The 267,544-nt window shown below is 38.1% G+C and overlaps 2 protein-coding genes and 1 non-coding gene across 3 annotated transcripts; all 3 read left to right on the top strand.

Annotated features, from left to right (window-relative positions):
- The first annotated feature begins 40,582 nt into the window (after nt 1–40,582).
- Nucleotides 40,583–60,569, top strand: LOC125343081 (tRNA (guanine(10)-N2)-methyltransferase homolog). The gene is given in 2 exon segments (XM_048335378.1): nt 40,583–41,768; nt 60,215–60,569. Coding segments are annotated over 2 exon segments (1,506 nt in total). The 5' UTR covers nt 40,583–40,617.
- LOC125344401 lies at nt 55,482–55,614 on the top strand. The gene has a single exon (XR_007209524.1). It is a non-coding gene; the product is annotated as a small nucleolar RNA SNORA13 (small nucleolar RNA).
- A 320-nt stretch (nt 60,570–60,889) lies between the features above and the next one.
- On the top strand, nt 60,890–233,423 carry Ar (androgen receptor). Its single transcript, XM_048336808.1, has 8 exons — nt 60,890–62,786; nt 158,830–158,981; nt 200,296–200,412; nt 219,970–220,257; nt 226,264–226,408; nt 229,952–230,082; nt 231,000–231,157; nt 231,933–233,423. The coding sequence occupies exons 1-8, from the start codon at nt 61,285–61,287 to the stop codon at nt 232,086–232,088; spliced, it is 2,649 nt and encodes an 882-aa protein (XP_048192765.1). The 5' UTR covers nt 60,890–61,284; the 3' UTR covers nt 232,089–233,423.
- The last annotated feature ends 34,121 nt before the right edge of the window (nt 233,424–267,544 follow it).

The following is a 267,544-nucleotide window of genomic DNA, read 5'->3' as shown; positions in this document are numbered from 1 at the left end:
CATGTTGGATGGGTGGGGTTGGGGGGAAAGAAAGTGGGAGAAAAAAAAGGGAGGGGATAAGAATCTTGACAAGAAATGTGCTCACTATTTTACATATGTAACTGTAATCTCTCTGTATGTAACCTTAACAATTAAATTAAATTATAATAAAGAAATGGGAGGGGCTAGGAATGTGGCTTAGATGTGGTAGAGTGGTTGCCTAGCATGCATGAAGCACTGGGTTTGATTCCTCAGCACCACATAAACAGAAAAAGCCAGAAGTGGCAATGTGGCTCTGTGGTAGAGTGCTAGCCTTGAGCAAAAGGAAGCCAGGGACAGTGCTTAGCCCTGAGTTAAATCCCCAGGACTGGCAAAAAAAAAGATGTGTAAAAAGCTATGGTGTATTCATATTTGACAATGACAAGAAAAAATGCTCAGATAGAGATGAACATAGGTTTTATTTTATTTTTTGGTAGTAGTAGAAATTGAACTCAGGTCCTTCCACTTACTCGGCAAGTGTTCTATCCATGCCAAAAGAATAACCTTTTGCTTTTAGTTTGTCTTTCAGATATGATGTCATGCTTTTTTCTTGGGTGGCTTGGAACCAAGGTCATCTTATTATCTGTGTCTCGAGCAATTTTAGTTACACTTGTATACCATTATGTCCAAATGCAGAGATTAATCTTGATAAGTAAAAGAAGGTAGGCATAAAAAGCCACATATTGTATAATTACAGTTCATTTCTTCAAAATATGCAGAATAGGCATACATACAATGAAACTTAATTAGTTGTCTTTAGGAACTATGAAGAAGAAGGAATTAATAGTTACAGTTAACATTTGGAACCATGCCTCCAGTTCAGCATTTACTGATTATTTTGGAGATGGAATCTCATAGACTTGATCCTCTAGGTTGCAGTCTTCTGAGTAGCGAGGGTTACTGATGTGAGCCACTAGATCTTGGAATTTCTCTTTTATTTGTACCAGTACTAGAGACTAGAACTGAGGGCCTCATGATCTCTCAGATTTCTTGCACACAGCTGGCTCTCTACAACCCAATCCATGTCATTAGTCCAATTAAAATACTTATAAATAGCCAGGTGCTAGTGGCTCATGCTTGTAATCCTTAACTACTCAGGAGGCTGAGATCTGAGGATCACGGTTTGAAGCCAGGCTGGACAAGAACGTCCATGAGACTCATCTCCAATTAACCTCTCAAAATCCGGAAGTGGCAATGTGGCTCAAGTGGTAGAGCTCTAGCCCTGAGCAAAAGAGCTCAGGGACAGCACCCAGACCCTGAGTTCAAGACCCATGACAGACAAAATAAAATATAAATAGGGGTTATACCAAATATTTTTAATGATTCACAATGGAATTAGAGATCAGTAACAGAAACACAAAAGGGAAAATCTCAAATTTTAGAGATGAACAACCACGCTTCTAAATACTATATGTACCAAAGAAGTCTCTAAACCTTTTTATCTTGAACTAAATGAAAATATGAGGATTAGTAAGAATCAGCATAAAGTTGTGCCTAGAGGAAAACTTACAGTATTGAATGTGTACACTAGGAAAAACTGTCTAAAAACAATAATTTAAGTTCTTGCCTACAAAAATGTAAAGGTAATAATCATTTGCAAACAGTGAAAGTAGAAAGAAAGAAACATTGAAGCAAAAGTCAATGGAATTGAAAACAGGAAAACATAAAGAAAATAAAAATAAAATGGTACATTCCTAGTCAATAACTGAGGAAAGTAGAAAGAAAATATAAATTAATATTAAAATTGGAATCAGAGTCATAGGTACTGACATATATATATATATGTATATATATATATATATATATATATGTATGTATGAAAAACAAAATACCCACAATTTGGTAACTTAGATGAAATGGACCAATCTATTGAAGGAACTCAAAAACCACAAGAACAAAACCAAGGAAAAATAATCTAAATAATTGTGTCTATTAAATAAATTGAAATTTTTATATTCTTCCAAAATAAATCAAGAAGCTTTACTGCTGGCTTCACTTGTAGATTTCACTAAATATCTAAAGAAGAAATAATTATATTAATTCTCTTTAAACCCTTTAAGAAAATAAGCAACAAAAACACTCCTTAACTCATTTAATAAAATCATCATTACTATAATACCAAAAATATGTAAATACTTTGCAAGGAAGGAAAATAGGGCAGAGGAGTGTATGGGAATATAATAGAGGAAAGGGATTTTTTCAAAGTATACTGCACATATCAATATGAATATTACAGTGAAACCTTCTTGGATGATTAATGTATGCTAGTTCAAAAATTTTAAAGGAGAAAATTTCAAGAATTTATATCACAAACCTGATAATATTACAATTATCATATCCAACAGTATATAAAAAGGATTATATAACAGGTCTATATAGAATTTATTCTGCGTGTAATTTGGAATCCAGTTAATGAATCCCATCATATCATCAGGCTATAAAAGAAAACAACCTGTAATCATAAATTTCAGGGAGAAAAAAACCTTTAGCAAGTGCAACAGATTGTCAAAATGCTCTAATTTGCTTCAGAATTACAGTGAAATTTCTCACTTATCTTAAGACTGTATACAGAAACCAGACTTGTTTTTAAAAGGGGGTGGTATTTATCTTAGAAATTAACATGTGTAACATTTAAAAATTCTATATAAAACAATTTACTTACAAACATTCTTACTCTTGTAAAAATTCAAATAAAGACTTTAAAATAAGTATAATTCCGTTTACACTAATACTTACGCAATTTATTGTATATCATTGATATATGGCATAGCAATGTTACTTTTTACCACTTTAACATTTTGAAAGAATTTTTTTCTTTCTTTATTGTCCAAGTGTGATACAGAGAGGTTTCAGATTTATAGGAAAGGCAGTGAGTACATTTCTTGTTCTACTTGAAAGGATATTTTATTTTATTTTATTTTTTAAGTTTTTATTACAAAACTGATGTACATAGAGGTTACAGTTTCATACGTTAGGCATTGGATACATTTCTTGTACTGTTTGTTACCTTGTCCCTCATACCCCCCTCCCTCCCCCCTTTCCCTTCCCCCCCCCCCCCCGGAGGTGTTCAGTTCACTTACACCAAACAGTTTTGCAAGTATTGCTTTTGTAGTTGTTTCTCTTTTTTTACCCTGTGTCTCTCAAATTTGGTATTCCCTTTGAAGTTCCTACTTCCAATACCTTAAACACTGTTTCCAATATACTCAGATAATATTACAGCGATAGTATAGGTACAACCACAGGAAGGTGATACAAGAACATCATCAATAATAGAAGCTACAGATAAACATAGGACGTTGAAAGTAGTTATAACTGTGATATAACAATTGTTTCCACAACATGGAGTTCATTTCACTTAGCATCATCTTATGTGTTCATAAGGGTATAACTATTGGGCCTTGTGATGCTCTGTTATGAATTGCCTAAACCTGTACTAATTATTCCCAATAAGGGAGACCATAGAGTCCCTGTTTCTTTGGGTCTGGCTCACTTCACTTAGTATAACTTTTTCCAAGTCCTTCCATTTCCTTACAAATGGGACAACATCATTCTTTCTGATAGAGGCATAAAATTCCATTGTGTATATGTACCACATTTTCCTGATCCATTCATCTACTGAGGGGCATCTGGGTTGGTTCCAGATTCTCGCTATGACAAATTGTGCTGTGATGAACATTGTTGTGCTGGTGGCTTTAGTGTGATTTTGTTTGTGGTCTTTTGGATAGATACCCAAAAGTGGGGCTGCTGGGTCATAGGGGAGTTCTATATTTAGCCTTCTGAGGAATCTCCATACTGCTTGCCAGAGTGGCTGAACCAGTTTACATTCCCACCAACAATGAAGTAGGGTTCCTTGAAAGGATATTTTAAAGGAAAAAGTACTAATCAAAAGACATAAATGCTATGATTTTCCATATATTGTAACAGTTTGCAATGAAAATTTCATAAAATTCTAACCTTCGTGTGTGTGATTTTGTTCCACTTTTCAAAATATATAGTGGAAATCAAAAGCTTTTCCCCATAACTTTATAGTCTTTCTAATTAGAATTGTGATGGCCATGTATTATTCCTTGGAGTGGGTAGGCTATATTGTTGTGTCAGATATTTACGTTATTTCTAATATTTATTAGTATTTAGTGGCAAAGTAAATAAAAATCTCTTTCTGATGAAGAAAGTGGAAAATATTCCATCATTCTCTCTCGTACAATAAATGCAACTAAAATACCTGTACAGGAAGCATGCAGAAACTTTCTGAAAATTTCAAAGTGAAGAGTAGCATGTAAAGTGTGGAAGTAAACAACCTATTATAAACATAAATAATCCACTAGTAAATGTCCTATATTGTTTTTCCCGTGTTATTATACTGGATTCAAAGGCAATATAAAGTTCAGAACTATATTACAGGTATTGACAGAAAGAATTCTACCTTTTTGCTCTATAGAGATAGGAGAAGAGCAAATATATCATATATATATATATATATATATATATATATATATATATATATATATTCTGAATCAAGCCACCAAGCTAGCCCAGTGTCTAAAGTAAAAAAATAAAAAATAAAAATAAAAATGTCGGACAAATGGGACTGCATCAAACTGCAGAGCTTCTGCACGGCAAAGGACATAGCTCGCAAGATAAACAGAAAGCCCACAGACTGGGAGAAGATCTTTACCGGACATTCAACAGACAAAGGCCTCATATCTAAAATATATGCAGAACTAAAAAAATTACCTTCTTCCAAAACAAAACTGCAAAGAACCAATAGCCCACTCATCAAGTGGGCTAAAGACTTACAAAGAGACTTCTCTGATGAGGAAATGAGAATGGCCAAGAGACATGAAAAAATGCTCTACATCACTGGCCATAAAAGAAATGCAAATCAAAACAACATTGAGATTCCATCTCACCCCAGTAAGAATGTCCTATATCAAGAAAACTAACAATAACAATTGTTGGAGGGGATGTGGCCAAAAGGGAACCCTACTTCATTGTTGGTGGGAATGTATACTAGTTCAGCCACTCTGGCAAGCAGTATGGAGATTCCTCAGAAGGCTAAATATAGAACTCCCCTATGACCCAGCAGCCCCACTTTTGGGTATCTATCCAAAAGACCACAAACAAAAACACACTAAAGCCACCAGCACAACAATGTTCATCACAGCACAATTTGTCATAGCGAGAATCTGGAACCAACCCAGATGCCCCTCAGTAGACGAATGGATCAGGAAAATGTGGTACATATACACAATGGAATTTTATGCCTCTATCAGAAAGAATGACATTGTCCCATTTGTAAGGAAATGAAAGGACTTGGAAAAAATTATACTAAGTGAAGTGAGCCAGACCCAAAGAAACATGGACTCTATGGTCTCCCTTACTGGGAATAATTAGTACAGGTTTAGGCAAGTCATAGCAGAGTATCACAAGGCCCAATAGCTATACCCTTATGAACACATAAGATGATGCTAAGTGAAATGAACTCCATGTTATGGAAACAATTGTTATATCACAGTTGTAACTACTTTCAATGTCCCATGTGTATCTGTAGCTTCTATTATTGATGATGTTCTTGTATCACCTTTCTGTGGTTGTACCTACACTATCTCTCTAATCTTATCTGAGTATATTGGAAACCGTGTATACTGGTATTGGAAGCAGGAAATTGAAAGGGAATACCAAATTTGAGAGACACAGGGTAAAAAAGACAAACAACTGCAAAAGCAATACTTGCAAAACTGTTTGGTGTAAGTGAACTGAACACCTCGGGCGGGGGCGAAGGGAAAGGGGGAGGAGGGGGGGTATGAGGGACAAGGTAACAAACAGTACAAGAAATGTATCCAATGCCTAACATATGAAACTGTAACCTCTCTTTACATCAGTTTGATAATAAAAATTTGAAAAAATAAAAAATAAAAATAAAAACGTCGAAGTGATGGCAATAGCATGGGTAGCTAAAGAGAAACCCATTGTTCTCAAGTAGAAAATTTCTTCCATTTGACCATAACAACTGTAGTCTGAAGGATGTGAACAGAAAGTCTATTGTCTCTTCTTTTACTCAACATTTTCTTTACTTTCTTAACAGTTTCAGGAAGAGCAAAGTATAATGGAGATAATAAAAAAGCCTTAACCTTTTTAGCCAAGGGACCAGAAAAGAGAGTGTTGGCATGTGGAGGTGTCCAGAGTGAGGTGAAAGAAGAGAGAGCTTGGGAAACATGCTATAAAGTTGTTTCTGAATTTGTGGACTTACCCTCAAGCTGTGCATGTGTGGTTGTGGTCCTAAAAAGTACAAAAAAGCAAAAAAACGTATTAACATTCTTAATGGGGTTAGAACAAGATCAAGAGTTTCATAACAATATTTACAGCAAGAATTACTCAAAATAGAAAAACTAGGAAAATCTCATCTACATGCAATTGAATGAAAAACCATCAAAGGATGAAAACCCAGGGATGACCTAGAATTTGCAGTTATTGGAAAAATATCCTGAGAAACATCCTGGGAATAAAATTGAATAATAGAAAATCTTAGCAGAGAAATAAAAGATACAGCTTTAAAAGAATTACATGGATACTTTAAAACTGTTGATGAGTCTAAATAATACAGCTAGAATAAAATATTTGTTATTTTTAAAGGATGCCGTAGATATTTTAGAGTTGCTTCCTTGTCTAAATAATACAACTAAAATATTACATTCACTGAAAACACTCAGTACAAGACAAGAAATGTACTTACTGCCTTACATATGAAACTGTAACTCCTCTGTACATCACTTTGACAATAAGTAAATATTTTTTTACAAGACTAGATATAACCCAGAGTAATCAGACAGATAAAAGTAGTAAAAAAAAAAAAAAACAATGAGGCCTAAAGAGAGGGTGGGATGAGTGTGCTAGATCCTCCTACCTTCTGGATAGTTCTCCAGCCAAGTCCATGAATTGTTCTGAGGACAGTGTGTGTAAATCTGGATGTTAAAGACATCTACAGCTTAAGGAAGCTTTGTGTGGAAAACAGTACAGTCTCAAACTTTGTGGCTCTAGAGGAACGAATTCACAACAATAAATGTTGGTTCCTTGTAGCTAATCAGGCTGCTGAGATCTGCAGATTGACATTTGAAGCCGGCCTGAAGAAGGAAAGTCCATGAGACTCTCTTCTCTAATTAACCACCAAAAATCTGGAAGTGAAGCTGTGGCTCAAGTGGTACAGCGCCACTCTGAAGCCCCTTAAAGAAAGGGACTGCTACATTCATACTCAAAAGTAGAAAAAATATTCCTTCTGAGTAGAAATAAAATTATATATATATATACCTATATAATGTATGTAGTGTATATATGTATTTTCCTTTGATGTGTGAGTAAAGAAACATTTGTGGCATATCCATACAATGAATTACCCTTCGGAGACAAAAAGAGTGACTCACCTATATAAACAAGAACTCCAATGAATTTAAAAAATATTGTACAGAATAAAAAATCCAATCTCTAAAAGTGATACCCACTTATATTTTGTATGACTATAATGTATTTGTAGTAACAAAATTATGAAGATAGAGAACCATTTCATGATTTCCAGGAGTTGGAGAGATTGAGAATGAGGTGAGGGCTCTCTAGATGTGACTACAAAGAGATTCCACACATATAATATATTGTATTTGTGCACATTTATAGGTATATAAAATATTACATTATATTATATGTAAAAGGATATGTATCCACACACATATATCTATATTTATATATCACATACATATTCTACCGATATGGAATTCTTGGTAATATATAATAATATAATTCCATGAGATGTTAACATTCAAGGGCACTCAACCAATGGTATAGACTTTCTTTTAGGAAGCATGTCTTACAAAGTGAATAATACCCTTTTTAGTTTTCTACCCTGAGCTAACTGACTACTAATGTAGGTATAGTATATATGTCTCTTCATCATAGATCAAAAAGATTTTCCTTTGAAGAATCAAATAAGGAGTGTTTTAGGTTTTGTGGGCTATGGCATGAACTATGTCAGAGATAATTTATGAACAGTAATGGCTGTGTTCTGATAGCATTTCATTTACAAACACAGCAAGGGGCTAGGGAGGTAATATAGTGGTAGAACTCTTTTCTACCATGTGCAAGTCAATCCATAGAATTGCAAAAAAGGAAAACTAATTGAATCAAGTTCAAACTTGTTTAATGAGAACTGCACTACATTATATATGTATAATGCATATATGTGTATATACACACATATATAATGTAGAAGTATAAATATTGCATGTATATAATGTTATATGTTTATACAGATATCATATATTACATGCATACATAATATTTTACAGTTTGATTTTCTATTTTGTTTCATCTTGTAGCATTGGGGATTTACCCTAGGGTTTTGTGCATGCTGGGCTATTGCTCAACTGCTAAGCTACATCCACAGCTCTACAACTTCCCACATCCACACACTTTCATCATGTGACAAAGGGTCAACTAATTCAGCACTGATACTCACTAGACACTATGTTGGAAAGGAACTATACAAGTTGGGGGTGGGGGAGTCAGGTAATAAAAACTGGGAGAAAATTGGGGGGTTGACACTGTTCAAAAAGAAATGTACTCATTTTCTGACTTATGTAACTGTAACCTCTATGGACATCACTTTCACAATAAACACAGTTTTTTGTTATAGAGACATGTTTAATCATCTCTTATTTATAGTTATCTTAAGTTATTCCAGGTTTATGAAAATATAATTAAATACCTCTGTGTGTTTCTGCAATTTGAAAATATTTCTGTAATGGTTAATTGCTTAAAATTAAAAAGTATCCTAATGTAATAAAATATTTTAAAATAAATATTTTGTTTTTTAAGCCATAATTGTAATTTTCTTGTTGTTCTGGCCATTTCAGGTTGGATGCCTTATTTGACAAAATTAATTTACACTTTCAGAGGATTCCCGTGTACAAAGTCCATGTGTGAAATTTTCTCAGCCGAGCTTTATAAGAATACTATTATCCATAAAAGTAAGATAGTAACTAATATCTCATTTTAGAGTTGAGGAAAATGAAACAGAGAAGTTAACTGAACTATTGGAGATTGCACATCAAGTAAGTGTATAAAGTCAACAATAATGATTCCTGTCGGGTCCCTTGTCTCACGGGGACAAGTTCTTACTTTGATTTTAGTGTGTTTGCAACCTATATAGAATTTTGATTAACCTTGTTTAAGATAAGTGGAGGACAGAAACAGGAACCTGACAGAAGAAATACAAATAGCTATTACATATATGAGGAGGTATTTAACTCATGTGTTTAATTTTTAAGTTAAAATAACAATGAAGTTTTTCACCTGTAAGACACAGAATAATCTCCAATTACAGAATTATATGTATACGGTATTGTGTAAGATTGGAAATACCTTATTGTCCATTAATAGGGCACTGATAAAGAATGCTATACCCTAATTAAAAGAGATAAAGGCCAGCACTTCTGGATCATGCCTGTAATCCTAGCTACTCAGGAGCCTGACATCTTAGGATCCCAGTTCAAAGTCATCACAGGTAGAAAAATGTATGAAACTCTTAATTGCAATTAATGAGCCATAAACTAAAAGTGGATGTATGATATAAGTGGACCAGCATCAGGCTGTATGAAAAATCCAACCCAGAGTGCCAACACCTGAGTTCAAGCGTCAGTACTAGAACTATATTTTTTTTAAGAAGAGACAAAGGTAAATACAGTGACAACAGCGGTTAAACCATAGGAAAGACAAAAAGAAGAATTTTGACATACTACATTAAAAATAACAACAATGGAAAAACCACTTGTTTCAGTATCTTGGAGTTCATTTCTCTTAGCATTATCTTACATGATCTGTCCATAGCTATTGAGGTATTGTGATCTTCTGCTAGGACTATCGTAGACAAATAGGGGGAGAAGCTGGGGGGAAGGTAGGAAAAATGAGGGAGGAGGTAACAAGTATGGCAAGAAATGTACTCACTACTTTATGTATGTAACTGTAACCCCTCTGTACATCACCTTGACAAAAAATTAAATTTAAAAATTAAAAAAGACAAAGCCTTGGCTAGAGACATACCTCAAGCACTAGAGTCAAAGAAGCCAAGCAGTTAGGTCCTGAGTTCCAACTTTAGTGCCACCTCAAAAAAGAAGCCAATTAATATATATTCCAACGAAAATGTATTCAAGCTCCATTAAGTAGCTAAAATAAATGATAAAGTATTGATATGGCATAATTTGACTTTTGTATAATTAAAATGCTATTTATGTAAATATGTAAGCCCGTTTGTATTAATATGTATTAAAATAAAACAAGTCTGAAAAAATTTCTAGACTAGTAAACAATTATATGTAGGGAATGGAATTGGGTGGTCGGTTCTCTCTTCATTTACATATTTTCAATTAGAATTAGCTCACTGAGTTCCAGAACAAAATTCTGACAATGTCAATGCAAAATGACACTGAGACTTTAATGATCCCTCATATACAGTGAGGATGCACATCTCTGTGGGACACACCTGGACTGGATCAGAAAGAGGAAGTCAATTAGCTGGCCCTGCCTGTTTCTTAGTCCTGGGGCCAGGTGTGGCTAATCTGGCCACCTCTAGGATTGGTCCCTGGCTCTTCCGCCCTTATGGACAGCTCATGCCTCCCCTTACAGTCCCTAGATAGGTGCACATACACCCCTCCCCTTCCTGCCGGTATCTGATTGGCTTTTGTGCCTTATAAATTACATGTGCTCCCCTCAATAAACGAAATTTTGTGCTGACTTGTCTCCCAGATGCGTCTGATTGTCCTCCAGTGAGGGAGGGCTGGGTGCAGGCAGTCTGTCCACCCTTTCCTTTCTTGGCTCTTCCGGTTGGGTCGTGTCTTGGGGGGGGGCGCTAAAAACCCCGACACATCTCCAGTAATAAACATCAGCCAGTGGGGAAACCAAGCACATTTCCTGCAAGTAGGAGAACAATAATTAGAAAGGCAAAAGCAAAGCAGGCCCCCCATGAAAGCACTTTAACAAATCCTGAGAAATGTCGTAAGCTACCAGCACTAACATGATAAAATCAATTTAAAAATCAACACTTGGCTAGTACTTGGTACACACATGCACCATCACATTCAGTTTTCTAAGAACTCAAGTCAAGAAAACAGGACACCTATTTTTAACCACATTTTGCATATGACAAAACTAAGACTCCAATTAAGGCACTTTTCCTGATGACACACAGCTGATTAAGTGGCAGAATATGACATTTTAAGACACTGGACAAGCAAATTTCATGTTCCTTTACTATGCCCCTCTTGGTCAGTAAAACCATTAGGTTATTAGTAGTTGTAGCTTCCTTCAGGGAATGAAGAGGAGGCCCATTTGGAAAGTGGAAATAAAGAATAACAGTGCCCTTGATCCATAGCTTTAAATAATCTTTTGTGATCTGCCTTATAAATCTTCAGTCCTAGCTAGGAACTTCATAGTGTCAGGCACTGGGATAGGAGACAAGAACGTTTAGTTCTACTATTCACTTTCTGAGTGACCTAGACTAAGTTCCTTTCCAGATATAAGACTCACTTTCCTATAAAATTGAGCTTTTCTGGTTTGGACATTGAGAGTCTCTGGAATTCTGTTTATTGTAACTACTGTGGAATGGTTGTAAACTCTGCATTTTGATCTGGGTTTGACTACAAAACCTGCTGCCTAATAATAACTAATGGTTAATAATAACTAATAGCTATTACAGGTACACCATATCTTGGACAGTATATTTCAGCACATGCTATGGACCAATTCCTTTCATTTCCACAATAAATATATGAAGTTGTTGCTATAGTTATCTTCATTGGGCTCAAAAGGAGACACAGAATACAGATACTTATTGACTTCATCGAGGATATGTAGTTAGAAAATAATAAGGACACTACTTGGCTTGCAACCATGTAGTTTGACTTGGGAACCCTAAAGGCACTAGTGAGGGACATCACTTCTACTGTAGACATTTGCCAGTAAAATTACAAAACACATCTTGATTCAACAGGATAATCCAGTTCCAGAAAATAATTCCTACTTTAATGTTTGTAGGCTGTTTCCAGGTTATTGTTTGGAAGCAGAAAGCTGTTTGTCAATTTTGCTTGGAATTACCATCTGTATAAATTACTATGAGATAAATCCTTCTTTAGAGAAACTTCTCTGAAAACAGATACAATTCTAGGAAAGTAGGATGAGAAGTAAATTCTGTGCCGTGAGCCAACCCATTAGCAGTAATGATGTGGGAAAATGTTGACAGATGCTTTCTTCTAAGTATTGATGTTGCCTTCTGCCCTCTTGGGAGAACCCACCATGCAATTTCACTGGTTAATTGTACAATGATACCTTCCAGAGAACACAATGAGGGCTAAAACCCAGTCTTAATTCCACTCATTTTATGTGCCCTGGATGCCATTTGCCCCTCTCCAAAAGAGGAACACCCTTTGCTAATATGGAAAAACCCAGTGCATCCTAAGGGCTCATGGCCATACTTGTAATCCTAGCTACTCAACAGGCTGACATCTGAGGATCAAGGTTCCAAGCTAGCCTAGGCAAGAAAGTCTGTGAGACTTGTATCACCTATTAACCACCTAAAAGCAGGAAGTAGAGTTGTGGCTCAAGTGGTAGAGCATTAGCCTTGAGCAGAAAAGCTTGGGGATAGCACTCGGGTTAAGTTTGCCATAGCCTACTCAATGCAGATACAGGGCTGTTTGGAGTGGAGGTGAGAATGTGGAGACTGTAAGGATGGCATTTGGTCATGCCTGTGAAGATGCCACCTGGGCTGCCATGCTGCCAAACAATTCCAGGTAATTCTCAGAGCTTTTATAGACTTAACACACAGTATGTAACCACTCAAGGTATTGCTCCATTCTGAGCGCCATATAGCAAATCTGAGACGTTAATTCCTGCAACCAGTGTTAAACAGATTGACAAGGAGAATGGTCCTTGGGCCTACGCATGTTCAAATTAACACTGGTTAGAAACACTTGCACAAATGACAAGAAGAGAATGTAATTGGTTAAGCTGAGTTCAGGACTTTAAAACAAGAGAAATCATTTAGCAAGGAATTGTGAGTAAAGGTCAAACCAGTGGGTTATTACATAGCCCTGGAGGATGGCAGGGAAATTGCACAGCTGAAGACAGATAAATATAGTAAGCAATATCTGAAAGGAGAAGAAAGTATATTTGACAAATCACAAATTAACTTCTTAATCTCAGAAGAGATGAGAATGAACTGAAGACTAACATATCAAAGGTATGTGTGCTTGAGGACAAAATTCACTGAATACGTGTTGACAAATCAACCCTCTCTGGTTGTGTTCCTATTTTAAACAGGACATTCTCACAGGAGGAATGAAGGAGGGACTTCAGTAAGGCATTTCTCAACCTCTTTCATGGTAATATTTTCAAGTAAAAACGTCAAGAGAATACTACTAGTATCTGTAACTGACAGGGCCAACCTTCGGAAAAAAACATGAGTAATTAAAAAACACATGGACAAGAACTTGTCTGAAATCCACTGACCTTGCCATATTTACCAGTTTTATTTTAACTTCTAGGTGAAATGAGCAAGGCATATTTTATTTTTCAGGTGTGTGACATAATGAAGCAAAGCAACTATTGTGAATTTTGGAGAACAGACAGCTTCAAATACCATCCCAATAGTTTCAAAATGCCAACAGAATGATCAAAATATCCTAAAAATTCCAAATTTTTAGCATTAAAATGCACTCACCAGATTTCCTTTTTACAACAGGACACAATATAAAATCTATTTGTATGACACTTGAGGGCTTGGGAATAATCACCATTGAAAAGAAATGTAATTGTTCCAGTGGTTGTATAAGAGATTGAATGAATGAAACAGGAAAGTCTGCATGAAACAGGTAAGACAAGTTCAAAGGAGATAGGAGAGTTATACTTGTATTTACTTTTCTGTTTGAAGACATTACTTAGGTTCCTATATTTCTCACCATTTCTGGGTTGCAAAAAAACAGACTTAAGTTTTGCAGACTTGCTTATATTTAGGGGCTTCATTTTTTATCATTGAAGTACATGCTATTGAAATAAAGATGCCAGATGTTTGGTGTTGCCTGACGTTAAGTAGATCATCTGAGAGACATGGAGAAGCATGTAGAAGATAAAAGCTTGCATCAGACAAACTCTAGTATATATTACACTTTTAGATTCACTGAACTGTGTGATCCTAAACACTTACTAAACTGCTCTAAACCATTGTTTCCAAATATACAAGATATAAAAAGATAATAGTGTTCTCAGAAGGATGCTAAATATTCAAGAATATGATGGCTGTGGTATGTATAACATGATATCTGGAACATATTAAGAATTTGATAAACAAAACTCCCCAGTTCTTTCCATCATAAATTTGTTTAATATACCCATCCCTTTCTCCTCAAAGAATGGTCTCACCATCTACATAATTGATAACATAAGTAAATAATGAATGAATGAATGCATAATAGCATCCTTAATTCCTCTTACCCTCTGTCATCACTTCCTTTATCACTGATACAGACTCCATTGATTCATCAGTTATTAAGTTCTTTGATTCTTTTTTGTGTGTGTGCCAATCCTGGGGCCCAAGCACTGTTCAAGGCTAGTGCTCAACCATTTGAGCCACAACTGGACTTCTGGCATTTTTTCCCCCTGTGGTTAATTGTAGCTAAAACTCCCTTAAACTTTTCCTGCCTGAACTGGCTTCAAACTATGATCCTCAGATCTCAGTCTCCTGAATAAGTGGGATTGTGGGTGTGAGCCAGCAGTTCCCAGCTAAGTTCTTTGATTTTTCTTACTGTTTTCTCTCCTGACTCAGATCTGGCCTCATCTCTTCATCTTAGCCACCATCATCTTCCAACCATATTTTGTATCTCTACTTCTACTTTTATCCTGTTACAATCTATTTTTATTTCACACAGCAGCCAAAACAGTTTTTCCCATAAACCTCACTCAACTGCTTAAGACCTATCAATGGCATCCTATTTCCTTAGAACAAATTTCTTTAAAGCAACTCTCTAGGAACTGGCATTAGTAACTGCTGCCATTTTTTGGATATGTCCACTTCCTTTCTAAAAATATATTTCTTGTAAAGGTACAGAAGGTTTAAGTCAGATAAAGAGTACATTTCTTTTTCAAAAATGTCACCCCTTCCCTCACTCTCTCCCAGTTTTTCCCTCTCAACCCCACCCACAAGTTACAAAGTTCATTTTCAACATAATGTCTAACGAGTACCATTAATGCATTTGTGAACCCTTTGTCCCTCCATTTCTTCACCCTCCCTTCCCCTCCCAAAGACAGATGAACAACCAAACAAGTCGAAAGGAAATGAAAACCAAAGCAGCAACAAGGATATTTACCATGATGTATGATATTGTACCATTCATAAGAAAATGGAAAGTCTTGGAAAAAACATTAAGCAAAGTAAACTAGACCCAGAGAAACATAGGTTGCATTATTTCCCTCAATTGTGGTAACTAGAATGTTCCTATAATTCTACAAGAAAACACACTGGACAGTAAAACACTAAAGATACACTGGGACATGACAGGTCTCTAGGCATTCATATAGAGACCAAGGAAGATATTCTTAGGAGAAAATCACATAGACACAATAACTATGTGTCAGACCATATAAAATAATATTTATAGACATGAAATCCAGGAAGATAGGTCTATTTTCATGCCTCCTCTTCTGAGATGATTCCCTGATTTGTTCCTAGCTTAACTTCCTCAGGAAGCCTTTTCTGAATTGCCACCCTAGGTTTCCCTGTCTTCTGTTATATGCTATAGACTTGTGAAACTTCTTGTATATCTTCTTTGATATACTTTTTCTACTTAACCTAGGAATAAAAATTTTCATAGCATTTTGTGTATTTTAAGAACAATTTTGCCTAATATAATCCTCACAGTAATCCTTTGAAGAAGGTGAAATCCTTATTTTCATTTCCAGATGAGGAAACTAAGGCACAGAGAAGGTAAATTTTTTATTTAAGGTCATTAGGCCTGTAAATGACACAACTAAGGATTTGAACCCAGGCCTAAGAACCCTGCTTTAACCATGATGCTGTCTCTCTTTGTAAGAGACTTTAATATCTTGTACATCTCAGTATACTAGCAATAACTATGGCACTCTGCTAAGAGAAGTAAATGAGACGTTTGTAAAGCACTTTTCCCATTACTTGCCTGACTTCAAAGTTATTAACCATGACCCTGCCATAATATGGACACAACATACTTGTTACAACCCATTCAGTTTTCCCAACACATCGAGGTGGATTTTTATACTCATTTTTCTTTCTTTCTTTCCCTCTTTCTTTCTTTCTTTCTTTCTTTCTTTCTTTCTTTCTTTCTTTCTTTTTCTTTCTTTCTTTCTTTCTTTCTCTTGCTCTCTCTCTTTCTCTCTTTCTATTACTATTAAGTAGTTGTACAATTCCTTAAGTCAAGACAAATTCTCAACGTGGCAAAACAAAACAAAACAATTTCCCAGCCTAATTACATTTTCACTAACTCAACTAAATCCATTAGTGAAGATGAAAATAATAACTTAGAAATCCATCATGGAGTGGGGCAAAGGAAACACATTGTCTATCCTTGATCCTTCCAATAAAAAGCATAGTATTTTAAGGAATAACTGACTTTCATAAGTGAACATAAAGAATGTCGAGCCAGACACTGATATCTTATACATGTAATCCTAGCTACTCAGGAAAAAGAAGAGACTTAAATGATCATGATTCAATGTCAGCCCAGGACTAAAAAATATAACCTGTCACTTTCAGTAGAAAAAGATGAACATGTTGATATTGTCCTGTCATTCCAGTTACAGTTGCTTTTTTAAAATATATTTTATTTTATTGTAAAGGTAATCTACAGAGGGGTTACTGTTACGCAAGTAATTTAATGTGTACATTTCTTGTTGATCAGTGTTACTCCTTCCCTTATGTTCTGCCACTTTCTCAATCCCTGACTCTCCTTCCCCCCAAGTTGTAAAGTTCATCTCCAACAAAGTGTCATTTGAATATCACTGCTCTTGTCATACTTGTTACCCTCTCCATCATTTTATTCTCACCTTCCTTCCCCCAATCCCTTCCCTGAGCTGCACAGTTAATTTCCAACATATTGTCTTGTGAATTTCACTATTGCATAGCTAAAATATAGAACCAACTCAGATGCCACATAGTAGATTAATGGATAAAGAAAATGATACACAATGGAATTCTATGCTTCCATCAGAAAGAATGACATTGTCCCATTTATAAGGAAATGGAAAGACTTGGAAAAAACTCATATTAAGTGAAGTAAGCCAGACCCAAAGAAACATAGATTCCATGGTTTCCTCATTGGTAATAATTAGTACATGTCTAGAATAGTCCTAGCAGAAGATCACCATAGCTCAATAGCTAGTACAAGTGAACACATAAGATGATGCTAAGTGAAATGAACTCCAAGGTATGGAAACAAGAGGGTTTTTTGTATTGTTGTTGTTGTTTTTAATGTACTATGTGAAATTTTTTCTTTTTTCTTTCCTATGGTTTATCCCCTGTTGTTACTGTATTTGATTTGGGTACCCTGAGTATTGTATGCATGTTTATGTGAATTAGGGAAAGGACAAGGAATATCAAGATGGTTTCTCTTTTCATTGTTTTATGATTTTCCCTGTAGAGCACTTTCCACTACCTGATTAGGTTTATTCCTAAGAATCTTTTATGCTACTATGAATGGAATTGTTTTCCTGGGTTTGCTCTCAATACATTCATTATTGAAGTATAATAAAACTACCAAATTTTGTGTATTTATTTTATATTTGGCTACTTTGCTGAAAATTCATATTGGATCCAACAGTCTTCTGTGGAGTCTAGTTTTTGTTCTTACATATAGGATCGTATCATGTGCAAATAAGAAAAATTTTTTTTTTTTTTTGGCCAGTCCTGGGCCTTGGACTCAGGGCCTGAGAACTGTCCCTGGCTTCTTCCCGCTCAAGGCTAGCACTCTGCCACTTGAGCCACAGCGCCGCTTCTGGCCGTTTTCTGTATATGTGGTGCTGGGGAATCGAACCTAGGGCCTCGTGTATATGAGGCAGGCACTCTTGCCACTAGGCTATATCCCCAGCCCAAATAAGAATAATTTGACTATTAGACTTCCTATTTGGATCCTCTCTCTCTCTCTCTCTCTCTCTCTCTCTCTCTCTCTCTCACACACACACACACACACACTCTCTCTCTCAGACTTTACATATATGTGCCATGTCAGGGCTTGAATTCACTCAGGGCCTAATGCTCTCACTTGGCTTATTTGTTCATGGCTGACTCTTCACCACTTGAGCAGCCCCACCAGTATGGCCTCTTGTTGGTTAATTGGAGATTTAGCCTCACAGACTTTACTGCCAGGGATGGCCTTGCACTTCATTTATTCAGGTCTCAGACTCCTCTGCAGCTAGGATTATGAGCCAACAACATAACTACAAGCACCGAGACCTGTCTGCCTGTGGTTCTAATAATAGTGAATAGGAGTGGTGTGATAGACAAATTTGATTCATTCCTGATTTTAGAGAGAATGATTTAGTATAACATTGGCTTTAGTTAAATATGTGTGTATGTATATATATATATATATATATATACATATATATATACATATATATTCGTTTTTTTTGCCAGTCCTGGGCCTTGAACTCAGGACCTGAGCTCTGTCCCTGGCTTCTTTTTGCTCAAGGCTTGCACTCTGCCACTTGAGCCACAGTGCCACTTCTGGCCATTTTCTATATATGTAGCCCTGGGGAATCAAACCCAGGGCTTCATGTATATGAGGCAAGCACTCTTGCCACTAGGCCATATTCACAGCCCCATATATATTATTTTATTACATTGACATATGACCATTTAATTTATTGGTTTTTTCATTGTTTCATTATGAAGAACTTTGAGCTTTTGTTAGGGGCTTTATTTGTACAATCTGTTGAGATGATCATGTGATTTGTTTTACACCTGATTTTATTTACGTGCTATATTACATGTTTTAAATTTACATATGTAGACCCATCCTTGAATTTAAGAGTAGTACTATCTCGATAAAGGTATATTGTCTTTTAAATGTGCTGCTGAATTTGGTTTGCACATGTTTTATTGAGTATTTTTATGTCTATGTATATTTAAAAATTAGTCAATAGTTTTCTTTCTTGATATATCCTTCTCTGGTTTTAGTATCAGATTAATTTCGTTTCATGCAGTTAGTTTGATTTTTTTTTTTTTTTGCCAGTCCTGGGCCTTGGACTCAGGGCCTGAGCACAGTCCCTGGCTTCTTCCCGCTCAAGGCTAGCACTCTGCCACTTGAGCCACAGAGCCACTTCCGGCCATTTTCTGTATATGTGGTGCTGGGGAATCGAACCCAGAGCCTCATGTATATGAGGCAAGCACTCTTGCCACTAGGCCATATCCCCAGCCCATCATGCAGTTAGTTTTAAAGAATTCCTTCTCTTTCTACTTTGTGAAATAGTTTGAATAGCATTGGTATTCTTTGAAGAATGGTAGCATTCAGAGGTAAATCCATCTAGTTCTAGGCTTTTCTTTTTGGGGACACTATTACCACATTAATTCCATCATTCACTATAAATTTCTTTAGTTGTTGGTATTTGGTTCAATTTTAGTAAGCCAAATGTGTCATTTTTAGATTTTACAATATATACTTTCAAAATAATCTACAATGAATGATCCTCTCAATTTTTGTATTCGAACCCAGGGCTTCATGTATATAAGGCAAGCACTCTTGCCACTAAGCCACATTCCCAGCCCTCATGGAATTCATTTTGATAAGCATCATTTTATATGACCACATGCACATAGCTATTGAGCCCTTGTGATCATCTCCTTAGAATATCCTCCTTTTTTTCTCATTTTGTGAATGTTTAGAATGTTGTTTAATTAATCATGTCCAAGTGTAAGTTTCTGTCATTTACTATTCATTGGGTTTACCTGTGGATTTATAGGTACATTCTAAAAGACTAAACATAGAGCTTCCCTATGGCCCAGCAATTCCACTACTAGACATTTATTCAAATGACCACAAACCAGGCCACAATATAGCCATCAGCACAACCATGTTCACTGCATCATTGTTTACCATACCTAAGATATTGAGTCACCCCAGATGCCCCTCAGTGGACAAATAGATCAAGGAAATGTGGTATATATACACAATGTAATCCGGTGTCCTTCAGAAAGAATGGCATGGCCCCATTTGTAAGGAAATGGAAAGACTTGGAAAAAATTAAGCTGAGAAAATTAAGCCAGACCCAAAGAAATATAAGCTGCATGGTTTCACGGAATAGGTTTTCTATATCTTTTTTTTTATTTTTATTGTCAAACTGATGTACAGAGAGGTTACAGTTTCATATGTTAGGCATTGGATACATTTCTTGTACTGTTTGTTACCTCCTCCCTCATTCCCCCCTTCCTCCTCCCCCTTTTCCTCTCACCCATGAGTTGTTCAGTTGATTTACACCAAACAGTTTTGCAAGTATTGCTTTTGTAGTCGTTTGTCTTTTTATCCTGTGTCTCTCGATTTTGGTATTCCCTTTCAATTTCCTAGTTCTAATACCAGTATACATCTTCTAAAAGTGAAAGGCTGGAATAAAATCTACCAACCAAATGGCCCCCATAAGCAGGCTGGAGTTGCAATCTTAGTATCAGATAAAAATTGACTTCAAATTTAAAATGTTAAGAAGAGACAAAGAAAGTTACTACATACTAACAAACACTACTGACTCTAAAAACACTCATAGACCAAAACACATCGATAGTTGGGGACTTTAACACTCCACTGTCACCTCTAGAAAGATCAACATGCCAAAAACTGAACAAAGAAACCACAGAATTAAACTACTGCATAGACCAACTAGACTTAACTGACATCTACAGAATATTCCATCCAGCAACACCAGAATAGACATTCTTTTCAGCAACACATGGAACATTCTCCAAAATAGATCACATATCGTAGGGCACAAAGAAAGTCTGTACAAATTCAAAAGTATCAAAATCATTCCCTGCATTCTCTCAGACAACAATGGAATAAAATTTGAGCTCAACTCAAACAGCCACCACAGAAAGTCCTAGAATTCATGGAGACTAAACAACACACTGCTGAACCATCAGTGGATCATTGAAGAAATTAAAACATAAATTCAAATGCTTATGGAATTCAACCAAGATGAGTACACAAAGTAGCTCCTTTCGGACACTGCAAAGGCAGTACTCAGAGGAAAATTTATATCTCTGAGTGCATACACTAATAAACTGGAGAAACAGCAACTCAGTCATTTAAGGAAGCAGCTTAATTTACTTGAATGAGAACAACAAGCCAAACCCCAAGTCAATAGACAGAAGCAAATAATTAAAATCAAATCAGAATTAAATGAATTAGAGACAAAAAAAAACATTGAAAGAATCAACAAAACAGAGTTGGTTCTTTGAAAAAAATCAACAAGATAGACAGACCCCTAGCAAACCTGACCAAAAAACGAAGGCAGCACACCCAAATAAACAAGATCAGAGATGAAACAGGTAACATCACCACAGAAACAACCAAAATTCAGAACACCGTAAGGGACTATTTTGCAAACCTTTATGCCAACAAATTTGAGAACCTGGAAGAAATGGATGATTTCCTAGAAAAAAATTGATATCCCCAAACTCAACTATGAAGATTTAAACCTTCTAAACAGACCCATATCCAGCATTGAAATAGAAACTGCAATAAGTGATCTCCCATCCAAGAAAAGCCCAGGTCCAGATGGATTCACAGCAGAATTCTACAAGGCCTTCAAAACAGAACTCACACCAATATTTCTATATCTTTTTGTCATTCCAAAGATTCACCTCAGAGACTCATGTCCACAAGGCAGATGCTCTAGCACTTTTGATGCACCTGCACGTAGATTCCTATATCATTAGTGTCTCTTTCAGTGCCTTTGTATATGCCAAAAATTCATTTTTAAGCTTTTTACATTCAGGAGTATTCTATTCAAACTACTCTTTTTTCCTTAAAATTCTCTGAATATTTAATTTTTCTTTCAATATTTTTGAATGTTCAGATTTATCTTCCTTGTCTTCAAGCTCTGGTAAATTGTCCACCACTCAACAAATCTTATTGATGAGAATCGTAACTATGTAATGCATCTTAAACTTCCTCACTAGGTGCTTGATAGTGGTTTTGTTTGGGTATTCAATAAAATCCAAAAAACTAAGCACCTATCATATGCTGTTCAGTAGGCTAATGATAAAAGAAGCATTAGATGCCACATCTCCAAATACATATAACCTACTGAACAGAAAATACTAACATATATAAAACAACAGTTGATATAGTATCATTAGAGAGATTCAGGAGAATCTTGAGTATTAGTAGTCTTTCTTGATTTCTCTGTACATATTGAAATGTTCAAAAATTCAAATATTTTATTATAAATCATATCCTGTAAACTACATATCAACATGTCTCCTACACACAATCTGTGAAGAATATTTGTCAAGAATATGTGCCCAAATACATTAACAATTCTGCTTCCACAAATGATGAGTTAACTGTATAAGTCATTTCTTGACTTGGCACAAATCATTCATCAGTAACAATGATGTTTTGCCTGAATAGGCACCAGGAAATGGCAAAGACTTATTAAAATATCTATTTTTCTCTTCAGATTCTATTTGGTAATCTATGTTACCCTCATGGTATACTCTACAGTGAAAGAATGGTCACAATATACCAGGAAATTCTATATATGAATGTGTAAGCCTATAGCTATTGGGAAATTTTCACAGAAACAAAGTTAATGACAATATGAAATTGTGTGTATAACTATATATTTATGATGGTTTCTCTGTAAGGCCTTTAAAATTTAAAGACATCCATGCCATTTATAAGTATTAAACATTTTCCTAACTATACCTTATTTTATTTTATTATCAATTACTTCAAGGATTGGTAACTTACATCCATAGTTTGTTTTTAATACATAAAATTTCATTAGAATTTAACATTATTTATTTCTTTATGCCTTATACCTAGCAAGTTTGTACTACATTAGCAAAATTGAGTCACCAAAAGGTTTGCAAAACCTAAAGTAGTCATTATTAAGCCCATTACAGAAAAATAAATTTCCAATCACTGAACTATTTAATTAAAATTATTATTAGAATTCTACAGTAAACATGGTTTGAGGCAGAATATATACACATGTATGTGAAAGTCATATTTTACTAGAAAATTAAATCCTAGAATATCACGCCTGAATAAACCTTTACAAATCTCTCCATAGCTATCCAGCTTTATTATTTTTAATATAATTATACATTTCAAAGAAAAAAGTAACAAACTACTTCTAATAGAGTTATTAAAATCAGTCATGACTTTAGACAGTGCCTTTATAAAATTACACATGTACATGAATTTTGTAGTCCACTTCCTTCATTCATGTTATTATACAATCTGGGAGCTGGAGATTCACATCTGTAATTTTAGCTACTCAGAAGGCTGAGATCTGAAGATTGCTGTTCAAAGCCAGCCTTGGCAGAGAGGCCCATGAGACTCTTACCTCCAATTAACTAGCTCAAAGCCAGAAGTATGGTTCACCTGGTTAAGAGCCAGCCTTGAGCATAAAAAGCTAAGGGAGAGCCCTAGGCCCTGAGTTCAAGCCCAAGTATCTACACAAAAAAATATTTCACACATCATAACATGTCCATGTGGTAAGGTCCTCACAGATCCTCTAATTCAGTAAAATCTCACCCTACTCTGTTATTAAGATGAGAAAAACAAAACTGAAAGAGAAAAATACACTCACTCAAAACCAGCCAATAAGACTTGAATCAAACTCCCTGTTTCCAGTGCTGTTGTCTGAATTCTGTTTCTATATGTGACCCTATATGATTAAAGGTGCATTGCATTTAGATGTCAGTGAAGTTCCATAAGACTCTTGTCTCTAATGAACTACCAAAAATTTGCATGATTTGTGGCTTAAGTGGTAGAATACTAGTTTTATTATTCTCTTATGTTAGCGAGAATTTTCCAGAGGAGGCACAAAGACCCTGAGAGGAGACACATCCTGCCTAGATATCATAGGCAGAATTGGTATTAAATATAGTGCATTTGGCCCCAATATACCAAGAAGAATCAGTGGCTCTCTGGGACTAGCCACGTTCCCAAGTTAATGTCCATTTTTCACTTGATGTTAAAAAAAACTACAGTTCTTGGGGGACGTAGGCAACTGTAGGTAGTTTCTAGACAGCTTCTCCTATCAGGCCCATGTGGAACTGAAAATATCTGATGTTGTGGAGTGGTACAAGATTTCTACTATCCTCTAAAGACAAAGATTCAGAGAAAAAGGAAGACGGGGAAGAGAGAGAGGAGAGACAGAGGAAGAGAAGAGCAATAGAAACAAGAGGGAGAGGTAGGAGAGAGAGAGAAAAAAGATTAAGTATTTACAGAGCCACTGATATGTCTGCTTTTGAGACCTGAGCTAATTCAATCCTTTACTGTGTGTTCCATTCTATTTGAATTGTCCAATATCTCTCACATACATTCTGTCCTTTCCTGAAGTCTTGATCTTTGCTAAGACTCAGACCTACTCTTCTCACAGTACCTACTTGCCCCTATCTCTTCCAATCAAAATAGATATTGCTTTCTTTTGGGTAGGATTGGGATTTGAACTCAGGACCTTGTGCTTGCTAGAGACGTGTTCTATCACTTGAGTCATGTTCCAGTCCTTTTTTACTTTAAGTTTATTTTTTGGGCAAGGTCTTGTATTTTGCCTAGAATCAGACTTATACCATGATCTCTGTCCTTTTACTTCCCAAGTATTGCAATTATGCACCACCATGAGCAGCCTGATATTGAGATAGAGTTTTGCTAACACTTTTGACCAGGTTAGTCTTAAATCACAGGTCTCTCATTCTTGCATCCTGTGTAGCTAGAATACAGACATGTGCCACCATGTCAATCCCAAAATTTAACCATCATTCATGAAATTAGAGATCACCATGTTAAGCAAAAATAAGCCAGTCTCACAAAAGGAAGTATTTTAGTCTAGAGATGTATTCAATTTCTCAGTATCATAAAAACAAAAAGAAATGCCTTATATCTTCTTTTCGGATGTGGTATTTATAAACATGAGAATAAAAGGGGGCTATTATGGATGTGGAAGGGGAAGAAAAGGGGAGAACTGAAAGAGATAAGAAAGTAATGGAAGCTGAGTGTTGGTGTTCATGTTTATAATTCTAACTACTCAAGATATGAGGATCATGGTTCAAAGTTAATCTGGGCAGGAAAGCCTGTGAGGCTTATCCAATTAACCACTAAAAAGCTGCAAGTAGAATTGTCACTCAAGTGGCAGAGCACTAGCTTTGAGCAATAAAAGCTCAGAGACTGTGTATCTGAGTTTAAGCTCCAGAAGCAGCACCAAAAACAGTAATAGAGTTGGTGAGTACAATATATGCATTCATGGAAATGACATGATGAAATGCACAATTAACACACAGTAACAATAACTGTTAGCATTCTTTAATGTCAGAATGGCCTTGTTCTATCTGTAAGCCCTCCAGGATCCCTTCCACACCCTGATGTATCTCTTTGTGAAATCTTAGCTCTTGACTCTTCACTTCCTCATTAGTATCATGTGTAACCAAGTACAAATATCAACTGAAAAATTAATGACTATGTTTGAACTCAGCATAGTATGGGAGGAAAACTAAAGACATCATTACCCTTTGTTAATCAAATTTGGTTACAATGGGGGAAGTTCAAGCACAATCTTCATTTTCTGTTTCTAACTTTCATTGATTAGATTGCTTCTTGTTCAGCACATCCATTATGAGGACTATTCCACATACACACCAGATCTCTAAAAATGGTAGATATATGGCTTGGAACTCAAACCAAAATGCTTTGGTATAGATTCATGAACTTTCAAGCTGTCATGTTGTCTCAGGCTTGTCATTTTCTTCTGCTAGCATCAATCAGAATTACATAGCTAGAAAACTTCTCAAGATGATCTCAAACAAGTTTATATGAGAAGTGCAAATTATGGTTGATAAAAATGAAAGCTTTAAAAGTTCTGAATGACTCTTCTCTCCTTCTCCTGTGCAGAGCTTAAAGTTTATAGCCCACTGTAAGAGACTTCAGACCTTCACAGTAGGCAATTGTGCCTTGCTCAGAGACCCTCCTGCTGATCTTTTGTTACCTAAGTGAACAAGCCAAGCAGATCCAGTTTAATTGTCAAGTTTGGAATGGAGTTAGTATTGTCTGATGAAGAGCTCCATACATCAAGAATGCTTGTAGTCAGGGGCTAACTACTATGCAATTGGCTTTCCAGGGCCCTATTCCTTCCAAGGCCTGTTTGGAATCAGAACTGTAAAAAAGCTAATTTTTGCAGCTGTCAAGGGCTAAGACAGCTGTGAAAACAGTGAATTGGATTGAGTTCTGCCTCCTGTACTATCCGAAATGCTCTGCCAGCAAGAGTTTCTAGAAATTTCCCACCGAAGAGGAAAGACTCAAATGTACTTTTCACAGGTGGAGTCCAGGGTCTTGACACTCAGGTATTTCTCCTTGTTTCATTGTGCAAATCAAGTGGTTCAAAATGCGACTGTCTACAGGTTAAATAAGAGATATTGGAATTTTTTTTTTACAGATCCACATAACTGGCTTTATCTTCCATAAGCTATGCCTAAATTAAAATCTCCAACGTCTGTCCTCTCTGCAGCTTGCTGTCTGGGAGAAGAATTTCAGTTTTGCAAGACATGTCTTTAAAGTTTCATAATACTTCTTGTTGTTCCCAGGAGAGATGAGCTCAGAATTGGTGCTGTACACCTTTTGAAATGAAAAAATGTGAAGAGTTTGAGGGAGTACCAAACAGTCAGGGCTGTGGATATGAGTTGCCAACAACTCAGTTCAAACTAAGTATGGAGTGCCTAGTTTTTAAAGATTGAATTTTGATAGAAATAAATCGGGAAAACAATCCTGGTTCTACCTCTTAATCATGATGTGGTATACTCAATCCAAGTATAAGTTACTTGCATGTGGGGTTATCTCTGCATCCTGATTAAATATATCAGTGATTCTCAAATTCAAACTCTTTTTACACTGAAACCCAAATAGTTTTGATAGTATTATACTATAACCCATCATCTTCCAATGATTCAAATGAAGCATTAGAGGACTTCAATAGATGACTGCCTAAAGACAGTAAGGTGACTTTTGGCCTATTATCAGTCTTTTTCAATTATATATTTCCAATGTCTTCAATTATCTCCCTTGATAAATTCCAAATGTCTTCTGGTCAAAATTAACAAGCAAGCCATCTCGGCTTGGTGCAGCTTCACAAACATTCAGTCAGTACATGACTGCTTTCAACCTGCATTAGGTTGGAGGCTCCATTGGTTAATATTTATTTAAAAAATACTTTGGCGATGAAATCTTTGGTGGGTAGAGAAAACACTAAATGTAAATAGATCAGAGAATTGTAGAGTCGTTTCTTCCTCCCCGAACTGCCATCATTATAAATGTGATCTTTGACAGATTTGTAGTAGCTGACTGGCTCTACTTTCCCTTTAGTAAAGGAACAAAAAGTCAAAAGAAGAGGCTTGAATATCTGATGAGATTTTGCCCAGCTCCAGTACTGAATGCCTGGATAACCTCACAGGAGAGGTCATTGGCTATTTCCTCTGTCTAACCTTTGGAACCCTCTCTAGCCCCACAAATACATTCCAGTGCTCTGGACAGGATTCTGAACAAGTAAATGCTTTATACTATTAAGAGAAGCATGCTCAAAGATACTTTGTTTGGAGTTCACTTTCTGACATCACCTATACACAGAAAACTATCTCAAGAAAATTCAGAAACAAAACCTGGCAGATAAAGGTAAAAACTAAACATTATAGCCATTTGAGATATATATTTCATTTTTAAGACAACATGAGTAATTTTTCGATTATTTGCTATACTGTTATTCTGGAGCTGGGGAGGCCCCAGCTAGAAGTGCGAGTTATGGGGAAAGGAAATTGGTTCTGATTTTCTCCAATGATCTGGGAGAGAACTTCACCCTCTCCTTTGGAAAGAAGTTGTATGGAGCATCTATGACATTCCTAATTTCAAGTGGTCCATAACTACGGCCTGACAGGAATGTCTTTGTTGCAGTGCCCTCAAAGCAGAGTGCTAGCAGTCAAGTCAGCCTGGCCTTAGCTTGGAGCTTCAGCTCCATTGAGACAAGGAACATTTACATTTGGGTCCATAACTTATTTCTTTGACAGGCTGTGAACCTGTCAAACAAGGTCATCTAAGCAACTTTTTTTCAGAAGGCCAAAGACAATGAGAGTTCATGCATATCTTCAGATTCTGGATTTACCTGGATCAGGCTGCCTAAGAAGTTTGCTCCCAAAATGATCTGATTGCAGAAGCTCGTCCGCCACAACCTGAAGTCTTCTATTGACTTTTGTGCTTGGCTCTGTAGCACTGGAGACCCAAATGGATTACAAAGAGTTAAAAGGACTCAGGTTATGAGAAACTTCAAATTGACCAACTACAAGTCCAATTCAATAGGATAAAGTTAACACAGAACAAGTAAGAAGTTATAAGTATAAAAACAACCCCTATGAAAGCTTCTGCATAGCAAACAAGCGAAAGACCTTAGGCAAAGAATGGGTGAAAAGATTTGCAAACTATATGTTTAACAAGAGTTAATATCTAGACTATATAAGAAACTCAAATAACTATAGCAAATCAAAAAATCCAATGAAACTGGGTCATAGAGTTTATTAAGTCTTTTATAAACATCAAAATGGCAAAGAGATACAGGAAAAATGCTAAATATAGGCAAATATTGCAGAAATACAAATTAAAACCACAAGGAACTATCACATCACATCTGTTAGAGTGAAGCGGTAACTACTGGTGAGGAAGAAAACTTTGCACACTGTTATTGACAATGAAAATTAGTACAGCCATTATGGAAGACAGTGTAGAAGTTCCTCAAAAACTAAAGCTACAGCTGGGAGCAGATGGCTCACATCTCAAGAGGCTAAGATATGATGATTGCAGTTCCAAGCCAGCACATCCAGACAAATCTATGAGACTGTTACATCCAATTAATCACAAAAAATTAGAAGTGGATCTGTGAGTCAAGTGGTAGAGTACCAACATTGAACAGAAAAGGCCAAGGGACATCCCAAGGCCCTGAGTTCAAGCACTAGTACTGGCAAAACTAAATAAAATTGTAACTACAACTCTTATGCCATTCCACCATTCTCACTATTGACTATATATCCAATGAAAATCCCTATGTCAAATAAATACCTACATTCTTAAAATCATTCCAGCACAAAAGCTAAACAATGGAAAAACACAAGTTCATGAGCAGATAAGGAAAATGTCAAAAATGAGGGAGGGAGGACATGAAAGAGTAATAGAGATCTTTAGCAAAATACATTATATGCATGCATGGAATATCACAATGACAGACCCCTAAATAGTTCGTGTATACTATTAAATAAGGAATTTAAAAAGAAAATGTGATTTACATACACTGGAATATTATGCAAGCATAATAAAGGAGCCTCTGTGACTTGGAACAACATAGAGGGAATCGACCCAACTTGAATGAATCATTATGTTAAGTGATAAAAGTTAGGTACAGAAAAACAAACATTCTTATATAGGGAATCTTAGAGGTTCTTCTCATAGAAGTAAAGAATATTTAGAAGAGGCCAGAAGCTGGATAGAAGCAAGGAAAGAGAAGTGTTTAGTCAATGGGTAGAAATTAACAGTTAGGAAAAATAAATTCTGATGATCACAGAACAGTGACAAGGATTAAAACGTATAATTTGTGCTTAGAAATATCTCATTTGGGGGAGTGGAGTGAGAGTGTTAGAATTTCTTTTTCTAAGACAAGAACATATTATGTAGACTATGCTGGCCTGGAAATCCTGATCCTCCTTCCTCTGCTTCCTGAGTAGTGGGTTTATAGACATATATCACAACACTGGATAGAAGGTGAGATTTTGTATGGTCTCACAACAAAAGGACGATGGCTGTTTAAGAAGATAAATACACTGCATGCCAGTGGCTCATGCCAGTTATCATAGCATCTCAGGAGGCTGAATGTGGGGATCCCTTTTCAAAGTCAGCTCGGTCAGGAAAGTCCATGAGACTCTTATCTCTAATTAAGCCAGAAGTGGAGCTGTTGCTCAAAGTCATAATGTGCTAGCCTTGAGCAAAAAAGCTCAGGGAGAGCACCCGTACTTTGAGTTCAAGCTCCACTAATGACAAAAAAGAATATATGTTAATTATCCTGATTTGATCATCACATAATACTTGCACATATCAAAACATATGCAATTGTTATACACCAATTTCATTTTTCTTGCCAGTGCTGGGGCTTGAACTCAGGGCCTGGGCACTGTCCCTGGCTTCTTTTTGCTCAAGGCTAGCAGTCTGCCACTTGAGCCACAGCGCCACTTCTGGCTTTTTCTATATATGTGGTGCTGAGGAATTGAACCCAGGGCTTCATGTATATAAGGAAAGCACTCTACCACTAGGCCATATTCCGAGCCCACCAATTCCATTTTTAATAAAGAAAAATCTAAAAGAAAAGAAAGATCTTGGGACTGTAGTAAATGTACAAATGAATAAATAAATCTATATCACAATTTTACCTTAAAATGTGTAAGAATTTTCCATGGATGCCTAATGAATAAGACATTGAAATTTATTGGTTCACTTCTCTATGAATTGCTCTAGCCAAAACTTTTCTCAACTCACTCCATGCCCTAGTCAAACAAAATTTATTGTTCACCCATTTAAAGCCCACACTGCTCCTTATTCCTAATTGGCCACTTCCTTCAACCCTACTCTGGTGAAAGCCATCTATCTTGACTAAGGGGGTCAATAGCCATTTTCTCTGAGAAGACTTCTCTGACCTGTAGCTACTCCCTTTCTTCGCTGTCCCTCATGCCCTATAACCTTTACTGAACAACTGTTATAAGTTTGTTTCCCAACTATTCTCAACTTGGCTTCAATTACTTAACCACCAAAGAGATGCTTCATTTATTGCTGCATGTCAAGCACTTCTCATAGTTAACACTCAATAAATATTGGTTGAAAGACTCTAAAAATTAAGCAGTGAAGGTTGAAAACACTGAGTCTATTCATTTGGACACTTGGACAGATTGACTTACCATCCAGTAAGGTATAACAATGAGCTCCAATCAGGAACAAGGAGACAAAGGTAAGAATGACTGAGAATCCAATCCATATCCTATTTTTGATGTACTATAGTTATTCTTTTCTATTTCTAGAACTTAGCGTCCCAGGCTATATATTGGTCCAAGTGATCTTCTAGGAGACTGTCTTTCTCCTATCTCAGGTCCAGTTCACTAGTATGATATCATTCTTTTTATTAATTTAATTTTATTGTCAAGGTGATGTACAGAGGGATTACAGTTATGTATGTAAGGTAGTGAGCACCTTTCTTGTCAAACTCATTACCCGTTGCTTCATTTTTCTTCTACTTTCCCTCCCCACAAACCACTCCCCCCAAGTTGTACAGTTCATTTCCATTATTATTCAATATTATAAACTGACTTCCTAGCTCCTAGGAGTGAATGAAGACTGTGGCAAAGAAAAAGATATATGAAGTTCTTGTAGTCTATGACTACAGACACTTCAGATCTGCTCACTCAGAACTAAGCACATATCTCTTTGTCTCGACTTCTATCTCTGTATCTATCTGTAATATAAAATCCTTCTCTGTAACTTGAGTATCCAAAGAATGAGTCAGTAGGAGGATCACAGAGACACGTGGAGTATCATTGTCTTGATTTTTTTCCTAGACCCTGTAGGCTAGCCCAATAAATTGTATAGAAAAGATTCCACCAGCAGGGAAGGGAGAGTGAGACAGCGAATAAAATTAATTCTAATACTTTCTTTGGACAATTATTGTTTCCCATGGAAGCCTATTCCACTAAGGCCACACATTCAAAATTGATGGTTATTTTATCAATGAACATTTACCTAACTTCTTTACCTGACTCCACTATCCCTGTAACACACTTGGGAAACAAGTAGCTTTCTTTGATTTTTTTAACTATAATTAAAATTGTTTGCAAGTATAGTTACTTGATTATTACATCCCTATAACAAATCGTTTCTGAGAAGTGTCTACCCAACAAAATACCACATTTATTTGCTTTCCTAATATCTAGATATAAGGACCATGCCATATAATCAGTTCTTACAAATTCATCAGAACCAGAAGTGATATATGTCATTTCCTAGAAAGAATAGCTCAAAAGTGTGGCATGATTTTTGAACTACAGCCTGGCATGGTTTCATTTGCCAATAGTCCCAGCTATTCATGTGGTTGCTATAGGAGAATTAAACTCAGAAGATCAAGTTTAAAGCCATCATGATAAACAGACAAATACTTTCTCAAAATCAAAACAAACCAGACAAAAAAGTGAAATTTTATTATCCTCACTTTGCTCTTTTCCTACATGGATGTAAAGGTAAAAGTTCTCAGATTTGATTGCGTGTTCAATTCATCTAGGAATTTCAAATTTTTGACATCTCTGCTCCATCCCAGGCGTTACCACATCTCTGGAAGTATATACTTAGGTGTCAGTATTTTTTTTTTTTTTTTGCCAGTCCTGGGTCTTAGACTCAGAGCCTGAGCACTGTCCCTGGCTTCTTTTTGCTCAAGGCTAGCACTCTGCCACTTGAGTCACAGCGCCACTTCTGGCCATTTTCTATATATGTGGTGCTGGGGAATCCAACCCAGAGCTTCATGTATACGAGGCAAGCACTCTTGCCACTAGGCCATATTCCCAGCACAGGTATCAGTATTTTTAACTTATTAAGGTATTTTAATGGAAAGCTACACTTGAGAAGCTACTTTTCCTCCTTATCTTCTTCCTCCTCCTTCTCCTTTTCCTTCCCCCTCCTCTTCTCCTTCCCCTTCTCCTCTTCTTCCTCCTTCAACCCTCCTCCTCCTTCTTCCTCTTTCCTTCCTTCCTTCCCTCCTCCTCCTTCTTCTTGTTCCACCTCCTCCTCCTCCCCTTCCTCCTCCTCCTCCCCTTCCTCCTCCTCCTCCTCCTCCTCCTCCTCCTCCTCCTCCTCCTCCTCCTCCTCCTCCTCCTCCTCCTCCTCCTCCTCCTCCTCCTCCTCCTCCTGGTACCCCTTCTATTTCTTCTCATTTCTTCTCTTTCTCCTTCTCCTTCCCCTTCTCCTCCTACTTCTGTTGTAGATACCTTTCATCACTGCCTTCTGGGCTTCAAAGCCTTTGCTTCTAGCTTAGATTTTGCGAGGGATGGAGTTCCTGTCTTCATTGTCAGGTCTATGTTTGTAAAAATCCATACTGTTCCATTTTGCAGATGAAGAAACCACAGATATAAAACCACAAATATTAATGTTAATATCTCTTATTGGTGAAAATTAGTGAAGTGTGATGGCTGGCCTCAGGATTCTGGCAGCTAATGATGGGGCTATTAGGACCTAACCCATGGTAAATGTAGGCCCAGAACCTATGGTGGGAATAGGTAATGTTTCCTAGTTGAATCATAGGTTACCTGTTTCAGGATCATGCTCTAAAATCTTTGACAATCTAAGACGTGTGTGTGTGTGTGTGTGTGTGTGCGCGTGCGCGCACCAGTCATAGGGCTTGAGCTCAGTTCCTAGGCACCTATCTGAGCTTTTGTGCTCTACCACGTGAGCTACACCTGCATTTATGGCTTCTTGCTGGCTAATGGGAGAGAAGAGCCTCACAGACTTATCTACCCGAGTTGGCTTCAAACTGCAAACCTCAATTCTCAGCTTCCTGCATGCTAGACATGAACCACTAGCACCTGTTCCAAGACCTTTCTGTGGGAGACCAAAATATAAGATGATGGGTAGAGTTATAGCACTTAGCTCTGAACTATATCAAAATCTGCATAAATGGTCCTGTTGATTCCAATTTGATTGAATCTTTCAATTATTTTCTAACATATCGTTCTAAAGACCAGCTGCATCCTGTCACTTCACAGATCATATTGTAGAATTGCTTGCCCCCTTGCTCATATCGCTTCTACGTCATTCTTCCAAAAGTACTGTAAGACCCTCATAATCTGTCCCTATCCTAGGCAGTCAAATTTTCTGTCATCTTTTCTTTACATAATATCTTCTCCAGATAGGTTGCTTTCTCAATTCCGTACAGCATCTACCTCCAATGCTCTCATTCCTCACCACGCCATGAGGTCATTCTATGCAGTTCAAATAGTATTCAAATAGTTGTTATACTTTGTGTGCTGCTTTCATTTTTCTGGAGGTTTGTCAGCTTCCTCATTGCCCATCCCATACCAAGCCTTCATTAGTGCAATTCTGATCATTGATTATTTTCTTTACAGATATAATTTATAAAATTCCTCTTTATAAAGAAAAAGCCTCTTATTGTTTTATTAATAGCGTTATATCTTAGCCTGGTTGTCTTCCTATAACAGCAGATTGCATATGGAGTAACTTATAAAGAATTTCTATTCATTAGCTATTATTTGTGAAGGTTAAAGAATCCAAGCTCAAGGTTCTGTCAGATTCATTGTCTAGTTATGATCCCTTCACTGCTTCCAAGATGGTACCATGTATATTTCATTCTTTGGAGGAAAGGAACACTGTGCCATTGCATGGCAAAGGGCAGAAGAACACAAAAGGAGATAATCCTCCTCTATCAGAGTATCTAATCCCATTTATGGGAGCAGAGCCATCATGACTCAATCATATCATAGTCTAATACTATTGTATTAGTGATTTTCAGTATGAACTGTGGAGGTGAAAACATTTAACCCTTAACACTTGTCTTGGGATTTTTTTTTTTTTTTTGCCAGTCCTAGAGCTTGGACTCAGGGCCTGAGCACTGTCCCTGGCTTCTTTTTGCTCAAGGCTAGCACTCTGCCACTTGAGCCACAGCGCCACTTCTGGCCTTTTCTATATATGTGGTGCAGAGGCATCGAACCCAGGGATTCATATGTACTAGGCAAGCACTCTTTGCCACTAGGCCATATTCCTAGCCCCAACACCTGTCTTATAAAGTATTGAATCTATATTTCCAAAACATTTGTCAAAAGTCTGATACATACCAGGCACAGTGCAGGGAAGTTATTTCCAAGCTCTTATGAAAGATGAGGAAACTGACAAACATTGTGAGATAAAGGGATTTTTTAAATTGTGTAATATATTAGCTAAATCAAAACTTTTGTATGCAAATTTAATTCTGTGACAGGATAAATTTACTTGTGTGTATGTATGAATTTGGTACAAGCCATCATTAGCTGTGAAAATTGACAGTTTAGCGATAAGTAACACAATAGTCAGAGTAAAAGGGACCTGTAAACAACCTGTATAAAAGGAAATGGGAAATTAGAAGCAAAAGAAATTCAATGATTTGAATACTGCTAATGAATTATATCAATATTATATCAAAACGTATCATATCAGTCCCTAAACTCATAGGACATTTAAAAATTCTTCATCATTTATTAATCATCTGCAAATCCAAAGGAATTCATTTAAGCTTACACAGGTAATTATGACTGATATAGAGATACTACTAAGGCTTATTATCCTATATCCAAAATTCTATTACATGCTTGTATCTTCCCAGAAAATAATAATTCAAGATTTATTTCAAATATAATCAATTTCATTTATATACATTTGAGGAAATTCATGGCATATTATTGAGAACATTAGTAATATTATCAAGAAGTGCTAAGTAAATATTAGAAGTATCTCAGACCTAGACCTTCCAGGAAGGATGAAAGTTTGAAGGTTGACGTGGAAGTTTTTCCGGAAAAGTAAACTTTCAGATGAGTCTCTGAAGATAGTTTCAGATTTTGATTAAAAGAGTCAGTTGAGGGGCAACGTTGACTGATGGAGAGGAAGTGGTATGAGGAAAAGCATCTTAGAGTATTGCAAAACTTAGGTATCACTGGTTTGGATCACTGGAAGAGACAAAACTTTTGAATAAAATGTGATACATGAAGAGGGGAAGATGCAATGATGTAACTTATTTGAACAACTAACAGCTTAATGAAATAAATACCAGAAATTTGGGACATAAATTAGACAAGAGATGAGATCAAGGGAAGGGGGCAGACAAATGGAGAGAAGAAAGGTGGTTGAATACACTCATAATACTCAGCATGTTCAAATGGAACCACGTAACTTGAGGGGATGGGTCGGATTCTAAAAGATGGTAGAGAATGACAGAAGGGACAACATAGATCAAGATGCTTTGTATTCATAAACTGACACATTGAATTAAGCCTTCTTTGTACAAGTACTTGAAGATAATAAAGTTATAATAATAAATCTTTAACTCTTCATTGATTTTCATTATTGAATGATAATCCTTTCTACAAACTAAGCAAAGTTATACACAAATTGAAAGCATTTATCTCCCATTGGCATGAAATTATTGGAAGTTCAAACATTATTAGTATTTCAAAGTTGAGGAAATGATTTGAAAGAAATTATTTTTGAAAAGATGAATTTTTATTAAGTGAAAGCTTTTTGCAGAATGAGCCCGAAAGATAAACTATCATTATTCACTTCACACAGCATTTTGAAAATTTTGATAACTTGTATGGATTGATTTTCCTCTGTGACTCTGAAAAACTAGAACTGGTTTTACAATTCAATATGGTGGCAGTCTTCAGGCTTATGGAGACAAAATTTCTGGGTTCAAACATCAGCTCTGCAACTTCATTTTATGAAAATTTTACATTCTCTGAATATCAGAGCAAAAAGGTAATTCCTACTGCTTTGCAGAATTCCTATGTACATTAAACATGACATGCACATATAAGGCCTGAGATATTTCTGGAGCATCAGCTCTTGCTTCCTTCCCTAATAGTATGTAGATTTGACTATCAGAAACAGTACAGACCCAAGTGTAGGAAATTCATTTATGCATTCAAGAAGGTGTTATTATGTTCCTCCTAAATGTCAAACTCCATTGATGGAGCCAGAGATAGAGCAATAAATAAAGCAAAGATGATGCTTATTTTTATGTAATGTACAAACCAGAATGCCCATTTTGCCATTGCCTTCTCAATTTTCTCCCTTTTTCCTACTCTTAGGGGAACGTGCTCTAGGGAAATAACCTGGTCAACTCATATGGATGTGTTATTTACATATGAATACTTCCAATGAATGAGTGCTTAGGTATAAGACAAACCCAGAGTTAGTAGGACAATTCTAGGAAACATAAAGGAAACTCAGAATCCTTTGAAATAGTTCCAGACAAGTGAGTCCTGCTGCCATTATAGGAGACTTAATAATAGATCCATAAAATGTCAGAGCCTAAAAGAGTTCTCAAATTATGTTCCCTAGGACATTAATCATTTTCTTATTATTCAACGAAGAGGATGAATAGGATAGCTAATAATCCTGGAAATCCTGTTTAGTATCCCCAAAGTATAGACCTTTGTATGAACTAGTGTTAAGACTGAAGGTAGACACAAAGCTGCAGTGCATTTAGAGAAATTGGTCTCTGTATCTTCTCATTACTATAGTCCTTAGTCTACACTCATTGGGGGGAAAAATATATATATATGTATATATATATATATGTATAGTAAACTGATATGATGAATTGAAACCCCTCTGTAAATCTAGTCAATATTTTTCAAAAAAGTTCAAGCAGCCTTTTTAACAGTGGAATAAGTCATACAGGGTACTTTGAATCAATGTTTCTAGACTATGGTAACTCATATTTGACTTCAAATAAATGATCTTATGTATGTATGTATGTATTATATACGTACATATATTTGTGCTGTTCTGGGACCTTGAAGTCAAGGCCTAGGTGCTGTCCCTGAACTTTTTTGCTCAGGGCTAGCATTTTACCATTTGAGCCAAAGCTCTACTCCCTGCTTTTTGGTGGTTAACTAGAGATAAGTGTCTCATGGACTTTCCTGCCTGGACTGGCTTTGAACTGTAATCCTGAGATTTCAGCTTCTCAAATAGCAAGGATTATAGGTTCCTTGATCAATTTTTATTTCTCTTAAGGAAGAGTTGATATTTTTGGTTGACACTTAGAAGCTCTCTGACAGCCAGGAAGATGAAGGCTGACTGTTGAAGAGAGATCTAGGAAGTGGGGTCATTGAGGAATGAGAATGGAAATTAATCTAAGCTACAGTTGGAGAGTTAGAGGAAGAAGTTAAGAAACAAAAAGGTCAAAAAAGAAACAAAAGTGGCAACATAATGAGGTAGAGAAGTAGATAAACATAATTTCACTTCCTGGCAATGTTCTCTTAAAGACAAGATCCTCTGAGGAAAAGATGAAAGTTGATATGAGATCCATACTTAGTTATTATTATTTATTATCTCTATGTAGTTGTATAAAGCGGTGTCAATTCAACATTGTGAGTACAAATGCACTTTGATCAATATCACCTCTTCCATCACTCTCACCCATCTCTCCTAACCACATCTATGCCCCCATGTCACTTGGTTGTATTTTCACATATATACGTTGAATATTATGACTGCATTCTCTTACCCCTCCTTTCTTCACTTATGTTAGCAATATAGACTATATAGCAACAGCAGAAGCATTGGAAGCATGCTTAAAGTGATTCAGTAAATTGTGACACAACCAGTGGCCTTCCAAAGGGTTTGACATATATAGAGATCTAAGGCAGGGTCAGTGAGAACTTTTCTGGCCTTAGTCTCTGTTCAGAGAAAGACAAATCAAAGTGAACCTATGAGCCTACTACCAATCCCTGGAACATAGGCTAAAACAGTTCCCATTCTGGATTCTGCAGTGGTTTTTAACAGAATGGCCTAGTGTCAAATCCACTGGACCAACATACAGAATTCTTTTCAATGGAAATGTTTCTAAGCCCAGGAGTCAGTGGCAAACAACTCTAATCATAGCCACTCAGGAGGCTGAGATATGAATATCCTGAATTCGAAACAAGCCTGGGTAGAAAGTCTGTGAGACTCTTTTCTTTAATTAACAACTGAAAAGCTGGAAGTGTATCTGTGACTCAAGTGGTAGAGCCTAAGCCCTGAGTGAAAAAGCTAAGGGATAGTGATCATGCCTTGAGTTCAAGAACAGTAATGACTCATTCACACACAAAACTTCTATAGGGAGAGTGAAGGGGGGAAAAAGGAGACAGCTGGGAACCGATAGCTCATGTCTGTAATCCTAGCTATTCAGGAGGCTAAGATCTAAGGACCATGTTTCTAAGCCAGCCCCAGAAGGAAAGTCCATAGGACTGTTATCTCCAATTAAACACAAGAAAACCAAAAGTGACACTAAGGGATGGCACCCAGGCTCTGAGTTCAAGCTCTACCATTGGAGAGAGGCAGAGACCGAGACAGAGACAGAGAGTGAGACTTTGAAAAAGAAAAAGAAAACAGCAGGTGAATTCAGTCAGGTGCTAACAGTTCACACCCGTAATCCTGAATACTCAGTAGCCTCAGACTTGAAGGATCACAGTTTCAATTCAGTCCAGGAAGATAGGTCCATGAGATTACATCTGGAATTAACCCTCAACAAGCCAGGCTACCTACCTGTACCCTTTGTCTTGAATGTAACTTTATCTAATTGGGGGAGGGGGGGCAGGAAGCACGGGAACAGAGTGACAAAGGATGAACCAATTCAGCAGTAGTACTCACTACACACTATGTTGAAAATGCACTATATAACTTCTTTGGGAGGGAAAAACTGAGAGAAAACAAGGGAAGAGATGACACTGATTTGGGGAAGGAAAGAGGAATCACAAAATCAGTGGGACAAAGTGTGAACCAATTCAACAGTGATATACACTAGACACTTGGTTAGACATGAACTTTAAAACTTTGGGAGGAGTGGGAGAAAATGAGGGAGGGGTAACTGCTAGCATTTCCCCTGCCTCAGGTTCTCAGCTTTTCCCATTAACCCCCAGATCCACCCATATCTAATGGGCCACTCCTACTCACTATTAAGACCTACCTAATTCCCCTATAGCCCCAGAGAGAAGCTACCACCTGGATAAGGTGAGACTCCCTCTCCCATGGGAGCTATAGCCTCACTAATAAACCTCCTTATGAACCTTCTTCTGTCTGTGATTATCTTTGCATGGTCCCCTGGGATGGCTGGGACATATCCTTTCATTGGTGCCGAACCCGGGAATAGGTTCCCCAGTGGATTTGCTCCATCATTTCTGGGGGGTCCAAGCTGCTCCAGGGACCTATTCTGATGTCCTAAGCCCACCAAGAGGACCACTGAGGTAACTTCCCCTGACCAAGCACTCTACTTCCATCCACAACAACAATGGATTTGAACCTCCAACCAGGGTGAGTGACCATTAGCTGGGGGCTTGGATCCAATTTTCCGTAGGGCCACAAGACCACCGTACTGACTGAAATCTTGGCACCAAGTTCCAAGCCCCATTCCCAGGGAACATAAGTCACAGGGCTAGGTCAAAGCTATCAGCAGGGAGTGGGAAGGGGATGGGGGCCGCTTGGGTGCCGTGCATGTGCTTGCCGGGCAGCTGCAATGGCGCAGTCCTGCCACCTGAACAGGTATCTTCTGCTCATGGCACAGGAGCACCTGGAGTTTCAGCTGCCGGAAATAAAGTCTTTGCTTTCACTTTTTGGAGGCCAGTTCACCAATACTCAGGAAACTTATGGAAAGTCTCCATTTTGGATTCTTAACATTCCCTCTGAAGATATTGCAAGAAACTTAATGAAATGAACAGGGTGTGCCAAGTCTATTTTTGAACTATGGGGTCATGGAAAATCTCCTGAGGAACTGTATACTTCTCTAAAAAATTACCCTGTGGAGAAGATGGTTCCATATCTACATTCAGATTCTACATATAAGATAAAAATTCATACATTCAATAAAACACTGACACAAGAAGAAAAAATCAAAAGAATAGATAAACTTGAATTTCTGCCATTTGAAGGAAAAGTAGACTTAAAGAAACCGCAACATATCTTCTCTGTTTTAGACGATTATGGTTTGGACCCAAATTGCATACCTGAGAATCCACATAATATTTATTTTGGTAGATGGATTGCCGATGGACAGAGAGAACTGATTGAGTCTTATAGTGTCAAAAAGAGACATTTTATTGGAAATACAAGTACAGATGCTGGCTTATCATTCATCATGGCCAACCATGGAAAAGTGAAAGAAAATGACATTGTCTTTGATCCATTTGTTGGAACAGGTGGCCTCCTGATAGCTTCTGCTCATTTTGGTGCACATGTATATGGGACAGACATAGACTACAACACAGTTCATGGCTTGGGAAAGGCTAGTAGGAAAAACCAGAAATGGAGAGGACCAGATGAAAATATTAGGGCAAACCTTCGTCAATATGGTTTAGAGAAGTATTACCTTGATGTCCTGGTTTCAGATGCATCTAAACCTTCCTGGAGAAAGTGTGCATATTTTGATGCAATTATCACTGATCCTCCGTATGGCATCTGTGAATCTACAAGAACAGGCTCACAGAAGGAAATACCAAAGGGGATGGAGAAGTGTCCAGAAAGCCACTTTCCTGCTTCCTTGAGTTATCACCTGAGCGACATGTTTTTTGACCTATTGAACTTTGCTGTAGAGACCCTTGTTTTAGGGGGAAGACTAATCTACTGGCTACCAATGTATACACCAGAAACCAGGATGAGAAAAGGCCAGAAGTCAGGCTGGGGATATGGCCTAGTGGTAGAGTGCTTTCCTTATATACATGAAGCCCTGGGTTCAATTCCTCAGCACCACATATATAGAAAAAGCTGAAAGTGGCTCTGTGGCTCAAGTGGCAGAGTGCTAGCCTTGAGCAAAAAGAAGCCAAGGACAGTGCTCAGGCCCTGAGTCCAAGCCCCAGGACTGGCAAAAAAAAACCAAACCTCTTGGAGGTGGAGCCCAGCCACCCAGGTATGCCAAATTCCTAGAGGCAGGGTGCAGATGTGGAAAGCTTCCTGTAACCCTGCCCCCACCCCAACTCTGTAAATACTGCCTTTCAATTCAAATACCCCAAGGTGAAGGTGTCTTGCTTTGACCCTTATAAGGCTCTGACCAGCTCCGTCACCATTATGCCATGCCACATGTCTGTGTTCTGTTCCTGTCCTGTCTCCCATCTCGTGGACCTTCTCTGGTCATAGCATCCCACTTCAGCTCCCCATTGGAGCTGAATTGGTTTCTCAAAATGTGTCTTCTCCATTACCTCGCTGAATGATCTATGAAAATTTTTGTCTGCTGGAAAAGTTTTTGTTTTCTAACTGACCACGTGGTTCTACAATATGGGCAAAATAATGTCATTTCGCCACTGAAATTCCAGAAAACTTAAATGGCCAATTAAAAAAGAAAGTCTAAGCGTGCCCCAAAGCTTGTGCACATGTGTCTGTCTCTCTGTATATAAAATATGTGAAAAAAAAACAACTGGCATCATGGTTTCAAAATTACTTGCTTTTGACTACTATTTTAATTTTAAGTCTTGTGTTAAACTGATCCTTGCCACCTGTGGGTGGAGTCACAGTAAACAGCTGGGAGGCAATCCTGACTAATCACCAGACTCCAAGCCAAAAAAAAAAAAGCAGTTTTAAACCCAAACTAATCATGTTTGGGTATAAGCAAATGTGTCTAAGAAAACCTACAAAAGGTTCAAATATGCATATGGTATAAATTCTTTATGTCCATCTATGCTAAAAGTCAAGTGTACATCTAATCCTGACAATTCTTTGATATAGACTAAGATTTTGCTTCTCCATTTTCTCTCCTGTGCTCTCATAAACTCTTTAAGATCAAGGGACCAGCATCATTGTGGAACGAGTGTGCAAATGTGGCTGCGGACCTCGATTTTCCTGACCCAGGATTGATATTTTGCTTTATAGGATGCAGGTCAACATGTGTGCTAGCTGCATGGACTGTGATGGCCCATGGCTACCAGAAGCTGCCTCCACAGTCTGCTCCCAAACTGCCTGGTTTCACCACTAGTGGTTCCTTATTCTGTCTCTCTTGCATGGGAAATTGTTCAGGGAATTTAGGAGTCACTGGTGGTGTTCCTGTGAAGATTTTGACAGGCCCAGAGTGCTCCTGCTCTGGCTTTGCCTGCCCCAAGTCGCTCAGTAGAATTGGGTTAATAGCAGGTCCATCATGACAGAGTTGCAACCGAGACTTCAAGTGTGCAGTAAGTTAAGAGACATGGCTGTGACTCTTACTCCAAGATTAAAAGGATCAGAGTTGTGTTTGGTGGCCACAGGGTTGCATTGGGGTATCACTGGTGTCTTCCCCCTCCATGTCTCAGAAACTGTCGTGGCTGCTGCAGAGAGCAGACTTGGTTGGCCTTTGGTCTGGGTGGATTTTGTCACTAGGAAGATGGTTAAAGGCCCAAACCTTCTAAAATCTTTTTAAAGTTGTCACCTTGCTTAAACTAGTAAGGCACCAGCCTGCAAAAGCCAGAGAACTCAGAGTAAGCTGTCAGGGAATACTGGGAGATTTCAAATGTCTTTAACCAGTCTGTGTAGAAATTTGTAGGCAACCCAGCAGGAGGTATGACAGTCCATCTAAGGGAAGCTGAGAGATGTCACTACTTCACCCAGATCCAACCCATCTCTCCTGCCTGCCTCCATCACACATGACTAATGAAGTCTGCTGATTCGGGATTGAAGACACAGCCACTTTGGATCCACTGAAGCTGAGGCTTTTACATTGTCTTGACCCTTTGCCCTCTTGATTATTATTTATTTGTGTTCTCTTCCACCTGCTGGTAATGCTAAATGATATGATTTGGTTTTTAATGCTAGTTTGCAGTTAGATGCAATTTGGTAAATAACAAAAAGGTGCCAAGTTTGGAGTTTTGGCACAATGCTAGTGGTTAAATAACCCAAGGAACTCTAAAGTGCTAATCAGTTGTTGTTTGAAGACTCCTAACACATCTATTGAGTTTTGTCATTGCAGAACTCTGGCAAGTATTTGTTGGTCAATTCTCAACAAGTTACAGGTAAGCTCTACTATTGTTCTCCTGTTTCTTTATTTGGAAATAGAAGGGGCTTTTATGGCTAAGACTCTTTTGATTTCAGTTCAAAGCCAGCCTGAGCAGAAAATCTCTCTTAAACTCCATCTCCCAGCTAACCAGCAAAGAGCCAGGCTGGAAGCACGGCTCAAGAGACTTATCTCTAACCAGCCAAATGCTGGAAGCGGAGCTGTGACTCAAGTGGTAGAGTACATGCCTCGAGCAGAAGTGATCAGGGACAGTGCCAACGCCCTGAGTTCAAACCCCATGAATGCCAGCTGGGATAAGCTATCTAAGCAATGAACACCTCGACCTTCAGGACGAGGTCAATCCTGACAACGAGGAACCACGGAGAGGAGTAAGAGGAGATGAAGTCTCTTCTTAAAAAGAGTCAATATAAACTTGCCCTTTCAAAATTAATCAGAGCCTGGAGATCAAGAAGAATAGTTGCTTGCCCACCTAATGTCCATGCCTGTCCATTTTCCATCTGGACAGAAACTTGCATTCTTGCTATTTATATATTTAGCCTCTGGCTCGTTGCTCCCAACCAGTCCACTACCCAATTGCCCCCAAAATACTCCCTTCCTGCCCCTAGTCCAGTTATTCCTCCTTCCTTATAATGGGCCACAATTGGGTTTATGCTTCAAATGGAACTTTCCTGGCTTATGGCTAGTGTGTATTCTCCCATGCCGTTCATGTTAACTGGTCCTATGAACTTCTCAGCCTTTTGCCTGACCTTTTCAAAAGTCTCTTTTAACAGGATAATATCCCTCACCCAGGATGCCACCTGGGAACTTGCAGTTCAAGGCCATCCTGTTACTACAGGCAACTGGAGGCTTCCCTTACACTGCTCTGCCCAGTACAGGTATGGGTCCTGAAGACACCAGCCCCAGTGACTCCTTGGTGTGCCCAAGCTACAGGAGGTAGCCAGAGGAGACCATGACACCCATTGGCCCTGATAACCATTCTCATGAAAATGATGAGGACTTTTACCAACCAAACTTTCAAGCAAATACTTCTTGGATGGTACCAGGCCAAATGACGAATCAGGGACCCCTGACTACTTCATCCCTGTACAGCAGGAAGTAGCTCCAGAAGAAACAACCTCCGCCCATATACCTGGCCTGGCACCCCTTCCCAGTTATTAATAAACAACAAACGGGGAATGTTAGCATTTCCTCTGCCTCAGGTCCCCAGATCCTCCCATTAGCCCCCAGATCCACCCATATCTAATGGGCCACTCCTACTCACTATTAAGACCTACCTAATTCCCCTAGAGCCCCAGAGAGAAGCTGCCACCTGGATAAGGTGCAGACTCCATGTAGCTCCCTCTCCCATAGGAGTTATGGCCCCACTAATAAACCTCCTTATGAACCTTCTCCTGTCTGTGATTATCTCTGCATGGTCCCCTGGGATTGCCGGGACATATCCTTTCAGTAACAATGTTCAAAAAGAAATGTAACTTATGTAACTGTAACCATTCTGCACATCACCTTTTAAATAAAATTTAAATTAAAAAAGAGAGAAACCTAGAAAAATGCCTAATACTTTAAAGTATGAATTAGAGTAATGACTGTTTTACAAATGTTAAGAAATGTACCCATTTTCGGACTTATGTAACTGTAACTCCTTTGTATATTACCTTTACAATAAAAAATTTAAAAAAAGAACCCAGGCTGGTGTGTACCCATGTGGTAGAGTGTCAGTCATGAGCATGCCAGCCAAGAAAGAGCAGGAAACCCTGAGTTCAGGCTAAGTACATAAACAAATAACAACAGAAATTATTTCATAAAGAATACTAGGTTTTGATAAAGAAAATCTTAAAATGCCAAACACAGTCCAACTGTTCTTTTTTTTAAAATTTTTTCTTGTTTTGGACCAGCACTGGGGCTTGAAGTCAAGGATTCTTCTCTAGGTTGGCATCTACACTAAAGGCTGGCTCTATCGCTTGAGCCACAGCTCCACTTCTAGTTTTTTGCTGGCTAATTACAATAAGAGCCTTGCAAACTTTTCTACCCAGATTGGCTATGAGCTGCAATCTGCAATCCTCACCTCTTCGCCTTCTCAGTAGGTAAGAATATAAGCACAAGCACCTGCTTGTTCTGAGTTTTAAATGAAATAAAACTTTATTTTACTAACACTAACGAAAATGCTGTTTGCTTCCTTTACATTGTAAACTTTGGAAGAAAATGCCTAGCTTTTAGTAGGTGCTATGAAAGGGTAGTTAATCAGTGAGAGTTGCTGTGCTTTTTGTCAATGAGAAAAAGCTCAAACAAGTGATATGTCAATGTCATTTAGTAATGAGTACAATATAAGCTCTGATGCTAGATTTCAAGGGTTCCAGGCTTGAATCTCAACTTCCTATCTGCATGCTCTTGAACAAGTTGCTTCATAATACAGCTATTATATTATCTTTTTAAAATCAGAGTAAGGGCAGCATCTTGTTCACAGGCTCATGGTGATGATTACATGAGTTTATGACCATGAAGCAGTTTGAAGAATGTCTGAGCACAGAGTAACTGCTGTTTCTATTAAATGAGGTAGCTCAGGTAAGGCTTTCAGGATGGCTAGCACAGACTTAAGTGTGGAATAAATGTCAGCTGTCATGATAGTTGATTCCACATGCCCTCCATAATGTAACCACAGTCTGTTTCTTTTTTAATTTTAAGTCATTGTACAAAGGAATTTCAACTCAGCAAGTCAGATCAGGTGTACAGTGCATCTTGATCAATGTCACCCATTCCATTATTTTCCTATCTTTCACAATCCCATCCCTAGCCTCAAGTTATATGGCTCATTTTTTAGATGATGTATAATGAATGTAATGATTGCATTTGCTTACCCTTCACATTGATGTGCTTCCCTTCCCTGAACCTCACTTCCCTCCCAATAATACATGTTCCAGCATCTTGATATTTATTTTTATAAACCAATCACTAGTTTTTAGAGGAGACACACCATTGGGGGTCCTCCTTTGAGTATACCATCTTTTAGACAATTTGTTTGTGTAGATATGCATATAACCCTGTTTTCATATGTTAATTATATAGATCTAACTTGCAAATATGAGAGAAAACATGAACATGTGCCATTTGTCCTGATAGATGAGTAAAATTTCATTGTGCGGTACATATATTCTTTAACCATTCATGCTTAGCCTACATATTTCTTGATGAGGCTCTTTCATTTCAATCTGGTCACAATCCAGGTGTTCTTCTAATACTGTATCATTTTTATATCCATATCCTTGTCATGGTTTGCTATCTGTGACAGGGGTGGCTTATAACAACTTTACTAACAAATTTTCTCGGCACATTCATAGCACACACATTTGGATTTTGGCCACCATTGGAAACAGATGACTAATTAATGGCATCATAAAATAGGAGACAAAAGGGCTGTTTCTGATAAGCCACTATGTGATTGTTTTATTTGAATCATCTTTAGTCCCATATTTAAGTTTATTTAGGAAGGGAAAAGAGATAGAATTGGCATCATATGTATCTTTATGAGAAAGTCATTTGTTTTCGATTGTTGGAAAATACTATTTGCTTGGCTCTGGTCATTATTCAAAATACAACAAGCTTAAATCATCTACTTAAATTCAGTAATATATGTCTAACAGAAATATCAAAGCACTCTGATTCATTAAGTAAAGTGTAAGAGTTCCTACTAGTAAATACTCTCCCTTCCAAGGTATGATAAAAAGATGACTCTTCTTTTCACTGATTTATGTTCTAACTCACAGAGAAGTAAAAGTTTTGATGTTCACAGATTGAGTCATATTATTGTAAATAGTTAGCTGCCTGAGATCAGGACAGACATGTGACATTTTCTAAGGGGCTTGTAGAGGAAAGCAATAGCCAAGAATTACAGAGCCTCACCTGTAACAATCCCTCAGTGCCAGCTCCCTATGTCTTCACTGTTACTTTTCTCAAAAATAGCTATGAAGAACTGGATTACAATCTATAACCAGTTCTCAGTTAAAGCTGTAAATAATCTGTATCTCTAGGACTAGGATGTAATTTGTTCAAGTAAACTAGTCACCGAAATAACTAGTGTGGAAAACTCTAAACAAGGCTACATAATTCTTTACATGTGAATAATTAGATTATTTTGGCCAATTTAGTTCAGCTTTCAGTGTTTCATATTTCTTTTCTATGTGACAGAGATAAGAGTGTCTACTCTGCTTAAGCCCAGAAGTTTCTATAAAAACTGAAGAGTTATATGTACATGTTTTTTTTATAAAGCACTTTGTCCTCTACAATGTTCAGGTGCTATTTGCAGTGAGGAAACAAAGTTGTGCAGATAAAACAAAGTCAGCCTCTTCTTAATCCAGATAAATAATATAGATGTAATTGCAGGTTGAACTCTGTAGGGAGGTCTGTCATCTTTTGGACTCACGTGTATTTCCCCAGAACATTATTTTTGTTTATTTGGTTGTTGTTTGAGACAGAGTGTCATCATGTAGCTGAAACTGGCCTCAATCTCTCGATTTTCCTACTTCCAACTACTGAGTGTTGGGATTACAGGAATGTTTCACCATGGTTCAGAAGGCCCATAGTGACATAATGTTCCCTGAGAGATGATTGTTTTTCCTTTTGGAAGCCACTGTTTCAATCCTTGGTACCAAGATTTCTCAGTTGTTTTTTTTACCACCTACAAGTAGTATGTTTTGCCATCTACAAGAATGTTTCTAAGGACACCTATAGAGTGGTGTCAGATGAGGCCTTTAAGATGGGGAAGAATGACATTTGAATGAGGAGGAAGAAAAGGGTCTTGCAAAAATTCTCCAACTGCTTCATATATTGTGAAATCTTTCAAACTGTGAACTTTCAACTTTGAACCAAAATTCTATCCCTAGTACTTGAATTTGGGGTCAAATATCCTTAGGCAAAGCCATATACAGATAATATTGGTGAATACTGTTGCCTAATGGCAATGAGGTAATATGGTATTTTGTGTTTTGCTAAACAAATCCTATGTCCAAATTGCCATCATTAGAATGTGGAAAAATATCTGGGAGATGTGGCTCATTGGTATAGCACAGGTAGGGCATGTAAAAGGACCTGGGTTCCAATCCTAGCACTGAAAATAATGGAAATAATAAAACAACATTTTCCCTTGGTTAGCTATTGTAAAAGTTACCAGAAATCTACATATTATCACACAATGGAAAACAATAATTAATCTTTATTACAAATTTCCTTTACATTCATCATTGTATTTTGCTTTTCGCACAAAACATCAAATAGGAAGTTATGTCTGTTTCCATTTTACTAAAAGTAAAGTGAGATCTGTAATAATTAAGCCAGAAGTCATATGCATATTCAATGATCCAAAATGTATTTGAATTATTTACCAAACATAAACTTAATCCATCAATGTAAAACTCTACTACAAAGTGAAAACCTTGTTATACTAGAGATTCCCTAATGTACTCTGCTCAAATAATGTCATATACATATATATATATATATATCATGAATGGACAGAATACTTTGCAATAGCTTCAGGGAGGCAACTGAAATATAATGAATGATAAGAGACTGATTACCTTTTAATAAGACATATAATTTCAGAGTATAGGTTCTGCCTCTTACATGCTTACTAATCTTGGCCAAATCCTTGTTATTTCTGAGCCTCACTAGCCGAACTTGTTTAAAAAAGGCATAATTAATCACCTGGTTTCATGCATAAATATTATTATCAATAGCCTACAATTCCAGTACAGCCTATGGAATCCTACTGAATCATTATTAGCAGTCAAATAACGTAGGTGTGGACAAGCTTGTCACTATCATATATCACTTTTATAATATGCTTACATTTTGCCATTTCATACCTATAATTTGGTCAAATGAGGAATTAGGGCACTTAGTCCCAGTGTTTAGCCACATCCTCCCTGGCCCAATGAAGTGTCCACCCTTTGTTGAACAAATCAAAATATGACCTTGAATAAAAGTGGGAAATATTATCTGGTATAGAAGTAAGATCTATAGCTATACATAGAAAATTAAATACATACCTTACTGCATGATTATTGTAAAAGACAGACTAAATTATGAGCTGTACACTAATGGCTTATGCCCATTATCCCAGCTACTCAGGAGGCTGAGATCTGAGAAGGGGGGTTTAGAGCCATCTCAGGCAAGAATCTCTGTGAGACACTTGTCTCCAGTAAATCAGCAAAAAGCAGGAAGTACAGATGTGGCTCAAGTGTCAGAATCCCAAGTCTTGAGGGGAAAAACAAAGTTCAGGGACAGTACTCAGAATGAGTTCAATCACCATTATTAGTACAAAAAAGAAAGAAAGAAAGAAAAAACATAAAGTACAATAAAAATTAACTAAGATTTGGAAATCCATAAAAGATTCCTGGAGAACTCCATATTTGAGTTGTTTAGAAAAATTGATAAATTTTCAGTAAAAAGGAACACACACCATGGTCCAGAGACAGGTATTAATAGTTTAAGATATATTCAGACAAAGCCCAAGAAATCTGATGTGACTTGAGAAGTGGATGGATGGCAGGAGGCAGAATTAGGAGAGGTGGTTGTGGAGAAAGATCTTGATTTCTAACTGTGACAGACTTGCAGCTACAGGCCACAGAGTAGCAGCTTGGTAGCCCACAAACTGATTCTTGTCCACAGACATGTTTTCTTTGGCTTGCAGAGGTTTGGCCTCAATGATATTTGAAATTCTGGAATGCTGTTATTCGTGAAAATGATGGAACATCTGGAACACTGAAATTACATTCCTGCCTAGCAGCAAACAGTGCTAAGAGGTGGCTACTCACTCTAGATGGAATATCTGCTTTTTCATTGGTTATAGCCTCTAAGACAACCCATTGTCTCTAACACCCAGCTTTCTTTTTTTCATGTGTTGTTGAGGCTGTTGTTAGTAAGGAAGCATTTGTGTTGAAACCCCTGGAATAGGCAACTGGAGGTTATAGAACAGAAGAGAAAAGTTATTAAAGTTATTATTTTGGAAAGAAATAACTCTGATTCTAATTTTGCTGAAAATAGCCTACCAGAGGGGAACCAGGAAGCAAGTTAGAGCTGGAGATCTGGAAAAGGATAAGATGTGGACTCTGACACTGAGGAGCAGAAAGAAAATCTGAGAAAAGACTCTTCTTTCATAACCCTTTAAGAGGAAGGAAATAATAGATATCCCCAAATCAGAAAAACATAGAACTTGAGGGTGTTTCCATATGCCCAAATCCTCATCTCCTATTCAGCTTATATATGCTTATTTAAATGACTTTGAACTCTGCTTTCTGGCCCTGAAAGAACTCCTCAAAGGTGGGTTTCACAGAATCTTTTTATCTTGGCAGGGCTGGAGTTTGAGCTCAGATTTACTTGCTTGCTAGGCAGGTGCCTAGACCTTCTAGACCTTTTTGCTCTATATTTTTCTAGTACTGAGATTTGAAATCAGGGCCTCATACTCTTACTTTGCTTGCTTGCACTCTATCTTTTGAGTCATACCTTAAGTCTAGGATTTTACTGATTACGTGGAGATGGTGTTTCACAGATTCTTTTGCCCAGAATAGCTCTAAATCTCTATCCTCCAGATTTCAGTATCCCGAATAGCTAGAATTATAGGCATGAATTACCAGCACCCAATTGCTCTGGTTATTTTTCAGATAGGGTCTCACTTTGTGTTAGGCTGTTTGGGGATGGCAGGCACACTCCATCATGCCCAGCTAATGGGATCTCATGGTTCTCTTTAGTTTTGCTGGGGATGGCCTTGAATATGCCACTCCAGTAGCTAGAATTACAGATATGAGTCTCAGATTTATGGTTACCAGTGTCTATGTATCAAACAATCCAAAGAGCCTTGATCAGAACCTGGCAAATAATAAGTGATCAATAAATATTTAATCATCAGGCTAGAAATGTGGCTTAATGGCAGAGTGCTTGCCTAGCATGTATGAAGCCCTGGGTTCAAATCCTTAGTACCACATAAACAGAAAAAGCCAGAAGTAGCACTGTGGCTCAAGCAAAACAAGCTCAGAGACAGTGCCCAGGCCCTGAGTTCAAGCCCCTGGACTGGCAAATAAATAAATAAATAAATAAATAAATATTTGATCAATGCATGAATTAGAATGATTTTGTACTTTGCGCGCGTGTGTGTATGTGTGTGTGTGTATGTGTATATATGCCAGCATTCAGCATTCAAATGTTCACTCAGCTTTTTTGCTCACTACTGGTATTCCACCACAAATAAACACATCTCCACTTATAGCATTTTGTTGATTGTTCAGAGATAAGAATTTCTCAGATTGGTCTGCCTACACTGGCTCCAAACCATAATTTCAGATCTCCGCCTCCTAAGTAGCTAGAAATACAGATTTGAGCCACCAGCACCTGGAACAAGATGATTCTTAAAAGTACTATTATTTTATTTTAATTGCATAGGAAAATATATGGATTTGATCAATATATATTACAATTATAGTTTAGATATAAACTATTCTTTCCAATGGCAGTATTATTTTGGGAGGTTCTGAAAACTTTAGGAAATGAGACCAAGCTGAAAGAAGTATGTTACTGGGATACTGGGAATGTGTATCCTGTCTTCCTTTCTTCTTTCTATCCTTCCTTACTTCCTCTCTTCCTCCCTCTTGTTCTCAAATTCCTCTCTCCTTTTCTCTTGCTCTCTGCTTTTCTCTGTCTCTGTCTCTGTCCCTGTCTCTCTATTCCTGGCTGCCATGGAGTAGCCAAATTTGTTCTTTTGCTCCCTGCTCTGACTCCTTACTCCCTAGAAACAGCAGACTTGTTTGACCATGGAATGAAACCTCTGAGACCATAAACCCAAAATCTTAAAATATTTCCATCTTTTATGATATGCTGTCAGGTATTTTGTCAGAATGAGTAAAAATCATACTGACACAAAAGATGAAAAGTTAAGTCTTAAGGAAGCAATAGTGGATACAAGCCATTTTGATCCATATGAAATGATTTTTTAACTAATTTTGAATTAAGGATCCACTTTGAATTAATTTTTGTATACACATGTTCAGTTTTTTTTCTTGGTGTGTGTGTGTGTGTGTGTGTGTGTGTGTGTGTGTGTGTGTGTACATGCACATGCCAGTAATGGTGCTTGAACTCAGTGCCTTGTACTCTGGCATAGTTTTTGTGCTCAAGGCTTCTACTTCTGGCTTTTTGTTGCAATTAAAATTAGGAGCTTCTCAGCTTTGTCTGTACAAGCTGACTTTTAACCTTAATCCTCAGATCTCAGTCTCCTGAGTAGTTAAGATTATAGGCATGAGCCACCTATACCAGTATTTAATAATAGCCAATATCACAATGAAACCCCGTTGTATGACTAACAATAGTAAATTAAAAAGAAATAGAATGGGCTGGGAATATGGCCTAGTGGCAAGAGTGCTTGACTCGTATACATGAAGCCCTGGGCTCAATTCCCCAGCACCACATATATAGAAAATGACCAGAAGTGGCACTGTGGCTCAAGTGGCAGAGTGCTAGTCTTGAGCAAAAAGAAGACAGGGACAATGCTCATGCTCTGAGTCCAAGGCCTAGCACTGGCAAAAATAAAAAAAAAAAAACAGAAAGAAATAGAAACACAGAGAGAGGTAATATCCTCTTTTAGGACCCATTTCTTTAAAAATCTATCCTTTTACTACTAATTTGCGTTTGGGTACTTGTCAATTGCCAACATGCTATTTGTATATAAGATTATTTGGGGAAGCTGAATCTACTCTCAGGAAACCTGTAGTTTAATGAGGCAAGCATTGGGAGGAGTCTTGTGAAGGAGAAATAGTGGAGGTTATCAAAACACATTCAAAGGTGTGGGGGAAGGGGCCTTGAGCAAGCTTAGACAATGCAGGAAGTCTTCCAGAAACTGGTAAGGCCTCTATGTAGGCACTAGGTAAGTAGGGAGAAGGATAAGTTAGCATTCATGTAGAAGGATTAGCATGTACAGAGACAGGAAGGACTACAGGGCATTTGAGGAACTGGATAAAGGGCAGAGTGAGTGAAGTCCAGAAAACAGAAAGGACAGTTGTATGAGATAAGGTCAGAGAATTTGGAGAGAGACCAGGTCATGTGGGTGTGGTTAAAAATTTGGACTTTCATACTATGAACAACAAAAGGCCAAAGAAGATTTGTAGGAAAATCATATGATCATATTTAACATCCTAGAAGAAACATATGACATATAAACATGCAGTGACAATTGGGACAAATATCCAAAGACAATTATACAGAAAACGTATAACCTTTCCAGTAAATGCTTCAGAAGAGTTAGGACTTCTACATTAAAAAATGATTATATATTTAAGAAAATCAACCCAAAATGCATCATTGGCCTAAATGTAAAATTGAAATGTATAAAACTTCTAGGAAAAAAAACATGGAGCATAATATTGTGATCCTGAGTTAGAAAATCATTTCTTACATTTGATAGCAAAACATTCCATCAGTGAACAAATTGATACATTAGACTTCATCAGAATTAAAAATCTTTGCTTATGAAGATACATTAGTAAGAAAGACAATGAAAGAAAAACATAAACAGGGTAAGTATTGTTCATCTAAAGCAGAACTTATTTTCACAGTAGATAAATATTTCTAAAAACTCCATAATAAAATTTAAGCATAATAAAAATTTAATATTTTAAAGAAGTTAAATTTTGAGCAGAGCCTTCATGTGAAAAAAATGCCAATGAAAAATTAATATGTATGTTTTACATAGATAATTATTCATTACATAAGTACAAATTAACTGTGAAAGCCTTATTTATATACATAGGATAGTAAAAAGCACTGGCCATGTAATAAGTTGGCAAAGAGGTAAAGAAGCTGTTGGAAATATCAAATATAATTTCTTTCTTTTTTGGTAATTTTGGGACTTGAACTCAGAACCTTATCATTATAAGACAAACCCATGACCTCCTGATCCTCACTCCAACCCAGGTTGGCACTTTCTCAAGAAGGTAAATATACACCTACTCTGTGAGTCATGTACTGCACAACTAAGTATCTACTCAAGAGAAATTAAAATATATGTCCATATACATTTTTTCCTATGAATATTCATAGAAGCTTTATTCTTAACAGCTCCAAGGTGAAAAGAATGCAAATATCAATTAACAAGTGAATGAATGAAACTGGGCCACAAAACAATCCGCTTTTACCATTGCTCTCAGAGAAAGGTAAAAGACATAAATGTCATAGGTAGTTTTTCATGGCTATACTATTTTGGAAAATGAAAAAATATATATCAGCTCATTGGCTGAGGGGAACTGTAGGATGATGTGTGGGGAGGGACAGAGTACAAAGAAGCACCAAGGAAAACTTCAGAGACAGAATAAAGTTTATTACCTTGATATTTTCATCTGTCTATGAATATTTTATGCATTAAAAAAATTAGCAATTGTAGCCTTTGCATTGCCCATTCACTTTTGGAAACTAGTGAATGGGGTGACAAAAACGGTGCAAATAAAGCTTTGCAGCCTTTTCCTGTTATTAAATTTTGGTATTTTTGATGCTGGAGCTGCATAAACAACAGTAAAAGATGAGTGCTTGGGATGATTGCTCTAGTTGACTACCACGCAGGATGCAAAGGTGACTTCGGGATATCTTTGATGAGGATTTTGAATGTTTGATATTCAGAAGTTGCTTGGATCACATAAAATTTTCAGAAGTCTGAGGAGTAGTTAATGCCTTTGAACCATCTATGAATATTCATTTAAGACTGTGAGTAAATGTTTTAATATTTTTAAAAATTAGCAATTTCAGGGCTGGGGATATAGCCTAGTGGCAAGAGTGCCTGCCTCGGATACACGAGGCCCTGGGTTCGATTCCCCAGCACCACATATACAGAAAACGGCCAGAAGCGGCGCTGTGGCTCAAGTGACAGAGTGCTAGCCTTGAGCGGGAAGAAGCCAGGGACAGTGCTCAGGCCCTGAGTCCAAGGCCCAGGACTGGCCAAAAAAAAAAAAAAATTAGCAATTTCAGTTTATGGTATGTCAATTATAACTTGATAAGACTGTTTTAAAAATCTTTTTACTGTGTACCAGTGGCTCAAATGCAATCCTAGCTACAGGAAGTAGACATCGGAAGATCACAATTCAAAGCCAACCCAGGCAGGAAAGTCCATGAGACTCTTATCTCCAATTAAGAACAAAAGGCCAGAAGTGGAGAAGTGGAGCAGTGGTTCAATTGGTAGAGCATCAGCCTTGAGCAAAAAAGAAAAAAAAAGCTCTGGGACAGTACTCGGGCCCTGAGTTTTAGCCCTCATTCCAGCACACAAAAAATCTTTTGCCCACTTAATGCAGAAATGACTGTAATAATGTAAGAAGGACAAGGTAGGAAAGGACAGTACCTTGAACTAAGTTAGGAGCAGCAAGATAAAAAGTAGATTTGTTAGGTATTTATGAAATAAAACTCAATAGACTTGATAAATGCCTATCATTTTCTAGCCCTTTGTGTTGTTTCAGAGAAAACAATTGGGGGCAGTCCATCCCTAAAGCCCTTCTGAGGTTGCAGAGGATCCTATCCCACAACTTAACTTACCTGATTACCACTGATTCTACTGAATTGCTAAGGAATTTCAGAGCAGAGAAAGAACAAAAGGACAAAGAAAAAATATGATGTAACACTGATTTTCATATTATTCAAGAGTCCCTTGATATTAGTCTGTCAGTAATCTTTCGAGTTCAAAATTCAAAGTAAATATGCCACAGTACAGTGTATCACAGTAGTTAACTTTCCTGATCATGTTGTAATTGTTGAGTTTATTCCACTATTTTATAAATGTATCTTTAGATTGTCTTACACATTATCTTTTTTAACTAACAATTTTGATTCTGTGGAACCAAATGAACTTTGGAGTCCTGTAGATGTGGGTTTGAATGCATCTTGTGCTGTTATTTTCACAAAGCTTAATTATTATTTGTGTGCTAGAATTTGAACTCAAGGCCCCATGGCCTTTATCTGTTCAAGATTGGTGCTCTACCACAGGAGCCATGCCTTCCCCCTTTCCACTGGATTTTTGCTGGTCAAGTGCCTTATGAACTTTTGTTCTTTGCCTGGTTTAAGACCAGAATTCTCAGATATTAGCCTCTTAAGCTATGATTATAGATGTGAGCCACCAACACCCCAGGGGAACATTATTTTTAGCTTTAATTTTTTGTGTGTGGGTATGGGATTTGAACTCAGGGCCAGAGTGCTTCCCCTGAGCTTTTCTACTCAAGCTTAGCACTCTTCCATTTGAACCACAGTTCTACTTCTGGCTTTCTGCTGGTTAATTGGAGATAAAGAGTCTCGCAGACTTTCCTCCCCGGGCTGCCTTCAAACTGCCATCCTCATCTCTCAGCTTCCTGAGCAGTTAAGATTAATAGGCATAAGTCACCAGTGCCTTAAAATATTTATGCCTCTTTTCTGCTTACCTTTCTCCTACCTTCTGCCATTTTTCATTCACTGTAATTAACACTCAGTTCATGATTAGTTTCTAGGCAAATTGGCTTTGAAATCTATGTTCCTTCCATTCTACCATCTTCCCTGCTGACTCAGTCTGTTGAGTAATGCTAGTTACAAGCAAGGGTTAATGGATTTGATGTCATGATAACTACTCAAAGATTTTTAATGTATCTATATATTTCAGTTATATATTCTTGTCTCCCATTACAACAAAATATTGAGTATTAGCCATATTGCAATTTGACACTGTCTGAATAAGGAAGTTTGATGCCATACACTAACACTAGTGGCTCACACCTATAATCCCAGCTACTAAGAAGTCTGAGATCCAGAGAATTTTCATTAAAGGCCAACGTCAGGTAGATACAACAATGACACTCCTCAAAAATAACCAAAAAGCTAAGGTAGGGGTGTGGCTCAAGTGGTAGAGTGCCAGCCATGAACCAGCAGGCCAAGCAAGTAAGAGACTCAGAATTCAAAACCCTGATATAGGAAGAGAGAGAGAGAGAAAGAGGGGGAGAGGCTGGGAAGAGAGAGAGAGAGAGAGAGAGAGAGAGAGAGAGACAGAGAGAGAGGAGAGAGAGAGAGAGAGAGAGAACTGTTTAGAGCCAGGTTCAGGCTTAGTGGCTGATGCAATCTCAGTTACTTGTAAGGCAGAGATCAGGAGGATCTCTGTTGAGGGCACATATGAGTGGAAAGTTTATGAGACTTCATCTCAGTCAATAAAATATGGGAGCCATAGTATGTGTAGATCATTCCAATTACACATAAACATAAATAAATAAGATCATCATCCAGGTCAGCCTGGGCACAAATGTGAGATCTTATTTTAAAAAATAACAAAAACAAAAAGGGCTAGAATTATGGCTCATGAGCCATACTTGTAGAACACCTGACTCCTAGTATGAGGCCTTGAATGTGAAGCCCAGTGCCACTGACAGAAAGAAGGAGGGGGGTTAGAAAGAAAGGAAAAGAGAGAAAGAGAAAAAATAAAGAAATTGCTTTACTATAAGGAGTGATGTACAAACTTTGTTACCCAAAAGGGAAGATGAGTGTAGTATAGCAATATGACCAGACAAGGCTACAGCCATTACAATCTCAGCTAATAATTTTTCATCTCCTCCAGCAAAAGAGTCCTGAGACCTTTGTGTTCTGGAAGGTTCATTGATAGCCATTTGCCAAGCGCCCATGATATTTCTAAGTGTGGCTAAAATAGCTATACAGTGGAAGAAATATATAGGTTCTACTAAAGTGGAACACAGAATAAATTACATCTTTATTTCAATTTGCTTATGTGCATAGTAGAGCTGCTCATGCCCTTTGCTTTTGTTTTGTCTTGCATTTAGTTGTGAGTTGCCTCCTTTGCTCTAGGCAATTAAATCGACATCATATTTTTCTGCACACAAGACAAAGGTCCAATCCCTGTCCATACTGTGAAAGATTTCAAGTGAAAATCTCCATTTGCTTTCTGCCACCATTAGTCAGATTGCCTTACATAAAAGTCGAAGGAATTTTATTCCTAGACAAGTCAAGTGTGTTTATGTCAAGATACTTGGTTTATGGACCCTGTCCTTCCATTTTCTCTGCTTTTCCATGCTCACTTGCCTTTGTGTCTACACAGGAACTTTGCAGAAAAGCAGTTTTAGTACCTCACATCATATTCCCACCCGTACATAGAGTCTACTTTTTGGATAGAGCTTCAATTCCAGAGCTTAAAAATATGCAAAGAAACCTTAGAAAGTCCCAGGCTTTTAGAAAAGAAGATGTTTGCAAAGCTCTAGACAAAATCATGGGCTTCATGCACAGGATGAGTGTTTCTGGTGTTTGTATGTTTGCCTGCTTGTTGGAGTATTGTGGCTTTGCAAGGGGTGGTTAGATAAGACATGCTGGTTAGAGGCAATTCCAAACTGGAAGATGAGTAGAAAAGAGGCTTTACAAATGACCCCTGGTTCCTGTTGCCGAGAGTTCCCAGAGCAAATGGCAATGTGCCACCAGGCCTAATCTACCCCTATGAAGGAATCGCAAAGGTTTCTGCAAGTATTGGCTAAGGGGTTTGTCTGTACCTTAATTTGTATAGGACTCTCTGTCTTCTGTTTGTTCCCCAAAAGAACCCCTGATAGCTATTAACTTGTATTTCTATCACTCAGTCCCCCCTCCCGCCTCTCTCAGCAATCACAGGCCAGGGTCTGTGTGGGGATTGGAATTTGAAACCAAAGGTGGTGAGCGCCAGGCTTTTTTTTTTTGGGGGGGGGGGAATCCAATGGCCCTGCCCTCAAAATAAAGCTCCAGGTTATAGCTTCTGCTGCAGGCGCGCCGACCCTGGTGTGGGAAAATAGGTTTGCAAAACAGGGAGTTCTCTGGGACCAGAGGAGCCCCTCCCCTGGTGTCCTCACCCACGCTGCGCCAGCACTCATTTCTCCAAAGCCACCGGGCAAGAGCTGGCGGTGAGGGGAGGGGAGAAAAGAAAGGGGAGGGGAGGGAGAAAGGAGGTGGGAAGGCGAGGAGGCCGGCCCGTGGGGGCGGGACCGAGTCGCTAACTGTTGCATTCGCTTTCCACCGCCCAGCGCCCCCTCGGAGATCCTGGGGAGCCAGCCTGCTGGGAGAGCCCGGAGGATCCGGAGCAAACCTAGAAGTACAAGGAGGCAACGGAGAGAAGAAGGACTAGGTTAGCCGCTTTGGTGCAATTCAGGAGTCAAAGGGAAGCACCACGCCGGCTTCGGCCGGGGCGACAGCCAACGCCTGTTGCTGCGCGGCGGCTTTGTAGCCGCCGCCCCGGAGCTGCCCTTTCCTCTTCGGGGAAGTTTGTAAAAGCTGCTAGAGACTTGGAGGAAGCCTGGAAAGTGCGGGGTAGGACTGTCTGTTGCCCTTGCCTCCTCATCTCCTTTACCTTACCTCCCTTCCCCAATCCTGGTTCTCCCCTCCTGCAGCTGCTTTTGCAAGCTCCTAGCCGTCAGCCCCCCTCCCCTTCAGTCCCGCTCGGCCCAACGCTGCGAGTCAATCTGCAGAGAGGTAAACTCCCTTTGGCTGCGAGCGGGCTAGTCTAAGCTAAGCCTTGCGCATTGCAAAGGAGGCTCTTGGGAGCCCCAGTGACTGGGAAGAGGCTCCAAGTACTACTAGCTAGGTACCTGGCTCCGAAACCAGCAAGCCAGGAGGGCTCCCTGGTTCCCCACAGGGCCTGCACCTCTTCCTATCTCCCCCACCCCCACCCTTAAGTGTGGAGCCAGAGATCCGAAGATGAAAAAACAACCCCAGCTTCAGTAGGCAAAAGCAAAACCAACCAAAACAACCAAAAAAAGCCAAAACAGGACAGAGAGCAAGCAAGCAAGAAAGAGAGAGGAGATCCAGAGAGAGAGAGAGAGAGAGAGAGAGAGAGAGAGAGAGAGAGAGAGAGAGAGAGAGAGAGAGCGCTCTTGACCCTTATTTGCACCTGATTCCATGGACATTGAATTTGGAGAACAACACTTTCCTTTCTGCTCCCTCCTCCTCAAAGTCAAGATTTGAGCATCTTTTATATAGCCTCCTTCAAGTATTCAAGGACTGATTGGGACTCCAGCCGGTGCGTGTCGGGCTGGTGTCTTCCTAGGCCGCCAGAGCGCTTTTTACTTGGTGGTGATTTTTGGGTGCCCCCCCACCCCACTTAAGTTTTCTTTCCTGGAGCTTCCCGCAGGTGGGCAGCTCCGCAGCCTGTTGAACTCTTCTGAGCTAGAGAAAGGGAGACAGACTAAGAGAATTAGTTGGGAGATTCAGTCAAGCTCCAGGATGGAGGTACAATTAGGACTGGGGAGGGTCTACCCCAGGCCACCATCCAAAACCTATCGAGGAGCTTTCCAGAATCTATTCCAGAGCGTGCGTGAAGTGATCCAGAACCCGGGCCCACGGCAACCTGAGGCGGCAGGCGCAGCACCTCCAGGTCCCCGTTTACAGCCGCAGGAGACTAGCCCCCGGCGGCAGCAACAGCATGGTGAGGATGGCTCGCCCCAATCCCACATCAGAGGCCCCACAAGCTACCTGGCCCTGGATGAGGAGCAGCAGCCTTCCCAACAGCACTCAGCCCCTGAGGGCCACCCCGAAAGCGGCTGCCTGTCAGAGCCTGGAGCCGCCGCAGCTACCAGCAAAGGGCTGCCACAGCAGCCGCCAGAACCTCAGGATGAGAATGACTCAGCTGCCCCATCCACGATGTCCTTGCTGGGCCCCACTTTCCCGGGCTTAAGCAGCTGCTCCGCAGACCTTAAAGACATCCTGAGCGAAGCTGGCACCATGCAACTCCTGCAACAGCAGCAGCAGCAGCACCAGGAGGGGGTGTCCGAAGGCAACAGCAGCGGGAGAAGCAGGGAGGCCGCTGGGGCTTCCTCTTCCGCCAAGGACAGTTACCTAGGGGGCAACTCGACCATATCTGACAGCGCCAAGGAGTTGTGTAAGGCAGTGTCTGTGTCCATGGGATTGGGTGTGGAGGCACTGGAGCATCTGAGTCCTGGGGAGCAGCTTCGGGGAGATTGCATGTATGCGCCACTCCTGGGAGGTCCACCCGCTGTGCGTCCCACTCCGTGTGCCCCGCTGGGCGAATGCAAAGGTCCTCTGCTGGACGATGGCCCAAGCAAGGGCACTGAAGAGACTGCTGAGTATTCCTCTTTCAAGGGAGGTTATGCCAAAGGGCTAGACGGCGAGAGCCTGGGTTGCTCTGGCAGCAGCGAAGCCGGGAGCTCTGGGACACTTGAGCTCCCCTCCCCGCTGTCTCTCTACAAGTCTGTAGCCCTGGAAGAGGGAGCACCATATCCCAATCGCGACTACTACAACTTTCCTCTGGCCTTGCCCGGGGCCCCGCCACCTCCCCATCCGCACGCCCGCATCAAGCTGGAGAACCCACTAGACTACAGCAGTGCCTGGGCGGCCGCGGCAGCGCAATGCCGCTATGGGGACCTGGCCAATCTGCACGGTGCGGGGACCGGCGGACCCAGCTCCGGATCGCCTTCCACCTCCACCTCCTCTTCCTGGCATACTCTCTTTGCCACCGAAGAAGGACAAATATATGGGCCCTGTGGCGGAAGCGGAGGCGGCAGTGCAGGAGAGGCAGGGGCTATCGCCCCTTATGGCTACCCTCGCCCACCCCAAGGGCTGGCGAACCAAGACGGGGACTACCCTGGCCCTGATATGTGGTATCCCAGTGGCGTGGTGAGCAGGATGCCCTATCCGAGTCCCAGTTGTGTGAAAAGCGAGATGGGACCTTGGATGGAGAGCTATTCAGGACATTACGGGGACATGCGGTAAGTTTCTGCTCACACAAATGTTGCCTTTGACCTGGGGCACAGAGTCGCTTGGTGTTCTGGCGTATCTAAGCCACTTCTCCCCGCCAGAACCTTCTCGCTGACCCTAGGACAGCTTAACTCTGTGGCATAGGAAAGGCTGTCCTAAATCTGGTTCCTTCCCAGAACTTATGGCCTGCTTAAGTGATCACCTGAGAGCCATCACCCCCCCCTCCCCCCGCAAGGCCTCAAGGCGCGACCTGTGTGCTGATCTGTGTCTTTCCAGTTTGCTAGACAATCCCCCCAGCTGCCTAAAATCCTTGCTCCCTGCTAATACTTCAGGTCTGGGGGGCTCCAAACAAATCCAATACACATATTAACTTTTGGAAGTAGACTCCATAAACCTTCCACCCCCTTTTCCCCCGTCCTAGAAGTCCTAGAAATTCAAGTAGAAATATGGGCAATTTCTCTTCGCCTTCTAGCCTGTGGCTCATCTGAGTAAAAAGACTGACCCAAACGTTTCCCAGCCCTCCTCCTCCAAAGAGATAAAATGAAATTCCCGATTAGGGAAGAAATAAAGTGGTATGTGAGTGCCAAAGGTCCCTGTATAGAATATGCTATTGTATAGTGTAGTACATTACTAGGGTACTGCACTTTTAGACTAGGTACAGGGGCATTTCTGTTGGTAAGAACCAGACAGGATTTGCCTTTGCAGGTTCTTGGCATTGACCACATTGGAAGTCTTTGTTTGGGTCCGTTTTCTCTTGTAAATTATCCCCCCCCCCCATGTGGATTCTTAGAGATCCACAGCCCCCAGCTTTTGCATGGGATCTGTGAAGAGGACAATGTCCTTTAAATTAACAATTCAACCAGGTTTCAGGCTGGCTTATAAAAGTTTTGGAAGAATTTCTGTAAAGTATTTCCTAGTGTTTCAGTGTATCCACAAATCTCTTGGGGAGCGAGGAATGGGACTCTTCATTATATCCCTACATTTTAAGGATGTGTGCTTCTATTTAAAAACACAAATTGTTAGTAATAATAACTTGAATAAGAAATGTTAGTGACCTATGAGCCATAGTCCTTTCCCACAGGGTTTTAATTAGGACATGGGAAAACTGGGGGACAATTTTATCTTATTAATTGAAAAATTTTCCTCACTGCAGTTTTTGAGCTTCCTGAAGACCATATTGAACATTTGTTTTCTTCCAACCACTTAAGAAATCAGTTAATATGGCAAGAAGTGGGAGGGGGGAACTGACCTGGGAATTAATTCCTCAGGTGGTTAAGGTGTTGATGTCCCCATGGATTTATGTCTTATTCTTTGTTTCTAGAGCTATAATGTCTCCATCTATTTTTCTGTTAGCATCAACATATTTGTTTGGTGATTTCAGTTTAACAATTTAGCTCTTTTTACTGATGCTTCTGTCCTAGGAAGGTTCAAAGCACATTATCAGGGGAGGGAAAAAAAAGAGGATAGGATTTCATAAAATATTATCTTCTGTGTTCTTGAAGAAACAGCTTCTGATCAGCTTTTCCACTCTACTAGTTTCTTAAGGTTTGTCCTACAGGATTGTCAAAGGATTCCTTTGAAATCGTTGAAATCTTTTCCAATTACAGTGTTTATTTTTGTGGTGATTACATTGTGGGATAAAAGACCTTTATTTTATGGGAACATATTTGCTTGGTTTGGGTTAATTTTTTTCTAAGCTTGACACTAGAGAGCAGAGTGTCTCTTTTTCTGTAAACTTTTCTGCAGGGGTGGGAATGGAAATGTCTAAGGTGCTTCCTAACCTACCACGATGCTAAACCCACTCACTGGAATCTTCTACCCTTGTTATCTGCGTCATGCCTCTCCCTTGAACTTAACAGGAAGCCAACTAATAGGTCAGGTCCCTGTATTTGTTTAGTGATATATGTCTCTGGAAATACAACCTTAAATTTCATTGAGCAGCTTAAAATTGTTCCAGGCTTCAAGTGTGTGGTTGGCTTGCTGGTTTTTTTATTTTTAATATCAGATGCTAGTGGGAAAAATGACATCTCTGTTAGGAAGATAACAATACCTTGATAACTCCTTCACTCCTTTCAAATGAATGGGCTCAAGTAGCAGGAATTCACCAGTATCCAAAAGGAAATAGATTATTTAATCTTGCCAGCTTTGTGATTGCCACACTGATTTTAAGGATTATAGTTAAAAGGAAAACTGGCGTTCCTGTTCTGTGGGTTGAAAAATAATTTCCATTTCTAGAATATAGAAAATATTTGAATTTGTTTATTAGAAATTAGTCAATTTAACCAGAGTAGCTAATCTGACTATAAAAGTTTATTATATTTCCCTCACTTATTTTAGGGGTACACCTTGATGAAAGGCATGTGTTTTTTTTCCCAGAGAAAGCCAGCGCGTCCTCTCTGTGTGTATTGTATGTATCACATGCTAACTTTGAGTTTTAAAAAAATCTCAAAATTCCAGAAGTTTTCAGTAACCTATTGGGTTCCTTTGTTTTAAAATTGTGTAGTTGTTTACGTACCTAACTTAGTGGGCCGATTTTAACTTTAGTAACTTCTGCAAAGTCCTTGTTCTTATATGTGAACAATGTTTCTACCTAGAAAAAAGAAAGGCTCTCAGTTTTCCCTTAATTTAGCCTATGTTTTGAACAGAGAGCTGCTGAAAAGTCCTGGGATTGTTTACAACTCTGGTGATAATTTTGTAGAGTTATCTTCTCTCATAAGTCAAACAAGACTGCAACATTAATTGATCACTAGCCTCTTTGTATTTCAGCAAGAATATGGGAAACATTTTTTATTGAAAGATTGGGCTCAAGGGGGCCCTATTGTAAAAATTTAGGTGGGGGTTTTGTAATATTATACAGGTGAACATTTTAGTTATTCTCTTAGTAATGTGTTTTAGTTCTCCATAATAAGTAGTATTTGAGTACTCGAATCCTCCTTTTAGCAATTAATTTTTTTTCAAAATATACTATTCTTTATTACTCTCTCTAGTTATCAAGAAGATTTTCCTAACAGTCTTACATGGAGCTGTTAGTCTGTTGTGTAAAGCAAAAATTTGCTTTAGGATCAAGTAAGATACTTTCCTGCATAGGCTTTGAGGATCAGGATGTTGGAAATTGGCAATCTCTTTGTGCTATCCTCAAATGACTACTAAGTTCTGTCTGAATCTCAGTAATCAGAATCTGAGGACCAAAGAGCCATGTCGCACCCCATCTGTAGATATCCACAGAGTGTAGCCATGGAGAGCCCCTCTAGCTTGTTCATAGACAGAGATTATTTCTGCTCTGCTGAAGGTTAACATCAGTGGGAGATGTTTTCAAAGGAGCTTGCAGCCTTCCAATTGCAGGGTCAGTTTGGGGTGCTTTCTTGCTAGTGCTAATTTTACCTCATCAGACATTCATTCTTCCAGCTGTAAACTTTGAAATAATGTATTGAATTTGCTGGCACATTTAATTTTCTTTGTTAAAGCTTTTTACTCACTGTAAAAATGCTCTCATCTAGTGGACATACACATTTAAAGGAGAATTCTTTGGGGTCTTGACTCACACACATACAGTACCTGTTCCAGGTAGAATCATGGGAGTTGGACAAAGGATATTATTATTATTATTATTATTACTACTACTATTACTAATGGTAAGGTGAAGAGCATGGTTTTATTTGGAACTCTGCTGCAATAAGGAAGTAAATTCTGTCTGGATGTGGCAAAGAAAGGGGCTTATTTTACAGTCAAATTTTAAATCATGATTCCAAAAGTAAAAAAAAAAAAAAAAGAAACATCAAGTTTTATGAGGTTGGTCAGAGAGGGAAAAGGAAATCACTCTCCTAGTCCCCTCCCCACCCTCCACATTCACCATTTTCTCCTTGTCTGCAGCTTCCTCCAGTGCTGTCTATCCCCGATTTTCTTTTATTCCTCGCCTTTCATGCTTTTGACATTGAAATACACTCATCTTTCTACTTCTCGGGACATTTCTTCTCTATACACCTGTGGCATGCTTCTAAAGAGTTCCTTTAAAAAATAGCTGGAGAGTAGCAGATCACATCAACGCCAGCACCTATCAAGACTAGATGATATGAAGGATTGCAAAATGAATAGCTGGCATTTTCACCTTGAAGTGAGAGCCCAAGTCAACAGTGGCTGAGGGAATTATATAGATGGTTTGAGAATTTTAAGATTTAATGGAGTGTTTGGCAATTTATTGTCTTTGTCTCACTCTCCTGGTCTCTGTCATTTTCCATGTACTGGCCCTATCAAAAATACAGAAATACTTTCCAGAAAGTTCTGTGTGGTTCAGACTGAAGTAGTGCTGTCACACTAGCTCCTAATCTGTATGTATGGTATTCCTAGAAGTGTCCAGCTAGGCTCAACTGCTCCATTTGATGTAAATCAATCATTTGAAAACAGATATTATTAAAGAGATGACCTTCAGACTTGCCCTGCCTGATTCCACCAGGTTCCCGGATATGAATTTACAATAAGCTGTCCTCTTCCTATATACAGAGGTTACTTGCTTTTATCTGCTTGTAAAGGTCTATGGAGTTAACAGCATTGGTTGTACTTCTTCGTTTGGAAGAGAATTATGAAATCGTATAGTTACGTCGCACTCTTTTTCTGGTATGTGCCAGTCCTAGGACTTAAATTCAGGGCCTGGGTGATGTCCCTGAGCTTTTGTGCTCAAGGATAGCACTCTACAAATTGAGCTACAGCTCCACTTCTGGCTTTATGCTGGTTAATTGGAGTTAATAATCTCACAGAATTTCCTATCCAAGCAAGCTTTGAACCACAATCCTCAAAACTCAACTTCCTGAGTAGCTAGGATTACAGGTATGAACTTCTGGTGGCTGCCATGCACCATTCTTTTTAAAGAAAAGATCCAGTGTTCTCTGGTTTATTTAGCAGTAATCAACATAAGTTAGAATATGTCAGGAAGAGGCTTATTGATCACTTCTTTGTTAGTTAAGTATATTGGAAGATCTGTATTTTCTATGATGTTTGTTTATCATTTAAAGAAACTTTTCTTGGAGAAGAATTTCCAGCTTTACTTTCTGGTAGCTTTCTACTTAACTCTAATGATTTAGACTTTTGCGTAGTGAGGGTTACAGTACTCAGTGGCTATCTCAGAGAAATGATAATCCACTACCTACTGTTTGCACACTCATAAATGATAATGCTACAACCTTAGCCTCATCACTTCGATAGATGTATAACAGTAATGTGCTGTCCACTGGAGAATGCTGTCAGTTAAGATCCTATAGTGTCTGAGGTCTATTTGTTAGTAATGGCTTTATTGAGACATAATTCTCAATCCATATTATTCACCACATTCAACTTTAGAACATTTAAATCACAATAAAAAGCAGCCATCCTCCTACCCACTCCCAACCCTGAACTATCACTAACCTACTCTCTGTCTTTATGGATTTACTTATTCTAACATTTCACGTAAATGGAATCATGTAATGTTGGGTCCTATCTTCTATCACACAGGATAATGTTTTCAGGGTTTATGCATTTTGAAGCACAAGTTATTTTTTATGGACAAATAATATTCCATTGTGTAAATATACCAAATTTTATCTGTCCTTCAATTAGTGGTCATTAAGGTGTTTTTTATTATTTGGCAGCATTATTATCAATATGCTTGCAAACAATAATGTACAGGTTGCTTTTTTTGGTGGAGATATGTTTTTCTGTTTTGAGTACATACCTGGGAAGGAAATCCTAATTCATAGGAAACTCCTGTTCAACTTTCTGAGGCTATATAAAACTATTTGCAAAACTGACTGTACCATTTTGCAAATGCACCAATAGTAGTTGAGAGCTTCATTGTTTTCACATCTTGCCAATGCTTTGTGTCTCTTTTTTAATTATAGCTAGCCTAGTGTGTGTGAAGTAGTATTTCAATGTGGTTTTTAATTTGCGTTTTCCTAATGACTAATAACCATCAGCATCTTTTTATGCACTTACTTGCCTGTTTGTATGTCTACTTGGCAAAATATCCATTCATATCTTTTGCTCATTTCTAGTTGGATTGTCTTCTTTTATAATTGAGCTGTAAGAATTAATATATATATATATATATATATATCCTTGATACAGATTATGATTAATGAATATTTTCTTATAGGCTGTGGGTTGTCTTTTTACTTTATTGAAACAAAACTTTTCAGTTTGTTGAAGTTCAATTTACCCATTTTTCCTTTTATGGGTTATGATTTGGGTGTCATGTATAAGAAGGTTTTACATAATCTCAAACAAAGAATTATATTGATATTTACTTCCAAGAGTTTTCATAATTTTGCATATTTGCATTTAGGTCCTTGTTCTATTTGGAAAATATATAAATATATATGTCATAAAGTAGAAATCCAGACCTAGCCAGGAGCCAGTGGCTCATTCTTGTAATTCTAGCTACTCAGGAGGCTGAGATCTGAGGATTGTGGTTCCAAGCCAGACTGGGCAAGAAAGTCTGTGAGACTCTCCAGTTAAGTACCAGAAAATCGAAAGTGGTGCTTTGGCTCAAAGTGATAGAGTGCTAGCCTTGAGTGAAAAAGCTCAGGGACAGTGCCCAGGCCTTGAGTTCAAGCCCCTCATGGACAAAAAAAAATCCAAACTTTTTTTTTCATATAAATAATCTAGCCATTTTGGCATCATTGTTGAAACCTTTTCCCTTTTAACTGTCTCAGCAGCTTTTGTGTATGAACACAATTGGCTATTGATGTAAGGTGTTTTTTTTTCTGGACTATCAACTATATCTCACTCATCTGTCGGTCTATTCTTACGCCATTACTATACTGTCTTGAGACTATAGGTTTTTAATGTGTTTTCAAATGAAGAAGTGTGAGTCCTCTAACTTTCTTACTTTTACAAGAATATATTGGCATTTTTGAGCCTCCTGAGTTTTCATATTATTTGAGATCAACTTGTCAGTTTCTACAAAGAAATTCACTGAGATTCTGAGAGGGATTTGTTGAATCTTTGCTTGGCAATCTTAATGTGATATTTTTTTGATGCAGAACGGTGACATGTCATTTCATTTACTTAGATTTTCATTTGTAACAATATTTTATAAAATTTTCTGAAATGAAAGTTTGAACTTCTGTTTAAATTTATTCTTAATATTTTATGGTAGTATGAATAAAGTTTTCCTGATTTTTTTCAGATTATAGATTGCTGATGTACATAAATATAATTGATTTTTAAATACTGATCTTGGATTCTGAAACTTTACTTAAGCTGTCTGAATTGTGAATACCTCTGGGGCTTCAGTAGCAAGATGTTCTTTGTTATTGCCTTTAAAATTGAAGAGTATTTTACTTTATCCTGTGTGAAGGCTCTATAAGGAAACTGTTCTCAGTTTCAATCAACTCGAAAATAGAATTGGTAATGCCATCCTTCTGTTGAAAAAAGAAAAAATATTGTGGGAAATTCAACTCTGGGAAACAGCAAAGGAAAAAATCCTAATTAGGTTTATATAATTGTCCTTTTTATATAACAAAACTGTCATTTGGACCTATCAGCAAGGGGTGTGGAATAATTATGATTTCTAGTCATAAAACTAATATGAAGAGATGGCAAAGGTAAATTAAGCCACAGAAACCACTGGTTATATTAGGTTTGTGTAAGCAGCTGAAGTTATAATTTTATGTTTTTATGTTTTCCATTGGGTAAAGTAGATACTACCACTCTTTATGGTGCTATGTGTGAAGAAATGATTTACTTAATGTTGTGTAGGCTTCTCTTCAATGATGCATTATGTAGTCATAAAGCACAGATAAAATCTATCTCTTCAAGGACCCACCTTTGTCCTTATTAGTAGTCTAGGCTAAAGGGTCATAGGAAATCAACTATAATCATACTACTCTGATAATGGGAGGAAAACTGCAACTAACCCTGAAAAATCTCCTATTTGACCAAGTAGCTGGATTTAGAGATTATCCCAATAAACTAATTTTATGAAGAATCTGTCAATCAACCAGTTTTCATTAAGAACTTGCTAGATGCTCAGTGTGTTTTAGGAAGAGATACAGATAAAGAAAAAAGGATGTGATAGAGAATTTTGATGAAACTTTGGCAATTGTAAAACAAAAAAGTATAAAGATAGCACTATGATAACAGTATGGTGAGATACTGTATGTAAGGAACTCTAAAATATAGGCATTCAAAAAAAGGTAAATCCAGGCTGAAATGATGAGCATTATTTAATAATTTTGGCTGCCTTTAATCCTTTCTGAAAATAGGTGGAGACTTTACTGAACTCAACAAAAACTTACAGGTTTAATGGCTATTTCAAGCAATAGAACATGTTACTTCTGGAATAACAATGAAGGGGTTGAAATGTATTTGCTAATTCAACAGTGCTTATTTAGCTTCTTTGGCTATCCTATTGAAAATTGTTGGGAACTTGTTTTGATGTATCTGACTGGACAAATTCACAATAATAAGAGTAATTAATGAAAGTTGAGGGTGATTAATGAGTGTATGTTTGCTATATGAGCCAATAAAGAAGCCCAGTGTGATGAACACATCAAGAATTATTCTTCTGTTCTTAAAGTTCCCATTGATCCTGTTGGCTTATTTTGAGGTTGTCAAAAATGGATTTTTAGGATGTTGGCTAAAGGAGGGAAATGACAAGCACAAATGAAGCATCTCAAAGACATATGGCAATCTTTTCCAGTAAAGACTTTTCTGAATTATATTATGTTTTTTGTTTTGTCTTGTTTGTTGTTTTTTGTTCTCCAGTCCTGAGGTTTGGACTCAGGTCCTGAGTCCCTGGCTTCTTTATGCTCCAGCTAGCCCTTGACCACTTGAGCCACAGCACAACTTCTGGCTTTTTCTATATATGTGGTGATGAGGAATCGAACCTTGGGCTTCATGTGTATGAGGCAAGCACTCTACCACTAGGCCATATTCCCAGGCCCATTTATTCAACTTCTTTTAATTGTCAAAGTACTGTACAGAGGGGTTACAGGTACATATGTAAGGCAGTGAGTACATTTGTTATCAAACTTTTTACATTCTCCTTCATTTTTCTCCCATCCCCCCCTCCCCAATTCTCTCCCCACCCTCCCCTGAGATGTACAGTTGGTTTACAGCATATTGTCTTGTAAGTATTGCTGTTGCCTCCTTTTACCCGTTGTCTCTCCATTTTGGTGTTCTCCTCCCCTAGTTCCAATAAACTTACATACAATACCCAGTGTACCAGTCAGTTACAGTGACAACAGGGGTAAAAGCATGGGGAAGAAAGAAAAGAAAAAGGCATAATTTCATAGGGTACATTGGAAATAACGACATCAAAGATAAGCCATTTATTTCCAGTTCTTGTAGTTCATTTCACCTAGGATGGTCTTATGTGATCATATGTACACTGCTATTGAGCTATTATTCTCCTCTGCTAGGACTATCCTAGACAAGTACTAATTGTTTCCAATGAGTGAAACCACAGAGTCTATGTTTCTTTGGGTCTGGCTTCCTTCACTTAGTATAAGTTTTTCCAAGTCTTTCCATTTCCTCACGAATGGAGCTGTCATTCCTTCTAATAGATGCATAGAATTCCATTATGTATATGTACCACATTTTCTTGATCCATTCATCCACTGAGGGACATCTAGGTTGGTTCCAAATTTTATCGATGGTAATTTTTTTTCATGACTCACCCCGTAATAATCCTATGCAATTTCAGTAGATTTCTTGCTTGTGGAAATGTAGTCCCACAATCTGGCCACTTGGAGGACTATGAGTGTCCCATGGCTGGATTCTTCTGGGAGTGGTGAGCCTCCTTTGGTGCCTTCAACACACCGCTGAGACTATGTCAAAGGATACCTTGAACCAGAACCACATAGCATCAGAAAACATATAAGCTACCACAATATTTATTATTTCATCTGGCCTGTTCTTTCTCAAAATGCCAAAGAATTTTGACAGTAGCATTTGACACCTTGATACCTTTTTTCTGAGTAAAAATCTAGGAACAATGATATTGAATCTATTCTAATAACAATGGAGTTTACAGAGAACTTTCATATTCCATTATTGCTTTTCATGTCCATTTCTATCCTGCATTAGTATCTAGGGTTCAAGCCACTAGACTACTGTTCATAAGCATGTCTAGAGAAGTTACATAGCATGCCTGTTAGCCAAACATCTTCATAGCAACAGATACAGAATTTTAGTCTTACTCTTTCATATTTAAGTCATGCATCCATGCTTTGTTCCTATAGTTCTTTTTACTTCATAGATAGGACATATGTGATTCAGAGAAGCAAAGAAACTCAACTGGTATCAGTAATAAAAACTGGATAAAAGAAACTTAGATGTTTTTACAGCTTGATGGTGGTTTTGTGGGAGTTCTGGGTACTAAAAATATTGATACTTGAAGGACTCCATTTACCCAACAAATTCTGTAGTGATCACTGGTGGTATGGTGGTGAAAAGGCAGACAAGAATCTCTCCCTGGAACTGACAGTTTAGTATGGAGAAACATGAAGAATACATCACATCAGAGTGATAGATATCACAAAGAATAATAGGGAAGAGAGGGAGACAGAAATTGAGGGATGAACTATTCTTTTGTTGGTCAGGGAAGGTCTTACTGAGAGGGTGATATTTGAGCAGAGATCAAAAGGGAATAAGGAAGTGAACCATATGGATATCTAGGGTTATAATATTTTAGACTCATATGTCCTGAGGTCAGGACATGCTTGGTATGATATACAACCTCAGGGATTATGGCTGGGTTACATAAGTAAGGGAAGTGATTAAATATGGCATCAGAGTTAAGGGAAGCCATTGTACATGCTTTTGAGAAGTTTAGATTTTAGTTTGAGAATTTGAGCAGAGTAACATGACCTGATTTAGACAATCTTTCTTTACAGCATCTGTCACACTCTGATATATTATCCATTTGTAGGAGCAAGGACAAAACAGGGAGACAAAACTATTACTGTGATCTAACTGGAGAAATAGTGGCTCAGGGTAAAGTAGTAGTAGGATTTAGAATGATTGGATGGCAGATGGCTTTTGATGGAAGAACTCAAAGCATTTAATGACAGATTGTATATTCTCTTCTGTAAAAATGAAAGGAGGCAATTATTCTTATCAAACTTTTGGTCTGAACAAATGGAGAAAACTATCGCCATTTATGAGAAGTGAAAACTGTGTGTATATAGGGTAGATTCATTGTGTGTGGTAGTTAAGAGCTTGCTTTTCAGACATATATAAAATTTGAGTTAGCTGAGGCTCTTAGCTTCTTTTCAAGTTTTCTGCAGTGTCTTCAAACTTCCTGTTCTTCAAGGAAAATAGAAGGGATTTTAGAGATCATCGTGGCTGTTCATGTACTTTTATTTATTCTCATCTTCCTCATCTCTCTATTTATCTATCATCTCTTTTTGTTTTAGCTGGTGCTAGGGCTTGAACTCAGGGCCTGGGCACAGTCCCTGAGCTTTTTTGCTCAAGGATAGCACTTTACCACTCTGAGCCAGAGCTCCATTCTGTCTTTTAGGTCATTGATTAGCTATGAGAGTTTCACAGACTTTTCTGCCCAGGTTGATTTCAAAACGTGATCCTCATTTCTGACCCTACTGAATAGCTAAGATTATAGGCATAAGCCTGTAATGTCCAACTTCCATCTGTTGGTTTTTTAGACAGGGCCTCAAATTCATTGTGTATCCTAGGCTGGCCTTAAAGCTCCCTTCTTAACCTCAGCCTCCCAATATTGGGGTAACAAGCATTTGCCACTACACCCATCTTTCCTCTTTTTGATAGAGAATTAAAGAAAGGTAGAGACTTACTCAATGTGAAATAACAAGCTGCCACTAGACTGAGAGCACAAACTCACTTCTCAATGTCATTCTGAAGCCCCATTTTAGGAAAAAAGATGAGCTTTGCTTTTTGTCCAAACCCTTAACTAAGATATAAATCCCCATCTGAATTGATCCCCCACACAAATTGGTTTTTACCCCTCACCCAAAGTGAAATATTATTCCTATATTTTACTGAAATGCATATCTAATAATTTAATCTAGATAGACAGTGAGTTTTAACTACAATTTGAAATTGAGTGGAAATGACCTAAAATCATCCATTATTAGAGTTCATTGAACCTAGGAGACCCTCTTTTCCAATTACCTCATTGTATAAATGAGGTGCATGAGGCACAGAGATAGGATGGGACATAGACAACATGACATTAGCAAACTACCACTCAGACATCATTTGCTCAGAGAAAAGTCTACATTAGAAAAGTGAAGCCGGTTGCCGGTGGCTCATGCCTATAATCCTAGATATTTAGGAGACTGAGATCTAAGGATTGTGGTTTGAAGCTACCTCAGTCAAGAAAGCCATGGGACTCTTATCTCCAATTAACCACCAGAAAACCAGAAATGGAGCTGTGGCTTAAATTGGTACAGTGCTATCCTTGAGCAAAAAGAATTCACAGGCAGCACCCAGGCCTTGAGTTCAGGCCCTATGACCAACAAAAGGAGAAAGAGAGAAAGGAAGAAATGAAGAAAGAAAGAAAGAAAGAAAGAAAGAAAGAAAGAAAGAAAGAAAGAAAGAAAGAAAGAAAGAAAGAAAGAAAGAAAAAAAGAAAAAAAGAGAAAGAAGAAAGAGAGAAAGAGAGGAAGGGAGGAAGAAGGGAATGAAGGAAGGAAGGAAGGAAGGAAGGAAGGAAGGAAGGAAGGAAGGAAGGAAGGGTGATTGCATACTTGGAATAAAGAACTATAATGACAGCAATGATAAGGGGAGCAGTTGCTGTTTATTGAATTCCAAACTTTGGCATATTACGAGGGCTAAGACATTTAATCAGCATGTTAACCTTAAGAAGCTGGAGAGGCTAAGCAACTTGTGGCACCAAGTGGCACACAGCTAAGAAGTAGCAGAACCTGTGTGCACTTCCAAGGAGTCGGCTTTCAGTTCTAACCTCGGTCCTATACCAACAATCTATGTTTACCTTTTCCCTCCAAAAAGACTGGGGGCCGAAGTGATTTCATTTTACACTGGTCCTTCTCACCAAATAGTTGAGTGTCCTGGAGATATAGAATGGAAGTTTCAAGACAAAAAGTAGATAACCCATAAGAAAGACTACAAAAGGCAATTATGGGAATTAATGGAAAAGGGATGGCTGAAAATTCAAAGCCTACTACAAATCTAGGCAATTTAATGTCTGCTTAAATATAACTACCAAGGTAAGTAAAAGACAGGAGCCAAATATTTTTGAATCACTAACAGACTTGGGTGTTAACGTTTTAATTCACTAGATCCTCCAAATTACTTGCTGAGGTAAGTTCTATTATTATTCCTATATGACAGATGCAGAAAGAAGTACCAAATAATGAAATAATATTCCCAGGACCCTAGAATAAGTAATCAAAAGATCTTATAGTAAGATACACTCAGTCCAGACCCTCTGATTCTTTCACACTACATTTAGGGAAAAGACTACAGAAAGTAAGGTAGTTACTAAGATTCAAGGATATTTTGTCTGAATTTCAGGCACTAAATGATTCTTTTATAGCTTCTTTAATGACTCTGAGAAAGGCCATGCAGTAAGTAGCAGAAGCAGAACTTGAACTTGTATCTCTTGACTACCAGATCTCTTCTTCCTCATTATGGTTCTTTTCTCACAATCAGTTCCCTCCATTCTACTTGCTTAAAAAAATCTATCTTGCTGGGCACCCGTGGCCTCCTATGAGATTTGGACTCAGGGTTTCCTACATGCTGGGTGAGTGCTCTACCACTTGAGCCAAACTGCCAGTGCTTTTTACTGGTGGCCAGCCTTGCACCACCTGCCTATGACCTCTTGTTTACATGAGATGACAGATGTATGACATTACACCTAGCTTATTGGTTGAGATGGGATATTTCTAGCTTTTTACCTGGGCTAACTTTGGATTAAGATCTTCACAATTGCAGCATCCCATGTACCTGGAATTACAAACATGAGCCACTTTGGCCATCCTATTTCTCTCTCTCTCTCTCTCTCTCTCTCTCTCTCTCTCTCTCTCTCTCTCTCTCTCTCTCTCTCTCTCTCTCTTTCTGTTTCAGGATTTGGGTTTGAACTTGGGGCCTGTGCTTCATAAGCAAGCACTCTATAGCTTGAGCCATGCCTCCCACCCCATTTTGTTTTTAATAAATACTGCACAAAAATAAAGCTGAAGAATTTTTTTGTAGTTCAGTCTATTCGAGATCACAAAACACTGTTGCTTGGGCTTGTGGAGTGGCTCATATCTGTAATTCTAGTTACGCAGGAAGCTGAGACATAGAGGCTCATGGTTCAAAGACAACCTAAGCAAAAAAGTCTGAGTCTTCATTATCAATTAACCAGTAAAATGCTAGACTGGTGGCATGGCTCAGGTAGTAGAATGCCAGCTGTAAGGAATAAGTCCAGTGAAAGTTTGAAGTTCTGACTTCAAGCCCTGGTGCTGACATACACACAAAAAAAATTCAAAAAAAGTGAACTATTGTTATTAATGAGATTAGTCAGAGCTCATCTCCTTACAGAGACTGGACAAAGGGAAATAAAAGTCAGGAAAAAATCAGAATATGGTATTTTCACAAAAGGACAATTTTTCAGTACTTTTAAAACTACTACTTCTATTTTTCTAGGCCCAAATGTGTTATTCTGGATTGTATAGGAAGTCCTGTATGTGAATGCCACATAATATTTTTGTTACTGTAAAAATGGAATTCAGCTGCTACAAAACTCTGATTGTTCCAGGTTTTCTTTAAGAGACAATGCAATCATGTCACTCTCATGAATGATAATAATTTAGGCATTCCTTTTGAAAATTGCCAGTGCCTCAGAGAAAGCATCTTTTCAAACTTGTCATAATGTGCTCTCTCTAGATACATTATCTAACTTCCAATTAGATGAGATCAGTCAAACTTTGGAGTTTGAGAGTAAAGATGGAAAATATTTAATGTTTGACATTTGTGTGGAAAAAAAATTAAAATATATTCTGTGTCTGTTTTAATCTGCCTACCCCTCTTTCTCTTTCATCTTTTTTCCCTTTTGGTAACAAAACTTGGGTTTGAACTCAGAGCCTATTGCTTTTGTTTTGCATTTTCACTCAAGGCTGGTGTTCTTTCTCTTGAGCCACATCTATATTGCTGTTTTTTTGCTAGTTAGTTGGAGATAAGGGCTGGCTTTGAACCACCATACTCTGATCTCAGTCTTCTGGGTAATTGGGATTAACAGACATGAGCCACCAGCATCCAGCTTCTTTCCCTCTCTGCTAACAACCAAGGTAAGTAAATGAGTAGTTTGTGGGAGTTTACAATTGTACATCTGAAATCTGGCTGATCAGCCTTTTAAATAAAAAAAACAGCAAGTTAGACTGAGATTTTTCAGTTACCAATTGTGTAATAATAGACAAAAATGTTAACCATGCTTGTATTTTCAGATAGTATGTTGTTTGCTTTGGATTGCTTGCAAGGCCTTACTGAGGTATTGTATTGACTCAAAATATACCAAGTAGGATGTGGAATTGAACAAGGTAGATTCTTTTCTGAGTGCACTTCTACCCTTCCAGTTCAGAGCTTTCTGTCAGAGATGACGGTGCAGCGTGTGATAAAAGCCACACTAGAGGCTTTGAGAATTAGGGTGTTGAAAGGATATGTTGTTTCGTAAATCCTTCTTAGTCTTTCCCTCTACCCTAATTCAGATCCTTAGCACTTCTTACCTGGATTCCTGCAGAGACCTCATGACACCTCTCTCTAGCTCTTTGCTAAACTCTAATTCATATTGTATCCCTGCTACCACATCGTCCCCAAAAGTTTAGCTCAAATCTTGTGAATGTCTTGCTTTAAACATCTATGATTTCTATAAGCTACTAAAATGTTAGAGAGCTCTGTCTGATTAATCTCCTTATTCTTAATGCTTGACATAAAGTGAGCCTCGGTGAGCAGTAGTGTAATGTATGATTAAAATTTTATCTCCTTAGTGCTGGGGTATAGCTCCGTAGAAAAGACCACCTCTACCCTGGAGGAGACTCTGGATTCAATCTCCAGCACTTTGAAACCAAAACATAAATCAGTTCTTCTCTTGTTTTTAGGTGAAAGATTAAATTCTGTAAGTCTAGAGTCCAAGTCTCTTCATGATCTGGCCTATTTTTCCAGCTTGAATTCCTGTTGTTCCCTTACATGATTTTTATGAGTTAGCCAAATAGATATACTACTTGTCACTTTAAACTGTCCTCATTCCTTTGTCATCCAAAATGGTCATTTTCTTTCTTACCCAGTTGACCTTGAAGGCTATCTTAATTCAGCTTCCTACAAGATGAAATTATTGCAATGTGCCAGTGGCTCATGCCTATAGTGCTAGCTCCTTAAGGAGGATCACAGTTTGAAACCATCCCAGGCAGAAAAGTCCATGAGACATGTCCAATTAATCAACAAAAAGCCAGAAGTGCCCAAGTCCTGAATCAAGATCCAGTAGTACACACACACACACACACACACACACACACACACACACACACACACACGTGCGCATTTTCTCATTTCTCAACCCAAAAAGCAATGATTTCTGACATAATAAAGTTGAAAATAGTGTTTGTTTTAGTTTTAGTTAGTTGTAGTGTTTGTTTAGTTTTTGTTATTATTTTTAAGTAGCTGTACAAAGGACTAGACATTTAACAAAGCAATTTATGAATACAATATATCTTGATCAATGTCACTCCTTTCAACATTCTTTTTTTAAATTAAATTTTATTGTAAAGGTGATGTACAGAGGGGTGGTTAGCCTATAAGATCATGAGAGCAGTGAATCTTTTAAGTTATAGTTAGCTGGACATGGGTATTATATCCTCCTAAACATCCACCTTTTTTTTTATAGTTCCTGGGGCATGCACTCAAGCCCTGAGTGCTTGTCCCTGAGCCTCTTTGTGCTCAAGACTAGCATTCTACCACTTAAGCCACAACACCACTTCAACTTTTCTGAGTAGTTTATTGGAGCTAGAGTCCCATGGACTTTCCTGCCCGGGCTGGTTTCGAACCATGATCCTTAGATCTCAGCCTCCTGAGTTGCCCAACATATATATATATATATATATATATATATATATGTCATATATATGTAATACTATACACATATATGCATAGTCCATATATATACGAATATATATATGTATAGTATGACATCAATTGTTTCTTGGATACTTCTATATGAGGGTTCTGAAACACATAGTTTAAAGGTGGTATGCAGTTGATATTCCACCGGTATTTCTTTATTAAGTGATTCTGATTGAGTAGAATTAAGAGACAGCCAAAATCAACTGGTGGGTCATTAGTTGCATTACTGAAAATATAGGATTATGGATCAAATAAGTCACTGTCTTGCTCTGTTAAATTCTAATGTTGACAATATTGGTATTCTTCTCCAGTATTTATGGGCATTGCCTCTTGTAAACCATAGCATACCATTGAATACAACTATTGTCTCAATACATTTGAAGGATTGTCCTGAAATAAAGAAGTTGGAAGATTTTTTTTTGTGTTACACAAAGATTAAAAGCAGTAAGGAGACATGCATACATGGTTCACACCTACAATTCTAACTACTCAGGAAGCTGAGACCTGGACAATCACATCAACCTGGGCAAAACAGTTCAGGAGACTCCACCTGTAATTAGCAAAAATCTGGGCAGAAGGCGTGTTCAAAGTGGTAGGAAACCATCCTAGTAAGCTCAAGGACCCAAGCTTAAACCCCAGTGTATGGGGGCGAAGGGGGTACATAAGCAAAAACAAACAAAAGAACGAGGACAGGTTGTAGTTTAGTAAAGGAAGAACCTTATCTTACGTGGCTTTACCCTAATGAAAACTTGTCAACAAGGGTCAGATGAATTTTGTTTATCCTAATCAAAGTGTGTGTGTGTGTGTGTGTGTGTGTGTGTATGTATATGTTCAATGAATTACTTGCAAACATTTCACATGCATATTCAAATTTCCGCCTTTGAGAATGAAAATGTGGCAGTGTGGGGCCTTCATGGATGCCTGACAGCGAGCAGCTGGAGGTGAAATCAGCTGTTCCTCTAGATGGAGATTGCACTTTCCTGTTTTCCCAGGCACCAACATGCTTTACTCATTTATGATAGCTACTTGACCCTTGTAAACCTTTGGATGTGCCATTCCTATCAGATCTCGGACCTGGGAAAATCTCAAGAAGCTTCGCACTCCCAGAGCTTTAACTTCTCAGAAGAGAGTCTAAAGAACAATCCACCGGGCCCTCTATCAGATTAGATCTGACTTTCTCAATTCTGACACAGCTGCTTACCAGCTATCTGACCTTAGATGAGCAACGTAACCTCTCTGATCCTCAGGTACTTTATCTGTAGAACACTCACTCATTTTAAGGACTAAATAAAGACTAAAGAGCAGGGTACTTCAGTAAGTGCTGAACTATTAATTCCCTTCTCATTCCTCACACCCTGTCTACTGACAGATTGGAATAAAAACTAAATTCACCCTCACTGTAGGTATTCAAAAAAAGACTGGAGAGCTGGGTGCCAATTTCTCATGCCTATAGTACTACCTACTCACAAGGTTGAGATCTGAGGATCCTGGTTTGATGCCAGCCCTGGCAAGAATATGTGAGATTCTTATCTCCAGTTAACCAGCCAAAAAAAAAAACTGAATGTGGAGCTGTAACTCAAATGCTAAAGTGCCAGTCTGCACAAAAACCCTAAGGGACAGCACCTAGGACTTGAGTTCAAGCCTCAGTATTGGCACAAAAAAAGGAGATGGGACTACTAGGAACCATGTAGAGGGCAGAGGTTTGAATATAAAGTAACAATTCAAAATTTATAAATGCTCCTCAAATGCCTACCTGGATGATTTGAGGCATACTTTGCATAATAGAAATTGAAGGGTCTTTGAGAAAGAAGTTGAGTTTGGGACTAAAATAGCTGAATTGATCGACATAGGCTTTGGTATCTAACAGCACTTGCTTTAAGTCAATATTCCAATGTTTATGAGCTGTGTATGCTGGGCAACTTGTTTATTTCCTTGTTATTACAATGAAAATTCTAATTTTTTCTTCAGTGGGCTTTTGTGGAGATGAGTGAAATTTAGTCAGTGTGTGGCATTGTAGAAGCTTAATAAATGGTACTTACCATCATTATTACCAATATTGCTTCTGCTTATTCTTATTATTATTATTGGTATTATTATTATCATCATCATCATCATTAGACTAGATAAGCAGAGCTTGGGAATACAACTCCAGCTGAATTATATGAGCTTTTCCCAGGCCATTTCTGCTTGGCCTTCCCTTCCACAAAGTTCCCAGTTTCCAAAATGGATTGGCTGAAGTGTAAATATGAGGTCATTACAAATAACAGGGGAGTTTGATTTGCTTTGGAAATGCAAGTTATTAAGTTAAATCTCTCAATCCAGCTGAAATTTTTTACTGCATATTTGCTTTGAAGTGCAATCATGAGTTTGTCTGAGGAGAGAGAAACACACACACACAGAGAAAGAGAGAGAGAGAGAGAGAGAGAGAGAGAGAGAGAGAGAGAGAGAGAGAGAGAGAGAGAGAGAAACCTTCTTAGCCAAAGGTCATGGTCCTCTGCAAGGAACAGAATGACCCAGTGCAAAGTCTGGGACTGTATGTTTCAACCAGTTACTCCAGTGCACACATTGGTCAGGAATTTGGTTGTATCCTTCTATGGCCTAGAACCATCTCCTTTTTCATCCTTGAGATCCACACAGTTGGCAAATGGCATACAGTAGAACAAAAATAAGCCTTTCAATGTAGAGTTTCACAGCAGTGCTGAATTAGCATGGGAACCTCGTGGGAACAAGGGACCTTCCTGACTACCCCTGAACACTTCACACAGATTAAAACAGAAAAAATATTTTTTTGGCAAGCTATATCTTAGAACAGCTCCTTGCCTGGATATATTTAAGTATCTGTAGACCATATCCTAGTCTGTGGGAGAGTAATTTGAGAGGTGAAATCAACTTGATTTTCTCTCGTAGAGACTAACAACGTGACCCAATTCTAGCTCCTGCAACTCTAGAAAGCATCTATGAAGACTTCCTATTCTATCACATTGAGACTCTTCAGTTTATAAAGAAGAAGTTTATCGAGAGAGAGAGCACATCTACCAGTGGATCTCCTGTCTAGAATTGTAATGTCCCTGGTGTTGGTGACACTAATATGGAGTGGCACTGTGGCTCAAGTGGTAGAGCAATTAGCCTTGAGCAAAAGAGCTCAGGAATAGCACCCAGGCCCTGAGTTCAAGCCCCATGACTTCCATGAAAAAAAAAACACAAATTTTAATATGTAGTGTCAGGTTGATGCATTCATTTCCAGAACACTTTCCCCTTTCAGTTTCTGATTACTTCCAGCTCTGATGTGAGCCAGTTATGGAAAATGTGTATGCATATGTGTTTATGCACATATGTACAAATGCACATACCCACATGCATATATATACACACATACATATGTCTTATTTTTTAACTTTTCCCCCATCTTACTTCTGAATTAGTGTAGAAAGCAAGAGCTAGCATGTGTTCATTGCAAGCATATACTGAGCTGTTCTTAGAGTCAGTTGTGTCTATTGTTTGTATCCTATAAACCTGCAACCCTGAAAGTTAGGAGAGCTCAGAGCAAGTCCTTTGTCCTTGCAAATTTGGACTGGGTTACTTAGACCTCAAGCTCCTTTCTCTTTTGAGACATCTGCTATTTTGGGCTATTCACTGCATATTGCTTCATATACTTTTCCCACCTCTGGTTCATCAGTCTGTCTCCTACATATGATGCAGCCTCCTACTCTCCTTTTAGCTTTGCTTTCTATCTGCCTGCTGTGTAAACCTTTCTCAAAGCTTCTCCTTTTGCTGGAATTATCTCTGAGCAGAAGAGTCAGAGTGGACTCCAAAAGCGTGATTCTTGGAGGACTTTCATAAAAGTTTGCTGTTAATGCTGGGACCTGGTGGATCACTCCTGTAATCATACCTTCTTTGGAGGCTGAGATCCCAAGGATCTGTGTTTGAGGCTAACTTGTGCAGACAAGTCTGTGAGACTCCATCTCCAAAGTAACCAACAAAAAGCCTGGCTGGAGGGATGGGTGAAGTGGTAACAGCAGTCAAGTAATCAGGAGCTCAAACACCAACACAAAAAAGGTTAGAAAAAAGCTTGATATTAATACCTTTGTAATGATGGTAATGCCAGTTTATCCAAGTAATCATGTCCAAGACTCAGGTGAAATTAAGTAAGATAAAAGCTGCTTGGACCTGGAAGAACATTTTACACTCACTTTTTAGATAATTTTCAGAGGCTCCAGTGGGTAGCTTTATCACAGCCAATTGTTGTGAAGATAATGATGCACGTCTGGAAAAATGACAGTGGTGCTATTGGACATATTTGAGACTGAATTATTACAATACATAGGAAGTATAATGCATATGACAAACATTGGTGGATATTCACTTGCATTTTTATCTTTTGCTTCTCAAAGCCAATTTGGAGCTAGGCAGAAATAGAGATCAACATTTCCAGTTCACAGATACAGATACTGAGATCAGAGGTAATTAAGAGACACTTCAAGATAATTTAGGCAACAAATGGCACAAGTAAGTCTTAGACCATGCATTTCTGGTAGAGATCAATTGGAAATTTCAAGCTCAATTTCAGGCAGGCCCTCACACATGCTAGGCACGAGTTCTACCACTGAACTGCAGATTTGCTACCAAATGAGTGAATGAATGAATGAATGAATAATGACATGTGATTTGGGACTGTTCTCAAATTTTGGTTAAGGATATGCTCTAAACCTTGTAGAATACCTTTTTTGTCATTGCTTTTTCTGTAGTTCTAGTGTTTGAATTCAAGGCTTCAAGCTAGTTAGGCAAGCACTCTACCACTTGAGATGTACCCTCTACCCCAAGTCCTCTTTACCCCAAGTCCTCTTTGCTTTAGTTATTGTTTCCAGTAAGGCTTCCCTTTTATTTCTTTTTAACTGAAGCCAACCAAACAGAAATTCTTTTATCTATCCCTCCTCTGCCCAGCTTATTTGATGAGATGGGGAGAACCTCAGTTACTTTTTTCCCAGGCTGACTTTGAACCACAACTTTTCTTATTTATACCAACCCAGTAATTGGGATTATAAAATCACCAGGCGCTTGGACCTGGAAGGACACCAGAGCCACCGCCCTTGCCCTGGAATATGTTTTTAATTCTCAGCAATGTTAATCTGGCTAAACAATAAACATTTCACTCATATCACTAAGTAATTATTTTTATTCATCAATATACTTTTTTGCCAGTCATGAGGCTTGAATTCAGGGCCTGGGCACTATCCCTGAGCTTCTTTTGCTCAAGGCTAGCACTCTACCACTTGAGCCACAGTGCCACTTTTGTACTTTTCTGTTTATGTGGTGCTGAGGAATCAAACCCAGGGCTTCGTGTATGCTAGGCAAGCACTCTGAGAGTAAGCCACATTCCCAACCCATTTATCCACTTCTCATACCAAATCTTGTTCTGGATTCTTAGCAAAGAGAAATATGTAACTATCATCTCAGGCCTCAGAGATCTCACTGGGGATTGACATTTCAGTAGTAAATATATGAGCAGTCGCTTATAAAATGCCATTAGCAAAATGTAACTTAGTTCCTTGTAGCTATTAAGTATGGCTGTGTAAGCTTTATTTTGAACAGATGAAGATTGAGCCTTACAATTAAAGGCATTTTAATCCAATCTGTCTTCTGAAAAAGAGGCATGAAATTGCTCAGTATCTGTGTATGAGAAAGAATGGGGGAGAGGGAAAATGAGGAGAGAGAGAGAAAGAGAGGGAGGGTGGGAGGGAGGAAGAGAGAGAGCGAGAGCGCGCATAAGTCTTGTGTGTGTGAGACCCTGGGTAGAAAGTGAAAAATTACGAGATAAGAGCTATGTGTTTCCTAGATAGTCCTGGTGAGTTCAAACCCTTATATGCATAGTCATATATCATAGAGGACTAAGGTGGCATAGATTATGGCACAAGAGCTGAGTTTAGATTTTTTTCCACATAAATGCTCAGCATATTTGGAACAAAATTCTGTTTGGAACTCTGATATTTGAGGACCTTTTGTAACATTTGGTAAACTCTTTCTGGTTGAAGATTATATTTACCTCTTCAGAACTAGGTGCTACTGGATGTTTGCTTTTTTTCTTGTTTAATCTGTTCTTGGATCCTGAGTGGATTTTATTGTTTCCAGTTTGTGGATTGGGGACTGAACTTCACAGAGGTCAATGACTTATTTAAAGTCACACGATGAGTACCTTGGTGGATTTGGGATTTGAATTTTGAGTTTTCAATTTTTCGCCCTCTGGCCTCAATGCTGTTTTCACTATTCGAAACCACTTTAGTTTTATTTTTCATAGAGGCCATTAAATCTACCCTCCATTAGCCAAAGCCTCTTGCCTTCCTTCAACATAACTCTTTTCTAGAATGTTCTTAATAATCCTCTGAAAAAGGTTTTACAGCCTTCTTGGATACTGTGGCCCAGAGTCTTAATCCAGGCACTTAAGTGCCTTGGTTAACTGTAAAATGGAAAATCAAAGTCACAGCTAATTCAGGAAAAATGAGTTTGGGATGTGAATTTCCTGGGCAAACATGTCATCTCGTTTTTATTTCTTTAGCTTCATAAATTTACCCACAATGTTCCCTGAGGACTAGGAGTAATGGGGATGATGGAGAATCACTTCCTCCTCTTCCTTTCCAAGAACCCTTCAGCCAAGTGCCACTCCTCCTGCTTCCCTAGTCTTTATGCAAAGATGATGAGATGGGAGCTAGATACTAGCTCTCCCTAGCCCTGAGTTCATACAAGGCTTTCTTATCCCCTGGATGGACTGAATGAAGCAGGAGAAGAAATTAAATGGCTACCAAGAAGATCAGGACTACAGAAGACTAGGCTCTTTGTAAGAGAAGTGAACCCTACACTTTAAATACCAGAGTTCATGTTCATACTTTGTGGCTTACTATCTGTGTTCCTCATCTGTAGATTGAAATAAAAATCTTAGTTTTATATATGAAAATTTAGGTTGAAGTGTATTTGTGTTTGTGTGTGTTTGTGCGTGTGCACGTGCACACGCGCCAGTACTGGGGCTTAAACTCAGAGTCTCACTCTCACTTGGTTTTTTCTCTCAAGGCAGTTGCTCTAGTACTTGTGACACAGGCTCAGCTGGCTAACTGGAGATAGTTTCATGGACTTTTCTTTCCTTCTAACTAGCTAAGATTATCAGCATGAACCACCAACACTTGGCTTTGGAAAGTATTTTTTGAACTCAGAGAGGACTTGTAGATTTAAAGTATAGCTGTTTCTATTATTGCAAACTAATGTCATACTTTAGTTATGAAACCTTGTACTATTTTTTTTCTCTAACAGTCTTGAGCATGTCTGATTTCAAAGGAGGTATTTGCAGCTTTGTAATTGTAGTAACTGTGGGCAAAAGACAGTGGACTGTTGATGCATTGAGCAGGAGTGAAAGGAGAGGTGGGAAGATGACAAGCAAAGCAGCACCTTCAAGTCTTTCAAGTCTCCCTTTCACTCTCTCCACCCTGTACAGCCCCATAGCACCTCCTGTTTAACCAAATAAAAGTTGAAGCTTGTTTCAGGTATGCATGTTTGTATCTTTCATTTCCTCCCACCCTTCTTTGTATATGACAGGCATTTTCTGACTTAGGGACAAACATTTCCCTTCTTTACCTTCACATGAATTAATTGTGCCTCTCCTCTAGAGAGGGAAAGCTTAGACCAAAGAATCAGAGATGATCAGACCAAAGAATTAGAGATGATCAATGTCTAAAGTTAAGCCTCTTTTGTATGAATTGAGCAACTGAAACTAACACAGGAAAGGAAAGTGGCCAAGTTTTCCAAGAATGTCTCTAGCACACTCAGATAAGAAAATAAGAGTTTCTGCTATCAGGTCAGTTCTAGACGCCCCTTCTACCTCAGGCATTCTTTGACCTCAATGATTTTTGACTCTCCCTACTATGTACTGGGGACAGTGGAACCAATGTCACAAATCTGTTTTATCAGCTGTGATTTTCAAGCAAGTATTTATTTTTTCAGGTACTGAGAGCTAAGGGGCTTCTGAGCACTGATCCATCTTTCTGCCTTTTCCAAAGTCTTCCCCACAATGCTGGAGTCTAGCTTTGAACAAGACTTTTACAGGGCACTGGGGAAATCTATGCAAAATGCTCTGGACACTCTGTCACTTTGCCTCATGGGACTCTATTCTTGCAGGTTGGAGGTTTGTCAGCTGAAAATTTAGGATTGGATTTCTAAGGTAGTAACATTTGGACTTTGGTTTGTAGGTTGCAACCCTGCCATACTGTGTTAGGCAACAAGAGCAATTTGATTGGTAAACTGTTTTAGCATGTAGTCATTTGGAGCAGACAGCTTTGCACATCAAGTGATTGTAGAAGGGAGGGGCTTGAGCAATTAATTATTATTTGCATGAAAAGCTTAATCACCTTGGCTAAGGCTCTCTTTTTCATGAGTATTGGCCTCCTGCTAGAATCCCTAGAGAGTGTAAGCAATTTACCTGGTGTGCTCCAGATTGCAGCCTTCATGTTTAGGGAACCGATGTGGACACACACACACACACACACACACACACACACACACACACATCTCCTGCCTATTTTTATATGATTATGTACAAGAACACACGTGTCTGTTATTGTGAGTCCATTTCTGAGCAGTTGTGGCACAAGTCTGTAGAAATACTGTCTTATTCTATGTGCTGTGCTTGTGGAAACTTTGTCTTCTTTGGAAACGGTGTCTCTGTATAATCATGTGTCATCCTAATTCACTGTGTTCTGTCCCTTTACCACTTCTTCTGATCATGTATCTCTATTCTATTTTTTCTCAGTTTATATATATGGTAGTTTCACTGTAGGCCCTCATATCACTGTGTCTGAGAATATAGCTATTTCTTGCTGCTTATGTGTAGATTTCTTATCTGGCCTGTGTGGTCTTTATTTGTATGTCTCTACAAGCCTGTTTTGGGTGACTGCTTTTGAAATTTAGTAGCCCTTCTTTGTGTTTCCACTTCTGTGTGTGTCTTTCTGTGTATTAATTTTGTCATGTTACTTCATATTTCTCTGTGCATGCATCTCTGTCTTGCTATTCTAAGCTCTTGAAGTTTGGAGCTCATTTATGTTTGCTATATATCAATTAGATTTGACCTCTTCACCTTTTGGGTTAACAATGTATGTTCCTTTTTTAGTTTGACTCGCAAAATAGGATTGTCTTTGTTTATAATCAGTTGTACGGGTTGTCTTTGTGTGTATTCTTCCACAAGTCTTTGTTTCTGTGACCAGATAATCTCCATGAAGCTGTGTCTGTATGTCAAAATTTTCTGTTTTTGGATTGTTGTCTCAGTATCTGCACATCTTGTTGATCTCCTAAGCAAGCTACCTGCTTTCAGGGGCATCTACTAGATTATTTTTCACCTTCAAGCTTATCTGGTTTGCTAACTACATGGTATTAGGTTGTATTAGTAGTAAGGTGTGCATAAATATCCATTCATGATGTCAAAATAATCTTAAAACTATACTTACATTATCTTCATTAATAGGACAGTTATATGTGGGAATTATTGGGAAATGATTGGTATGTAGATTATGACTTTTCATATTAATTTCACTAAATCATTAAATATAATCTGAATGGATAAGTAAATGTCAGAAAATATTTCTATGTGGATAACATATGCCCTTACAAAAATTCATCATAATGATGACAAAGAAAACATTTATTTGTACTATGAAGTCTTGTGTTATTTATTACTGGGTTAGAAGGTGTTGCATTTCTGATTGTGTTTGTTTGGTTTTGAAGAGTCACCACAGATCGCCTCTGGCTTTGGAACTTTGAGGTTGACAGTGCACACAGAGTACAGACACAGAGTACAGACATAAGTCAAATGTGACAGAGAGACAGTTATATTCCTTATCTGTGTGAAATCAGCCAGGAGCCCAAGATGGCAATCACAGGAAATGGAAAAAATGAGGGTTATGGAAAGAAGGTTAGAAGAGCCCCATCTTTTCTTATTGTAGGCTCCTGTGTCTGTCTGAGGAAGGTAGTGGGGAAGGGTACACATATGAGGATCAGGGAAGCTCTCCTAATTCTTTCTGGTGAAAAGTTACCTTGTGTATGTCAGATTTACTTTTTGTCATGGCAAGAAGGAAATTCCCATATGTGGCTTACCCTATGCCATATTTATTACTTTGTAAGACATTGAAATGACATTGTTATATGTCACTGGAACTTTCATACAGACTTATCCACTAATGTGGCTGGGGTCCCTTTGTGCCAGTTCTTTACCTTTAACAGGGTATCTATGGTGCTTTTTAGGGGCAGTCATAATTCTTCATTTAACTATACGTATGCAGAATTCTTCTGAGTGCAATTTAACTTGGCAGTACTGAGAAGGAAGTAGTCATGAATGAAGACTAGGCTCAGTGGAAAAATCTAAGTCATCAAAGTGTAAGAAATTAATTTGATATTCCACTAAGGGACCATCTATGTAGAAATCAATTATTTTATGCTTAATAAAGAGAACAGTTATTCCATAAATACGTTAATCCTCCTATAAAATTATTGGAGGAATATTTAAAATGTTCAAAAATGTAAATGGAAAATTTGTTAGGTATTCTAGATCCACTATTTACCTATAATTGACATGACACCAAACTTGTATCCTTTTTTTTTTTTTTTTTGCTAGTCCTGAGGCTTGAACTCAGAGTCTGAGCACTGTCCTGGCTTCTTTTTGCTCAAAGCTAGCACACTGCCAATTGAGCTACAGCAACACTTCTGGCCTTTTCTATATATGTGATGCTGAGGAATTGAACCCAGGGCTTCATGTATAACAAGGCAAGCATTCTTGCCACTAGGCTTTATTCCCAGCCCCACTTGTATCTTTTTTATAGTAGGCTTTTTAAGCTTAGTTTGAATTATTAAGTGTTAATAATGAAAATAACAAAACCAGGAAGAGTAGGGGTAAAGAGTTACCATATTTTATATTTTAGGTATGAAAGATCATATTTTTAACTCAAGTAGTTGATTATTTGCTATGCTGATTTAAATACAGAGGAGTCTATGATATTTGATTCCAACAAGAAGATTTAAAACTCCAAAGATAATTTCCTTATCTATAGATGATAACAACAAAACACGTCTCAGGCACTACAAATACTTGCATATACCAAAGATCTCACCTGGGGAATATAAGAAAAATAAGGACTGAAAGGTATATTTTTCATAATGCAAAATATGTTTAGTTAAGTTACATAGTGTTCTGAGATTGCCTCTTGTAGCAGACCTTGGCCTTTCTGTTTTCCATAGGAAGGCAGGTGAGATTCTGCCTCCTTTTAGTTAAATTTTTTCTGGGGTTGTGTGTGTCGGGGGGTAGGGTTTATATATCCCTGGTAAAGCAATACTGCTTAGCATATGTGGTAGCTTTCCTGACCTCAGATGTGTATTGACTCCTTTATTTTCTTTAAAAATATTTATACAAAATCATTATATTTGCTAAGAGCCACTGGCTCACACCTGTAACCCTAGCTACTCAGGAGGCTGAGAACTGAGGATTGTGGTTCATAGGTAGCCCAGGCAGATGAATCCAAGAAACTTATCTCCAATTAACCAGAAAAAAAAACCAGGAAGTGGAGGTATAGCTTAAATGGTAGAGCACTGGTCTTGAGTGGAAAAAACAAGGGAGTATATGAGTATGAGGTCCTGAGTTCAAGCCTTAGTAGCAGCACACACACACACACACACACACACACACACACACACACACACACACACACTTACACACACATACACACATTTTGCTGTTATGATAATTTTTAGTATTTTCAAAGTGGAGGTCTTAGGTGTTGCTGTATTTATGGAAAGAATGATAGATTTTAAAATAGAAGTATACCAAAAGAAAAGAGAGTGTCTTGTAGTTTACTGTAATTTTTCTATGAAACATGAATTCTTTTTTTTTGTTTGTTTGTTTTAGTGGTGTTCCACACAGGTCTAAAAAGTAGATAATTATTCTGCAAGGTAAATCTTACGTGTGAGATAAAAGTAATCCAACCTGTCTATCATGCACATGACTTTTTAGCTAGGAAATTGCCATGTATTTGTCCAGCTCAATATGCTAATAAAAATAGTTAAGTACCCAAATCAGCATTGTACTGCTTTCGAAGACCACCCCAACTTTTTTAATGGCTAAGCTATTTATGTTCATTCAAAATGCTCTGATTATTATGATCCTCCAAACAACTTTATGAGATAGGTAGCAATCTTTAGCCTCCATTTATGAAATGAAAGGCTTAGAGATATCAATTAACTTGTCACTGGAGTGTGATCAAGTGAAGATTTAAATCTAGCCATTTGCTTTATGAGTATATGCAAGTCTCCTTAGCCTACTACCCACAACAAACCATTCTATAACTTAGAAATTGGAAGGTCATTCAGACCAATTATCTACAATTTCAGAGGGCCATTAACAATGCTCAAGTGAAGGGAAAGCAAACAAATCCAACCTAAATATTTCAACTAAAGTACTTCAGAAAGTACTTAGAAAATGTTTTACCTTAGATAATCTGGCTTTGAGATGGAAATGAGTAAAATGGAGGCACCAGAATACCCTGGAATGGTATTTCTTGTGTTGTTCTGACTTTGAAGTGAGCTGTCATATTTGTTCTGAATGCACCCATAATGTTTCTGAATTGGGGGATTGTAAATTTGGCACAAATAGATTGATTTTCTGAAGTATTATCTCAAAGGATACACTGAAATTTCATTCTTTTTTATTTCTTTATTTTTTGTGCCAGTACTGGGGCTTTGATTTCAAGGCCTCAAGCTGTCACACAGCTTTATTACTCTTAAAGCTGGTATTCTACCATTGGAGCCAAAGTTTTACTAATTTTTTTTTTGTTGGTTAGTTAGAAATGAGACTCTCACAGACTTATTCCTCAGCCTGACTTTGAACTGATCCTCAGATCTCATCTTCCTGAGTGGCTAGGATTATAAGCATGAGCGACCAGCAAGTGGCTTCTGACTTATTTTTAAAAGTCTTATTCAAGCCTATAGATCTGTGATATTTCTCGGGAGCCTCTGATCCAAAGCTTTGATTTTCTATCACTTTTGTTGCCTTTGTGATTAACAGAAGGCTATACGTAGATTCACTGGGGTATATGGATTGAGATTCCTGCCCTAACGTCCTTTTACTTACAGTCTGAAGATGATGTGAATTCCTCTCATTATATATAGGAGTTTCTGAGGCTCACAGTGGAAAAGGGACTTTACTAGCGTCACACATAAGTATTATCAGAGTACATATCGTGCTTGAGTTTGTAGAACATATGGTTTTATCCTGAAAATTGTACTTTTTAAATGAAAAATTTTAAATGAATACTTCAGAAATAAAAATTATAATTTATAGTGATTAAAATAAACAAATAACTAATTTTTAGAAGTTTATTTCACTATCCTTCCAGCAATAGTTGCTTCAAGAATAGTTAACATTATTGTGGGTCTTCAACCTATGCCAAATCACGTTCTATTTTTTGGGTCTGGGTTTTCTCCATTTGTGAGACAAGAAATGGGTACAGAGAAGACTGGAGTTGAGGAGCTCTAAGGCCCTTGGCAGCACATAAAGAGAAGTGTTGCCTTTCCATAGATGTTTACACCTACAGAAAGCCTATGGGACACTACCCATGACAAGATTCTAATGACCAAATGTATTTCCTTCTGACATGTCTTCTAGAAGGTGATAAGCCCCAGCTTTTTTTTTTTTGTCAGAGTTGGATTTGGCTTTCATTCCTCTTCTCCACCCACTCGTTCAAACAACACAAGTATTTATATAGTTTCCCATGAGATGAGTCCTGAAAACGCCCATTGTCAAAATGGCAGTAGACTCAAGTGTCCCAATGTCTTATTGGACTAGTTTGAACTTGCACATGCTTGGTACTCTGAATTTTGGCTCAAGCCTGCACCTTAACTTGTTGAAGACATTTATGTCACTCAGCCGTGGAGCCTATGACTACCATTATGTCTTACTCTGTTGACTCTCCACTTTCATTAAGTAGCTTTGAAGCCTAAGTCTAGTCTGACATCCCTAGAACCCTGGCAGTAGAGTTTTATTAAAGAGCTCTTTAGTCTAATGTTATGATTCTTACTGATTTTTCATTGTTCTTTAGAAGACAAATTCTATCAGGGCATGTGTGGCTCATGCCTGTAATCCTAGCTACTCAGGAGGCTGAGACTTAAAGGATCATGATTTGAAGCAAACCAAGGCAAGAAAGTTTGTGAACCTCTTATCTCCAAATAACCAGCCAAAAGTCAGATGTGCAGCTATAGCTCAAATGGTAGAGGATCAGCCTTGAGCTAGAAAGCTAAGGGACAGCACCTGGGCCCTGAGTTCAAGCTGTAGTACTGGCATACACAAAGAAAGGCAAATTCTAGAGCGATTCTACAACTAATCCAAGCAAAGAAAGAGATATCAATGGGGTTGTCCTTCATATAGGTGTGACAACTTCTGACCAGTGGCATTAGGAAAGATAAAAGAAAGTTTTTTAATCTAAAAATTATGGATAGCCAATGGAATCTCTGCTGATTACATTCACATGGTTCCTATGGTAGCTGAGCCTGCTTTCAAGTGCTGTCAAGGTATGAAGTGAAAAATAGGTCTGATGAGGGTGTGAGGATTAGGCCAAGAATGAATAGATTTCATAAGCTCTGTGAGAAACTAGTGGCTTGTGGATAGAGGTAAGGCAGAGATAGTAAAAAAAAAAAAAACAAAAAACAAAACTATGTGTAATTTATCTTTTAAAAGGTGAGGGAAAGAGAAAATGAAGCTGGACCATTTTTCCATTGAAACCTTGAAAGAATTCCAAACAGCTTTAGAAATCCTTAACCATGATTGCTTGTTGGTATGTGTGTTCTTGCCCCCACAGTTGTAGAGATCAGAAAGTTTTCTTTTCTATTGTAAAACATGGAGAGGGTATAGAAATAATTGTTGTTAGCTTAAGTCTAGATGTGGTAAGAACTTTGGCAATTGGAATTGCCTGACACAATTGTCAGAAACCCCAAACTTCATGGGTTAACAACATGAAATAGTATTACTATAAATATAGTAAATACTGGTAGGTTTCCTTTTGTTGTTTATTTATTCATGTGTTTGCCTTGGTGTTTGTTGGTTTCTGTTTGTTTGGGACCAAACCCAGCACCTCATGCATACTAAGTAAATATTTTACAACCATGCTAACTTCCAGTAGAGTTTGTGGCCAGCCTGATACTAAAGCAAGACATTAAGGACTTTGAAAGACTCAGACCTTAAGTGCTATACTGAGACACTGCTAATGGTTGTAAAATTAATCTGAAAGAACAGCTTACCTTTCCCTTCCGCATAAGTCAAACTGAAAAGCATCTCAGAACTATCTGTAATTGCCAAGATCTTAGCTTCCTAATAACTTCAGATGTTCTTTCCTTTACCTCTTACACTTGAGATGTCTCTTTGGGGTGGGTTGTATTTCTAACCACAGTATTTTATTGTTGTTTGCTTAGGAAGCATTCATAGATATCATTTTTGGTAGGAGTTATATCTTTTTTTCCCAATGAAAGCTTATTTGTTTAAATTTCATTTGAAGAAAAGATAAGCAAAGCAAAGGAAGATAAAAATCTTGTCAGTAACAAGATGGTGGAAAGCAATCAACAAAACACATTTAAAGTATCTAGAGAACCTGTGGCATTTCGTGTATATTACACTGGAAGGAGTTTGTTAGTATATTGATTGGGAGTCAACAAGTACTCTTCATCTTGGAAGAGATGATTGTGGTGAAGACCACAGCAAGGGCTAGATTTTGGATGGACATTTTGTACTCTTCAATAAGATTGGGCTTTTATTTTCAGGCCCCAGATTTTCATTTTCTGGGGAGTTTTGATAGTAAGAGTGGAGAAGAAAGGTAGGCACCGGTGACTCACACCAGTAATCTTAGCTACTCGGGACACAGATCTGAGAATCATGGCTCAAAGCCAGCCCAGGAAGAAAAATTCAAGAGACTCTTATTTCCAGTTAGCCAGCAAATGCCAGAAGTGGAGCTGCGAGCTCATTGTAGAACACCAGCCTTGAGTGAAAAATCTTAAGGTTTTTGCCCCGGCCCTGAGTTGAAGCCCCAGCACACATTAAACAAACAAACAAAAAACAGTGGGGAAGATAACCATGCCATACATAGTTCCATTGCCTAGCTGTCAAATATAGTGTGTATCTGATGAGCACCTAGCCTCCTTGGCACTGGGGAAGGAGGAACTGTACATAGACAGCATGATCAGGGGATTTTGCTCATGATTTTGATCATGAATTGGTGTTCTTGGGAGCTGCAGCTTACACTTAATGAAAATGTTCTTTGAAAAGAAAACCATAGAAGGAGAAAAAGGGACCAAGTAATAACTTTCCTTTTGATATACTTTCCCAAAGATAAACACCTTGTCTCAGCCTCCGAGGTCTTGTTTTCAGCAAGATGTTCACAAGCAGTAGAGATTTTATTTTCCAGAGTTTGGTATTTGGAGCTGGTGTACTGAAAGCTGAAAGAGAGGGTTCCATGCATGCAAATGTGTCAAAGGAGGTAGGCTGATGGTGAAGGTGATAGTTTTTCCTCTATGCTGATTTCCTCCTTATTCATCCTGATTGCATAGCCCTTTTTTTCTTTCCAATTTTTCTTTTCTCTCTGGGGGTAAATATTAGTGATCATTTTCATATGAGGCATATTGTGTTTTTATAGTCTAATTGGTAGAAAATTTGCATACCATAAAGCTAACCCATTTGACATGCACTATTTGGTGTTTCTTTTATATATCAATAGAGAACCATTACCAAAGTCAAATTGAGAACATTTTTATTACCCCAGACAAGAAACCTTTTACCCATTAGCAGATACTCCATGTCCTTCCCTTGCTCTAATTCCTCTAGCCCTAGGTAATCATTAATCTACATGTTGTCTTGATAGACCTGCCTAATCTGGACATTTCATATAAAAGAAATAATGAATGATGTCTTTTGCATCTGGCTTCTTTCATTTAACATAGTGTTGTCAATATTCATCCATATCATAGCAAGTATTGATAATTCATTTTTCTTTATGACTGAATACTATTCCATTGTATGATTATAACACATTTGATTTTCTATTCACTAATAGGTGACACTTTTGCTATTACAAATAATGCTGCTGTGAACATTTGTATGCAAGTTTTTCTGTGAACACTTGTTTATGTTTGTCTTGGGTATATTTCTAGAACAGGAATGCTTGGTCAGTGGTAAGATAACATTTTATGTTTTGGGCTGGGGATATGGCCTAGAGGCAAGAGTGCTTGCCTTCTATACATGAAGCCCTGGGTTCAATTCCCCAGCACCACATATATAGAAAACGGCCAGAAGGGGCGCTGTGGCTCAAGTGGCAGAGTGCTAACCTTGAGCAAAAAGAAGCCAGGGCCAGTGCTCAGGCCCTGAGTCCAAGGCCCAGGACTGGCCAAAAAAAACAAAACAACAACAACAACAAAAAAAAAAACAACAACAACAACAAAAAAAATATTTTGTCTTTTGAAGAGGTGCCCACCATTTCCAAAGCAACTGAACTATATATATTCCCAACAACAGTATGTCAGTTTCAGTTTCTTTACATCCTCAACATTTTTCAGTGTTTAATAATAGTCATCCTACTGAATGTGAAGTGGGAGCTCATTGTGCTCTTGATTGTTAATTTCCTGTGAATAATAGTGATGATCACATTCTTATGTATTTGTATTCTATTTGATCCTTGATCACTTCCAATTGAATTGATTTTTAATTATTGAATTAGAAGATTAAAAAATTGTTTTGTGCAGTACTGAGGCTCAAACTCAGGGCCTCACTTTGCTTTTGTGCTCAATCCTTATTTTCTACCACTTATCTCCTTTTTGCTACAACATTTTTTGCTCAAGGCTAGCTCTCTTTTACTTGAGCCACAAGTTTGTTTCTGGCATTTTACTGGTTAAATAGAGTTCAATTTCTTACAGATTTTCCTGCCATGGCTGGCTTTGAACCATAATCCTCAGATCTCAGCCTCCTGAGTAGCTGGCATTACAAGCATGAGCTACCAGCAGCCAGCTTAAATTTATTTTGGATATGTTAATCATTTTTAGGGTGATGTTTTAAAGTCATGTATAATTGAAGAGGCATTTTGTGGTTCTACTGGATGCATTTGCTACTTTGCCAAAAGGATGCCAGCAGAATTAGAGTGACCTTGCCTTCTCTGCTGAGAATGCAGCCTAGGCACAAAATCTATTAAAAATTATTGAAAATCGAACACTGAGGCATCATCTCCACCCTTGTATGAAACAAGGAGAATTTTATCTTTAAAGGTTTGTAGCTTTTTTTAACTCTAGCTAGTTTGGTATTGAGACCTTTTCTTCTCATTTTACCTTTAGGTAAAGTGAGTATGTTTTATTGAAATAGACATATTCATATTCATCTGTGTGATGAGGCATTTGTCTGAAGAAATCTCATTTCTTCATCTCTGGGGTGCTTCAAGGACCAACAAGACTAATCCAACATGGATTTACATTAAGCGTAGCCACTGTTCATATCTGGGGGATACAATAGGCTGAAAATGGCAGGGTTTTTTATATTTAAAAATAAAATCACTGCCAGGTGCAAGTGGCTCAGGCCAGTAATTTTAGCTACTCAAGAGGCTAAGATCTGAGGATTGCGGTTCAAAACCAGGCCAGGCATAAAAGTCAGTGAGATTCTTCATTTCCAATAAACTACTCACAAAAAGCCAGAAGTGGACCAGTGGCTCAAGTGGTAGTGTAATAGGATTGAGCAAAAATGAGCCCAAGCTTTGCGTTCAAGCCCCAGCAAAAAAGAAAACAAAATGTGAAATCATTGGAACTCACATCAGAAGGAAATAGATTTTATAATTACACAGGTCTCAGTTTTAAATATTGCTTTTACTGTTTCCTGGCCATGTTCTTGTACCAGTTATTTTGCTTCTCTGGATCCTCATTCCTTTGCTGGTGAGGTAATATAAAGATTCATCTGAAATTACTGTGAGGACAAAATGAAATAATGAAGGTTAAGTGCTTGGAACCTAATAACTGCTCAAAAAAACTAGTTGCTATTTTGTGTTTGAAAATGGGGACAAGTTGGTTTTGAACTGGTCACTAATGATACATTAACTTCTGGAGTAGTATTAGAGGGAATACAGACAGAATAGACTAGGAAAATGAAAGCCACTGTCTTCTGCATTTTCTAGGCATTAATACTCAATAATTATTGAAAGTTTTTCTCTTGATGTTTTTTTGCAGCAGCTATGATCCAACAGAAATTTATTATAAATAATATTCTTTTGTGCTGTTTTATTCTTTAGAAGAGTTTATAATAATCATCTCTCTGTCCACTGAAGCAATTTTACTTTTCAGATGCAATAACTAAGGGCCAATGATGTGTCTAAATTCACACAGTAGTTCACTGACAAGTCTGACCAAGAGTCAAGATTTATTTTTCCTATTATATCAGTCATAAAGAAAATATATTCCTTTGCCAACTTTTTATATCGAATGTCTTCCTCCTCCACCTCCTTTACTATCTTTCTTTTTTGAAGACAAAGTCTTATGTCAGATTAACCAAATTGGCCTCAAACTCATGATCCTCCTAGCTTCAGCTTCTTGGATAGCTGGGATTACAGGTCTGCCCAGCAAACCTGGTACAGGAAGGTCCTCTTAGAGGTGTAAATTCAAGGCTTTCCATAAGTCAGTGTTTGCTAGTGTGTCTTCATTGTCTGTTATAACACTTCTGCTAGTTTTGGAGAGCAATCTTTCCTTCAAAACTGCAGAAAACTAGGTAAGCAGACACCAATCATTTTCAGGGCTAGTTGACTTTCTATTGCAGCTATTTAGAAGCTACTTTGTATTATATAAAAGCACTACTTCAGAAGAGTGTTGTGAGGTCAAAATAAGCACTTCGGATGAGATAAGGGCTAAGAGCAAGATTGAAAAGGTAGCAGATGATTATTTTGCATTATTTTCATTAATGTCAAGCAAGCAGTCCAATGTCAAATATTCTGTTATAGATTTCCATCATGAAGCTCATAAATCTGCAATTCCCTGTCAGCCTAAGCATATGAAGGAAAATTTATGAGCTTCAGGTTTCTATGCAGTTATTAAAGTGCATTGAGTCTGCTTCAAGTTAGCTCTCAGTGGTTTGTTCCCCCTTTTTTCTCTCCCCCCCTCCTTCTCCCAAACTCAAGCACTAAGTAGACTTGTTTTTCCTTAGCATTCATTATTGCAAACATTTGTAATTTTTCATCTATTAGGCCATCCCTTGCAAAACAAAATGGCAGCACCCAGGAGGTTCAAGGAGTTGGACTTGTTCCTTCTGGAAGAGGCAGCATAGATTTTTAATTTTCTCATCTTTCTCACAGTTGGCACAAGATCCTGACTCCAAAGCACTAATGCAATGGCCATTTTTGTCTTTTATTGACCTCTCCTATACCTGTCATGGGTGTTTTTACATAGTTGATCATAGCCTGCTTCCATGACTCCACAGCAGTTCTTAATTCATCTTATTCAGCTCTCCAAGGAAAAGACAGCCCCATGGGAAAATTAGTATTCCTCCCCCAAAGCCCCACAGGGAATTTCTTTCCCCAAACTAACCAAAACTCATTCTTTCCATTCATCTTTTAACATATTTGGCTCAATTATTGTATTGCACACAATAATAACGTAGGAGAGTAGTAATATTCTTTGTCAAATATACAAAATTTTGGATATTTTCCATATAACCATTCATTTAGCTATGGTGTAAGAATGGCTTTAAGGATTCATTTTGTAATAATTTTACCCCTAACATGGAGACTTACGAAATAGTCATTCTGACTCTTTCATTTTCAGCTTAATAACTCCTGTATCTCACGCTGCTTCTGTCATTATTGCCTGTTCTCAAATCTGGTTTATTTTCTTTGAAATACTTCTCCAGTTTGTCATTATGAATATGTTTATTCGTTTATTACCCATTTCCTCACTGGAGTGTCAGCCTTATGAGGGCAAAAGTCCATGATAACTTTTTACTGCTGTATACATTCCCAACACTATTGGAGTACTTTGGAACACAGAGGATAATCAGTAAACATTTGAAATGAATGAATCTTACAAGACAGTTCATATTTTTATACTGGTGCTGAAACATGAATTTGGGCTCTTATACTCTGGCTTGGCTTTTTCACTCAGTGGGAGCTCTACCACTTGAGTCACAGCACCACTTCCGGCTTTCGGCTGGTTTATTGGAGATAAGTCTCATGAAATTTTCTGCCTGGGCTATCTTTAAACTCAGGATACTCATATCTCAGCCCCCTGGGTAGCTAAGATTGCAGGAATGAACCACTGGTGCTTGGCAAAGAGTAGATAGTTTAATCTCTAAGTCTAAGCCAGGGGTTCTCAGCATTGGTTGTTCTTGAGAGTCCTTAACTGAGTTGGAAAACAATGCCAATGCTGTCTCACTGTATTCTTTTATAGTCCAAAGGCCTAGACTTCAGTATGTATATTTTTAAATGGTCTGTAACTGATTTTGTTGTATATCTAGGGTTAAGAGCTCCTGATTAAACACCGTGAAACCAACTTACTGCCTGGATGACTTTAAAGAATCACTTCCCTCTGCTTCTTCCAATTTTTTCACTTGTAAAATGTGAATGATACTACTTCCATTATGGCTTGTGTTGGTTATAGGAACTATCATAGATCCAAATAAAGAAAAATTTTAGTATATACCAAGTAATTAGTTAGTAGTAGTCTTATTAACTAGAATCAATCCTCATCCTGTTCTCTGGTATCTACCCTTCCTCTCCACTGTTGCCTCTCTTCGCTTCTCACCTCTTCTTTCTCACAATTGTGAAATTAGTATGATTCAACAGCAAACTAATTTACATTGCTAAGGTTTCTCATGGAACATCAACCAAATTGCTTTCAAGAAGCTTTCAGGTATCTCTTCTACAACGTGAGATTTTGAGAAGCATTACTCATTACAGGAAATTTCAAGAGTATTATTCTGCCATAAAGAAGAATGAAATTATGTGATTTGCAAGAAATGGATAGAACTGAAGATTATCATTTTAAGTCACATAGGCTAGACTGAGAAGGACTCTCATATGTCTGGAGTCTAGAGCAAACACACCTTTAGGTAAATAAACAACTTAGTGTAAAACAAGGAGACTGTGGGTAACAGCCAGCAGGAGAGATGAGGGTAAAATGGGGGATTAATATGATTGAAGTACTACATATACATATATGAAATATAATAGTGAAACTCAATAGAAAAAGTATTTGGAAAGGTGGGAAAGAGGCAAGAAAAGACTAATAGAAGAGGTAATTTTGTGTGTGTGTGTGTGTGTGTGTGTGTGTGTGTGTGTGTGTGTGCGCGCGCGCCTGTGCTGGAGCTTGAATTCAGGGTCTGGACACTGTTCTTGAGCTTTTGTGCTGAAGGCTAGTGTTCTACCTTTTGAGCCACAGCTCCACTTCAGGTATTTTTTATTTGTTGTTGTTCTTAATTTGGTGGATAATTGGAGATAAGAGGCTCAAGGATTTTCCTGCTACAGATGGCTTTGAATCACCATCCTCAGATCTCAGGCTCCTGAGTAGCTAAGATTCTAGGCATGAGCCGCCTGCACCTGGCTTGAAGGAATGATTTTTATCAAAGTACATGTAAGGAAAAAATACAGTGAAACACCTTAGTACAATTAATATAGACTAATTAAAAAGATGTTTTAAGACTGTGATGTGGCTCCAGAGGTAGAAAACTTGCCTAGCAAGTTTGAGGTCATGAATTCAATCCCTAGAAACACACACACACACACACACACACACACACTCACACTCACACAATTTCAATGTAGAAAAAATCGTGACTGAATACTCATAAAATTGTGAGTACAAAATTTAACATTATACAAAACTTATACAGTTAAATAATTGTCAATTCTTGTTTCCACCATGTGACCCAGTCTGACTATTCTCTCTTTTTTTTTTTTTTTGGCCAGTCCTGGGGCTTGGACTTAGGGCCTGAGCACTGTCCCTGGCTTCTTTTTGCTCAAGGCTGCTAGCACTCTGCCACTTTGAGCCACAGCGCCACTTCTGGCCATTTTCTGTATATGTGGTGCTGGGGAATCGAACCCAGGGCTTCAAGTATACGAGGCAAGTGCTCTTGCCACTAGGCCATATCCCCAGCCCCTGACTATTCTCTTTGTAGGCATAGTATTGTTACTATTTCATTCATTTACAAGAACACATAAAAATGACCCTAGCTATGATTATTGAGTACCTGTGTGCTAGGCATTTTGAAGTAATCCTCATAATAAATCTTCAAAGTGGTTACAAATCAAGAAATTATCTAGAGAGATTAGTTTGCATAGCCAATAGGTAGTTAAACCCAGATAGGGCTAGAGGTGGGAGTGAGGATAAGAAAAATAAAAGCAGTCTACAGCAGAATTGATAGAGATGATTTGTTAGAGACAATTTTACAGGACTCCAGCAAGGAAGAAAGTGCAAATATATTTCCCAGCTACTGAAGTGAGTGTTGACAGTATCTGTTCTACTAGTCTTAACTCCTTTGCTACCTCAAATCTTCATGTGATTTGTTTGAAAGACCTCTTAAACATGGGAATATATGTCCTGTGCTGTGATTTAAATCAGTTGCATGGTCAAGTTCAGTTACATATTATTTTCCCTATAGCATTTTATTTTCCTTAGAGCATATTTTCGGATCAAGTCTATTTTGAAAGTTCTAGCAAAATTAGGATGACATAGAATGCTTTCCTAATTTAACTATGAATTTTCTTGGTTGTCAAAATGTGATGGATTCCTTGAAGGAAAGGTTCAGTATACTCCTAAATCAACAACCAAGTCTCCTCGTCTTTGTTCTTGCTCCTTTTGGCTGATGGCCACAGCAATACCACATGGCACTCTTTTTTAAAAAAAAAAATTTATTTCCAAGTTGATATACAGAGAGGTTACAGTTACAAACATAAGATAGTGAGTCTATTTCTTGTCATACTTGTTACCTCCTCCCTTATTTTTTCCCACCTTACCATCCCCTATACCCCCCAAGTTGTACAGATAATTTCCAACATATTGTCTTGTAAGTATCGCTGTTGCATTGGTTCATTCTTTGTCTATTGTCTCACCATTTTGATGTTCCCCTTCCCTTCCCTAATTCAAAGTATATGCAATTCCCAGGGTACCAAAAATAAATATAGTGACATTGAGGGATAAACCATAGGAAAGAAAAATGAAAGAAAAAAGGCATAATTTCACATAGTACATTAAAAATAACAATGAAAAACCTCTTGTTTCCATATCTCAGAGTTCATTGCACTTAGAATCATCTTATATGACCATATGTACATAGCTATTGCACTACTGTAGGACTATCCTAGACATATAATAATTATTAACAATGAAGGAAACCATGGAATCTATGATTCTTTGTGCCTGGCTCACTTCACTTAATAGGATTTTTTCCAAATCTTTTCCTTTTGCTTATGAATGGGGCAATGTCATTCTTTCTGATAGAGGCATAGAATTCCATTGTGTACATATACCACATTTTCTTGATCCATTCTTCTACTCAGGGGCATCTGGGTTGGTTCCATAGTTTAGCTATGGTAAATAATGAATAGCACTCTTTTGTTGTAACATTATCTCCTTATCACATTGATTAGGAGACCTGGCATCCCCAAAAGAGCACTAGGATAGGACGCTGGGTGTTGATTGTCAGCAAGGAGAAAATGATATTTTCTCCACAAGAAAATTCTGCTTAATGTGTGTCAGTTTGGGCAAAGTAAATCTTTTGGACTCAACAAGAAGTATTGCATTTGACTTCATCTGTATCAGAGCAATCTTCCTGCTTCAGCCCAGAGTGCTAGGATTACAAATGTATATCACCAGGCTTGGCTTTATACTAGCCTTAATTCTTAGAAATTATAATTCATTTGATCAAGCACAAAGGCAAGGGACCTGTATTTTTAAATTGTACTTAACTAGTGGAGCATGGTGATGTCTGTCAGTATCCCAGCATTTGCGGTAAGTTTGAGACTAGCCGGGATTATATAATCAGAAGCTGTCTCAAAAATGTTCATAGTTATCACCTCCAGAACGCAAATGTTTTTAGGATGAGCAGAGGGTTATTTTCTTTACTATCCTAAGCTATGTTGCTTCAATTCTGCTTTGGTGTTTAGTATCCTGATATTTAGAAAAAAAAAGTAAAGGTAAACTTATTCACATTTTGAAAAGATAGCAGTGAGACTTCATCTGAAGCATCTACATCTTCTTTGATCCATAATATGCAGCCTAGAGTCACATCAGGTGCTATTATTGGTCATAATGAAAGATTGTCCTAAAAATAATCAGAAAAGCAAAATGTACTCAAATGATTTTGATATACTGCTGAAGTTGAAAACCTATGAGAGAATGTATCCATCCTACATCCACCCAATATTCCCAAAGGTGATGTATGAGAGCCATCTTTTTCCTTTTTATATGTTTTGTTTTGTTTTGGTCCGTCATGGGGCTTGGACTCTGGGCCTGGGTGCTGTCCCTGAGCTCTTCAGCTCAAGGCTAGCACTCTATCACTTTGAGCTACAGCATGAGCTCAATCTTGAAAATAATAAAATTGGAATGTTAAAAGATAAAGAGGAGTGGGAGTGTAGCTCAACAAGTATAAGACCATGGATTTAGTCATTAGCACTAATGAACAGAAATTAATAAACAAAAGTAAACCACACAAAAATATGAGCAGACGTTGAGACTTTCCACATGAAAAATGGATTTGTAAGAAAAAGTTTCACAAACATGACAGCAGGTAGATTTTGAAGTTTTTTTTTTCCAATAAGAGAAATGACATCTTTACCTTCAGTCATTGTAAATACAAGTAGCACACATCCTAAGTAAAATAAAAAAAGTGGTGCTCATCAACTTTGAATACCTTTATACAGAACTTTTGATAAAACTCTCTGCTTACAAAGAAATTCCCCATTGACAAGGATGGTTTTATTTATGAACCATAAGCCAGTGTTAAAATCTGTATTCCAAGAGAAAATTTGTGAAAAGTATGTGAAATAGTTATTTCTTCAAGAGATTTCCTCATTAGTTTTTTACCCTGTACCAAATGCCTCCAGAAGAACCATATTGTTCCCTATTTTATTTTGATTTATAAAAATTTCCAAGTTTCTCAAGTGGTACTCCTTAATAAGTCAGTGATCTCTAATTCTGTTGCAAAAGTCAAGTATATGTACAAAGAAAATGGCACAAGCTACAAGAGTTCTTTGATATTTGTATGGTTATTAACATTGCCATGGATCTGCATGACTGTGTGAGTGAGTCCCTGATGTTTTCCTGCTGATGGATGAATCTGTATTTTTTGTTGCTGCAATTATTTGGGAAGTAAATATCTACTATGAATCAAAATACCGTGTTTGACTATTGTTTGACATGGGTTTCTCTGATAACCATTTTGATTCTCCTTTACACACACACATACACATATATGTATATGTATATATACACATATCTGTACAGTATGTAGTGTATATATAGTGTATAGACTATAGTATATTTAGTATATTGTTTATAAAATGTAGTATACATACTATATATGATATATAGTATATATCACCATATATACAACATAAGATATTATATGTGTGTATATATATATACTACAATAGACTATATAGGATACAATAGCAGTCATTTTGAGGTTAGAGTATGAACAGCGCTATTTTCTGCTTCTGAGCCAACTTTACCACAGTAATTTCATTGTAATCACTTCAACAGTGAGAAATTGCATCCTGTGTTAAAAATACAAGAATTGATAGAAAAATAACTTTACTATGGACCTTATATTTTTGCCTCATTATCTCTCAGCCTTTTTAGCAATGACAGCAATAAGGATCGAGTTTTCATGGTTGAGTAAAGTCAAGTGGATCACAGTGTAATGTAACTTTTCAAAAACCATCAATTATCTGAACTCTATCAATCATTTGGCAATCTATGGGGAATATTATTGTGACTCAAATGATTGATCTGGTTTATTTATTGTGCTTGTAATGTGTATCTCTATACTGGGAAGTCTGACATTAGGATACTTAGCATTCTGAGGTTACATTATAATAGTGAAGCCTGGGCATTTAGGTTTTTGAGTCCTGCCTGTGACCTCTCATTCCCTCTTTGCTGTGTGATGGATTCCTAACACAGCTAAGCAGCTTTAGAAATGGCATGCCAGAACTGGACACAAATGTTTGGATATGTTAAACTGTGTGAAGGAGCAGAGGTAGCTCATGCCAGTGACAGCCCATGCTATGGCCAGTCAACTTTGTTGCACCCATGTTACAGAATCACCACCACTAGCATATTGAATCTTTAATTCTGCATCATGACTTCTCTTCTGAGAAGAAATAAAAAACAGGACAAGGGCTGGGGATATGGCCTAGTGGCAAGAGAGCTTGCCTCGTATACATGAGGCCCTGGGTTCGATTCCCCAGCACCACATATACAGAAAATGGCCAGAAGTGGCGCTGTGGCTCAAGTGGCAGAGTGCTAGCCTTGAGCAAAAGGAAGCCAGGGAGAGTGCTCAGGCTCTGAGTCCAAGGCCCAGGACTGGCCAAAAAAAAAAAAAAAAGAAAGAAAAAGAAAAAAACAGGACAAAACTAGAATGCTAGTGAAAGGCATCCTTGCTATGCTTCCTGCTTCCCATATCTCCAGACCATTTCTCTTTTCCCATTCTGTACAGTCTTCCTTGCTCTCACCTGACTCTCTGTGATTTGAATTATATTCTTTATAGTGTTTCCCAAAGATACTTGTTATTTAATGCAGTCACACATAATTTGAAGATGAGTATATGTTATTAGTACTACACTGTTATTTTTTCCGCATTGCATCATGCAAATTAAGATGACTAAAATGTCTCTAGGCAATATAATCCTGTAGGACCATCATCACATCCATATAGCTCTTCATTGTCATGGTTCTGTGTGCATAACTGTAGAAGATTCCTGACTGATATAGAATGCCTCCAAAATCCAAAGGCATGAGTTATTTAGAATGGAATTCTAAGAATTAGCAAATGTGTGAGGTTAGATATTTTAAGGAAGGATAATCTCTCATTTGCCTCTGAAACCATTATTGGAGATGATAACCATTTTTACAACCTTATAGAATTATGTTTCCTATCACTTACTCTCCTCCATTACACACACAAACACTCACACACACACACACACTCACACACACATACAAAATGCCTTTCACGTCTCCGTAGCTTTGCATGTTCTGCTCCTTTTGCTAAGATTTTCTTTTGTTTTACCTGAGAAAAATTATTTCAGGTGAAACCTACCATAGCTCTACTTTGTCCATACCTCTTTTATCACCCTTTCCTCTGTGGTGATTTTGGACCTGTCTTGCTGAGGCATTTCTTTTTTTATTTTTTGCCAGTCCTGGGCCTTGGACTCAGGGCCTGAGCACTTTCCCTGGCTTCTTTTTGCTCAAGGCTAGCACTCTGCCACTTGAGCCACAGTGCCACTTCTGGCCATTTTCTATATATATATGTGGTGCTGGGGAATCGAACCCAGGGCTTCATGTATACGAGGCAAGCACTCTTACCACTGGGCCATATTCCCAGCCCTTGCTGATACATTTCTATGAGGGAAGGAAATGTCTTCTCCATCTTGAGATCTAATACCCCTGGTATTTGTCAGTATTAGAAGGTTGAGTATATGATGTAATGAATGATTTTCAACTTTCCAGGATTCCAGTTGTCTCTGTTAAAAGAAGAGCCAGGTAAAAACTCCTAATTTTGGATGATAGTGACAGATTGGTGCAAAGACTATTTATTATCGAGGCACTTTGGAGGTATATTTTTTTGGTGTGTGAAATTTAGTGTTAAAGTGGTCTCCTACATAGTTAAAGTCTACTACCTATGTAGTTGTTATAGAGTAGATTCCAGTTATGTTTCTTCTCTTTAAAGACAGGGTTAAAAATGACACTCTCTGGCGGGACTCCAGTGAGTGGCTCATGCCTATAATGTTAGCTTGTGAAGAGGCTGAGATATCAGGATCACAGTTTGAAACCATAGGGATGGGGGAGGCAGAAAAGTTTGGAAGACCCTTATCTCCAATTAACAAGCAAAAGCCCAAAGAGGATCTGTGGCTCAAGTAGTAGGGCATGAGCCTTGAGCAAAAAAAAGCTAAGTGCCAGTGCCCAGGGCCTGAGTTCAAGCTCGATTACTGGCCCATAATGACACAATGGCCCCACAAATGACACTCCCTATATTTTACCTTGTTAAATGCAAAGGAACTTACCACTTTCAATTTCAGTATGTCTGTTCATTTCCTTAGCTTCTTTGTGAGAATATTAATATAATTTCATCTTCTGGTAGCCCTGTAACTTACAACATCTTTCCTTCCCATTATCTTGCTTAATAATCAGAACAACCCTGTTAAATAGACATTCTCATTTTTTTCTGAAGAGAGAACTGAGGTTCAACTAGGTAATGTAAGTACTATATCTAGAAATACTAGGGAAATAGGAATCAAACAGGGGTCTTCTAGCTCCCAGACCATGTCTCTGTTTCCTAGACCACTGGATCAGCAAGTAGACAGTCAAATCAGTGGAGGATGGGATGCCAAGTGTGATGATTGCCTAAATGTGTGCATCCTTCCTGTAGAGTAGCCACAATTTATGCTGGGTAAGTATTTAGTTATGTGTCTTTCATTTATTTGGCTACCTATATGCTTTCCAGGGGGAAGGCAAGCTAAGGCAAGTGAAGACAAATAGTCATAAAGTTTGGGTGTTTTCCTTAAGAGCTAGGCTGCAGCTTGAAAAACATACACTTCTTAGTGATATATATATATATATATATTTTCAAAACAGCACCTATGTGGATGGATATTTCCCAAAGAATCATTGAAAATAGTTGTGGGTCCCAGAATGTTTTCTGATTGAAATGTACTTCTAAAATATCATCGCTGCATTTGACAGATTAGGGAACTCTAATAGAAGGCTATGGGACGTTTAACTGTTTTGATGGGGAGAGGGATGAACTTTGAAATGGGTTGGATTTGGCTTATGGCCACTCACAGTGTTATCCAGGGCAAATGATTAACTTCTCAGCACTTCACTTTTCTTATCTTTTGAAGTGAAATTTTAAAATGTCATCTTGCTCCATTGTTATAAGAATGAGAATGAGATTCAGCACCAAGCACATAGAAGCTACATAGTAAATATTACTTATCTCTCTCTTCCCTGCCCCAGTCCTGTCGCCACTACTGGTATTAGACATATACTTAATGCTCCTAGGATTCACAGCTCCTATAAGGACTGATTCTCTTTTCTCTTTCAAGCCACCTCCCACACCCCCGTGTTCTTCCCTTTATCCAGTGCTGGGGGCTTCAGAGTGGACAGGTACAGGATGTACTGTGACACATCAGAAGTTGTTACTCAATCTCCTGGCCAGCAGTCTCAACTGCTCTTTGTATGTGCTCCATGTGAAGGCACACTCCAGGTCTTGGAGCCCACATAGGTAGGTGCCTTTGCGTCTTGCATCCAAAGCTACCTTAAGGGTGGAAAGACCAGGCTCAGACTTGTTCAAAGATATTTCCCAAGCTGTGGTTGTCCTCACACACCATTTAATTAAAAGGAAATGCCTTAAGTTTATCACACTATATGGACTAGAATCCAACTGATTGGTGGAACCTCTTATCCTTGAGGAATCCCAAGGCAGTGTGACAAGCACTGAGGCCATATAGGCCAGTACCACAGCCGCCACCCAACACATCACAATTAGTCATGCCAAGCCTAGGTTCATCAAGCCTGTTTTTACTGGAAGAGCAAGAGAGGGAGGGAATGTCTGTTGGCAGTTTCCCCACATATCCTTTATGGAAGTGCCCTTAGTTCTTCAAATTTCACCTGAGTAACAAGCTTAGGCAAATTTTTCACTATCCCAAAGTAGAATTGACAGTGTCTACATAGGCTTAACCTCATGATTGGTTTTCATTCCTTACTTCCTTTTAAATCTGTATTTTTCCACCTTCCTTGTTTCTTCTTTCCCCTTTCCTATATGCACAATATTCTCAGGTAGAGGTCAGCCAAGGAGTAGACAGTGTGTTATTTTTAAGATAATTCTTATTCTTTCTCCTAGTCTCATTGGTCATAAGCATAACATGACTTTTTAAAAAACTGTTTTTATTGCCAAAGTAATGTACAGAGGAGGTTACAGTTACATACGTAAAGTAATGAGTACATTTCTTATCAAACTTGTTACCTCTTCCTTCATTTTTCTCCCCCCTTTCCCCCTCCCTGGTTCCCTCCCCACCATCCCTTGAGGTGTACAGCATATTTGTTTATAGCATATTGTCTTTTTTATCAAAATGAAATTTGGAAATGAAACTGTAATAGCTCTTTGGGCTTCATTCCTACTACTCAACATACTTGTAAGTACAAGTTCAAACGTGTCTTTCTGTTTCTACTTAGATTCATAAAGTCAAGGCCATGTCTATTTTGCTCATTCTCTCTTGTCATGCACATATAAGCAAGTCCTCAAAAATGTTTATAAATTAATACATATTTAAGAACTCACTAGCTAGTCCTTATTACCTGCCTTGCTTGTAACTGCATTGACCCATTCTACTTTTAGTCTGCCTTGCTTTCATTTCCATATACCCCAGAGAAACTTTTAACTAATAGCCTTAGAAAGAATATATGCTTAACCTATGAAAATGTCATAATGAACCCCATTATTTTGTAAAATTAATTTATACTAATGTAAAGCAAAACAAAAGAATACCTGTTGAGATAAATGCAATTTCTTTTCTTCAGGCCTTCTAATTGGTATGGATTTGAGCCTATACTTGCATTAGCCTTTGTCCTGCCTGTCAACAGAGCTCTCTTTTTTCTTGTTGAATTTACTGCTTTGTCCCTCAGACCAAATTTGTCTTTGATACACATTTGAGAGTAGACTCAGAGTAGATCTGAATAGATTGAGCCTTCCCCATCTGCTTCCCAGAGATCTCTGCCTGCACTCTTCTAAAAAGAGAATAGAGGCACACTCTCAAGTCACAGAGGCCTAAAATTAGACATGACAGCTGTGTTTCTGGTATGTGGGTGAGATACAGGCAGCTAGCTTCTCTTCTCTTTCTTCATTTGCTTATAGCTGAGGGGTGGAGTTGAGTATCCAGGGGAGGATCTGCATCCTCAAGCCTGTCTACTAGTTACTGTCCTTTGCTGAGTGACTCACTATTCCAGAGAAGTTTAGAAAGCTTCTGGTTTGGCCATGCTCATTTGAAGTTTGGTATTTCTAAAAGAGAAAGTTGGAGATTGAAAAAAGCTCTTTTTCTTCTTTCTTTTCTCCTGAAGTATTTTTTGAGCTTTCATGAGAGCAACAAGAGTTCAAACTATAGAGTACAAACTATTATTCCTTTAACTTTCTTTTTTGTTTTATTTTCTCCATATTCCTAGGTATTCGATGATCTGCAGGAGCTTCATTGCTCAAACCTGGCAGGGTTTGGTTTAGGCTACAAAAAATATGAAAAGTCAAGGTCTAACATCAGATGGGAGAGGGGAGCTCTTTTCCCTTTTAGGGTTAAGCAGAAACAACATAGATCTCAGAGTGAAAGCCTTGACCTGTCACTTGATAACAAGTTATTTGCTGTGATAGCAATTGCTCAGGCTCTCTCATCTGAAGATTAGAGGTCAAGGTCTTTCTATGTCTTTTAATGATCTCAAGACATACAATAAAACCTCTTTACACTTGTTTTTTATTTGTGCCAGTACTGGGGATTGAACCCATAGCCTAGGTGCTGTCCCTTAGCTTTTTACTACCACATGAGCTTCAGCTCCACATCTGGCTTTTATGTGGTTAACTAGAGTTAAGAGTCTCATGTACTTCCTTGCCTGGGCCGGCTTTGAACCACAATCCTCAGATCTCAGCCTCATGACTAGCTAGGATTACAGACATGAGCCACCTATTCCCAGTTGGTTTCTTTAATCTGTGAAAAAAATGATGACAAGTTACTACCTCACAAAAGTTGATAAGAAAAACTATCTCAATAGAGAATTTAGTCACATAAGGGATGCAAAAATATTTTGTAAATGATAAAATATGAGTTTAAAAGCTATTATTGTCACATTTCATTCTTCTTCCAACACTTGCATTTTCCTGCCTTTTGTGCAGCATGTATAATTCAGATGTGACTTCAAGATGGACAGGATGATCTCTTAAGGTATATTCTAGTTTAAGACTTTGTAAACAGTACTTTGCATCTTCCAGACCACTTTCTGTAAGAAAATAGTCTTGTAAGTCAGAGTAGAAAACTGGAACCCATCACGTTTGGTAATGTGTCTTTAAATGTAATAGGAGATAATATCCCTCCATTAAATGCTGGAGTCTGAGCACTGTTCAAATAAAGAATAAAATGCAAATGACAGGATTTGTTCAGTCCTAAATCCTATTTTTATTGGGGGTAACAATAAGAATGTAATGGTCACCGTGACCTTTGATTTTTCTATTTCTGCAGCTTCACATGTATCTTGGGATTTTTCTTCTGCTTTTGTATTTTTTGTCAGGGTTTCTTCCAGGTATCTGATTAAATTCTGAATCATCCATGGACATGTGGATTAGGTGTGACTCAAAAGAAGTGATCAAGCTTGTGGGAAAGAAACAAGCATGATACTAAATACCAAAGACAGAAGGTGGGACTGGAAAAGGGTAGTAACATGATTGGTAGAATATTTTACAGGTCGACTACATAGGATAGAATCAAGTCAAAATACAAGTTTATGTGATGCTGAGAAGAAAAGAAGTGAAAGTACATGGAGGAGAAAAATATAAACTTTTGGACTAAACAGGATATCACAATTTAGGATTTGAGAAATAAACTGGAGATTTTGATTTCTCGTGGATATAAGATTAATGAATTACCCTTTTCATTCCCAAGTGCAATAGGCTTGTTGATTTCCTTATCCCACTTCCAAAGCAAATGAATACTGAATCCATAAGATGATCTTCCCTAGGTGCATTGTGCCCCTTGTTAGTACTATGTGGTTCCAGTAAGCTTTCCCCAGTAAGGTGCAATGCGGCTTTCCAAGGAGGCAAGGTCCTCAGTGGTAGAGCACTTGCCTAGCATGCATGAAACCAGGATTCAGTACATAACACAATAAAACAAAACAAAATTAAATTAAACAAGGCAAGAAAACAGAGAGGCAAGCACCTGAGGATACATTTCTATTAAAGAAAGCAAGCAAGGAGAATAATATCTCAGGATTGATATCCAAACATAAAGTCCTCCAGGAGACTTGGTAAGAAGAGCCCAATGGTGGAACTGATAGGTGAAAATCACAAGCTAGAAGGAATATGTTGTAGCACTACCATTCATCAGTTTCCCTCTGAGTTATTATGATTGCTTCCTTCTTGGTTCTCACTACTCACACCATTTGTAAACTAATTTATTCCCTTCAATAAGCAACATGTACAGTTTTGTCAATGACCCAATAGGAGTTCTATAGATGAGGCCTCAATGGGAGATATTTATTCACCCACGCAATGAGGCTCTTGACAGAGAATGTGCAGAGAATTAAATAATCAAGGAGAATAATGCAAGATTTGAGGCATATGTAGACTAAGCATTGATGGCTCACACCTATAATTCTAGCTGTCTGAGAGGATGAGACTTGAGGACCCAGCTCAAAGGCAGCCAAACCAGAAAAGTCTATGAGATTCTTAATGTCAGTTAATCAACAAAAAGCTGAAAATGGCTCCATGATATAATGACAGCTATTAGTGAAAAACACTAACAAAACTCAAAGGCCCTGAGTTCAAGTCCTGGTACGGGCACAAAAGTAAAAGGCATTATACCCAAATATGAAACAATTAATATGTTCAAATGCGATACTTTGCTGATATGCAGTCCAATTAGATTACTTATAATTCTATTTGGTTGACTATAAGTTTATTAATAAAGAACTATGTTTTGAGAATTCATTTTAATCAGCCATCTAAGGCTAATCTCCTGAAAAACCTTTGAATAAGGTCCCTTCTAACTAGGAAGAAGCACCCTTGATGCCTTTTAAATATACTTTGATTTAAGTGTTTAATGTACTCTTGCCTTTCTAGTAGTATCTCCAGTGGATAAAAATATATAGTTCTGCAACTTTTAGAAACAGAGAATGATCCTTTCTTACATGTGTGACTGTTGAGAGATTGCAAAATGAATTTCCTGCATTTCATATAATATTCTCTGTTGACCTTATTTTTTTCTTGTACTGGGCCTTAAACTCAGTGTCTGGGTGCTATCTATTAGCTTTTCTTGCTCAAGGCTGGTTCTCTATCACTTGAGCCACAGCTCCACTTCTGGTTTTTTTGGTGGTTAATAGAAGATAAGAGTCTCATGGACTTTGCTGCTCAGGCTAGCTTCAAACAGTGATCCTCTGATCTCAGCTTCCTCAATAGTTAGGATTACAGGTGTGAGCCACAATGCACCCAGCTCTGTACTTTTAACAATATTCTTAGTGAAAATATTTTAAATCTACCTGATATTATAGGTAAGACTGAAGATTAAACTATTGAAGTTAACGCCAATATCAATTACAAATAAAGTTTCTGTCGTATTCTCATCACTCTGGATTACTGAACATATCCTAAAGAGATTGGTTAGCTTACTCTATGAACTGTGTCACTGACTCATTGGATCATTTCTAGCACCTGATTTTTTATACCTCTTGTTTTGTTAACATAACAGAATGAATAGATTATAGATGACAAAACCTAAAAATCTAAGGAATGCCACTCTCCCATTTTCATTTTAAAAAAATACAAATAAAATGTGGCAAAAAAATGAATATGACTATACCCAAACTACAAAGTAACTTTTATTTTGTTCATGCTATTCTAATGCTATCTACAGTCCATTCCCACCCAAATGTTTTAGGAATCAGTCTCAGTGTTTCATCCCTTCCTAACACTATTGTATCACTTCTTACTTTAGTTCTTAAAAGGTACAGTGTCTTAAATTCCCTTAGCCTCCTTCACTTTTGTTTTCTTTTCAATATTTTCCTTTATATTGGATCCCAAATGATCATTTCTGAGCTAGACCATTATCCTCAGCCTCTTCTCCAGAATCTTTCTTCTACTTGAATTTCTGATTCTTTGACTGCTTTGTATATTCCATAATTGGTGCCAGTAGTATTTTTTAAAGCAATGCCTGAATCACTTTTTTCTTTTTATTATTATCTTTTAAGTAGTTGTACAAAGGATCTCTACAAAGCAGCTAATGAATATAATATATGTTGATCAATGCCACCCCTTTCAATATTCTCGCCTATTCAATATTCTGATCCTATACACGCTTTCTCTTTTTTATCTGTACTACTTTTTTTCAGATGGGCAAAAGAGCATTATGCAATTTTATAAAAATCATGTCAAAATATTTATAACTAAGTATTTTTTCTTAGTTATCATTTTTTTCAAAACAAGGGACGAAGGATCTTTGTAATGAATACATCTTTGCAGCTGTTAGGTGTAATTTTCATTGTTAAAAGGTACATTATATATTAAAAGCAGTGGCTACTTAATTTTTTCAAATTAATTTTTCAGAAAAGTGAGTATTTCTGTCTATTGATTTAACCTCAGTCCTTTTAATCACAGAAAATTGAAGGATCATTTATTTCAGAGTTTTGTCAAACTTTGGGAAAAGAATAACTTGTAGTGTAGAAAAGACATGAAGGATATATATTGTACCTTATTACCATATTTTATGTGAAAAATCACAGCCTTGATAAAAAGGTCTTTATAAAGTTTTGCTTTTAAATAAAGGAAAAGGTTATCTTTAACTTGCAACAAATAAAAACACTTTAATAAGGCAAGCATCTGTATTAACATTAACAAACCAAACAAAAGCCTTACAAAAGTGTTTTTTAAACACACAGACATAATTACAATAAAAATGACAAAATCATTATGTACATTTTCTTACAAATCAGTGCGAAATTTTTAAAGTATTAATGTTTGGACCAACTCAGTCTTCTGCTTCCTCTTCAAGACCAACTCACTTTTCAGCTTATCTATTGGTAATCATAAAATGGAAAATCCTTGTCTTTTCAATACCTCAGGAATTTTCTAAGATACAGTACAAAAGATTCATAAGGAAGAGAGTTACGATTTCAAATCTGCCAAAATTGTGACTTTGATATAGATAATATCTACTCATTCTGCTATGTCAACCTCAACAAAGCTTGAACTTGATTCTAAAATACTGAAATTAAATGCATTCCTTGAAAAGTTTACCTTGAGCACTTGAAAGGATACTATTAAATAAGTTCATGATGGGTGCTCTGGTATGGTTCACTCTTATTTAGTAATTGAACAGTTAGAAATCCTTCACTGAGTTTTGACAAATTTGTTAAGAAAATGATCTTGAAGAAAATCATTGCTTGCTGTGACTTGATTTTTCAAAGCCTTTTTGTTAAAAGTTATGATTCTAGATTCTATATTATCTGTGCATCCTGTACAGTGAGCATTAATATTAGTTTTATAAAGCTATATTTACATTTTACTAAATCTAAATGATTCTTTTCTCTTTATTATTTTATTCCATATTTTCCATGGAAATCTCAGAATTCATTAGAAAGTTATTTTATTACTTCCATGGATCCATACAATTTTAGACACACTATGAGATTTCAGAGAAATGAGTATTCTGTTTACTTACATTAAAAAAGCTGCTGGGTGCCTAGCTACTCAGGAGATTGAGATTTGAGGACTGCAGTTTGAAGCAGCAAGAAAACAGGAGAGTGTCAGCCTTGAGCAAAAAAGCCAGGAGCTTGTGCACGCGCACACTCTCTCTCTCTCTCTCTCACACAGAGAGAGAGAGAGAGAGAGAGAGAGAGAGAGAGAGAGATCCAAGTAGCAAAGCTTTTGTTTATTCTAATTACTACAGAAGATAATTTTTGGATTAGTACAATCTTGACAACCCTCATTTTCTTTGTTTTTCTCTTAGTTGTGTGATTTTGGGGGGCAAGGGGTGGGGGGAGGTCAGTCGTGAGGTTTGAACTCAGGGCACTGTCCCTTAGCTGTTTTGCCAAAGGTTAGTACTCTACGTCTTTGAGCCACAGGTGCACTTCTCATTTCCTGGTGGTTAATTGGAAATAAGAGTCTCCTGGCCTTTCCTGACTAGGCTGGCTTTGAAGCATGATCCTCAGATCTCTGCCTCCTATCTAGTTAAGGTTACAGGCGTGAGCCACCAGTGCCCAGCTAGTGTGATTTTTTTTTAAAGCAGTTTCTTTTAAAAAATCAGAGTCAAGGAAATTAAAACAAGGTAATGAAAACACTGTTACTCCTAAAACAATGTAGCTCACTGGTTTGAATTTTGTCTCCACATTTTTCTGTATCCAGGGATATTTTTGTCAGAATCTGCCACATTGAATGGAGTCAATGCTACTTTTCTCTAAAAAGTAGAAGCCAAGGATGCTGGTAAACATCCTACAATGCACAAGGCAGGTCCCACAGCAAAGAATTTCCCAATCCAAAATATCAATGGTGTGAAGATTGAGAAACACAGGTGTAGCAGAATCTGGGAAACCTACCAATGACCACAAAATCACTTAACATGCCCATAGCCATGTTAAGTGATAGTCTCTATAAAATTTTAACCATGAAAACCTTGGAAACCCATGAAACATCATAATTCTTCCATTATCAGGGATTACTTTAGTGACCCCCCATATTCCTTTTGCACATTCTTGTAGATGATGGATGCATTTACTTTTTTTTCCAAATAATTTTGAATATTTGATTTAAGGTAAGACATAAGTTAAATACATTGAAAAATATTATATAAAGGGGTTAGGATTTAAAGTTCCATTTGATTCCTTTAAATATCTCAGGTATAAAGTATGCTTTGGCAATTCTGTGTTCCTTGTTGTGTCCAGGTATTCAAATGAATAAGTAGATTATCATTCCACATGATCTTAGCACATTCATTTTAAGAACACATATATTAGCAGGCATCACCATCACATGTTATTTCTCCAAAGGAACTGGTTGGATCATGGCCTCAGGACCACATGTGTTGATATCTTTTCAGGGAGCTTAATCCATATAGCAGTCCCTCATTTGCATGGAAAATTGAAGATTCTTTGAAGGGTAAGAGTTCTAATTCTCTGGGTCTCTCAAGGTGCCAAATACCAAACATGGTTGGACACACTGAAACAATAGCTACCGTATGTACTTGGTGCTACATACTATGTCATCCCCATTTCTTTTTGTGTGTGTGTATTCGGTTGTGAGGCTTGAACTCAGGTCCTGGATACTTTCCTGAACTCTTTTGCTCAATGTTAATTCTCTACCTCTTTGAGCCACAGCGCTAATTCCAGTTTTTTGGTTTTTTTTTGAGTAGTTAATTGGAGCTAAGAGTCTCACAGGTACTTTTTTGCCTGGGCTGGCTTTGAACTGTTATCCTCAGATCTTACCCTGCTGAATAGCTAGGATTACATGTATGAGCCACCTTCTCCAGGATACCCATTTCTTAGGGCTAGAAAGACAAAGGTAAGTGACTTGCCCTATATTACATATTTAGGAAGTCATTTACTCAATATGAAAATTTGTTCATAAAGTCATTTCATTGAAATGTCACAAGAGCTTCCAGTGCTCCCCTTGAGCAAAAGTCAATAAACATTTTTCCTTTTTTTTTTGTAGTGGCCTTGATAGTAAATTTCAGTCTTTGTGGGCCATATGGTATCAGTCAAAACTACTCTATTCTTTTGTTGTTGTTTGTTGATCATGGGGCTTGAACTTGGAGCCTGGGCACTGTCCCTGAGCTCTTTTGCTCAAGGGTAGTACTCACACTTTGAGCCACAGTGCCACTTCCAGTTTTCTAGTGGTTAAGTGAAGACAAGAATTTCACCAACTTTCCTGCCTGGGTGGGTTTTGAACTATGATCCTCAGATCTCAGCCTTCTGAGTAGCTAGGATTACAGGTAGGGGCCACCAGCACCAGGTTTGAAATTTTTTTTGTAGCTCAAAAGCAACTATGCAAATAGTGAAGTGAATGTGTATAGATATTTTCCTATACAACATTACAGAAAGAGCAGTATGCCAGATATGACTTTGGGAGTATAGTTTGCAAACGTAGCTGTGAAGTTTTTCCTGAAGCCTCATGTCCTGGATTACTATTTCCATATGCACCTCTATTACTATCTCAGAGGTTCCAAAGTTCAAAATTGCATTAGATGTATTATAGTGAGGATATTTATGATATTGGGATCCTCAAATAACCAGTCATTAATCTCCTATACTTTTTCAACTGAGGGCTCTGTGCTGATAGGCTTTGTTCTCCACACACCTAAAGACCCCTTGATAAGCATGCAAAATTTTTCTAGAGACACATATGATATCAAATGGAGAATGGTTTTCTCATGCTGGTCTGTTGATTATCTGTTCACTGCCTCCTATTTCCCAGGGGAGTATAAACCAGTAACAGGCATTCATTAGAAAAAGGGCCTATTTATAGTTCAGTTGGTATGGTGGTGGTATATGTGGTTATTATTTGCTCCCATATAATCTGGTTTTTACCTATTTGTGGCTTTGATCAGTGTCTCCAGGTCATATTGGCAATGTTTCTATGCGTTTTGTTTCTGTATTCACTGTGTAGGACAGAGAGGATAATTTGATTCTTTTTGCTGTGTAGAGAGTACAGTATGCTCAGTAGTTAGGATTCACAATGTAGTGAGCTCCTGAGAATGGATTTGATTTCAGTGGCTGGTTCAGAAGACTGGATTCAGGCCCTTAGTTAAGAAAGGCCATTGGGACAGTTATATAACCACCAGAACTGTGTTTTGAATGTTAAAATCTATACTTGTCTTCCACTGATTGACCAATAATATAAGTTCCTTCCTTGAAATGAGAAAGAGAGGAACTTTATTAATCTCTGAACCTACACTAGCCCTGTGCCTGTCCCTAAACAGTTGTTCAGTCAATATTGATTTAATAGGACAAATAAATAAGAGTGCACAATGTTTGCTATTTGACAAAAAATGATTTAAAGTCCAATTTTACCACTTAGAACTATACATGGAGTTTTGTTTTATAGGTTTTACCATGCTGAATTTATCTGAAAATTAATTTAAGGTTAGATGACAGATTTGAACAAATTGTTCATATTTATTTTATTTTTTAAATCCAAATTTATGATTTTTACATATTATTACCCGGAGAAGTTAGTACATAAATTATAATATGCAGTTCCATGCTGACCTCAAATGAGTCAAATATGTATATACCTACATATTGTATTAAGTGGGAAAAGTAAGTTTCAAATCACTATTTTTATTAATAGACTTTTTAAGAAGAAAGTTACTATATTTGAATGCCTGGACCTGTGTGTGTGTGTGTGTGTGTGTGTGTGTGTGTGTGTGTGTGTCTGTGTGTGTGTCTGTGTGTGTGTGTCTGTGTGTGTGTGTCTGTGTGTGTGTGTGTGTGCATGTAATGTACTTGCAGTTGTTAAAAGCAGATCCACTGGGAATGGAAATGAGATTTTTTTACCCCTGTACTGTTGGATATTATTATGAAAAATGTGTATAAATTACTTTCATAACATTTTGGCATACTTATTTTTGAAATTCTCATACTAGTAATTGAGATTCACTCCAAGTTTTAAACAAAAACAAATGTGGAAGTGATGCTGAGGCTCAAAGTGGTAGAGTGCTAGCCTTGAACTGAAGAGCTCAGGGACCAGACCCAGAGCACCCAGACTCAGAGTTCAAGCCCTATGACAGACAAAAAAAAATTAAGCAAATGTAACCTCCAATTAAATTAACTATTTAGAGATATTTATGTCTTATTAGTTCAGCACTGGTTACTTGAAAAAAAATTCAACAAACTGCTTACTTCTGCAGTTGCTTTCTGTCAAGACATACAACTTTTTTGTGACAGTATGTGCATTTATATAAGTATCATTTCAAATGTTTTCTGCTTGTTTTTTTTGAAGTAAATTAAATAGATGGTTTCACCTGGATCATAATGAAAAGTCATGCAATAATGTTATTAATAATTATACTTTTTACTTATTTATTTATAAACTAGAGAAGATAAACATGTTTAAACCCATTTTCTTCACAAATATTTCCCTGTTTCTCTAGTAGACTTAGAATTTGACTGATAGCACATGCTATATATCTTGTATCTTAGAATACATGCCTTAAGAACTCAGGGTCATAAGTCTTAAATATCATCTATGTAGTACAGCCTGATGATGCTTGAAGCCTTACTCTCAGGGAGAAACATTAAGCACAGAATAGGTACTTTGATTTATTCAGAAAGGTCTTTTGAACCTATAGTAATTACTTTTACATTGATTGTTTTATCCTTTTCAAACCTGAAAAAAACTAAAAAGGACTTTTTTGAGCTCTGAACATTTATGTAGCCAGTTAGTTGTCAGTGGCTGGCTCATGTTTGTAAGCTTAGCACAGGAGGCTGAGATCTGAGGATTGTGGTTTGAAGCCAGCCTTGGCAGGAAAGTCCATGAGTCTTATCTCCAAATAACTACCAAAGAGTCAGAAGTCGAGCTGTGGTTGAAGTAGTAGAGCACCAACTTTGAGTGAAAAACTAAAGAAAGCACTGAAATCCTGAGATAAATCCCATTTCTATCACACACAATTTATGTGTTTAACCTTTCCATTGGTTTTAGTATTTCATCTCTTTCAGGAAAGATATATTCTTACAAAATTCATCTTTAACTCAGAGAATAGGATAGAAGGGTGAATTTGAATCATTCAATTGAATCCCCCTATTTTACAGATGTAGAAACTAAAGCCCAGAAGGGGGAAAATGCTTCCTCAGACTCAGCAAGTCAGAAGGGAACCTAATTTTGTGCCCAGGCATCCATTTTAGTGATATTGTTTTGTCAATATTCACATCATTACCCAAACTCCTTCCACAATCATAACAACCAGAGTAACTTGTCCTAAAAAAATACAACCTTCTTATATGACCTTTTTATAAAATTTTTGGTAGAAAGTTTACATAGCCATAAATTATATGTGCTTATCAAGGATAATCTTTTTGGTATTTCCCTTTCTGTTTTAGAATAATAATCTACCCAGTTCATTGTAATGTAAAATATATTTTTTCTCCAAAATTGAATTTATTTCAAAAACATTTTTCTCTGGCTCATATAGTTAAGATGATAGTTACACTAATAAACTAGTGTGGTAGGAAAAATTCTAATATGACCTCCATAGCCTTGGTCTTGTTTGATTTTCTCTTTAAGTACAGACATGATATCATTTCTATGATTTGGTTATAGTATGTGACACAGTTCACTGTACTTAAGAAAGGATGAATTGCTTAAGCTTTATAAAACCAGAATTTCTTTACCTGGTGATGGAAAAGAAAGTGAGATTTGAAGCTGAGGATGAGATTAGTGTGACACTAGTGGCTTAAAGATGGATTTGAGCACATGGATAGACATTATCACTGGCTAATAGCAAGCAAGAAAACAGGGTCCTTAAAAGTATAGCACTTAAAAAGTGAACCCTGTTAATAACATAAGCTTAGAAAAATAGAGCCTTCTACCAGAACTTGTATGTAAGAATCAAGACTGATCTTGATTTTGACCGTGATTTGGCTTTTGCGAGATTCTGAGGATAGAAACTAGCTGAAATCTGCCAGGATTTCTGGCCTGTAGAACTGTGAGATAATAAATGAGTATTATATTAGGCTACTAATGTGATCACTTTTTATACAGGAATCAAAAACAATACACTATATAAGGCAAGTTATTTATTCTCTTGTGCTTTGACATGAGAGGTTTGTTTTAGCGTGATATAATGGAAATAATCAGTACTACTGTCAAATTGTAATTATGAAACATGCTTTTCAAAGTAGTAGTTGATGTGGCTTATTATATTTTGTGCTGTTAACAGTGGCTGAAATTCCAGCAGGCCTATAAAATTGTTTTGTTACTTAAATAGTATAAGATTATCAACTAGGTAGAGTTTCTCACAGTATGATAAGATATTCAGCTCATTGGGCTGTTTGGAGCCTGGGAAACAGTCCATTTGTCTCATATGCATATTCAAAGCTCCCTCTGTACTTGTCACTGTAATAAGCTTTGTAGGTGACACCAAAAAAAATGGAATTAGACATGGCCTGTGCCCTCGGTTATCTCTTAATGAAATAGGAGATTGGCATTGTAGTTCACACTAACTGTACTATAGAAGAAAACATATTTGGTGCCTCAAGTTAGAGGCTGTCTGTGAACTGGGGCTTCAAGAATAGTTAAGATTTGATTAATAGGGGATGGAGAAGGAAAGCATTCCAGTCCGAGGGAATAGCACAAGTGAAGCTTAGATAACTTTGAAGGTCATGTGAGGACATGATTAGTTCATTACAATGGAAAGTTTAGGGTACCTAAAAATAAGTGTAATAGGAAATGATTTTGAAAGTCTAGATCTGGGCCAGCCATAAAAAAGCTGTGCTTGCCAGTCTTAAGAGTTCAAACAATGTCATGAATTTTTGAACAGAGGAGAATTTGTTAGACTTGTGAGTTAGAGAATGAATCCTGATAGCAATGTAGATAAGAGTTGGTAGCAAAGATCAGACTGTAGTAAGCTAGAAACTGGAGATAAGGAAACTAGTTAGGGTGGAACACAATAAAGGCATGATTTATAAGAATGAGTTGGGAAAAAGGAACTGTTTCAGGAATGTCACAGAGATAAATGAAAATGTGGCATAAGGGTTTTGTAAGATGCTGAGGTAGATGTCACTTTAAAAACTAGAAAATGTGGGCTGGGAATATGGCCTAGTGGCAAGAGTGCTTGCCTCGTATACATGAGGCCCTGGGTTCGATTCCCCAGCACCACATATACAGAAAATGGCCAGAAGTGGCGCTGTGGCTCAAGTGGTAGAGTGCTAGCCTTGAGCAAAAAGAAGCCACGGACAGTGCTCAGGCCCTGAGTCCAAGGCCCAGGACTGGCTAAAAAAAAAAAAAAAACTAGAAAATGTGAAAATGTAAGTCAGAACAACTTGGCTCTAGAACTCATGCTTAAGCATTATGGAATAATCTTAAAACCTAGACAGCAATAGTCAAGAAAGAAGTCTCTGTATGTGATGTGATCAAACCCTGGAGCTGCTCTGTGTGTGTGTGTGTGTGTGTGTGTGTGTGTGTGAGAGAGAGAGAGAGAGAGAGAGAGAGAGAGAGAGAGAGAGAGAGAGAGAGAGAGAGAGAGAGACTAGGAATGAGTATGGGAATCAGATTACATAAGGTGCTGCAGTGGAGCCTACAAGATGCTAGCAGTCAGGGAAAACTTTAAATTTTAATACATGGATAAGTTCCCCTGAGTGTCACCACAGTCTGACAAATCACTGACTTTTTGTATGCATGTTGGCCCTGGGGGATAGACTCAGATCCTGAGCATTATCACTTAACTTTTGGCTTTGAACCATGATCCTTAGATCTCAGCCTTCTGAGATCTTGTTAGGATTTCAGGCATGAGCTATCAGCACCTGGCCAAATCATTGTACTTTGAAAGGGTTCATTTCCCTAGACCCCAAGTTTATATTGAGAATCCATATTTGTGTGTCCTAACTTCATTCTAAAGGTTTACCAACTTACTTTTGACCACAAGCATGTATTAAACAGACCTGTTTAATGCGTGCCATTTACAGGGTGGCAGGATTTGAAACATGTACTCACAATATTTCTTTCTTTTTTTTTGCCAGTCCTGGGCCTTGGACTCAGGGCCTGAGCACTTTCCCTGGCTTCTTTTTGCTCAAGGCTAGCACTCTGCCACTTGAGTCACAGTGCCACTTCTGTCCATTTTCTATATATGTGGTGCTGGGGAATCAAACTCAGGGCTTCATGTATACAAGGCTAGCAATCTTGCCACTAGGCCATATTCCCAGATCCATCACAATATTTCTTATACAGAGTCCCGGTGGCCTGGAGCTTGTTACAGATTCATATTTCTTGGCCTCAGTTCTGTCTATCCATTATCATGAATATTTGTCAACATTTATAATAAATATTGATCTCTTTTCAATAAACATGACAGTTTTAGAACCTCTTTTAGTATTTGAAATCTCCAACTAAATCATTTCTTGTGCCAGAATATCAGAATAAAGTGATATTTGGATACATATGTGCGAATGATACCTTGTCCAAAGATATGCCATAAATCCCTCTGTACCAACTCTAGCACCAGTACATATGCAAACCTGAAGAATATAGATAGGACTCTGTTATTGCTGAAAATTCTTTCTTTGCATTTCCAACAATTTGTGTGGGGATATAATAAGCTCATACCTTGTAAACATCTAATAATGATAGTATATTTAATCATTGGCTGAAAAAGTTGAAAGATTCCAACAAGGTGTTTATATTTCTTTTGTAAGGTTTTTTATGCTTGTAGTAATTTCTTTTCTTCTTTTTGTGCCTATCCTAAGCCTTGAACTCAGGGACTGGGCAGTTTCTCTGAGCTTTTGTGCTCAAGGCTTTTGTGCTCAATCCACCACATGAGACACAGTTCTACTTATGGCTTTTTCTGATTATTTGGATATAAAAAGTCTATTTGATTTTCTGGCACAGGCTTTCTTTGAAGTACAATCATCAGATCTCACCCTCCTGAGTAACTAGGATTACAGGCATGATCCACCAGCACCTAAAAATACAGTAATTTTGAATGCTGATCACTTTTCTTTGCTTCCAAAAGAAGAGCCTTGACATACTCATGATAACCGAGTTGTTTCTCCCAATTTCGTTTATAGACTTGATGGTCATGGCATCTTTGAAATAATTTCATTCATGTTTTTCCTAAATTGAAGTCCAAAAATAATTAGCAAGGCATTATCTTTCCTGGGAATGAATTTAGCACTGAAAAGCACCAAGGTCTTACTCTGTCATTCCCCAAAATGTCTCCCAGTGGCCTGCATTATAGAGGGCACAGTTGGAATTGCCTCTTAGTTTTGAGAAGAGATGTATCCTTGGATTCTGGAATGATTCAGCCTTTTTGTTTGAATGATTCCACTTTCATTGTGGACAGACTTTCTAGAGTACCAGCTTGGCATGCACATGTGTATTCATTCCACCCAGAGAACTTTCTTTGAGAAAGCATTTTCGAAGTGGTGTGGTGTTTTTCTGAGAAAAGCAGTTTTCCCTTTCTTTTCTTCATGGGTACCAAACAACAGAAGGTGTAATTCTGGGAACCTATGTAATATCCTTCTACCTTTCTACCTGATGATGATGATGAATTAGCCTTGACCTTTTATCATATCTGAGGTTTACTGTTCTTTTTTTGCCCCAAAGTAGACATGTAATATTGTTTGTTTGGTAACATCACAGACAGATCATTGGCACTGCTTCATTGAAGTGAATTAATCCAATAAGTGTGTGTTATAATGTCTGTCGAGTATGCTGAGCACTATGCTAGGTATTTGGTTCACACACATATGACATAAATCTCATTTAGGAGTATACAGTGTCACAGAAGAGACAAGTAAATGTTATGACCTGTGTAAGTATGGTTTTCTGAATATATGATTTATTGTGAGAGAAAAGAGTGAGAAGGAAAGGTTCTCAAAAGAAGCCAAGTTAAAAGAGAAAAGGTATTAGAGACAGGGATTCTACTGCATTGGGTTTTAGGGAATAGTGTGTAGTATTACTTCCACAAAAAGTTAGTAATATTCTGTTAGATTGGATGGCCTTCTGTGTATTTTCTATTTTACTTAACAAATTAAAGTTATATATATTTATTGTTACAATATGATATTTTGATATATGCCTCCATCCTAAAATGACTGCATCAAGCTGTCTAATATATGTTTCCTCATACACTTAGTTTTGCAGTGAGAGTATTTGAAATTCACTCTTTGCAATTTTGAAATATACATTGTTACTGAGTAGAACCCCCAGGCTGTAAAGTAAATCTCAAAACGTTTTCTTCTATTTACCCTACTATACAGGCTTGAATACAGGCTGAACACTGTCCTATAGCTTTTTTGCCCAAGGTTAGCACTCTGCTACTTAAGCCACAGCTCTAGTTATAGCTTTATGCTGGTTGATTGGAGATAAGAGTCTCATAGACTGGACTGGCTTCAAACCATGATTCTCAGGTCTCAGCCTCCTGACTTTTTATTGGACAAAATGTACACTTGCAGTGAAATGAATACTTCTATTGGGAATATTAGTTTTCTTCATTGAAACTTGGAAATTACTGATTTGTTTTGGACATCTTTATTGTCAAGGCTAAATATTTATCTATAAAGGTTAAGTCCATTGAATTGTTTTTTTTTTACTGATTTATCTAAAATTCCATTTCTTTTAAAGATTTCAAACAGTGTATCCTGTTAAGATTTGCAGTTTTCAGTTTGAAACTATGGCTTGCAGCATCATGAAACCAAAGTCAGAGAGACCATTCAGGAAGCTATTGCCTGAACTGAACTGAACTGTGAGCTGGATACTTTAAGGGGTTGCAAATGCAGTTTTAGAGAGTCTAAAACTTCCATTGTCTATGCATATCAACAGCATATTTGAAAGAACTTTGAGCACGGAGTTAGAGCAGGAATGCTGGTTTTTTTTTGAGCAATATTGAGTAATTTTGAGTAATACTGAAGAACTAGTTGTGAATTGATCAGGATCTTCTTGACCTTCAGCCTCCTAGCCTTTACTTTCCTCAGTTATAAATTGGGAAACTGAAACTTTCTAGTTACTTCCTTGAGTTCTGAGGAACAAGTGAGCTAATACCCTTGAAAGACAATGTGCTTTTACAAATATTGGTTTGTGAGGCAGCTGTTGTTAATGGACTAAATATTGTGCTTACCTCAGAGGGTTTTTGTGAGTATCAAATGGGATAATGGATTGAAAGCATTTTGCTAACTTTAAACTGTGATTCAAATGTTAGGAATTAGTAAAAATAATAAAAGAGAACAAATCAATCCTCCATCCAGATGTTCTATCTTCACTGTGACTCATGGGCTCATTCAGAGCTGTGCAGATGGAACTCTCTAGTCCATTTCTGCAGAGTAGAGTTGCACATGGAACTGAATCAAAGAGAACGAAAAGATGTGCTGTGTATTGGTTTCTCCCCTGTCAGATTTTGGCTGTGGGACTGACAAAACACCCATTATGTGTGAAGCTGCTGCCAACCTATACTCAAATCTAGTTTTGTTACCCATTGCCCATTGTACATGCTGAATTTGGGCCCAAGTCCCCATATCTAACTGGAATCCCGTTTCTTCAAATTGGCCGAACACACCAGTCTTCAGGTTCGACACCCAGCAGTGCCACAGGTTTTTTACAGGCCAACAATCAGTATGAAACCAGATGTGATCTGTAAAACTAGTTTCATGCTGCTTGTGGTCAGTGGAAATACCCTAGCAGGCAAACCCCCACCACACTTGGTTATTTCATTGGAGTTAATGACTGCATAAAAACTTTGCCCTTGGTATCTGTGAGATGGAAGATAAAGGTGAGAAATCAATGCTGTTCCCACTCCTACCCTCCACATTCCAAGATAAAGAGGCCTTGATTAGCCGTCTATCATTTGTTTACTTTAGTAACACAAGTATATTCCTAGTACATAGTCATCCTTTGTCTATTCTCCTTTATTTTTATTTTAGTAGAACCAGTATGTGTAAGATGCTCTGGCTTTTGGCTTTCATGAACCATGTCATGTTTTTTAAACTGTTACTTTTAAGTACAAGAAGGCTGAGAAGAGTATTGTTCCGTATCTCACTGCTCCTGACAAAAAAGAGATTAGAACTGTCTAAAGAAATGCTATGTTTGCTGACATGCTAAACAATATTAGTGAGTTGGTTGTATTTGAGAATTATGTGCTGTAAGAGATGAAATTAAAACCTACACTGTATCTCTTTTAAAATATTTAAAATTGACTAAGATTCCAGATTAAAGGGTTTTTCCACCTTTACTTTATGATTTAGAAAATTCAGTATAATAGCGACTACATTCTGAAGAAAGAGAGGAAGAGCATAACAAATTATGAAAAAGGTGGTAGGACAGCAAAAAAGCATGGACAAATCAGAAAAGCAGCAGACAAAAGTAGAAAACAGTCTAGATAGAACCTCAGCTCCCAGTTGTTGAGAAGAAGCTGAAACCAGGACCACAAGTAAAGCCGGGTGACCCAGGCAACAAATATGCAGCTCTAGTTGCAGAATAAGACTGCACTTCCTACAGGCTTAATAAATACCCAGTGTAGGAATTTGATTGACAGTGATTTTTGCATTGCAGGCTGGCTATATAGAAGAAAGGCATGCTACTCCTCACACTTTGAAGAGCTATCCTAAGCTGCTCTCTTTAGAGTGAGCCTACTGCTTGAGGCTAAGATACTCTGGAGACTTCCAAACAAGGGACAATTGTGGCTCAGAGATTTAGATGATAATTTACTGTCACAGTATTTGTGAAAGAGAGAGACTCTGAATAGGTAGTCATGGAAAAGGTGAGGATCTGACATAGACTTGCTGAGAGATTTAAGTAGTGGAGAGCTTGAGGAGTAAAGGACCAAGGAGCAATTTCTATCACCTTAGGATCACTGTGGAGACTGAGCCCATCATGGGTGCAATGATCATCCCCTAATAGTTGTCACCAGTTATTTCCTCCCTTCCTTATGGTGGATTCCTGCAGTGAGCCCCCAAACCATTGAAATCAGCCTTCAAAAACTGACTCCTGGCTGAGCATTTCTGATGCCAGGCAAGACTGGGAAGAGTGCAGATCCCACAGGTCACGGAATTTTCCTAGCCATAGAGTAGTGAACTGCTGGGCAGCATCAAAAACAATTGAACCTGTCAATCAAGTACTTCTCCCTTGCCAGGGTAGAATTCAGCACTCTGTTCCACCCACTCTCTAAAACATTCAGGAGACAATCCCTCCTGCTGCTAGCATTCTTTCTATCCCTGGGGTTACAAACTGGGAAAAATGTGGAACAAGTAGTGGACAAAGGTGAAAGGACTCTAGAATGCAAACTATAAAACATCAAATAACAAATTGGAATACAAAGCACTAAAAAGATGGAAAGACCTCCCATGTTCATGGATCACTGGAATTTATATTATAAAAAAAGTCTCTACTACACAAAATCATCTATAGGTTCATTGCAATCATCTCCATTGAAATTTTAACATCATTTCTTCATAGAAATATATGTCAATTCTAGATACTACAGAAAAATATAGGGAAGCTAGTTGAAGATATAGGCACAGATAATTATTTTTATTGCTTGTTTTGGGGCTTGAACTCCGGGCCAGGGTGCTGTCCCTGAACTCTTTTGCTCAACGCTAGCACTCTGCCACTTGAGCCACAGTGCCACTTCTGGACTTTTCTGTGATTAGTTGGAAATAAGAGTCTCAGGGACTTTCCTGCACAGGCTGGCTTTGAACTGAGAATCCTCAGATCTCAATCTCCTGAGTAGCTAGGATTAAAGGTGTGAGCCATCTGTCCCCGGCAATAATTATTTTTAATAGAACTCCAGGAAATACAAAAAGAAATTCACAAATGGGATTGCAACAAGTTATAAAGCTTCTACACAGCAAAATATACAGTAATCAGAATTAAAAGACAAAAGAATGGGAGGAAATCCTTACCAGCTATTTCTTTGTTAAAGGATTAATATCCAGAATATATAAAAAGTTCAAAAAGTAAACATTAAAAGAACAAACACTCCAATTAATCATTGCCCAACTAATTGAGCAGATAGTTGTAAAAAGAAGTACAAATAGCATGAAGAAATGTTCAACTCCTTAGGAAATATAAATCAAAATAAGACTGAGATTTCACCTTACCCCAATCAGAATGGCCTCATCAAGAAAACAAATACTGGAAAGAATTTGCAGGGGAGTTTATATACTATAGATGAGGATATAAATTAGTTCATCCACTATGGAAATCAGTAGGAGGTTTCTCAAATAACCAAAAATAGAACCACCATATAATGTTGCTATACCTTTAAGAGCATATATCTGAAGGAATTTAAATCAGCACACAATAGAAGAACATGTCCACTTGCATTTATAGTAGCATTATTCACAATAGCCAAACTATGGAATCATGTTAAGTGCCCCTCAACACATAAACAGATACAAAATATTAATTAGCCATAAAGAAGAAATACAGAAGGAATTATATTAGTTGCCAGAAAATAAATGGAACTGGAGAACATCATATTAAGTGAGATTAGCAAGAATCAGTAAGACAATTATCTATTGTTTTCTCCCAAGTAGAATCTAGACTTAAAAAAATTACAAGAGTATAAAAGGCAGATTGTTTAAGAATGGAACCAGCCTTGGGATGAGAATGAAAGAGAGAAAGACAAGAATAGGGGTCGATATGATGGAAGTACTTAATATGTGTATGTGAATATAACATGACAAAACCCACAAAAACTGTTTAAAAGGGAGAAGTAGGGAAGAGCATTAAGAAAGATTAATAGGGGTCTGGAATGTAGCTCAGTGGCAAGGCACTTCCCTAACAAGTACAATGTTCTGGGTTCAATATTCAGTACCCAACAAAGAAAAGACAAAAAAAAAAGAGAAATGGGGAGGATAAATTTGGTCAAAATACATTATATTCATATAGGTCACATCACAATAAAATTCCTTTGTACAATGTATAATACAAAACAGATTTAAAATTTAAAAAAATAGTGCTCAAGTTAAAGACAAATATATCACTAACCATCCTATCAGAATTCATTTTTCTATTTACCTACTTAATCATTTTTATCCATGACCCTAGCTTTCCATGTCCTTATATATGAATTATTTCTTTTCTTTTAGCATGTTACAGTTGTGAGCTTTTAACTGCTTCCTGATATGCCAGAGATCTACTTTGTCCAATACAAGTCTATTTAGATTTAAACTAAAATTAAAATTAAAAATTTAGTTTCTCAAAATTATTAGGCACAAGTAAAGTGCTTAGTAGTTAAATATGTTCAGTCGATATAATTTTGCTCAGGTGCAGGTTTAGAACATTGCTACATAAAATAAAAAAAGAACATTCCTACTGACCTTCTCTTTGGTAACACTGCCGTAGAGTGAATATACCAAACTTTCATAACTCATTTTTATTTCTATTTGTAGTTCTTGACAGTGAACTACCTGTGCACTACTAGTGGCGGGGTTTGTTTTGGGGGGGGGCTGAATTCTTTCATAGAATCAATTTAAAAACTGGTGCTAGTAAACCAACAAATAGGACCAGAGTCTTGGAACCTTTAGTTTATTACCATTCCTTTCAAAAACTGTATATCAACTTTAAACATATGTATCATCATGATTATAATAGGTCTAACATAATCTCACTGATATTGGGCATTATGGGTTTTATTGTTTTATTAAGATATTACTTATATCTTATTCCGTTCACTTTTTCTTTAATATTGGTTATGATATGATTTCTTAGATTTTTTCTCAAATGAAATTGGATGCTTACCTTTTAGTCTATTTATGTTTTAATTTCTTAAAATCTTCCCTAGGCATTTCAGTGATGCCTGTCTCTATAATAATATATCAACTCTTTCACCAGTATAATCATTACAATATGTTTTAACACAATATATGTCTACTATTTCCATCTTTTTTTTCAAAGATTCTTTTATGCCACTTTCAAATGTTTACTTAAGGATCAAAGAATGAGGTGAATGTTAAATCATTCCTCAGTAAAAGGCATGACAATTTAACCCTTTGGAAATTCAGGAAATATACACATTGCTTTCAAGAGGGGATAAGTGATGGATTTGTTGCAAGTGCTCTCAAGCCCCTAACCTAAAATAGAACATAGAACATCAATAACTTTGGCTAAGTTGACTGCTTTTTCTACTCACAAAACATTTAATTACCTTGAGGTACGTGCCCAAGAGAGCACACTTATGTTCATACACAGAGGCCTGCCCAACACTGTTCAGAACCCAAGGGGGAATCTTGGTAGAACTGAAGCTGTAGAGCATTTCATGTCATACTAATGAATTACTATCCCCAAGATTCTTTTTAAATAGGAGGAAAGGCAACAAATGAGACCTTTTGGTAAGGTGCTCAAAGTTGCTTTTAATGTATATCTTTTTGGCAATACCCGAGTTTGGCAATATCACAGCCTTGATCACAGGCCTTACTTGCGCAGCTGGCACTTTACCACATGAGCCACTCCCCCATGCCCATGATTTTTTAATTTATTTGTTTTGAAAGTAATAAAAGTAATACAAGTTTAAACGGAGTAAAAGGGTATAAATTATAAACGTTCTACTCCTGACCTTCCCATTCTCTCCCTGATAAGTTTCACTTTATAGACATAACCATGGTGATCAGTTCTTTTTGTAGGCCATCCAGACATTTTTCCATTGGTTTAAAAATATGCTTATATATAGCTGTGTGCTAACAGCTTATGCCTACAATCCTAGCTACTCAGGAGGCTATGATCTGAGGGTTGTGGTTCAAAGACAGCCTAGGGAAAACAAAACAGACTCTTATCTCCAAATAACCAGCAAAAGGCTGAAAGTGGAAGTATGGGTCAAGTGGTAGAGTACCAGCCTTGATTTAAAAGGCCAAAGCAGAGTGTAAGACCCTGAGTTCAAGTACCAGTACCTCAAAAATGCTTGTGTAGTTAAAATATGTGAATTTTTCACAAACGTTATTTCATTACAATTACTCTTCTCCACTTTGATTTCTTTACTTGTGTCAGTGTGTCAGTTTATATAGACCGGTATAAATCACTATATAGGTAGCTCTCTATACAATAAATAGAAATATGTTAATTTTCTTAAAGTTTGAACAATTTTCAAATGTATTAATGAACTAATTTATTTTTGTCACTTCCTCTGCTGGTGACTATTTATTTACTTTTTCCTAAATTCTTAGATATTAAAAGTAATTCTGTCTGTCAAAAAAAAAAGTTGTGACAAGAGGCCCTGAGGTTAAGCCACAGTACCAGGGTAAAAAGGGGAAGAAAAGAAAAAACACACACACACACACACACACACACGCACACACACACACACACGAGAGAGAGAGAGAGAGAGAGAGAGAGAGAGAGAGAGAGAACAACAAAAACCCCATGTACCATGTACCAGTGGCTACCCTGTTTAATACCAGCAATTCAAAAGGCTAAGATCTGGAGTGGGCCTCCAGAGTTGGAAACCAACTGGAGAATAAAAGACTGTAAGGCTCTATCTCCAATTAACCATCAAAAATCCAGACAATGTGGGGCTCAAGAGGTAGAGTATTAGTTGTGAGGAAGCAGTTGGAGCAAGGGCTCAAGACCTTGAGTTGCATCTCTGGTACGGACAAAAAAAAAGTGCTGTGATTAACATCTTCAAGAGGCAGTATATATGTTACTTAGAGAAATAGCTCTGGAGCCATACTAGTTTGATATATGGGTGCCACTACTAACCTTGGGGAAATGACTTTATTTCTCTTTACCTAAGTGTCCTTGTATTGAAAGTAAAGATAATAATAGTCTCTATCCTGTAGTATGATATGAGTCTTTAGTGAGATAACAATGTACATTAAGAGCTTAGATATTTATACATAAGGAAGCATAGTAAGTGCCATGTAATCATCAGTTAATATAGCTGAATATATTTATTAGCATGCTCTGGAACATCAAGTAAATCTGAGTTGTTAAATATTTGAATAAGGGTACACTTTTTAAAAAAATTTCTTCTGAGATAGTCTTGCTAACTTTGCCTGGGTTGGTCCTAAGCTCTTGATTTTCCTTCCTCTGCCCCTGGGGCAGCTGGAATTATAGGCATATGCCACTATGCTGGGCCAAAAGTTTGTATACATTCTAAATCCTAGTTAATATTACTTCTTTTTCTGCCCAAACTACAACACTGAATGCTATTAAACTCTTTAATATTTGAAAATCTGATAGGTAGAACAACAATTTATCATTTTATTTTGTTGCTTCTATTCAATTATGAGTAAAAATAAGCATTTTCACATGTTTATTGGGCATTTATATTTGTTTCAACATGAACTGCCTGTTCTTGGCCTTTGCCATTTGTTGTTGTTTTTGTTATTTGGCTCTTCATCTGGTTCTTATTGACTTATGAGGCTCTTTGTATATAAAGGAATTTGGCTCCTTGTCATATGCTTTACAAACACTTTCTCCTATTTATCTTTCAACTCTGTTCCTGTATTTTTCTGCCCAGTGGTCTTAAATTACATACTTCAGTTAAGTTCATCTTTCTTTTGCTTTGGAATGTCATATTTCAAAGGTTCTATTTCTAGATAGATTTGATTTAAATTGTTCTTAAGGTAGTTTTTTAAAGTATTTTTGTCAAAGTACTAATTGAACTTTTCTTCATATATCTTTATTTTTTATATAGGAAAATAAAGTCTCAAGAAAGAGAATGAACTCTAAAGGTTCCACAGTTATCTGATGATACATTAACTACACCCCCCATACTCAATTCATATTCCAGTGATTGTTCAGTTTAAGAATAAAAAGAGGTTCCTGAAAAATTCATAGTTAAGCAACTCAACAACAGGATTTATTTTGAAGAAAGTACATGACACATTTGAAGATGAGGGTTTAATTTTACATTTCAGATTATTTTTAATGTAGAGAAACAACGGCATACATACTGTCTCAACATAAATCACATGCATGCTTGAGGTGCAAATAGTCTAACCAAAGGAGCAATCCATTCTTTACTTACTGTTTTAATTACGGATAGGACATGTGGATATATCATAACAGAAATTACATAGATTACTGATAGGATAGATGTGAGAACTGTAAAGGCTTAGACTGGCTGCCTAGTAAAATCTAATCTTGCCAGTCTGGGATTAAGTCTTATTCTTTTGAAATTATTTAAGGATAACATATTAAGAACCATACTGGGCCATTTACTGAGTAAAATCGTCAATGAACTACTAGGCACTGGTTGCTCATGCCTATAATTCTGCCCAATCAGGAGGCTTAGATCTGAAGATTGCAATTAAAAGCCAGCCTGAGCAAGAAAGTCCATAAGACCGACCTTCCTTCCTTCCTTCCTTCCTTCCTTCCTTCCTTCCTTCCTTCCTTCCTTCCTATCTTCCTTCCTTCCTTCCTTCCTTCCTTCCTTCCTTCCTTCCTTCCTTCCTTCCTTCCTTCCTTCCTTTCTTTTGTCCTTCTTCCTTCATCTCCAATTAACCAGAAAAAAGTAGGAAGTAGAGCTGAGGCTCAAATGATAGAGTACTAGCCTTGAGCAACATGGCTCAGGAACAACACCCAAGCCCCAAGTTCAAATCCCAGTACCAAAACACACACACACACACACACACACACACACACACACACACACACACACACTGTATCGCAACACTTGACACCTTGGTACTAGTAATAACAAAAATGAACAGCAATCCAACCAGAAGGTTACCAGAGTTATAGGGAACAAGACCGCTAAAGATGAGCCTCCATGTTCACTGTTGCATGCATAGACAGCTGCATACATATGCTAGATGGTATCCACACAGGAGCAATGTGAGGAGAATATAAGACTGGTTCTAAAGCATTGTTCAAGACAGACATGGATCCATTAGAAAATTATACAGAGTATTAGGCTGGAAAGACACATTCTCTGACCAAATATTGCCTTAATATGAATCTTCAACCCAAGGGCATCTCCTCCAATGCCAAGCCTAATAACAAAATCACCTCTTTCTCTACTGTAATAGATGACTGTGCCTTCTAAAAAGTATCTAGAGGAAGAACTTGTGAACCATTTTCCCTTGCTAAATTGGGACAAAATCCAAAAGTCTTCAAACTATGAAAGTAGTATCTAGTGGCAAAAGGTAAAAATCTAACTGACTTAAGGAACTTAAAAGCAACTTCTGATCAAAAAATGGTTTATACAAATTCAGATTTGATGAATTGGAAATTAGTCCAAAAGACTGAAAACAAAGAATCATGTCAGCTAAAACATCAGGTTCAACCAAATGACTAAGCAAAAACAAAACACACAAACAAAAAAATCAGAAAACAAGATCAAATCCCAGAAAGGAACTAGTCAGTCAGTGGTCATAGTTATTTAGATAAAATAAAATATCCGTTTTCAGTCAAAACTTATTAGGCATACAAAGAAAAAGTATGCTCTGTACACAATTTTTAAATTTTTTGTTGTAAAGATAATGTACAGGAGGGTTACAGTTATGAGTCAGATAATGAGTACATTTCCTTGTGAACAGTGTCACCCCTCCTTCATTCTCTCCCTAGACACAATTTTTATTAAATTACCATGAGGAAACTTAGATACTGGGCTTACTAGAGAAAGACTTTAAGTCAGTGATTCAAAATATATTCACAGAATTGAAAAAGTACATCTAAAATACTAAGCAAAATGAACTCCAAGAGAAGGAAACAGGAGGATTTTATTGTTGCCGTTATGTTTAAAGTACTAGGTGAATTTCCTTTGGCATACCCCATGTGGTTACTGTATATGATTTTGGTACACTGGCTATTGTATATATGCTTACCTGAACTAGGGAAGGGAAAGAAAAATGAGGGAGGGTGTAATAAATATGACAAGAAATGTACTCACTACCTTATTATATAACTGTACCCCCTCTGTATATCACCTTGTCAATAACATTTTAATTAAAAATAAAATAAAATACTAAAGGGAAGCATATTTCTTGCCAAATAGAGGACACCAGTAAAGAAAAATTACAAACTAAAAGAATGGAACACTTGATTTTGAAATGTACAATAACTAAAGTGAAAATTTTACAAGGGGGGGTTCCAAAGCAAATTTTAGTTGTTAGAAGAAAGAATCAGCAAATTTGATCACAGATCAATAAAGATTATGAAATGTACAGGAAAGAAAGAAAAATAGAGTCTCAAAGAAATGTTGGACACTTTAGTAATGTCACTAGAATGTAATAGGAGAACCAGAAGAGAATAGAGAAGAGACTATTTGAAGAACTAGTAGCCAAAAATCTCAGAAATTTGAGCAAAAAATTTAAACAGCAAACAAAGAAAGTTAAAAAATAAAAACTATATGCAGAAAAATGGGATTGGCACTCAAATTTTGTTACAAATATTGATGTCAAATAGAGAATTTTTAATTCAGCAAGATAAAAATGATAAGTGCTCAGAAAATAAGAATAAAACTATCACCCACACCAGGTCCTGTAATCCTAACTACTTGGGAGGCAGTGATATGAGGATCTCAGTTCAAAGCCAGCCTGGGCCGGAAAATCTGTGGCAGTCTCATCTCTAATTAACCCCTACAAAACCAGAAGTGGTACTATAGCTCAAACTGGTCAAGTGCTAGCCTTGAGCAAAAATGGTCAGGGATGGCGCCCAGGCCCTGAGTTCAAGCCCGACCACTGGGGGAATAAAAAGAACAAAAATAAATCACCCAAGAAAGTTTGGACAATTTGTTTTTAGGTGGCATGTCCTGCAACCAATAATAAAAAGAAATGACACTAGATAATAATTTAATCATTGTAAAACATACCTAGAAATTCCAGAACAGACTTTTGTACATAATATAAAATGTGTATTTATACATTTATTTTTTGTCTCAAATTATTAAAATGTGTTCCATAAAATAATATATGTAAAATTTCATTATTGGCACAATAAGATAAAGAACTATATTTGACAACAAAATGAACTTAGGCCAAATAGGAGCAAGAAAATGGTATATATTATATTATATGGAACCCAAAGGAAGAAATAATAAATAAATAAAAAGATGCATAGGAAAATGAATATAAAACCTTTTAAAATTAGTTATGTTGGTATTTCTTATCTTCTTTAAAGTACATATTATAGAAAAGAATAGTTGCCGTGTACTGGTGGCTCATGCCTGTAATACCTACTCAAGAGGATGAGATCTGAGAATCATGGTTCAAAGCCAGCCCAGGCAAGAAAGTCCGTGAGACTCATTTCCAATTAACTACCAGAAAACCAGAAGTGGTGTTGGCTCAAAGTGGTAGAGCACTAGCCTTGAGCTGAAGAGCTCAGGAACAGTGCCCAGGCCCAGAGTTCAAGCCCTATGACTGACAAAAAAAAGAATAGTTAAAAACATGTGTTATTTTATTGGCCACATATGTATACAAATTATTTATAATGGCTAGAATTATGCAACAAGAGAGCAATACTATTGGAGTAATGTTTCTATAACTTACTGATATTAAATAAGTATAAATTTCAAGCAGTATCTAGAAAATGATCCTAAAGTATAGCTTAGCTTAAAAAGTTAATAATAAAATTAAGATAGTTTACAGGAAAATAAATAGAAAACAATACAGTAAAGAGAAATGAAAAAGCAAGAACAAATTAGAAGAGGAAAATCTGATGATATCTATAGTATTAAGCATCAAGTCAAACCCAGAGACTGTAACCATGACTAAATTAAAACAAAATGCAAGCATGTTATCTATATGAGATTCATATTATATGAGATTCTGAAACTGAAATAGGTTGGAAATTAAAGAACTTATAAACGTATTATATTGCAACAGTAACCAAAAGAGCACTTGGAGTGACTCCTATTAACAAGATACAGCAGATTTTTAGGAAAAAAGTATTGCTAGAATAAACAATGGCATTTTATAATGAAAGGTCAACCAGCATTATAAACATACATATATACATAAGGAGCACTAAAGTACATGAAGTGGGAAACGGTTCAGTAATGTTAGTTAGAGAGTTGGAACTGGATAGCAGTAATTTGATAAAGAACTTTGTACAAACACTAAAACACTATTGAATTCTACACTTTAAGTAGATGAATGTTATGTTTCAAAAAGTATACCTTAATAGTGCTATTAAATGATTGTTCCCCTCATGAATTTCGTTCAAATTTCATTTTAATAACTGTACTGTCTCTCATTACCTTGACTGTAGTCTGCTCCCTTCTAGCCAATGGAAGGATTTAGTCACCACCTTTTGAATGTGCATAAGACTGGTAAAGACAATGAGCTATGTAGCAAATACAGGATGTGGTATTTTTATCTATGCAAATCTGTGAGGGATCAGTTCCATTGTTAGGACTCTGTAGAAAACATGCTTCATGCATTAGCATATGGGAGGTTACATATAGTTTATCTTAAGACTCTGCTTTGCTTATACCTATATGAGTATGCTTTTCCCTTACAAGTCCAAAAGATTATCTTTGATGACTTTTTCAGCATCCACAATCACTTCTAGCTTAACAACTAATAAAAAATCAAATTTCAAGGTATTTGATTCAAGTACATTTGCTTCAAATATTGGTAGGCAAGTGATAGTTGTAAATCAATCCAAACTTCTGACTATCTGCCACTAGTTGTTTAGGTGTAGGGCTTTATTTTGGCTCCGTGTAATGTAATGTAGGGCTGGTTAGAGAATCTGTCTTAATTCTTGGACCTATCTTCTGTTTCTTGCTAGTTGTACATTCTTAGGAATGGTACCATGCAAAACATTGGGAGGATACATGTGATAATTGTTAGGAAAGCATCTGACCTATCATTGCACATAGATATTAATGATAGGAATGGTGATGGTGGCAAGCTATTGAGTTATGCAATACCTACATATTGCATGCCAGACAGACACTGTGCTGAACATTAGATTAGGTCACTTAATCTACAAAGCAAACTGATGGGTAGATACTGGGAATGTCCCTATTTCCCAGATGAGAAGGTGCAGCTGCGCAGTATTGTATTGCATTGGTGGTGTGGAGTAAGAGTACATTTTGCCTCTCTTTCTTTCCAAGTGAATTATTTTCTCTCTCCTTCTGAGTAGCTAGTATTCAGACTTCTCTGCTTTAAATATGTGTAGCACATACATCTCAGTAAACTGTAATTAGGACACTTATTGGCAATGGAGCAGAAGGCCCCAGGAAGCTCATGATTACTTATCCCTAAGAAATGTTTCCAGATCATTCTAGTCCTCTTCTGGCAATGTTTGGCTCTTTTGACTTCTAAATTGTACAGAAGGCAAGAGTCATCACATTTCAGATCTATTATTTCTTCATCCCCTAAGAAGTGAAAGGTACAAAGTATAGCTTTCCTGGGGTGAGGAGAGAAGCATACTATAGTCCTCTGCTAAGTATACTGAGAAAGAAGTTCATTTTTAGTTGGCCTGTTTTGTTTTGCTTTGTAAAAAACATTTTTGACAGTATGGGAGTTTGAATGCACGACTTCAAACTTACTACTTGAACCATTTCCCTGGCATGGCTTTACTGTATTTTTGTTTTAGTGAATTTTCACTTTAATGAAATTTTTTATGATCTCATATTTTTGCTCAGGATCCACAGTCTTCCTATCTTTGTCTTCTAAGTAACTGGGACTACAGACATGAGTTTCTTTGCTCTGCTTTTTGTTATTGTCAAATGGGAGTTTTGCTAACATTTTGTCCAGGCTGTCCTCAAACTGTGATCCTCCTAATTTCTGTCTCCTGGGTAGTTATCCACTCTCTTTGCCTGTTTCATTTCTTATATGGTAATGTTCCATTCTCCTCCCTGTTGGCTGCCCATTAGCACTTATCTCTTTGGTATGCCCATTTGTTTCCAGAAAACAGCTACAGTTTTGCCAGAAACACATCAACCCAGATTTCTGCAAGTTGTGTTAATTTATTCTCTCAGTTCATTCATTCATTCATACATAAACTGAAAATAAACCTTAACAAAACACTAATTAGGAGCCATTTCATGTTTGCCACCGGGATAGAACAGTGAAGAAAATAAGTCCCGGCCACTCTCACGGAACTGTGGAGACAAATAGATCAGCTGACACTCTGGTCCTATTTTTAAGGCTAGATTTCTGGTGCTCTAAATTCATGATCACAGAGCATTTCATTTACAACTCATCCTCCTTCGGGGATAGTGCCTTATTGAACCAAGTATTCCACAGTCAACCTTTTGTAGACTAAATACTGGAATCTTAGAAAACTAGTGCCAGGAACAAGTCTGCAGAGTAGAATGAGCGCGGAATACCTGGCCACTCAGATCTGTTGCGCATTGGCTGGCTAAGTCACTTCACTCCTCTGCCTTCTTTTGCTTGTCTGGAAATAAGACTAATGAAAATCTCTATGTGATAAGCATATTGGAATCATTAAATAAGATCCCGCTGTTACTCAGAATCCCTTTACACTGCTATACTTAATAGTGTCTGCAATTATTGATTTTCTATTTCTCTGTTGTTTCATGTAGCATCTCACACAAATGGAAACGTTCACACTTGTTGACTGGTGATCAGTGTAATGGTGCCTGCTTTCTGACATTGTGGCAGCTATCTATTACAGTGTGGGGGGGTGTGAGTGTAGGGGGGTGGGGGTGTGTGTTAGCCAATACTAGAGCCTAGGCATTTTCCTTTGTTTCTTCACTGAAGGCTGATACTCTACCACTTGAGCCACAGCTCCACTTTGAACTGATCCTTAGATCTCAACCTCCGGAGTAGCTAGGATTATGTGTGTGAGCCATTGAGTCTTGGCTCTGAACACATTTCTATTGACAGAATGAATGGTGATGAATTTGCAGACATTTTTGAACTTACAAAATGTTGTTCACATTGTTTCCATGACTGTTAAAATTTCCAGGTCCTTTAATGCAACCTCTTGGTTTATAGGTAGCAAAAGGTAGTTCAAGATATTAGGAAGAGTTAAAATTGTGACCTCATTTTTATCCCTAAGAAAAGCAGGATTGCAATTTTTTTTACTAAACAGATTGAGTTTGTGTGGTTTATTCTTGGTTATCAAAATAGTCATGTAGCTTTGGGATTTTGAATTGGTGAATTCATAACATTTGGAAAAGCATGAGACATACCATGCGATCTCAGTTACCTAAAACGGATTGGTGTGTGTACATGGAGGATCTAGACAGTCATGTCCAACTGAACTGCTTGTGGCAGTAATGCTTTGCACTTTGCTTATATGTTTTCTGTAATGCACGTTAAATAAAGGTTATTAAAAAAGAAAAAAGAAAAAAAGAAAAATGTAACCTCTTTTCTTTTTACTCAGTCTACATTAGGGAGGTTATTTAGCCTCCTCAAGCTTCTTGTTAATCATTTTGCCTCACAAATATCCTGAGATTTGAGGCTATCTCAGGCAGCAAAGTTGTTAAGACTCTTCTAAACCCATCACTGGGCACAGTGGTGCATACATGTCATCATAAGCTATAGGAAAGGCTGTGATTGGGAGGATAATTTTTCTAATCCATCTAGGCAGAAAAGTTTAGGAGACTCTGTCTCCATGGAGGAAAGCTGGACATGGTATTCCCTATCAGTGCATCAATGATGGGAAGCCTAAAGTAAGTAGCTCAAGTATGTTCAGATAGGAAGTAAGACCCCATCTCAAAAATAACCAGCAAAAACAGGAGTGGAGGTTTGGTTTGAGTGGTAGAGCCCAATCTGCAATTGTTTACCTCTGAATTCAAACCCCAGTACTGCCAAATAAAAACATGAAGAATGTAAAGAAAACAAGGTCGTGGGCTCAAAGTCATGCAAAAAGCTGGTGTAAGAATTCACAACAGAAATCTCAGGCTTCCATTTTTCAGTCTAGTATACTAAGGCAGATTCTAGAGAATAACAGTAAGAAGAAGTAGGCATTGACCAGAGTTAAGGGAAATTGGGACCTGTCTGGCTGCAGTTTGTTACCTCACTCATACTGGAATAAAGGAAAAAAGATGGTGCCATGACAAGCACCTCATGATCATTTTGCAGAATGAAAAAATATGTTTCATCAAGTTGAGCAGTTTAATAATAATGACTTTCACCACATCACTTTACCTTGTTCAAAAAGATGCCAAGTATGAGAAAGTTTTGGGAAAGATAGGTTAGGTAAGAAAAAAGAAGGTAGTTCTCCATTCCTACCAAGAACAGAGATTTGAGGGATTGGAGGTAGTGATAAAGAAAAATTTGTAAGTATTGAAACCAGTGGATATTGTGAAACCTTTTGCACTTCTAGAAAAAAAATTGTCATTTCTCTGTTGTAATTTAGGAATGCTCCAATTTATGGCTCAAGTTGCTTGGGAGGTAAGATGACTGTTTCCAAACTCTTTTTTTGGTGGCTTCAGTGAGGGAAGGAAAAAAAAGAGATCAGAAAAGGAACTTTCCAGACAGTATCTGGACTAGACACCAGATATGAATCTATGAAGGCCACGTGGTAGGTGGGAAGTACAAATGTGCCTAGACTATTTATGATTGCAAACATCATCAGTTCTTTGAAAATAAGACTGTACACATAGGGGATGTGATCATATTCTGTCTAGGGAATGCATAGTCAGGAAGGGCTTCATGAACTAGGTAGTGACTACCTGTGTTGAGACCTAAATTATGTCCTGTAGATGTGGCAAGGACACAAGTGGTTGAAAGCAGAGAAACTCACAGTGGGAATAGACTGAGGACTAAAGCTGGATGGTAGCACTAGAAGTTCATATGGGAAAGGGAGTGCAGGAGGGAGATGTGAAACTAGGAATAAATGTTTTAAATGTCACAATACTACTTGGAATTTAGTTCCTGTTGATCAAGTAGTTGACACGTGCATAGTGGTAGGTGGGTTACATTGAGAAAGCATATTATATGAAGTCTAGGATAGCTCAGGTTTTCTAGGTTGAGTTATTATGGATTGCTGTAACAAAATATAGTCTGATCATTAAAGACATAGTAAAATTATAGTCTGATAGTTAATCCTAAATTCAGAAAAACATTAAATCCAATCTTGTGCATAAGGTATAAAGTTTCAGGACCTTAATTCTCTCTTTTATAAAATGATGATGATGTAAAGATTAATCTATAATGTAAAAGTGAGAAGCTAGGAAATACAGGCAGCCATTACCAGCTGTTATTATTGAGCTATATGTTGTAATAAATATTGGAGTGAAATGGGTTCTGTCTGCCAATAGTGCATTCCCCACAATCAAAATAAATCTTTTATTAAGGAGGGCACCATTTTCCAAGTTTCAAGTTAATATTTGGCTTTGTTTTAGTCCTAGACCTGGCTTCACTGGACATTAGTTTATAGAATCAAGGTTGTTGGTGAGTAACACAATGGGACTGTTTTCCTGGCTACTGGAGGGCTTCTGGGCCAATTTGAATTATCTAACCTTGGCTTCCTGGTTGTAGATTGAGCTTGGAATCTCATCACCATTTCATTGCTGCCGAAGTTGTGTCTGCTCCCATGTGCTATCTTTCTTCTTTGGGTTTCTAAAGCCTTCAGACACTTGTCTGACATTTTTCACTTTTTTTTTTTTTTTGCCAGTCCTGCGGCTTGGAATCAGGCTCTGAGCACTGTCCTTGGCCTCTTTGCTCAAGGCTAGCACTCTGCCACTTGAGCCACAGCCCCACTTCTGGCCGTTTTCTTTATATGTGGTGCTGGGGAATCAAACCCAGGGCTTCATATATGAAGGCATATGAGGCAAACACTCGCCACTAGGCCATATTCTCAGGCCCCATTTTTCACATTTCTTAAAGCTCTATCCTCTGCATTTTCTCTATCTCAAAGTCACAAAAAGACTTTAAAGATAGAATGTTTTCCCAAGTTTGGGTAAAGGGAAGTTATAGTGGTTGCTGCTTTTCTGCCTTAACCAGCAGTATCTGATGTATATGTCAGCATGTTGATTGTAAAGTTCACTGAACTAAAAGTCCAATACCCTAGATTGAGATTTCAAGGGGAAATTAGTATAGGTAGGGAAAATTATCTATTTTGAATGTGCCAAGCTTTTTCTGATTGTCTAATGTTCTTGTTACAATATCCCTTTGAGCCTAAAATGATATACACCTCATTTTATGTGAAAAAGAAAACAAAAGTAGGGAGATTGGGTCTAATGGGCCCAATATTACATGGCTAATGATAGGTAGTAGTGGGATTAGAACTCAGGTTTCTCTGTCTCTAGACTTTGTTTTTTCCTCTTTGGATGATATAGCTTACTAAAAAATATGAAATTCATTCACCTCACTCTTTTACCACTTAGTCTGACTATGTCTCTTCAGATCAGACTGGGGTTAGGGAACAAGAATATTTGTATGTTTTGTCATTTCCTGTATTCTAAGTGTTAATTCTTCCAGTAATAGAGTTGGGCCAGAATTAATGTTTTGATGCCTGTTATTGTGTTCAGTGCTTTCAGTGACTTTTGAAAGGATTTTGGAATATAGTTGTTTTATAAAAGTTTTCATAGACACTTTTTTCAATTTGCTTTTTTCTGACTCTAAACTCAGAGAATGTAATAAGAAAAATAGGGCTAGAAATAGTATTCTACAACAGAACTCTGGCATGAGAATGATAATACCTGCTACTAGTGTTGGTCCTGCTTCTGAATAACCTTCTCCTGTATGGTACTCTGACTCTCTCTGGAACTGAATTTTTACCCCAGAAAATTTAAGAGCAGAATAGGCCATTGAGTTTCAACCCTATTAAACGTTAAATCATTTGGGTAGCTTCAAATATGGGTGCCCAAACACCATAGAAGTTCAATTAAGTCAAAATAGGAAAAATGGAGAGGGGAATACAGAGTCACTTGTGGCTTCAATATGCAGCCAAATATGAAAACCACTGATCTTTAAGGGCTAATGAGCTCTGATAGTCAATGGACTCAGTGCTGGATACATGATGAAGATAGGAAAGTATTTGATCCTGGCTCTGCTACTTAGTAGTTGAGTGATCTTGAAACCATCACATATGTTTGTATATTGTTGATTTCTTCATTTGTTAAACAGAGATACACTGTATAACCCTACAGTAAGAATTGTGGAGATTAAGGACTTTTACCGGTGTGTAAAAAAATAGTAAGCCTTTAGTAAATAGTCTCTTTAGTATCATAGGAGCAAATGTAGGATATGAGGAAAATAGTGGTCCAGGGGGATTTAACATGTAAATTGAAACTAAGTTGTTTTCTTTTAATTTCCTGTTTCCTTGGCAATTGATTCCGGAAACAGAATGTGGAAATAGCTCTTGCCTTAAGATTTGATGACACTACAGGAAACAATGGCTAATTCTTCCACAGCCTATTGTCTATGATGGCTAGCATGCTATTGGGGAAATTATGTCACATAGAAGATAGCAGATGTGGCTTGGGAAATGTAAGGGTATGACAATAATAATGATTTGTCTGCTCAGCTTCATTTCTAAGAATGATACCATGAGTAAAGAACAGATTTGTCATGTTGATTGGACACTGATAAAAAACGTCTTGCTATCACCCTACCAGCTGTCCTGGTGTGTTTGTCGGTGATAAAATACTTGGAAAAATGGAAACCACCAGTAACACTATAACAGTCTGATACATAGAAAGAAATATTTTTTGAAATTGTTTATGTGTTGTACAAAGCAATTGTTGTGTATCAGGCTTGAGGATTTAATATGACATGAACACCACCACCTGATATCAAAATTCCAAATATTTGGCAAGCATGTAAAATGTCTAGCTTTATAAACAGGAGGGTTCAGTACATGGTGAACATTCTCCCCTTATACCTGCAGGCAAAACAAGTTTCCTCTTTCAACAGTAATCACCAATTTGGCCCCCTTTGCAGCATTTCTCTTGCCAAACTTCCCATTAACTATTTGTGTACTTGAGGATCCCCAGAAGAGTTTAGGAAAGATCCCTGAGGGCAGACACAATGTCTTCCTCATCTACACAAACCTATCATTTAGCTGAGTTGTCCCTTTATAAAGAAAGAATTCGTGAATGGAAGAATTACTGGATGAATAAATGAATGAAGTCTGTAAATGTCCTTTCTTCTTTCCTGATAAGGGTTAGTGTATATATTTGGAGGATTCTGTGTTTTGTACCACATTAACGACAATATGACTTGAGAGAATAGATTACAAGAGTGGTGAAGACATTCTTACATCTACCATATCATAAAAGCAATAACAATGTTAACAAAAGCACTTTTTAAAAACCTCAATGATTTCAAAACTCTGGAAAGGAAAAAAAAGGACTTGTAAAATATTTTTTAAAAAATTGCTTTAAGTTCTATGGTCACAATGGAAATAATCAGAAATCAGTAACAGAAGGAGCTTTATATGTAGGGAAATTTATGGCTGTAAAATGCCTATATTATCAACAAAGACAGAAGAGCTCAAATATGTAACCTAATTATCCACCATGGAAAGCTAGAAAAAGAATAGCAAATTAAAAACAAAGAAAGCAGGAAGAATAAAGATTAATAAAAATCAAAATTAAAATAATTAAAAGAGTAAAAATAAAATCAGTGAAATAAGAAATTGGTTCTTTGCAAAGATCAACAAACTTAACAAACCTCTATTCAGGCTGAATTAGAAGAGAAAGGATTTCTATTACTGAAGTGAACAATGAAAGTGGAAACTTCAGTTTCTGTGATAGAAAAATGTTTATGAAAGACTAAAAGGGTATACTATGATTGACTGTATGCCAGAGAATTCGATAGCCTGGAAGAAGTGGACAAATGAAAATTCAAACTAAATTGATACATGAATAAAGAGAAAATCTGAATTGTCATATAATGGTAATCAGAGTGGCTTAGTAAGCTTCCCACAAAGGTCCAGACCCAGACACCTCCACTATATAAACTGTTTAAAAAAGGATTTCCTAGCAATCCTTCAGAAATTTCCCCCTAAATTAGAAGGAGCAAGAACACTTTCTAACTAATTCTAGGAGCTCAATATTATTCTGACACCAAAAGCTAAGGTATCTGTCTCATAAAAAGAAAAATAAAGGTGAATATAACTTTTGCACTTAGATATTTTTAAGCTCAACTAAATGCAAGGTATAAATAGTAGCCAACAGGTACTTATCACAGTGCTTTAAAGGTGGTCCAAGTGGGATTTATTCAGGAATAAAAGTGAGTTTAATATCTAAAAGTTTGTTAATTGATACACTATGTTAAAAGTAAGGAATCAATAGATATGGAAAAACATTTGATAAAAATCCAACACTAATTTATGATTAAACGTTCAGACAAATAAGCTTAGGAGAGAATTTTCCTAACGTGATAGATATCATACTTAGTAATGAATGGCTGAGATCTTTCTCTGTAAGAACAAGAAAAATGCAGGTGAGTTTCCTCACCATTTATACTCACCCTTTGTATTGGAGCTTCTAGCCATGGAACTAGGCAAGTAAAAGAGGAAATTAATAAAATAAAAATTATCTTTATTTATAGATGGTATGCTCTTATATTTATTCTAACCTAAAAAATCTATAACAAACCTTTATAACTAATAAAATGAGTTTAGCAAGGTTGCAGAATAGAAAGTCAATGTGCAGAATTCAGTTGTTAGGTATTCACTGGAAATGAATGATCTGTAAACATAAGAAAATACTTCATGTATAATATCACCAAAATGCTAGAACACTTCAAATACATTAAACTAAAGAAGTGCAAGGCTAATTCATTGGGAACTCTTAAAAACACAGTAGGAAGAGATATTTCAGATCCAGATAAGTGAAAAATCATCCCATGTTCATGTATCAGATAACGATAGTGTTAAGATCTCAATCTTTCCCAAAGACTGAAGGAAATCTCAGTGAAAACACTGACCCAAAAGAGAAGGGAAATCATGAGTAGAAGGGAAGGTGGATGCAAACAAAGCACAACAGGATGAATGCAATTTGTAAAAATGTGTTAGGAATGATAGTTGTAGAACTCCTAGCTGACTTCTTGGCAGAAATGAAAGGGCTGACCCTGAAATTCCTATTGAAATACACAGAACCTAGAGTAGACAAAACAATCTTGAGAGAGAGGAACAAAGTTAGTGAATTCAAATTTTCTAATTGCAGACCTTACTACAAAGCTGCAGTAATCAAGAATGTGTGGTGTTGGCATAAGAGGGGCTCATAGATAAAATGTAATACAATTGAGAACCCGAAAATAAACTCTTACATTTATGGTCAGTTGATTTTCAACAATATTGTCCAGACCATTCAATGGGGGAAAATGGAATTTTCAACAAATTGTCCTGAAACAATTGAATAGCCAAGTGCAAATAAATGAATTTAGACCACTTCTCACCTACACAAAAATAATTTCAAATGATATTATAGATCTGAGTGTTAATGCTATGATAATGAATGTTAGAAAAATATATACGAGTTCATCTTCATGACCTTGGATTAAGCAACCATTTCCTTAACACTCAAAGCACAAATAATTTTTAAAAGATAATTTAGAGTGCCTGCCTCGGATACACGAGGCCCTAGGTTTGATTCCCCAGCACCACATATACAGAAAAACGGCCAGAAGCGGCGCTGTGGCTCAAGTGGCGGAGTGCTAGCCTTGAGCGGGAAGAAGCCAGGGACAGTGCTCAGGCCCTGAGTCCAAGGCCCAGGACTGGCCAAAAAAAAAAAAGTAAAAAAAAAGATAATTTAGATTTCATGAAATTTTGTTTGTGTTAAAATGATCCCACAAAAAAGTGAAAATTAAACACATAACATAAGAGTAAGTACAGAATATATATATATATATATATATCTTTCTGTTCAATAAGAGAAGACAAATAATCATATGGGCAAAAGATTTGAAGACTTTCTGCATGAACTTGATACAAATGAAAACAGATATTCAGCATCTCCAGTCATTAGGAAAATACAGATCAAGACAATCTTGAGTATTATTATTTAGTCATGAAAAAGAATGAAATGATGCCATATGCAGAGAAATAAATGGAACTAGAGATCATCATATCAAGATAAAACAATCCAGACTCAGAAATGCAAATGCTGCATGTTCTCTCTCATCTGTGGAATTTAGAACTAAAAAATAATGGAGACTGTTAGTGAAGGTTACCTCTAAGCAGACGGAAGATAAAGGAAAGAGTGATGAGGTAAAAATAGAATAATAAAACTAGGTAAATGATTTTAGAATTGGGAAGAGAGTTAAGAAGAAAGACTAATAAAAGGGATGAAAATTTAAAAGAAGATGAAAGATGTGAACTTGACCAAATTATATTATATATGTGTTGGAAATATCGCAATGAACTCTTTTGTACAATTAATATAGTGTAATAAAAAATGACCAAATGGCGATATCATTGCAAAGCTAGCAGAACTATAGTAAGAAACACAGAAAGAAATGACAAATATTAGCTTTAATGTTGACAAATTGGAGCTCTTATACATTTCTGGTAAAAAATATAAAATGGTACAACCATTTTCAAATTCAGCTTGGAAGTTGATTAAAGTGCTACTATTTGATCTAACAGTTCCATTCCAAGGTACATACCCAACAGAAATGACAGAGTGTTCACACAGACTTGTACTCAAATATTCATGGCAGCATTGTTCACAAAAATCAAAGAACTATATGCTGATGAACTGAAATATGAAAATCTAATACATCCATGCTTTAGAATATAATTTGACAATACCAGAAATTAACTAATGCTATGATAGATGCTTTCATGAGGATGAACCATGGGGACACTGTGCGAATTGAAAAACCTGTCACAAAAGATCACATACCTGATAATTTCATTCCCGTTCAATGTCTCTAAAAGGAAAAATCTTTAGGGACAGAAGGGAATTAGTGTTATTATGGTCTAGTAGAAGAAGGAAATGGGTAATGACTGCTAATACATGCAAGGTTCCTTTCTGGGGTGATAAAAAGGAATCTATTGGGGCTGGGAATATGGCCTAGTGGCAAAGAGTGCTTGCCTCGTATACATGAAGCCCTGGGTTTGATTCCCCAGCACCACATATATGGAAAATAACCAGAAGTGGTGCTGTGGCTCAAGTGCCAGAGTGCTAGCCTTGAGGAAAAAGAAGCCAAAGACAGTGCTCAAGCCCTGAGTTCAAGACCCAGGACTGGAAAAAAAGAACACGAATCTATATATCCTTCATGTATTTACTTTTTTTTTTGCTATTTTTTGTGCTTATCCTAGGGTTTTAATTCAGGGCCTAGGCTGTAACCCTAAGCTTTTATGCTCAAGGCTAGTGCTCTACCACTTGGAACCACAATTCTACTTCTGGTTTTCTGATGGTTAATTTGAAATGAGTCTCATTGACTTTCCTACCCAGACTGGCTTTGAACCAGGATCCTCAGATCTGAGCCTCCTGAGTAGCTAGGATTACAGACCATTGGCGTCCACTTCTGTGCTATTTCTTTTTTTTTTAAATAATTATTTATTGTCAAAGTGATGTACAGAGGGGTTACAGTTTCATATATAAGGCAGAGGGTACATTTATTGTACAATTTGTTACCTCCTCCCTCATTTCCACCCTCCCCTCCTCTTTTCCCTCTCCCTCCATGAGTTGTTCAGTTAGTTTACACCAAATGGTTTTGTAAGTGTTGCTTTTGGAGTCATTTCTCTTTTTATCCTTTATCTCTCAATTTAGTTGTTTTTTAAAATTTTTTATTGTCAAACTGATATACAGTTTCATACATTAGGCATTGGATACATTTTTTGTACTGTTTGTTACCTCCTCCCTCATTCCCACCTTCCCCCTCCTCCTTTCCCTCTCCCCCAATGAGTTGTTCAGTTGATTTACACCTAACAGTTTTGCAATTATTGCTTTTGTAGTCATTTGTATTTTTATCCTGTGTCTCTCCATTTTGGTATTCCCTTTTTCTTTCCTAGTTCTAATACCAGTATACACGGTTTCCAATGTACTCAGATAAGATACAGTGATAGTGCAGGCACAACCACAGGAAGGGGATACAAGAGGATCATCAACAATAGAAATTAGGTTTCACATGGCATGTTGAAAGTAATTACAACAGTGATATAACAGTCATTTCTATAACATGGAGTTCATTTAACTTAGCATCATCTTATGTGCTCATAAGGGTACAGTTACTGGGCTCTTGTGATCCTCTGCTGTGACTAACCTAAACCTGTGCTAATTATTCCCTATGAGGGAAATCATTGAGTCCATGTTTCTTTGTGTCTGGCTCACTTCACTTAGTATAATTTTCTCCAAGTCCTTCCATTTCCTTACGAATGGGGCAATGTCATTCTTTCTGATAGAGGCATAAAATTCCATTGTGTATATGTACCACATTTTCCTGATCCATTCGTCTACTGAGGGCCATCTGGGTTGGTCCCAAATTCTAGCTATGACAAATTATGCTGTGATGAACATTGTTGTGCTGGTGGCTTTAGTGTGTTCTTGTTTGTAATCTTTTGGGTAGATGCCCAAAAGTGGGGCTGCTGGGTCATAGGGGAGCTCTATGTTTAGCCTTGGGAGGAATCTCCATACTGCTTGCCAGAGTGGCTGAACCAGTTTACATTCCCACCAACAATGAAGTAGGGTTCCCTTTTGGCCACATCCCCTCCAACAATTGTTATTGTTAGTTTTCTTGATATAAGACATTCTTACTGGGGCGAAGTGGAATCTCAATGTTGTTTTAATTTGCATTTCTTTTTTGGCCAGTGATGTAGACTACTTTTGCATGTGTCTCTTGGCCATTCTCATTTCCTCTTCAGAGAAGTCTCTTTTTAGGTCTTTAGCCCACTTGTTGAGTGGGCTGTTGGTTCTTTGAAGAATTGTTTTGGAGGAATTTAATTTTTTGAGTTCTGCATATATTTTAGATATGAGGTCTTTGTCCATTTTATGGCTGGTAAAGATCTTCTTCCAATGTGTGGGCTTTCTGTTTATCTTGCAAGGTATGTCCTTTGCCCTGAGGAAGCTCTGCAGTTTGATGCAGTCCATTTGTCCAACCTTTGTTTGATTTGTCGCATTTCTGGGCCTTTGTTAAGGAAGTTTTGTCCTGTGCCAAGTACCCAAGTGTTGCTTAGCTCTGTGCTATTTCTATAGGAAAGAAGAATGCTTGAAAACTCTTTTAAGTTATTAGATATTTCCTTTTATGAGACAAAAGATGAGATTAAGCCAACTTTTCAGTGGACATTCCATGTGCCCATGGAGGGAAATCCTTTGTATGTGCTATATAATGTATTTCTCACAAACCCTATGGAGTTAGTGGGATAAACTACAATTCTCCACATAAAGCAATTAGAACTCAGAAAACCTTAATATGCTTGCCCAAATTGGTGCAGGCAGAATTCCATCTCAGGTCTGTCTGATTCCAAACAAGGAAAACAGATGTATTACTACTGTTATACTCTTCCCTGGTTCCACAGTCATTGGAGGACTTTCCCAAAGGAGTCATACTTTTTAAAGTAGCTCTGAGCCTCCCTTGGGAGAAACAGTGAGGAAGGAAAAGAAGAGAGAGGAAAAAAGGACCAATATGGAGACGTCATCACAGTATTGATGTTTTCTGAGCTCAACCTGATTATGGTAAAACTTGCAGACAGCTTCTAACAATACACTTTTACTTGGTTAGTTCCATGACTTTTGCAAAATAGCAAGTAGTATTCTGGTTTGAAAACCGGTTCTTTGTGGAAGGTCCTTTGTTTCATGCCCATAAAACTTAGCTCTGGAGACTGAGAATGTACCCAGGGGAGATGGAACATGTGCAGATTCTGCACATATTAAAATGCTGCTATTGTATGTTAGGTGAATATTCAAAACATTTGAGGGTTTTCTTTAAAGACTACTTGTAATTTACAAGTAATTGACACAGCTTAGCAATACATATGCATACTCCAGAACTCTAAAAAATGAACCAACATTAACTACACCTGCATCAACACTTCTAGAAGGCACACTCTGTGACAGCTTGGAAATTTTATGTTTTATTCCATACTACACTTATTCAGGATCTAGAAGGGTGCCTGGAATGTAGAAAGGCCTAGTGATATTTTTAAATGAATGTATAGCCAGTGATTACATCTGTAATCCTAGCTACTTATGAGTGTGAGATCTGAGGATCATGGTTTGAAGTCAGATTGGGTAGAACAGTCCATGAGACCAATTATGTCCAATTAAACAGCAAAATACTAGGAGTGAAGGTGTGGCTTAAGTGGTACAGAGTGAGTAAGCTAAGGAAGAACGAGAAGCCCTGAATCCAAGCCCCAGTACCATCATACACAAAATGTGTAGATGCGCATGAATCTTCCTTTAAATCAGGCCTTCTTTCAGCTGCTACTCAGAGCTCACCACTCTATTACATTTGGAGTTTATTATTCTCTTGCATTGCTGATTTAAAAAATAAGTTCCTAATAACATATTGCTTGTTTTCACTTATTTTTTAATCTTTTTCATACAATTAGAAGTACATTAGAGCTATTACATGACAACATGACATTAGTATGAGAGATCTACAAGTATGCTTATTTGTTTGTCATTGCTGAATTAAATTTTTTGAATGAAATGTTCCATAATTTACATGTTCTTATGCTCATCAGTGAACATTTACCATTTCTGATTTTATAAACAAATGCTGTGAAGGTGTGTGCATAGCTTCCCAATACAAATGTATATGAGCTAGTTTCTCTAGGTTGGAATTTTCATTTCCAATTGAAAGTTTATCCATGACTCAGAAATTGCGAAATGCCTTTTGTCCATACTAACTCAGCGTCAATGAGAGTGCTGCTCAAAATATTGAAAGGGGGCTTAATGGAGATGGAAAAAGGGAGACAGGAGGGGAGGGGAGAGGTGAGGAAAGAGGGAGAAAAAGGAAAGAGATCATTCAATGAGACCTGGAGTAACCCCAGACCTCGAATCAAAATGAATTGTAAACTGGGCACCTGTTACTCACACTTCACACTTTTAATCCTCGTTACTCAGGAGGCTAAGATCTGAGGATCAAGGTTCAAGACCAACCTGGGCAGGAAAGTCCATAAGACTCTTATCATCAATTAACCATCCCAAATCTAGAATTGGAATTGTAGCTCAAGAGTTAAAGGACCAGCCTTGAGTGAAAACCCATGGGACAGACTCTGAGTTCAAAACCCAATACAAGCACAACAAAAACTGTACTTAGTAAGTCAAGATTTGTATAAGGTATATTTAGCATGGATCATAAATTTGATTAGAATATTTACAACAGTTTCTCTGCACAAGAATTTTCATATAGGTCATAAATTATTTCTTTAACATTATATATGTATATTTACCACAAAATTTATCCTCATAACAAAATTCCAATACTATTTTGTATAGGTAGAATGTGCAGAGCATATCGCTGGAACTCATTCATCCTGCTTAAATGAAACTTTATATGCAATTAAACATCAAATACTCAGTTCTATTTCTTCAAAGCCCTTTATCAAAGGACTTCTTATTTACTGCAAGCATCCATTTTGTATATCCACTATTTATTTTGTAACTATGTGATAATAATTACCATCATTATCTTTTTCAAACATATTCTTCATGCCTTTTGAAAAATAGCCCCGTCTTTGAAGCACTTCCTCATCATGTAACAATCTGCACATCTTTTGCTGTGTTATTTCACTGTTTGGGGCTTCCTGTCTTACATCTGAATTAGATGATGAGTTGCTGAGAGGAAAGAAAATATCTTGATCATTACTACATCCTGTAGAATCTAGGACTAGATGGCAAGAATTCAGTTGAATGAAAGTACCTAATCTCAACCTTCAATCTCATAACAAAATTTGTCCATGGTCAAGAAAGTAAGAACCAGCATTTTGGAGTTGGACTTACTCAGGATGCAATCTTGGCATTGCAGTTTACTAAGATGTGTGACCTTAGACAAATTTACTTAAATTGTTTTCAGTATCAATTTCTTATTCTAAAACATAGGGCTACTGTGCAGGATTACTGGGAAAATTAAATGATATCTGTGTTGCCTAAAAATTTCATGTGTACTGTTTGTATTCATTCTAAAAAGTCAAAAAAGAAGAAAGAAGAAAACAAAACTTGTGAAAGTTTCTGCTGCTACTGCTTCAGGACTGAGGATGAGGCACAAATTGCTACACAAGGAAATGACTAAAGAGTGACACTCTTCACCTTTGGCTGAATTATAGTTTCTTTCCTGTGAAATGTATGGCCCTGATAGCCTTGATTTAGTGGACCAATTCTTGCTGGCTTTCTAGTTAGGGAAAGAAGGGGAAAGGCCTATGGGAGGGAAGACAAGCCACCATAGCCTGCTGAATATTCTGAGTGCTTTCTCTTGTACTTAGGACTGATAACTTGGCTTTTCGAGATAAAGTGCTTGTAAAGTCTTTTCTCAGTGAAAGGTTTCTTTGCTCTTGAACTAAATTTAAGATCAGTTTTCTTAGGGTTGAAGCTCTTTGATGCATTTTTGGATTCTGGGAACTATGCTTAACATGATAAATCAAAGAACCACAGAAAGTAAAAGTGAGTAGTAGAAGCTACTACAGGAACAGAAACTGTTTGACTTGGAGTCAGACCATCCTGGGTTTATCCTCTCTCAGTCTAGTTTATTTATTCAATGGATATACTAATGAGAAAATATTCTTGTCATCACTGAGTTATTTTAAAGTGCTAATACCACCCAACACAGCAAATAGGCTCCCATTGGGTCTTATTCATCTTCCTTTATAAACAAGTACTGTAACTCCTCTGTACTTCACTTTGACAATAAAGGAAAAAAATGGGGGGAAAAAGAAGTACTTATAAGCAGAGAGTTTGTATTCCTTTGAGAAAGTGAGCAATTTTCATCTGTATGACTTTTGTTTATGCTAAAAGTTGACCTTTGGTTAGAAAGAACTGTGTTACATTTGTTCCAAATTGAATTAATTACGTTGAGATATCAAGAATTACCATTCCATGAAGGTTTTCAAATAGGCTTCCTGGCCTTCTCCTTTTCATCCACTTGGAGAATTTATTCACAGATCTCCTGAGAAAATAGGTAGTTATATTAGATGCTCTGTGAAGTACCATCCATGCCCTAAGAACCTATGAGCCCAAGTGTTTGGATAACTGCCAACAAAATGTCCCACATCACTGTGGTAAAGTCACTGAGTTGGGGCCACATCGTTTTATTTTTCTGAAAAATGTCTGATGATCATGTTAAGTTAGATAATCTTAACCTTATTCTTTTTTTCATATACATAGAGCCCCTGCCACATACAAAATTTCTGTAATCACTTGGTAGGATCCCAAATCTTTCTCTTCACACCATGAGAAGAAGTCCCAGGAAACAGTTTTATGCAAACTCACTTAGGCAATGAATTATAAATGATGCATACAGTTTATTCCCAAAGTGCAAAAGATTCTGCTCCCCTATTTTTGTTATGTACTGACAAATGTTACTTTGTTTTTGTGTGTCTATGTGTCCTTCCAGTTTGGAGAGTTCCAGGGACCATGTTTTGCCCATAGATTATTACTTTCCACCCCAGAAGACCTGCCTGATCTGTGGAGATGAAGCTTCTGGCTGTCACTATGGAGCTCTCACTTGTGGCAGCTGCAAGGTCTTCTTTAAAAGAGCTGCTGAAGGTAAATAACTTCCTCATTCACTTCTCTATCACTTTCTCTTTTGGTTCTCAAGAGAAAGATGTCATTTCAGGGACCAATGTTCATCCCAGGGTCAGGGACATTGGCAGTGCCTTCTAAAATAACCTAACAAACCTGAGGAAGCAAATTTTCATGCATGCCAGTCTTCTGCCTTTGACTTGCCTTGGTTGTACAGGCAATGTAGGCAATGAAGATGGTCCCAGCTGGTGTTTGGTGTTTGGTGGATCCTAAGATAAAAGAAAAATTAATGATTTGAAAAATTTAATTTCCTACCTTTTTGTTTTCTGCCATGCTGTCCATTGAGGGAAAAAAATATTGTGCCTATTAGAGAGGTTAGAAGTGGAGAAACCCCAACTGAGTCCCCAGGCTGTTCTCTGTGGTGAATACAAGACTGTTCCTTAGCAAAGGCCTCCTGGCCTCAGCCCCAGAAAGGAAGTGTTCTCACTGTTCAGCAAATCATCAGTCTCTGCACCTGCTCCCTCCTGATGCTGCTGCTGCCTTGGGACCTCTCTTTGCATTAATAGCTCCTAGGCAGGTTAAGAGCCTTGGAGGAACAGCACATTTATTCTCCTCTCCAGAGAGCTGCCCTCAGCGGCTCCCCATTGGTCCTTAGTCCTAATCAAAGTAGCATTTGCTGCCTGCCTAAGTGGAATGAAGGAAGCTTCATCTCTTTAGTCATATTTAGCATAGAATAACCCATAGGTGATCAGCCTCAGAGGTGCTCAGCCTATATCCTCTAGCAGGATCTCAGCATTGCCAGACCTCATATATTCTAGTTACTCCTTCCTACTGGGCTGAATCACCCTAGGCTTAAGCCTCCTATTCATCCACTTCACTTCCCTTCCTGTACAATTGTTTCCTTTTCAAAGGAACAATGGTGAGCAGAACCTAGATAGGAGGCTGTGGGGATGCTGCGGGACTAGACTGATTTGTTAAACTTCAATTTGCACCTCACCCCCACTTACCACAAAGGATGTACTTCCTTTCATGTATTGGCCTTTATCCTTCCTTGTTTCAGCCAAGAAGAGTTAAGCTCTAAGTAAAACCAAAACAGAGGGCCCTATTCTTAAATGAGGGCTATAAACTCTGAGAAAAGACTGAAAAGATGGTATTCAGATCACATCTTTCACCAGGAATGTGCAATTACTCACCAGCAGATGACATAGTACTAGTGAATTCTTGACATTGAGAAGAAAAAGTAGACTGTGAGTGCCCTTTCACTGATCTCATTAATAGTCAATCTCAGCAATGACTGGAGTTTCAACCAGTTTGCATATGGGATGAGAACACTTATCATACAAAATAGGTCATTTCATTTTCTTAGTTCCTAAAGCTGTAAGGAGACAACTGCTTTTTGCTGTGACTGAAACTTTATATTGTAGGTTTTATCTATACCTCCAAGGAACCCATTGCTGCTATTTATGCTATGATATTATCAAGTTCAGGGCTCCAGTGCCTAGTCCTAGACAGTGTAAAAACAGCCTGAGAGGAGGGGGGATCCCATCTCTGTAGTGCACACCTGCAATCTGAGCTACTTGGAAGGCAGAGATCATGAAGGACTGCAGCTGAAGTCTAGCCACAGCCAAAAGTTAGCAACACCCTATCTCAATAAATAAACTGAGAAGTGTTGATGCATATCTGTAATCCCAGCTAGATGCACAGGTAGAAGGATCTTAGTCCAAAGCTGGCCTGTGTCAAATATGTGAGACCTTATCAGAAAAATAACAAAAGCAAAAGGCTTGGCTGTATGATTCAAACGGTAGTATGTTAGTGTTTCCCTAACAAGAATGAGGTCCTTTTTTTCAAACTCCAGTACTGTGAAAAGAGGAAACAAAAGAAAAGAAAGAGCTTGAAAATGGTGCCTTTCCTACTTAGGAAAGATTGACTGTCAGAAAAGGAAATAATAGGATGCTCTAGATCACCTCAGCTTCCCATTAAGCTTCTCCTGCTTCCACCTACTCTGTCATCTCACAGCCACTGCTTCTAGAACAGGGAATACACCTAAGCAGCCATCTAGAGCTAGTGTATCAGCAAACGTGGCACCAGGGTAGTAGCCATATCAGATGAGAAATTAGTTCAAGTGACCAAGTTAGCAAACAAATTCAATCGCCACATAGATTAGATTAGATTTGATGCTGCCTCTGGGTTTATAAATCTGGGTCACCAAACTTTTCAGAAAAGATGGTAAATGATCAACTGTATCATGAAAAGGAACACTTTGCTGTTCTGTTATACATTCCACAGGGAGCTTTCTGCGGAATTTAGAGCTGAAGGAAGGAGGTGGGCAGAAAGGCAACTGACAGTGTTGCCTAGGAGAAGGGAGGAAATAAGGAAGTGGGGTGGAGGGATCACCTAATATACAGAACACTGAGCTGTCCAACAAGGTTTTAAAATGCCTCCGGTCTTAGAGCCATGTAAGATAGGAAAATGTTAATAGATATTTTCTTTGAGAAAATGACCCTTAGTGAGCTCATGGAACCAAAATCATCAGTGGATTCCTTGCAAAGCCATGGAGAAGAGACCTTCTGAACCTCTTGGCTACGTTGGAATATGTACCCTAGATTTTAGTTCTTGAAAGACAGGGGAAGGTGGTTTTGGCAGGGGGGTGGATATTATTGGTGTTTCTGTCTTCTCCCATGAGTGAATCCAGGTAGCTTGAGTTTACTGCCAATTATCAACTTGATTCTTTTCTAATTTTTACAACGTATCTTTTCCCTCACATTAAAAATTATTATCTTAAAGTAGTTTTACAAAGGAAGTGCCATTTAACAAAGCAGTTTATGAATACAGTACATCTGGATCAGTCTCCTCCTTTACCATTCTCACCCTCCTTCTACCCAAGCCTCCCCATACTCTTCTTAATTTTGTAGTGGCATCAATTAGTTGTCCAAGGGTGTTTCATTTTTGATGTCCATATATGTATACAATGAACCTAGATAGACTCAATCCCTCCCTCATTCTTTCACATCCACCATCCCCTTTTTCCAAACAAGTCTCAACAAGCTTAATTGTTCCACTTCCACACATGTATATAAAGTTGTTTTTTAAACCATATTCATCCTTCTCCCTCTGCATTTGCTCTCCTCCCTCACACTAGTGCCTACCCCCCCCCACCCCGCCCCAAGGACCTGTTTTTACATTCTGGTCAGTCACTTTATGTGTATGCTCATTATTCAAAGAAGTGTCACCAGGTATCTCACATGTGCATATACAATACCTTAATCAAATTAACTCCCTCATTTACTCTCTCACTTTCCCCACCCCACCCCCAACTATTCAGCAGCTTTAGTTTCATTTTCCTTTCTTCTTTCACAGATGCACTGCATTTTGATATGGCTCACCTTCTAACATTCTCCTTTTTCCCCCAGTCTCTAATCACCTCAATGTATTTTATTGCCCAAGTGCCCTTTCTGAAGACAGTTCTGAATTTACCTTGCTCAAACTTGGAATTGTACCTGCCTTGGAAAGAGTAGAAACACAAATCTTTCTGTTCCTTATTTATTGTCACTTAACTCAGATGGAATAGTCAGTGATGATTATCACTTCATTCATAGTTTTCAGAAATCTCTGAACTGGGCACAGATACAAGAGTTAAAAGCCTAACATGTCAGACACAAATTCATTTCTAGCTTTGGTGGTTCATAAAGCCAGAAGCTTTAATGCTATCACAGAGTCAATTGTAATCTGGCCAGATTTTTTTTCTTGTTGGGGAGGAACATGGGAGAGAGTCTGACTGGGGGTTGATGTAAGCTTAAGTGTGAGCAGGGACAAATTCGCATATTGTTGAGAAAAGACCCATGCTGGAAGCAAAACTCACTGAAATCTAGTTGAAGTAAAGTTAAAGAGTAGGAGATGATATGAGTGTAGATTTAAATGAGTGTAGCTTTTAGATGAGTATAAATTTAAGAATGTTTGGTTAGATACAGACAGTTAAAGAAACTGTGTTTGTTGAATGGGTAGGATAAATGGGGAAGTAAAGGATCATTTTCAGGTTGGAAAGGAAGAGGTCAGAACATCCATGGAAAGTTGATACTATGACACACACATGGGTTCTGAAGGGCTTTAATTCTACAGCCTGAGTTAAGAAAATTACCACTTCAGGAGAAAGATGGAAGAGAGGACATTGATCAAGATGCATTGTACTCATAAACTAACATGCTGAATTGAAACCCCTTTGATACTACCTAATTTTTTATAAAACAGAAATTTCACCCTTTGAGAACTTTTTTTTGTTTGTGAAATAGGGTAAATGAACCAAATGTTTTTGAAATGCCTTTCCAAGCCAAGCATAGTGGTGCTCACCTATAGTCCCAGAAATCAGAGGCTGAAGCAGGAGGATCTCCAATTTAAGATTAGCCTGGGCTATAAAGCAAGACCCTTTGTGGGGGGGGGGAGGGGAAACTCAGATAAACTGAAGTATAACAAAATAAAATGGAGTTTTACCTTCCTAACAAATGACAATCACAAGAATAAAAATATAAACCTTCAGCCAGGGCTAGAAGCAGCTTGTAGAGTGGACTATAGACAGGCTGTGTTAAAACCCAGGCAAGATTAAAGATTCTCCCTTGTAGCTTAGCAACTTCCTTCCTTTTCCATTGTCTCATCTGGAAAACCAGGATATGGAATCCCATCTCCAGCTCATCATGTTTCAAAGAGGGTTAATTAATTCATCATGTGCATTATGTGCTTAAGAATTTACTATTTTTCAGACATTTTCTAGTAAAACATTTGAGATTGTACATCCATTCATTTTGTACACATGGAGCGCTGTTTGGTACACATCATAAAATTGAAACTGTAGTTTACATTCTGAATTCAAAGAATTACACCATCTTCACTGATGTTTACAATAGGTCTCAATTTAGTTTCTTTGGCAAATTTTATATAAGTATGGTTTTGATTCTGTCTCTTGCTCCAGGGTTTTTTTTGGGGGGGGTGGAGGAAGAAATCTAAGTGAACCCTTATTGAACTCTTTCTGTCCTTTAAATCCACTCTTTCCCACTTCAACTCATGTGGAATTGAATATTACCTCTTGGCGTGCAAAGGATTTTTGGTACATGTGAGTGCCTTCTTCACTCCATGACTTTTTAAGTACTATTCCCCAGGGGCAAATTAACTCTGCTGGGAGGATCTACTTGTAGCTTGAAGAAAGACTTGATCAGTTATCTTTAGCCAAGTGATTGACTGATCCTGGCTTTGTGAATCTTAGAGATCTTGCACAAAAGCTTCTGTTATCGTTCAGTCTCTTTTTCTTAAATGTTACTGACAAACCTTAGATCAGAGCTTGATAAACTTTTTCTATAAAGGTCCAGGTAGTAAATATTGCAGGCTTTATAGGTCACATGGTCTCTATCTCAACTACTCAGCATTGTCTTTGTCGTGTGAAATCAGCCTTATACAATACATCAGATGATGGCATAGCTGTGTTCCAGTAAAACTTTATGGATGCAAAAATTTGGATTTCTTTCATTTTCATGTGACATTATGTATTATATGTCTTCTGACCCTTTATAGCCATTAAGGATATAAAAAATATTCTCTTAAGTCTGCCCCAAACAGGTGATGCATTGAAGTTAGCTTATGGCTCTAGTGTTTCTTAGCTCTTGTTTCCAATGATCTCTCATGTGATTATAAATCTGCATAATGTATTTTATTCTTCCCAGCCTCTTGGTAGTTTTGGAACTGTCTAATTTTTAAAATTCTTCCCAATTGGCCAGAGTTTGAACAGAATGCCTAGTTTGGTGGCCTGCCTCAATGTTTTTTGAACCAAACAGGAGAAAAAAACAAATCTAGTAATGATAAAATACTATACTTACAATTCCAAGAGGAAAAAGTGAAAGCATTTCACACATTTTCTAACCTTCTGCACTACAACTTTACATGTAACTATGAAATCCATACATATATACATAACTATGGCATACAAACAAATAATGCATAGACAATTTTTCTCATGAATAATTTTTTTCACGAATGTATTATTTTTCATGATTGAATTGTTTTCAATACCACATATCTTCCAGATAGCAATGAGGAAGGGCATGAGGGACTATCTGGCACCAAATGTTATTTAAAAACTCAATGCCTCATACAGAGTGAAGCCAGGTGGTCATCTGAATTACAGATCTGCCATCCAACTTCCACACACTATAGAGTGCCTCATTCTGGACTTTCCCACAACAAGACTAGACCACAGGCTTACAGAATAAATAATTTAACTCTATAAGTCATTGCAGTTGGTACCCACCCGAGTTTCTGTCATTGCCCAATGTGGGAGCTATACCAAGAGTTTGCCACTGATGCTCTTAATCTGCTTATTTATAACATGCTCATTTATTAAACAGTGATTAGCAAAAAAAATTCCCATAGCACTTGCCCCATTATGTAAATATCTAGAATGTTTACATGACCTTTGTCACTTGCAAAATCTCTTGAGTATATGGTCTCCTTCTGTCATGTCTTACTGATTTCCCAGCCTCTTATCCTCTTTGTGTGTATGTGTGTGGGCATGTGTATAAACTGAAGTCAGAGGCTTCCTCAGTCTGTCAAGAGAATCTTGTGGTGACTGTCAAAGTCTGGGTGGTTTATTTTTGTAGTCGCTGGTTTTGCAAGCTTAAGTTCTAGACTAGTACTTTTTATTCAGAGATAATAGGTAATGTGTGTCTTCTTTGTATTCTATTCCTACAGCAACAAACATACTGCTCTACAAGCTATCTGAACTCTGTAAGAACTCATTGTCAAAAAGATCTCCCCATTATAATGAATATGTATGCGTACTCTGGAACCTGTTAGTCAAGTGCTCCTGCTTCCTCTCTGCCCTTTCTTAGCTATGTAAGTGCCCTCAGCTTTCCAAGGAGGCAGTTGAGCTTTGTAACTATAAACAGCATAGCTGAGATTAGGAGGTGAATAAAGGGAAGTTGGATTAAAAAATCTAAATCTTTTTGCTTCCAGGCTGTGCTATGGCTACTGAGACATCTAGTAAAATGACTATACCTCCTGGCAGGGTCAATGCTGATCCCTGTGGAACATCTGATATAAGTATGCCTGATAGACAGTAACACCACTCAGTCAGTAAACATTTACCAAGCACTTACTACACATAGAGTAATAGATTCACACACACAAGCCACAGAGAATGCTTTGAGGAGCTTAGAGTTTAGTAATCATAATCCTGGCTATAGTTAACATTTTTCAGTGGATGGAAAACTACCCTGTCCACTGTCACTGGGAAGTTCAGAGGGAGAGGTCCTTCTCTTGGCTCTTCGTAAGAGCCTAGTGAGGCTTTGTCAATTAGTAAACACATATGGAGTAAATGGTATAGCTGAAATAGTTTGAGTACTTAAACAAATATATGTATAGAACTTGGGTCTTCCTGGGCCAATGCAGCAATCACTTTACTACACCACAATTTGCCCCTCAAATATATAAATATACTAACTCTAAGTATAAAGAAAATATTATGCATAGATAAATAAAAAAGACAAGACTGATGTGAAACAACAGTCAGGTAAGAAAAAAAGAATTGAAGAAATATGTACGTACCATGGTGAAGAACTTAAGAGCTACAAAATAGCACTGACATCGCAAAGAGCATATCTTTCTAAGACAGCACTCAGTACAGGAAACAGTTGGTAACTCACCACCTTCCTTTACTTAAGTGGGGCCAGCACATGAGAGTCATCATTTTCTACTGATTCATACTCTTCAGAAGACAAGTACCTGATTCCAATGACACTAGGCCTGGCAGCTCTAAATTTACTCTTTTGACATAACCACAGAACAGGAAACACAGGTTAACCTATATGCTCATGTGCACTGTGCTCCTTATTGCTAAGCTAAGGTAGAAGAACTCCATGACAGGGTGTATGGATAGAAATAGTTGACTTTTGAGTCCTTGGCCATTTGCTCTGAGCCCTCCTAGAGAAGCATGCCATGTTTTCGACTGGGCCAAGAACAAGAAAAATCCATTTCCTTTTCCTTGAACACCATTAAACAGAGGTTGCAGCCATTTAGGAAGTTAAAAGATTACAGAGATAAAGTCTTGTTCTTTCTATCAGTGTCTTAAAATTTTATTCCTCCTCCTACTCTTGGGATACCTCATTGTGTACATAGGCTTTACCTTTACTGCAGCATCTGTATGTGGACTCTACAGATTAGAACCCTTCTTCCAGTTTCTTAAAAGAGACAAATACATCCTTCCACATTAGAAACAGGTTTCTTCGTTTCAAAGATACTTCATTCAGTTAAAAGTTGTTTGGTGATAGTTTGTCAAAGATGTGAAGTTCTCAGAACCACAAGGCTTACATACTGTTAAAACCTGAAGAAAGGAAATGGGAATGTAAAATCTGGCCAAGCCATTTACAAAACAATGAACTCTAAGGTCTATATAGTATAAATCATACCTAAGTTTATTTAACTTCATAATAGCAGAAAGAGAACATCTACCTGTATTAATGCTTCTTGTCTTAGGGCCTTTCCCATCTCCCATCAGATAAACAGAGCCATAGAGATTGTTACCTTGGAAACCTCAGGAGTTATGAGGCAGCATAGTTAGCATTCATCATGTTAAATCCTTGTTAATATTCTCTTCTGCAATTGTGTGACAGCATCTTCTATAACTGAATATCTTTACACCTAGCAGGATAATGCATGATATTGGTAGTCAGTGGTGGGAAGATTTTTGCTGGGTCTTTTTTAATAAGTGCATATATGAATTTTAAGGGAAACTTTCCTTCCATGGCTTTCAAGTGATTCTGAAAGGATATACCACTCAGAGAAGATTACAGAACATTGGTCTACTTTTTGATATGGACTATACACTCATAAGAGAATATCCTGACAAAAGTGACATCCAACAAGGCTACTCGGTATCTGGCAGTTTCTATACATAGTGTATGCATTTTTATTCAACAATTAGTGTTTATTGTGTGTACTGGATCTATGCTAAGAACTAGTAAAGAAATATAACTAAAAAACCTATTTACTGAGCACTCAATATATTAGGTGCTTTAAAAACACTTTCCCGTTCAATTCTTCCAGTGTAGATTTTATTAACCTGAATTTAAATTTTAAAATGAGGACAATGAAACAGAAGAGTTACATGATGTACCCAAAGTCATTCAAAGTCACTGTATGATAAATGTGACATCCAATTATCAATATTATGGAGTGATATAAGTCATGTAGTAGAATTTAGGTCGAAAACTGGACAGACAGAATGAGAAACTTGTTTATTTTGCCAGAAAAGTTTTAGAAGACATCACGAAGAACTTAAGTATTGACCTAAGTCTTTAAGGTAAGAATGCATAAGAGTTGGACAGGTAAAGAACTTCAGGAACAGGCAAAAGACTGAGGCAAGAACAAGTAGTATGAAAGCAGGAAGCTGGTTTCAGGAACCTGGTAGAATCTAGAGGTGCTTGTGGGGATTCTTACCAGATACCGAAAACTTGTCCATAGGCCTGCGATGGACCTTCTATGCCTGGCTCCCTTTCCATGATGAGCTGTGTATTGCTCCCTATTCTAGTCTCTGAGATTTTTGGAAGCAAACTACGACTACGCTATCTGGGCAGTGAAACGAGATGCAATGTAAGAGCATCTTAAGTCAGGGGCTCTGCCACTGACTTACATGTGGCCTTAGGCATGACTTGTTCAATCTTGGCACATTAAAGATCTCTGACATGTAAAATAGTTGAACTGAATGATCTTGAATACTTTAAATATATATATATAAACACTTTAAATCTAAATCTTTAACAGTAATTTTATACTAAATATCTAAATTGTTAGAGATACCCCCAGATATGTGCATTCACTAGTAGACAATTCACTTTGAATGTATAACCTCTGGCAACAGGCAGACCTGCGTTCAGCCCTTAACTCCAAGAGTGAATAGATATATGATCTTAAGAAAATCACCTAATGTCTCTGTACCTCTGTGAAGGTGATAATAGCCCACAGTGCTGTTGGAAGAACAAAATTATGTGTAATCTAGTTTCCAGACACCCAATAAGTTGTTGCTTCTTTCTTCTAGAAGGAAGTCTCCCAGGAGACAAAAAAAAAATAGAAAGTAAAACTGGGAGTTAGTATCTGTCGTATACTCTTGGATAAAGAAAGCCAACATTGGTATAAGATTTATAGTCAGTCACTTTGTGTCAGTTTGAATTAGTGAGCAGGAGGGCCAATACTATTTGTACTGGAATATAGCAAAAGTCAGTCTCTTCCTCTTTCTTTACTTCCCAGGACTCTGCAACTAGCATTTCTGGAGCTGGCCCATGTTAATTAACTCTTGCTTTTCACATTTTGGATTTGAAGGTATCCGAGCACTTTCTATATCTTTGGCACCAAAAGGATAGGTTGTCTCCCCGAACAAACTACAGGGAATAAAGCTAACAAAGGTCATGAATTATCCTCCATGTTGTTCACCATTGGTTTCCCTTGTCTGGCCAGAGGCGTGTCTGAAAGTATGCTGAGGCCAGATTCAATAGAAACCTGAGCCAGCACCTGTGTAAATAATTTTCAAGGCTTTTTTTCCTGCAGCCAGATGAGTTAAAAAAAAAAAACAGCCAGATTATCTTTTATCTAGAGTGCCATCTCCCACATTCCTAGTGCTTTGGACCTCTTGGAGGAATGTGGTTTAGTTATAACTACATTCTTTTGTTTGCCCTTTTTTTTGGGGGGGGGGACAAGGAGGGAACATTTCTTTTAAATACAAGGTAATGCTTTGAGGGTATATGGCCTATGATGTCTGCTACATTTAAAATTCAACCATATTGATACATTAGAATTTATCATATTTCTCATAGATTGACTTTATATCCATCTACCACCACCCACTCTCAAATTTTTAATGCTTTTCAAAAGCAGCCAACCAAAACCAGCAAGTACATACTGCTGATCTCTGACTCCTACCTGAATCACTTTCAGATCTTCTCCATAGCCCCACGTGAAGAGAAGAGGTTAGCATTCTGCCTAAGGCCATGAAGACTAATTAATAACCTGGTATCTAGTCTTTGAGGGTCCCTTAGCTCTGCAGAACTTCAGAATACAATGGGGTTGGTCCTTCATTTTTGTTACTTATGAGTAAAACTACTCTAGCATGACTAGCCTCTTCTGCCACACCACCATTATGTACTGTCAACTCTCCAGAAAATGCCCTGTAGCTCAAATCACTTGAATAGATTTTTCTCTTGAGTTTAACACCAGTGGCTCATGCCAGTAATCCTTGCTACTCAGGAAGCTGAGATCTGAGAATCATGATTTAAAGCCAAACCAGGCAGGAACATCTGTGAGATTGGTTTCCAATTAAACACCAAAAAGCTAGAAGTATAGCTATGGCTCATGTGGCAGAGCACCAGGCTTGAGTGAAAAACTACAGGACATCACCTAGGTCCTGTGCTCAAGCCTTACTTTGTACCTGTGCACTCTCGTTCTCTCTCTCTCTCTCTTTCTCTCTCTCTCTCTTTCTCTATCTCTCTTGCGTGAATGCACATGCACACACACACACACACACACACACACACACACACACACACGTTCTTTCACAACTTGACAAGATCCAGGAAGCAAGTTTATGGGTAGATTATAGTTCTACAGGAACAAAGAAAGATGTTGGAAACAAAAAGAAAGGGGGTGTGGTGAGCAGATGTAGAATGACTTCTTACCTACCTAGTGAGCTCTACACATACATTAGTTTTCTATCCTAGAGTTTTATTGATATAAGATTTCATGTTCAGTTCAATACCAGTGTTCTTCAGCTCATGATAATATTACATCTAGAACCTATTTTAAATGCATTTAATATACCTAACCTCCTAAGCATCAAAACTTAACAATACAGTTCATGTCAAGGAAGTGTTCATGATCCAATGGCTGACTGGGAGCTGGGGTTTGCTGCCATTACCCAACATCATGAGAAATCAAATCCTAGGCCTAATTTTCTCACATTTTTACCTCTCTCAGAAAAGTTACCCAAATGATACTTGAAATTCCCAAGCATAGTGTCAGACTTTTAAGGATCAAATGAATTAAACTCTGCTGCCAGTACCTCCTAATGCACAAAGAAACAATCAGTCCCCCAGAAAAATAGAACATGTTTCTAGGTCTCCAATGTTATTATAGAAATGTTACAGTGAATGAAGTAATTCTCCTTTGACAATTCACATGGATAGTGATTATTTCCAGACATGAGCACTTTTACAGTTTAATAAGTTACTCTGTTCCCAAGTACCAAAAACTAAGGAGAGTGACTGGAGCCATGACAAAGTGAGCCATGACACTGAGCTTCTTGGACCCTAGGTACTAGGCTCTCACTAGATGAAACTCTAGACTCATTTGTATTCTTATAGGTCAGTAGCAGGGGGAAAGAAACAGGGGGAAAGCTTTAACTAATCATTTTCTACACAAGCATGTTTTATGACAGGTCCCAGATGTGCTCAGAGATGACTGTGAGCTATCCATGTCCTCAGAGAGCTACCAGTCCAGTTGACCTGGCCTCTGAAATCAGCTGCAACTTTAATAGTGAATATTGTATTGAAGTACAGCAGAATCAATGTGATAAGGCATGAGACAAAAGTCTCCAGACCCAGACACTCTGCTCTGGCCCAGGGACAACCTTGACCTTGACCAAGGTGTCACAATTTTGAAAGGCCTCTTCCCATCAATGTATCTGGAAGTCTTACCAATAAGCAGTAATGGTGATGATCATCACAGCACCTGGTTAGATGTCATGACTTACGGCAGCACTCAGAAGGTAGAGACAGGAGGATCAGGAATTTGAAGCTAACCTGAGTTACATACTGAGTTCTAGGCCAAAACAAATAAAAATAAATTTAAAAATAGACACAGTACTCAATGTTACCAAAACGTGTTCTGTAGTTGAGGTACTGTGTTACATGTTTACTTAATTCTCACAACAACCCTGTGTGGTAGGAGCTCAACATAACTCTTCTTACCTTACAAATGAGGAAAACTGAAGCACTGAGGACTTAAGGGAACCAAAAGGCATGCAGTTCACCTCAGCTCAATAAACATTATGCATCTGTTATGTGTCAGCTCTTCTCTCTCTGAGGAGAAAGATGGGTAAAGGATGGTCTTAATTGACTGGAAACATAAGACTGCACAACAAGGGTGGGAACTCAGTGATGAATAAGACATAGAACTTCCCTCAAAAATCTCAAATTCTAATGGAGCATATCAATATGGACATGAAGATTAAATACAACTTTGACAAGTGGCAAGAGAGAGATAAGGACAAAATGAAAGATTATGCAGCAACTAATTAGTTGGAGTACTGAGAATTAACAACTAATTGATTGATATAAACTTAACATAAATTGTATTTCCCAATTTTATTTCAGTGTCCTTGATAGGTTGTTTCATTTTGTTTGGCTTTTTGTTTTTGCTTTTTTTTGTTTTGTGTTGTTTTGGTGCCAGTCCTGGGGCTTGAATTCAGGGTTTGGGCTCTGTCCCTTAGCTTTTAAAAAATTTTTAATATTTATTTATTTATTTATTTGCTTAATGGTAGTACTCTACCACTTGAGCCACAGCTCCACTTCAGGCTTTTTGCTGGTTATTTGGAGATAAGAATCTTATGCACTTTTCTGCGCAGGCTGGCTGGCTTTGAACCTCAATCCTTAGACCTCAGCCTCCTGAGTAGATAGGATTATAATCATGAGCCATTGGTAGTTGGGTGATGGTTTTTTGTTTTTATTTTCTTATGGATGATCACTATTCATTTCCTATTAGGTTTACAAGACTACTATGAGAAACTGTACTACAAGATAGTCAAATCTATTTTGCTCCCTCAACGCACGTTCATCTTTCCCCTCTTGATTCCTCACCTGTACTCCAGCTCTACTCATCTGCCTAAAGTGCTTACTCCTCACAACTCCATCCCAGTCTTACCTTTCTTCTAGGCAGCATTCTTCCATGAAGCCTCTACCCCATCAAAAGATACCCCCTTCCTCTCCCATACTACAGCCCTTCCTGAGTGTCTTTTGCGGTTGTTACCACTTCCTGTTTTATCATTCAGTAATACACTTACTGATCTTTTGCCTCCAGTACTCGGAGCTCCTTAATAGAAAGTTCATTTTTCTAAAACTATGATTTTATTTCAAATGCATCAAAAATAGCTTCTGGAGTCCATTGACCCTGATGGGTTTCTTCCTTCTTAAATATGTGCAATTTTATCACTTGGGTGGAGATTTACACTTTCCACTAGTGGCTTTTTGAAAAGCTTACCACTGTAACACAAGTAAAGCTGTCTTCACTTCCTCTAGGTGTGACCCCACCCCCTTACAGAATCTGTGACGCCATTGTTACTTTTATTTTTGCTAGTACATGTATTATTGAAAATTCTGGTTGTTTTCATCTACCTAGGTTTTATTCTTATATGTTTCTTTTTTGTTTTGAAATTTTTCATAGGCTCCATTTCCATCATTTGAAATACTAGGTCACAGGTTGATAACAAATTAATAATAAAAAGGATCTGTAGGTGAGAGCATGTAATCATATTATCACTTAAGAATTCATACAACTGCGACTTGAACTCAGGGCCTTGCAGACATCCTGGCTTTTTTTTCTTTTTTTGCTCAGGGTGGCACTTTACCACTTGAGTAACACTTCTACCCCCAGATTTTGGGTAGTTAATTGAAGATAAGAGTCCCATTGACTTTTTTTACTGGGTTGGTTTCGAACTATGATCCTCAGAATTCAGCCTCCTGAGTAGCTATGATTACAGACATTAGGCACTAAGACCAGCATGCCCTCTCTTCTTAAAAGTATGTTAACACCTAAGATCTGTTATAATTTCTGTAACTTCTATCCTGTACTGCCAAAATTCCTATACATGGAATTGTTTTGGAAGGCCTTACTTCTTGGGACACACTTAACCATCATCAGGACATATTATTGGGAATCGGACTATCCATACGTCTCTAAGCAGGATTCTGGAAGAATGTGATACTTACCCCTATTTTGAAATGAATAGGATTCAAAACTGGCTCTGAACAGAAGATGTTTACCTGAACTAGGAAAGTACAGGTGCAAGCATTGAGGAGCCAAGGCTCAAATGAAATCATCAAGTACTTGGTTAAGATAAAAGAAAACAAGAAGCAGGGAGTAAAGGAAGGGTTAAGGAGGAGAGATGATTTATGTTTCACCCACTTGATTTAGAATTAGGCTTGGATTATGAGCACAACAGAAGCGTGGAGATTACTTTAAACTAGGTGGTATGTATTTGGCAACCATTAGGTATATTTGTAGGATTCATGGCCTAAGGGGACATTTTGGTCTAAGTCGGCCTCTTTGAGACACCAGAAAACCATGATATGTTTGGAAATGAAAAAATTTGCAGGAGAATTGAGGGCAGCATGGCATGTTCAATATACAACACACCAGACATCAGACAGGATTATTAGTTTCTTGGTAAGGTAAAGGCTAGCAGGCCCGGCTGTATAGTGAGTAGGAGTGTAAGAAGGGCTTTGAATTCTCCCTTGGATACATCCTTGCCCTGCATATGTATGATGATGATATCTTGGAAGAACCTCCCAGTCCTCTTCATAGTGAATTTTGCATAGCCCTCCACCCAATAGTGTACTGGAAAGATAACCTCCAAATGGAATGACAGTATAGCCAATCTCTTTTGCATAATACAGGACTATACAGATACATAATTTCATTATTAAGATAGTGTCTCTCAGAAAGTAAACAATGGTCAGAAAATAGCCAAGAAATCATAATGAGTGCCTTCCCAGGGAGACTTAGCTTTCTATCTTAGCTGAAAGGTTACTAGAAGCTTGTGGATATCAGTTACAGGATTTATGGAAGAAGCAAAACTTTCTCCAAGAGCAAGTCTTTGTTTCATTGTGTAGTGTTTTTAAACCTCAGCACACATTACTGTAATCTGACATTTGGCAACAGCATAGTTTCCCAAGTTGCTGTGTACAATTGAAGTTACAGTGGTCAACTTCGTGGAATGAATTTATTTGTTCTAATTTATAAATACATGGGCTTTTCCAATCCCATCACCCTTAAAACTTTGTGTTCCACAGTGAGACTGACTTCTCAGCCTTTAATGTGCCTGTTTTGAGTTCATGGATAGATATCCCTGCTGGAAGACACATGGATCTTGTGAAATTGTTTTTGAAGGTCCTTTTCTTTGTTTTCTCTTGCTGCCCAAGCAGCTAGAAGCAGTAATGGTGGTAGTGGACTGACAATAACACGGCAGGAAGTTAACATTTGTCCTCTGATCTCCCTTTACCTATTCTACCCTTCATCCCAGGGACACCTAGCTTTCTCCCATCCCAGTACTAACCAGGCCCGACCCTGCTTAGCTTCCAAGATCAGACGAGATCAAGCACGTTCAGGGTGGTTTGGCTGTAGAGGACACCTAGCTTTCTATGCAGTGGAATTTATTAACCTTTAAGACTCATTGAAAAGGAGGCTTTCAAACAGCCATTATAGGGGAAAGGGATGAGGCTTAAAGTTTACAAATCCAGGTACTGCCTCTACTGGTTATTTTCACTCCAGGAAGATACTATAGAAAAATATCAATGCCTCATGTTCTGGCAGGACCTAGGCTACTGCTTAAGAAGCATACTCGCATGGCCACAACCTATTAAAATATCAATCCATCAATCACTGAATTCAGGTAATACACATTGAGAAATTTCTTTTGGAGTATTTTTCTTTTAGAGCATTTTATAACTGAAACAAACAGTACTCTTGATAGTGATAGTTAAATAACTTTATATTAAATCAAAATCTCAGAGAAAATATCATTTTAAGCAGTAATTCAATAAGATTTTAGTTCTTGTAAGTATAAAAGTAAATACTGTGTTTCTCAGGGAACTTAAAGAGTTGAACCTAATCACTTTTTAAATAAAAGATGAATCAATCCTGTCTCTTTTTGAAGCAATTCTACATTCTAAAATACTACCCAAAAGTTATACTATGAAGTATACTGTGTGATTATTAGAAGAATGTTTCATTGTTATTATTTATGGCAGTATTGGGATTTGAACTCAGGCCTTGTGCTTTTTAAGCTGGTGCTCTAATGTTGTGTCACACCTCCAATCCTATTTCTGAACTGGCTGCTTTTGAGATAACAGCCATACTTTATTTCTGGGTATGTGGTTGGAATGTGATCTGCCTATTTACAATTTCTAAGAAACTAGAATGGCAGTCGCATGCCAACACACCCCAACTACTGGTCAAAAAGGGGGTCTTACAGTCATTTTTTTGCCCAAGATGGCCTCAAACTACAATCCTCCCCATCTCAAATAAGTGAAGTACAAGTGTGAGATACTGGCACCCAGCAAAGACTGCCATTATTACAAGTGATTATAACAACATTGTTATGGGTAAGTATTCATTTCCCAAATGATATAATCATCTCTCTCATCCTCAACAAAGAAATTCCCCCTTCAAAAGGTTGACTTTTCAGTTAACAGTCATGAAAGACGAGAAAGGAAATTTTTTAATATATGATAATTGATTCCTTCACCCATAAATATATCAAAATTTTGGCTGAAATAAGATCTCAAATTAAAGCATAAACAACACATGCAGTTGGGAAGCAACTTGTGAAGTAAAAGTAAATTCTTATTCTTCTTATTTTTATTTATTTTTTTATTTTTTTGCCAGTCCTGGGCCTCAGACTCAGGGCCTGAACACTGTCCCTGGCTTCTTTTTGCTCAAGGCTAGCACTCTGCCACTTGAGCCACAGTGCCACTTGTGGCCATTTTCTATATATGTGGTGCTGGGGAATTGAACCCAGGGCCTCATGTATATGAGGCAAGCACTCTTGCCACTAGGCCATATTCCCAGCCTAAAAGTAAATTCTTAAATATGCAAGAAACATAAAATTTTACATGTGCCAGAAAATATTACTTGGTTAAACAGCAAAGGAGAAATTACAGAGATCATTTCATTTAGACTGATGAATAGAAAATATTATGCAGATTATATTGATAAATTTCAGAATGTATGACAGTGGGTGATGAAAAGGAATCTGCCACACACTTGTCTCCCTTCAAAATTTAATGAGGGAAAGGGTCATTCCTGCAGTGACCTGTAACATTTCATATACTGCTGGACATCTTCACATGGTAATGTCACAAAGTAATGATTGAAAAGTGGACAGAAGCTGGGGAAGAAGGATTGAATGTGGATATAGCCACTCTCAAGGCTCCATTTTGAAATACCAGGATTGCAGTTCAAAGGGCTATTTCGAAATCCCACCCCATTGCACTGCAGATAATAGAATCTTCCTGTCAGTAGATATGACCAAATGGGTAATAGAATGAAATGGATGAGATGAGAAATTGGGAAGAGTAAGAGTTCATTTTCTTTTAGCAGAGACTACTTTATGAACAATGGCAGAATAAAGTCACAAAGAAGACACAAAGAAGGCCAGTCATGTGACTGCAGGCAAGTCAGGAGGCTCTTTGGACTTTTGCTTCTGCATCCACAAAGCCATTAATGGGCTTTGCCCTTTCGACTTCATGAATGTATTGAGAGGTGAAGTGTATGGAGGAATTTGTCAATGGCAGCCTATCGTTAAAAAAGTAGGATTTTGTAATGGTAGAACACCTTCATTAATGACTGTAATGACTTAAAGACCTCTGGATTCTTTTAAATGAGTCCAGTTATTCTAGTTTACAAGACTGTCTTAATTTCTTTTTCTGACTTCTCTCCCAGAGACTAAGAGTTACTGGAACAAAAAAGGCACTCCAAGATGGTTTTAATTTGAGAAATAATTTATATGCCATAATATTCACTCTTTTAAAGTGTACAGTTTTTTTAAAAAAATTATGTTCAAGGAGTTCTGCATACGTCATCACCACTGTCTATTTCCAGAGAGTTTTCATGACCACAAAAAGACATCTTGTATTCATAAGAGCTTACTCACAATTTCCCCTCCTCCCAGCCCCTGACAGCCACTAATTTAGATTCTGTCCTACATTCTGGACATTTCATAAAAATGAATTGATGTAACACATGGATCACATGTATAGATACATGTAATACATTGTATCTAGATCATTTCACTTAGCATAGTATTTTCAAGGTTATCCATATTACAGCATGTATCAGTATTTCATTTCTCTGGTTGAATAATATTCCAATTTATGGCCATACCAAATTTTGTTTATATATTCATTAGTAGATATAATTTTGAGCCATTTATATTTTGCCTATTATGAATAATGTTTCTACAAATATTTTACTTGATTTGGATTTTACCATATCTAAAAATGTACATATTTTCATGTGCTGGTATATCTTCCAGGGAGAAATAATTATCTTTTGCCAATGTTAAAACACCTGATGTTTGGCTTTTATTATTGTGAAGTACATGTGTGCCGTGCACGTGCACACATTTTATGAGTTACTACAAGTCTTATCAAATACGTGATTTACAAGGTTTTTCTCTCATTCTGTAAGTTGCATATTCATTTTAAATTCTATTCAGTTATTTCTGTCTAATTACTCATTCGTTCCACCTGCTTGCTTGCTTTTTAGTGTGCTGACCATTTACTGTTGGGTTATTATTGGAGATCTTTCTTCTTCGTGTGTGTGTGGGAGGTGTTCTAGGGCTTAAACTCAGGGTTTGGGTGCTATCTCTGAGCTTTTTTTTTTTTTTTTCAAGGCTAGCATTCTACCACTGGAGCCACAGCTCCATTTCCAGCATTTTTTGGTGTTAATTGGAGATAAAAGTCTCTCAGATTTTTCTGCCTATGCTGGCCCGAACCTCAATACTCAGATTTCAGCCTCCTGTGTAGCTAGGATTACAGTGGTAAACCCGTATTAGGCAATGACATTTCCCCTTGAAGGACTGTTTGCATTCCATTCCAGACATTTTGGGTTTTCTTCACTTCCGTTGTTCTGAAAGCATTTTTAAAATTTCTCATTTGGTTTATTTTCTTCTTTCTTGACTATCAGTAATATGTTGCTCAATTTTTCATCTATTTGTAAATTTTTCAAATTTTCTTATTATTCACTTGTAATTTCATTTCACTTCACTTTTTGAGGAACTGTCCTCTGTGTATCTCCAATCCATATAGAATTACTGAGATTTGTTTCAAATTGAGTCTTTCGTGGAGAATGTTCTGCCTGACTTTTAATTTTAAATTTCTTTTTCATTAGCTTATTATTTTTCCCAGTTATCACCCAACAATTCAACCAGCAGAGTTCTGTATTCAGAATTGGCCTCCGATTTTTTGTTTGTTTTTTGTTTTGCATTCTTTTTGTTTTGTTTTGTTTTACAAACTCTCTCAAGAGAAAAGCTATTCACAATGGGCAAGTTCTGAGTGCAGTTAAAAACATCCTTCAGAATGGAGTTTTCCAGGGAATCACTAGATAGGTCAAAACAAAATTGCCTGCTTAATTGGCTTTTTTCTTTTTTCTGTTTTTGCTTAAAGCACTATATTTGAGCCACATCTCTACTTCTGGGTTTTTGCTGGTTAACTGGGGATAATAATTATGTTATCTACTCTTAGCTGACTTTTCTGCCACAGCTAGTTTTGAATCAGCATACTCAGATCCAAGCTTCCTGAATTAGCTAGAATTAGAGGCATGAATTAGAGGTGCACAGCTTCAATTTATTTTTTATTGCCTGGTTCCTCTTCTGGAGTTGCCTCTGCTCCTGCACCTTCTCCTTCCATACATACATTGAAATGGATATTCCTCAAGACAGATGGATTTGGGTTTTTTTGGTCCATTTATGCATAGAATTGCTGAGCGCAGAGTAGGTATATTGAATAAAGGATGAATAAATTCATGAATGCATGGTTAAATGAATTTCTTAAGCATATCTGATATTTTTTTCTTAAAGTCTTGTCTGTTTTTGTGCGTGTGCACAAACAGTATCTAACATAGATCCTGGCATTTAGGAGGTGTTTAGTAATTTTTAATTGAATAGTATAATGAGCATTTGGCCATTTCCAACACTTTATTTATCCAGTATTGTCAGGCAAACCAAATGTTCTACCAAAAGTAAATTTTCCAAAAAAGCTGATCTCTGAAAAGATCCAAGTTTTAATAATTTTATATATCTTTTAATAAAATAAGCAAATTACTTTACATGACTTGCAGAGCACAGGCAGAATAACTGCAATTTAATATTTTTGTTGATACTTAAGTCATGAAAAATGACAGGAATAAGTGAATACTTGGTCATGATGATGACTTCATCTCTTCAATTTCATCTCTTATTTAACTGTTTGAACAGGGCAGTTAGACAAATCTCATCATAGGTGAGATGATAATTATAACTACCATGATTACATTTGTATGAGGGTCAAAGAAGATAATTCATAGGAACACTTATCTGAAAGATGTAAAGTTACCTATAAATGAAAGTGATATAAATGTTCATTATTTAGGAAAGAACTGTGTTTAGGTTCTTAGGTAACAGACAAGGGACACACTCCATGGGACAGTGGCTAAGCCTCAATAATTCCATTGTTACTGACATTAGTGGAATGTAATTTTCCATTCCTGATATTTGCAAGTCATCTTTTAAATTGAAATTTCACAAGTTTCCTTTTTCTGTATTGTTAATAATTATGATGTTTTGAAGACAAAGATGACTCTTCTAATCTCCAGGGAAATCTCCAGTACTTTTTTTTTTTTTTTTTTTTTGGCCAGTCCTGGGCCTTGGACTCAGGGCCTGAGCACTGTCCCTGGCTTCTTCCCGCTCAAGGCTAGCACTCTGCCACTTGAGCCACAGCGCCGCTTCTGGCCGTTTTCTGTATATGTGGTGCTGGGGAATCGAACCTAGGGCCTCGTGTATCCGAGGCAGGCACTCTTGCCACTAGGCTATATCCCCAGCCCCTCCAGTACTTTTGGTGTTGAAAATATGATGTAGAATACATCTTCAGATACCTAGGTACTCTGGAGACGGTGAGAAAAATAACAGGTGAAGTTAGAACTGCATCTCAGCTGATGCTATGCATGATGGCTATGATGCAATAGAGAGTTATATTTGTCCATCAAGGAAATCTTACTAGCATTTACCTGAGTCCTTCTGACCTCCCGAATGACAAAGGAAAAAGAGTAACATTCACTCTATGTTATGAAGGAATTTTAGTCTATTAGCCCTGAGAGGTTTCTAATTTTGACAGTGGTCATTATTTTGTTAATAAACAAGTTGATATAAACATTTGGGGGACATAAAACATTGCAAAACATATAAATAAATAAATGTCAGTATTTATGGAATACAGCATGATAATTTGATACATACATACATACATAGTGTAATGACCAACTCAATAGTCATAAAAATTTTAATATCCTTAAATATTAATAAAGTTCATATGTTGGAAACATTAATGTTCTTCCTTTCTACTTAATTTGAAATTTTTCATGGATTTTTTTGGATAAGTCACCCTACTGTGCCACAGAAAATCCAAACTAATTCCCCCTACGGAATTCTTTAAGAGAACTCAAATATATGGCAGGAAAATACATTTTCATGGTCAAATGGATGATGTAGGCCAACTTTTCTCTATGAATCTATCTTCCTTCCTTTGATAAGTCTGCTCCACTAATTACCAGATGGCATTTTGATATTGTGCTCATTGGTCAATTCCTGCAACTGATCTATCAGGCTTTAATCAACCAGATGCAGAACAAAATAGATATTAAGGAAAGAATCAAACTTGTTTGTCTGTCTTAAAATAGTTCTAAGAAGAAAATACTTTCATGTGATATTGGCATTGAGAAGGCTGAGGCAGGAGGATCATGAGTTGGATACCATCCTCAACTGCATAGTGAGTTAGAAGCTTACCTAGTCAACTTAAAAAACTCTTGCTTTAGAAACTGGTTTGGGGCTGGGTGCATTATCTCATACTTGGAATTCTAGCTACTCATGGGGCTGAAATCTGAGAATTCTAGCTCAAAGCCATTCTGAGCAGGAAAGATTGTCAGACTCTTATCTCTACTTAACCAACATAAAGATGAAAGTGTAACTATGGCTCAATGCTAGCCTTAAGGAAAAAAAGCATGTGGATCTGGAGTTCAAAACCCACTACCAGTACAAAAAAAAATGGATTTTGACTTGAAGAGAAACAAAATGTGGGTTTTTTTTAGTAGAAAGTAAAAAGTCAGTGTACCTGCTCAAGATTCATTGAATATTTTGGAGCTTTTGAGAACTAACAAATCAGGATATCACAAACTTTTTTACATGTCAATTTTGGCTCTTTCTAACCATTGTGCCCTGTCAAACACAGCATGTTGTATTCCTGGAATACCCTACCAAGGCTTTGTTTACTAGGCAAAATTCTGTTTCGTCGATAATGTACCGTTCGTGAAATGCAAGTTTTACCTTGTTTTCCTCTCAAGAATTTAACATGTGCCATTAATATTTATCTTTCTATACAGCTAATTATCTTGCTATTTTATCTTATCACAGTTGATAAAAACTGATATCCACTTTTCTCCAATGTTTTTGTACATCTTCATTAGTTCTTTTTCTTTAAAAATTCACTTTATTTGTGTCTAATACCTGTGTGTTCCAGACATTGTATTAAATTGCTTCACATAGATTATTTCATGTAAACATTGTGACACATGTATGGATTATTAACTATATTGTATATCAGGTTAAACTCAAGTCTAGAGGATTCAATTAATGCAGCTAGTAAGGAACAGGGCAAGAAATTGAATATACAACTATCCATGTAGCCATCCATGTAGCATTTCTTCCTATATACTACACAAGTTCCTCTCTCCTGTAGTTCCCATTGATTATTATAGACTTGGTCTTTTTTGTACCGTATCTCAATCTTTGTGTACTTATGTGAGGTTTTCCTAGAATTAAAAAAAAGGAATTTAGGCTTCTTAGTGCTCTAGGTCCATTAGGTTATAACTTCTTGAAGAGAATTCACTTGAAAGAGTCCTTAGGAAAAACAAAAAAAGTGATAGGCTTCCTTCCTGCTCCCTCAGTCAACAGTGTCAATAGAGATGGCAGAAACATGTTAGACCCAGCATTACCTTGGCCTCTTTATTTTTATATGTTTTATTTTATTTTTAATTTTTTATTGTAAAGGTTATGTACAGAGGGGTTACAGTCCTGTAAGTAATGTAATGAATAAATTTATTTTCGAACAGTGTTACTCCTCACCTGTTATCTCCTACTTGACTTCCTTTTAAAAATATTTTTATTATCTTTAAGTTGCTGTACAAAAGACTTGGCATTCAACAATGCAGTTTATGAATTCAATGCATCTTTGTCATTGTCACCCTTCTCAACATTCTCATCCACCCCTCCCAACCCACCCTTCCCTCATTTTTCTTAATTTTGTAGGATATGTATTGAATTTTTTTGCCACTTAACAAATACGTTTATGTATACAATGCATCCTAATCTGTGTCATCTTTTCAACATTTTTACCCCTTTCAACCCACCCCATACCTTAATTTTCTTAATTTTCTGGTATATACATTGAATTCTTGACTACATTCTCCCTTTCATTCCTCTGCCCACTTCCTTTGCCCCCTTCTTGCAAGTGCCCACTTCCTGGTAGAATAGAGGACCTAGAAATGAACCCACAAACCTATAGACATGTAGTATTTAATGAGGGAGCAAAATACATAGACTGGAAGAAAAATTAGCTTTTAACAAATGATGCTGTCAAAATTGGATAGCCACATGCAGTAAACTGAAATTAGATCCTTATATATCACCCTGCACCATCATCAATTCAAAATGCATGAAAGACCTCCATGTAAGATGGTAAAATGTGAAACTATTACAGCAAAGGGTGGGTAAAGAAAATGCCAGGGCTCCTAGGCACAGATCAGAACCTTATAAGTAAAGATTCAGAATCCAGAAACACAGAAAATAAGATTCTGGATAAATGAGATTGCATCAAACGTTGAAGTTTCTGAATGGGAAAGGACTCAGATAGCAAGCTAAATAGCATGCCCACAGAATGGGAGAATATTTTTACCAGCTATAGATCAGACAGGGCATAAAATTCCAGAATACACTGAGAACTCCAAAGATTACACCCTCCAAAAATAAACCCTCAAAGAAACAACAACCCAGTTAATAAGTGAGATAATGACTTAGACACTTCTCAGAAGAAGACACATGAACAAATGTTCAATATATCTGGCCATAAAGAAAATGCAAATCAAAACAATACTGAGATCCTACCTCATTCCAGTTAAAATGGCCATCACCGAGAAAACTAATAGTAACAAATGCTAGTGAGAATGCAACCGGACGGGAACTCTATTATACTGTTGAAAGAAATGTAAACTTGTTCGACCACTCTGGAAAGCAGTATGAAGGTAAAGAAAGAAAGAAAATAAGAAAGAAAGAAAGAAAGAAAGAAAGAAAGAAAGAAAGAAAGAAAGAAAGAAAGAAAGAAAGAAAGAAAGAAAGAAAGAAAGAAAGAAAAAAGAAAGAAAGAAAGAAAGAAAGAAAGAAAGAATGAAAGAAAGAATGAAAGAAAGAAAGAAAGAAAGAAAGGGAGGGAAGAAGGGAGAGAGGGGGGAGAGAGAGGGAGGGAGGAAGGGAGGGAGGGAGGAAGGGAGGGAGGGAGGGACGGAAGGAAGGAAGGAAGGAAGGAAGGAAGGAAGGAAGGAAGGAAGGAAGGAAGGAAAGGAAAGAAAAAAAACTACACACAGAACTACCATATGACCCAGCAATTCCACTCCTGGGGATTTATCCAAGAGAACACAAACAAGGCTAATGTAATGTCTTCTTTTGCTTTTCTTGAAGTTCAGTAGTCCCTTAGTGGGGGTCAAGGCTTGGGCTTATCCTCCTGTCCTCTCCTGTCCTCTCCTGTCCTCTCCTGTCCTCTCCTGTCCTGTCCTCTCCTCTCCTCCCCTCCCCTCCCCTCCCCTCTCCTCCCCTCCCCTCCCCTCTCTTCTTCTCCTTTACTCTCTTCTTTCTTCTCTCCTCCCATTTCCCCCTTCTCTCCTTCCTCTTTGCTTTCTTTTCCTCCTACCCATCTCCTCCTCCTCTTTCTCTTTCTTCTCTTCAGGTATGGGTGTATTATGTTAGCTTCTACTAGATTGAAACCTGCAAAAGTTAGGAACTATAATTTCTATTCCTCCCTTATAGACTTCCCTTGTCTCTCTCTCTCCTCTCTTGCTCCTAAATCCCTCTCCTCTTCTCCCTCTCCCTCTTCCTTCCTCTCTTCCATCCTCATCATTTAGCATATGTCTTTTAAGGGACACACTGTAATCATTGTGAATATTTAGGAAACCAATCAGAACAGCACCCAAAAGCAGAGCAAAAACAGTATGCCTCTAAGCTGAAGATTGCATTTCAATTTTCAAATTTGATCACCAATGACTATATACTTTTAGAACTGTATAGGAAGAAAACATCTGAATAATTTGTTGAAAGCTCTTGTTGTGGAACACTTGATAAGTAAAACAACATTAAGTGCAGTCCTTGAGTGTTGTACAATAAACATTTCAGCAGACACTTCTGCCTTTGATCAGCTCCTCCTGAATTCCATGTGATTCCCAAGAGAACGATCATCATTCTATAGTTCTGGTTTATCAGGTGCCTAAATTTGTCAGAGGCTTCACATGTATGCTCATTTAAACACCACAGCTGTGCAAAGGTAGATACTCTGTACTATCCATATTATTAAAGAAAAAGGAGCCAGGCACCCATGGTTCACACCTGTAATCCCAGTTACTCAGGAGGCTGAGATCCGAGGATTGTAGTTCAAAGCTAGCCTGGGCAGGAAAATCCGTGAAACTCTTATATCCAATTAACCAGCAGAATACCAAAAGTGGCACTGTGGCTCAAAGTGGTAGAGCACTAGCTTTGAGCTGAAGAGCCTAAGCCCACCACTCAGGCCCAGAGTTCAAGACCCACAAATGATAAAAAAGAAAGGAAAGAAAAGAAAAAGAAAAAGGAGAATCTGAGAAGTTCCATGGTTTGAAAAAGTTATTTTGTTTATTCCTAGAAAATGACATTTCTGGGACTTATAAGCCAGTTCTGACTCCTAAATCTGGTCTCCTGCCACCATATCACACTGTGTTGCTAACGAATACCAAATATTAGTAGTAAAACTTACTAGGAATGCCTGTGGGATTCCTAATCTCTAGAGTAAATATAAATTTATTGAGAATTTATTTAATTCATCTCACCCACACTAGCATTGTTGGAAGTGTTGGTTTTGGACTTGAACTCAGGGCCTGGGCACTATCCCTTACCTGTTTTGCTCAAAGATGGCATTCTAGCGCTTGAGCCACAACTCCAATTCTTGCTTTTTTGCTGGTTAGTTGTGAATAAAGAGCTTCACAGAGTTTCCTGAGATCCACAAATCTCAACCTCCTCAGTAGGTAGGATTAGAGGTGTGAGCCACCAGCACTCAGCTCACCCTATCAAGTTATATGAAGGAACTGAAGATCAAAGGAAAGAGGTGTGTTTTGCCAAGGCCTCACAATTAGCCAATAAAGATAACTTGCCCTAGATAACTTGTCTGTCTCCATTATCCAATTTCCCAGATATACAGAGGCATAGCCTGCAATGATGCTGAAAACTAGCAGCCCCACAAACACAGAAAGGGACATTTTAAAAATAATTTATATTATTTGACCTATCTTCTGATTCCTTGGAAAATTCAATTTTAGGGATGTATTTATCTGTACTCAGATGTTTCTCAGTATTAATAGTTCCCACAGTGGGAGAATTTGTAAAAAAAAAAATTTTTAATAGGCAATGGCAATAAACCACCCCTATACCTCCTCCTTGCGGTACTCTCATATACTCCTTTGTATTATTTCATCCATGAGTGTATTTATGTTACCTCCCTCTAGATTGCAAACTCCTAAAAGGTAGGAACTGTAATTTCTCTTCCTCCCTTACAGACTTCTGCAGAATGCTAGACTATCGGGCTTTATAGTAAGCATTTAACTGACTAGATGTTTGGGGCAGCAGCAGAGACCATTTTTTTTTACCTTTTTAAGAGAGCAACTTCCCTGGTTACATAGTGGAGTGAACAGGCAGTGTATCTCTTATGAATAGTGACCAAAATTTGGGAAATAGGATGTGCTTGGAACAGTCTTTATGTGTTTTTACTGAAGTATTACTAAATCTGCACTTCTGAATATATAGATGGATATAACTATGGAAGTCCAGAGAAAGAAGGTTCCTGGGTCCCAGGCACATTGGTAATAGAGCTAGCACTATTTAAACTTGTATTTAAAGTAGAAAATATGTATGGATATTATAAATTTTCAAATTATGGAAGGTAAAAGAGTGAAAAACAATCTCCCATTCCAAAGAAATTCAGTTCTCTTACAGCCAAAATAACTATTTACTATTACAAAGTTTTAACATTTATAAATTAATAATTTATATTTAGTATATTTTCTTTCAATTTATGCTTATAAATACAGCATATACTTTTATAAACATATGAAAATACATTTTCCTTCATCACACTAGTGTTCAATACTGTTTTGTATCTTGTTTTATTTTAAATTTACACTACACCTTATAGATTATTCTATATTAGTATAAATGGAACATTTTAATGGACATTGTATATGGCTGTATCATAGTTTATTAATTAGTCTTCTATTGGTGGGTATCTAGGTTGTTTTGAGTATTGTGCTATTACAGAAAAAGCTGCCCTGAATATGTGTGTGTATGTATATATACAGCAAACATATGTTGGGCTAAAGTGTGTATGTATATGTGTATGTATGAGTGTATAAGAGATTTTACCCATGTTTCCTCTACAAAGGTTATAAAGTTATCACACAAACTTTGGGTTTAACAAAATTAATCACTGTATTAGTAACTATTCATTTAACAAAAGGATTATTACCTTGATCTTGCTAAAATGTTCTGCACATAAGTTCTCTAAATAATCCTTACTATAGACTTAAATGATACTTTAGCTTAAGGAAATTTTATTGTACACTGACTGCTCATGAACACACTTAATTGTGTAACACATATGAAGTTGCAATGTATTTTAAAATGCAACTAAGTTTATATTGGCTGTGATTGCAACCATATAACTAAGTCCCAGAGATTCATTTGGCTGGACATGTAGGGTAAAATGAACCAGGGGGTCAGATCCAGCTAAAAAGGATTAAATCTACCCAAGAAAAGAACTCTAAATTTGCATTCTAGGGCCTGAGCTAATTTTCAGTGTTTGCTCATTTCCATGGTGTTATTGTTATTATCATGGCTACTTTGAAACTACTATGACTGTGATAACAAAATATGAATTGAGGAAGAGATGTTCACAATCATTTTTGAAAGTCAGTACAAGCCAGCTCAAAGGTAGCTTGAGAACATAAATCTTGGTCTGTTCTAATGTCAGATGATCTTGACAAAAGAGCTGAGCCATTCCTCTTGGTGCTTTCTTCCATGAGACTGGATCCTGTACTTCTCCCAGGTGGTCTAACCAGATCTCAACTGAAGAACGCTATCTGTTTGGTATTCCCATCTTCTTTAACTTAGTAGCTTGAACCTCAACAGTCCATAGAAGAGAAATGTCAGATATGATTTCAGTGCCAAATATTCATCTTGGTATTAATCTAGTGTCAGCTATAAAACTCTATGAGAAGTGACTACCTGAAGGGTTCAAAAGCAGCAGTCCCCCACCCCCCAGGCTAAGCATTAGAAAAGCATCAGAAGAACTTTGTTAAAATCATATTTCTGACAATTTATCTCCAATCATTTAGAACTACCAGGATGAAGATCAGGCATCAATAGTTTGTAAACTCTCCTCCTCTGATTCTTATTGACAGCCAAGTTTGATAATTACTGCCTTATGCAACCTGGTCTTATTTATTCAACTTCTGCTATCTTCCATCCTTTATCATATGCCAGCCACACTGGCTACCTCATCTTGAGAATGTTATGCCCATATACATGGTCCTATATAGATATTAGGCTGATTCTTATCAGTCAATTCAGAGCACTCTGGACAGGAGCTACTCCTTTTTTTAGAGAAGCATGTTGGTTTCTGAAAGAGAAAATATTTAGATCTAAGAAAGCTGAGATGGAGAAAGCAAGCTAGGAGCACAAACTGGCTTCAGTTCTTTTGGAGTCATATTCAATAGACTGAGATTCGCAGAAAAATTCTGTTAATAGAAAATTCCTGAGCCTAGCTTTCATGGATCACTATTGTTCTCTTAGTGTGGCCCATATTCCTTGTTTGTTATAGATTAAGATAACTGAGGGTAAACGAGAATTGGAGACATACATAAGGTCACACAATGATTTAGCAAGGCTAGTCATCAAATCTTCTGCCTTCTAGTTCTTCCTCTTTTTCCAGTTTTGCTCTGTCTTTGAAGCACAGAGCCAGGCCCCATTTCAGAGGACACATTACACTGAACTCAACCCTACACCCAGGTAATATACACTTAACTTCTTTTCCTGCTTCTGCCTCCTACTGCCTGTGAGTCATTCTGTGTCTCTGAGTTCTATTTTTCGCATCTCTAAAATAAGGATTATGGGGCTGGGGATATGGCCTACTGGCAAGAGTGCTTGCTTGCCTCATATACATGAGGCCCTGGGTTCAATTCCCCAGCACCACATATACAGAAAATGGCCAGAAGTGGCGCTGTGGCTCAAGTGGCAGAGTGCTATCCTTGAGCAAAAAGAAGCCAGGGACAGTGCTCAGGCCCTGAGTCCAAGGCCCAGGACTGGCAAATAAATAAATAAATAAATAAATAAATAAATAAATAAATAAATAAATAAATAAATAAATAAATGAATAAATAAAAGTAGAAAGCATATGGACACTGCATCAAAATTGGATTGGTGTTAATAAGTGCTCAGTATCCCATGTTTCCTGATATATGAATTGACGATAAGGTATATATCCTCTCTACTTTGAAAAAAGACTTAGTGAGTTAATTAATATGAAGATAATTTGAAGATAATAAAGCACATGTGCAGAGAACATGGTGGGTAGGAGCGTGGAATTTTTGTTTTATCACAATCATTGACTCATATAATTCTGGGTCTATCCTGCTCCCCGGATGTGTTTCTGCATCTGGAAAGTTGGTTAGATACTCTCTGCAGAGTTCCTTGTTTGATCTGACATCCAGGAGTTTATTATTTAACTAACAGTAATAGATAAGATCTGTATGATGCTTTGCACCTTATACATTTTTCCATCTATTATCATACATTAGATTAGCATCAGACTGCTAGGACTGACAATGAGGCATCTGGATTTTTTAATCTGGTTTTGACATTTATACATGATGTGACCTTAAGAAGCTTCTTCTATTTTTCAAAATCGCAGTTTATCAATCTGTAAAATAAGGGGTGTAAATGTTGGAATAAATCAACAAGTCTCTATGCTAATACACTGTCTTAAGGGAGTACACCTTTCAGAGTTTTTCCTAAAGTATACCATGAAGCTGTATCATCATAAAAAGGGAAAATAGGGTGGTTTTGCAAAAGTTTCAAATTTCCTTTGCTTCAGGCAGATAAGATTTACTTTTATCTGTTTTATATATAGGCCTCTATTGTTGGGGTCAGCTGTACCTTTAAGGGGCCACAGCTGACCTTGGCCTGCCCCTCCCCGCTCTGGGGCAGCACATGTGTAATGGAGGACACAGTAGAAACCCATCCTTAGGGTGCTGGGGCTCTGCCCCCGAGGGAGGTCCCCTGACATCACTTGATGGACACTTCTAGTGCCCAATATGTTCTCCCTTTCCCTGTGCCCGCCTTTGGGGTATATCTGGGGGCCTCCTCATTTGAATAAAGTAGAACATCCCAGAGATGTCTCCGAAAACTCCACGCACCAGCGTCTTCCTTGGGCTCGCCGGCATTGGGGTTTCGCACCCACAAGCGCCCCAAGGCTAAACCCGGGACCCCACTCCCACGTCTGTTACCCTACCGGCCAGAGGGGGCGTGAGAGTTGGTATGGATCCCCCGCCAAATAGATAGGTAAGCCCAGGACCCTTTCCCACGTGTTGGGAAGAGCTAAGCCCGGCAAATTCAACAACCCCAACACTCCATGTCATATTTGATTTGTACAAAGGGTTCAGTTGAAAAGAAAAAAAAAATACCCTTGGTTAGTTCTAATTGTTCTTACATCACATATATAAGTGATACCATATAGCATTTGTCATGTGCCTGGCTTATTTCACTTAACAGTGTACTCCATGTTTATTCATGATGTCACAAATGACAGGATTTCCTTCTTTTGTAAAGCTAGATGGCATTCCAATCTGTATATGTACTACATTGAATTTATCCATTCATCCAATAATGAACACTTTTTTCCATATTATAGCAATTAAAAGTAATGCTGAAAAGAGGTCAGATTCACAAAGGCTGAGAGTAGAATGGCTGGGAGTAGATAGGAGAAAATGGTCATGTTGGTGAGAGTCCAAAAATTGCGGTTAGACAAAAAAAACTAGTAATTTGCTGCACAACATGTAATCATAATTAATAACTAGGTATATTAAAAAACTGATAAAGAAAAAGAGGACATTTTGAACATTCTCACAACAAAAACATAATTTGGTAAAGCAGTGGATATTACCTAGATTTAATCATTTTACAATACATATATCCAAATATCACATCATATCTCTTAATCTATATAATTATTTCTCATTTCAAAATGTTTTAAAAACGATGATTTGTAAGGCCTTAGATATTAAAAATGAGATCCAACCAAGTGTACTGTTTTGTAACTTCGTTTTTGTTGTTTTAACAAACTAGTATATTATAAACATACTGAAAATTACAAAAAACGACATTGAGATCATCAATAATAACTGCACAGTGTTCCCTTGCATGAATATGGAATAATTTTATTTAATCATTCCCCTGATGTTAGACATTTAAATGTTTCAAAAGCTCCCTCTTTAAATAATGTTACGATGAATTTCTTTTGTACCTTTCTGGTTATTTTCTTATGAAATATTCCTAGAAGTGGAATTTCTAGAAAAAGGTTATGTACATTTTTAATTATTTGAATAATATTATACAATTGCTTTCTGAAGAATTTATACTTCCAACAACAAAAGCTCTTCATCAACACCTAATATTTAATCTTTGCCAATTGGGCTTGTTAAAAGTGATCATTTGTCTTTCAGTGATTCCTAGGGAGAATAAGCCATTTTCTTATGTTTATCAGTCATTTGTATTTCTTCATGTAATTGCCTATTTGTTCAATTGTCAATTTTTCTACTGTATTGTATCTTGTGATATCAAAGATATTTTTAAGTCGATCATGGGGATTGAACTCTGGGCCTGGATGCTGTCCCTGAGCTCTTCAACTCAAGGCTAGTGTTCTACCACTTGAGCCACAGAGCCACTTGATATCAAAGATATCGACCATTGATTTCATATATGTGATGGTACCAATTTTTCTTAATGTGTGGTTTGTCTTTGTATTTATTATGGTGCCTATGTAACATAAGTAATTCAAATATTTTCTAGTGAAATCTGTAGTTATTGTTATTTATGTATTCTTTGTTGTTGTGCCTTTAAAAATCCATTTGCAGCATTTTTATTTATTTTTCACCTGTTTTATAAAAGTACTTAAGTGATTTACTTGTTTTTTCTTATAAAAATTTGAAATTTATTTTGATTTTAACTAGTAATATTTTTTCCAAATGATAAACCAATTGCTCTGACACCGTTTAGTGAATAATCCATTCGTTATTCACTGAACTGAAATGATGTATTTCTTATACTATGTATGTTTGGGCTTTTCTGCTTTCTTCTGCTAATTGACCTATACTGAAGTCAATACCAAACTACTTTAATTTTATAGTGTAATAATACTTTAAATACCTAGTGGAAAAAGTCTTACCACACTTCTTTTCACTATTATCTTGGCCTTGTCACATGTTTTATTCTTCCAGATAAACTTTGGGATTATTTTATCAATACTTGGCTTATGTTGTACTTTTATGGAATTTATTGGGAGAGAAGTGAAATTTTGTAATACTAAATCTCATTTAGGGGCCTGGAACATATTGCCTTTGATGCAAGGCTTCTTTTACATACCTTAGTGGATTCTTTATTTTGTTCATAGATTCCTCATTAATACTTTCTATATAAAGTGTAAAAAATTCTACATTCTACTCAGGAGGCTGAGATCTGAGGATGGAGATTTGAAGCCAGTCCTAGCAGGAAAGTCTGAGTAGCTCTTATTTCTGGTTCACCAGCAAAAAGCTAGAAGTAGGACTGTGGCTCCAGTAGTAGAGCTCCAGCCTTGAGTGAAAAATCTGAGACAGCACCCTGGCCCTGTGTTTAACCTCCAGTACTTGAGCACAAAAATAAGTTCTACATTCTCTCTGGATTAATAATGAAGATGATAGAGTGACTATTTCTTCATTTACTTGATGAATATTGGGTAATTCCTTTGCCCTCTGGCACTGCAAATGATTTTTTTTAGAATGAACACATGGAAAGAAGCTTAATCCAACATTGAGTTCAACTTGTATTACATAGAAACAGCAGGAGCTGACCCCTTTCCAAAACACACACACACACACACACACACACACACACACACACACATACACACACACAAAAGGAGGGAGGGAGAGAGAGAGAGAGAGAGAGAGAGAGAGAAAGAAAGAAAGAGAGAAGTTGAATAACTTGTAGATTTAAAAAGAAATCTAAAGGCTACCCCATGGTCTCAGTTCATGCTGGGGCTTTGAATGGTCCTTATGGTTTACAATGAAAGAATAGGACCATGAAGAAAAGACATAGTCAAGAATTTCCAGAGCCAACCTGCATGCACCATACCTCATGCCAGCCCGTTATGTGATCACTTAAAATAGTCAAACATTTAACGTTGTTACAGCTCTTGTGTGGCCTTGCATATCTTAGCATAAGAGAAGATTTTTGTACTTTGCCAACCATTTCACAATGACATTTTGTGAATCTTGATTATAGGTTGTTGATAGTATTTTACAGCTGAAATTCAGCAGCGTCAAAGAGCTGAGTTAATTTCTTGTAGTATCTGATGTGAGAGAGCTGGACAGGAGTTTGTATCCTCTGTGCTAATTATTCAGTCACCTAGAAACATGGGACCATCTAGAACTACCTTGGAGCAGTCTCAGACCCCAATTACATACTTCACTGACACCTAAGTATAGAGGAGGCACTCACAGGGCCATGGTATCTGTGAAAAGGGACAAAAAGTAATAGGGATTTTGAATTTAATAAGAGTATATTACATACATGTGTGGGATATCAAAATTAATCCCTTTTGTATCATTAATAAATGGTTTAAAAAAAACATGCTTTGACACACTCAGAATGCTTTATCTTCAGACTGTAACTACCCACAATCATGTTTCCATTGGATGCAGTTGTCAGATTTGGTACTGTCTCTACCATCACCTTGCTACGAATGAAAGAATCTCAATAATCTGTGTCCATTTTCATACCTGAGGAATCAAGTCTCATATTGAAGCTCTTTACAACACAGAGGTTCTGTTCCTAGTAAGATCTGATGGGTCAGAGATAGTAGGCAAAGAATAAGTTTCTTGGAGGAAGAGTCTTGGAATCTAGAGATACAATGGAATGGAAAAGACAGAATAACTAACTTTCAGGGGTGCTATAGAGATGATTCAAGCCTTACATGGAGGAGTGGGAGTGATATGATCAGACAGTGCTTAAAAATCTTCCTAATATCTTAGATTCACAGCCATATCATAGGCTGTGATTTAGAGAAAATCAAAGATATGATGTCAGGCTGATCAATAGCCCTGATAAATACAGATTTTAAAAAATCCTTAACAAAGTACTGGTAAACCAAATTCAAGAGCATATTAAAAAGAAAATTCACCATGATCAAATGGGATTCATTCTTGGGATGCAAGAAAAGTTTGACATCTGCAGCTCAGCAAATGTGATAGCACATCAACAAAAAGACAAAAACAGATGAACATCATAGTACAGTCAGAAATCCTTTGATAAAATTCAACATCACCTCATGATAAAAATCTCAACAATTTATATATAAAAGGAATGCTCTGCAAAACAAAATAAAGATCATATATGACAAACGTATAGGTAAATCACAATCAATGGTGACAAGCCTTCAGTATTTCTAAGATCAGTAACGACATGAGGAAGCCCACTTTCAGCACTTCTATTCAACATTAATACTGTAATCTGTAGTTGAGTTCATCTTGATGATTCCCATTTTCTTTATCATATAAAGGGATATCTAACAATCCTGCTATACTTACTTTGTACAAAATTACTAGTACTTCAAAACAAATCAAATCAGCTGGGGATATGGCCTAGTGGCAAGAGTGCCTTCCTTATATACATGAGGCCCTGGGTTCGATTCCCCAGCACCACATATACAGAAAATGGCCAAAAGTGGTGCTGTGGCTCAAGTGGCAGAGTGCTAGCCTTGAGCAAAAAGAAGCCAGGGACGGTGCTCAGGCCCTGAGTCCAAGCCCCAGGACGGGCCAAAAAAAAAAAAAAAAAAAAAGAACAAAACAAATCAAATCAAATGTTAGGAATTATTGTTACTGTTATTAAGAACCCTAAAACCAGCCAGGTGTTGGTGACTGTAATCCTAGTGACCTGTAATCCTAGCTACTCAGGAGACTGAGATGTGAGGATCGCAGTTCAAAGCAAACCTGGGCAGGAAAGTCCCTGGGAGTTTTGTCTCCAATTAACCACCAGGAAACCAGAAGTGGTGCTGTGGCTCCAGTGGTAGAGCCCTAGCCTTGAGCTGAAGAGCTCAGGGACAGTGCCCAGGCTGACAGTTCAAGCCCCATGACAGACAAAAGAAGGAAGGAAGGAAGGAAGGAAGGAAGGAAGGAAGGAAGGAAGGAAGGAAGGAAGGAAGGAAGGAAGGAAGGAAGGAAGGAAGGAAGGAAGGAAGGAAGGAAGGAAAAGAAAAGAAAGGAGAGAGAGAGAGAGAGAGAGAGAGAGAGAAGAAGCGGGAAAGGGAGAGAGACCCCCTAAAACCTTTGGGTAGAGAAACAGAATCAATAGTAAAGTAATAGAATCTCAAGGGTATTACACTGGCTCTGACAGCTTTGGTTAAAGTTATAATTCAGATAGAAGAAATATAGTGGGGAGGCTTTTAGATCTATCCCTTACCTCTGTCCATAATCCAAATTGTGTAGGTAAGTCATGGTCTTATTTTCAGGAATTCCACAGTGTACATTCTCCCTCCCTCCCTCTCTCTCTCTCTCTCTCTCTCTCTCTCTCTCTCTCTCTCTCTCTCTCTCTCTCTCTCTCTCTCTCTCTCTCACACACACACACACACACACACTTCCTATATATTAATTAATACAAGCATGAATTGACATTTATACTTAAGAATACTGTTACACCCAGATTGGATACAACTTGCAAAATTAATGCCTCTTTAAAATTACATGATTTTTCTGGAGGAATTTAGAAAACAGCAAGAAATACCTCTAGATGCAAAATGTACTATTAGATACCATCCCAAAAATACAAGTAAAGGTACAAGAAACCATTGTTTCATATAATTCATTGCTTACCAGTTGTACTTAAGCCATTTAGATAAAGGCTGCAAATATACTACATATGAAACCAAAACATCCTTCAAGACCCGCTGGATTGGAAAATGTTGATTTATTTTTAGAAGTAGAATCTAGATTTTCTAGCCCAATTCATTTCATGATATCAATGGGGTATGGAGAAGGAAAGTAATTTGTCCAAAATCATGCAATGAGTTAGTGATAAGGCTGAACAAGTATTCAGATTTTGTGACTTCCAGCCCCAGAGCTCTTATGTGGGACTTGGATAATTTGTTTAGCAGATTTTCTTGTATAACCTGAACCCCTAGTATGATGCCTGTCATTTAACACGTTTTATATCACTTTATTTTAAAACAAAATATACCAAAAAGTATGACTAAAGAAATGATATGAGTTCCAAATTGAACAAACTTTTTTTTTGTCATGGGGCTTGAACTCTAGGCTTGGGTACTGTCCCTGAGCTCTTCAGCTCAAGGCTAGCACTCTATCACTTAAGCCACAGCACCACTTCCCATTTTCTGGTGGTTAACTAGAGTCTCAGGGACTTTCCTGCTCAGGCTGGCTTTGAACCTCGATCCTCAGAGCTTAGCCTCCTGAGTGGCTAAGATTACAGGCGTGAGCCACCAGCGCCTGGCCCAATTTTATGTTTTGGGAATTTTTTCTCCACTGTAACGTCTCTCATGCCACATGTTGGTTTTCTTTCAGAATACTTTCCATAGAGCTAGTGCTCTATTGCAGATGCGATTTTTTTAAGACATCAAGTACTTCAAACTTGTGTTTATTTCAAGAACCGATGTGATGAGCTACTCTTGAGCAATACAGTAATGCCACTACTGTGGGTATCTCACTTGTAGAATACACAGAGAACTGGAACTGAACCCACTGGAATTGGATCTAACATGTGACTTTAAAATTTGACACCCGAAGACTACATGGTACTCATAGTATCTCATTTTGTGTCCCCATTTTGCATTCTTCAGTGTACAGCAGAAACAAAGCTATTAGCATATTGGGTGTTTTATCTATGCAAATAGAATCCCTTGGTAAGGGTAGAGTACTGGCCTTAGCCAGGCATCAGTGGTTAGTGTCTGTAGTACTAACTATACAGGAGGCTGAGACCTGAAGGACTACTTTTGAAAATAAGCCAAGACAGAAAAGTTCTTGAAATTCCAACTCCAGTTAACCAGCAAAATGCTGGATTTGAGGCATGGCTCAAGTGATAGAACACCTTCTATGAGCAAGCCAATCAAATGTGAGGCCCTGAGATCAAGTTATGGTGCCAGCACAAAATTAAAGGAAAGAAAGTAAAGCAAAAAGAAACACTACTGGCCAGGATGCCATGGTGTTCTCATTTGATAAATGAATGTGATCATAGTCTCTAGCTCAAAGCTCTGGTACAATTTACTCAGAAAGTATCAGAACCCCTTACACAGGCTTAGTTTGTAATAAGTGTCCAGTGAATAACAGTATTCTCTTCAAAGACCTTTAATTTGATGAGATTCTTCATGCCAATCACTGTCCCAGAATTCAACCTTGGAATGAAAAGACTGTGTGGATGTGATTTTTTTAAAGTATCTTTATACCCAGCATTTTTTTTTTTTTTTTGGCCAGTCCTGGGCCTTGGACTCAGGGCCTGAGCACTGTCCCTGGCTTCTTCCCGCTCAAGGCTAGCACTCTGCTAGCTGAGCCACAGCGCCGCTTCTGGCCGTTTTCTGTATATGTGGTGCTGGGGAATCGAACCTAGGGCCTCGTGTATCCGAGGCAGGCACTCTTGCCACTAGGCTATATCCCCAGCCCGAAGCATTTTTTTTAATCCTTTGACAAAAGGAGGAAAGAAAGAAGATATGGGAAAGACAAGAAATGAGGATAGAAAACAAAGAAGGGAGAGAAGGGAAAAAGAGTCCTTTCTTAGAGCATAGCTAACCCTGTATTCCTGCAAGCTGCTCTTGAAAGCAGTGCTTTACTGACCTGGTTACTCCTGAATCTCCCACATAAAATAACCTTCTCTAATGGCTGCATTTCCACACATAGTCTATACATTTGAACACTTAGTGAAGGGAGAAAAACTGAGCTATAACTCAATTTGTTTGGTTGTAGGGTTTTTTGTTCCTGCTACCAAGTAGCAAGCACTCTTTCATTTTTTTGTTACTATTTTTCCCACCACAAACATTCTCCCTTTGTCAGAATAAACTTCTCCCAAATCTCAATCTATCTATAGCACTATGTATATATGAGGGGGAAATGTCAAGATCTTGAACAATGAAAAGGCAGAGTGAGGAGAATACACAAGCTCAGACCAGAGCAGGGTTGTGCACATAAGGCATTTGGCTGTTTCAGAGAAGCTAAGGATGTGTCTATTAGATGTCTATTAGGATGTCTATTAGAGCTAGTGACTCTGTGTTTACCTGGATATTCCTGTTTACCATGTGTATATTTAGTGAGTATATGCCCATGTTTATTGAGAGCATACTCTGTACCCAGATTATATTGTATGTAAAAGAAAGTATTGAGCAAAGCATCTGTTTCTGGGTGGACCTCCATGTCTTTCTTTGAGTAGCTACCATCATGATATCCTGAGGACCTTAGTGCTTGTGTGTATATGTATGTGCACGCATGTGTGTGTATGTGTCTTTGTATCTGAATTACCTGTGGTAACTACAGCTGTGTACAATGGTGATCTTTATTCTCCTACTGGCTTTGCAATACTTCCTTTTGCTGCTGTGACTCACCGTACAAAAAGTAGACTTTATCTCTGAATTTTTTATCCCACAGGATTGGGAGTATGATCACTAATGTAAAGTCAGGGATTGCAAAGATTTCTTTTTTATGGAAGTTTTGTCTGTACAGGTGTTATGAAAGATAAGCATCTTATTAGCTCAGTACAATTTTATGAATGGTTAAAAGTGTTAGTAGGAGGATATATCTGCTGGGCCATGCTAAAATGAGCAATAATTTCCTCAATTGATCATTTTCTCTTTGGTATCCTCATCTTTTACTCAAGATAGTGCATCCTATTTTAAAAACTAGTGAGTTGTTCTAATAATGGAAGTATCAGCAGAATCTGAATTGTTTCCCTCAACAACAACAAAAAAACCACCTATGAAAACTGAGTGATAAATAGCTCAATAGCTATGTACATATGATCATATAAGATGATGCTAAGTGAAATGAACTCCAAGATATGGAAACAGGAGGTGTTTCTTCGCTGTTCTTTTTAATGTACTATGTGAAGTTGTTTCTTTTTTCTTTTGTTTTTATTTCCCTATGGTTTATCCCCTCTTGTCACTGTATTTGATTTTGGTACCCTGGCTATTGTATATACATTTATGTGAATTAGGGAAGGAAAGGGGAACAACAAACTGGTGAGAAAAAAGCAAAGGGAGAACCAACGCAACAGTGATACTCACAAGACAACATGTTGGAAATGAACTTTACAACTTGGGGGAGAACTGCGGGAGGGAAAGTGGGAGAAAAATGAGGGAGGGGTAACAAGTTTGACAAGAAATATACTCACTACCTTATGTATGTAACTGGTAACTGTAACCCCTCTTTACATCACCATGATAATAAAGTCTATTAAAATGAAACAGAAAAGAAAACTGAGTGATATAGCCCAAAATTAAATGATTGGTTTTAATAGATCCTGTGAGATCAAATTGTTTGGAGCCATTTTCTATCCACTTCTATCACACACACACACACACACACACACACACACACACACACACACACACACATCTTCATGCCTTCCCCTCTAGAAATTATCAAAGAAGGAGACTTTGGAAACACATTAACAATTCTGTTATTCTTATACTTGTTTATCCAGGGAAACAGAAGTACCTGTGTGCCAGCAGAAATGATTGTACCATTGATAAATTTCGAAGGAAAAATTGTCCATCTTGTCGTCTCCGGAAATGCTATGAAGCAGGAATGACTTTGGGAGGTATGATATTTTTCTTTCTCCTGGTCCTCCCCCCACTCCTGAATGTTTCAACCTGATTTTCCTCTATGATACAGCCAATAGAACAAGCAATGCTGTTTATGCAGGTTGAGCTTTTCAGATATAATGTGGTTTTCAGACAGCCTGTGCCTTTTTAACCTTATTCTTGGGTTCAGCATAGGAGCAGGAGTGTGAAGCAAGAATCACAAGCTAACAGAGGGTAAGATTGTACATAAGGAACAGAGTTCTTCAGTGAGTATAATGAGTATAATGGTGTTTAATGGAAGCTAGAATAAACTACCTAGACTTGAGATCAGTAACAGGTGCAGGATGACCCAGGCACAGGCAGGCCATGAATACCCAGGAGTATCCTTTGGCTAACTGTTGTGTCTGTTGTAGAGCCAGCCACCTGGAATGAAAAGCTCTCTTTTCAGCCTACTAAATTGCCAAACAGGGATAATTTCCTATCCTACATCTCCGGGGGATGTGCAAACCTTTTAATCATTTCCTTTCATTTACAAACCCATTGATCATTTCCAAAAGCATTTTAGTAGTACTGTAGCTCAATAGAAGGAAGATATATCTCTTTCAAGCATGACCATCTATCATAAGGCTCTCTATCCCCTAAGCCTGTGTCTACCATGAGCACTGTCACTGTTCCAGAATGGCTTAATACCAGTTGACTGAAGCTTTTATTTTCCCTCTCCAAACTCCTCATCTATTCACATTTATATCTGTCTAGTGCCAGGGGCCTCCATATGCCTGCTGCTTCCTAAAAAATACAGCTTTCATTAGAAAAGCAAGCTCATTAGTCTACTTTGATTTAGAAATGGAACTTGAAGAAAAGGCAAACCTATTTCTGAGTGCCTGAAACCTACAGTCTCATACCTGATTATTCACTATCAGCTTGGAAAACCCAAGTACCAGGAATCCAACCCATTTTCCTCTCTCTCAAGGCTAATTTAAAGCAATTGTTCATCTTTGGTTTGCTATGGAGTATTTAATACCTCATCTGCCTGTGTGCACATTTATAGACACCAACTTGTTTCTAAATCTGGAGCAGGGCCACGTATAGTTTCTATGTAGATAATCATATCCTACCCTGCTTACAGGCTGGTAGTATTCTTTATGCAAATGAAACTACCACAAATGGATTGACCCAGACTCAATCTGACTGCAAGTCAACAGCAGCATCTCAAGCAATGTCTAGCAATTTCATCTATCATAGGCAGATGCCCTAGAAGGGCCTTTCCAAACAACCACATTGACACTCAAGTATTTGAGATAAATCACCATTGTTTTTGCTTGTTTATTGTACTCCAAAGAAATACCATGACTGTAATAGGGAGAAGACAAGATTGAACAGCAAAGAGGAATTATCTCCATATGAAGGTTGCAAGTCTAGGGAAAGGTCCTGAAACACTCACCTCTCAACTATTTAGCTTACTATGAATTATGTGTAAGGTACTGGGTTCCAGAAGAAGAACCCCATGCTTTGCCATTTACAGATAGGAATTTTAAGCTCACTTTGGTACAGATAAAGTGTATCAGTCACAAAAGTCCTCATTACATTTAGATACAAATCTAAAGACATTAGTTCCATGTCTTGGATCATGTCCTCCAATATAAAGCTATGTTATAGTCAGGTAGTGGTGCACACTTGTAATCCCAGTTCTCAGGAGGCTAAGGTAGGAGGATCAAGAGTTTGAGACTAACATGGACTACAGAGCAATTTGAGGCAAGCACTCTGCTACAGAAAGGGAGGACAGGAGGGAGGGGAGAATGAAGGAAGAAAGGGAGGGAGGGAGAGAGGGAGCGAGGGAGGAAGGGAGGAAGGAAGGAAGGAAGGAAGGAAGGAAGGAAGGAAGGAAGGAAGGAAGGAAGGAAGGAAGGAAGGAAGGAAGGAAAGAAAGAAGAAAGGAAGGAAGGAAAGAAGGGACTTGTGATCAGATTTCAGTGAACCCCTTTATAAAAGGAGTTTATATATAACAGACATTAGCAGTCAAAGGTAAATTTGTACATTAATTTATTGGAAACAATGTGGCACAATATGTTTACACATTGAATTATTGGAAAAAAGTGCTCAAATTTGGTTAACACAATGAAGATAAACCAAGAAGCCCTGTGTCTGGCTTTCATTTCAGTTCTATTCCCATATTTATTGAGTGTTACTTTGTTTTTTGTTTGTTTGTTTGTTTGTTTTTTGAGTGTTACTTTGTATAGCACTGTGCTGGTACTAAAGCTTCAGCTGACCAACCTCAAGAAATGCTCACAAGTTCCCAGGATTCTTGATGACTTTCCCATTGGAGTCAGACAGACTTAAGTAAAAAAATCAGCTCTATTACTTATTGTTTGCTTCTTCTGACACTCTGTTTGTTCATCTGTAATTCAGAGACATCATCCTGGCAGAATTATGGTGAGGATCAGATAACAAGATGAATATGAACATCTTTGATAACTGACAATGTGCTTAATAAATATAGGGCATTTATTATGACCATGACTTCACTGTCTTCACCTGAGTAGGCTCTTCATACCTCATCCTAAAGACTTTTACTTGAGTATCTTGGCTAGCCCTATAACATATAACAGCTACACCAGGCAGAGAGTTTACCAAAAATTACTCTTGATCACTGAAAAGCAATATCTGGACCAGGTTTGGAAGGTGATTTTAAATTGAGTAAGTATTTTTGTACAAGTACCCTGTCAGTAAAAAAAAAACCAAAATATTTGTTCTCTTAAGGAACTGCATGGAAAATAATCTTGTGCATTTTGCTAAATTTATTCCCACATTCCCTACCTTCTGGCCCAGATACCTTCAAACTTTGTTAACTTGAAAACTTAGTATATACCATCTCATTCCTCAAACAACTAAGAAAATAAAGCAAGCATGTATACATAGTAGCCCCATGTGCATGCAGCAGTAGACTTCCATTTTCAAAAGGTTTGGGTACAGCATAGACAGATTGATCACTTTGAAGAAGAATCATTTCATTTCCTTCTTCTCGTCACTCAATTAAAACCATCTAAGAAATCCCAACACAGAAAATTGGAATATAGACATGGCAAGTCCCCTTTCCCCACTAAGGCTCAGTTTTCCCATCATAAAGTTGGGAAAGTAGACTATTCTGGTGCTAACATTCACCAGCTCTTTCTTGGCTTGCTCCTAGAAATACAAATAGTGAAGACTTAAATGCTTTGATTTGCCTAATAATTGTAGCTACCTTGCTCAATTCACACCTAAATAAGGTATATTAGGTGCCTAAAAGTAGACTAAAGAGATAGACTGCTGAGGGAGTGGAATACAGAAAGGTTTTCTGGGCACCTTAGAAAAAATGGAACTGTGCAGCTATGGTTGCTTTGTTACTCAGTCTCAAGATCTCTAATCTGAGCTGAGCACTGATGGTTCATGTTTGTACTGCTAGCTACTCAGGAGGATTAGATCTGAGGGTGGTTTGAAGTCAGTCCCACCAGGGAAAGTCCATGAGACTCTTATCTCCACTTAACCAGTTAAATAATAAGCTGGAAGTGGAGTGAATCTATGGTTTGAATGGTATAGTGCTAGCCTTGAGCAAAAAAGATAAGAGATAGTCCAGGATCTGAAATCAATCCCAGTACTGGCTCTATGGTATTGCATTCTCTGGTGATGGGAGATCCTCAACTAAGAGATGCTTAGTACATTATCACCATTTCCTTCTTGTTTCCAGACCTACTTACACACATAATTCCTTCCTTCTTTCCTTAGCAGATCTTCTTCTGAAATGGTCGTATAAGTGGTTCTCAATTGCTCATCCAGGAAAAAGTTAGGTCTTCCTTTTTATGTGATTCATTTCTAGCTGTTTTTGAAAAGCACATATTGCTAATTGGCTGAAGGATGTAAGTACCTTGCTTACTTTTAATTTAAGAACACACATAAATATAACTGTCCAGGAAAGGACCTCCTCCCCTGCCCTGCCATGAATAGCTTTTTCAGAGTACACTATTAGAATAAATGCACAATCAAATCTCTTTTTGTCTGCTCTTTCCAAGGATATACTCCTAGTTTCTAAGATGGAATGTGGAAGAATCACTGAACTTGTCATTTTCTCTCTGACCCTTTTTTTCTTCCCACTTGCCTGGCTGTTCTTCCTTAAACATTATTTCTTTTTGTATTTTACAATTCTTGATTTCTCTGCTTTTAGTAAATAGTACTGCCCTGTTTACTCCTTCATCTCCTGAATCATGGAATTTTATAGGCCTTTCGCAAGATTAAAGTGGCAGCCAGTCCTCATAAGAGGAGAACAAGCATGGATCCCCAGCATACATGAGAATCTGAGGTATGAAGCATTTCCTTCAAAGGCCATTTGAGAAGTCTCTTTCCCAATGTAGACTGAACTCTGTGTATTGAGAATAACAACTTATCATGTCTGCAGTTTTCACAGCTTCTGTGATTTCTCTAGTTGGTATGCTAGCTCAGGCAGCTTCTGGTCATGCTCTGATGTCATCATGGACTATATGATCATCTTCACAGTTTCTTGTGTTAAAGCCAGTCCTGATGCCAGCTATCTAATCATTCACCATGCTCAAAAGAATCCCCGCATTGGTACCTGTAGGTCATAAATCGTGGGTGCAATAAAGTGATTCCAGTGCTACAATAGCATTCATAGTCTGTCTCTTTACAACATTTTTCTTCCATCTAACCATACATTCTTCCAGGCATTCAAGAAACAATTGCTTCATCTTTTTCATTATTCAATTCCTTTATCATTTAACAAGTATTTGTTGAGTGCCAACTATTTACCAGATGCCATAATCTATGCATTTATGCAAAGCAAAAACAAATAAGACACGCTTTGCTTTAAAATTATATAAGAAGGCTGGGTGCTGGTGGCTCCTACCTGTAGTTCTAGATACTTGGGAAGCTGAGATCTGAAGACAGCCTGGGGAAGGAAAAATCCATGAGACTCATATCTAATTAACAACCAAAAAGCCACAAATGGAACTGTGGCCCAAGATGGAGAGAACAAGCCCTGAGAAAAAACAAACAAATAAAGCTAAGGAACAGTGCCCAGGCTCTGATTTCAAGCCCTAGTACTAACACTCAAAAAAAAAAGACAGTGATCATGAATACCTTTTCCTTAAAGGATAAATAGGAAATTAGTGGGAAGTAACATGGAAAGGAAAGGACATGCAAGACAAAGAGTACAGTTTGACTAAAGGTACATAGACATAAAGAAATGCTATGAAATTTGAGGAACAGCAGGCAATTTAATATGACCAGAGAGGGAAGAATGGGGAAGGCAAGTTGTATCCACATTGAGAATGTACTTTGTTATTAAGCTTAGAAGTTTGGACTTCAGGCAGTTAAAGATTTATGACCACTAGACAAACACAGCCACCTAGCATCTTGTTCACTTTCACATTTGTTTTTATTAAGAGACTTCATGACAGCAAGAATGTTGTACTTGGTGAAGGCTTAGAATTTTAGAAAGTAAAATATACCACATATAGAGGAATTTCTTGCATCAAGTTTTGCTAAATATGTAAGATTGGGTCCTGAGTCTAGTTGTTTCCACTGATCCCAATAGGACTAACCATGTACATGAGGAAATTCTGACCCATAATAAGGCAGCTGACTTGTATAAAGAGCCAATCTCAATCCCCAAAGCCTGTTGTCTTTGTCTAGGACACCATTTCCCCATGTGGCTTCTGAGAAAAATATTTCCATTACATGCTCAAGGAAATATGATTTCTTGGCTCAAATGTAAGAGCACCTGCCTAGAGTTTAAAGCCCAGTACTAAGCTCACAAAAATAGAAAAAATAATTTTTACAATCAAATAAATGAAGGAAATTTGAAGATTATAATCTTTCTAGGGAAGATTTACAATGCTTATTAGCATAGTGCAGGGCCTGGAAAGTTCTGCCATAAAGTAAACTGAGGAACTTTGTAACTCAGTATTCCCACAGTTAAGTCAACTACAGACTCCCCCTTTTTCATAGATCACCCTGCACATATCCTACCAAAACACTGTTCTGTGTAATAACCTTTAGAAAATTTAGATACAAAGACCTTATCTTGTAGGCAGACAATAGGCCTATTCCAGATGTTGCAAGTGTGTGTCATCACTATTTAAGTGAATTAGATAAGAATATATTAGTGAGTGTATTTCTAAGATATATACTGACACTCAGCATCACACAAAATGAACACTAAAAATGGGTATCTAGGAATTCTACTCTAGATTTTAACCATCCTATTGAATCCCCAAATCTACCTAGACACACAACATGCTGCAACCACATAGTCACACTGCTAAAGTAGGAGATCTAGAAACCACACAATAAATACATCCCCTCTACCTCCTGTTTTACAGGAAGCACAATGTCATAAAGAATTAAAATGTGAAAGTTAATGACGAGGATTTCCTTTATTCTCCTTTGACTATCTAAACTGGAGCCCTAAAAGTTCTCAGGCTGGGGATGCAAGCAGTCAGTCTCAGTTCTGGGAATTGCTGCTTCCACACAGTTGTCAGATACCTGAATGTTCACACAGCTCTGCATGCGCAGAGAAGCAACATTGAATTTTGGTGTCAGCATTCACAATGTATGATCAAGTACTTAGGGTTTTATGGTTGTTGCTGTTGTGATGTTGGTTGTTGTTATTGATGACGATGATGATGATGATGATGATGATGATGATGATGATGATGATAAAATGATGATGATAAAAATAGGGCCACATGCATTCCAGGCAACACTATGTCACTGGACCATACATACAGTACCTTTTTGTTTTTTCAAACAAGGTTTTGTGGTGTAGTATAAACAATATGATGAATTCAGGTACAGATAGTACTTGGTTCTGTCCTGACTCTGTCACTCACTGTCTTGACCTCGGGCAAATTCTACATATCTCTGACCCTGTTTTTCCAACTACAGTGTGAGAATTATAAACTTTTTCTTGTAGAATTTCTGTACAAGGAAACTGATACATAGTAAGCACACAATAAATATCACAGTCCACTCTACTTATTCTTGGGATGAGCACTGGCTTTCCTTTAAGTTATTGGGCACCAAGGCAGATGGTCCTTTTTATGAGGTTACAGTATGGCTTTTGGTTCTTGATCCTTGGTTCTTTGGTCTCTGAATCATCCTTGAATTGACCCTTGAAATATTTTCTCTATGGTCTGCGTAGCCCCTCTAGCTAGCTATATGCATATTGTGGTTTTCAATGGAACTTATATGTTGGGAGAGCACAGATTCTGTCTTTTAATTCCTCCAAACTAAATTATCATGGAAAGTGTGTGTGTGTGTGTGTGTGTGTGTGTGTGTGTGTGTGTGTGTATTCTGTACTACATCTTTAAGCATTTGCTTTTGGGGAACTATGATTAGAAGTAAGTAATGTTTTCCATCAAAACTGATGGTATTTTATATCTAATACTTGAATGGGCATCAAACTTGGAAAATTTCTTTTTTTTTTAAGATGCTATCTTTATTAACCCAGGAAAGCACAATCACAGTTTATCGATGTTTTTCTCTCCTTTATTATTGCTTCTTTGCTTTCATAACAACTTGTAACCCTATAGAAAATACAATTTTAAATATTTATTCCTTCTGGTTAGAAAAGTAATCATGTTTTTCTCCTATTTATTTTAGACAAGGTACAAGACACTCCGAAATAGAAAGTAGAGATAAGAACACCACCCCAGAGCCGAAGCAATGCTTTATTCCTGGACCTGTCTCCAACTAGAGAGTAGAATCAGGGGGTTCTCCAGCCATTCTGGGCCTCCGTTGCTTTATCTGTGAAATGGACAAAAGCACAGAACCCACCTCACCGTGGTAGTTATAAGAGTTAAACACATGCAAAGTAATCAGAATAGTGCCTGTTGTGTTTGAAGTACGTGGGATGTTATATTTAAGCATAAGCCTAATCTATACAACCTTCAATAACATAATTCACAAGCAAAGCAAAAGCATATCTGGCTCTATAATTTGCTAAGATCATTTTTAACTTCTTTTTATAATTTCTTCTTTTTTATTTTATTTTTATTGTCAAACTGATGTACAGAGAGGTTACAGTTTCATATGTTAGGCATTGGATACATTTCTTGTACTGTTACCTCCTCCCTCATTCCCCCTCCCCCTCTCCCTTTCCCTTTCCCCCCATGAGTTGTTCAGTAGATTTACACTAAACAGTTTTGCAAGTATTGCTTTTGTAATCGTTTGTCATTTTTACCTTGTGTCTCTCGATTTTGGTATTCCCTTTCAGTTTCCTAGTTCTAAGACTTATATACATGGTTTCCAATGTACTCAGATAAGATACAGAGATAGTGCAGGTACAACCACAGGAAGGGGATAAAAGAGGATCATCAATAATAGAAGCTACAGTTTTACATTGCATGTTGAAAGTAATTACAACAGTGATATAACAGTCATTTCCATAACATGGAGTTCATTTCACTTAGCATCATCTTTTGTGTTCATAAGGGTATAGCTATTGGGCTCTTGTGATCCTTTGCTGTGACTAGCTTAAACCTGTGCTAATTATTCCCTATGAGGGAAACCATAGAGTCCATGTTTCTTTGTATCTGGCTCACTTCACTTAGTATAATTTTTTCCAAGTCCTTCCATTTCCTTACGAATGGGGCAAAGTCATTCTTTCTGATAGAGGCATAAAATTCCATTGTGTATATGTACCACATTTTCCTGATCCATTCATCTACTGAGGGGCATCTAGGTTGGTTCCAAATTCTAGCTATGACAAATTGTGCTGCGATGAACATTGTTGTGTTGGTGGCTTTAGTGTATTCTTGTTTGTAATATTTTGGGTAGATGCCCAAAAGTGGGGCTGCTGGGCCATAGGGGAGCTCTATGCTTAGCCTTCTGAGGAATCTCCATACTGCTTTCCAGAGTGGCTTAACCAGTTTACATCCCCACCAACAATGAAGTAGGGTTCCTTTTTGGCCACATCCCCTCCAACATTTGTCATTGTTAGTTTTCTTGATATAGAACATTCTTACTGGGGTGAGATGGAATCTCAATGTTGTTTTGATTTGCATTTCTTTTATGGCCAGTGATGTAGACCACTTTTTCATATGTCTCTTGGCCATTCTCATTTCCTCCTCAGAGAAGTCTCTTTTTAAGTCTTTAGCCCACTTTTTGAGGGGCTATTGGTTCTTTGCGGTTTTGTTTTGGGGGAATATAATTTTTTTAGTTCTGCATATATTTTAGATATGAGGCCTTTGTCCGTTGTTTGGCCGGTAAAGATCTTTTCCCAATCTGTGGGCTTTCTGTTTATCTTGCAAGCTATGTCCTTTGCCCTGCAGAAGCTCTGCAGTTTTATGCAGTTCCATTTGTCCATCCTTTCTTTGATTTGTCACATTTCTGGGTCTTTGTTAAGGAAATTCCTTCCTGTGCCAAGGAGCCCAAATGTTTCTCCTACTCCTTCCTTTAAACTTGGAAATTTTCTTCTTCAAATCTTTGAGTTTTAAAAAGTAGAAGGATTTTTTTGTTGTTTGATTTTATTGTTAGCATTCCAAAATCACTAATACAAAATCTTTCTCTTGCCCTTCATGTCATGGATAATATTTTTGAAAGTAGTAGGCAAAAAACTATGCATATAGAACACATAAAAAGCGTGTGTATATGTGTGTGTTCAAAAAATCAAGTATTTTATAAATATAATAATCAGGAAAAATTTCATTTTTATAACAACATAGCTTCTTATTTGAAAACACTCTACTTTTCATTTAATTTAAGAATACCACCTGTTGCTACAAATACAGGGTGTGTATTTTTAAGAACACAAAAGGCAAGCTGGGGTAGTGCTTGGCGGTAGATCACTTGCCAAGTATGTCTGAGGTTCCTGTAGCCATTTTTACTGATTTATTCAACAATTCATAGACATCCTCCACTGTATTTCCATTCTTCATTACCTCTGCCAAGAACCTAGCACTTGGCCTCAGGCCTCATCAGTGAGCTGAGGTAGTAGCTGATATGAAGATATTCAGTAAACAAGAACCAGATTTCTGCTTTTCCTGGAGGAGATACCAGACAGCCCCTCTCTTACAGCACAGGAGGAGATGAGAGGCAGACAGTTCTTCTTTCCAAAGTCAAGGTGACTTTGTTTCCAGGAACCCACACACTTGAACCTTTCATAAGGAAGAAAGTAAAATCTGAGCAGCAGTGCCTGTCCCTGCTGGAGTTAGGATAGTGGACAAAAGTAGATCTGACTGTCTCTTACTTTGGGCCTTAGTGCTCCTGTACTCTGCCACTACTCCTTCAAGTCACAAACTTGCCTCTCGATCAGGCATGACACATCCTGAGTTAGCTTCAAAAATTGCACTGATGTCAAGAAAGGGCACTTAGAATTGTAGTGTCCTGCTCTGCCTCTGCCTCAGGCCTTTTGTACTGAAAGCAGTTTCCTTCTGCTGAAGGTCCAGTCTGTGAAGCCAAGGGCAGAAAAATAGGAAACTGTTTTCTGTGCCTTGCCTGGGATCTGCCTTTCCCACAGTATCTCTTGTCCATTCTCTCCACATACACACTTGCTTGCACACACATGTCCATGAACACATATCATCTTTCTCTTTCCCTTGACTCAGAAATGTTTGGAAAAAGGCCAGGGGAAGGAATTCATCAGGGGGATTTCCCCCTCCTTGAGGCAAAATTTTAATCTCCAGGCCAACAAGAAGTTCCCCAGTGTGGTCTGAAAGGTTAATGTAGTTTATTTTTTAACTGTTTTTCTATTTGCTTAAATGTTGGGTATTTGTGCTACTGAAATTTTATTTTAATAAAACCATTAATACATCAATGGTATTTTCTTATTTACAACAGACTAACAGATTTCATATTGTTAACCTTAGGCCTTTTATTTTCCTCCCCCTACTCCCCCTCCTTCTCCTCCTCTTCTTCCTCTTTCCCTTCCCCTTCCTCTTCCTCTTCTTTCTCTTGCTTGCTTCCCGGGTCATGCTGACCTGTTCAGCATAGACTGTTTCACATTTGTTTTTAATGTCACTTTAAATTGTGAAAGCACGTATGCTCTAAATTCATGTAGTTACTTTTTCCAGTGGAAAAGCTTGGTATGCAAAAGCATTTCCAGGCTTTTCAATTTCATATGAGGTGTTTGGGTAGTGACTTTGCACCCCTTATTCACAATAGCATTTAGACAGTGAACCTCTTTCTCCTGGCTCAGTAGTCAGAGAAAGAAGACTTGGAAATCAGGTCCGGTGCTTTGGCAAGGACACACAACATTGCATACTTCTCTATTGTTAATTATTTTTACTCCTCCAAGAACTAAAAACCATTAGACTAAATAGTTCTACATAAACCTTTAAAGATAAAATTTGATATTCTTCCCCCTGGCTAGTCCTCTGACCCAGAATGGGGACTGGGAGGAGAATGGGGATGTGAGGGGAAGGACCAAAGAGCCGTCTTGCCTGAGGGAATTTGGTGTACTTATTAATCCCACTTGATTGCACACCCCCTGGCCCCTTGTCTCATTTTATGTCTGCCAAGGACTGGCTCAGCTCCCTGCCTTTTGTCTCAGTCCTAGTCTTTCCCCACCCAACTCTTAACTCCCACCACTGACCCTGCTCTTCATTATCATTCTATTTTACCACATGAAAAGCAGATTACTACCACCCTAGAAGTAAGGATGCCAGTCACTTTCAAGCTATGTGACCTTAGGCAAGGCCTTCAAGCTCCTCATCCATAAAATAAGGACTGGTTCAGAGAGGAAAGGAGGAAACAGGTGATCTTGGGCCTCCCAAACTTTTTTTCCCTGAAAGTAGTATTTTCAACAACATCTGACAGAATCCCAGCTGTAAGTATAGAATCTTTCTGGTTTGAAAGGACATACCATGGTTGAAGCCACATGTTTGGGCCCGCTTTGCCTTCCAGCGGAGGCCCTTGAAGGAATTTGTAGGGCCTTCTACTACTATATTAGGTTATTTGGAGCATCTTCCTCACTCTTGACTCTCTTATTAGACTTTAGTTATGGTGGAAATGCTGTTTTATCAATTAGCTTTGTCAGAAAGACGTTCGCCTGCTTGAAATAGAGTTTGGAAGTAGGGCAACAAGAACAATCAGTAATTAGCAATAGTGATAGAGATTATTGATTGGCCAACAGAACTTATTCTGTGCTGAGTATTTTTAGAGACATTTATGTTGGGGAAAATCACAACAACCCTGTAAGGTAGATCCTGTTATTATCTTGGGATTTGTGAAATCTGTTTGACCTTCGATCTTTGGAATCATGCAAGATGCCCAAGATGAAAGGCCATACTTTGCCACTATATGCAGTTTTTCAGAATGTTTTCTGCCTATATAGTCCATGGAGAATATCACAGCCTTCCCATTGGCATCCACTTTTACAGGATTCAGAGAGCTTTTACTAGACTTACCTTATTTCCTCCTAAGCATACTCTTGTATAGTAGTCAGATCATATCATTACCATTACATCAATGAAAAAAACGGATGTATAGAAGAAATCAATGGACATTCAAGGTCACCCATCATAAAAGACCATGGTGATAATACATCACAGGCCTTTTTCGTGAAGAACATTTTAGAACTTCAGTGTCATTAATGAATTGTGCTTCCTGAAATTTAGTGCACATTTCACTATGCTCAAGATTTTTTATTCTACAACACCACAGTATCTGTATTCCTTGAAACAATCTGATGAAGCAGGAACTGATCTTCCCATTTAAAAATGAATTAACTGAGGTACAGAAAGGTTGAGCATTTTCCAAAATCACACAGGTAGTCAGTGACAGAGCCAAGGTTATGAATGAGACTTTTTGACTCCAGAGCAGTGCTCATAATTGCTACTTTTTTCACATGTGTATAGAAATAAACAGCTGGAAAGGAAAGGGACATTCCCATGATTCTTTAGAAGCAACCCTGATGCATAATCTAGTATTCTGTTATTCTAATCCTAGAGCTATAAAGTGAGATTCCCTAACTCTAGCTAAGGAATCTTCCTAGGAGAAGGAAATATAGTTGTTCTGATTGAAGCTAAGGGCCAGACATTTGGCTTTCCCAGGTCAAAATTAAAGTGTATGATTCTGTTTGCCCACACCAGTATTGAGGGTGGGGGATATACACAGTCATCCTCTAGGCAGGTCATCAATCACAGTCACTTTTCTGACTCTTCTTATTTTCATTCTCCAAGATTTTTTTCTGTTTTTGGTTTTGTTTTCCACTCATTTATCTCAGTCCCTGACATGGAAAGATATATGAGTTCCTGACCTTTAGATTTAAGTATTATAATATTGGAAGCATTTTGCACACACACACACACACACACACACACACACACACACACACATTTGCATGTATTCACAAAACTATAGCCTAGTCTGGCTTCACAGATAACTGATAGTCTTGCACCAAAGCGTACCTTTACATTTACTTAGCATTTCAAATTACATTTAACCACCATCATTTAACCTCCTCTGTGTACAATTTAATATACACCAACAAAAAGAATTCACATATAAAATTACATCTAAGATTTGACTTTAGTTCTGCAGGCAGTCATGTGTCCATGTAACTCAGTTATTAATGTCATAATGTCTTATCCTTTCATCTCCTGCTTTATCTTTGTCCCTTAGTAATCCTGCTATCACATGTTGAGTTAGATTGCCTGTTGCCAATTTATTCTTTACTCTTTAGGAATGGATGGAGACTGAAGAAACCATTAGGAGAAATATTTTGTGCCAGGCATTCTTTGATTTAGACCTCAGGAGTGACCTAAGAAATAGATGGCAGCATCTCCTTTTATAAATTAGAAAATGGAATGTAGGGAAGCTAAACAAAAGGGGCAGAATAGTTAAGCTAATAATTGGCATAGTTGGGATTTAAACCTATGATTGTGTGACTCTGAAACCTACTCTCTCTCTCTCTCTCTCTCTCTCTCTCTCTCTCTCTCTTTCTCTCTCTCTCTCTCAGTATTTGGGATGGAACTCAGAGTCAGGTTGCTCTTAGATTTTTGCTCAAGTCCAGTGCTCTACTACTTGAGCCACAGCTTGACTTCTGACTCTTCGGTGATAAATTAGATTTTAGTGCCAAGATGGCTTTAAACCAGGATTTTCAGATCTCAGCCTCTTGACTGAAACCGAATTTATTCCCTGTACCACCTTCCATAAAGAAAGTGTATTGGTGTTCTATTGCCATATAATGTATCTCCACAAATTTAGAAGTTCCCAGCAGTATCCAAGAATCAGCTTACTGATCTGCTAGTGTCAAGTCTGGCATAGTGAACGAGATTCTCAATTCAGCATCTCATAAGAATGAAATCAACACATTGGCCAGCCTATATTTAATCCACAAAGCTCATATCCTCTGCCAACCTTACATGATTATGACAAGATGCAGTTTTTTGTGGTTTTAGGACTAATGTTCTCATTTCTGTTTATTTTCTGGTTATTAGCCCCTCTCAACTCCTGGAGGATATCCTTTCTTTGCCATGTGAAGCCCAACATCTTGAAAGTCAGCAAAAAGAGAATCTTCCTGGTGCTGAATTTCTCATTAGGTGAATGTCTCTGTAGAAAGGACCCAGCTCTTCTGATTAAACCAGACCTGTCAATGCTAATTACCCTTAGAAGTCAGCTGAATTGGGACCTTAATTATATCTGCCCCAGTCTTTTCACTACATCTACATTATTGCTTGATTATGTACCTGAGGACCTGAGAAATATTGAGGGCCAGCTTTGAAATCAGTCTCCGCAGAATATGATCCCATGATAAGATATGAGGAAGAGAGACACCCTTTACCTTTATTAGAGAGAGTCAAAGTTCTTTGAATTTGAATACTCCACAACCCATCTACACCTCTTCCTTACCATGGATCAGAAGGTGTACATGTTGAATAGGAAGGAAGAATGCAGTTGGGACAGTGCCAGGCAGTCACAGGGCCAAGAGAAGTTACAGATTAATCACATCTGCTCCTTAAGAACACACCATGAATCCCAATGTGAAAACTCCCTGGAACTATAGAGAGAGCACCCACAGAAGTATGGTGCCCCTGGATGAGAAATGAGCTTCCTTTAGGATCCAGGTAGATTGGGCCCCTGAAGAGCAGCTAAGAATGGGGAAGTATCTTCAAAGGTCTTTTCTTGTGACTGCTCTGACCAAAGATGAAAAGGGATGGAAGAGATGAAAGGTAGCTAACACATGATTAGATAACCATCCACTTGCACTACCCTCCTCTTCATTCCTCTATTTAAGTAAGCCAGTGAGCCTTTGCCTTGACATAGTGGCCTGTACTTCACACAGAAGAGTTAGATTTGACTCTGGGGCTCAGGTGCAGGGAAAGGGAGGGGAACGGGGGTAGCCTTCATGGATGAAAACAAGGCCTTGGGTATTGAGTAACAGCTGAGACTAGCAAGTCTCATTTTCTAGCATTCCAAGTTGTCTAGCTATATGCTGGCCTCTGCCACAGAGACAGAACAGAGAATCCCTTGGCAGAATGAGTGGAATCTAATTTCAATTATGTTCAGTACAGTCACCCTCTTTAGGCAGAGGCCAGAACACCTGGTGCGGCTTAGGCCCCTGTGGCCACAGGAACAGCACATTACCCAGGCCCTGGAGAGAAGTAGAAATGGGGCCTTTCTTCACCAAGCTGATGTCTTATAAGTCTGGGAGAAGGTGAAAATGCCAGCTAAATTCTCATTGACACTTTACAGAAAGGAGGAGGGATTATTTCATCTTGATGGATTCTCCCCCACAGTCTCTGCACATATTGATCTTGCTTATAATGAGTTTGCATAGGTCCACAAGTCATAACTCCACTGAGACCTGAGTCACTGGTGGGAGAGTACACATGACAGATCGTATCTCATGGATCTAGCCAGCACCAATTGCTCTGTACATTCCTCCACCTTTTGCAAAAAGCCAATTGATACATCTGTATATAATTCACTTGGGGTTCTTTTCTTCATCAGTAGCTTGAGAATAGTATGGCAAATGGAACAGCTGCCCAAGAGAGCAGTCTATATTCAAAGCACTGTGCAATAGAACTTTGTGAGATTAAAATGTTTTCTATCTTTGTTGTCTAATTTAGCAGCCACTGGCTGCATGTGGCTGGTGAACACTGGCAATATGTCCAGTGTACTAAGGGAGTCTGCTTTGAATTTTCTTACATTTCAAGTCATTTAAATTTAAGTAGCAACGCATGGTTTAGTGGCTATTGTGTACTGGACAGTGCAGGTTTCGAAGGGAGCTCAGAGAGGTGTATAACTGGGTTAGGACAAGAATAAGATGGAGAAGCAGTGAATTACAAAAATTTTAAGCTAAAACAAGTAATCTAGTTCTAATACCAGTTCTGCCACAACATTATTTCACCTTCTCTAAGTCGACCCCCTCCCCCCAATATTGTATTTAAAAGGTTGGGCTCATATCAAAAGTCCCAAAATGTTGACTAAGGATTGGGCTCAACTTTAGAATATAAGAGTTTCAGATAAGTAGGAAGGCAATAAGACATGCATTCCAATTCACTGCACAGAGTACCAACCATCTTCATACATATACTTTATATACACTCATACACGCAAATACACACACACACCCTCATACTTTGTTACCTATGTAGCCCTTAAAGGTATTTCAATGTGGCTGAGACCTCTGGATTAAAATAAAATTTTCTACAGACTCTTCCTGTTTTCTCATGCTGTGACTCTTTATGCCATATTAGTACATGAAATATATCCCTATTTAGGCAAGTAACAGCTATATTCTTATCACTTTTTATCTATTCCTTTCTGGATGAGGTACCAACAACTAAAGTTCAGGGTGAAGGGTAAAGATGGCAAGCAGGGAAGATAAAGCTCTAGCTTTACCTGTCTCCCCTTAATTCTTCTTTTAGGCTAAAACTGTTAAGGTTTCGTGCTTCAGACACCTTGATAAGGCATCATGAAATAGACAGAATGTGGACTTTTAGTCAGCAGAGAATGCTATGCTTATTGGCTTCTCTTTTCTGATAGCTCTGTTCTCTCTGCTCATTTGAAAATCAGAAATAGAAAAGATCCCTAGCCCTTCAGAGTGCCATAGAATTAAATAATGTAAGGTGCTTTTGAATGGAGGCCCATAGATAGCCCTGAAAAAGGATCTCTTTCAGTTACTCAGTTACTCAGGCACAAGGCTAATGGCACCTCTATTGTATGCTTGGTTAGAAGGGGTACTTGTATGGTCTGGCAACTCCTAAGTTCAAGACAAGAAAGTACTAATGATGGAGAGGGTGAGGTCTTATCTGTAGGAATGGCATTAGGAACAGATTGCATAGGAATTACTAGTCTGTGAACTCAATGAATTTACCAGATGACGAGCTGATTGCATAGCCCAAGCCTCTAGCTCTAGGAGAAGATGGAACTCTCCTCATACCATGCCTCTCAGCATAAGTCCTTGGTGGGAGATGGAAATTATCAGAGAATGTGAAGATATTGCTACTGATCAGCCAACTCCTAGAGAAATGATCATTGGAAAAAAAGTCTTCTTGTACTCAGAGTTACTTTCTCAGTCTTTCTTGTTATTTTCCCCTTAGTTCACCTCTCTGTTCTCCTCTTGTACTCCCCAAATCCACCATTTTCCTCTTCCCTACCACTGTTGTTGTTGCAAAAATGTCATCCATTGTTGCACTGATTAACTGAGTGAGGACTATGATTGGAGTTTGCACTGTGGAACTTCTTTTTCAAATTGGAGCTGAAAGGTAGGTTCAGTTATATATGTTTTTCTACAAGAGAAACAGATGAACTGTGCATGTAGTTGTAGTAATTTACTGAAATTGAGAAATCAATTGTTTTTTCTTATACCTCTTTTATTTCTTCTTATTATTTTCTTAAAAGGATAAATGAAAAAGTGGTATATGATCTCGACCCCATGCCTCTGCCTATATTAGACCTTACAGTTATGGCCATTTCAATTATTTATATTTATGTTGAAATAAATGTTAGGGAAAAATAGTATGAAATAGACATTGGAATGCCCAAAGACCTCAAAGTTTGTGTGTGTGTGTGTGTGTGTGTGTGTGTGTGTGTGTGTGTGTCTGAGAGAGAGAGAGAGAGAGAGAGAGACAGAGACAGAGAGAGACAGAGACAGAGACAGAGAAGAGGTAGAGATGGACAGATTAAAACAGACACAGAAATTACATGTCAGTAAATCAGTACTGAAAGTTTGATTTGGAAATTCTTGTGGTACTGTAGAATAATGTTATTTCTAATAACCTTTGTAATGGCTGCCTTTTTGCGTCATTCTCATTTTATACACAAATGGTAGAGGTAAAGACACTTCGTCATTTTTTGATACTATTATAGATTGCAGCCCTTCTTCACTTTCTCCCTCTACATGTGCTAATGGAGAAAATCGATATATGTTTTAGTACATGTTCATCTATGGGTATAATTCTGAAAACATCTAAAACTCTTGATAGTACTCAGTGGGAAATAGAATACCAGAAATTCCCTGTTCATTGTGCCCAAAGTGAGGTGATAGAATTTAGTAGTCTGAGGATACAAAGAACATTCAAGACCATTTGTTTAAACCTCATTCCCACTCATGCTTGAATTATCAACTGTTTTGTACCTACTTTTGGATCATTTACAGTAACATGAGTGCCTGGAAACCTTTCTGTCTCCAGAGAGATGTGATTATTAAAATCCAAGTATTCCAAGTCTCTATACTTCTTGATATTTCTTTGCTACTCTGAAAGTAAATCTAGTCTTTCCTCAACAAATTTGCTTATCTGATCTCTTTTCCTAACAATCTACTAGACATAGACACATTTATATCACTTTACTGGTATCAATATTTGTCTACGACTTGTAAGATAAAGCCTTAATTTCTTACTATGATATAGATGCCCATTTAAAATCAGGCTGCATTTTTATAACCTCATAAATAACAAATAATTAATCTCATATATGATATGTGTACTCCATCCACATTGATCTCTGATTGATCCCTAGGACACTTCTCAGTGGTTACATTAATACCATTTCTACACATCTCTACCTGGTGAAATCCTCATCAGTCTGCATGCACTACCTTTGGTGTAAAGCACCCATGAACCCCACCTGTGCAGTGTGATTGTTGGCCCACCCTCTATCTTTGTTTGATTCATCTACTCTAGATCTACCAAGCTGATATTTTCTATTTAGATAGGATCATTTATCTTGTACAGGAATATTGGGAGGCCTATCTCCTTTTTTCACTCTTAAAATAGTTCTAACAGTGGGGCTGTTGCATGAATGAATGAACTATGAACATCTTTATAAATGAATTACTTAAGTGTCCTAGGTATGAGTTTTGAAAGATTCATTGAGACAGAGACTAATCAAAGAGTATACCTGGTTACTCTAGCATGAGGATCAGGGAAGAAAACAGGTTTGAAATTTGGGGCTTAGCAAGGATTTGGGATGATGAATCTGAATGAGCATTTGTCCTTAAAAATCTCAAAGTCTATGACCAGGCAGAATGAACATTCTTTTCTTCTTTCCCTAGCCCAAACCATTTTCCTAACCTGCTGTGTCTATATGTTTTGAGCCACTGATGGTAAGTTCAAATTTCTCTCCTCTCCCAATAGCCCGTAAACTGAAGAAACTTGGCAATCTAAAACTACAGGAAGAAGGAGAGAGCCCCAGCGCCAGCAGCCCCACAGAAGAGCCATCCCCGAAGATGACAGTGTCACACATTGAAGGCTATGAGTGTCAGCCCATCTTTCTGAATGTCCTGGAAGCCATTGAGCCAGGCGTAGTGTGTGCTGGACATGACAATAATCAGCCTGACTCCTTTGCAGCCTTGCTCTCTAGCCTGAATGAGCTGGGAGAAAGACAACTTGTACATGTAGTCAAGTGGGCCAAGGCCTTGCCTGGTAAGGAAAAGGAAAAGGAGGGTCTGGGATAAAGGATGCCATATTTAATGAATGCTCCTATGAACCCAAGTATTCATTAGGATATGCAGTCTTCACGATAAACTTATGGGGAAGGAATTGCCATCATCTTTAAGTACTGAGGGCTTTGAGATACAGAGAGCAAGGTAAAACATCATGACAGTGTCTCCTGTGGAACATAACATTTTCTAAAAAAATTTTGTGTGCTGGTCCTAGGGCTTGAACTCAGAGCCTAGGAGCTGTCCCTGAGCACTTTTTTTTTTAAACCACTTAAACCGTAGCACCACTTTTGGCTGTTTTTGCTGGTTAATTGAAGATTAAGAATGTCATGCACTTTCCTGCCCAGGCTGGCTTCAAATTCCAATCCTCAGATATTAGCCACCTGAGTAGCTAGGATTCCAGGCATGAGCCACTGTTAGCCTGCCTAAAGTTTTGTTTATGAGCATTTATTTTGTATAAAACTACAGCAGATACATTGACATATTCTCATTCAACTTCCTGATGAGAAAATTTCCCCATAATCACCTATCTATGGACATGTGTCTTACGAGGCTGTTCCAGATGTGCACACATATGTTCCACATGTGCACACATATCTTTGGGGTAACCCAAAGATAATCTTGAGCCTGATTGACATTCTGTTTTCTCTATCACTGTAGAAGCTGTATTACAGGAACACTTACAATATAGTGTGGTAGAAAGAACATAATCTGGAAGTGATCAGAGTTGAGTTCTAGTGTTTGTTCTACTGGTAACTCATTTTGTAAGCACTTTATCCTCTGGGTGTGTCTCTTCATCTCTATAAGTAAAGGATGTTTTGGACTAAATGAACAGTTTTTCAATTTTGCTTTAAGGAGCTTTCATTGCTCATTAAACAACCTTAAGAATCATAATGGGAGCAAAAGTTAGATGGCAACATATTGTCTGACTTCTTGGCTACCACCTGTGCTAGAAAACTTCCTTCCTAGGTCATCTGTTGTTTAAACATGCATGCTTATACAAACAGAACAGCTTTAGAGATCCTCTAAGGATTCACAAACTTCCTTCAGTAGCCACATGCTTTATTTCTCAAAAGCATTGCATACAGGTGCAAGTGAAACTGATTGATTTAAAGCCAGAGTCTTTGGTCTGGGCATCATCAGCCCAGCTTCTTCCTCACCACCCCAGGTAAGTCCTAGGTCACTCTTGCATAATCATGTGGTTCTAGGGAATGCAGTTTAAAAACCAGCGAAGCATATGCTCATTAAAGATTCTCCTAATCCTGAGATTATATGATTCAAAGATTCTTTTGAAATGTCAACAACCTAAATCTCCTTCTGTTATGTCAAATATTAACCTACCTTCTAATAATAATTGCTATTCAGATGGATATTTATATTCATAGTAAAAAGAGCAGCTTCCCAGATATTACCTAATTTCATTCTCATAAGCATCCTATGAAGTACAACCTCTTTTATCTTATTTTACAAAGCTGTTGACATTCTGAGAAGAGGTATGATTAGTTTACAGTGACACAGTCAGGAAGTAGCATTTCCAGAATCTGAACCCAGGTCCTCTCCTGATTCCAAATCCCCTCCTCCTTTCACTCTCACTAGTCTGTTGTAGCATTCAGTTCTGTAATTCTTAGCTTGCCAACTTTAAGGGCTGAAAACATCATTGAGGACCACTTGGGCCATATGGTGGGTTTGCTGCTTTTGAAGATATTCATGTTGACTATCAAGCCTTTTTTGTTGTTAATTCAAACACTCAAGGTCCCATTGCTGCCACTAGACTATCCCTAATACTTTTCTAGCTCACGGTGCTGAGGTTGACTAGCCAGTAAGATCACTGGGAAGAAGGCCCAAGGACTCTGGCTGCACATGCACCATGCCAAAACTGAGCGTTTCACACAGGGAGGAACAAATATAAAAAAGGAATAAAAACCTGTTGTAATTCTTATCACTTCTTTAGCTGAATTCTTTGATGCCATGTACTGGATAGAGATTCAAAGTTTAATTTTCCCAAGCAGAGTCTAAATACTAAACAGGACTCCTTTTGGATGCAGACCTTTATATACATAGATCTCAAAGCAGTCCTGTGAATCATTATTTCTGTTTCCATATCACAGCTCAAAGAAGTTAATGAATTTGATCCATTTGTGATTCCACAAATGGAAACAGCACTTAAACTCAAACCCTCTTGTGTCTAATTGGATGCTTTTGCCAACAACTTAGTGCCAATCACCATGGCAGAATTTATATGAGAACCACTGGCCTACCCCCCAAGATAAGAATTCATTTCCTTATATTAACAAATTTGCAAGTTAAAATCAGCTCACCATCTTGCTTTTCAGAGTAAATGATCTCTGACTGAATAGGTTAGAAGAATAGCTTCAGAAAGAAGTTGATTAGAGCACTTATAAGAACTATTCATACTGTCAGTAATCACCAATGAGTTCAAGTGATTTTGCTCAGTTGACAGACTTGAGTGCCTGTCCTGTCCAAGGCACTGTGCTAATAACCTACTCAGATAAATTTTGCTGTAAGTTTACCATAATAGTAATAATGTCTGAAAATTACCTCATAGGGTATCTGACACATTAATAAATTATAAAAAATAATTGGAGGCAGATGAACAGATGGTATTTACACAGTGTATTTAGAATCACATGTATCTAATTTGGTGTCCTCACTCTACACTGGTTATTTTACCTTAGACAAATCACATGTCTTCTTTGTGCCCATCTTTCTTCATTTGTAGAGGTGGTAGAACAAGTATACCTTGGCAATTGTCATCAATACAGAGATTATGTATAAAGTATCTAGTACTGTACCTGAGGCATGGTAGGTACTGTGTAAATGATAGCTTATTATAATGAAACTTGAGTGCTAAATTACCACTCTCACAAATCTCAATCTAATCCTAGAATTCACCCCAATGGACCCCAATGTTGACTTGTCTTCTTTAAAGACCTTGGTAGCAGGCTCACTAGAGCAGCACAAACTTTCAAACTGACCTTGCTTTGTGCCTGCTCTCCCAGCCTAGACATGAAACAACAAGTTTCCATGGCAAATTGCTCATAATGATGCTGATTAGATCGTAATAAGAAAGCAAAGAAAATGCCTCTGCTCCCTCTAACCAGTTTGATTTATTTCAAAGTCTTAGGATGACTCTTACATTTCTTCAGAACAGCCTACCACAATGACAGATAAGTCTTTAATAACTGAATTCCTGAGGAAATCTATAGTACTGAGGCTGCTATTTCTTCTAGTTATCCCTTGCTAACTATTCAATCTAAGAAACTGGGCATTCAAGAGGAGTTGTGTATTGCAATCAGAATAGAAGGATCTACAGGTGAATATGCCAACTAGTTATACATATTAGCCTTGTGTGCAGTTCTTAGGATTGAGTGCTAAGCACCTCTAAGGACAGTGCATTAGTACCACAACAAGACTAAAATTTCTCTTTTTTCACCTCTGTGTTAGTTCTCTGGTACATCAAAGTTGGAGAAGCATGTCTATTCTCATTCAATTGCATCTTGTTTCTACAATATACCTTTATATTGACATACTCCATTAGAAAATCAAGGCTTACCATCTAAGGTATTTTTTTCTTTTCTGCTCACTGTCTCCCACTACAAAGATTCATTTTCAGACTCACAGGCCTGTTGCCCAGGTGATCCTTGGATAGTTCTTACTTGCACCCTACTTCTTATGTCCTACTGGGAAGGGTCAGTTCCTGACATCCTGTACTATAAAAAGGCTACGGGAAGGAAATACTCTGGGGTCTGAGGCTCCAGCCAGTCTGTTAACATGTCAGTATGGTAAAGGTGGGTTGCAGAGGCTTTGGACTTCAGCTAAGGATAGTGCAATGAGAGATTTTAGAATCCTTAATGACTGGGAGATTTGAGACCTAAAAGCAAAGGGGAATACAGATATGCAGGTAGATAGGGACCAACCAAGCAGATCATTCGATGGTAACAGCTTTCAGATGTAAGCCTATGTCCAAAGGAAAGCTTGTGAGTTTGTGGCTCCTGAACTGTGGATGTCGATGGTGAAGTAGAAAAGGCGCTAAAGCAAAGAATCCAAACACTGGATTCAAGAGCCACTTCAGCTCATGTTGATTTTGTGACATCAGACAAGGCAGCTAACTGTTCTAATCCTCACGTTCCATGTTGATAAAAATAGGTGTCACATTGCCTATCTGGGTTATGGTGAGGGTTAAATGGGGTAATCTACAGGAAAGTGAGAAGCTTGTCCTAAAATCAAGGAAGCATTCTTAATGAAATATAGCAAGACAAAACAGAGAATTCCAGATTTGGAAGAAGAAAAGGTGCTGGTATGGATGTGTTATGAGTTGGATATATGTATAATGTCCAGGAGAATCTGGCTATCTATGGCTTTGTGTTCTTGTAGAGGTAACACCTGGGCAGCTCTGTTCTCTGACTTTTAGGGAAGTCATTTGGAAATCAGCTAATTCCCATATCATAAAGTACAAAAAAAATGGAGGTCCTTAACCCATTTGGTTAAGTAATATTTCTTACTTGGGCAATCAGATAACTGAAACTTTCTATGTACTAGAAAAACACAGATAAATAAGAAGAGATGGTCCCTGATTTCACGAAGGTCCAACTCTTGTGGGAGAGGCAGATGTGTACATAAATTTCAGTTCTGTGAAATGAGCTTTGTAATTGGCTAGAGCCAAGGTACAGTGCAAAAGCAAAAGAATATTCATTAAGCCTTCTGCTTATACAAGTTGGAATAGGCTTCACAGAGGAGGTGGATTTTGAGACAAGACTTGAAAGATGATGAAGTGTTCATCAGATAGAAAACCTGGAAAGAGGGAGTACATCCTAGCCAAAGGCAACTGCTTATGTACAGATAGCAGAGCTGCAGAAGCCTGGGAAGGCATGAAGTGTTCAGTAAATTGTAAGTTTTTCAGAAGACCTGTGACCTAATTATCAGAAGGCAAGTGACAAGAAATCAGTATAAAAAGGTAAGTGTCTGAGGACAGCAAGGTAGAAGGATAGGAAACCATCAGGGCCAGAATTACCTGTTAAGTAGAAAAGAAGAGAGAAAGTATGGTGCAGAAAGAGGGCCAGAGAAACGACAGGTGGTGTTCTGAAGGCAGTAGTTAAGTTCCATATGCATTTGCTAATGTAGACTAATGTCCCTCTCCTAGGATGGTTATAAGGGTCAAATAAGATTATAGCTAGAAACTGGGCACTGGTGGCTTATGCCTATACTCCAAGCTGTCAGAAGACTGAAATCTGAAAATTATAGTTCAAAGTTAGCCCTGGTAGCACAGTCCATGAGACTCTTATCTCCAATTAACAGCAGAAAGCCAAAAGTGGGGCTGTGACTCAAATGATAGAGGTTTAGCCTCGGGCAAAAATGCTAACAGATAGCATCCAGGCCCTCAGTTCCAGGCTCCCTCCCCCCCCCCCCCCCCACACACACAGAGTTACAGGTATAAAAGACATTTGTGAAGTGACATTTGTGGGAGAGCTGGTAATTATACTGCAATCTTTCCAAAGGTCTAGTGATCAAGAGCATGGACTTTGAAGTCAGACTCTTTGGCTACAGAACTTGGTCTACCAGTTACTAGCTAAATGATCTTGGATATGTTTCTTGACCTCTCTTGTTGCTCACTTTTCCTGATTCACAGACCAGAGATAATGAGAGTTGTACAAGTTATATGAGCTAATGTAAGTAAAAGGCTTAGACAAGAGAAGTCAGTGTACTCTCTTCCAAATGAAAATGCTCCATTTTCCCTCCATCATAGTCTCTTTTAAACAGCTCAATGAAGTATGGAGGTCAAGGAATATTAGCTCTGCTATATAGTCTTTTCTCACCCCCCCACCCCCTTCCCTAACAACCAACACTGATGTCTCTGGGCTTCTCTGGGGCTACCCAAGTGCCAGAAATTCTCAGCTCAGTAGAAGCCACAATGTGTAACTCAGCCCATCAACATCTTGGATGATTATGTATCTACCCCATTTTTCTCCAGGCTTCCGAAACTTGCACGTGGATGACCAGATGGCAGTCATTCAGTACTCTTGGATGGGTCTCATGGTATTTGCCATGGGCTGGCGGTCCTTCACTAATGTTAACTCCAGGATGCTCTACTTCGCTCCTGACCTGGTTTTCAATGAGTAAGTGCTCCTAGTATCAGGCTTCGATCCTTTGGCTACAGCTGAAGGCTATTGTTGGTCATCATTTGTAGTGCAGACACTTCATGCAAGGACTGTGCTGGTTACTTCCTAAATCTTATGTCTTTAAGTTTTCATGATAATTTTATCTTCTCTTTTTATAACTAATCTACATGGTTATATATAGATGGTGAAGTTTGGTACAGCCAAATAAAGTGACCTTGGCTCTACTATTTTCCTCTTCTTAAACATACCTGTTCCACCATCAGTTATATTTGTCTTTCGTCAATAAATCCAAGGGCTCACATTTTGAAGTTACATTTTTCTCCTGTAAAAATGGAAGCTATTGGTTTGACTATTTCCCATATTTATCATCTTTTGACAAGATCCTTAATTCCATGACTCAGTTTTTGAATTAGTTAATAATAACAGAGCCTCCTTAAACAGGAACTGACAGATATGCAGGGTAAAGAGTAAAAATAAATCCTTCGGTGATTCCTTCTTTCCTTATGAATAATAGTCCCCTAAATCTGAGGTCCTTTAGTGACACTGTGAATAGAGATGACAAGAATATTCCCAAGAACCTTGAGCTACTTTTACCATAGAGAATCCTTTCAGTAAGAGTTGGAATTGACATTCCACCTCCTTCAACCCTTTAACCCAGAAGAACCTTAAAATAAAATCTACAGGCCAGTGATTCCTTACAGTACAACAGGGCCATGCAAGGCAGTGTAAGTTGTCCCCAGTTGCCCTCACTCACAACCCTGCCAACCGTGGTAGCCAGATCTATGAATAGCTAGTGGGATTTTGGCATGAGCTGCTCTGTGATTTCCAAACCTCTAAAGAGTTACCTATGATGCCATCTTCTGAGGCAGACCTTAAAAAGGCTCCTAACTGTTCCTCTCCTACTATCAAGCCCCTGTTGCCCTTGAATGATTGAATCGACTTTCTCAGCACCTGTTCCAACTTCCCCAGAGACCTGAGACCTTTGGAGTTCTGCAAAGTGAAAATTGCTTCTTTGCTAAATCCCCATTTCCTTCTCTGCCCCCAAGTAAGCATGTGATAGCCCATCTTAGATTTCTAGTTCAGTCTCTTTCATCTCATCAAAAGGTGCCCCAAAGTCCCCACAGAGTCAGAGGCCTAGATTCCCCCACATCCTGAGGCTTTTGAAACAACAGGTCCCTTCCTCTTGTAGAACCACTCCATTAGTATTTGGGGACCCCTATAAACACCCAGACCAGTATGTATCAACATGGATGCTGTTAATACTTTTTATTGTGCAAGACACTGCATATTTGAATATATTTAGCATCCCTGGCACCTATACACTAAATAGTAAATAATATTTCAGTCATGCTTACAGCCTAAACTGCCCCCACCCATTTCTGACACCAGCAGTTCCCAGTTGAGAGCCACTTCAGGCCTCTCCAAGTTACTGATGGGAGACCTGAAGAGAGTGAAAGTGACTTGTACAAGCTAGACTATGACCCTGTGCTCTTCTCTCTAATACCAAGCCACATTTTCTTTTTTCCTTCCCTCTTTGTGGCGAGTACATGGTGCGTAGTTAATGGACTTAAGGCCAACTGTATGACCATGAGAAGAAATACTGAACTTCTCTGAGCTTCAAATCCCATCTGTAAAATTATGACTAGTACCATAATAGCAATGTTATATGTTTTACTTATTGAGCACTTAAAATGTGCCAGGAACTATGTTCAGTGTTTTCCAATCTTCATATTCCCTCATAGCCCCTCATTTTTATTCCCTCTACCTCTGCTCAGCTGAATTTTGGCCTTTTCTCCCACTTCTGATTCTCTTCCCCATCTGAATTATTTGCCTTGCCTTTTCTCTTCTCCTTTCCTCTCCACTTTATTTCAGGGGCCTGCAGCAGTATTCTAAGAATCCCTATGTGAGGACTGTGATTTTTATGGTTAAAATTTCTTCAACAAAGACATAAAAATACCATGGGACCAGAGTATGAGCAGAAACAGGCTCCAGAGACATCAAATCTTTAAAAAAAAAAAAACCAAACTTTAGGGAGCCACTCACTATGCCTCATGCCTGTAATATCAGCTACTTGAGAGGCAGAGGTATGAAGATTGCAGTCTGAGTCCAGGCTCAGGCTAAAACTTGAAATCCTTTCTGAAAAATAACTACAGCAAAAAGGGCTCTCTGGGGTTGTGGCTTAAGTGGTAGAGGACTTACCTAGCAAGCATAAAGTTCGGGGCTCAAATTTTAGTACTGCCATGAAAAAATTCTCCAGTGTGAAAGAGGTTAAAGCAATATTACTATGGTCAATTGACTTGTGATACTAGCTAAACATTTCCCTTTTCTAGTTGGATTTCATCCTGACCTGAATAATTCAACATTATCTATCTGACAACTTTTGTCTTCTACTAGGGCAGCAAAAAATCTCTCTGAGCAAGGTTGCCGAGCTATCCCCCTTCTCCCCCCCCCCCCCCGCCCCCGGCAATGAGAGCCCTGTTTTCAATATGGACCAGGCTAGTGGCTTGAAAATCAAAATGTCAAAGCACAGATCTAGGAGATCTGTGTCATCACCACTTCAGTAGGTGTCAAATTCTCTTTCCTTATTTTACATACTACAAAACCAATTATTGTCCTACACACACACACACACACACACACACGTGCACACACATACACACACACACGTGCACACACACACACACACACACACCTTTAATTTCTGTAGTGCTAAAATCCAGAAACTGTGACCATTCATGGATCAGACAGGTTGCCCCCTGCCCAGAAGCTGTCGAAGCCTTTACCACTTCCCCATATAATTTATAGGTGATAATGTGATGATTTGTTCACAAGTCACTATGCAAAAGCAGCTCATAATATTTACGGCTCCCAAACAAGGAAAGGAACCACTGACCTATAGGAGAATGGGATCCCTTCAGCAGAGACATTTAGATTAGAAATTGAAAACCCTTCCTAGAAGATTTAGAAGCACTGGGATTCATTTCAAAAGGACAATGTGGAATCTCCATTGCTAGGAGATTTTAAAAACATGATTAAATTTCTGTTATGGAAAATGACAGGCACGAGTGTTGACAAGATCAACACTTATGGTCACTTGCAAATCCTGGTGTCCTTTAGTTAAGACCCAATTGCTGGGTCCTCCCTTGTAGAAATCCTCTTAAGATAGGTTGCCTAGAACACAGGCACTGGCTCTGACTGTAACTTGGATATCAGAACTGAATTCAGGGAGACTATGTGCCTGCCCTATTGTGTTCATTTGGTTACGTTTTCCTGCCTCAGGAAACAGAAGGGGCATGTAAACATGGAAATTCCATGTACTAACCCATATCCTGGACAGGAAAGATGAGTAGTTATCAGGATTTTTGGAGTTTGGAAAACAAAAAAGAACAACCTTGCTTCTTGTCACTGAAGTATCAGCAGGAGAAGAAGCAAACTTTTCTTGGAGAATCTGGGAAGGGAGGGCAATGAGAAACATTTCCTCAGAATTTATTGAAGCCTCTCTCCTGATTCCTCTTTTTCCTCTGTGTGCCTCCTGTCTAGGTACCGCATGCACAAATCCCGGATGTACAGCCAGTGTGTCAGAATGAGACACCTCTCGCAAGAGTTTGGATGGCTCCAAATCACCCCCCAGGAATTCCTGTGCATGAAAGCACTGCTACTCTTCAGCATTAGTAAGTATCTAAAAGTACAGAAGGGGCCACTTACTCCATTTAAAGTTGATTAAGGAGAAGCCAGATACTGGACATTTCCTTCCTTCTTTTCTCCTCCCCTTTCATTTTCCCTTAGCACCCTTTGTTCTAACAAAGACCAATTTCATGGCTAGAGATCCATTTCTTTGGGAGAATACAACCCTCACCAGATCCTCATTTACTTCCAAGTCTCTCCTTCTTAACTTGGTATAGTAAGCCCCTGAATTTTTCCTATGGAAAAATTCTGCACAAATAGAAATGAACTACCTTATAGTCCTTGTAGAGCAGTAAAAAAAGAAAGATAATTTCCTGGAAGGCACTTTCTCTTCTACCAATAGTTTGAGGTCTATTCAAGCAACTTAGGCAGCATCTACCTGGCAGCCAGGAAAGCTTTCTTTAATGTCTCCTCTAGGCAGAGTGCTCTTGGCCTTTTTGAGAGAGATAAGAGGCAAAATGATGTTCAAAGTCATGCACTAAAGACTGATGGTGTGGCTAAAGTAGAAAACCATCAGCTTAGTAAGCTCATGAAACCCTGAGTTCAAGCCCCAGTACCAGCACAAAGAAGGGGCGGGGGAGCCATACACTGTAATTGTCTAAATCACAGATGGATGGTGAATGACGTAAAACTGAGAATCCTAAGAAATAGGTCTATGAAAATACCAGTAAGAGGAAAGATTTAATATATTTTATTTCCTTTTGAGCAGCCATCCTTACCACTAATATCTCTTTGGCAGACTGAAAGCCCCAGGCACATGGGCTCCAACTGACAGGAAACAAAGTAGATAGTTCCCTCCCTGTGGGGGTGGGGGTCAGATTTGTGGTCAGGAAACTTGGTGCTTTGTCTAATGCTCCTTCGTGGGCATGCTTCCCCTCCCCATTCTGTCTTCATCCCACATCAGTTCCAGTGGATGGGCTGAAAAATCAAAAATTCTTTGATGAACTTCGAATGAACTACATCAAGGAACTCGATCGTATCATTGCATGCAAAAGAAAAAATCCCACATCCTGCTCAAGGCGCTTCTACCAGCTCACCAAGCTCCTGGATTCTGTGCAGCCTGTAAGCAAATTATGGAGGGTGCTTTATCAGATTGATAGAGCCAAGTGATAATAGGCCCCAGTAGGGTCTGACACAATGGTGTTGGGAGGTGTTTCCATTTACCGCTGGCTATGAGTATGGTCCAGGAAGAAAATACAATGGAGAAGAAAAGAAGACAGGTCACAATGTCCTCACTGGATATTGTGAAAGGGGTGGAGGAGATAAGAACAGAGAAGTTGGGACTCAAGAAAGAAGCTTAAAACGGACAAAAGAGACCTAAATGGGGTTTTTTCCTCTCTTCCTTGACTCATATACATATGAACTTGCCATTCTCTCTCTCTCTCTCTCTCTCTCTCTCTTCTCTCCTATGGGATGTGTGTGTGTGTGTGTGTGTGTGTGTGTGTGTGAGAGAGAGAGAGAGAGAGAGAGAGAGAGGAGAGGAGAGAAAGAGAAGAAAGAGAAGAGGGAAAGGATGAGAGATGGGGCGGGTACCTGGAGTAAAGAACACCCAGTTCTGAATCAGAGAACTTATGAAAGGTCTCTTGGGAGCCCCCAAGTGATGTCTCTGTAGACTATTTCACACACACACACACACACACACACACACACACACACACACACGCGTGCGCGCGCACATACACACATGACCTCATAGTACAGGACCAAAGATAGGCAAGGGGTAACATACTAGAAGGACTAGACATCAAAACCGGTCAGCAGTTGAGGTGGGAGGAATCTGGCAAAAGGCAAACACTTTATCAGTTGTAATTTCTCTTTCTCTTATTGTCCCATGCAGATTGCAAGAGAGCTGCATCAGTTCACTTTCGACCTACTAATCAAGTCCCATATGGTGAGCGTGGACTTTCCGGAAATGATGGCAGAGATCATCTCTGTGCAAGTGCCCAAGATCCTTTCTGGAAAAGTCAAGCCCATCTATTTCCACACACAGTGAATCTTCAGTAGCCCTTATTTCCCTTGCCTACCCCACTACCCTTTTAAGATGTCTTCTGCCCATTCTAACTCTGCACTACTTCTCTGCAGTGCCTTGGGGAATTTCCTCTATTGATGTACAGTCTTGTCATGAATGTTTCTATTTTGCCTGGCTTTCTCTTTTCCTCCTCTCTTTTTCTTCCTCTCTCCCCATCTCACCCTCCCATGGCACCCTCAGACTCTGTTGTGGCTTCTATATGTGTTTTGAATGCTATTGTATTTCTTTGGAATCTGTGATGATCTCCATGTGGCCCAGTGTCAAGTTGTGCTTCTTTAGAGCACTGCGCTGCGTGCCAGCCACACAAACATTTACTTACATTAAGCCACGGGAAGTTTAGAGAGCTACAAATATCTGGGGGAAAATATCAAACATACACACCTACATACACACATAAACACGCACACACACACACACACACACACACATATGTATACATACACAAATGAAAAAATGCCAAAAACCATGCTAGGTTAGTTTATTCAGAAACAAACAAACAGAACTCCCCAAAGAAGTCAGCATAATTGCTGAAGTCACTGTTTTTGTCATTCCCTCCATCTCTGCAAGACTTTGATTTTTGCCAGTGGCTAGTGCCATTGGAGGGCAGAATGACCCCAGAGCTCATTTGGGAGGTGGGATAGAGAGAAGAGAGGACAAGGAGAGCAGATAGGTCATCAGTACCTGCCCACACCTTTCAGTCCTCAGGGTGAGACTGCTCAACTGCAGTGCAATTTATTGTACTGACAATGTGCTTGTTTGACAACTTGTGTGCATGTGAACACCTCCCCCTTCAAACCTTTCTCTCTCAGCCTCTGTGTCTGCTCTTAAATTGACTTTCAGTAGTGTTTCGAAGAGTTTTGAACTAAATATTCTCTTTAGCCAAAACTTGGCCACTTTCACTGAAGAATCATATCAGTGAGAAAAAAAGGAGACCTCTGACTCTTTGGAAGGTTCCACTCATATGTAGGTGGTGAACCAGCAAGAAGCTTGTAGCTGGAGTCAGAGAAAAAGGAAGTGATAGATTGGCTGTTCTCTTGCTGTGAGCACTGAATAGTTGATCTGTCACTGCCATCACTTTTTCCTCCTCCTTGGAAAAACCAACAGACTTCATGCAGCAGCAAACTCTTGAACCCTCCCTTCAGTGTTTGGTGGGCCTGGACTTCACCATTGTGCATTTCAGCGATGGTGGCAAAGTTCACTTCTTTGGGCATGTTTGTAGATCTACAAACATCTCTCATGCCCCACTATCATGAGGGCTAGCAGGCCTGCAGCCCTGACATCTATCTCTAGATGTCTGTAGAGACATCTTACTAAAGGTTTCTCACCAATAGTCAGATCTCTGGAGCCCTTAGACAAACTGGAAAGAAAGTATCATAGGGATTCGACAAACAGCGTCTTGCCCTTGTCTCCCAAAGATGATATCTTCACATCGAGTACAGAAATAATTTTCTTTCTCAGAGCAGCTAAAGGGGCTACCTAGATCAGGATGAATGAGAAACTCATTAACTAGGGTGGGAGGAATGAAGGTTCTTGAACCAGAAACACTGAAATATTCTCCTGCCACCCAGAATAACCACCTGCACAAGACACAGGGAGAAGAGAAAAGGCTCCAAGAGAAGACTCGGAATACTGAAGTCTTCAGAGGCAAAGTTTAAGGCCAGATGAGTCCATCTGGCAGATGAGTACCAGTGTACTCCTCCTTTTTCTCTTCCTTCTCCTCCTCCTCCTCCTCCTCCTCCTCAGCAGCTGCTGATTTGGGGTTGACATTGGCCATCCTCATTCAGATTCCACACTGTTGTTATTGCCTCTCAATTAGAGGGGTGCTGGACCACTGAGACTATCAACAGAACCACAGCTTCTTTTGGAAAGACATGCCTGATGTGGCTGCCATAGGTTGCCACCCATTAACTCGGGGCTTGCCCCTGGGTTGCCAGTTTCATATAATCTTTTGGAACAGCTCTTTCCAATGGATTTTGTTCCCCATCCCTGAGTCCAGGAGGTGAGGAACATCTACCTACTTTCTCATCTTGGTCACTGCCTCTTCATTTAGCTCTTAAATCTATTCAACTGAAGAAATGAAAGGCCAGTGACCAAGCTGTCTGTTTGAGCTGGTTTTCTTTGTGTTCAGAATATAGTTTGCAAATGACTTTATACAATGCACATAAGTTTCCCTCCTTGGTTCCTGTGTTGATATTACTAGCCAAACAAACTTGCAGAACAGCTTCTTGAAATAACAAGAGAGAGGAAAGAGAGGATGGGTGAAATAACAAGAGAGAGGAAAGAGAGGATGGGTGATATGCCAATCAAAGCCTGCTGGATAAAAACAGATGCTGACAGGTTCTCTTTCTTGGGTAGAATAGATTCTTGTTTTCTTTGTGATGACACCATCTGGCTTATATACATGAGCACTTTTAGCTATCTTAAACAGAAAAAATAAAGTCCAGCACTCTTTTCAGTTATAACTAGGTTACATCTTAGTAATTCCTTTACATCTGTTTAGACGAGATTTTATCTTTTTGTGCTACATGGATTTGATTATATCATTCTAATACCTCTTTGTAAATATTTGAGACTCTCCATTTGTCACATTTTCCATCTTTATGGATTTCCCAATTGTGACTCGTGTCTTTATGAATGTATGTTTTTCATTTGCAAAAGCCAAAAAAATTCAATGAAACAGCAGTGCAATTAAACGCAACAGCAACTGGATTATGCCAAAATTTCCAAATGGCAAAATGAGGGGAAAAGAGCCAAGATGAGGCTTTCCACTATTGTTTCTGCACTAGGATTTCCATAAGCAAAAAAAAGGAGGTTTTACTTTGGCTCTGTTCGCTCATAGCTGAAAAGAGAAGTACTGTTTCATTTCTCTTGCGGCCAATAATATACTAGCCAGTGTGATTAACAGGGGTCTCTCATTGAAGCACTCTGCTCTACAGAAATGATGTGGTTGCTAAATCACGCTCACCTGTGGAGGACTGACTACCCAGCCCCACTCACCTGGGGCGCTGCAAGATGAAGTTCACTCACCTGACAGGTGAAAGTGATCATCTCCAAAGAGGTTTGAAGAGGATGGAAAGTGAAGAGCAAAAGAAGGAATACAACGGAGAAGGGCCCCATCTCTACTGAGCAGCACACAGCTGTCAAGATCATGAACTCTGGTCAATAGAATAAGAGTCGTGTGTCGGTTTCAGCTCTCACTGGGCAGCTCACTGGGATCTGGCCTCTGAGCTGACATCGAGGTTTGGATTCTTTGTTCTGTAGACTTTCTATGCCACAGGCAATATTGTTGTTCTTGGAAAGTTCGTTATTTTTTTAAATTACTCTTGAGAAGGGGATTTTTTGAAGGATACTGTCATATATCTTTGAAAAAAAGAATATCGGTAATACTTATATTTTTATGTGTGTTCACTGGCACTTAAAAAAAGAAAAAAGGAAAAAAAAAAGAGCTTCACTCTGTACTTTGGGTAGTTGCTAGGGTTAGTTTTTCAGGTTGAAAAAAATAATGTGCTGATGCTCCAGTCCCTCTTTGTCCATACTCTACTTCTCAGTAAATATAGACATATATAACAAGATGTATTCAACTTGTACTTTAAGAGAAAAATATGACCATCATCCACATATTGACACTACACAATGACCTGACTTTGAGCTTCAAGTAGCTTCTGTTTGTTCCACTAGGCACAGCTCAGATGTGGCCTTGCCCCTTTCTCTGCCTTGACATTTGGCAGACACAAAGGCCCAAACCACCCCCATCTCTACTCATTGCCAGCCCTACCTATGCCAGCACCGCTTTTCAGGAGACTCATTTAAGATAGCCCAGTAACTATCCCTGCATGATCCCAATATAGTCCTGTCAAAACAAGAGGCTGACTACTGAATTATCCTGTGCCCCTTGCCCAGGTGAGAGGGCACTGGGCCAAAGGCATGGTCTTCTTTGTGCTTGACCCATTGTAAGGGATCTTGAGAACTAGGAAAGCTTCAGCACCAGATCAAATCCTAAACTTAAAAGAAGCCATTTGTTTGCATATGAAATGTCTTGCCAAAGGAAGTCTCTACCCCTGCTGCTTTTCTAGGCAGATTTGTTTGCCTCCCTGATCTCCTTGGAAATCTTTAAAAGTAATTTGCTTTAAAAAGAGACAGGGAAAGAGAGAACCAAAAGAGATGAAAGCATTACATGATGTAACCAAAGATTACATTGTATCTGCTAAGACACCAAAATTTTTAAGGGCAGAGAGGGAATAAGCATTAGCACCTCTTTGGTAAACTATCCAAAGACAGACTAAAGGACTGTGTTGGTGACTGACTTAGAGTTTTTTGTGTGAGGGTATGTTTTCCCTCACCATTTACGTATTTATAAATGTTGGAAGATAAATAGAAAAATATGGGATTCTGGGGTCCTTCACCAAGTGATTTTTATAAGCAGAACTAGCTTTCCATTTCTCGTAGTTGCTAAGCAAATTCTTGAAGCTCCATCATTGCATGGTTGAAAATGGAGCTGGTCTTGGCCACTGTGTTTGCTAGTTGCCCATATTAGCTTATCTGAAGATGTGAAGCCCTTGATGAGAAGGGTAGCATTGAAATGACTAGACTTTGCACTAGAAGGACAGCAGGCAGAAACCTTCATTTCTGCCCAGGTTTGGACAGCACAAAAAAAAGTTCTCAAAAAAAAAAAAGTTCTCTGCAGTTTAAGGCATAAAAGTTGGACTATATTGTAAATGATATTTGTATCCATGTTTCAAAACTGAATTATATATATAGATGTAATGTGTTCTGATAGATTTACCTTTCTCTGCACCTTTGTATTTGGTTCCAGGTCCTATCTGATGCCATGTGCTTATGAGAGAGGACACAGTTTTATTTTGGAAGCTCTCTCAGAATGGACAAGACACCTGGATTGATGTCATAACTAAGAGATCTCTGCCTTTGTTTGGCCTGACACACAGGCTTTGCAAAGGGGAAGAGAGGGAAAAGGGTAGGGTACATGATGTGTTGCACTTTACTAGCCTAAGACAGATGAATGTGGAAAGGTACTGAAGACTCATTGGAACTGGCTGGGATTTACCATAGGGAAGTCCCAGACATGGGGCCAAATTGCCCACCACAAAAGATTGGCCAGCAGCCCTATCATGGGACCTGAGCCATTGGGAGAAGGAAGAGTATTCCTTGATCTTCACCATTCTTGTGAGAGAAGGACAATCGCCTGCACTTGGGAACCCAGAGCAAGTGCTCCATCTTTCACACCAATTCTCTCCCCTGCAGTTGAGGTGCTCTTGCTACTGGGTGTCTATGTGCTCTAATTCTGGTTTTGGATATGTCTGTAAAAGATTGTAATAATTGAAAAATGTGTTTTTCTCTGTTAAAACTTTGTCAGTGTGCTAGAAGTTGTATCTCTGTAGGTACAAGTCCACCTCTACTCAGTAGAGGTGTCTTTCTTGAATTAAGAGTTTGACACTGGGGTCTGTTGCCCAGAGCCTCCCAACCCTCAACTATTCTAGGTGAAGGCAGAAAACCCCACATTTGTCACTTCAGACAGTTCAGCGATAGTATCACTTGGAATTCTCTTGTCCTCAAAAGGAGTGATATTTGAATTTAGCAGGTGGAGTTCTTGAGTGTAAAACAGCCTCCATATAATTTGGCAAGAAAGTAGATTCTATGTACTGATTGGTTTCCAATCCTAATTCATTACAGAAGGGAGGAGGCAGTTGTTGCTTCCTTTCTTTGTTCCATTTGTCTCTTAAACTTTTATGGAAGTAAATGAGAAGTTATGGAATAGATTGTCCTTGTGGCCTGCCATCCTTCTCGCATAAGGTACTCAGCAAGTGTCATGTAGCTAAAGATTTCATTGACCACCAAAGACTGGGACACCCCCTCCCTACCAAAGGAGAGAGAATTCTGAAATGATGCTGCTTCTCCGATGGTTTCTTCTCTAGCTGTTGCCTCACAGTGTGTTACCCTGTACTCTCTGGAACAGATGGGCCAGGCTTTCAGTCTCTCACAACCCTTGGTGCTAACTGCCCGGCAGTGAAGTGCCTATGGGGTTTGGCCTACTATTTGCTAAGCCACTTGAGTATTGAGAGCAGCTACCACTTGGATGAACTACAGAAACAAACAAATGAACAACAGATAAATAAGAGCCTTTACCCCCACTGGCCTCTCCTACTCTGTGACAACTTTCTGCTTTCCCCGAGATTGGACATTGATTAAGGAGTGGCTCAGATATGACATTCTTGTGCTGGCCTTGAGATTAAGTTAGCAGCAGAAGGGAGCAGACTGTAACCAGAGATAAGAAAGAACTACTTTTTTGGATATTGAGAGAAAAAACTAAAGAGAGAGAGAGAGAAAGAGAGAGCGCATTACTCAAAATCTTATTAAAAGAAACCAATTAACTTTGCTAGAAACTTCTTTTGATGGGGCTTCAGTTCTCACAGCAGCAGACGGCCTTCACTGGGCAGCAGGACAAGCCCCAAGCGCTAGTGTTTCTGTTATCTTTTTGTAATCTTGAAATCTTTTGTTGCTCTAAATACAATTAAAAATGGCAGAAACTTGTTTGTTGAAATACATGTGTGACTGTGGGTTTGTTTCTGCATCTGGTTTCAGAAATGTCATCTATTGTGTAAAATACTGGCTTTCTGCTCTGCCAGCAACAACTTGGCCCCAGCCCCTGTTGTGGCTGTAGGCTCAAGTTATTGTTAACAAAGAGACTCAAGAAAAGCTGCTAAGATCCTCTTATCACTGCTGTTAATTTGTTAAAACATAAAACAATCTAAAATTTCAGGGGAATGTCATCAGAGTTCTTTTAATTAGCTCTTTTTATTGGCTCTCTTCTTTATTGAAGTCAAGAATTGGTATCATGCCCAGTGGCCTTTTATGCTACTTTGATTTTCATACACTTTAAAAAATCTTAACATGGGGCTTATAAATTTGCCCCTTAGCATTGGTTGAGCTGAGACCACCAAAATAAAACAGGATCTGGCAGCCCATAACAACTCTTCATTAAAAATCTAATGCTTTTCCAGAGAGGAGCACACAAATTCCAGCTGCTCACTCTCATCCTTGTAGGACCATAAAATGGTGTCATCATTGTCCAGTTGAAACCAAGCGTTAGCTAAGGAATGGACATAATCACACACTCACTGGGTTTTTGCCATACTGCCTTCAGCCACCCAGGTGAAATCTGATCCAGCTCTTCTTGGGTTCTTCTGTTCCTGTTACTTGTCAATATGAATGATCACGGCATCTCAAATTGGATTTCTAGGCTTGTGATAAAAGCCATCAATGAGGTGTCCTTGGTCTCATGAGAATAGTAAGAAAATTCTCTGTGCTTTCGTGTGTTCACCTGTGTTAGGACATGTTATAATGCCTCCCTTCTGAGCTGGAGTAGAGATTTAGTGAGAACATATGTGACATAGCTGTTGGGCTATTTGCTCTGGCTACCCTCATTATAAAATTGCAGAACCCCTAGAAGGAATTCCATATTAAGCCATGTTTATCATTGACCACCTCAGAGTAGAAATTTCTCAGTTTTCCCAAGATTGGTGTTCCATAGAGAGGAGAAGAAAATCAGTGGTGCTTGAGATATTTAGCTGTGTGTCTGTATAAAAAAAACAATGGGGCAGGAATATGTTTATAAGTCAAACCCTCCCCAAAGCAGGTCCTGGCCACCATTAATGAGGTCCTCTTTCTCTTCTGCAGACAATGACTAATAACCACCCTACTTGGAGTTATTCATTGCTCAACTTCTACCTAGACAGGCAAAGTAGTTAGCATTCACTACAGATACTCCAAAGAGTAGCAAAGCATAGAGGTCAAGGAAACAAGACACAGTGGTTGAAAAGATCCTGGAAACAGGAATACTGTGTTTGACTTGCATATGGTTACACAGCTAGTGTATAGCTAAGATTATGACCCACTGATGCACTACATGACACTAGGATTCCAATTGACCTGGACAACAGGTTTCTAAAATGCATGTGTTTTAAGTGTGGGGAGCTAAATGAGATGGGAAGTCTCTTCCAGTGTGGATACCATTGTTACTCCAAACCAGTCTCTTCCAGTGTGGGTTATGGGGCTTGAATTCACAGCCTGGGTACTGTCTCTGAGCTTCTGTGCTCAAGGATGGTACATTATCACTTGACCTATAGCTCCACTTTTAGCATTTTGCTGAGTAATTGGAGATCCAAGACTCATGGACTTTCCTGACCAGGCTGGCTTTGAATCATGATCCTCTGATCTCAGCCTCCTGAATAGCTAGGATTATATTCATGAGCCACTGGAACCTGGTAGCAGTACTTGTCTTAATTGTGATCTAAGAGACAAAGGAAAGGAACTTTTGCTACCCTCAGAACATAATTTTGGAGATAGAACCCCCATGTCTGTACTCAACAAACATTTACAGAACAAATGGGAGTCAGAGGGTCAAAACAATGATCAAGTCTTGTATAGCAGATGTTATCAACCCATGACACATGGGGCAAAGGCTCAGAGGTGAAATAATGTGTTTCCCATTGAGATGCTTACTTAAATAGCAGAGCTAAGTAGAAGTCACATAAGCCTCAGTCCATGTATTATCTGTGCCTTCAGTAAGTTTAAAGTCAATTAAATGTCTTAGGCCAGACCAATCTGGTACTACAAGCCGTCATACCAATTCTCAACCCTCCCATATCCTTCCTTCCCAAGGACATTGGCTAACCATTGATTTATAATTGCTTCCTTGCCAACTAGAAGGGATTGTAGATACTATCTAGTCTAAATGCTTATATTTTACATGTTTTTACATGTAAAAGGCCAAAATATGTTGTGGATGCTGTTATGAACTGCAGCCTGTGACAAGGGATCAGTCCTAGAACCTAGTTCTTGGCCCCTTTATGTGCACTCAGGCATCATGTCATTGCAATGAGGCTCTGAGGTCACCTCTCATCCCTTTCATTGCATGCTGGTTCAGAGCCTGCTAAGAGAGAACCTTTTTGTGTGGCTCCCACGTATACAGACCAAGAAGCCCAACTACGAAACTGGCTCTATGTTCCACCCTCTCCCAAAGGTTTTCTTCATGTCATTGAGCAGGGGGAGTGATAGAATGAGAGAAGTGTGGGTGAGCTAGAATTAGGACTGCAAAAGCAATCAAAGGCATTACAGACACTGATGTATGAAATCAGCTTTCTGAGTTAGGAGGTAGATGTGAATGATTCAAATACTCAGGTGAGTCTGCTTGCCACCAAGCTTTTAAAGCCAGAGTTTCCCCCTTTTAGTTTCTCTCCTGGGCATGGCTTCAATCAAGAAAAAGGTCATTTGGAGGACACGTCACAGCTGCTGACCAGGAAAGTTCCATATAGAACAGCAACTTTCAGCCACACTATGTTAACAGCCATTACCACACCCCCCACTGGAAGACAAGTCTCAGACCAGAAATCAGGCCAGCAGAGAAGGCAGATACTCTGATAGAAAATCACTCACCACCTGAGCAATGGCACTTTTCCACAAAGGAGAACTTTTTTTGTCTGTCATGGGCTTGAACTCAGGGCATGAGTGGTGTCCCTGAGTTTTTCTGCTTAAAGCTGGTGCTCTACCACTTTGAGCCACAGCTTCACATCTGGTGGTTAATTAGTCATAAGTATCTCACGGACTTTTCTGCCCGGGCTGACTTTGAACCATGATCCTCATATTTCAGCCTCCTGAGTAGGTAAGATTACAGGTGAGAGCCACTAGAACTCTGCAAAGGAGAACTTTTCTATGAATGTACACAATGCCCAAGATAGCCTAACCTTGTAAGAAAATCCTGTTGCTACAAAATACTGCAGGGACCCCTCATAGGAGCACATTATCCCCTCTTCCCATATCCATTTGATTTTTCACTTGTTCACCAACGTTTGTGTAACCATCCTACATCCTGTATAACATGAACATGATTTCTATCGTCATAGAGCTCCTGGTCTATTGGGAAGACAATGCAGACAACAGTAATTCATGTAATGGGTGCTAAGGAAAGGGAATCCCAGGATTCTATAATTCCCACAGAAGAAGGATGGCAAAGAATTCTTGAGAAACTAAGGCTATAATTCCAATGGAATGAAGAGAGGGTAGGAGTGGAGATGTGGGATTTCTTTCCTCAGACAACTGATAAGACAACTAGGAATGAGGGGAGTGTTTGAAGAATGATGTGACTAAGACATAGAAGTAGAGGAGGCACAAGCAAAGCTAGCTAAAAGAGTTTGGCTTTTATTCCAAGGGTAGAGGTCAACCATGAAAGCATTTATGAAAATTTAAATTTCTAAAAACACTGACACAAGAGTCCATCTAAACCTCATAACATCTGGAGGACACAGGCATAGGATAGATACATTTTGCAGACCAACTGATGTCCATCAAAGTGAGGTTATTTGCACAAGTGCTGCTTCTGAATAATTGGTGACTTAAAATCTAAATCAAAATCCCTAGGTCTCTCGATTTCTAGTTTGTCTCCTCACATTACACCAATTTAGATGCCAAAAACAACCAGTGCAAGTCTTGGACTGCCCATGTTCAAGCATCTCTGTCATGACAGCATGCATTTTCAAAGATGCCACCTGCCCTTGCCATGGATTTCCTCAAGTGAAACTGGCACAGAGTTCCCAAACAGAAGGCAATAAATATAGCACACAAAGAGTAGTGTTGTCAGTGTAAAGGGTGTTGTAGGCTCCAAGAAACCAGCAAAATTGGAGCTTAGTGGATTGTTGGGTCACATTCATTTATCCAAACAGGGAATTAGAGAAAATGATAGAAGAAATAAGAAAATATTCCAGTTTCCTCGGTGTGATAACATCTTACTCTGGCCTTGAACACAATGAAATGAGATGTCACAGGAAAGGAAGAGAGCTGGACAGACAACCAAAGCAGAGGGAATAGCATGCCCAAGATGTAGGAAAGAATGTGATTTCTGTTTATGTGCAGTCAAAGCAAACAGGAACTAATAGAGAGTAAGGTAGAGATAAATCAGGGCTAATGCTAATTATCAAAAGCCTCATATATCCTACTAAGAAGTAGATTTTCACCAGGCACAGTGGCTCACATATGTAATCCTAGCTTACTCAGAAGGCTTAGATGAAGAGGGAATGCTGGAACAAAAAGTTCTTAAGACCCTAACTCAACCAATCAAAATCTAGACATGGTGATGTCCACTTATCATCCCAGCTATGTGAGAAGTGTAAATAGGGAATTGTGGTACAGACTACTTAAGGCAAAAGCACTTTTAGAAACTAATGAGAGAAAAAAGGCTGAGGGCATGGCTTAAGTGGTAAACATCTGGTTGGCAAACTCAAGGACCTGAGTTCAAATCCCATCATCACCACCACCAAAAAGAAGTAGAATTTCTGCTGTTGACCAGTTATTTTCAGCTGCACCAACTGAAAGGTAATTGGCCTATGAGTGACATACTCTCAGGAGAGCCACTAGCACTGTGCATAGTATCTGCCACACAGCTGTCACTCAGCTTCTTTCTCTTACACTTCAAAAGCAAATGCAGCTTCATGAGATTGGCAGTAATGAAAAGAAAAATCTAAATTTCTATCACATTTTTTAAGAAAATCATTCATGAACTATAATATTTAAAATCTTATCAACAATGACTTGTCATAGTCCACAACTGATGTTTTCAGAATAGCGGTTGAGTTAGCGGAATATTTGTACAAAGCTATAAAATAATTATAATGTAATAGAGTTATGGCATCATATAATACCAAGTTTAAAGCTGAGATTGATCCAAGAGCAAAATTAATAGAAATAAAATATATCGAGAACCTAGTACGTGTCGGGAAATGCTAATGGCAAGTTGATTGTAGTATGATGGATGCTATATATAGTCCTCGAATCAACCTGTTAAGTTTAACATAATTTCCCTTGTTATATAGATAAGGAAACTGACACTCTGAAGTTAGTATTGTTTCTGGCCTAGACCCAAGATAATTCCTAAGTAATACAGGCTAAAATTCAAATTTATTACCAACACTTACAATATTCCTTCCTTCCTTCCTTCCTTCCTTCCTTCCTTCCTTCCTTCCTTCCTTCCTTCCTTTCTCGCTTTAGTTCTTTCTTTGGTTGGTCATGGGCTTGAACTCAGCGCCTAGGTGCTGTCCCTGAGCTTTTCTGCTCAAGGCTAGCACTCTACCACTTTGAGCCACAGCCTCACTTCTGGTTTTCTCTTGGTTAATTGGAAGTAAGAGTCTCATAGGCTTTCTGGCCCAGCTGGGCTCACTTTGAACCATGATCCACAGATCTTAGCCTCCTCGTTAGCTAGGATTACAGGTGTCAGCCACCAGTGCCTGGCATTATATTTTTCTTGAAAAAGTTTATTAATTTACTCAGTTATTTCAAAAGGAGGCCCAAGAAACACAAAGACAGCATCATAAGCAAGAATAAATGGGGAGCTATATCACAATGTCTTTGTAACTACCCATGCCAAGAATATGAGCCATGTGTGGTGTACATGCATTCATGATTTCCACATATTCCCTTCCTCAAATTTCTGATGACTTATTTTACTGGAATAAAGAATGGTTTGGGCCTACCATCTCTATGTCTTCAAAGTACTCTTTTTACTCTCTTCAGGTCTGACTACAGAATTACCTGGAATGTAGGGGCTCATTGGATATTCAAAGAATCATTAAGCACATTTTTCTTTCATAGAAAGGAGAGAACATTAGGCAAGGAGTTGGGGTATTGGTCTCCATCACTAAACCAGTATGCAAACTTGGGCAGATCCCATCTCTTATCTGGACCTCATTCTCCCTTAGAGCAAGTAAAAGAGAGACTAAGCTTACTCCATTCAACTTCAACATGCTTTGTGTGTTCCTGTATGTGTATCTGTATGTCTATGTGTTTGTGTTTTGTGTATGTATCTGTACATACACACATGCCAGTACTAGGGCTCAAAGTCAGGGCCTGGGTGCTGTCCTTTAGCTTTTTCCTTTAAGGTTGGTACTCTACCACTTGAACCACTCGTGGCTTTTTGCTGGCTAATTGGAAACAAGACTCTCACAGACTTTACTGCCAGGGATGGATGTGAAACATGATTCTCCGCATTTTGAGTATCTAGGATTATAGGTGTGAGCCCCTGACAACCATAAACATGCTTTATTCGTCTCTGCAAAACTGTTTAGAAAACCAAAAAATTTTTCAGTCCAAATTTCCACTATTATCCTCTTTCAGTGCCTATAATCTTGTGCATATATTTTAACTCTTTTATATATTTTTCTTCCTTATTGTCAAAGTGAAGTACAGAGGGTTACAGTTTCATATGTAAGGCAGTGAGTACATTTCTTATCCAACTTGTTACCTTCTCCCTCATTTTTCTCCCACCTCCTATATTTTAGAAAAGATAGCCATAGATCTGCCTCTACTGCAAATGTTACCCACCAGCCTCATTTCTACATTATCTAGTAATCTGATTCTTATTGTCTTACAACAGTTTCAACCCTATAGTAAGTACATCATCATACATGCCTCTCATTCAAGACTTGTCAGTCTTGATGAGAATATATTTCTACCAATGTTTCACTGAGCACTCTGTACCCAGACTATATTCCTATCGGGCAAAGATCTTGCCAAACAAATCTCCCATCTAGACTCTCTGTGAGCAAATGAAGCTTCTCGAAGAATCTTTAAGATGAAGGATGTGTGTACCTTAAAGAACAATAGTATGGGTATTGCCATTGGACAACCATTCATGGTCCAGGAAACAATCAAAACTTCCCTTTAATAGTAAAACACATCACACTAGCCTTTATTCATGTGGCTCTCTCCATATGACATGTTCTCCTTCATTTCTACCTGGGCAAATCCCACCTACGTATCAGCACTCCATTCAAAAACCAACTTCTTATTTTCCCTAGTTTTCACAAATGGAAATAAGCTCTTGATCCTCTAATATTTGAAATTTTCCTCTCTTGCCTTAAATCACTACTTGGGTTTTGCAGCTTGTCATAATAGCAACATGCTGCTTTATTATCTAAATAATGTTTTCTAGCTTTGACAGTTACTATGTCATTGAAAACTCCCAGGATTTCTATAATGAAAAAGGACAAAAAATATTCATATCCATTTAAAATGTCACAGGAAGGAGGCATTGTTATTTTGGAAGTTGGCTGTAGACTTCTATTTGTAGCAATATTTCTTGATACCCTGAATGGCCCTCTCCTCAAATCATCTAAATCTTTAAGTGAAACATAAAAATAATATTTAAAAATCATTACTGAACTAACAGAATTGTGAGGAATCCATAGAAGCCAAAAGGGAAGTGAAACAGGAGCCCTGGCAGAATGCTTCAAAGCCAGATCTTCTCTGTGAATTTTACCAGATCCTAGGAGATTCTGAATTTTTATTTTGATGGCTATAAGAAATGAGTAAACTTGGAGTTAGGCCCAAAAGTGCCTAAGGCATGGGGCCTTGTAGAAGACTAAAGGGACATTCCTCATTAAATAGGTAAATAAATAATTAAATCATAGGTACAGAGAGGGATAGAAAGCAAACTTAATTAGCTTGCCTTTTGTACTGAATGCAGATGTAAAATAAACTTTTCATGAAAATTTCTAGTAACAGTAGTCATATAGATTTGTATATGATAAACTTATAGCCTTGATTTTATGGTCCTGAAAAACTCAAAGCAGATGTCTCCAAATTAGGAGTTTCCAATGATAATGGGGGGAAAAGGTAAATCAATTCCCTATGGAAGAATGCAACTTTCACTCTGTCTCAATTCCTACAAGTCCAATGACAGTGAAACACTCATGGGCAGAAGTTATAAAATACACAGAAACAAGATACTTCTAATAAAAGGCCAAAGAAACAAGAATCAACAGAAGCAGAAACAATATACAACCGTCACATATAGAGTATGATGTAGATTCATTTGGAAATGGTTATGGAGTCTATAAAAATTATTGTAATATCAGTAAGGAACAGGAGACTATTAAGAACAACTAATCACACCTGAAAAAAGAACGAAGTAGAAAGTCTCGATGTAACAGGTAGAGTAATGGAACCAAAAACACATTGATAGTTGAAAGAACAGAGTATATATCACTGAAAAGCAGGAAATTGAACACATATGCAAATAAATTATTTATAAGGAAATACCAAAAGATAATGAAGTAAAAAATGTAAGTAATTAAGGAGAATGATGGTAGAAAAGCCAGATCTAGTACCGATCTGTCTAAAAATTTCAGAGAAATCATAGACTATGACATAAGCAGCATTCAAAGGCAAATTGACTGAAAACTTTTGACATTGTTATAAGATGTTTTTAACATCTAGAAACCTGACAAATCCCTAGCTAGATAGATAAAATGAGATCCCAGTAGGCACGCCATACAGCTTTTATAGAACACTAAAAAAAGAGGCTAATAGCAGTAGTGACAATAGAGAAAAAGAACAAAAAGTTGTTGTATGAAAAATACCTATTAAATACCTGTAAATACATAGCTGTTATTAGCTATAGTCACCATACATGGACAATAGCAGACCAGAACTCCTTACACCTATCTAACTGTAATTCAGTACCCACTGACAGAATTTTCCCAAGCTTTCCCTTCCTTATGGTGTGTCCCTGGCCTCTGGTAACAAGCATTTTACTCTCAACTTCCATGAGATCAACTTTTTAAAAATGCTACATGTGACTGAGTTCATTGTGGTATTTGTCTTTCTGTGCCTGGTTTACTTCCCTTAACATAATGATCTACACTTCCATCAATATTGCCTGGCACAAATGACAAGCTGTCATTCTTTTTTATGTCCGAATCATATTACATTTTGTTTATGTACCACAAATCTTTATCCATTCATCACATTGGTTATTTCCAATTATTTGCTATTTCAATTAGTGCTGCCTCACACAGGATTATAGATATCTCTTTGTCATATTGGTTTTATTTCCTTGGATATACCCAGTAGTGTGATGGTAATTCTATTTTTTTAATGTTTGGGGGACCCTCACCTCAGTAAGAATGGATGCTATTAAAAATAAAAACTAGGGGCTGGGAATATGGCCTAGTGGTAGAGTGCTTGCCTAGCATACATGAAGCCCTGGGTTCAATTCCTCAGCACAACATAAATAGAAAAAGCCAGAAGTGGTGCTTTGGCTCCAGTGGTAGAGTGCTAGCCTTGAGCAAAAAGAAGCCAGGGACAGTGCTCAGGCCCTGAGTTCAAGCCCCAGCACTGGCAAAAAAAAATTAAAAAATTAAAAACAAGTAAATAAATAAAAATAAAATCTGAAGATAACAAGTGCTGCTGGAGATATTGAGAAAAGTCAACTCTATACACCCTCAGTGGGCTTGTAAATCAATACTGCCATTATGGAAAACAGCATAGAAGTTCCAAGAAATGGAAATTATTTAGTCATTACATGATGATCCATTAAGGTACACAATTTTGTGTTATTAAGTAAATCAGTTAAAATAATAAAATTTGAAAAACTAAAGTGAAACTGCTATAGATTTTAAGCTATTTTAGTTACTCATTAAGTTTAGACTTTAAGTCCACATTAAAATTGCTAAGATAACCAGAAAGTCTGAAGGTCAACAAATAGTGGATCATTTTTGTGGATCATTTTATTTTTAATCATATATTTTCTTTGGAAAAAATAACCATTAGAAAATTTTTCTGTTTACAATTTGAGGTTTTTATTTTACCTTTTCACTATTGAGCTCCAATATATTTATATATTCTAGAAATAAAGCCCTTATATGATTTTCAAAAAATTCCCCCATTCTAGGGACTGTCTTTTCACTTTTGTTCATGATGCCCTATGAGGTACAAAAGCTTTTGATTTTTTAAATATATAATCAAATTTTATTTTTTATTTTAATTTTTATTGTCAAGGTGATATACAGAGGGATTATAGTTACATATGTAAGATAGTGAGTACATTTCTTGGCAAACTTGTTACCTCCTCCCTCATTTTTTCCCATCCTCCCTCCACCCAAACCCCCCGCCCCTGGAGCTGTACAGTTGATTTACTATTTATTGTCTTGTAAGTATCGCTGTTGCATTATTTGGCCTTTTACCCTTTGTCTCACACTTTTTGTGTTCCCATTCCCTTTCCCTAATTCAGGCATACATATATACAATATACAGCATACCAAAATCAAAAACAGTGACAACAGTGGTTAACCCATAGGGAAGATTGAAAGTATATGTCCCAACCATCCCAGGGGACCATGTGGAGATAATCACAGACAGAAGAGGGTTCAGAAGGAAGTTTATTAGTGGGGCCATAGTTCCCATGGGAGAGGGAGCTACATGGCGTCTTCACCTTATCCAGGTGGCAGCTTCTCTCTCTCTCTGGGGGTAAAGGGGAAGTAGGTAGGTAGTGAGTAGGAGTGGCTCATTACGTATGGGTGGATCTGGGGGCTAGTGGGAGGAGCTGAGGACCTGAGGTTAGGGAAATGCTAACATTCCCCCATTTTTTGTTTATTAATAACAGAGGAAGGATACCAGGCTGAGATTATGGGCAGAGGTTGTTTCTTCTGGAGCTACTTTCTGTTGTAAAGGGGCGAAGTAGTCAGGAGTCCCTGATTCGTCATTTGGTCTGGTACCATCCAAGAAGTATTTGCTTGAAAGTTTGATTGGTAAAAGTCCTCATCATTTCCACGAGAATGGTTATCAGGGCCAATGGTGTCATGGTCTCCTCTGGCTACCTTCTGCAGCTTAGGCACATCAAGGAGTCACTGGGGATGGGGTCTTCAGGGTCCAGATCTGCACTGGGCAGAGCAGTGTAGTAAGAGGATGGCCTTGAACTGCAAGTTCCCAGGTGGCATCCTGGGTGAGGGATGCTATCCTGTTAAAAAGAGACTTTTTTTTTTTTTTTTTTTGCCAGTCCTGGGCCTTAGACTCAGGGCCTGAGCACTGTCCCTGGCTTCCTTTTGCTCAAGGCTAGCACTCTGCCACTTGAGCCACATCGCCACTTCTGGCCGTTTTCTGTATATGTGGTGCTGGGGAATCGAACCCAGGGCCTCATGTATACGAGGCAAGCTCTCTTGCCACTAGGCCATATCCCCAGACCTAAAAGAGACTTTTTTTTTTTTGGCCAGTCCTGGGCCTTGGACTCAGGGCCTGAGCACTGTCCCTGGCTTCTTCCCGCTCAAGGCTAGCACTCTGCCACTTGCGCCACAGCGCCGCTTCTGGCTGTTTTCTGTATATGTGGTGCTGGGGAATCGAACCTAGGGCCTCATGTATCTGAGGCAGGCACTCTTGCCACTAGGCTATATCCCCAGCCCCCTAAAAGAGGCTTTTGAAAAGGTCAGGCAAAAGGCTGACAAGTTTACAGGACCAGTTAACATGAACGACATGGGAGAACACACCGTGGGCACAAGCCAGACAAGTTCTATTTGGAAAATAAACCCAATTGTGGCCCATTACAAGGAAGGAGGAATAACTGGACTGGGGGCAGGAAGGAAGTGTTTAGGGATAGTGGACTGGTTGGGAGTAACCAGTCAGAGGCAATATATATAGCAAGTAACAAAGGCAAGAATGCAAGTTTCTGTCCAGATGGAAAATGGACAGGTATGGACATTAAGTGGGTAAACAACTATTCCTCTTGATCTCCGGCTCTGATTAACTTTGAAAGGGAAAGTTTAAATTGACTCCATTTAAGATGAGATTTCATCTCCTCTTACTCCTCTCCATGGTTCCTCATTGTCAGGATTGACCTCATCCTTAAGGTCTAGGTGCTCATTGCTTGGATAGCTTGTCCCAGTTGGCATTCACAGGGTTTGAACTCAAGGCCTGGGCACTGTCCCTGAGCACTTCTGCTCAAGGCTAGTGCTCTACCACTTGAGCCAGGGTGCCGCTTTCAGCATTTGGCTGGCTCTCTTGAGTCAAGCTTCCAGTCTGGCTCTTTGCTGGTTAGTTGGGAGATGGAGTTTTAGAGGGCTATTTATTTTTTCTGCCCGGGCTGGCTTCGAACTGCAATCCAAGGAGTCTTGGCCATAAAAGCACTTTTTATTTCCAATTAAAGCAACAGGAGAACAATAGGAGTAGAGCTTACCTGTAACTTGTTGAGAATTGACCAATAAATACTTGCCAGAGTTCTGCTGTAACACTTAGAGAACAGCAGACTGAATGAGATCCATGTACCATCAAATCAAGTCATATCATTTAACCTTACCAGTAGGTGGAAGAGAGCACAAATGAATAACAATCAAGAGGGCAAAGGGTCAGGACAATGTAAAAGTCTCAGCTTCAGCTGATCCAAAGTGGCTGTATCTTTCATCCAGAATCAGCAGGCTTCATTAGTTAGTCATGTGTGATGGAGGCAGGCAAGAGAGATGGGTTGGATCTGGGCAAGGCTGTAGTGGAATCTCTCAGAGTCCCCTGGACAGATTGTCATACCTCCTGCTGGGTTGCCTGCAAAATTGTACACACACTGGTTAAAGACATTTGAAATCTCCTAGTATTCCCTGGTTGCTTACTGTGAGTACTCTGGCTTTTGTAGGCTGGTGCCCTACTAGTTTAAGCAGGGTGACAACTTTAAAAAGATTTTAGAAGGCTTGGGCCTTTAACCATCTTCCTAGTTACAAAATCCATACAGACCAAAGGCCAACCAAGTCTGCTCTCTGCAGCAGCCAGGGCAGTTTCTGAGACATGGAGGGAGAAGACACCAATGCTACCCCAGTGCAACCCTGTGGCCACCAAACACAACTCTGATGCTTTTAACCTTGGAGTAAGTCTTGGTTGCAACTGTCATGATAGGCCTGCTATAAACCCAACTCTAACCTTGGCGGGGGGGGGGGGGGGGGGGGGGCGGGGTCAGGGGCAGAGCCAGGGCAGGAGCACTCTGGGCCTATCAAAATCTTCACAGGAAGATCACCAGTCACTCCTAGATTCCCTGAGCAGTTTTCCATGCAAAAGAGAGAGAGAGAGAGAGAGAGAGAGAGAGAGAGAGAGAGAGAGAGAGAGAGAGAATAAGTAATCACTAGTAGTGAAACCAGGGAGTTTGGGAGCAGACTGTGGAGGCAGCTTCCTGTAGCCACAAACTGCCACAGTCCACACAACTAGCACATATGTCGACCTGCATCCTATAAAGCAAAATATTAATCCTGGGTCAGGAAAATCTAGGTTAGCAGCCATATTTGCACACTCGTTCCAGAATGACTCTGGTCCCTTGATCTTAAAGAGTTTATGAGAGCACAGGTGAGAAAAATGGAGAAGCAAAATCTTAGTCTATACCAAAGAATTGTCAGGATCAGATGTACACTTGACTTTTAGCATAGATGGACATGAAGACTAACACACTGGTTTTACATCATTGTGCTTATACCATGTGCTGTGTATTTGAACCTTTTGGAGTTTTTCTTAGACACATCTGCTTGCACCCAAACATGATCAGTTTGGGTTTAAAACCTGGATTTTTTTTCTCCTGGCTTGGAGTCCGGTGATTAGAGTCAGGATTGCCTCCAGGCTGTTCACTGTGACTCCACCCACAGGCTGCAAAGATCAGTTTAACACAAGTAAGTTAAAATAGTAGTCAAAAGCAAGTAGTTTTGAAACCATGATGCCAGTTTTTACATGTTTTACCAACAGACAGACAGACATACACAGACAGTTGTGCACAAGCTTTGGGGTGCGCTTAGAATTTTTTCTTTTAAATTGGCCATGTAAGTTTTCTGGAATTTGAGTGGCAAACTGATATTATTTTGCCCATATTTTAGAACCACATGATCAGTTAGGAAACAAAAACTTTCCCAGCAAACAAAAATTTTCACATATTATCTGGCGAGGAAATGGAGAAGCCACATTTTGAGCAACCAGTTTAGCTTTAATGGGGAGCTGACGTGGGATGTTATGACCAGAGAAGGTCCAGGAGATGGGAAACAGGACACAAACAGAACACAGACATGTGGCATGGCTTAATGGCCGAAGATCTGGGCAGAGCCTTAGCAGGCTCACAGCAAGACACCTTCACCTTCCAGCATTTGAATTGCAAGGCATATTTGAACTGCAAGGCCACAGTTACAGAGTTCAGGGTGGGGGGCAGGGTTACCCGGAGTTTGAGTCTCCACATCCCTGCCCAGCCTCGAGGAATTTGGCATGCCCATTACCTGGGGGATGGGTGGGACTCCACCTCCAAGAGTTTTTGGAACCTTGATGAAACCAAGAAGGCACTTGCTAAAATCAATTCTATTGTCCACTACGTGGTCAATGCTAGAGAAAACTTAGGATTTAGCCAACAACAAGCAGAATTAAACTGAATCTCCAAGCTTAACAAATATCAATAACAAGAACAGAAAACCTTTCTTTGTGTCTTTCAAAGCAGATGTTAAACAAATATTGATACCTTTGGAAGCTAGTACCAGCCCATCCTATATCACAGGCAGGCAGGCAGAGTTCAGAGAGGCAGAGAGAGAGAGAGAGAGAGAGAGAGAGAGAGAGAGAGAGAGAGAGATAACTCCATCTTCCCGAGCACTCATAGAAGTTATCTAAGTCCTGTAAAATCAGAGGTCCCATGAAGAGGCCACATGGAGTTCCAAATTTGTAAGATTTGGCTCAATCTTGAGCAGCTTTTTTGCCACTGTTGAGAGTCCTGAGGAATGTTAGATTGTACCCCTCCCATGGTAAGTGATTAGTGGAGCTGAGGAGTGAAATACCAAGCATCCTCAGTATTACTCTGGTCAGCTGGAATGTAGGAGACAATCAGCAATGAGGTTGTCACCCCAGTTGCTGTGTCCCACACTGAGCTCAAATGGGGTGGGGCTTGGAACTTGGCGCCAAGATTTTTTTTCTGCTCTCTTTGTGTGGCTCTGAAGCCACAGCCCTGTGGCCCTATGGTAAATCAGAAAATCAGATCTGAGACCCCAGTTAAATGGTCACTCACCCTGGTTGGAGGTTCAAATCTGTTGTTGTCGTGGTCGATGGAAGTGGAGCGCTCAGTCAGGAGAAGTTACCTCGGTGGTCCTCTGGGTGGGCTTAGGACAGCAGAATAGGTCCCAGGGGCAGCTTGGACCCCCCCCCCAGAAATGGGGGAGCGAATCCACCAGCAAACCTATCCCGTGATCGGCACCAATGAAAGGATATGTCCCAGCTATCCCAGGGGACCATTTGGAGATAACCACAGGCAGGAGAAGAGGGTTCATAAGGAGGTTTATTAGTGGGGCCATAGTTTCCACAGGAGAGGGAGCTACATGGCATCTGCACCTTATCCAGGTGGCAGCTTCTCTCTCTCTCTGGGGGTAAAGGGGAAGTAAAGCTTTTGATTTTTATGCTGTCCATTTCTTTATTATTTGTTTTTCTACTCTTGCCTTTAGAGTCATTTCTACAAACCCATTTCCTAATCCAAGGTTAAAATGATTTAAGTTTTATTTTGTGTACCTTTTTTATTATAGTTTCAGCTACTACAGTTAGTCTTTGATCCATTTTTACTTACATTTTATATATCACAAGAGAGAGGACCAACTTAATTCTTTTGCAAATTAATATCTGGTTGTCTCAGAATCAAGCAGCACTCTTGCCAAAAACATTGATACTAGATAAAAGAATTTATTCCTGGACTTTCAATTCATTTCATTGTTCTATATTCTATCTTCACATCAGTGCTAATTCTCTCAATGACTGTAGATTTATGAAAAGTTTTGAAATTGGGAAGTACATGTCTTCCAAATTTGTCCCTTTTCAATATTGTTTTGGCTATCTGAGCATCTCTTGAAATTTCATATGAATCTTAAAATCAGCTTGCCAATTTTAAGAAAAATTATAGCCAATTTTTACAAGAATTGTCTTAGATCTGTATCTTTAAGTTTTTACTTTCAGCAATGTATTATGTATGATTTTCAGTGTATACTTCTTGAACCTACATGTTTAAATTTCTTTCTTTGTTTTTATGTTTTATATATAGTAAATATAACTAATTTGCAATTCCCTTTTTGCCTCCTCATGGTGTAGTATAACAATTTTTTTGTCCTTTGGTTCTTCTGCACATTAGTAGTTGGAGCAAGTACCTTAACCAAATTCAGGTTGGTTCTTTTTCTGCAAAATAATTTAATAGGAGTGCTTATTTAAAGTACAAAATACCTGGTAATCTTGCTGTTGTGGTGGCATCCCTGAATGATCATTTCCTAGACTTACTGACCAATTCATGGTTGCAAAATAGTAATAATCCAGGTAAGTATGGTGGCACATGCCTGTAATCCTAACACTTGGGACTGAGGACCATGAGTTTAAGTCCATCTTGGGTTATATAATGAGATCCCATTTCAAAAATTAATAATATTCCAGTTCCATCGTTATTCATTTACTTGCTGCAGTACTGCTGTAACACAAACCTCCTTAATGTAAATACCTAATTATTCAATGGAATGGTTTATGTAGGAAGACAGTGTTTTTAAATTCAAATGTTAAAGGAAATGATTTCTTCCTACAGGCTGAAAGAATTGGAGGACATTCAAATAGATAACTTGGATTATCAGCAGAAGAAAATTTATGCTTGTTTAAAGATGTACAAAAGCAAGTAACTGACTTCTAGTTAATATTGATTCTATATCTTTTATTTTTCTAATTATGTTCATAAACACAGTTTTATCTGTTACTTGTTCTATTCTGCATCTTCATGCCTAGTTATTACCTAGAGCAGAGCAAAAAAATATGTCTACATGAATCCACGTATTTATTTAAGATGTGTATTGGGACTGCCTACTTCAAGATAAGGAACGAAGGCTCCTCCTGACTAGCAATCCAGATGTCATTAGTAATGCTGCCTATGAGACATTCATTGGCAAGTTTGGTTGCCTACACTGTTTTGTGCCTATGAATATTAATTCATTCATTTTAATAGATATTCAGTGTATGCAGTTTTTCATATTCTTCAGCCAAGAAATATATACAATCTATTCCTATCGGTAATAGAAGTTGTACTTTGAATGAAAAATAATTATATAAGGTCCAGGCACAAGTGGCTCCTACATATAATCCTAGCTACTGAGGAACCTGAGATCTGATGATCCCTGTTCAAAGCTTGCCAGCCCAAGAAGGCAAATCATGAGATTCTTATCTCCAATGAACCAGAAAAAAAGCTGAAAGTAGAATCATGGGTCAAATGATATAGCAACAGTCATGAGAGGAAAGAATCTCAGCAAGCGTGAGAGGCCCAGAATTCAAGCTCCAGTACCTGTATAAAATGAAGTAATAAAATTAAATAATCCCCAAAGTGATAAAGTCAGTGTTACTTATGTAATTCCTCAACTTAACAGTTGGGTGCTACTACATTAGGTATTTCAGGTATACAACCAAAATGAGAATATTCATTTCCTTATTCATACTTTCAAGAATTGTTCATCAAGATCAACTGTGTGTCAGGCTTTGAGATAGCTGCTAGGATGAGTGAGCATATGAGAGATGGCCTCGAGACATTCGTGGTCTCAGTACATAGGCAATGACAGTGAAATGTAGTCAGAACAGTGACAGAGGAATTCACAAAGTGTTGTATAAAGACATTTAGAAGAAGAAATCATCAAAGTAGTAGTAAGATGCTAATGATGCATCTCACTGAGGCCTTGTGAGTTGGAATTCACAGCACTTGAATCCAGAAAATAAATGCTTAGTAGGACACATGCAACAAAATGTGTGGGGCCTACATGCTCTCAATTTACTGAAGAGGGGAAATACCTGTCTGTGTAGAGAACAATCTGTCAGCCTATCTCCTTATCACCCAGGAAGAACCACTCAAAGACATCTTTATCTCTAGAGCCTGGTAATCTTGATTTCTGTGCTTAAGATCTAATAACATATAAGCTTATATCTGAGAAGAAAGACAAGACTTGGATTTTTTTGAGATGTCCATAGGAGGCACATTGCAAATTCTGTTTTCTCCTTCATCAGTATTCGGTGGGGGGCGTGGTGCCAAGTCAACTGTAACTCATCCCTCTTGGCCCTACAGGGATTTATTGCCACTGATAAAAAGGCATGACATTCCTCTTTGGGATATTAAGAATAAGAAAGAATACCTCTTGGGTTTCCATTCAGAAACAGCAGGCAATGAGGTTTTAGGGAGAGAGGAGGAGTAAACATTTGGGAGCACAACGTGATGGGACAAAAGGTCCTTAGAAGGACTGGTATGAGAAGCAGCCAAGAGCATGAGGAACTCTGCAACTTTTGGTTTCCTAGTTAGCACTACACAGGGAGGGGTAAGGGCTTGAGGGAGCAATTTTCTTACCCTTCCTTTATTCCACCAGACAGACAAGAACTCTACAACCTACATTCTGTCAAAATCTTTGATGACTCACTTTCCTGCCTACTCTTCTTCAGATCTCAGGGCAAGGATGCAACTGAGTTTTGGGTGATTGCAAGTTGTCATTCATTTTCTTTCTCCTTTCTCATTTGTTTTTCTATGATTCTATTTCTTCCTCTATGTTCTTTCATCTCTCAGTCCCTTTCTCCTTTGGTTTTTACTTTCTACTTCCTCTTCCTCTCCTATTTCTTCTATTTTCTCTATCTCCATCATATGGCCTTCATTCAATGGTCTTGTTTTAATCCTTTCTACCTATCCCTCTCTCCCAGTTCAGTCTTTTTCACTGTCTGCACAGTCACAGTTTTTTCTGCCCTTTGTCTTAATCATAAATCTGAGCTCTCCCAGGTCCTGCTTTTAAACTCTCACTAATTCCTTCTAGGTGCCTAGGAGCTATTTGAAAATGCAGTTAATTTTGAGTTAGGCAAAGACCAACCATTCCCACAAATAGATCCCAAATTTTGCCTCAACATGTGCTTATCTAACAATGTAACAGATATTTCTAAGTATTGATAAAGTAACTTCTATGTGTCAGGCATCATTGTGCATAATTCCATTACAACTCACAACAACCTTATAAATCAAGAAGGGATTGTCATTTCTATTTTACAAACAAGGAAAGGAACTGAGATATGTTGCCCAGAGAAGAAAGGGGCATGTCTACAATGAGATATTAGGCAGATATAGAATTAAGACTTGTATCTGATCCAAAAGCCTATGCTATCCCTACTTTCTAGTTGAGTGTGATTAATACCTACTCCAAGAGCTGAAACCGAGTAGAATTAAGTGGCAGGTGTAAGGAGGTGAAGAAATGACCAGGTAATACAAGTCCCAGCTTCTTTTCTTCCCAATTTCCCACCCTAAAATTTGCCATATTAATGACCTCAAACCTTCTTTCTCAATGACTATGGAAGACAGAATTTTGAGATTTTAGTCTCTGTAATCAATACAGTCTAGCACGTTGCTTTCATTAGACCTGACATGAAACTTGGTAACTGCTGTGTATCCTACTTTCCTCCAGTCTGTTTTGCTGTTAATTATTTTTTTTCTTATTTATTGTCAAAGCTATGTACAGAGAGGTTACAGTTTCACATGGTAAGCATTGGATACATTCTTACTGGGGTGAGATGGAATCTCAATGTTGTTTTGATTTGCATTCCTTTTATGGCCAGTGATGTAGAGCACTTTTTCATATGTCTCTTGGCCATTCTCATTCAGAGAAGTCTCATTCTCATCAGAGAAGTCTGTTTTTAAGTCTTTAGTTCACTTGTTGAGGGGGCTGTTGGTTCTTTGCTGTTAATTCTTAAATCTGATTATCTGGAAGTGAGGAATGATGTAATCCTAGTTATAGGCTTTGGGCTCTGAAGAATCACAATCATCTGTCACTATAGTCTTCCTCTTCCCAGGATAAGCTACACTCCTGTTCCCTTCCAATTCATTAGCCATGCTAGGTGACACATCACTTACCATACAAGTGATGGAGTGACCTGCAATTCTACCCTGCCTGCCCTGCCCTGCATAAGCTGCTGAATCTACTAGACTCTATCATCATAGTTACAATATTATTCTCCTGGGCTATTTTCTCCCCACCAGACACATGTCACTAAGGTCTTGGAAGCCATAAAGTCCTGAAGATGAGTAATACAGAAAGCAGAGCTTAACCTCAAACAAAGACTTGAGGCTGTTTCTCCTCCCCCCCTCATCACATTATCTTGCTTCTGCAGCTACAATCCAGACTAGAATTAATTAGGTAGTACATGTTTCTCAGGTACAGCATAACCTTTCCATGGAGAACTCTGACTGACAGATTCTAATTTATAAGCTTTATTCTGGTACATAGACAAACACTGCCATGTTCATACTGTATCTTTTGAAGGTTATAGCATTTAGACCCCAAAGCTCTTAATTTTATTGGAAATGGGAGAAAAAATGTCATACAAATATTTCATTTCACAGCATAATGATTCCAACACACACCTCTTACTGTGGTAATTGCCACCCGCACACTTGTACCCTAATCGGAGAATTCCTCACAGGAGGGCCTAACTCCCTGCTGTGTCTTTGTTTGGGGTCCCAAGAAAGCAAAAGAGGCTTTCTTCTCTCCCTTAATGTTTATAGACTGTCTCTTTGCTATATCACATCAAGTGGGGGATGAGACTTCTGACTTGAAGTATGATATGTTAGTATATTCACAATGTAAACGCAAGAACATCCTTACAAATATGATAGAGCTAGTGAGACTTATTGCCAGTCCAGAATCCTTTGGCGAGCAGGCTACCCAGAAACATCTTGATCATTAGCGCTTAGATGGAATAAAGGCTTCCTAGCAGCCAAATGAGTAGAGACTGACAAGCACAGCACATAATTTTGTGTTAAGAGAGTTAAGAAAATAGTAATGGGGGCTGGGAATATGGCCTAGTGGCAAGAGTGCTTGCCTCGTATACATGAAGCCCTGGGTTCAATTCCTCAGCACCATATACATAGAAAATGGCCAGAAGTGGCGCTGTGGATCAAGTGGCAGAGTGCTAGGCTTGTGCAAAAAGAAGAAGAAGAAGAAGAAGAAGAAGAAGAAGAAGAAGAAGAAGAAGAAGAAGAAGAAGAAGCAGCAGCAGCCAGGGATAGTGCTCAGCCCCTTAGTCTAAGGACCAGGACTGGCCAAAACAAAACAAAACAAAAAAACAACAACAAAAAGAGTAATAGGAATCCCAAGAATGCCAGTGGGTAGTGCTTTAGCAGGAAAAACTAAAGCCCGAGTCATTGGAAAATGCTTACATTGATTAAAGCAGGAATGAAACAAAAAAAAACAAAAAAAAGGAATGGGAACTACAGTGGGGAAAGACATGAGTTTATATAAACATTTGGGCACTGGAAACATTAGAAAATAGTAACCATCTCAGAAGGAGGCGGGGGGAGCTGCCAGAAGAATAGATGAAATCAGAACTCTTATGAGGACAGCAAAACCTACCAGAATGAATTATGTTTTCCTTGAGGACATGAGAGGAATACTAAGCTTGCCTTGACAATAGAGTAGAGATAAAGGGAATGAGGAAACAGAATTGCCTGAGATTGATCTATTACAGCCAGAAGTTTGACGTGAAATTCTTAGGAGAGAGTGAACATGTGGGTCACTACAAGAGGAAAATTCTATTTTCTCAGCAAAAGATACACATGTCTATAAAAATTCTGGCCAGGAGGAAATTATCCAGAAGGCTTAATAATCCAGGTTCTGAGGAGTAATAGGCTGAGGATGTCTTGCCTTTCATTGTGATGTGCTATACAATCTTCTTTTGGGTGACTGTCCCTGAAGTTTTCATATTTGGACATACCTGAGTTCTACTCCTGGTTCCAAACCTGGGGTTGTAAGAGAGTCACTTTATCTATATGTGCTGCATTTCTCACTTCTGTAACTTAAGATAATCTTAATCAATAAGATAACTGAAGATAATAGTGATCAATAATCACTACTTACTCTTTGCATCTGAGTGGACTGCTTTCTCTGTTGGCTGACTGGGGCAAGGGTCTAGTGGCTCTTACAAAACTGAAGATAGTATATATGTCAGGATAGGATTAAATTACCAGAATCAAGGCTATTTTAGGTAGGATAATGAGACTGTAGCAGCAATAAGAATGCCCAGTGCAGCTGGGCACCTATTACTGGTTCCCCATTCCATCACTTCAAACACTCAAATCAAAAATGTTCTTGACCTACATGAAGATGAAGCTGTCATTTCTAAATCATCTGAATTTTCTGGCTCAGATTCCTACACTGTCCATTTCTCTCCCACTTCCTCTTGTTTACCACTACTCTCTCTGGTAGCAATGACTATGGAAACCACTTATTTATGTTTCCCTGTCAGGGCCTCCATATTTCCATCCTCTGTACCAACATTTATGGCTATGTTATGGAGTATGCATGGCTCCCAATCTCTTCATTCATCTTTTCATCTTAAACTTTAACAAATCTTGGGGACCACAAGTAATTTGTGGATTATCAAATATATTCCGGACATAACATAATGCACATTATATTTTGTTTTTTTCAAATAGCTGATAACCACTTAAAGGATAAGAACACTAAAGCTGAGTAGAAGGTGATAGTTATTTAATGTAACATAACTAAGAAGCATCAGAGACAGGACTATGGCTTTCTGCTTGCAAATCTGATGTTCTTGTCATTAGGAGTACCTATAAGAAAGCCTGGCCCTTTGCCTCTACTTATATGGCCTACATGACAGAGTACCTCTCTATACCTTCATCTACATAGACCAACATGTGTGGGAGAGATAAGAAGCCATTTACAGGCAAACTTCACTCACACACTTTTGATGGTTACTCACAGATGATGAGAAAACGGGCAATGATTACTCAATCATGCACACTCTGGACCTACAAGATTTCCCCAGCATCATCTGAGTTATGTATCACGTGGCCTGGACCACAAGCCAAGGACCAGACTTCTTTTTCCTTAGTCCCATCCTAGTGCCACTATTTCCTTGTAGGTCCAGCTCGTCCCTTATTCCAAGGCCAGATTCTCCTAATAGACAAAAATGATAGAAGTACTCTGATCTTTCTAATTCCTAACTGGAATAAATTTTACTTGGAAAGAAATCAAGCATTGGTCTTAAAGCTGCAGAGACCATAAATGTAGCCTAAGGTCTACTTCTGGTGCCCTTCACTGTCTTCCCTTTTAGGCTACCCAAATCAGATCATTTATGTCATTTGGCTATATCCTGGCTCAAATCTGCACCTTGGAAGGAAAAAGCACCAGCCAGGCTCAAAAGCTCAGCCACAGCTGCTCTGGGAGTCCACAGCTTGTGACTGGCCCATTCTCTACCCCTGCAGTTTTATTAGCTTCATTTTTATGTGCTTCTTAGATTCCCTGAATGCAGCCAAAACCAACATCAAATAACATCAAGGAACATAAGGTCATGACATTCCCCACCCCCTTGCACTCAATCCCCCAACTCACTTAAAGGTGGGGTAAGGTAGAGCCGCACACCACAGTTTTCCTCCTGTCTGTCTTTTTAGAGGTTGGGGGAAACTGCTGCTGCTCTGTGAGCTATTTCTCAGGCACTCCTTCCTCAGAACTCGCTGTGAGAGACGTTTCAGGTCACCATAACCCAAGGAGCAGAAGGAGGAAAGGGGAGGGGGGAGAAAACACAGCCAGCAAGCAATCTTCAGATCTCTGCCTCCCTGAAGCTGAAAGAGCTGGTGCTAGCCAGTGCCTGAAGGAGAGACAGTTGAATGAACCAATTCTCTGCCTCTCTACCTCTTTACTTCCCTCCTCCCTTTTCCTTTTGCTTTCCTTCCTTATGTCCTTCCCTGACTAGCTAAGAACAAGGACTCTAGCAGGTCTCCCAGATGGGCTGCAAATCCTAACTACCCCAAGGGATTTATCAGCCCCCTTCCCTTGAGCTCTTAGGTAGGGAAGCCAAGAGCCTCAGACCAGTCTGGGAAGTTTCCCAGCGCTGCATGCTCGGCACTGAGCCTGAGACTAGATGCAGGAGCCAAACTGCCTGAGCTGAAGGAGTTTCCTAGTCTAGGGAAAGTCAGCAAACCAGTTTGGATTATAGCTTTCCTGACTCACAGTGCTGGGAGGCAGGGCTGTAGTATAAACTAGGCAGAGCCTTGCTTGGCCTTCAAGTAGTTTCTAGCCCTGACTATATATATATATATATATATATATATATATATATATATATATATATATATATATATATATATATATATATATGTCACTGAAACATCCTTTTCCCTCTAGTGGTCTCAGAATCCCCCAGAAACAGCAACTACTTTCCCAAGCACATTCTCCCAATGTGGAAGATGGCAAAAGTTAAAAAAAATATATAGTTAATAACTTGACAATTTTGGTTTCCAAGATATTAATGAAGAGATTTTAGTGATGGTACTATAAAGGCAAGACAATGTGACAAAGGGAAGATAATACTTGAACTTCTGTTATGTGCTTGTTCCTTTAGCAAACAAGGGCTCTGGCTCTGTGGCAGCCCCTGCTCCTCCACACTAGTTCCTTTCATTTAAATCTAGCCAGGGTTCCAAGCTGGGCACTGGTGTCCCACACTTGTAATCCTAGTTACTCAGGAAGGCAGAAAAATCTGAGAGACTCTCATTCCCACTTAACTAGCAAAAGGTGAGAAATATAACTGTATCACAAGTAATAGAGCAACAGCTTTCAGCAAAAGAAGCTAAGGAAGATTCTGAGGCCCTGAGTTCAAGCCTTGGTATAAGTACATGGAAAAAAAATCTAGCCAGATCTCTAGGATCCCCCTGTGTAATGTAACAAGAGGATTACTACATACCCTACAACTCTAGAATGATAAACTGTTTATTTTATATTATTATGCGTCTGAGGGTTTTGCTGCCCAACTTTATGAAAACAACTAAAAGTTGAGTGTTTTGTCAGTGGGTAATGTTGATACTTTAAAACCTATATGGAGAGGGTGGAAGGGATGACATTGTACTCATTACCTGATTTCTGTAACTGTAACCCTTCTGCACATCACCTTTATAATAACAATAAATTTTTTTTTAAACCACATGGAATGTATGGCTCTACCTCTACTATTCTATACCTACATATACCTGTTTATCTACCCTCCTATCTGACTAGGAGTTAGAGCATGAGTTCCTAGATCAATTAATTAGATGGTAATTTCTCTCTTTTACAGCCCCTTTTGTCTTTAGAAATGAACTTAAAATGTAAATTAGTGAGTTCATCTCATCGATTACTATCAGAAACAGAAAACTAACATCTCTCTTTCAAATAAGGAACTATCGCTAGCAATACAATAGATAATACAGTTTTATTAGGATCTATGAAAATTTCACACCCAGATTAGAAATTACAATGGATACTCAGAGGATTCAGTCAAAGACAGTTTTTCCTCTGCAGAGAGCTCAAGGTATCAAAATGCTTTCCAACTCCATCCTCCTTAACCACTCCTCTTTTAAGAGTGAAGAACTAGCAATAAGGACCAAAACACTAGAGAAGAGCTCCAGGCCCGATGTAGAGCCTCTATTGCTGAACCAGAAGATGGGTGAGAGTTTTGATCTTCTCTACTTTGTCTTGGTTGTCAGTTTATAACAAAACTTCCTTTTTTCCTGGTTGCTAATGCTTTTACCATCCTATCACTTTTTTAACAGGAGAATATTTTTATAGGAGAATATTAATATGCATATTAATAGAAAATGGAAATATTTTTAAATTTATTTTATCTACAAATGGTTTTACAAAGTGGTTACAATTTAAAATGTCCATCAGCATCAAACTTTCTTTCTCCCTCCTTCACCTACCCCTTCCTCCAGCAGTCACTTTGTTTTCACTTTTCTCTTTCTGTCTCTCTCTCTCAATCTCTCTCTCTCGTCTCTCTCTCTCACACACACACATGCATATATAGATAGACTGTATTTGTTCCATTTGTTTTTTCATTCATTCACTCCATCCTACTAGGCTCTCTTACAAACATTTCAATTTCCGGATACACATTTTGTTAAAGTGTTTTACATGGATTTTTTTTCTCCATGGTGAAACTCCTGCATATAGTATGCTTTAGTCAGCTTAACCATGCATGTACACATATGCTCCTATGTGTGCGTTTATATGGGAGGTTGTATTTTAGGTTGGATATCCACATATGAGAGAAAACATGGGCCTTTTTTCTTTCTGGGCCTGACTTACTTCACTTGATATATTTCCAGATCCATCTATTTCCCAGAAAATAATAATTTCATTCTAATGAAAAATATTCTTATTTTATCTTCAATAGCTTCTTTACTAATATCTTAAATAGACAACACATAACTTTTCAGATCTTGGAATCAGATTGGACACTGCCGTCCTTATTTCTTATGCCACGTGGATTTTTCACACAGTACTTGATTTTTATCATAACAGTTATCAGAAGGAATGTAGCACAATGTAATTTTGAAACTGTGAACTACTACCTCAAGTTGGTAAGTTATGGGATGTTTGAAAAATGCTAAGTATCACAGTGTTTCCCTCAAAAAAATTTTAAATATCCCAAATACCCCTGTGAGTTTATTGTGCTTGCTCTGAGTAACCTAAGTTTCATTTTGGAAGGACAGATTCCTGGACATTATTAGGAATAAATTCCTCCCTTCACTGGCTGAAATATGTTTATCTTAGTTCCATTTCCCCGGAATAGCTTATCTGTAATAGTAACCTGAGATAACATGAAGAGCATTCCGGATTATCCACAAAACACCTATTGAAGGTATATTCTATTCCCAAAGTGTACTTCACGTTATAGCTGGAAACTTCTTTTTAGAAGTGCACATGTATTATTTATATCAATGTGAATTGATGCAATCACTTCTTAAAGTTGTCCGACATTATCTGTTAAAATTAGATATATGTGTACTTTTCATATGCCACAATAATTTTTATGATCCAAAAACTAGTATACCTGTGTACTATAATTCATACCAGGATGGTTGTGATGGTGTATATGGTATACACCTAGTATGGGGAATAATCAATTTTCAATTGTTTTTATTTACAATCCTGTGAAAGCAATATTTATTTAATAGAAACCATTCTGTGTCTGTGTCTCTGTGTGTGTGCCCGCGTGTGTGTGCTGGTTCTCTTGAATTCTGGGCCTGGGTGATTTTTCTGTTCAAGGCTACTGCTGTATCATTTGAGCCACAACACCACTTCTGGATTTTTGCTTATAAATTGAAGGTAAGAGTCTGATGAATGTTCCTGCCAGGACTGGCTTTGAACTGCAGCCTCCTGAGTAATGAGGTTACCAGTGTGAGCTATGGGCACCCAGCTAGAAACCATACTTTGGAATTTGTATCATTTACCACAGCAGCAATATGCAGTGTAATACCGTTTCATAGTACTGAAAAGTGGTAGTAAGTTGCAGCTCTCAGCAAAATGATCCCAAGGGGAAAAAACTGATATTCTCCTGATTTATGTGTTGCTAAGCTATGAAGTTTGTGAAGAGAGGTATATTAAGTTTAGTGTGACTTAGAGTACTTTCAACTTTCAATGAATTTATCATTTGCCTCCATTACAATTTGAGAACATCTGTATTATTCATAATTGCACCAAATTTGAAGCAATCTCAAAATTTATATGCAATAGAATGGATACATTGTAGTATGCATTACAGAACACTATACAATAGAAACAAATATATTTATGTGTATTGATCTTATAAGCATAATGTTGAGCAAAAGAAATATAAGAATGTATACTATATGATCCATTGCTGTAAGTATGTAAGAAGGTGGATCTATCTATATTTTCATGATTGTACATGCAAGTATAAAACCATCTTTTAAAAAAGACACAACTGGGCTGGAAATATGGCCTATGGGAAAAGTGCTCGCCTTGTATTCATGAAGCCCTGGTTTCAATTCCTCAGCACCACATACATAGAGAAATCCAGAAGTGGAGCTGTAGCTCAAGTGGTAGAGTGTTAGCCTTGAAAAAAAAAAAAGGAAGCAGGGACCGTGCTCAGGCCCTGAGTTCAAGCCCCAGGACTGGCAAAAAAAACAAAACAAAACAAAACACACAACTGGAAGATAATAAAAATATTCCAAAAAAAAAAAACTTTGAAGGCAAAATGATTAAAATAATAAAACATAAATTTAAAAAGACATACTTCTGGTTCTGTCAAGGTAGTGAAGCTTCAATGGGGCTGGAACCATCAGATGAACTTTGCAGCAATGTATCTTTAGGAAATAATGCAGAGCATGGTTAGTTGCCACTTCTTTTCCTCTCTTCACAACAACTCTTTTTGTCTATAAAAAAAAAAGCAGAGCTTCTACCCCAAATCAACAGAAACATAGCAAGTTGAATTAGCCAGCATCTAGTGCATGATTCATAGGCTTGATCCTTTAATGGTATCCCAGACATCTTGAATATTCTGCTTGTATCATTATATTTTGTCTTTATCTCATTTAAATATTCTAATTGATCTGCCTCATTTTCAATGTATGATATTCTGTTCTTAACTTGATCCAGTCTATGGAAAGGCTTTGAACTGAGTTTTTAACTTAATGAGATTTTCATTTCTCTAATTTGAATTTGAGATGTTTTTTCAGGATTGCTGTTTATTGAATTAATCTTTTATATCCTTCATTGTCTTCCTTATTTTATTAACCTGTGTATTTGTATTCTCTTTATTCATTTGAC

Source organism: Perognathus longimembris, chromosome 28 (genome assembly GCF_023159225.1).
Source record: "Perognathus longimembris pacificus isolate PPM17 chromosome 28, ASM2315922v1, whole genome shotgun sequence".
NCBI classification, from domain to species: Eukaryota; Metazoa; Chordata; class Mammalia; order Rodentia; family Heteromyidae; genus Perognathus; species Perognathus longimembris.
The sequence above is the reverse complement of the archived record's forward strand: the minus strand, read 5'-3'. Positions and strand labels throughout refer to the sequence as shown.

Bases quoted from the DNA above. Each gene is read 5' to 3' on its own strand.
- Ar (XM_048336808.1), top strand. From the start codon at position 61,285: ATGGAGGTACAATTAGGACTGGGGAGGGTCTACCCCAGGCCACCATCC. The intron at 200,413-219,969 runs GTATGATATTTT...CTCTCCCAATAG, and splicing joins AGCAGGAATGACTTTGGGAG to CCCGTAAACTGAAGAAACTT. The intron at 226,409-229,951 runs GTAAGTGCTCCT...CCTCCTGTCTAG, and splicing joins CCTGACCTGGTTTTCAATGA to GTACCGCATGCACAAATCCC.